Source organism: Myotis myotis, unplaced genomic scaffold (genome assembly GCF_014108235.1).
Source record: "Myotis myotis isolate mMyoMyo1 unplaced genomic scaffold, mMyoMyo1.p scaffold_m19_p_13, whole genome shotgun sequence".
NCBI lineage: Eukaryota > Metazoa > Chordata > Mammalia > Chiroptera > Vespertilionidae > Myotis > Myotis myotis.
Genome location: NW_023416317.1, coordinates 18,717,190 through 19,005,547, shown reverse-complemented (window position 1 = coordinate 19,005,547; position 288,358 = coordinate 18,717,190). Strand labels below are relative to the sequence as shown.

Genomic DNA, 288,358 nt, shown 5'->3' with positions numbered 1-288,358 from the left:
CCCTTCCTATGTCCAAGTTCCACTTAATCTTCAAAGCCAACCTCAGCCTCATCTTTCCCAAGCCTTGTAATTGAAACTTGAATGAATAAGGTCATTACTGGGTCTGTTCTGATCTTTTAACAACATGGTTCTCAAAGCAGAGTCTCAGGACCACCATTGTCATACCTTATCCAGGGCCCCAATCCCAGCCTGACTGGATGAAGATGTGGTCCACATATACAATGGAACACTACTCAGCCATAAGAAAAGATGAAATACTGCCATTTGCAACAACATGGATGGATCTTGAGAACATCATGCTAAGTGAAATGTCAGACAGGAAAAGTCAAGAACCATGATTTCATTCATATATGGGATATAAAACTGAAAGCAACAAATGAACAAACAAGAAAAACAAATAAAAACTCATTGTATGGTAGTTACCAGAGGGAATTGGGGGTTAGGGAGTAGTAAAGGGTAAAGGAGGTCAAATATACTGTGATGGAAGAGTTGACTGTGGGTTGTGGGTACACGATGCAATATACAGACGATGTATCATAGAATTGCACACTTTAAACCTCTATCATTTTGTTAACCTGTGTCACCCCAATAAATTTAATAAAAAAGAGGAACTCTTGAGGAAGGGAAGCACCAGGGAAAGGCCGTGATTGGTGATGTGAACAAGCCTTCCAGGTGACCCTGCTCCCAGGCAATGGGTCTCAACCCGAGATGCATATTATAACCACCGCGAACACGTTTTAAAAATACCTATGCCTGTGTCCCACCCCACAAAAAAAGAGAAATTTATTAAAAGGATTGTGTAGAGCTTAGGCGTAATTATTTTTACATAAATACGCATGTGCATTTGTACATACATATATACATAAATACATCTACCTTCTACCTCCAGGCCATTCTAAAGAGCAACCAGCGTTGAGAACTATTCTTAACATGTTTACAATCTAAATCACTGACTCATCTTTACTAGAATAGTCAACAGTTCAATAGCCTTCTAGTAGAATAATACTGTCTAGAGGCAAATTATTACATAAAATAAAGAAACAAAAATACTGGAAAGGACATCACATCATAACAAAAGAAAAGAAAAACTGTTTAAGATAGCAACAACTACCAGAAGAGGCAAACTGGAATCCGCCTTCACTTTGCATTATCATCTGCACTTTGCAAACTAGAATTCACCTGGTTCAAATGTGCCAAAAAAGTTTACACGCTCACAACTCACCAGGAAGCAGAAAAAAATGTACTATTCAGCTACGCTAAATGGCCACTTCAATCACTTAAAGAAAACATTATCACATCACTAATACATATCGGCCGTTTCCATGAATACGTCTGTCCCTCTTGGTATTCCAGACGTTTGTCCCAACTTCCTAAAGTACTGGTTTTATAAGCATCCTCTTTATTGGGATGGAAATTTTTGCTTTTGAAAAATATAACCTGACCTTCAAAATCTCTTGGGAGGTGGGGGTAATATACTTGCTGGGAAAATCATCATTTTTATAACTCATCGTGGTGGACATCCCGTAGAGAATACAAATCTGGCAGGCGTTCTGTGAACTTGACTAATGTCCTCTATTTCCTAGATAAGATCAAATCAAATAGTATTTATAAGTTCACCCAAGATTCAAAGGGAGGGGTGAGAAGGGAAAGCACCGGGAGTATTATCTTTCAAAGAAGTGATAACTCGCAACAATGAATTCGCTTAAGCTTACTGTAAACACATAATAGAGATTTCTCTGCCGAGTGTAGCTTACTGTAAACACATAATAGAGATTTCTCTGCCGAGTGATAACAAGTGATATATGCACATGATAACTTGAGGAACAATCAACCTTCAGACTAACACTCCTGTTTAGAAATGGACCAGGACAACTTATAAAGAGATTGGCACAGAGCTAGAAATGACCTCTTGGGAGCTACTAGAATTTGGCCAACTCTCCCAGGGGAGCCCCTTCACAGTACTTTGCCATCTAACAAGAAACCTTCACTGATAAGGGTGATCTCCTTGGCTTCCTCTGAAAGTGCCATTTCCTCCTCCTAGCCCTGATCTTTTCTGATCAGTTATCCTTCCTCAGGAACCTTTTCTCAACCAGCCTCGACCAGTGCTTCTCAAACTGCCTGTGGTGATTGGCCAGACTTTTGTGTCCTTTTTATTATTTTAATCTCCAACTCATCACCCACCAATACTTTTGAAACATCCAATTAAAATCAACTACTAGAAAAGTTATATTTTTAAAAAGGCATATAAAATGCATGTTCAATTTATAAAATTACATCAACAGGCATAAACCTGTTCTGTTCAATTGCTCCACTTCTTCATGCTTACTCTCAATATCTGTACTTATCTCTGTGGAGACTAATAAAACACAGTTCGTGGCCCAGGACGCTTTCATCAACTGCATTTTGAGTGGCTCTGTTCTAGATACATAGGTTTTATCTTCTCTACAATCTACAAAACACATTTTGACAACTTCCCACACAGTTACTGGCTCTCCTGAGTATGTCTTATACGCCCTACTATAAGAAAACCGCTTGAAAACAAAGACCATGCCACTGAAGTTTTGGCCAAAGACTCATTATCGAGTCCCCTCAACTTTAGTAATCCAAACAAAACAAAACATTTTCCTCCCCAACGAATTAACCAGACTCAAAAATATGTAGATCCCAGTGTAGGTAAAAGGGAATGATTTACTTTCTGATTCAATACACACTTTCTCTAATGCTACCCACAGCAAGTTCTGAAAACCCAAGTCCCACAAGATGCCACACCTAGGCATGGTACAAATAAAAGGCCAATTTTCCAAAAAGTCCTCATTCACAAAGTACTAGGTACTAGGAACATGCAAAGGTCATGAAACGATTCTCTGTATTAAAGGAGGTAATTATATTTGTATTAGCCAAGGGTCTCCAGAGAAACAGAACCAATGGGATGAATATGAATGTGGAGAACAACTTATTTTAAGGAATTTGCTCCTTGATTATGGAGGCTGACCAGAAAAAAATCTGCAAGGTGGGTGGCAGGCTCGAGACCCAGGCAGCAACCAATGTTGCATCCTGATGCAGAATTCCCTTTTGCTCAGGGGAGACTGTATTTTGCTCTACTCAGACTTTCCACTGATTGGACAAAGCCCACACAGCATATAGAGGGCAACCTGCTTTCCTCCAAGTCCACCAATTTAAATGTTAATCTCATCCAAAGACGCCCTTCAAAGAAACTTCCAGAATGTTGTTTGATCAATGTGGCCCAGATAAGTTGACACATAAAATTAACCAGCACAATTATCACAATCCCGTATCCTATCTGGAGCCATAAGGCATGTGCACAAAAGACAATAATACAAGGGAGGATGAGTTAAGGGCCAATGAACAGAACAAAGTCTTTATGGCTTCGTCCCATTGCTTTTAGGATAAAGCCAGATTCTTAATATGACCTTCAAGGTTTTGCATCATCTGGGGCCCAGTCCCTGTCAAGCCATGTCTAGCATCACTCTATCCCTTACTCTCTGAGCTCTAGCCACTGCCTCTCTTTTAATGCCTCTATTAGGCCGTGTCCTTTTCAGTTATGGTACTTAAATCCTGTGCCCTCTATTTGGAACACTTTCTTCCTTTTGTCATCTACCCCCTACTCCTCCTACACTCTCAGCTCAAACTGTACTTCCTCGAGAATCTTCTCTGACCTTGAGCCATCGCCCCTGGTCTAGGTCAGGACACATTAGTTTACTTTCTCACTAAACTGTGATATGCTTCTTTGTTGCACTAATACCAGTTTTTAGTTGCAGACGCATTGTGATAGTGGATGACTGCCTGTCTCCCTCCACTTGATTACAAGCTTGACGAGAACTAGGCCTCCGGGTCCTGTCCACCATTGGAGCCCTCGTGCCCAGCTCACCACTCTGTCCCCAGAGAAGCAGGCACCCAAGAAATATGTGTTCATTAAATAAATGAATGAATAAACATCAGAAAAAAATAAAGATGTCTCATAGGTTTGCATAGCTATTCAGGATGAAAGGAAAGGGAAGGGGAAAGCAAGAAAAGTTGCTAGAAAAAAAATGGAATGGGATCCCTCAAAAATTAAAAATATAACTTCCACATAATTCAGCAATCCAGTTTTGGGGTATTTATTCAAACAAAATGAAAACACACATACATACACATGTATACACACACACACACACACACACACACACACACACACTCACACAGGGAATGTTACTCAGTCTTGAAAAAGAAGGAAATCCTGCCATTCGCAACAGTACAGATGGACCTTGAGGGCAACATGCTAAGAAGTGATATAAGTCAGAGAAAGACAAATACTGTGTATCACTTACATGTAGAATCTAAATCAGCCAAACTCACAAAAATTGAGATTCAAATGGTGGTTACCTGGGGTTGGGAAGGTGTTGATCAGAAGGTACAAACGTGCAACTAGAAAATAAGTAAGTCCTGCACATCTAATGCACAGCACAGGGGGTACAGTCCACAATGCTGTAGTATATCCTTCAAAGTTGCTAAGAGACCAGATCTTAAATGCTGTTAACACAGAAATGACAATTATGTTACTTGATAGAGGTGGTAATCATATTGCAATATGTAAATGTATCAACCAATACAATGTTAGACCAATTATATCTCACTGCAAATAAGTAAAGTTTAAAACTGTAAGTAGGGTTACTTTCTTATCTATCAGTAATAGTCTCTCACCAAGGGAGGCACCTGTGAGTTCTAAGATAAACTAGCTGTTCCTACGCTGTGGTAGAACAAGCTTCCCAGCATGACTTCATCCCCCTCTCTTTTCCATTTCCCAAACAAGTATTAGGTCATAAAGTTCTTCAAAATCACTTGGCTTTGGTTTATTTATATTTTTAATTATCTTGTTCACATTTTGTTAGCATGTTTTTAAAAACTATGAACGCTTGTTAATCTCTTAGATTAAAGATGTAAATCTGAAAGGTAACTGTAACAACACATCTACCAGATTAAAAACATACTGCAGATGAACAATATTAATAGCATACTAGAAATATCAGCTATTGCACATGTATGTCAAAAGATGACAAGGATAATACAGCTCCGCGGTACTGTGCAGCAGTAACACACCCAGAAAGGCAGTAAATGAGGCCTCTTTAAATAAACTACTTTCCGAATAAGGACCCATTGTTGTAAATTATGATATCAAAAATGCAGTAAAAGAAACTGGATGTTCTAGAGGTGTGTAAATTAAAGCAAAAATGGGAACTTTAAGTATCGCTCATTATCCTGGCTTCACAGAGGAGATCCGGAAAGTCGGTCACAATAACCAAGCTAAGTTGCAGAAACACCGCAGAACCAGACTCCAAGAAGAAATTACTGCTGATGGAAAAAAACACCCATCAAAGGCACCCAGAAAGTTGTTTTGTTTTTTTCTTCAAGTCTAGATGGCAGGATTATAGGTAATTTTATCTTCTTTTGGATGTTTTTCCCCATTCTCATTTTTCTAAATTTGAAAAAAAAAGAAAAAGAAATGTGGAAAAACACAGAGAAGCAATTTAAGTACAAAAAAAAAAAACGAAAAACATTTTTAGGACGATACTTTTCCAGAAAATGCTTCTAATGCCCTTTCATTTCTTCATTTGCTTGCCTCACATATAGTTTCTGAGAATCTCTGGCTTTGGGGACATTGTCCTAAGTCCTGTGAATACAAAGATGCCACCAGTTTCCTGCTCCCTTCCATCGGGGGAAGGAGATCTGGACACTGAACATAGTGATGGGAACCAGCCCTGTGGTTTTGTCCTCCAACCACTGCTCACAAATTAAATCAGCCACACTCTCCATTAAACAGACACTGCAAGTGGAGAAGACACAAGGGTTTGAATCCAGGCGAGCAGGTGGCCAGACCACTGTGGTGCCGGCTGTTGCCCTGTTTCCCAAGTAACCTGAAGGCCCAGCTCCTGAGAGCATTGCTCACAGTTGCTGAGGAGGAAAGAGAGGCAGCAAGCCCTGAGCAGCTCTCCTCCTCTTCCCAACAAGCTGTGTGTTTGGTCACAGTCCTGGGCAAGCTGTTCCCTGCTCCCTGAGGGCAAACCGGGACACGCCACTTTGCACAGAAATACGGTCGTCCTGAGTGGGGCTTCCATTTTCAGATCCCTGGTCATCGCACTGACAGACTCCTGTGGTTGAACAGCCACTTCGAATCCGTGCTTTTCTACTGCTCTCCACTAGGTGAAGTGCTTCACAGACTTCAGGCTCCACCAGAACATCTCAGGAGCTTGTTAAAATGCAGCCCCAGGCTCCACCGCCATGTCTGATTTTGGTGCTGGGAGGAGGGCCCAGGTGTCTGCCTATTTAACAAGCTCCCTCGGTGATTCCAGAGTTTCCGTGCCGGAGACCACCCTGAAGGATACTGAGTGGGCAAAGATGCAGGAGCTGGACAAACCTGGGTCTTCATTCCAGCTCCACCTCGGGACATCTGTCCCCCTGAATAAGGGACCTCTGATTCCTACTTTATAACCTGGGGGTACAGTGCCTGTCTCATAGACCTGTTGGTACAGCCTAAAGGAGGTAACCCATGCCAAGCACTCGGCACACTGCCCAGCACACAGGAGTTACTCATTACGTACTGTGAGCCACATGTTCATACTTCCATGCTGTTGACGATGATTATTACCATGGTCTAAATTACATTGATCAGGAAAGAAAAGAGAAGACATATCTGTGCCTTCTTCTTCTAAAACCCTTCTGATGTGTCTGAATTGTAATCTAGATTGTCATTCTGTATTCAGTTTCTTAGAAAATGAAAGTGAATTTTAAAAGGTAGCATCCCCACCCCCCCATCATGTGGGTGGGGCCATAATGAAATGGCTGCTTAGGGGCTGCAGAGGAAAGCAGATAAGCACCAAGTCAGCTCACTGCCAGGGTGTGGTGAAGGCGGGAGCCATAGGGGTGGCATCACTGGATCCCACAGGTGTTCATGGAGCTATGGACAATGATAATGGCAGCGACCAGGCTGTATCAAAGTGCAAAGTACGAAGTAAATGTAAGCAATGACTCTCAAACTCTTTACATTTGAAAGAAACTCTGGGAGTGGAAGGTTTGGACATTTTGGATGATGTATCACATCATTCGATTACCTAGTCATTCCCAAGAACTAAGTTTAAGAATATAAAAGGAGTTTTATTTCATAAGGGATGGCTTTGAGAAGAAAATGATGGATGGATGGATGGATGGGATGTTTTTTGGATAATAATAATTTTAACTCATTTTCCTGCAATGTTATTAGACTGCAAAACTGTTCTGCTTTCTCCAGTAAAGAGAGGTGTACATCTACCACTGCACTCACCACTCCCTCTACACAGAAAGCTCAGTTCCTCTCTTCCTGCTCCTTCATCAGAAACCATCCTCCAAAGTATGTTTCATAGCACATAAGGGTTGCTAAATGGACGGTCACAATGTACATTCTGCTCCTTACTTACCAAGGCAAGTAGTGCCACAGACACCTGCTGCCAACACAGGTGACTGTCAATCTTTGAGTCTTTTTTTCAATTTCCAGAAGGGAAATCTTCCCTGTCTATGTCAGCTCATTACTTGGAGTCCCCTGTGTCTCTGATCCCATATAAATATCAGGAGCAATTTCCCAAATAATCAGGCCCAACAAATTCCCTTTAGGAGAAAACAATGAGCTATTCAAGCCCTTGCGTCCTCCTGTCATGGGTGGGCTACAGTGCTCTCACTGTATCTCTGAGACCTTTCTTTTCTCCATATCTGCACACAATGCCTTCTTGAGTGCCTGTTTGCCAACCCCATCCAAGTTCTGCCACCAGGACATCTCACCAGAACGCCCTGTCCAAAGGTAGAACTAAGGGACCGTATGGATTCATCCCATACGTGCATTGAGTGGCATCTCTGGAAGGGAAGGAAACTCACATGATGGAGTGATAGTTCTTAGCACAGATTAGCTGAATTCAGAGAGAATGAGCTCCACAGCCCGACTTGCCTTTTTCCCTTGGGGAGTTCTGCAAACCTTCTGATAACAGTACACTTGTGTGGGCCTGACCGGTTTGGCTCAGTGGATAGAGCGTCGGCCTGTGGGCTGAAGGGTCCCAGGTTCGATTCCGGTCAAGGGCATGTATGTTGGTTGTGGGCACATCCCCAGTAGGAGGTGTGCAGGAGGCAGCTGATCGATGTTTCTCTCTCATCGATGTTTCTAACTCTCTATCCCTCTCCCTTCCTCTCTGTAAAGAATCACTGAAATATATTTTTTTTTAAAAAATAGTACACTTGTGTCATTAAGTTGTTGGGAAGACTGCATGAGAAAATGTGTGTGTGTCTAGCACAATGCCTGCAAGATAATAAACACAGACTAAACGGTAACTATTATTAAACGTCATTAATAAAAACAGACTGTGACTATGTAAATTACATTTCTCCCCCAGTAGCAGAATACAAAGTAAATTGCTTTCTCTCCAGAGCCTTTACTTTATTGTCATTTTCACGGCACGCGGTGTCATATAAGTGACTGGACCGGGTCAGTTAAAAAGCAAGAGGTCATTAAAATACTAGTAGCTGCAATAGTTACTGTTCGCTGAAATCAAATTTCTATGTTCATGTTGAATTGCCTTTCTGTATTTTTCCTTTTAGTGGCATCCTAATTCCTGGAGGGAGCTGTGGGCGGAGGCTTTGGGCGAGCATCGTCACCGTTAGCAAGCACATCCCCACTCTCTGGGGTCTCCAAATCCCCTTCATTTCCACAGCCTGGGGCCCTTTTGTGGGCAGGCTGGTGCTTCTTTCTGAGCAGTCACCACAACTAATCTCGGACATAAAAATCGGTCCATTTCATTTGAGAGTCACTGGCCAATCTATTAGCATTGGCACGTTAACGCGTAGGCATGCAACAGTGCTCTCTAAGTATCTACCGAGGCACTAATCCTATGATCATACCCCTTTCTGCAAATAAAGGGCTCACAGCATCTTTACTTTATGACCAGTTTCTTTCACTTATTGATTTTTCCGTATAATATGCACAATACTGCATTTTGCATCATATAAAACTCATTTATGAGAGGCTTTCTAAATGTAAAGTGGCTTGGTTTTCATGTCTCGGTAAATGTTTATGCCTTGCGATTTTTCTAGGTGGGTGGGATTTTTCCTTTTCATTACTTGTTTCATTTTTAAGAGGCAGCCCATTCAACAAGGCTTAAATATCCAAATGTACCAAGAGGTATGCAGTGAAAAGTCTCCCCCCTCCCCCAGGAGATCAGTGCTGTTCATGTCTTTATCATTCCAGAGATTTCTATCCATATACTGGCCAATACGGACAGATGTTTATTTCTTCTCTTTTTACACAAACCGTAGCATACTATGCCTGCTGTTCTACACTTTGATTTTTTTTCCATTTAAATATATTTTTTAAATCTTTCCATCTGAATGCATGTTGAGCTCCCTTATGCTTTTTACATTTGGATATTCCTCCATAGTAGGAATCTGGCATCACTTAGTCAATGTACTGTGATGGGCTTTTAGGCTGTCTCATCTTTAGCTATTACAATGATGCGAATGATTGAACACAGATCATTTCATGTGTATTTGAGTATGATCTTGGGGTAGGTTTGTTGAGGTAGGCTTGTTGGGTCAAAGGGTATACACACACATTATAAATTTCCACACAGACCACAGCCCCCGAGAGGGCTGTACCCATTTATACCCTACCAGTGGTGGGCAAACCGCGGCTCACGAGCCACATGCGGCTCTCTTTGGCCCCTGGAGTGTGGCTCTTCCACAAAATACCACATGCGGGCGCGCATGTACGGTGCGATTGAAACTTCGTGGCCCATGCGCAGAAGTCGGTATTTTGTGGAAGAGCCACACTCAAGGGGCCAAAGAGCTGCATGTGGCTTGCGAGCTGCGGTTTGCCGACCACCACTAAACAATCGTGAGTCCGTGTGTGGTGGCCTTTCTCAGCACCTCACCCACAAAATATACGAACTTTCTGGACTTTTGACAAGTTGACAGGTGAAGAGTTATGTCTCACTGTGACTTCATTTACATTTGTCATATTACAAATGAGTTTCTGCATCTTTTCAAGCATTTAAGAGCCATTTTTATTTCCTTGTCTCTGACTTATATATTTGCAAACTTTGGCCTTTTCACTGTAAGTTTCTAAGCCTCCTTGATATTAGTAATATTAACTCCTTTTCTACCACATGAGTTTAAATGGCCTCTTTTTTACTTTGCTTATTGCCTTTTGGAAGGGAAAGGGACAAGCAGAAGTTTATTTTGATTTCATATGTTAATGTAGCTTATTTTATCATTATTTTTATGGCTTCTGGGTTTTGAGTACACATTAGAAAAGCCATCTCATCCTGAGGTTTAAAACATTCTCATATTTTTTCTAATAATTTTATAGTTTTATTTTTTTTCTACTTAAGACTTTGATCTATTGGAATTGTTTAATTTTTGTGTGTTTTGTTGTGGGATTCTTTTGCCTTTCAATTTCTTCATAAAATTCTTGTACATTTAGTGTGAATTCCTTGATATTTATTGTTTGTGTTACAATTAAAAGTAAACTTTAAAAAAATTTCTAACTGATTTATTTAAATATGTAAAAATTACTAATAATGCATATACTTTTAATCCTAATAACTTACTGAATTATTCTTTCTAGTAGTTGATTCTCTTGTATTTATCAAGTATATAGTCACATAATCAGGATATAAAATTTTATCTCATCCATATACATTTGTATATCTCTAATTTTGTTTCTGATCTAATTGTTACCTAGAGCTCTCCTATAATAAGAAATAGAGAATGGCCCTAACTGGTTTGGCTCAGTGGATGGAGCGTCGGCCTGTGGACTGAAAGGTCCCAGGTTCAATTCCGGTCAAGGGCATGTACCTTGGTTGCGGGCACATCCCCAGTAGGGGGTGTGCAGGAGGCAGCTGGTCGATGTTTCTCTCTCATCGATGTTTCTAGCTCTCTATCCCTCTCCCTTCTTCTCTGTAAAAAATCAATAAAATATATTTTTTTTAAAAAAAGAAGTAGAGAATGGCACATGGCCTGACCACACCTACCACCAGCTGCCCCCATAGCACCTACCACCACCTACCACCAACCTCTCCTGACCTCAGTGGGAAAGCTGCTAGGGTTTTTCCCGTGAATATCACATTGGATTATAAGATGAACTGTTCCTTAAGATGATAGTTTATCCACTTAAGAATCCATACAAGTTTATTAAATGTTTTCTGAAAAGAAGTTGAATTTTATCAAATGTGTCTTCCACATACATAAATTCATGACTTAACCTTTTAGATCATGACCAATCCAACTTTACATAAGGAAACCTTCAATAGTGACTATTTATTTATAAACTAGAGGCCCGGTGCACAAAATTCATGACTCGGGGGGGGGGGGGGGTCAGCCGGTCACTTAGGCTTTTATATATGGATTTTTTTTCTGTGGACATGTTTGGAAAATTATTTTTTTCTACCAAAATGTCCATTTAATTATCATCAATTGCCCCATGCATGCACAGAGAGACAAAAAAAAAAAAAAAAACTTCTGGGAAAATTGATATTTTGTATGATTTTTATGGAGGCTCATTCCCCATTAGTTTCAGAACCACACTGTGTCCAAATGGCTTTGCTGTCACCTACTTCACCCGTTTCCACACAGAACGTTCCCACAGGAACACTACTTTTTGCTTCTCACGTTGTGCTCTTCACCTTCAAGAACTAGTGGCAGATTCTGGGCTCTGCCAAGACTGGGCTCCTTCTCCCCCGCTTTTCTCTGGCTCTTCTCACGGGGTCTCTGCACACACTCGGTTTGTTTGTTGGTTGGTTTATTTGTTTATTTTAAGTCTTACAAATATTTTGGATCTCTTTCCAGTTTGATCCAAAAACTAAAGTTCAATCTCTGTTTTACATTTTTCTTGACGTTTTGGGATGTTTTCCAGAATGAAAAGAGTTAGGAAACCATTATCTTTTTTTAATCGAGTTTATTGGGGTGCCATTGGTTTGTAAAACCATGCAGGTGTGAAGTGCACAACTCAGTAAAACATCATCTGCACACAGCATCGTGCACCCATTGCCCCCAGCATTTTCATAGCAGGTGTCCACTTTTTTCATCCTTCCTAAGCACTTTTGTAATGTTCAAATCATTTGGAGTTACTTTTAAACTTGAAAATAATTAGAATTGTATTTTAGGAAAAGTGTACATATCTAGAAAAGAGGCTAAAACCATGAGAGAGAACTCCATTTTGAAACAGAACAGGTCTAATAAAATGCCTCTGTATTTACACAGAATGGGGGCCATAGATTTAAGCTGAACCTCAAAAGTGTAAGATAAGGGAGAGGGACCATTCCTACTTTGTAATTATAAGGAAATTATAGGCTGGTTGACAGAAGACAATCCTCTAGTCTTATAATAGTATTCTTTTTCAGACACTGCCCACACCCTTCTCCCCAAGCCCAAGGGGAAAAAAAAGTTGCCTCTGACACACTGATCATTCCCCTAGACCCGTGGTCAGCAAACCGTGGCTCTCGAGCCACATGCAGCTCTTTGGCCCCATGGCATGGGCCACGAAGTTTCAATCGCCCTGTACGTGCGCACCCGCATGTGGTATCTTGTGGAAGAGCCACACTCAAGGGGCCAGTTTGCTGACCACTGTCCTAGACACACCAAGGCAGACCTCTCTATTCACCACTCCTTCGGCAAAGCTCTCAAATACTGACCATCTGAAAGCCAACCTCTGGTCGTGGAATACTAACGGTGCTTGCAGAGGAAAAAAGGGGATTGCTCAGAAGAACTCAGGAAATGGGGAGGTGGTGATGCATTTGATAAGGTAGCAGCAAGATATAAAAGTTTCTTGACCCATAAAGAGATTGGAAGCAACTTGGTGGGAACAAACGCATTAATCAGGTTTTCACAAAGGCCTATCCATCTCTGTCCTCCCCATGTGTTTCCTGCATAGCACAAACTTGCTGATTAATGGACCAGACTTTCATAATGCCTCCCACTCCCTGTGGGGACGAGGGTGGCCGGGCACTTCCCGAGAAATCAAGAGGCACAGGCTGTGCTGAGGCTTGGCAGCCATGTTGATAACTTGTGAAAATGAGTGGCTAGATCTCCCACAGTTCACTAGTTTATCCTGTTTGAAAGGGACACTTAACCCCTTACTTAATATTTTTTATATCATCTGGGGTAAGAACCTGGCAGGCACAAATCAAATGTAGAAATTGACATGTTTTGTTGTTGCTGCTCCTGTTTTAACCCAATAAAGTAAAAATCCCAAGCCACAAAAGAGGGAAGTTGGAGGTAAACATACTACATCATGAAATGTTTTTCTATTTAAAAAAAAAATTAACTACAGAAATTCTTCTAAAGATCCTAATCTTCTAATATGTCCATTTTTTTCAAATAATCTAAACATTTTCAGAACATCTCTCTAACATGCATGTAAAATTCTAATAACAGTACCAGTTACCAATAGTTGGAGGAAACTACTAGTATTTATGTGTTGGGATCCAATCTGATTTGAAACCATTATAATCAATTCTGAATTCTATATTCATCTTTAGCAAAAACCTTTTCTTCTAGTTCCTCTCTTAAAGGCAATGACATGTTCCCAATTTTTGAGACTGAAAGCCACAGTCAACTTTGACAACTTTTCCCCAATCAGTTGTCAAATCCTGATTATTCTTCCTTCCCATCAACAGCCTAGTCCTGGTCGGATAAAGCTGTAATGTTTCATTAGCTTTCACTTTCGTAGGCCCTTCCTAACAGGTTTCAGGCTTCCAGCTGGTCGAGGTAGTGTCCGTTTCACTTTCCTGCTCAGACCTGTTCAGTGCTTTCTGTTTGCTATTGCCCAAACCCTAATGCCAACGCTTAACTTTCAAGTTTGTGATTTGCCCCTACTTCTGTTTTCAGCTTCTTTTACCACTTTGTCTTACTCTGCAACTGAATCCAGTTTCAAGTACAGTATGGCTCTTACTAGGCTTCCCCATCAGCGGGAGTTTTAAAAAACTATAGCAAGAATGGTTTTGCCATGAGGCTTGCAAATGCTTCTTACATATCTACCTGTGGATAGGATGATTATATAAAAAAGACCATGGGAAAGGAAGGGCACAAAAATTTGCATTTAAATGTTTCTTATGTTGCAAGTTCTAAGACAGGACAAATATATGTTTGTATATTTAGAAAATTACACACATGTATAAAAATTGAATACAACAAATTTAAAATACAAAAAGATATCCATTTTTTCAAATTTTTTTTCTAAAAAGTATTTCCATTTATTAATGATAAAAATGGCCCAAAGAGGTACCTACCCATCTCCTGCTAAATTCTGTCTAATTTTATGCCTCATCTTTTTAGCCTATCAGTGGGAGGTTCCTCTCCTCCTGTTCGCTTGAGGCAGCTGAGCTTATGTTCATGTTATCTACTAAACAACAGCACAGACACAACAGACCTTAAACTAACATGAGAAGAGTTAAGTGACTTGCCAAGTGGCAGCTGATGAGAGATAAGTTCTTTGATTGTCAACTGAGGACTCTCTTTCCCCATGTGATGCTACCTTCACATTTCATGAATCCAGTGACAATCAAACACAACACCTGCAGTGCTCTGTCCAGTTACAGAGAAATAACTGAAATGCCAATCTGAAATCTATGAGTCCCCTGACTGTGTTACAACCTTGGGCTGCCTTTCAAAGAGAAACATACCACAGTCCATAGAACTCCATCAAAAGATACATTCATCTCGATTGGGTATAACACTGCTTACATCAAGACAAAAATGTTGTTTGTTTTTGGCTGAAATTATCAAGACAATTCTGTTTACATGTCTACTTTTTTGCCTATGTGTAGACATCCCAGGAAAGAGTTAGGATGAATTTTCTGTAAATGGGTCACCAAAAGTTAATGCCTCAAAGTATGAGCCCTTATCACTAAATGTGGCTCTTCAATTTTGGAGGGAAGAGTGGGGTTTCAAAAAAATAAAGATTGAGTGAATGGAGTGTGGAGCTAATTCAATTACCAATGCAAAGCAGTGAACACTGTATTAAACATTTAAGGTCCAAGTCACACCAAGTAAGATCAAATACTTTCTGATAATATGAAGAACCTCCTTAATTATTAAGAATTCATCCTTAAGTCCTAGCTGATTTGGCTCAGTGGATAGAGCATTGGCCTGTGGACTGACCAGTTGCAGGTTTGATTCCCATCAAGGGCACATGCCTGGGTTGTGGGCTCGATCCCCCATGGGGGATGTGCAGGAGGCAACTGATCAATGATTCTCTCTCATCATTGATATTACTATCTTACTCCCTCTCCCTTCTTCTCTGAAATCAATAAAAATGTATATTTTTTTTAAAAAAGAATTCAGCCTTAAATGAGTAAGGAGGAATTCAGTAAGACTGAAAAATTGCATAATCACCCAACATATAGTCATTATAGTTTATATTTCTAGTAAGTAATTTTGGTGAGGGGTGGGGATAAAACATATAAATTTATGTGTCCGGATAACTTGACTCCCTGTATTAGATACAATGAAAAGAATAATTTGTCCTTTATCAATAACTGTAATGGGCTGTGACTTTAAATCCCCTGTGGGCAGTAACTCTTATTGTTTCTCTGCAGTGGGAAGACTGCCTCTGAAGACTTTATACATCATTCAAGCAGATGAAAGGTGCACTCTGTAAATGTGCTACCTGTGCCTTCTTTGGAAAGAATAGTTTTCAGTGAAAGAAAATCATACAAATATTTGTCCTGGGTTTTGGCCCTAAGAAGCACTGTGTAAGCAAATTATCAGCTAGTTACAGACTTCCCTCAATGCAAATAGAAATACAGGAAAAATCACCTGAAGAAGTGTCACTATGTGAGAGTCTATGTGTATTTATGTAACACGCCAAGTGATTTTAGAACCCAATGGGGTCACAGTGGCTTCATAATTTGCCATGACTTTGGAGAGGTGCCCAGTGGTGAGTGCTCTAGAAAAAGAAGGATGCTGGTGCCATCTCTGAGGGAGACGCTCCCAATCACATTAGGAAACCCTCAGACACCTTAATGGGCAATGGAGAAAATGTCATATCTCTACATACAAGTTGTTAGTTACGCCTTTAAAATAAATTTTATTTATCCTATGAATAAAATTGGCCTGAAGCATAATTCAGACAGACAGAAATCCAGAATCCCAGGGAAGCTATTTGATTCTTCCAGCTAGGACAGTGGTTCTCAACCTTCTGGCCCTTTAATACAGTTCCTCATGTTGTGACCCACCCATAAAATTATTTTCGTTGCTACTTCATAACTGTAATGTTGCTACTGTTATGAATCGTAATGTAAATATCTGATATGCAGGATAGTCTTAGGCAACCCCTGTGAAAAGGTCATTCGACCGCCAAAGGGGTCGCGACCCACAGGTTGAGAACCACTGAGCTAGGGCATTTGCATGGGAAAGGAAAGGATGTTCTGTAACAGTGATAAGTCATCTCACCATAGGAGCTGCCAAACTTCATGTCCAATGGCAGGCAACTCTGAAACAACAACAAGGCCTGGGGGGAAACAGGGATACCAAACTTTCTGTTTAGATTTTATTATGAAACACCTTTTCAAGTGAGAAATTCCCACATTTAATTCAAAAAATAACTATAATATATAGTTTAACTCCTTAAAATTGATAATGAACATGGTAACTCAAGAACTGAATATACTCAACCAAACACATGAATCCTAATTCTTCATCCATTCAATCCTTCAACCAAAATTTATTGAGTACCTTCTATGTATTTGGCACTTGGATAGCAATGAATAAGATAAAAATCCTTACCTTCCTGGAGCTTACATTCCATCATATTACCCATCCTAGATAAGCCAGAGTTACTGCATTTGGACTTGAATCAATAAATGTTTCTTACTTTCAGAACTTTGCACTGATATCTGATTGCTGAAGATTACAATATCCTCAATTCTGAGAATACACATTCAGAAATAGCAAGTGATCACTAATCCTTCTACCGAATTTAGCTCCTTCATATTTTACAAACTTAGCTAACAAAAACATTTCCTTCTCAGACCCATAAGTTTTCTATCTATGAAAGCTTGAACCAGACAGTAGTCAGTAAAAATAGAACAGATGTACCCAGCCAGTGTAGGTCAGTGGTTAAGCATCAACCTATGGACCAAGGGGATCACAGTTCCATTCCTGGTCAGGGCACATGCCCGAGTTGTGGGCTCAATCCCCAAAGGGAGGTGTGCAGGAGGCAGCCAATCAGTGACTCTCTCTCATCATTGATGTTTCTATCTCTCTCTTCCTCTCCATTCCTCTCTGAAATCAATAAAAATATATTTGAAAAAATATATAACAGAAGTAACAATAAAAATCAAGTCTGTCCAGAGATCTTTATCTTTTGGGCTAATAGATGATGCCCTTCTTAATCATCACAATAAAAAGTCTCAGCATTAGCTTATTAAAGCTTCCCAAAGGAAGGAAGAAAAAAAAACAGAAATAGATGGATCAATAAATAGAAAGACAGAAACAGGAAAAGAGACAGAGAGATAACAGACCCAGAAAGACAGAGGCAGAGCGAGCCAAGGTCATTCTATCTAAAGCTACGGGGAACTGGGTCTAGTTGCAGACCAATGGGCTCAAAAGGGGTTCTATCAGGACTCTTCAGCTGCAAATCACAAAGTAACCTACCCAAACGCGCTTCAGCCAAAATAGGAATTTATCTGTTCCAGTCGTTAAAAGTTCAGGAATATGGCTGGCTTCAGATACAACTGTTTTCAAATCCTAAATGATATAATCCAAACTCCGTTTCTCTCATCCGGTCAGTTCTGCCTTCCAGGCATCCCCAGAGAGGCTCCACCGCTGTGGTCTCCAGGCCACTTCAGCAGTTCCAGACCTCACACCCGCTCTTGTTGAAGAACAAGAAGAATCACTCGGTGAGGATTCCCAGGAAACAAATCCCACTGTATTTTTTAATCCTGGTTGGGTCAGGGTCCCCTGTGGTCAGAGAGCATGAGGTGCTGACTGGTTTAGATCTAGGCTGATGCACACCCCTGCCTGAGCCCCTCCCAAATCTCCTTGGGAAAATCAGAGAACAGTGATCAAAAGGAGAAATGGATGCCAAGAGGCTAAAAAAATTATTCATGTCCACCAGAGACAGTGTTTATCTGCATATAGACGAAGAAACTAAATTAGGATTCCTTTAAACTTAGATGCATCGAAAGATAAGACAACACCTAGTTACAATGATGACGGGGGGATAACTGGGTAGAAAAGAGAACAAATTAGAACTATGATATTAGGAATCAGATCTGTTGCTTGCATAAACTGTGTCTTGTGTGAATTATAAACAGGTGACTGCTCTGAGTGGAAAGTTACAAACAACAATAATTCTGCATGGGTGAATTGCAAACATACACTCCTTTCTGTGGGCAGGCACAGCCGGCCAGGACCCAGGCTGGTAAAGGGAGCGCTGGTCAGATTTCAACATGCCTTTGGCAAGACACCTGGTGCAGTGAACAAAATGGCCATCAGAATGGGTGGCCCTGCCAGGAGTCCTTCTCTAGGGGAAAATAAATTGTCACTGAATGGGACGGAAACTCGACTTCCCACACCTTGAGAAAAGTAAGTTGTTGAAGAACTAACAGCATTGTACTGATACCTGAGAAGGGGCATCTTGAAACCTGCTGGCCCATTTTATGAAGGTGCGCACCATATCTTGTCAAATCCAAGACACCACTGATCCTAAGATTGTCTTACGTGTCACTAAGAAAAAGCTGCCAATTAGTCTGTGGCATAGTACTGATTATAAGATGCATTAAAGTAGGAAAAGTATGGATCTTAGCACTGATTAAATATGGCTTTAAAAGAATGTAAAAAACCAATTATCAATTAAAAGAAAGCATCTCCTAAATAGACAGGCAATGGTTGTATCTCGTACAGGGTATGATTCTGGTCTTTCAGAAACTTGAAATAATTAATCAGGGCTATCTGATTTCATCAGGGGCCAATGCAAAGCTTAAGATGGAATGCAAATGTCTGCTTATTGGTTAAATGTGAATTCTTCTGAAATGAAGTTTTTTGTCATTCACCAGACCAATTCTCATCAGAACAACTTTTCTTTGGTCCTCAGATGTTTATCCATCACTGCTTGTAAACAGTCAGAGAAAATACTTTTTCTGATTACACGAATATTACAATTTAAATCCTAGGAAAACCAGATGATTAAAACTAAAGGCCAACGTCCAAGAGAAGGAATTAGAAATTGTCTGTAATAAGAATGACAACAGAAAACAGTATCCACTATAATAATAATAATGGCTGCTACTTATTCCATGCTTATTATATGCCTGATACTGTTCTGTAATGCTTCTACATGTATTACCTCATTTAATATGTTCAGGCTAAGGGTAAAAATGGAAGCCACGGGAAGGCTCACCAGGCTGTAGACAACAATGGCTTTCTTTCAGACCATGGAACTCTGCAAGCTCACTTTTTGTCTTGCGGGGGAGGGGTCATGTACATGATGTTCCCTTTGGCTAGAATGTTCTCCCTCAACTCTGCCTGCAAGCTTTTCCTTTGTTAACTCTCAGTCCTTCTCAGAGCACTTATTCCACACCTTCTACAGTAGGTCTCTACTTCATAGCATTTACCCCAACCCAAAATTATATGATTACTTGTACATTTATCTAAAACAACAAGTTGCACCAGCACTTAACCTACACTTACTGTGTGCAAACAATATTCCAAATGTTTGGAGTCTGATAGCTCATTTTAATCTCACAACAACCTGTGATATTATGATTTATAATATAATTATTATATATATATATATATTTGGCCTTCGTTCCCATTTCTGGAACTCTTAAAACCCTGAGAATTTCCTAAGTGATAAGAGCAACTAAAAAGTGTCTTGATCCTTTTGAACACAACAGAGGTTATGTTAATGAAGCGACTCTGTGAAAGCAGCTAAGGACAGGGACTGGTTGCCAGGTAACCAACTTTGTGATTTAGAAGGTTGGAATTTTCAGTCCCACCCCAATCTTGGTTGAGGGAGAGTAGCTGGAGATTGAGTTTAATCATCAATGGCCAATGATTTAAGCACATGCCTATCTATGAAAGCCTCAATAAACCCACCCAAGAACAATGCTTGGAGAGCTTCTAGGTTAATAAACACACAGAGATTAGCGGAAAGTGGCACACTCCTCCCCTGCCTATGCACTCAGCATCCCTTCTACCTGGTCATTCCTGAGTTGTATCTTTTTTTAAAATAAACCAGTGATCGCCCTGGCTGTGTGGCTCAGTTAGTTAGAGCATCATCCCAATATGCCAAGTTTGTGGGTTCAATCCCCCATCAGGGCACAAACAGGAAGCAACCAATACATAAATAAACAAGTGGAACAACAAACCTCTCTCTCTCTCTCTCTCTCTCTCTCTCTCTCTCTCTCTCTCTCTCTCTCTCCGCCCCCCTCACTAAAATCAATAAATAAAAATTTTAAATAAAATAGGCCAGGGATCTAGTAAATAAAATATTTAATTAATGAAACCCAAGGTGGCGGGGGTGGGGAGGTCCATTGGGAGCTCCAATCTAGAGCTGATCAGAAAAAACAGGTAACTACCTGACTTGTGGCTGGCATCTGAAGGAGGGAGGGAGAAGTCTTCAGGGGACTGAATCCTAACCTATGGGATCTGCCGATATCTCCAGGTGGAAATGATCAGAATTCAGTTGAATTGTAGGATGCCCAAATTGTGTCAAGAATTGCTTGGTGTGGGAAAATCCCCACACATCGGAATTGGAGTCAGAACCATTACAACCCTGTAAGTTATTTTTCATTTTATATATAAGAAAGCAGAGGCATGTGGAGGTTTTGAAATTTGATGAAGGCAGCTCAGCTAGCTAGTGGAGGTATTGGGATTTGAATCCAGGCATCCGACCTCCAAAAATATTAACAACTTGTTGAATGGCTACCCCACTAGATGAGGTTACATCTTTTTTCATTGCTCTATTCTAGGTCTTAACACAGTTCCTGGTACATGCATATAAAAGGGCTGCTGAAAACATTTGTTGAGTAAATCAGCATATACATGAATTAATAATAAAGGGAAATGAAGCAGGCACCAGAAAGTTCTGTGATTTTAAAGGAAAAATGTGAAATTGATGGATGTATCCATTATTTTTTTCCTATTAAATTAAATTAAAACTGTTCGTTATTCACTTTTAATAGTGGAACACTTTAACTCACAGAACACAAGTATTCTTTGCCTGCGTAGAAACACTGGACTAGATGAAATTAGAGGTCCCAAGCGACTGTGAATCTGGTACTCCTGGCTATGAATGACCAGCCCTGCCCAGCCCATGCAGATCCTTGGTGGACCTGCTGCACAGGAAGAAGGTTGCAATGTGGTCTTCAAACATTTATCCCCCAGAACAACCACAAAAGGCCCCATTTATCCCTTCCAGAACTCTCCATGGGCACTCTCAGATCCAATAATATGGCAGTGGGGTAAAAAGCAGTAAATGTATCAGTTCTTCAGACTGCTGAGGTCAAGCTCTGAACAGCACGGACATTTGGACCAAGCAGCCCATTTCCCCAGCCCCTACTCTCTGCAGCAGTATCAGTTCTAACCTGAACTTGGAGACTGAGATTGACATGCACCATCCTTCCATCTTAACCCATCCCAGGCTTCCTCAGAGACCATCAGCAAAGGCTATTCTCAGACCTAAGGCACAGGAAACTGTCTTCTTCAAAATATGAGGTAAACATAAAGCAGGAAAGAGACAATATGAACACAAATGGGTGTGGCTGGGTTCCAATAAAACTTTATGTATAAAAAGGGCCTGGTTGGTCAGTTTGCTGACCTCTACACATAGACCTTATTTCACTAACAATTGCTCTAATCCACAAACAAAACTGTTGGCCAGGATGTGGAGAAATGGGAACCCTAGTGCACTATTGGTGGGAATGCAGATTGTCGCAGCCACTGTGGAAAACCGTATGGAGGGTCCTCAAAAACTTAAAAATGCCTTATGACCCAGTGATTCAAGTTTGGGGTACATAACCCATGAAATCCAAAACACTAATTCGAAAGAATGTATGTACCCCTGTGCTCATTGCAGTGTTGTTTACAGTAGCCAAGATATGGAAGCAAACCAAGTGTCCATCAATAGACAAGTGGATAAAAAAGTGGTGGCACATATCCTATCTAATAAAAGAGAAACATGGTAATTAGCGTACGACTGCTACCCTTCCCATTGGCTAATCAGGGAGATATGCAAATTAACTGCCAGCCAAGATGGCGGCCGGCAGCCAGGCAGCTGATGCAAACAGGGAGGCTTGCTTGCTTCAGTGACGGAGGACTCCAACGTTCCCCGCCTGACTTGCCGGCCTCTCAGCTGCAACTCTAAGCAACTATGTTGCAAATATAGAAGCTAAAAAAAACCCAGAAACCTGCTTTACTCAGCAGGACTTCAGCCAGCCAGGCCGCAACATTGTATCAAATACAGATGGTAAACAAAGGCCAGAAACCTGTTTTCAGCAGCCGAGGCCTCAGAGCTAAAGCTGGCCCAGAATAAAAAAAAGAAAAAGAAAAAAAGGAGCGGTTGGGAGCTTCAGTCACGCGTCAGCCTGAAAACGGCCCTCAGCCCCTCAGCCAGACTGGCCAGGCACCCCAATGGGGACTCCCACCCTGATCCAGGACACCCTTCAGGGCAAACCAGCCAGCCCCCACCCGTGCACCAGGCCTCTATCCTATATAGTAAAAGGGTAATATACCTCCCAGCACCGGGATCAGCGGAGCCGCGAAGCCTTCCGGCACTGGGATCAGCGTGACAGGGGGCAGCGCCCAAACCCCCTGATCGGCCCTGCTGTGTGTGTGACAGGGTGCAGCGCCCCAATCCCCTGATCGGCCCTGCTCTGTGGGTGATAGAGGGCGGTGCCCCAACCCCTCCCCCACCACCCCTACAGGCCCTGCTCTGTGTGTGACGGGGTAGAGCCATAACCTCCCCATCAGCCCTGCCCTGATTGTGAGAGTGGCGGCGCCCCAACCCCCTGATCGGCCCTGCTCTGTGGGTGATAGAGGGCGGCGCCCCAACCCCCTGATCCGCCCTGCTCTGTGTGTGATGGGGGGCGGTCCCCCAACCCCCCTGATGGGCCCTGCTCTGTGAGTGACAGTGGGGAGCTCCTCAACCCCCTGATCAGCCCTGCTCTGTGTGTGACAGGGTACGGAGCCCCAACCCCCCTGATGGGCCCTGCTCTGTGCATGACAGGGGGCAGTTCCCCAACTCCCCTATGGGCCCTACTCTGTGCGTGACAGGGGGGAGCTCCTCAACCCCCTGATCGGCCCTGCTGTGTGTGTGACAGGGGGAGCTCCCCAACCCCCTGATCAACCCTGCTCTGTGTGTGACAGGGTACGGAGCCCCAACCCCCCTGATGGGCCCTGCTCTGTGCATGACAGGGGGCAGCGCCCCAACCCCCTGATTGGCCCTGCTCTGTGTGTGACAGGGGGTGATGCCACAACCTCCCCATCAACCCTGCCTTGAGTGTGACAGGGGGCGGTGCCCCAACCCCCCAATCGGCCGTACCCTGAGCATGACTAGGGGTGGCATAGCAACCTCCAGATCCGCCCTGCTCTGTGCATGACAGGGGGCAGCGCCCCAACTCCCCAATCGGCCCTGCTCTGAGCCCGACCAGGTGCTGCACCTAGGGATTGGGCCTGCCCTCTGCCACCCGGGAGCAGGCCTAAGCCAGCAGGTCGTTATCTCCCGAGGGGTCCCAGACTGTGAGAGGGCACAGGCCGGGCTGAGGGACCCCCTTCCCGCCCCCCCCCTCCCAGTGCACAAATTTTTGTGCACCGGGCCTCTAGTATATATATATAATGGAATATTACTAGGTCATAAAAAAGAATGAAAACTTATTTGCAACAGCATGGATAGAGCTAGAGGCTATTATGCTAGTGAAATTAATCAGTCAGAGAAAGACAAATACCATCTGATTTCACTTATATGTGCAATCTAGAGAACAAAATAAGCGAACAAACAAAAACAAAACAGACGCATAGATGCAGAGAACAGACTGGCAGTTGCTGGACGGGAGGGGCGTTGGGAGACTGGGTGAAAAAGGTGAAGGGATTAAGAAGTACAAATTCACAGTTACAATATAGTCATGGGGATGTAAAGTACAGCATAGGGAATAGAGTCCATAATCTATAATAATAAAAGCATAATATGCTAATTAGACCAGCAGCCTAATGACCTTGCAGACATCCTTCTGAACGACCTTCCGGACGAAGCTGGGGCTGAGAGGGCCAAACCCCTTGCACGAATTTCATGCATCGGACCTCTAGTATTGTAATAACTGTACACCGCCAGGTGGGTACTAAAAATATCAGGGAAACACTTTGTAAAATGTATGATTATCTAAACACTCTGCTGTACACCTGAAACTAACACAAGATAATATCAAGTGTAAACTGTCATTTAAAAAGAAAATGAAAATAAATAAACAAATAATTGCTTTGTTTAAATTTTCATCTCCTTTGGGTAAATTTCCATGTCATCCTCCTTAAATTTTCAAGCTGTTCCATTCTCTCTTCTTTGGAAAATCTCAGAAAATGCGTTGATAAAAGAGAATGAGAAGATGCAGATAGTGAAACAGCATCTGCATGTAATCATTCCTATGGCTTGCTCTTTGCCTGTCAAATAGGACAATGTATGTGTTGTTTTCTGAAAACACTGAGAATTTTCTCCATTACTGTAAATAAAATATTGAATGTTTATTGTTGAATTTCTTCCCTTGTTAAATACATTAATGAGCAAAGAAGTGAAGAGAATAACTATCAATTTTGTTAAATCAAACCCTGAATGTACAAAAGATAATTTAATATTCTAAGTCTTATGATTTACTATTCTATAGAAATTTCATTCCATGGATAATTCATGAAACTGAGGTCATTTTAATTATGCATAATTTTCATAAGATTTTTATCCTTTTTAAGAGCTTTAAGAGGCTGAGCAAAATAGTCAAAGGATATGATTTTGCTTATACACAGAAATGGTAACTTTATGGTCTCTTTTCAGTGACTGCAGAGATGGTGTTGGCTGCTTAGAGAGGTTTTAGATTGACATCGTGATGACCTGTCTTATTTTCAAATACCCTATTGGCATTTTAAAAGGATTACCATCCTGTCTTTTTTAAAGTATTCCTGTACCAAGCTTTTGAAACAGATCCAATACAAGACACCCTTTGAAGTCTCCACAGAATCTACCTACAGATCTTACAGTAAATGTCAACACCAGGAACACCAGGGTCCCTGGAACCCAGGGGTACACCATCTCCAAGAACCCCGGGGATATGGAGCAGGAGTAAAGGAAGCCAATTAACACCCAATGAACAGCATTCTAGCAGGCTCTGTGCCCAGAGCTTTTCAAGCGTAGCCTCAAATAGCATCATTAAGGCCAGTAAGAATAAAATGACAGTTTCCAGTCACCTGGGAAATGTCATATTGTCATATTTCTCAGCATCCGTTTTGCAACAAAGGTGACGACTAGATGATTAACTGGCTTGATAAATAATGGCTATTGACTTTCTAAAATATAAACAGGCTTTCCTCAATTTACATCTTATTTATAGGTCTATTACTTGGGTATTTGAATATCTTTGTCAATTAAAAATAAGACAATGCATGATAGTTGGATTCCCAGGGTGTCCCCAAAATACCACAAATACTATGTAAAGACACATGTAGCTGAAGATTTGCACTCACAGTGTTAGGAAGAGGTAATTGGGTGTTATAAAGAATCTGTTCTGTTCCCAACTCTGCATTAGGTTTTTCCATTTCTCTACCTTCCTGTCCCTAAAATAAGCACTAACTTTTGCAAAGATAGGGACTTATAATGGCTATAATGTGTTTCGTACTGGCTATGTATGTGCCAGGCATTGTGTGAACTGCTTCATGCGAACCCGTGAAGTGGACATCATTAACCCCATTTCCCGGATGAAAAATCAGAAACTCGGAGAGATGTTGTGATTTGGACACGATCACACAGCTAGACAGTGCTGAGATAGAACCCTCACCAGCTCTGTCTAACCCGGAGCCTGTGCTCTTGACGATGGTGTTATGCTTCTCTTAACAAAATGTTTTAAGAGCACAGTACAGAGTTTGTTAACTATAGTCTCATTGCTGTGCAGCAGGTCTCTGGAAATTATTCATCACTGAGGTCTTGATGGTATGAGTCTCAGTGGGCTGTGACCTGCCAGCTCGAAGAAGAATCTGTGCTGAAGTCCCAGCGCTTCAGACTAGACAAGCCAAACTCTTCATCCAGCAACCAACCACCACTGCCATCTGCCCTGCACCCCACCTCCACTCCCACCTGCTCTCCCACCCCCACCTGCTCTCCCATCCCACCATCAATGGACCCCACCCACCCTCCCACCCGACCTGCACCAGACCCCAAGCCTCCACAGAACACCTCCTGCATTAAGGAGTCACGTAGCTAAGGCTATGGTTTCCCCATTTTATGAGACGAATGAACTCGGGAAGGAATAAAACCTGGGGCCTCCATCTCACCGACGTCATTCAGACCAAGCTGGCTCAGGGGCCAGAGAAGTGCTTAATAAAATGAGAAGGAATCCATGACTCCTCAGATGCAGAATCGGGTTCCACTGGAAGAGAAACAAACAAACAAAAGCCAACTAAATTAATGTACAGCCGTGGTTAGTTGTTCTAGAATAGGATTAAATGACTGGTCCCCATCAGCTGGCAAACGCTTCAGAGAAGCAGTAGTTATGTTCTGAAAGATGCTTGAAATTTCAGCTACTGAGGCTTTATATTAAAGACAACCTTTCTGTTCACTTTTGATGTGCAGGTTTCTCCAGAAAATGTCTACTACAAATCACAGAAGAGAGAATTTCTATGATTTCCCCTAAAGAGCTGGGGCAGGTGTTAAGCTCTGAGCAAATATCATGCGGAAGCTGAAGAATTCCCATTACTTCTTGGATTTACTCAGCGTTTCCCTAAATTCTGGGGACCAGGCAAAGGAAGTTTAGGTTAGCAAAACATCAGGGAGAAGTGCTTCTCAAGGGGCCGGCCGCCACGCTCACTGCTAGCAGCTCTGTTTCAGAGAAGTGTGATTAGTCATGCATTGAACTAATCATGGCAATTAAGGAAAGCATGAACCCATCACCACTGCAAGTGGAAGACAGCGATGCATTGTCTTAAGCATCTGTATTAAACATCTTTGTGCCACTGTTAGGAAGCAAAGACTTGGTCTTGGCCCTTAGCCTGCTTGCTGTCTAATATATAAGACAAGCAGTGCTTGTGCCCATTAAATGTATGCGGGAGGGACGTATTAACAGACACAAGGACACATAATACTTGAAAGCAGATGGTGATAATTCAGGTGAATCTGAGGCTACTTCCAGGGCATCCCTATGAATTCGGATAAGATGTTTTTGAAGTAAGGGAGGGTGAGTTACAGGGAGAAAAGCAAAAAGGACTCTGAGAAGTAAAGAAAAAGAGAAGGAGTTGATGATAAACTTGGCAAGCAGAACGCAATAAATACGGTTTGTCCCAATACGCAGTTACCTGGTTCCCTTCTTATATATTTTTATGTTCCACGTTCCATTTGTCCCATCCCATATATTTTTGCTGAATCGTTTTGTTTAAAAAATACTCGTATTACCTACACCGTGGACAAGTCACAAATCATAATAACGGGAATTCAGCTGGATGAAGCACCGGATAAGCCTGTTTACTCTTTGGCCTCAAGACCCCCTGCCGGTAGCTTCTCACCGTCCTTGGAGCTTCTAGGTCTCCTCCTGGTTCAGAAAGCAGTAGATACTATTTCAAAAATGTCTTCATTTGCAGCTTTTAACTTATCCACTAAATGTACTCTGCAAAACCCTACAATCCAGCAATCTCACACCTAGATGTTTAGCCAAAGGAACTGAAACTAGTATACTGAAGAGATATCTGCACACCCATGTTTGTTGTGATATTTGTCACAATAAGAAACAACCTAAATATCCTTTGATGAAAGAAAGGATCCAGAAAATGAGATATATATAATACAATGAAATATTATTCCCCCATAAAAAAAGAAGGAAGCCCTGTCACTTATGACAATATGGATGGACCTTGAGGGCATTACACCAAGTGACAGGAGCCAGACAGAGAAAGACAAACACTTCATGCATCATTTACATGTGCAATGTAAAAGGGAAAAAAATCATTTCACAGGAACAGAGAATAGGATGGTGGTTGCTAGGAGCTGGGAAGAGGGGAAAATGGGGTGATTTTGGTCAAAGGGTATAAACTGTCATTTATAAGAAGAATAAGTTCTTAAGATCTAATATACAGCTTGGCGACCATAGATAATAACACGGTATTGTATACTTGAAAGTTGCTAAGAGAAAGATGTTAAATATTCTTCACACACACACACACACACACACACACACACACACACAGTGATGCATGTATTAATTATCTTGACCTTGGTAATCACTCCAAAATGCAAATCAAGTCATCACAGTGCATATACTTTAAATATATAGTTATATTTGTCAATTACTCCTCAATAAAGTTTTTAAAAATGAACCCATTTCCTTCAACATTACCATTCCCTTAGAAATAGTGTTAAAATACAAGTTGCCCAGTTACATTTGAACTTCAGATAAATGACTATTTTTTAATGTATGCATGTCCCAATTATTGCATGAAACAGTGAGTCTAGTTTTTACTTGTTTTGATATGTTTTATTTCATTTTACTTTGTTTTTGCTACATGTGGGAACTCTCCTTAGAAGACAAATCTTACTCTGTCCTCACAGTAAACTGCACTGAGGGCTGAGGGGCGTGGGCAGGGTTGGAACAGAAGGAGGCGGCGTTGGAGAACTGGCGCAAAGAACACAGGCAGGCAAAAGTAGCTTTCTAGTTGTTCGTATGGGAAATTATACAATAATTAACAAATAATAATACAAGAATAGACTCTGTGTTTCATGTACTCAAAAAGGTAAACCTACTTTTGCCTCACCCTGTATAAGTGTATCTGAATATGAGTTGAGGACAAAAACTTATGCACCTGTAGATATGAGGATTTGCTATCTTCACAACCTTCTTCTACCCTCAGACCACTGTGAATTTTCCATTTCTCTTTCTTCACTTTAATGATGGGGAGTCAGAGAGGTGTATAAGGCAGCGGTTCTCAACCTGTGGGTCACGACCCCTTTGGCGGTCGAACAACCCTTTCACAGGGGTCGCCTAAGACCATCCTGCATATCAGATATTTACATTATGATTCGTAACAGTAGCAACATTACAGTTATGAAGTAGCAACGAAAATAATTTTATGGTTGGGTCACAACATGAGGAACTGTATTTAAAGGGCCAGAAGGTTGAGAACCACTGGTATAAGGAGAGACAGACCTTGGAGAATTCAGGATGAGACTAGAAATCAGATCAGGAAGTGCTGAGATTTTCCTGGGAAGAGCAGAGAAAGATCAGAAGAGGGAGGGAAGAGGGGCAGGGGTAGGGAAAAAAGGAGTGCCAAGGACTTGGTTTAGAACTGTTTCTTTTACAATTTTGAGTGGGTGCGGTAGAGACTGACATTTTGGTGGGGCAGCTGTTTCCAAGTGAATGGCATTGAAAGTGGCAGCCATAGGGAGAAAAGAACTTTAAGATGTTCGGATGAATACAGAGGTGTATTTTTTCCCAGCAGTAGATTCTGTGATTGAGAGCAGACTGTTGGGCTTTTAACTACGTTTAGCCGAGTATGTGTCTTTGAAAGTGACAAAATGAAGATTAGGATGCGACTTACCCACTAGAGTTACACGCAGACACACACTACGGACTGGCAGAAAGCTGGACGTTGGGTGAAAACAGGTCCCTGTTCTCCCTGCCCTACAAACTGCATGTGTCTTCTCCAGTTTGCAGGTTTGTCACAGATTCAAGATCCCATTAAAAGATCCCATCGTTCTCCAGGAGAAAAAGAATTGTTTTTAAAAAATCATTTAGGACAAAATGCCCATGATAAAGAAAGGAGTGTATTACTTGAATGACACTGCTTCCCCTGAGTTCCTGTATCTCCGCTCCTCCACCCCCCTCACACACCCTCCCCCCACACACACACACCCTCCCCCCCCCCCCCCCGCCCCCCCTGCCCCCCGCCCCCCCCCCCCCCCCCCGCCCTTGTCCTCACACAGGCCAGATTTAGGACAAACTTTCACCTCATGTTGTTCCACTTGGGCTCCAAGTTCACTATCACCCTAATTACACTGGTTGATGGCAGTCATAGACAGATGTTTTAAAAATGTACCACTAATAATTGGCTCTTCTTATTCCCTCCTATTCTCAACTTCCCACCTTTATGTTATTCCGTGCATGATTTGCATATGCACTCTAGCAGCAGCATTCAGTTCTAACTCACCAATATGAATAAAATTTGCATGAAATGGCAAGGGCCTTTCTGAGAATCCCCCCTCTTTAAGTTGGACCTCTAGAGCAGTGGTCGGCAAACTCAGAGGCAAACATCAACAGTACAACGATTGAAATTTCTTTTGAGAGCCAAATTTTTTAAACTTAAACTATATAGGTAGGTACCTTGTTATTAACTTAATTGGGGTACTCCTAAGGCTTAGGAAGAGCCACACTCAAGGGGCCAAAGAGCCGCAGTTTGCTGATCACTATTAGAGCATGCAGTTATATGCTAAGTGAAATAAGCCAGACAAAGGCAAATGCCATATGATTTCATTTCTATGCAGAATCTGAAGAACAAAGTAAGTGAACAAACAGAGGGTTGCCAGACGGGAGCGGGGTTGGGAGGCTGGGTGTAAAGGGTGAGAGGATTAAGAAGCACAAACTGTGACACCTGTCAGACTGTTCCGTGCATCCATGCCTCTGTCTCTATTCTGTTACTAGTTTATTTTGTTCATTAGATTCCACATATAAGTGAGATCATATGGTATTTGCCAGCTGTTGGGGGATGGGGGGTATAAGGGACTGGATGAAAAAAGGTGATGGGATTAGTAAAAAAACATATGTACATGACAGACACAGACAACACTGTGGTGAAAGCCAGAGGGAAAGGGGTTGGGGGTGAAGGGGAGCAAAAGGGGGGAAATGGGAATGGAAAGCGACTTTGCTTGGGGTCATGGGCACGTGGTACAGTGTGCAGATGATGTGTTGAGTTGTACACTTGACACCTGTAGTGTCTTGGGAACCAATCTTACCCCAATAAATTTAATTTAAAGAAAGAAGTACAAACTTGCAGTTACAAAACAGTCAGGGAATATAGTCAATAACAGTGTAATAACTAAGTAAGATGCCAAGTGGATACATGAAATATAGGGATTACTTTGTAAATTATATAATTGCCGAACCACTATGTTTTACACCTGAAATTAATATATAAATAATGTTGAATGTCAACTACAATTGAAAAATAATTTTTTTATAAAATGGAGCTAAGAAAAGGAGAAGGGAGAATTGCTCGGGGACTACCATGGGTATCTGTGGGTGCCTTGGCATGAAGACACTTCTCTAGTTTACAGCTTCCTTGCACCAGAGAAAAGACGATAACTCAACAGCTGAAGAAAGAGATCAGGTGAGAGGAGAAACAAAGCAAGGCAGCATGCCTCCTCATTCTGATAACCAAGCTCAGTATAATTCAATGGGAGAAAAGTAGAAGTTCTTGTACAATTAAGGTCAACTTTCCTTTTAAAAATCAGAACAGATCACATACAGATTTCAAAAAATAAACTAATGTAATACCTTCATAGGTGCTGTCAATATTCACTGGCACACTAATCTATTTTTTAACACGTCACATCCTGTAGTTTAGTAAGAAAAAAAGTCAGCTTGCAAGCCTCAAGGAGCTGAGAAAATGCAAAAACACTTATGCAATTAACTAGTACAATGATTTTGATATAATTAAATCTATGTAAAAATTAACTGTGCCACAAGCAAGACTGCAGATATTTTAAGGCAGAAACAATTCATTCTTTTAAAAATATCCATAATTTTCGCTAATTTAACACCATTTCTAGTTCATATTGACCTCCTGCAGGTAAAGTCCAGTCCCTCTGCCAGACACATTTTGTACACTGTGTGCTCAGAAGTATAAGAAATAATAGGAACAGAGAAATGAAAAAGGCAGAAATGAGGCCAGGAGAGGGAAAAAAACACACAAAACCAGTCTACAAATGAGACGGAAAGAGCCAGGAAGGGGTCAGGAGATTAGTCACTGGGCAAAAAAGAGTGATCATTACAGTCCTGACAAAAATAGGAACAGGAGGTAAGGTGTTCAGATGTAAAGTTGAAAGTGAAGTATAAATAGCTGAACCGGTATTATTAAATCCTGATTATCCTCAAGAGAGCACAGTAGCCCTGCCCATAAACCCAGAGCCTGCGGTGAGCAGAGAAGCACAAGTGTATAGGAGAAACTTTAGCTACGGGGTGGGCTGTAAGGTCTTTCTGTGTTCGATTCCAGTGTCTTTACTGGGCTCTCTGTGTGTGAGTCAGCATAGTTTAGGAAACAGAATTGTGATATGTGTTCATCAGACCCCAGCCACACTTGGCATTTAACGCTGTTACATGAGCAAGGAGAGAGAAGCACCAGGAGCCATGACAGGAAGATGATCCAGATGGTGAGCCTGCAGAGTCGCCATCTATCTGACTGTGGGTATTCACGCCTGTCCCTGCACTTCTGTTGAGAAGCAGTGCCCCTTTGAGCCCCTCCTTGGAGAAATCACTCCTTTCCAAACAGAAGTTCCCCAAATGGCAAAGACCATCAGGTTTTATGCTCAGTTCCCAGCCTGGACTGGCTTCATGGTGCCCAAGAACTCTCTAGGCTCCCTTCTCCCTCAAAATGTACATGCTTAGCACCTTACTCCCACAACAACATGAGCAAATGTGAACACAGACAGGGACTTTTAATGGGGTCCAGGTGCTGTTACCTATCGGGGTTTCATATGCCTTCTAAGACCCATCCAGGTGTTCTGGCCACATCAGTTGCTGGAGCTGTGGAGAGGAGGTGATTGGGGCGCATTCATTGGCATTCCAAAACCCACCCCATGATTGAATGCCAACACAATCCAAGAGAAGGCTTGTGTCTAGGGATGTTTCTCAGAGGCTCTGGGAAGAAAACAAGCTCCTAAAGAAAGCAGCAGCAACTCCATGTGAAATTAACATTACCATAGAATCAATCCATTTCACCCCAGGGCCCTTCCAGGAAACCCAGCCTGCTTCAAGTGGCAGTGCCTCAGGCCACTTCCAGAAAGCATGTGCCATTAAAGAGAAAGAAAAGAAGAAAGGGAGGAAGGAAGGGAGGGAGGGAAGGAGAGAGGGAGGGAGGGAGGGAAGGAAGGAAGGAGGGAGGAAGGGAGGGAGGGAGAAAGGGAGGGAGGGAGGGAGGGACCTGCCCTTCAGGTAGGGGTAGGAGTGTGAAGTTTTCTCCTCTGTCTGAGAATCCCTCCTACATATATCTAGCCATCAGAACTTAAGTGGCGATTATTTCTGTCCTTTTTTCTCCTTCACTTCTTGTTTCCTCCATCCAGCCATCCAAGAAAGCTCTGATGGCGTGGGCAGCCTACTAACTCCTGGGGGCAGAGCTAAACAAGCTCAATAAGGCAGCTGCCCCTGTGGGATTTATATTCTAATGAGGGAGGGTGTCATTCCAGAGTTTAAGGATAGAAACAAGGCAGTAAGATAGAAAATAAAATGGAAGGAGCAGTGACCCCTCTCGGGAGGTATCTCAGGGAAAGGCTTCTCTAAGGAAGTGAAAGTTCAGCTAAGACACAAAGGAAATGGTCTTTGCCATTTGGGGACGTTCTGGTTGGAAGGAGTGATTTCGCCAAGGAGCAGCACAAAAGGGCACTGCTTCTGGAGACTGGATGATCACCATCTAATGCGGAAGGATTTCATATTTAAACAACAGCAAGGTTGAACCAGTGCATTGTAGCTGAAGAGCAACCTTATTTATAAGATGTCCACAGTGGTGACTTTGAGAGGTGATTTCACCATGAGCTATGAAGAGAGTGTTCACTGCCTCGTTAGATATTGCTTCTCTAACCAGCGAGCAGGGGGGGCTGTGCAAGGTGTGGGTAGAAAGGTAGGCATGTTCCACAGTACTTCCAGAGTTTATTTTCCAAAGGATAACCCCAACCATATCACATCTGTTTAAAAATCAGTCATGCTTTTTCACCGCCATATAATATTAAAACGTCATAACAAGGTAAGAAATTTCCTTCACATCCTAGTTTATGTGTACCTGTCAAACTGAAACAATGACAGAAATTTAGCACCAATACTACCCTTTCCACTCCTATACTCAAGGCAGACATCACTAATCAATGGTTCAATGCCCTCTTTCCCATTGAGTGCATATTAACCTTAGATTCCACCTACCATGATGTCCCAGAAAACTCCTGCCATTTAAAGTAGCTAAAATAGCATGAGAGCTAATACCTTCTTTCCTCTGCTCCAGGTCATGCTGAACCACGATGCCCTATGTGTGCCCTGATCTTTCTTTTGCACTGACTTTCTAATTACGTAGATTGTCTATCCTTGGCTGTCAGATAACTTTTATTCATCCTTCAATAACTCAGTTCACATGTCATCCCATCTATGAAACCTCACTGTGATTCTTTAATCCCAGACTCTTAATACTTGATGCCCCCATAACATTTTGTAACTATCATGGGAGACCATTTTCATGATGTACTGTGATTTTGGGTTGGCGTTCCTATCTCCTGGCTAAAATTTGGACTCTAGAGGCATGTGGACTTGAACTTTTATAGCCTGCAATCTGGATTTAAGCAGCACATTATAAGTTACAAATATGGCAGCCAATGGCTTCTCGCAGGTGGCCAGCCACCTCACTGGTGACATGTTGGAGACCATGTAACAATAACTGCCTTGTCATTACTCCTACTTGATAGCTCTTCTCTCTGATTCAGGCCTATGGTGTAGTGCTCACTAGTTGAGAATCTGGCTTATGTAAAACAAAAATACATTTACCTCCTTCTCTGCCCCTTTCCTGGAGCTTCTGTCTCTTCATCCCCATAACAGAGCAAAGACTGACTTCCCCCAAGCAAAAAAGGAATTCTGCCAGCAGATGGCCTTTGGATTGAACTACGGCTCTTCCCTGGCTTCCACCTGCCAGCCTCCCCTAACAGATGGTGGGGTCACCCAGCCTCCACTGCTGTGTGAGCCTCTTTCTATCTATACACATACACACACACACACACACACACACACACACACACACACACATCCGTTGGTGGTGTTTCTTTGGAGAACCCTGACTAATACATTTAGCAATGCTGGAGCCAGGTTTCAAACCCAATTTTTTTACTTTCATACTTCACCACTAGCCTTTACAGCTTCCCTATAAATGTTTTGTTGACACAAAAAAAGTCAGGTAACCTTCTGATAAAGCAATTTGCCTTTACAGATTAAGAGCCTTTTAAAAAGTCACATGTTATAGCAGTTTTTTATAAGTAAAAAGTCAAAATCAGACAAAGGTTTATGTACACAGCACTTTTCTTAGAGTAAAAAACTTGAATCAATATTAATGTCCAACAATGAAAGCATTCAATAAATTATGATGTGTACATAGATTAAATATTAGGCAGTTATTAAATTATGTTTCTGAATTACTCAGGAGATAATAAGTGTTAAAAAATGAATCTGTATTCATAGATATTCAGAGAAAAATCTGGTAATAATTGTGTAAAATATTTTTTCTGGGCAGTGATATTCATTCATTTTCTTCTTTATACTTTTATATATTTTCCAAGGACTTTTGTAAAAACCAATGTTTTGGGGTCATTTATTGTTGTTTGGGGGTCAAATCAAGAAAGGTGCCAATGAGAAGCACAGGCCTTCATGAGAGCAGTGTGTGGTACATGTTACAATACTGCCAGCAATTTGTGAGCGTTCCAATTCCCTTTAATGATTTAACTAGATAGTTTTTGAGTTATATTCTTAGTGGTTGATCTAATGCTTACAAAATGTATCATAACTTGCACACTAACTAAATTTTAGTGAGATAGAGAAACTTTATTTTTATATAGCTCTCTCCATCACTTCCCTTTGAGTGCTATTGTTGTTATACATATCACCTTGATATATGTTACAAGCCCAACAATACATTTTTATAAGTATTTATGTAATTTTATGTCTTATAAAGAAGCTGAGAGAAGGAAAAGTATGCAGTTATAGTTTGTTACATTAACCTTCCTATTTGCCATTTCTAGTTATCTTCATTTCTTCCTGTTTGTTCAATTACTATCCACTATCAATCCCTCACTCCAAAACAATTCCCACCCACTGTCTCTGAGCTGCTATTTTCAAATATATTACATTTCTATACATTATAAGCTGAACAATACAACTATATACATACTGTTTATGCAATTGCTTTTTAAACCAGTTCAAAGGGGAAAGAGATCATTATATACCATCTATATATATAAAAAGCCAGTGATCATAATGGCCATAATGACCTTAAAGATCGGTCACTATGACACCCACTGTGGCTAGCGAGCCGGCCCAATCAGGGGGTGGGGCCAGCCAGCCAACCTCTCCGCCCCTCCCCGCCTGCTAGCCTGCCCCTGATCGACTCTTGCACCCCTAATCAAGAGTGGGCTGGCCAAATGCCCCCTCTCTTCCCCCTGGCCAGCCCCACCCCCTATAAGCCCACCCACCACATAGGCCCACAGCCCCTCTCCACAACCCACCCAATGTGAGCAGGGCTGGGCGGCCAACCTCCTGCAGCCCCTCCCCCTCACCACCCCACACCTGATTGTACCTCCCACCCCAATAGGAGGCAGGGCTGGCCAGCCAACCTCCTGAAGCCCCTCTCCCCAGATGGCCACACCCTCTATGGGGCCCACCACCCTGATTGGCCTGCAACCCCTCCCCCCCCCCCCCCCCGCCAGCCCTGCGCCTGACCGCCCCACCCTCACCCTGATAGGGGGTGGGGCCAACCAGCCAATGTCCTGCAGCCCCTCCCCCACCCGGCCCCACCCCAGATTGGCCCCTCCACCCAGATCAGAGGCAGGGCGGGCTAGCCAACCACCCACAGCCCCTCTCTCAGGCTGCTGGCCCCCAACTGGCACCCCCCACCCCATTCGGGGATGGGGCTGGCTGGCCCACCACCCACAGTCCCTCCCCATGGCCAGCCCTGCCCACAATCTTTCCCCCATCCCCAATTGGGGGCAGGGCCCGCTGGCCAATCGCCTGCGGCCCCTCCCCCCAGCCAGCCCGGCCCTGATTGGGGCAGGCCGGCCGGCCAACCTCCTGCCATCTGCTCCTCCTGACAGGCCCAGCCCCAATCCGCCCCAAATTGGGGCTGCGCCAGCCGGACTCCACCCATGCATGAATTCGTGCACTGGGCCTCTAGTCTTTTATAATGGCCTTTACTAGTTTCTTTGCTTATTTGTGTTAATTTGAATCTGAATCTGGGATCAGCTGCATTCAGTCTGAAGAACTTCCTTTAGTATTTCTTAGTACAGATCCTCGAGCAGTAAATTCTCTCATTTTTTTTCCCCCTGGGAATGTTTTTATTTAATCTTCACTTTTGAAAATTGGTCTTACTGGATATAGGATTCCTGGCTGACAGTGCCTTCTTTTAGCATCTTGACAAAACCATCCCAGTGCCTTCCCATCTGTATTCCTTCAGATAGGCCACCTATTAATCTTATTGAAGTTATCTTGTCAGCAACGAGTCTTCTTCTCTACTTTCTAAATGTTTGCTGTTGACCTTGGCTTTCAACATATGCCTACCATGTGTTTGGCTATGGTTCTCTTTGCATTGATCCTATCAGAACGTCTCTGAGTTTCTTGGATGTTTATATGCATGTTTTTCATTAGAGCTGGAAAGTGTTCAGCCATTATTTCTTTGAGTCTTTTTTTTTTTGGCTCCTTGTTCTCTTTTTTGCACACATGCTGTTGTGCTTAATCATGTCCCACATTTCTCTGAGGCTCTGTTCATTTTTCTTCATTCTCTCTTTCTCCATTCTTCAGATTGTATAATCACTATCAATTATCTTCAAGTTGCTAATTCTTTCTTCTGCCAGCTCAAATCAACACCAGAGGCCCTCTAGTAATTTTTTTTTTTTTTCATTTCAGTAGTTGTATTTTGCAACTCGACAATTTCCATTTGGTTATTTTTTTGTAATTTTATCTTTGTTTGGATATTTGCTATTTGAAAAGTCATAACCATCATGCATTGCTTCAGTCTATAGACATATGTTCTTTTATTTCTTTCAATTTATTTATAATCTCTGCTTTAAATTCTTTGTCTGCTAAATCAAGGTTCCCTCCCAGACAAGTTTCCATTGTCTGCTTTCTTCTTCTGTGTATGAGTCACATTTCCCCATTTCTTTGCATATCATGCAAAACTGGACATTTTTAAGTAATATAGCAACTCTGTATATTGAACCACCATCATGACCACCACCAATACCCCTCCCCGGGCTTGTTATAGTTTTCTTGCTTGCTTTTTATTTGTCTCTGACCTACGTGGGCTATTCTATTGAAGTCTGTTTCACTCATCCCCAGTGTTTAGCCTCTGAAATCACCCCGTGGAGGGTAAAGTCTTGGGGATGCACATAGTCTTCCTGGGCAACTGAGCTATTCTGCGCCCAACTGGTATCACACCCAGCTGTCCGTCTCCATTCATTGATATCTGGTTCCTCTATTACTTCTGACAATTCTCTGGGGCATCAATGGCTCTAGTCTTATCCAATTAAGTCAGGGCCCATTTTCAGGAGCAGAGTTTTGCCAGTCCGTGAGGCCGCTCAGATCTCAGGAGGGCTCTTCTTAGTTGCTTCTTGCACTGATTCTCTCTGCTAAACTCCTGGCTGCCCTGCCATTTTGCTTGTTGCTATACATTTCATGGGCCTATCAGCCTAAGAAAACCACCACTAAATGGTCACCACCAAGACCTTCATTGTTTTAACAAAACCCGGGCATGAATTTGCCCACTCTTTGTTCCAAATAAAGTCAGTCCCCTTTGGGAGATCTGTGGAGCTCTCTGTTCCTATAACCTGACTATCCCTCCGGGCAGTACCTCTGTGTAAATGCAATGTCACAGGGGACATGACAATGTCCTGCTTCACCCAGAATAATACCCTGTTCTATGAGCAGGACTTTGGGCAAGGATGGTAGCCCCGGGTCTTCTCAGCTTGCACCTCCTACTATTAAAAAAACCCACCCTATAAGCAAGCTGCAGTGGGTATTTCAGTGCCCAGTATTCTTGGCCTGCCATGCCTGGGGAGAGCATCTACCCGGGAAGTGTGCACTCATGCGGGCAGGGAGACCAGTCCTCTCAGCAGCACCTGCCCAGAACAGAACCCCTGCAACAGGAAGCTGAGAGGCCCAAGAGATGCCAGTGGCAAGGCCCTCCTGGGGCTCATCCTCTCGGACGCACATGCCTGGAGTATAGTTTCTATCACGCTGAGCTGGGGAGAGGATGGAGGGAGAAAGTCATGCTCAGATGCTACAGATACAGATTCTCACTGCTCTTACCAAGGTTTAGTAGGTTTTTAAATAGTTCTCCATTTTCTGTATGCCCATAGGAATATTCCCTTCAGCCATTTAACTGCTGAAGATGACATATAATTATATAAAACATATTTAAATATTTATGTTTATAATTATATATTTAGCTTATATAATTATAATAATGGAAATATATTTATGATTAGATATGTGCTATATATTTATATATGTATGCCTATCATATATAATGTTTTCCGCAGCTACATGTTTGTTTTGCTGGGGAGAGGCTCCACCATGCTCCTCGCATCACGGTTCCAGGAGTCAATCAGACTGAGGTTTATAAGGACAGAAAAGGCATGGCCATCTTGAAGCCAAGAGCACCTGAAAGAATCATAGCGCCTAACTGCCAGCTGTCCAGATGAAGAGTGAATATACTTAATGGGAAAGTCACCCTCTTGACAGCTTTTTATATTGGTGGCACAGTCCACTGCTCTCTCTCATAAACTAGGTGCACAGGCCAAAAGAAAGCATGTCACTGAAATGCAGTCAGGAGTCAATCCAGACTTCTCTCCTACTTGGAAATGAATCCCCCCTCCACCCCAATACCTAACTATAGGATTAAGCCATTCTGATTACAACCACCTGCTAGAGGCTTCACAGAATAGAGCAAATAAAGAATTCCATTTAAACGTCATGGAATCAGACTGCTTTACTATAACCCCAGAGCCGAAAAGTCTAACAAATCCACTTTGAAGTTTCACAACTGAAAAATCACATACACCTTTCAACAGAAGCCCTTCAAGGCAATGATAAAAAGCCTACAGGGAAAAAAGTTTTAAAATCTTTTAGAAGAAAAAAAAATGGGGAAGCAAGTAACTTATATGTCAGGCAGAAAACTCTGGGTTAGGTCATTTGGAAGCTTGCAATTTATTTAAAATCAAAATCTCAAAATCAATTTTATAGTTTACGTCAAGTTAGAGAAGTTATCACAGCATAGGGCAAAACATTGGGAAAGCGTTCGTCTCCAAGCACTGTAATTTAGCTGCAGCATACCTCACTAATGGCAGAAGAACAGCAAGGAGTAGTCCAGACGACGAATTAGAGTAATAGAGGAATGGCAGGCCACCAACACGGGGAAACGCTTCCAGAGCTACTGCTGAGAAGGCAGTCCTGGGAGCAGGAGGCTGAGAAACAACCAGCACAGAATAAATGTCTGATTCAGAGGCTCTTCCCCGGGTGGCCTGGAAACACCACCATCCCTGGGGAATCAGTTCTGGAGAAAGATATTGTCGGCATCGCCCCAAGAAGGCAGAAACACAAGATCTCCTCCTCGTGTTCCTGCCTCGGGCATTATCTTTGAACCAAACATTTCTCTGCTTTATCACGAGCCATGACTGTGAGGACAGATGTTTGAGATGTGAGGACCGAGCCCAAGGAGGTGATTCTGCTCTTCCACTCAGCTGTTATCACCAAGAGTTTAGCAGTAGTCTTATTTGAGGGGATAAAAGCCAGAAAAAAGTTATGTAGGGGTAGTATTTAAAGGGCTTAATATCTACCCACCTCTTCATCTTCACCATGAGAACCCACCAGGCACCCAACCCTGCATCTATAGGGGACTACATGCAATGGAGGCAGAGCAATGCCTCCACTCTTCAATGTCTGGAACCTCTGAATATGTTCCTTTGAATGGTGAAGAAACATCACCAGTATAATTCAGTTAAGGATTTTGAGATGGGAACACTCTTTTAGATTTCTGGGTGGGTGCAATGTAATCACGGGGTCTTTATAAAAGGGAGGTAGAAGGGTCAGAAGGAAATTAGAAGATGCTACACTGATGACCTTGAAGATGAGGAAGGGGCCATCAGGCAAAGAAAGCAGGCAGCCCCAAGAAACTGACAAGGTAAGATACGGATTCACCCCAAGGACTTCCAGAAGGAACACAGCTGCACTGACACCTTAATTTTAGCCTCGGGAAACTCACTCCAGACTGCTGACCAGAACTGTAAGATAATACATTTGAGTTGTTTTAAACCTTTAAGTTTGTGGTAATTTGTTACAAGAGCAATAAAAAACAACAACAATGCAGGCCCCATTCTTCAGAAACATAATTACCTGATGTTCTCTCACTGCAGGGAGAGAGAAAATACCTGTCTTTAGTAACAAAGATAGACATTCTGCCCCACAGACTGAGCCAATAACAATATGTGTACAGAGAAATACACATGGCCATGCATTCCAAAAAAAAAAAAGTGGTTCTCTTATGAAGAAATAACAGGTTGAGGCCCTGGCCGGTTTGGCTCAGTGGATAGAGTGTCGGCCTGCAGACTGAAGGGTCCTGGGTTCGATTCTGGTCAAGGGCACATGCCCGGGTTTCAGACTCAATCCCCAGTAAGGGGTGTGCAGGAGGCAGCCAATCAATGATTCTCTCTCATTATTGATGTTTCTCTCTCTCTCCTTCTCCCTTGCTCTCTGAAGTCAATAAAAATATATTTAGGGGGAAAAAAGTAACGAGTTGAACATTCATGTTCTTCTAATAACACTGTGTTGTTGTCTATATGTTTGGCTTTTGCCTCTGAATAAATATGTTAACATTTCAATATCACCAGCTTTGTGCCTGGATCATACCTGGTCCTTTAGGTTTATTCCTTCATTTATTCCCCTTCATGCCCATCCTAGCCCTGTGGGTCAAATGTTCCTCTCTCCACATTACAGAGGAATAAACTGAGGGTCAGGGAGCTCAGTTTTGTTGAAAGCCAGGGTTCAAACACAGACTGATCCCCCCTGCCCCAGGGCCATCACTCTTCCTCTGAGCTACTTAGAGATTCCTAACTACAAGCCCCCTCCTACCTCTTTCCACCATGCCACCCGCCTCCCCTCATTCCTCCTACACATACACACCCTCCAGCTACCATGAAAATCTTCTTCACCCACATGGCTTCCTATACCTGCTGCCTCCTCCCCCTCATTTTTGCCTGGTATTCTCCTTCTTACCCTTCTGGCTTCAGCATACACGGGAGTTGCTTTAAGAAGCCTTTCCCAAGCTCCAAGTCCTGAAAATATTAGGTGCTCTGCTTACATAGCTTCATAGTATTCTGTCCTTCCCCCATTATTGTACATATCACATTTCATAAACTACTGCTTAATAACCTGTGTCTGGCCCCCTTCCCCTGTCCCCAACACGTAGCTTCTGTGAGGGTAAGGGTCACTTTGATCTTGTCTACAACTATATGCTCGGTGAATACGACACAGCCATAACAGAAGCTTAATATTGATTAGGCAATTAGGAGCAAGGATCTCTGCTTTTAGTTGTTACAAAAGTAAACATATTAACTTACATAACAAATGGGTCTTAGAGCTTTCAACTGTTCACTAGAAGAAAAATGCTCCCTTCATGTTTCACTGGGCTATTTTTTTCATGGTAATCCCAAAGACTGACTCCTGGACTTGCACCCCGGCTACATGACATCATTACTGAGAGCTGAGGATGAGACCTGACGTCTTATTTCCTGAAGCAAACAGTGATAAAGACACGCCTTCTAACTCCACTCGCTTTCACCGGAGTTTAGACCTTAAGGAAACGGTTTTTTCCACCCCATTTAGTGGTCAGTCTGTGATCTAGGGAATAAGGAGCAAGATTCATATAAAACATTCCGTGAAAGGAGAAGCAGGAAAACCCTCTCTCATGTTCCAGGACACAAAAATCCTGCTATGGTACCAGTATAAGCTACAGCATATGTGCTGCTCAGTGCGGTGAGGCCTTCAAGACATGGAGGTAGCTTTTGAGAGCTGGTCTTTCAAAGTGATCTGCCAGGGTGGTTGGCTTGTAGAGCAAGAACAGCATTCCACCGGAGATGGTAGTGATGACAGTACCAGCGATTATTTAAGAGACCACTTCCTGTGTGCCAGGTACTGGCCATTATACGCTGTATATCAATTACCCCTCACCATAGCCCTAAGGGGCAGACTCTATAGTTATCGCCCTCTCACAGATGGGAAAACTGAGCCCGGGGAAGACAGGGAAGCTAACTCAAGCCCAGATCATTTTTACTCCAAGCCCTGTGGTCTCCACCACTAGGATAGCTCTTCCTGTTGGCTATGGGTTCCTGATCGGCTCGAAAACTGAATTTGCTTAGTGCACCAGTTCTTGAGTGTAAGCGTGGGCTTCTTCTTAGAGGGGGTTTACTGTACAAAGGATCGTACTTTATACTGGTTTTAACTGTATACCTATTAGTAGGAGTGTTTTTAGTCTGTGACTTTAAAACATAAAATTAAGATGTTCAAGGAGTAATGGAAAGGAGTAATGAATCAGAGTTGAAATCAATTCAAACAAATTATAGGAACAATGAAGACTTGCCCAGCCGGTGGGGCTCAGTTGGTTGAGCATCGACCCATGCACCAAAAGGTTGCTGGTTTGATTCTCGGTCAGTGCACATGCCCGGGTTTTGGGTTCAATCCCCAGTAGGGGATGTGCAGGAGGCAGCCTATCGATGTTTCCCTCTCATCAGTGATTCTATCTCTCTCCCTCCCTCTCTAAGAATCAATAAACACAAAAAGAAAAACAATGAAGACTTGAGCAACTGTGCAGAGGCATCTCCCTAATCTAGAATAACGGGCTTTACTTACTATGCAAAGGCTACTGTACCAGACCTAGAGGCAGAGGATCTGGGTTTGAAGTCTGTCTCTCCCCTACATCTGGCACAAACCTGGGAAGACAGGAAAACATCTATCTCGGCGTGTTAATTTAATTTAAAAATGTTAACAGTATAAAATATAAAAGCTCAGGACTCAATAAAAGCGAATTAAATCTGACTTTCACAGTGAATCTAAGAAATGACATATTCCATAGGGAAATAATTCTGACACTTTTTCCCCCAGGAATATCTCTGTTGCCATCCGAGTATTTTTCTACACGTTGTTGGCAGGTACTTAACAGGTCATGAAAGAGCAATGTTTTGGGTTTAGAGCAAGAGGAACAAGATAGTTCCCAAAAGTCTAATATCAAATGGAGTTTGGTATTTTCAATTGTCTAGATTTAAATTTCAATTAACAATTGACATTTTCAAAGTCCTCTCCTGCACCACTGTTTCCACAAGTAGAAGAATAAGCATGTCCTCTGCTAGCCCCTCTCCACAGCCATCATACACATTCCTCACCAACACAACATTTGCTATCTCATTTTAATACACAGCTAGCCGCGTTAACTCAAGTGTTTTCTTGCTAGTCACTGAAATCCCTCACTGATAGAAAATCCTTTCCAATGAACAAGAATGTATTGGGCATCTAATGTGCACAAAATTCTGCTGCCGGCGCTGGGCAGTATAGCGGAACAGGACAATTCACAAGAAGCTCGTTGGAGTTAAGAAACTCCATGTAGTATAACCCAGCCCCACAGACCCAGTGAGCACTTGTGTATCAAGTTGCTTGTGGGCTATGGCACCTTTGGGTAAAGACCAGTCCCTGGGGCCAGAAGGGGACATGTTCATCCAGGCTGGTCAGAGAACATTCATCTACAAGAAAAGCGGGGAATGACTGTGTGTGCCCCACCCCACACCCATGCTACCAACCCCTAACACAGTAGTAATTGCCAGACAGCCCACAGAGAGAACAGATGTCAATCCTCGATGAAATCTGTGCGCATTCTGCGTGTGATTTATGCCTTTCAGAGGAACCAGATTAGCCAAGGGTGAAATGACGAGAGGCCAGTAAATAACTTTAAAACAGTGCCCCTGTGGCTAATATGGAGACGTTTCAAATGGTCGGCACATTTCAGGGAATCTGGCAAGACTGGTGGACTGGCTGCCACTGACAGTCCCCTGGGTAATTGGTGTGTGTGTTTTTTACGGCATACCTTGTGCTACTGCACTTCGCTTTATTACATTCAAAGACGTTTTTAACAGCATGAAGGCAAGACCCTCCACTCACAGAAAGACTACAGCCCCCTTTAGTGCAGTTGTCTGGAATCAATACCCGCAGTGTCTCTGTGGTGTGCCTGTGCTTTGTGTTAATATTTTGCTATGTCCCTAAGTCAAGGCTAAGAGAATCTGCAAGATCAGGCATGTGGGTAAAGAGCACCATGTAACAGTTCATGGGTATGCCACCAAAGAAATGTGGTTTTCTACATATCATATATTAGAATTCATGAAAACTATTAAGGTTCCATCAATAAAGTTCCCTGAGACACGCTGTAGTAATACCTACGCTACTTCCATATGTCTCTTCCCTGTAACAGGCAATGTGTGGCTTCCCATTTCTTTCTGGAGAATTATTTGACCCTTAAGGCACTAATTCATTCTGATATCCCAGGTTGGCATCAATATGATGTAATCTTACTCTTTTCCATAAAACCAATTCATTGAGTCAAAACTAAAGGTCATTGTGTTGTCTTTGTTAGACTTTTTTAGTGAAACAAACTCATGAGGTTTTTGACTACCATTGTGCCCCAAAATATGGTCATTTTAAGAATGCTAAGACATTACACGGTATAAAGTAGTCACTGAGGTCGATGGTGCTTACACACATACCTCTAAGATTTTGTAACTAGGCAGCCCACTGACCCAGATAAACAAGAGCCATTTGGATTCTGCTGCAAGAGTTTCTTTTCTGCTCTTTTGCTCCTGGGGTGAAAACACATGTGCATAAGCAAAACAATCACAACTTTCAGCAAAAACTACCTGAAATTGTAGACCTCACAGAGGAAGACAGAATATAGAGTATCGACAACAAGAGAGAAAGAGGAAAGCCTTGTAATGACAGCTGAGAATTTAATTCCCCAAGAAATTATCCAGTTAAGTCAAGATTACCGGTTCAATGTTATCATCACCAACCACCACTCCCTTGGGGGCCCCAGCGATTTGCCAAGATACAGGATGAGTGCTCTGCCTGCTCCCCACATAATTGCCTACTTTCATTCCTGACAGATACACAATAGTCTGATTTGGAAAATGGTTCTCAAAGAAGCAAGCATTCTCCACAAAGAGAATCCCTTGGGCAGAAAAGATGTGTCCATATTAAATGTTTATCAGTTTAAATAAATAGTTTATAAGGTTTATGTAAGGACTGCAAATGATGGGATAGGGCCAGTCTCACACCAAAAACCCTACACATCCATCCACGGAGATGTTGATTAGAAAGATACAGAGGCGTGTCACTGAAACACAGGTGTATAAACCAATGTATCTCAATGAGTAATTGTCGGGATAGTTTAGGACAGCAACAATCCAAGAAATCCATCACGGTGGGCCATCTAATAAGAAATAAGTGTCTTCTTCACTCTACAGTATCTCCTTTAAAAAACAGACTACCAGGTGACACAACTGATATCTTTACTCACAGCAATCAGAGGATGATGTATTGATAAGGAACATCAAGGACAGATAAACAAGGAAAATGTCATTGAGCATCTCAATAAGGGTGCTGCCCGGTCCTGCCACCCCAATTTTATCAACTCACCTGGCGACCTAGCAGTCACGTGATCTGTTAGTATGTGAATGTTTGTGCATTATCCACTGAAATGGGGCCCTGTCAGTAAAGACAGTTCCGATCACAGTCCCCACCTTCATCAGAACCCAAGCACATATTAAACCTCAGGTCCCCTTTGCCATCCCTGTAAGCTACCACAATGTTAATGAGCTCACTTAGAGACAGCTTGGTACAAATCCATATGAAAATCCAGAAAAACTCAATTAATGTTCACATGAAGTAAGTTAGAAAATAAAACATTGTCTGGAGAGACTGACAGAGCACAACTCGTTCAGAACCTTGAAGACCATGTGAAGGCTTTTGTCCTTCATCCTAAATTGGTGAGAAACTGTGAAAGGGTTTATAGCAGGGCAGTAACATGATCCACTGCTCGAACTTCAAAGATGATTCTAGTTGAGGGGGAAGAATGCACTAGAGAGAGTGGAGGGCCTCGTGCATGTGGGTCATCCCTCCTTTTTGAAGCTCATATCAAAAAATAATTAATGTACTTTTTCTGAGGGTCTTCCAACCTTGACTGAAGGATCTACGAGGGCAATGACTCATTCAGTACTTATTTTTGACCTCTGCAGTGACTCCCTAACTGAATCCAACTGGACTAATTAATTGATGAGTTGTTTACTTGTCAAAATCCTCCAAAAGGGGTAAGAGGGGGCCAAATTTTCTCATATTGGAACCAGACCCACTATAAAATACACACAGATTCCCAAAGTCTGGTCTCTATGAAACCATTTTCTATGTTGAGATAGCAAGTGGTTATTGAACCCATGTCTGGATTTTTCACTCTTTTGGGGAACCTGTATCTTGAAGATAATCCTCCCGATAGTCTTTTCCCTTCTTCTGCTGACATGAACCCTTCTTTCCACCGCCTCGTTCGCCCCATGCCTAGACTGATAAAGGTTCTCTCCATGACCAAACCCTAGGTAGGCTCTCATGAGCCCAACTAGAACCCACCCTTAGGCATGTCCCTTAAAAGCCCAATTTTAACAAGAATCCTTGATTAATTTAGCCAGAATTCCCCACCTTAGGTATGTGATTACCCTGGATATCTGATCGGGTTCCTCATCCCCCCAACACCTCCACAGGTGCTGTCTGACCACCCTGACCTGCCTTTAGCAAGAATCCTATTAGGTCAGTTTAGCCAGAATCCACTCTTCAACTGGCGTTTCCTCTTAGTACTTTTCCATGCACTGACCCCCACCCTGCTCCTTGGCTATAAATACCCACAATTCCTTGTATTTGAGGTTGAACCCAATTCCCTCTCCTATGGTAAAACCCCATTGCTGTGGTCCCTGTTCTTATCCCAACAGTGCCCCTAAATAAAGCCTGCCTTACCCTTCTTTAACAAGTGTCACGAGTAACTGTAATCTTTAACAGTACACAAGAGGAGTTACAGTATTTCCATTGAAACAAGTCAAACCTTTCTCTTTCCAGACTAAAAACAAATGATTTACAGTTTCTGATGGAAAAATGTAGGTCTGGAAGGAGGGCATTTGGATACGTTTTCATGTCAGGGCATGTAGAATAAACTCTAACCTACTGGAATCTTCAATTAAAACATGATGGGATCAGGATACACTCACCCAATATCCTATACTAGAGACCTGATGCATGAAATTCATGCACAGGTAGGGTCCCTAGGCCTGGCTGGCAATCAGGATCTATCGGGGCAGTTTCACCCAGTCCCAATTGGAGTTGGGCCAGCCGAGGCCTGCTGGCTGCCAGCCAGGGCCTGCCAGACGGGGCCTGCTGGCTGTGGGGACAGACTGGGGGAGGGAGGCTGGCTGGCTGTAGGAGGTTGGCTGTGCGAGAGCACTGACCACTAGGGGCAGCTCTTGTATTGAGTGTCTGCCCCCTGGTGGTCAGTGCATGTCATAGCGACTAGTCGACCAGTTGTTCCAGTTGTTCGGTTGTAATGGTCGATTAGGCTTTTATATAAAGAGACTATTTTCAGCACAACCATCCCTATTCAATGAGAATCATATGTAGTCAACAGCCAGTAAATAATTGTTGACAATGAGAAATCTGGGAGCTAAATAGTCTTTCAGCTTTCCCTTCTCATCTAAAGGCACATTTTACTTTCAGGGGCAGGGAGAACTGACACTTTTCAGAAATATTCCCAACAAGATTTAAAGAGCAAACAAAAGTGTTTCTGCTTTAGTATGGTAACTGAATGTTCAGTTAATGAAAACATCCTATTTAATGTAAAAATTTTTATCTCTGTTTTTCTCCATCAGTGAACAAAACTTACTTTCCTATCAGATACAAATTCTTTAGGAATAGACTTTTAAACATGCTGCAGTCATAAAAATAAGGCAGAAAGTGAAAGACTAGTGAGATTATAAGAAAAGAAAAATGTAGGGGAAAAACACACTTGGATCGAAGAGACATCATCATGAATTCAAACACCTATCAAACCAATGGGGTGTTAAAGACAGCAGCCCAAGGCCCTTATGTTTGAAAAGAATCATGAGGCTTGATGTCCAGCCCAGCATAACACTTTACTTCGGAATTTCCCTTAGCAGAAGGCTTTATAAAATACAAAAATTGCTGTAGCCAGTTTTTCTCAGTGGTTAGAGCATTGGCCCACGGACTCAAGGGTCGAGGATTCAATTCCAGGCAAGGGCAAGTACCTTAGTTGCAGGCTCGGTCCCAGGCCCCCGGTTGGGGTGCTTGTGGGAGGCAACCAATCAATGTGTCTCTCTCACATCAGTGTTTCTCTCTTTGTGTCTCTCCCCTTCCTTTCCACTCTCTCTAAAAATAATCAATGAAAAAAATATATCCTTGAATGAGGATTAACAGAAAAAAATACAAAAATCCTTCTATATTTTATTTTTCTCCATGGTATCCAAAAGGGTTCCAATGAAATGTTCAGAAACAGATGACTTTGGTGTCGTTGGTCTGTTAATGATAACTAAAGGCCTACCACAATGTCAGTCTTAATTACCTTTACCTTTTATTTCTAGAGGTAGTTTTCCAAAAAAAAAAAAAAAATGCACATAAAATGATAACCAATCCATTCTTGAAGTTTATTAATCAGGGTGAGAATTTCCTGCCATTCTTTGACTATGTCTTGCTTAAAAATAAAGTGTTATAAAAGATCTAGGGGTTACTAGAGGGAAAAAGGCCCATAAGAAGCATATAAAGAAGATCTTAGGGTTTTTTAACAGCTTCATTGATATGTAATTCACATACCTATTTAAAGTGTAAAATTTACCTGTTTGAAGTATAAAATTCAATGGCTTGTGGTATATTTGTGAAGTCATGCAATCTTCACCACAATCAACTTTAGGACATTTCATTCCCTAAACCCTCATTTCCCTCTTCGCCCAGCCCCTGGCTATCACTATTCTTTCTGTTTCTACAGATTTGCCTATTGTACGAATAGAAGCATATAACACGTCGTCCTTTGTGATTGGTGTCTTTCACTTAGCATCATGTTTACAGGGTTTATCCACATTATAGCCTGTCTCAGGACCTAATTCCTCTTTGTTGCTAAATAATATCTATTGCATAGACATAACAGATTCCATTTGTTTATTCATCACCATCAATGATACACATTTGAGTTGTTTCCACTTTGAGGCTATTAAGAATAATGCTTCTGGGAATAACCACGTACAAGCTACGTGCACACGTGTCTTCATTTCTCTTGTATCCATACCTCGGAGTGGGATTGCAGAGGCACATGATAACTCTATGTTAATAATTTTGAGGAAATGCCAGATTGTTTTCCAAAATGGCTGCACCATTTTACATTCCCACCAGCCGGGTATGAGGGCTCTGGTTTCCTTGTGAGAGGTTTGTAATCAAGAACACATGTCTCACATTTAAAAACTTCTTAAAATCAAGTTTTAGGTGGGTATTGAATAGCTTAGGAAATAGCCTGCTTGCCTAGAAATTTTTCTTAAAATTTTGGACAACATATTTCTCCACCAAATCCTGTCTTTGCCTTCCTCCTTTAAGACAAGATGTATTACATCGTGTAGAAAAGCATTCAGCTAAAAGACAAGCTGAAAAAGAGGTATCAACCAGGTTTCTGTTTTTGAGACAAGTATTTCTTCTGCTAAATGAGGTTCAAAACCACGCCAACTGGATTCTATGGAGCTGAGTACTTGTGCTTCCAGACTGTGCTTAGGCCAGCAATGACCATTTTGAGACTTCATGTTTAACAGCTGTATTACACCTGTCTTGTCATTTATTTCTATTTAATTAGATTTAAACATACACACAAACACCCTACAAGGTTCATTGTCACCTGTTCTCCCTCCATAGTCCTCTATCTCAAAGTGTCTGGACCGTGATGCATTTGTTTGGTTACAGTACTTTTTTGAGCAAATTACTTATATATTAGTTACATGAGAGAGATCGAAATGCTTTCTTATCTGAAAATATCTTCCACGGGACAGGCAAAGGATTCTTTGACTGCATGGAGGAGTCACGTTCTTTAGTAATTACAGGCATTCCCCTTTTTCCTCACATCCAGCGTAGCGAGACGTCAGATGCCAGTCTATCTTTTTTCTATGAAAGTAACATATTCTTTCTGTCTGGGAGAGTCTAAGATCTCTTCCTCATGCGCAAAGCCAGAGAATGTCACTAGGCATGTTCCCTCTCTTCTTAGCCCTGCCTAGACATCCAAGCGCATTTCTAATCCGATTCATCCGTCTTTAGCTCAAGGAAATGTTCTTCTAGCTCGTATGTAATACATCTCCCTTATCATTGCCCTCTCCTCCTTCTGAAGGGGATATTATTCACTTGTTGGATCTCCTGGATCTGACTTCCAAGTATCTTATCTTTCCTCTTATAATTTCCACTAGAGGCCCGGTGCACGGATTCATGCACCAGTGGAGTCCCTCAGCCTGGCCTGCGCCCTCTCGCAATCCAGGACCCTTTGGGGGATGTAGTAGTGCGCAATGTGGCAGGCAGCTGGGAAGGAGCCCAACGCGGGCCGGGCACCACTCCCACTCATCCCAGGCCTGCTGTGCCTGCCGCTGCTGCGCGGTAGAACACTGCTATATAGGCGAGAGAGGCTGGGGCCGCCACAGCTGCACTCACCAGCCGTGAGCCCAGCATCTGGCGCCCGCCCATCAGTCAGCTGAGTCAGGCTCCTGCTGTGGGAGCACACTGACCACTAGGGGGCAGCTCCTGCATCGAGCATCTACCCCCTGGGGGTAATGTGCATCATAACGACTGGTCAAACGGGCATCCGGTTGTTCAGTCACTTAGGCTTATATATGTATAGATGTGTTTGGAACTTCAATCTATGTTTTCAATATGTCTTTCACTGAGTCATCAAGGACCCTAATGTGAGTCTCCATAGTAACCATCCTCCCTCTTGATTAATATTTCTGTTTGAGAACCATGAACGTGAACAGGTGCAAGTGTCTGTAAGTGTGAGTTTGCTACAGTGCAATCCACATAAGTGCTCTATTATTTGCATGTTCACATTATCTGTCTCTCACAACAGTTCTCTTTTTCAAGAGGTAATTTTGCCTTGGTGTTTTGCCATTCTCCCTCTCTTGGGCTGCAATGTCCCGGGGAATATGTTTTATTTTCTCAGAACTAGTCCCGTCCATAGACAGGCAACGCGCCAGCCCACTGCCTGTCCCGGTCAAATGCAGCAGGAGCAAACCCTCCCCTCTCAGTTTTCTCAAGTATGGAATAGCCATCTTCCTGCTTCCGCAATGCTGCCTTCTTAGCCCGCTTAGATAACGACGATGCAACCCTTTCACACACAGGGAGTGACGGGGGCCCTCCCAAGAGCCCTTCTGAGGACATGGCCCTTATTTTGAGGGCTCTATTGGCGGGTCCCCAAGCCCGAAATCCATGTAACAACTATATCTCCTTTCAAAGCCAGAGCCCGAAGCCTATTCCTCAGCATTCATTCCCCGCCCACCTGCAAACCAGGGAGGTTCCTCACTCCGGTAGGCAAAAATACTATTATCAACGATGACAGCAATAGGGAGAGTTTCTGGAGCACTTGATATATAATATTTAGTAATAAACTGGTGGAATTTCCTATGGGTGCCTATTTATCCTTCATTAGTCAGCACAAATGCTCACAACAAATACCTCAACGTGGTTATAATGTCTTTACAAATAAGTTAAGGCAGAGCTGGGACAAAACTAGAATGTGGCGTGGAGACATTTTAAGGCTTCACTATTAAAGATTCAGATAAACTTCACACAGTGGAAAAGTACAATCAAGGTGCAGATTCAGACACATAAGCTTAGTGATTTTTGCTCTTGATGGCTTTATTCTACAGAGAAGGCAACTGAGGTCCAGAGAGGGTGAGTTGCCTGTCCAAGGTCACACAGCAAGTTAGTGAGAAAACTGGGACGAGCGACTGTAGTTATCACCACCATCCTCAGAGCCAGGTGGCGATGCAGGTGTGTGGTGAGGCTGCTGCTCTGCTGACAGCTCCGCACCCTACAATGGATACTTCCTGTGGGCCACGCCCTGTGCCCTGTGCCACACATATTCTCTCATAAAACCTCCTAGAAGCTTTGTTCGTTCAATTAGCTCCAAGTAAAGCAAGTGGGGGGGGGGGGGAGGATTTTGTCAAAAGTCACATGGCCAGTGAGTACTGAAACCCACCGACCTTTCTATCCCTGTGTTAAACAGTTCGAGAGCAAGCAAAAATAACTGCGCTATGTGCTTCCTCCGAGAAGAAAAGGTGATGAACCAATCAAAACGGTATGTTTGTGTGACTATCAGCTTGCCCGGCTACACTTTCAAGACCCTCACCCACTGTTATGTTACAGACTTTGCCCCAATCAGTCCTGCTCCCTGCCCTGGGCCTCCTGCTTCCATCTCTCCAGCCTGGCCCCTGCCCGCCACATAGCTCTTCCCACTGTGTATGTTGGGCAGTGAGGCAGGGCAGGGGAGGGACCTGGCCCCACCTCACAGACTGGCGCCTCAGTTTTAAGGACAGCTCCATTGCCACTTGGTCCAAAATGTTTGTGCCGCACTCCCAGTGTCCTGTCACAGCGTGCTCTGTCTGTCCATCCATCTCTGCTGTCCGTACGGGGCACTGTGTCTACTCAGCCTGGGAGAGGGGTCATGAGCTCCAGCCCCTAAGTAGCCCAGGTAGACGTGCCTGGCTCGGGCCCCCTCCCCACTTCTCCCAACAGGCAGGTGGCATTTTGCCTCCCCTCCCCCGTTATTGGGTCTGAGGACCTGAGATCAGGCCTGGGGAGCTCCTGAGTGGGAGAGAGATCTCAGCGGGGGCGAGGTCTCTGGGTTGGGGGTGGGGGGTAGAGAAGCATCATGGCCTAGGTGGCCTTTGGTTGTCAGATGCCCTCAGGAGGCAGTGACCAGCCTGTGAGGCACCGGGGAGGAAGGGAAGCGATGGGGCGGTAAGCCCAGAGGCCTGGGTCCTGGAGGGGTGGCAGGGAGAAGGGGAGCTTCCAGGGTGGGTTGGGGTGGTTGGAGCTTCCAGACTCGGCCCCAGATCTGTGTGAAACCAGCTTTAGAAATCGCCCAGCCCCCGCGCTAAAGTGCTTCAAGTGTCTTCCTCTGACCCCTCCCTTCCAAGGCGCTATGAGGAGTCCTGTGAGGTCATGTTCTCTTACTGCAGGAGGTCTGACAAACCTGGCTTTGCTGGGACAACAGGCTATTCACGTATCACCATGAGCACGTGGCAGAACTGGAGCTCAAGCCCCGATACGCTGAAATACGAAGTCCATGACACTAGTCATTACATACTATCTCCCTCTTCACCAAACTGCTACTTCTTCGTCACTCGACACAAATGTCACCTATTTTAGAAACCTTCCCTAATTACCGAGTCATATCCAAGGGCTCCTGCCTCTCATTCCTGACATAGCCTCTGTTCACCATTCCCATGTACCCACCCCACAGCCAATAGACTGCAGGTGTCATCAGAACAGGAATCATGCCTTCACTTATTCATTCATTCATTTCCTCAATAAATATCTTTAAAGTACCTGCTATGTGCCAGGGTCTGTGCTAGGTATTCATAGATGTTATTTTTATCATGTTAGCACATAGAAGTCATTCAATATATATTTACTTAAAAATGAACAGAGAGTTGAGGATGAATGGATAGGAAGACGAATAGAGCTATAAAATAATCTACTTTGTGGGAACAGGCTGAAGACATCCCATGCTGGGCTGGGTTGCCTTTTGCACCCAACAATTCTTGCAGCCCCTTGGAAATAGAAGGAAAGGAGGAACACGTTATTTTTTTTCCTAGCATAGAGTGGCAGCTAATGGATCTGCACAGGAGCCTAATACCAGAAAATAAGACTCTGTCCCGTTTCTTCCTACGGAGAAGTGTTCCAGGCCAACAATTCGTGAGAAGGGATTTCTGCCGGTAGCCTGCTCACATTACTAACCGTGCTCCACAGTGGCCGCCCGAGTTCAGTGCTCAGTTTCTGTGACTGTGACTTGGGAAGCCAGTTACAGCCTTTCAACCTCAACCCACGTCTCCTGCCTCTCACCCACCCGGGACCCCTCCGAACAAACGGGAACATGAGGTTGCCCGATTTCGGGAGAGTCCTGAAGTTGTTTGTCTCTCTGCTTTCTCCACATGATGATCAAGGTGACTATTACAGAGAAAGATCTGGTGTTCGAGACAGAACGCTGGCATGGAGCACTCTCAAATTACTAAAGAGGGCACTGCACGAATTCTTACAGTCCTATTATTCTTCCCTTTTTGCTTCCTTCTTTCATGGGCATGAATGAAGATGCTATGCAGAAGACTTCTCAAGATGACAAATGCCAAAGAATGTTTGCTCTCCCCCAATATCTTGGGACACAGCGGTCGGTCAGTGGTGCCAAGAAGATGAGAGAACAGGATGGGCAATGTCCATCACCTTTACCCCCAACGAATCTTCATACTCACACCTTACATAGCCATGAAGAACTACCTCGGCACATCTCCACCTCCCTCCCGAGGCCCAAGGCCAGAGGAGCCATCACCTGCCTCTTCACGTTCTATGGGGTTGGAAGATGGTTATGTCTATGAGGCTAAGAAAAGAACAGTCAGACTGGACGTGAGCAACTGAAAGAGAGGCAGGAAAGCGAAGAGGAATAAATCTCAGGAAAACAAAGCAAAACACACAACAAAAGCAACAGAAAACAGCAGGAAACCAGCCGTGAATGTCAGCAGGGGTTTAAAGCCATCTGCTGACTCTGCTTCCTCAGCAGAAAGGTCACAGCTCACTCCCCTAAGAGAAAAGAAAAACAGCCCAGTGGCAAATTCCTAACTTCCTTCGGAAATGCAGAGGACTGAGGTCACAGGGCAACCAACTAAACCAAAATGTAAGGCACGGTGAACAGAGGCGGGACACCAGCGCTTGCTTCCCGAGGGAGGACACCGTGGACATCAGTGAGAAGTATTTACCTAAAGTCTAACGTGTTCAACAAGCTAGTGCTGGGCAGCAGGTGTCAGAGGAGCTCACACCCACCTGCAGGAAAAAGATTGGCAAGAGCCCGAGAAAGTATCCCTTGGGGAGCAGGCCTGGGGGAGGGAGCAGCAGCCCCGAGAGAAAGGCAGGAAGCCTCCAGGCCCTGCCAGAACATTCTCCTTCAGGCAGCAGGAGCCTCATGGCCTGGGAAGGGCAGCAAAGACTGTTCCTGGGGCCACGTCAGGGCTTCCGGGAACTTTAGGCACTTTGCCGTCGTGGGTCTGTCTCTCCATAAAAATATCTATTAAACATTATATTTGACAACTCAGTTGCTTTAAAAATATATAATCCAGGCAGATATGTTATTCAATATTCATTATTATATTCATTTTCTAATGAGTTAAAGTTAAAGCTAAAGCATCTACAGGGAGCCCTCAAATGATGGGCTGTAGACGGACACTGTGGTACTGGGACTAATGGAACATGTCAGTCTGCCTGTCTCCTTTATGACCCTGGAAAAGTCACTGCTGGGAACGGGGGGGAGGGGGGGGCAGGCAGAAAAAGCCCCCCCAACTCCTCAGAAAGGGACAGAGCTATGGCTGGGGCACAGCAGGAGCTGGAAGAGGTCACAGTGGAGACCCAGGGACATGACGTCAACAAGACTAAGCCTTCAGGAGAACCACAGAACTCCCCAGTTCAGAACATGGCCAGCCTCGCCCTCCAGCTGGCACCAGTGGCGCACGGGCAGGGGCAGGGAGAAGCGCTCTCTGAGGGGAAGCAAAGGCCGGGGTGGAGGACAGGCCACTGGTTGCCAGGCCCTGGGGTGGGAGCCAGGTGGGGAGGTGCTGGCTCCAAGAGCAGCAGGAGGGGTGTTTCTTTTTTCTCTCTTTTTTTAAAATATATTTTATTGATTTTTTACAGAGAGGAAGGGAGAGGGATAGAGAGTTAGAAACATCGATGAGAGAGAAACATCGATCAGCTGCCTCCCGCACACTCTCTACTGGGGATGTGCCCGCAACCAAGGTACATGCCCTTGGCAGGAATCGAACCCGGGACCCCTGAGTCCGCAGGCCGATGCTCTATCCACTGAGCCAAACCGGATAGGGCAGGAGGGGTGTTTCTTGATTGTGGTGGTAGATACAGGCCCTCTGCATGTAGCAAAACTCAAAAAGCCACACACCAAAAAGAGTGAACTTTCCACTAGGCAAATAAATTACTAAGTACATTTCCAATAGTAATAGCTAGAACCACCTTCATCCTCTCTCTCTCTCTCAGCATCCTGAACTCTGCAGGCCCGCAGCACTTTCCACGCATCTGCGCCGTGCACACAGCCTTTCTATCAGGAAGGGAGAATGTTCAAGGAAAAGTAAGACAAAGGTCCCCAAATGAAAATGTTAGATACATATGAATAACTGAAGCCCTGTTCACAGCCGAGGCAAGAGTGAGTTTTGAGGGGAATACAAAACTTTTAAATACTTTGAATGCATTCTCATTATATCGATGGTCCAAATCTCCCTATATTCCTTTCATTTACTGCTTGGATAAAGAGCTAAAACAAAATTATTAATGGGCCTTTGCCATAACTAATTAACCTCATCATGGGAAAAAGTGGGAAAGCTGGTTTAAAAAAAAAAACAAAACACATGCACTTCCTCTAACAGTAATTGTTATTTATCTCTTCTGTTTCTCTATTAAAAGCTACGCATAACACTTACAACCATCATTGGAAGAAAGAATATTTAATCCATCATAATTCCAGATGATTTATATAGAGATTATAAAGGGGGTAGTCCCTCTCTTTCGCGATTCATAAAGTAGTAAGCTTGCAATAAATCACTCAGCAAAGATTTCCATTCAAGTGCCACCTCCTCATGTGTTAGTTTGAAGGAGCAGGTCCGTGATGCCATGATTATAAATCAAATCCCCATTCATGTGATTGGACCCATGTGTTACTCGTTAACAGATGTCAGATTTGAGCGAATATTCCGTTCTCTGCTCAGGCTGTTCAGGAACAGGACCCTCTATTTATTTATAACTGACTCAAGTGTCCCCAGTCTCCCCAGCAGGAGCGTGGAGAAGGAGTTAACTTACCAACAATAACCCACATTGCATGGGCCGCTGCCCGCACGTGCTCATACGGGATCTCTGGCCACCTGGAATGACTCACCCAGGGACCTAGAGCCCATCGTAGGAGTTCACCAAGTCCAGGGTGTCACCGACTGTCGCTAGAAGGCATCCTCTGAGCCTTTTCCCTGGTCCGGCCCTGTCCTCTGCCCATGAAGAGCCCAGAGAGCATCGCATCACTGCCACTGCTGGTGGGACCCACCACGAGCCCCCACCCCGTGCCAACAGCGCGGACCTCGCCCAGGCTCCCTGAGCCACCAGTGCTCCTGCACCAGATGGTGTTCTCCAGCCAGGACTCCCACCCCACTCCGATTCGTACCATGTCACCCAGCAGCTATTCGTCCTCCAAGTCTGAGTCCCTCGTGATAACAACAGCTCCTTTCATTCCCCCTAAAATCCCTCTGCTGGGCGAAGCTGGGACAGACAAATGCCACACTTTCAGCCCAAAGCCCCGCCTCCAACCCAGTCCCTCACCAAACCTCCTCCTGGCTTTTTTTTTTTTTAATCATTTATTTGTTCACACAAGTCCTCTCTTTTTTCCATGTTTTTTTTTTATCGTGGCAAAATATACATACCATAAATTTTACCATCTTAACCATTTTTAATGTACAGTCCATGATATTTAATAATCCATAGTATTGTACAACCATCATCTTCAGAGCTCTTTGCATCTTGCAAAACTGAAACTCTGTACCCATTAAATACTTACTCCCCATCCCCCCGGAACCCCAGCCCCTGGCAACCACCATTCCACTTTCTCTCCCTTTGAAGATTCTAAGTATCTCATATAAGTGGACTCATACAGCATTTGTCTTTTTGTTACTGGCTTATTACATTTAGCATAATGTCCTCAAGGATCCTTCTTCCCCAGTATTTCCAACCAAAACCAAAACCTAATACAAAACCTCTCAAGGGGCTGTCCGACGACTCGCCAACTAGGTCTGAACATCGGTCTGGGCCCCAGGCAGGAGACACAAATCGTATAAAACCTTGTATATAAAGTCCTTAGGTTTCAAAGCCAACTTCTCACTACTACCTCTCCCAGTGACCCTACCTCCCACCACTCTCTATCTTACAGTTTTATTCGGAATGTTAATGAGCATAAGCTTCTTAAATGAACCAATGACAGGATAGTACATTTTCTTTCTAGTATTCTTTGTAAGTACAAACAACCTGACTTGCTGATTTTCAATCTAGTGATGAAATTTCTGAGACTTTTGTCCTGCTATTTTTTATAGCATGACTAGGGGCCCAGTGCACGAATTCATGCACCTTGAAAGGAACTGTGGGCGGCGAGGCTGCAGTGGGCACAGGGGTGGATCTCAGCCATTCTCCGCACCCCTCCTGCTATGGCCCCCAGTCCCCTGTCTGCTGGCAGCCCCGCTCCCGCCACCGCCGCTCCCACGCACTGATGGTGCCAGTGATTGGAACTGGTGCCGGGCACTGGCAGCGGGTGAGAGCTGCAGTTCTGGTGCCAGCTGCAGGGGCGAGTGGGGCCATCGCTGGCAGTGGGTACAAGAGGTAGCTGCCAGTCCCAATCACCCCTCAGGAGCAGGAGAGGTGGAGAGGCCCTGAGGGGCAATCGGGGCCAGCAGCCGCCACTCATACCTGCTGATGGCGCCAAGCAATTGGGGCCAGTGCTGGGTGCCGGCAGCAGGTGCCATCGGCGGCTCTGGAGCTGGCAGTGGGCGTGAGTGCCCAGTGGGACCATGGCACGTGGGAGCAAAGAATTTTCAGTAACTAGCAGAGGCTTGCCCTGATGACAGCGACCAGTGCCCCACCTTGGTCTGGTGCCCCCAATCACCTGTTCCACCATCCTGCCATGGCGATGCCCGCCATGTTCCACGCTCTGTCACCTGCTGCCAACACCTGCCATGTTTTACGAGTGCACCCCCCACACACACACAGTGGTCAGCGCACATCATAGCAACCGGTTGTTCGGTTGTTCTGCCATTCGGTCTGTTTGCATATTAGGGTTTTATATATATAGATCATATGAATCATTTGCTATAAACCTCACCACAGTCTTATAAAATAAGGCAGAATAAGAACTATTTCAAACACACCTGATGAAACAGGCTTAAAGAGGTTAAATAATTCAGCTGAGGCCACACAGCAAATCTGTTTCTGAGTCTAAACTAGGCATCTCCTATCCATAGAGCACTTCCCTCCATCAGCTATAATTCATGATATCTCTCTTGATAGGAGACAGGGGTTATGACCCAAAGGGTATTAAAATATCCTACAGCTGCTCCAAGCCTGCTCTCTTAGTTCTTTTTCCTGGCCATTTTTTAATGGGATATTTAGATTTCCCATGCTAAGAAAAAGGAGTGAGATGACTTTCATTGAAGAAGCTTAACTCTCAGCAATTCTAGCTGCAGCAGCAATTGGAAGGCAATCTTTATGTAGCTTCTTGGGCAAAAGAAGTATAAGAAATTGCACTATTTCCTTTTAAATATAAAATACTTATTATCAAGTACCAAGACTCATAAAAATCACTTACAGTATTCAATAAAAAGTAATTTCTCAAGCCATAAGTTGTATGTTGCCATGCAGTTTTTATAATTAACTTTTAAGAAATTATCTTATGTCAATTTGTACCGGCAATTCTGGTACAAATCAAAAATTCTCATTGCATGTAGAACAAATTATGTACACTCTATACATACTGTCTGACACCTCTTGGCAATGAGATATTATCAGAAGTAAAATAGTAAATATAATAATAGTAAGAGCCATGATTTATATATCAATTTTGAAATGTTAATATGGTAATTACTTTAGTGTCCACTAGGTGGCAGAAGAGGCAACTTAGCAGTAGTCATGGGGGAAAATGGTTAAAATTCTAGCAACACAGGTGCTAAAAGGGTGGTTTGGAATACGGTTTCATCATTTTACAGATACAGTGGTTACATTCCACTTTTCCTTTTCCTCTGTGACAGCAGCAAGATGAACGCCATAGTGTGCTTACCAGTAAAACAAGACAAATTGTGTCTACCAAGTTGTGTGTTTATAAGACAGAATATGTAAAAGCACTTAGCACAATGCCTAGTTCACAGTAGCATTAGTTTTACTTAAAGAGTTGCTGGCAGAGCTAAAAAGAGAAAGTGGATCTACTGTCTGAAATGTCAAAAGTATGATGATGTTTAAATTATTTTTAATATCTTTTTATTGATTTCAGAGAGGAAAGGAGAGGAAGAGAGATGGAAACATCAATAATGAGAGAGAATCACTGATCAGCTGCCTCTCACACGCCCCCTACTGAGGATCAAGCCCACAACCCGGGTATTTGCCCTGACCAGTTATTGATCCATGACTTCCAGATTCATAGATCGACGCTCAACCACTGAGGCACATCAGCCAGGCTGATGTTTAAATTATTAATGAGCTGGGATGAATCTCACATTTTGTCATTTACTATAGGTATGTGTTTCACATGAGCTGTATGCTCTCACTTAAGTTACTCCTTTTCTTTCCTTCCTCATCTTCTTGAGAAGGACTAGTACTTCTTTAGAGAACTATTTTTGCAATTTTAACTTTCAAAGTTCTTTGCCAACACCTATGGATGTCCAGCTTGAATCTGCTGTCACTTTCTGGAATTTGACAAGCACTAAAGGAGATATGATAAAGCGGCCTTAGAATTGAAACTAATAGCACTCACCCCTAACACCTTCTTGCTCTGAAGCAGGCATTTCACCAAGGAAGGACTCTCTCTGTATTAAAACATTTGGTCCTTACAACAAACCTTTAAAGTATGTACTTTTATTCCTCTCATTCTACAGATGAAGAAACTGAGGCATTATAGGATCTACATAGAAATTTAATACAGTCGATTACATTACAGGATGTTCCCAATTACTCAAAATTATTCTTGCTTTTAATAAAATACATGAAAACTGATCATCTTCCCAAAGATCAGACTCTCTTTCCTTCTCTCAGTTAGGGAGCTGATACCATTTGAAATCACTTTGTAGGCCAACATCGACAATAATATGAACCAAACAACCAATATTAGTGTAGTCTTGTCTGAAGCATTTTCAGACTCAACTTACTTCTTTTCTTAATGGAATTGTTTACAATATTTATAAATTATGTTGTAATTTTATATTATAGCATTATATTAATATTACATATAACTTATTTAAAATTATAAACAATTATTATATTTACTAAAGACCATCATTCTTCACCAGCTGATGTGTTGTTATCCTGTTATTTTATGGCATAATAATGGCAATAGATCACCTCATATATCTCCTGATTTCCCAGGCCAATGACCTTAATCAGTGCTGGGACTTCCCCCAAATTTCTCTATAGAGCGCTAATCAGATCTTCATACAGCCCTTAGGTCAAACTAGCAATGCTCTTCTTAGCTCCCCAGCCACCATGCAATGGTCTCTCCATTTCTTCCCTTCTCAAACAGATTTAAACTCCTTGAGGGTAGGGATAAGATATTTTACTATTTATGTTTTCCCTGGGCCTCCTAATACCCAATGCTCCCTGATTCTGATAAGACAATAAAGGACCAAAACAGGAAATATCAGAAATCTACATCATCTAGATCTTGGCTTGGCTCTGTAGCCAAGAATTGTCAACTATCTATCAATCCCTCGCTTGCTAAATATGTTGTCCAAGGAAACCTGGAGCAAGTTGATGTAAGTCATAAGCACGACAAGACTTCCTTCAACACTGAAATATAAATACTGTGTTCAGTTCAACCAAACACTGAATGAGCTTTTACTGTGTGTCATGAAGTAGGCCACATGCTGGTAACTCAACGGTGAGACACAGTCCCTGCCTTTCGCATCATATGCACAAATTTTAAAAATAAATAAGTAAAATGTTATATGTGAGCAGAAGGACTGAGTTTTATGATCCCTTTACCCCTTGGTCCTTTTTTATCTTTGCTCCTGGTGACAAAGGGGTATAATAAGACATCCATGTTATGCTATGAAGGGGAATAATCATTGAGTACTCATGGATCAAATGGGGCCCCTCATATTTATTCAAGGACAATGCTATGAAAAGAATAACGCAGGCTTCAACACAGGGGAAGGGGCAAGGTAAAGTGATGGGCCCTAGAGAAAGAGCAATGGAGTCCAAAGGAGAGGGACTTTCAAGGACCCAAGGAAAAAGGGCCTGACAGTAACTGAAAGATAACTTAGGAAAGACTAAAGAAACATGCATATGCTGGATTTCAGGCACGTTGGCATTCAACTGCAAATAAGAGTAGCTTCTTAGCAGAGCGAGCCTGACAATACAGCTTGCCATTGTGAAATTGTATGGCAAAGACAACCACAGTAATGCTAAAGAGACATACAAAACACAGAAGCAATACTGAAGAGGGAGTGAGTAATGTGGCTCTAACACCAGATGATGAGGGTTTCTCCACCTCAGGATGTGATGGGACGAAATGTATTGCACATGACTTCATATTGTCCCTAAACTTATAGCTGTCACAGCCAGTAAAACTTAACTAGCAAAAGTCAGCCTCAATCCTCACCGCCAGTGTCCTGAGCTGAATTGTATCCCCCCTGATTCATACATTGAGGTCCTAACCCCCATTTCATCAGGACATATGTGGAGACAGGGTCTTTCAAGAGATAATTCAGGTTAAATGAGGTCATTGGGATGGCCCTTGATGTGATGTGAATAGTGTCCTTGTAAGGAGAAGAGATTAAGACACAGACGTGCATAGAGGAAAGACTGTGTGAAGACACAGGGAGAAGCCAGCCATCAACAAGCCAACGAGAGAGTCCCTCAAAAGAAACTAACCCTTGCCGAAACCGGTTTGGCTCAGTGGATAGAGCGTCGGCCTGCGGACTGAAAGGTCCCAGGTTCGATTCCGGTCAAGGGCATGTACCTGGGTTGCGGGCACATCCCCAGTAGGAGATGTGCGGGAGGCAGCTGATCGATGTTTCTCTCTCATCGATGTTTCTAGCTCTCTATCTCTCTCCCTTCCTCTCTGTAAAAAATCAATAAAATATATATATAAAAAAAAAGAAACTAACCCTACTGACACCTTGATCTTGGACTCTAGCCTTCAAGATTGTGAGGAAGTAAATTTCTGCTGCTTAAGCCATCCAATCAGTGGTACTTTGTTATGGTGATGCTAGAAGCCTAATACACCCAGTGCCCACAGTGATCAGCAACTGCCACCATCATTCTAAACACCTAAGGACCACCTTTTGTGCAAAAGTTGCCTTGTCAAGCTCTCTTCCACAGCCTGTCAAGCTCTCTCACACAGCCTTGTCAAGCTCTCTTACACAGCCAAAGCAGATAAAAACTGCAAGTCTTAGCTGCTTCAGACCATAAAATTTCATTTTCCTTCTTGTTACTGTCATAAAAGTTCATGCATGGCTAAGCTAATTCACCTTGCAACATGTACCTTCTCAGGCATGTCATGGGAGATCTACTGGTTTTTCTCAAAAAAATAAACACTTAAGTAGGTTTTTAGTAAGTTTTCCTCACAAGATTTAAATCCACAGGGTTAAACATGAAAAGACAGAAGCATTAAAAAAAAAAAAATCACCTGCCTTAGATTATGGGATGTAGCTAATCAGCTTTAGTGAAAAAATGCTTACTTTTTTATGATGAAAGGAAATAATTGATAAAGTCAGCCTCACTGTTGAGCAGAGGACAGGCCGAAATATCACAAGTGGCCACGTGTAGCAAGTGGTCTTATGAGACAGAAACCACTGGCATATTAAAATCTCAAGCACTGCCTTAATAGTCAGCATCCGTAGCACACTCCCCCGTGTTCTTGAAAGGGAGGGCAGTATCTTATACTCCCTATTCTAATACACAATTTCTGGAATGATGACAAGCCCAAAAGAAAAAATCAATGAACATGACCCTCTGAGCAATATCAACTGCTGTGGCAGATCTTTCTAGCAAATGGGAATCTGAGAATGTCTCACCCATGATAATTACAGGTCTTAAGGAAGAGCGAATATTTTTGCTAAAGCACTGGGAAATGCATACATATGCAAGTGAAATACTCCTCCCATGAAATAGTAAAAACCATATACTCAGAAAACCTGTACAAGATGACCTAACCACCCTGCTGTTTAGTAAAAGCACAGATTTAGACTTCATTGCATATCACCAACATCATTGTAAAACCAATAAAACCAGGAATGTCATAATGCTGCCTAAAAATAAAAAAGTTGGAACCTTCTAATCTTTTTGGAACAAATTCAATCTGCACGGCCACCAACCTGGTACTGTCACACTGGCTACACTTCACCCCAAGCCACGAAATCCATGTGGAGGACTTCTCCGACCGTTTGCAAGGAGAGGGAATTTATCTGTCTGACTCTCTCCCGTCTCGCATTGCTTACAGGGACAGGTAATTTCCTGCCCTTGCAGGCTGCTTCACCCAGCCCCTCAGGACCACTGAAGAAGGCCTGATGTTTCATTCATGTCCAAAAACCGAGGAAAACAAGCTCAGGTGGGATGACAACCAAGGAGAGAACAAAGAAAGAAATGCAGAGGAGTCTAAGTATACAAAGTTTGTCTCAACCCAAAGACTAAGGAGAGAAGCACTGCAAACGAATATCAAGCATATGATGCATATATTTTTTATTTATATGTATAATGTGGTATTTGCACAGACCAAAAGAACAAGATACCATATCCAGAAATAGACTTAATTATATATGGGAGTTTAATATATAGTAAAGGTAGCATTTCAAATAAAAAAGAAAAATATTAATTTTCAAATAGTATGCTAGAAAAACTTAATAGCAATCTGAAATAAAGTTGGGTCCCTTTTTCATACCTTACAATGAGATAAAGACATAATGGGAAAAATAAATAAGCAAAAAAGAAATCATAAGTAGAAACCACAGGGGGATTACTTTGATAACACCAGAATGGAAAATGCATTCCTAAGTATGACAGCCCAGACACATACAAGAAAGGATTTGAGTTCAACTACACAAAAATTTTAAATGTTTACATAGCAAAACAAAATTCTTCCAACTCACATCACAGAAGACTAATTTATACAAATAATTTTTACAAGTCACAAGGTAAAACCCAGAATAGAACTGAAATATGGGTAAACAAAATAAACATCTGCTTCAGAGAAAAACACAGCTGTTACACACATGAAATGGTTCTTAAACTATTCTTGCAGAGAAATAAAACTATAATGAGCTAGCAAAACTGTCAGGTGGAATGTTAATATAGATAACTTGGTAAACATCTTGTTGGCAAGGCTGTGAAAAAGTGTATTTTTTATGTGGTTCTTGGGAAAGCAATATGGTAAACTCTTAATGACTAGAAATTTATTGACATCTTTATCTATCAAACTTTAAAAGCATATACCCATTCACCAAGGAATCTTATGTTTTGCAATGTACTATATACATCTTTAGATAGATAGATAAATAGATAGATAAATAGAAAGAAAAAAGGCTATATATAAAAAGCTTAGAAACTTGACCCAACTGAAAAGAAGTAAGAAATGGTGGAACTTGAAAATGACTTCAGGTTTTCTCACTGCACAGAATATAGTCAAACACTGCTGCAGTTAATATTTTATCCTTTGTTCTCCCTGCATGATCTACAATAATAATCTGCTTCATGTTGATATTTACTGCTGTGTTGCTGACAATTACCTGAAAGTGAAGTTGGGGTGCTTCACTGGGCTGGAAAAAGTTTAGCTACATCAGAAAGCAGGTCTAATTAAGCAAGTTTATTCTATCCTATCTAATAAAAGAGAAACATGGTAATTAGCGTACGACTGCTACCATTCCCATTGGCTAATCAGGGCGATATGCAAATTAACTGCCAGCCAAGATGGCGGCCGGCAGCCAGGCAGCTGGAAGCGAACATGATGCTTGCTTGCTTCAGTGACAGAGGACTCCAACGTTCCCCACCTGCCTTGCCGGCCTCTGAGCTTGCAGTTTGAAACATTGTAACAAATATAGAAGCTAAACAAAACCCCAAAAACCTGCTTTCAGCTGGCTGGGATCTCAGAGCTGGAGTTATACATTGTATCGATTATAGAACCCAAACAAACCAGATACCTCCTTTCAGCAGCAGAGGCCTCAGAGCCGGAGCCAGAGCTAAAGCTGACCCAGAATAAAAAGAAAAAAGAAAAAAAGGAGCGGTTGGGAGCTTCAGTCACCCGCCAGCCTGAAAACAGCCCTCAGCCCCTCACCCAGACTGGCCAGGCACCCCAGTGGGGACCCCTACCCTGAAGGGTGTGTGACCAGCTGCAAACAGCCATCATCCCCTCACCCAGGCTGGCCAGGCACCCCAGTGGGGTCCCCCCCCCCCCCGATCCAGGACACCCTTCAGGGCAAACCAGCCAGCCCCACCCATGCACCAGGCCTCTATCCTATATAGTAGAAGGGTAACATGCCTCCCAGCACCGGGATCAGTGGAGCCGCGAGGCCTCCCAGCACCGGGATCAGCGGAGCTGAGAGGCCTCCCGGCACCAGGATCAGCGTGACAGGGGGCAGTGCCCAAACCCCCTGATTGCCCTGCAGCTCTGTGTGTGACAGGGGGCGGGGCCACAACCTCCCTATCCGCCCTGCTCTGTTCCTGACAGGGGAAGGCGCCCCAACCTCCTGATCAGCCCTGCTCTGTGCCTGATACGGGGGAGCTCCCCAACCCCCTGATCGCCCTGCAGGTCTGTGTGTGACAGGGTGTGGCACCCAACCCCCCACCCCCCACACGGGCCCTGCTCTGTGTGTGATGGGGTAGAGCCATAACCTCCTCATCGGCCCTGCCCTGAGTGTGACAGTGGCGGCGCCCCAACCCCCTCATCGGCCCTGCTCTGTGGGTGATAGAGGGCGGCGCCCCAACGCCCTGATCTGCCCTGCTCTGTGTGTGACAGGGTGCGGTGCCCCAACTCCCCTATCAGCCCTACTCTGTGAGTGACAGGGGGGAGCTCCCCAACCCCCTGATCAACCCTGCTCTGTGCGTGACAGGGGGAGCTCCCCAACCCCCTGATCAACCCTGCTGTGTGTGTGACAGGGTACGGAGCCCCAACCCCCCTGATGGACCCTGCTCTGTGCGTGACAGGGGGCAGCGCCCCAACCCCCTGATTGGCCCTGCTCTGTGCATGACGGAGGTGGCGCCACAACCTCCCTATCAAGCCTGCCTTGAGTGTGACAGGGGGAGGTGCCCCAACCCCCCAATCGGCCCTACTCTGAGCATGACTGAGGGTGGCATCACAACTTCCCAATCCGCCCTGCTCTGTGCATGACAAGGGGCGGTGCCCCAACTCCCCAATTGGCCCTGCTCTGAGCCCGACCAGGGGCTGCACCTAGGGATTGGGCCTGCCCTCTGCCACCCAGGAGCAGGCCTAAGCCAGCAGGGTGTTATCTCCCGAGGGGTCCCAGACTGCAAGAGGGCACAGGCCGGGCTGAGAGACCCCCTCTTCCCCCCCGAGTGCACAAATTTCTGTGCACCAGGCCTCTAGTATATATATAAAAGGCTAAGTTGACTCGTGCAAGCACCATACATATAAAGCTCTCACTGGCGCCAATAGCACGCATGTGGTTCGATCTGTCATTGTCAACTGTGAATTTGGTTGACACTTCTATTATAGAGAAAGGGAAAATAGTGATATTAAAATATTTCTTCTAATTAATTTGTTTTCAATGTGCACGAATCCATGTACCAGGACACTAGTACATAGTGTACATAAAATCCTATGTACAAGATAATCATTGCAGCAGTATTTGTAACAGCAAAACCATGCAAATAGACTAACTGTTCTTCAATGGGAGATCAGTTAAATAAATTACATTACATACATACAATGAAATAATTATCAGTTGCTCAAAGGCATTATCCCTTGCTATTGAAATGGAAAATTCTCTGAGATATGTAATTACATTTTAAGGACTAGGACAGGACTATGTTTAGAGTATATAGAGTTATATAAAAAATACTTAATCCTGAATGTGCACAGAATACATTCTGTTCTAAATACAAATATACAAAAAGTATTAAACTGTTATTTTTAGGGGAGAAAAATAAGTTCAGAGTCATAGTGCTGTGTATGTGTATTACCTATTCAGAAAAACAAACAAGATCTTAAGTCCCTTTGTCCTCTAATTTATACAAACTTCTTGTGGACTCTTCCTACTTTTTCACCAGGACATTACTAGTTAAATCTGAATCCCAACAGAGATCCAATTTACATATATTCATGGGGGAGAGAATTGGAGAACAAAAGCACCAAAATTTTAACTGTATTTATTTCTGTAAGGTGGGATTATGAATAATTCTGATTTTTTCTCCCGTATTTTCCTAACTTTCTATACTAAATATATATAACATCATTTTATAAACAATAAAAAAAAACTTTTACGTTAAAAGATTTTTATATGCTACAGTGAAAATACTAAGATAGAGAAAGATACACTATGCTAGTACTAGTCAAAAGAAAGCTGGCATATCTATATTAATTTCAGACAGAATAGAATTCAGACCAAGGAAACTTCTCAGGGATAAAGAAGGAAATGACATAATGATAAAGTGGTCAATACCCCAAGAAGATATAACAATCTTTAACATGTATGCTCCTAACAATAGAGCATTAAAATATGTGAGGCCAGAACTGATAGAACTTCAAGGTGAAATAAACAAGTCCACTATTATAGTTGGGGATGTCAAACACCTCTCTTTAAGTAATTCATAGTTCAAGCAGACAGAAAATCAGTTATAATAAAAAAGACCTGGACAACGCTATCATTCAACTTGATCTGACATTTACAGAATACTACATCCAACAACACAGAATACACGTTCTTCTCAGGCTCACATTGAATATTCACAGGAGAGACTGGACTGTAATACACACCCCTTAACAAATTTAAAATAAGCAAAGTAGAGTCTCAATCAGTAATCAAACTAGAAATCAGAACAGAAAGGTAGATGGAAAATCCCCCAATATACATGCTTATACATAGTATATGGGTCAAAGAAGTCTCAAGAGAAATTTTAAAATATTTTGAACTCAGTGAAAATGGAAATATAACTTATCAAATCTGTAGAATGTAGTGAAAGTGGTGCTCATAGGGAAGTGTATGCTATTAAATTCATATATTATAAAATAATAAAGAATAAAAATCAATTATCTCTTCCAATTGGAAAACTAGAGAAAGAACAATTTAAGCAAGCAGAAGAAATAATAACAATTAAAACAAAAATAATAAAATTGAAGACAGTAAAACAATAGAAAATAATTAGTGACCAAAGTAACTGATTCTTTGAAAGAATCAATAAAATTAATTAAGGAACCTCTGCTCAAGTTAAGGAGGAAAAGGAGAAGAGAGGTGAAGGGAGGGGAGGAGAGGAGACAAATTACAAATAACAAAAACAATAGGAGAGTTATCACTGCTGGTTCCATTGACACTAAAATGATAATAAAGGGAAACTATAAACAACTCGGCAGTTACAAATTTGATACTTTAGATGAAATAGACCAATTACTTGAAAGAACTACCAAAATTCACAAGGAGTACTAGAAAATCTGATAAAGCCTAAATTTGTGAAACAAACTGAATTGACCATTAATACCATTACCAAAATGAAAGCACCAGGCACAGAAGCCTTCACCAGTGAATTCCACCGAATACTTAAGGGAGAAATGAGGATAATTCTCCACAATCTCTCCCAGAAAACAGAGGTAGGAGGAAGACTTCCTAACTCATTCTAAAAGAGCACTACTATAATATCAAAAAAAGATGAAGACATTATAAGAAAAAAAACCTACAGATCAATATCTCTCATAAACATTGATATAAAAACCTTTAGCAAAATATCAGCAAATTGAATGCAACAATGTATAAAAAGAATTACACACCATGCCAACTGATGGGATTTACTCCAGGTATGAAAGGCAAGGTCAACATTAAAAAAAAAAAATCAATGTAACCTACTACATGAAAATACTAAAGAAGAAATGTTATGTGCTCACATCAATTGATACAGAAATAGCATTTGACAAAATTCAACACCCATTCATTATAAAAACTCTCAGAAAAGTACAAACAGGGGGAAACCTCCTCAACTTGATACAGAATATCCACACAATATCACATGATCTCACTCATGTATGGGATGAGTGAGAATTTGTGGAATATAATGAACAACATAAACTGATGAACAAAAACAGACCCAGAAACAGAGAAGCATCGATCAGACTGACAAACCTCAGAGGGAAGGTAGAGGAGGGTGGGGGTAAGGGGGAGAGATCAACCAAAGGACTTGTATGCATGCATATAGGCCTAACCAATGGACACAGACAACAGGGGGGTGAGGGCATGAGTGTGGGGGGATGAGGGCTAATGTGGGGATAAGGACACATATGTAATAACTTAATCAATAAAGAAATTTAAAAGAAAAAGAATATCCACACAGAACATGGAGAGCTAACATTATACTTAATAGTGAGAAACTAAACTACTTTTTCTTAAGGAACAAGGCAACGATGCCCTTCTAACAACTGCTACTCCGAATAAGGTTGGAATCCCTAGATAATACAATAAGACAAGAAACGTAAATAAAAGATATAAAATATAAAGAAAGGAAGAAATACAAACACCTTTTTCACAGATAACATTATTAACCATATAGAAAACCCCAAAGAATTAATTTTTAAAACTCCTGAATTTTTTTAAAAGCTAAACAAAGTGAATTCCACCAAATATTTATGCAATATTTATAGCAGTTTCATTCACACTCACCCAAAACTAAAATGTCCTTCAATAGGTGAATAAACAAACTGTGGTACATCCATACAATGGAATACGATTCAGTGGAGAAATCTGGCAAGCACTTCCTCGCCCTGAGGATCAAGGTCAGCATCAACAGTGGTAAGTTATGTTGGTTTTGTGCACCCTGGATATAATGAAAAGGCTCTTTACCTCAGTAACAGGAGTAAAGAAAATTCCTACAAGCGTTTTACAGAATACTGTAAGAACACAAACTCAATAATAAGCAAGACTTCAAAGAGGATATCATAGAAAATAATGAAAAGAAACGCAGACTGGGCTGAAACCAGTTTGGCTCAGTGGACAGAGCGTCGGCCTGCGAACTGAAAGGTCCCAGGTTTGATTCCGGACAAGGGCAGCGTACCTTGGATGAGGGCACATCCCCAGTAGGGGGTGTGAAGGAGGCAGCTGATGGATGTTCCTCTCTCTTCGATGTTTCTAACTCTTTATCCCTCTCCCTTCCTCTCTGTAAAAAATCAATAAAATATATTTTTTTAAAAAAAGAAAGAAATGCAGACTGAATGGAACAAATTGAGGACAACAAGCATTATCGATACTGGTCTAACAAATCAATTAGAAACAAAAAGGATCACAGAAGAAATAACTGAGAAGTATATTTTTAATTAATAGGAAAGGCTTAGTAACAAACACAACAAATGCAAATATATTTTTTAAAGGCCAAAATATTAGAGAGTTAGATACAAGCTAATCCCTAAGGAAGACCAACAAAGAATCTAGCTTAAAAGTTATTGTTGTTGCCCTGGCCGGGATTGCTCAGTTGGCTGAGCATCATCCCATGCATCCAAAGGTTGCGGGTTTAATTCCTGATCAGGGCACATGCGTGGGTCACCTGGGTCGTGGGCTCGATTTCCAGTAGGGGCCTGCAGGAGGCAGCCAATCAATGTTTGTCTCTCATCAACGTTTCTCTTTCCCTCTCCCTTTCTCTCTCTCTAAAATCAATTAAAAATACTTTTTAAAAATCTCCCAGGAATTAAATCCAAGTGCTACTGTCTAGTTGTCTGTGTGTGTGTGTGTGTGTGTCTGTGTGTGTGCGCGCGCGCACACGTGTGTTACAAATTAAGGATTTTCTCTACCCTGTCCTATTGCTTTGAGTTAAAGCATTTGCTTCCAGAATAGGCATATGACATTGGACATATTTTCTAAGAAAATAAACTGATACCATATCAATATAAATTCATTTATTAGTTGCTGAGATGTATTACTCTAGAATAGGGACTAGCTAACTTGAAAAGGGACAGGCAGTAAATATTTTCCTCTTTGCAGTCAGGACTACTCAACTCTGCTGTTGGAATGATACGTACATGAGCAGGCCAGGGAGCTGTGTTACAGTAAAATTTCACACACCGGGGCAGGCGGCAGGCAGGACTGAGACCATGGGTGGTGGTTTGTTTGTCCTTGTTCCAGAATCACAATTTGGTGCACATCATGCCAGAAAAAAATAAATTTTGAAAATTTTCTAAAAAGAACTCTAACCTTTTGTCTACATTTTGCGACATATGTTTATTGTTACACTATGTGCACACTGTTGATAACTCAGAAAAAAAAATATTTTAAAAGGAGAATTTATATATATATTTCCACTATCCAAAAATAGAGGATATTTGATACTAACATACTTCCCTTTTTTCATATGCATAGTTTTTCAGAGAATACTCTATTAACAATTTTACATCCCGATTTTTACACTTAGCATATCATAAATAATTCTTATACAATTAAAACTATTGTAAACATGATGATTTTTAACACGTGTTAAATTCTATCATGCTGTTATTTCAAGATTTAAACATTCCTTATAGTTGGATATTTGAATATTAATTCCACTTTATCCCTATAATATAATGCTTAAATGATCATCTTATACTTAAATCCTTTTTTGCGTTCCATTTTTTTTAGAATAACCTTACAAAAATATTACAGAGTATGAACATTTTCGAGGCTTGCAATATATTTTTCTAAATTCCCATAAAAAATTCTAAAGGTACATATGCTACTTTTACTAATAGGAACCCCCATCCCCTTAAAAAATAGAAATGTAGGTGACAAATTAATCTTTAAAATACTGTATCCAATACAAACTATGTATCACTTGGTTAAAAGAAAGTAGGTTTAACTGCTGTTCTTTGGCAAGACACGGACATTTATTTGCTTCAGATTTGGGGCTACAGAGGTAAGCACCACAGCAAACTCCGAGCAGCGTAATTAATCATCCTGGACATTCCATTGTCAGTGAACATAAATCAAAGGCGAGCACTTTTCGTCCGAGTGATGTAAAGCCAGCATAAACAAGGAGAGAGAAATCTGAGGCTTGTTAGTGGCTGAAAGGTATTGTTTCCTTCGCCTACAAATAAGTAGTAGAATGTTACACCCGAATACCTCCTAGCCCGTGATTTATTTTCTCTACTGGGTATTACTCAGAGAGAGGAAACTGGAGCAGAAGCTTTCTCCCAGAATCCTGGCATAAAAATGCCAAACAATAAAATCTCCTAAACATCAATATAAATTGCCCAGAATACATCCAGCTTAAAATGATCATGGCCGATTCAATGGCGGAGAAGCATTGTCTATCTCACTACCCACACGTGTAGGCGACCATATTTTCCCATTTTTTAAGCCATTAAAAAGACTGGAAACACCACAGAAACTGGATCTCGTAGACCCAGATTAGAATCCCATCTTTGCTAGTTATTGCTGTGTGATTTGGGGCAATTTACCTATTCAAACGTGTTTCCTTGACTGAAAAATGGAGAAAATAGTTACCTATCTCAGAGGTTGTATGTTGGGGGCCAGATGGAAGCTGGCAAGGTCCTTGCACCTGAAGGGGCTAGCAAGGCTGGAACCCTTACCCACACAGTTTTTCCAGACTTGTTTGGATGGTGATTATCAGTAGAATGAGAGCAACATTTGTAGAATGAGAGCAGCCTTTCATAGCTTACCAAGAAGTCTGTAACTATTTACTGAGATATGCTGTACTGAGAACTTGTCCTTCTGCTGTGTCTCTCCCTTAGAGATTAAGAGGAACAAAGAATACATTCCTCTTGACAGACCTCCTATTCAGTGTGTTATGTATAAATAGGATTGTGTGGCTAATAAAGTTGCTTCAGTTCATCAAGAGAACTGGGGTCCTCCCGACCCCACTTTCCTGTCTTTCTTTCTTTTCTCAATTCCCACCTCCCTGCCTCAGCCCGGCTCAACCCTGTCAGGCTGGCCCTGACAGTTGTAATTAAGAACAAGTAAGATAATATACACCAAAGTGACTCACATGGGTCTGAGAAAATAACTCTCAATCAAGGTTGGTTGAATCAGAAGCTCTTGCCTATGCATCTATTTTATTACATCTATCTCACTAAGTTAGTATCTCTCTTAATGACAGCAAAGGTAAACTTTACCTTTCTATATCACTATGCCTTATTCTAACTTATAAGAGTCCTAAGGATGATGCTTCTGTAACTCTCTTTAATTCCATTGAACACAGAACTAGATAAATAACTTCAGAGCCTCATAAGCAAATTCATGCTCCAGGACAGCCGTGATCAAAGTGAATTTTTATATGAACTGCCAGTCCTCACATTTCTCAACCTGTGTTTGTATAAAATCCAGACATTTAAATGTACACATTTTATATACACTATTACTGTTGCTTTCACTTTTATTAAAGAAGAGAAATGATTAAAGTCCCCATAAAGTGCATATTAAGAACTCCCTAGAGTGAGTAGACATAATATTGTATGAGATACTTATTGAATTCCTCAGAGTTGCGCATGATGTACATACATTATGGAATTCTTAAAAATGCATGCTGTTGACTCAACTGCAGTGCTTGAGTGGAAAAAATTTCCATTTGAACCTTGTTAAAATAGACACTACAATATCTTCCTGACAGATAAGCAAAATGGTAGGGAATCTGTTAAAGTCCGTTATGCAAATTCACTGCTGGTTTTATGAGCCAAAAATAGGGCAGCTGGCCTCAGAATACTGGAGCAGGAAAGAGTTCCCACTTCTTCGCCAACATGTTTGTTGTTGTAAAAGAAGATTCTCTGTGTGAGTTCACCATGATCCCCAACTAATTGTGGGGGTTTCTTGGGAACAAGTTCTTCCAGAAGTAGAACCTCAGCCAGTGATTTGAGTGTTAAAATGCTCTCAGAAGAAACCAGTAAGGGGATGGCAAAGGAGCGGCAGCCAAGAAGGGTATGACGTCAGGGAAAAGTGTAGACTCGGCTTGATCCTGCTGGGGGCTCTGGAGTGTTAATTTATGCCTTAGAGCCTGATTCTCTGGTGTCAGCGTAGCTGCGCTTTTGTGTTAACACAACAGAAAGTCATTCAGCCGTGGGTAGGGTGGGGAAGGGGGGAGGTAGATGCCTAAGGGGCAATGGGCTTCAGTATCCAAGAAGCATCCTCTGAAGAAGGTCACGGGTGGTTGCTTTTAGCAGCTAAATGTGCAGAGGCTGGGAGAGGAATGTGAGAGGATGCAGGTGGGCACCCACAGGGTCCCCTACAGTGGGCATAGTTTGTATTCATATTAGTGTGGAACAATGTATAAAAGTGGCTGTACTCCATTCATCTAATCCTTTTTGGTTTGTTTTCTTGTTGATTTTTAGAGAGAGGAAGGGAAAGGGAGAGGGAGAGGGAGAGAGAGAGAGAGAGAGAGAGAGAGAAACATCAATGTGAAAGGGAAACATCGATCAGCTGACTCCAGCACACGCCCTACAGGGGATTGAGCCCACAATCTGGGCATGTGCCCTGACTGGGGATCAGACCAGCAACCTTTCCATGTGTAGGACTACCCCCAACCAGCTGAGCCACACCAGTCAGGGCCATTCATCTAATTCTTAAATGTGAAAGTAATTTTAGAAAAGTGTTTAGATTTCCAAAAAATATGATTTCCCCATATTTTCTTCTTTATGTGAAGAAATATAAATATTTGCTTAATGTAATGGCGTAGCCTGATTCCTGTGATTCATGTAAAGAAATATTTTCTTCTTTATGTGAAGTTATTTCTCCTCCTGTTCTACTGCCACTTTCACCAAGTCATTCAACATATTTATTACCTCTTATAATCAGGGACCCCTGTAATAATGAGTTTAGTTGATAAAATGCAAAGGGATGAACTTGCTTTTCACTGATCAGACACCGTTCCATGGTCACACCGTGAGTCCCAGTGGATCCAAATTCCACAAATGGAGGGGAACATCACCCAAGAGAATGTGCAAAACCATTTTCTCCTAAGTACCCAACTCAAAATGCATTTCCTACAGATAATTCAATGGCTTCAAGTTGCATCTCAATCTTCAGACAAGTTGTTTCAGAAGTTGTTTCATTCAGGAGAAAATAACTCATCAGCAGGAATTTTAAAATGGAAGAATGAACCATTCCGAAGACTCTCGTTAATATTTACGTGAAGGCTCTTTCTCAGCCCTCACCAACACCTTACAAATCCCAAATAGCTACATGCCTCCTCTCTGCCAGCGGCAGCATTCCTCTACTAATGACCACCTGGGGCTCAGCTTATCATTTATTTAGTGGTCCTTGGTTGAACTGGAAAAGGAACTCATCTAGTTACTCAAAATCCACTCTCACTTAGCAAGTGAAATAGCACCCCCATCTTCCATGTCTGAACTTTACAACTGAGCACTAGCATATCCTGTTTTCATATATAAGCTTGTCATGTCCCTGAAGAGCACAGACACTCTTGGTGAGTGGACCAAAACTGACTGAGAACATCTATCCTTTCACCAACATTTTTAGGATCTTCTTGAATTTCTACCTTTAATCATGTTTTTAATTTTCCGTATTATAAGCTCTCTTCATACATTTTCATTAGCATGCTTTTTGCCTGTCTTCCCAACGTTTATCTTGCCTTGTGCAATATTTCTAATATTTTGACAAACCCAGAACTATTTTCCACCCCAAGAATAAGCTCATGCTTTCTCTAGAGTTGGGCACAGGGAGTGCTACTTTGGATGGTCTTCAAATATCCCCATTCCTTTAAAACAAAACTTTAACTTCCCAAGGTCCTGTAAAAAGAGAACATGGAGTAAGTTGGAGTAGAATTAGAATACTTCCTTTAGAGCAGGGGTGGGGAACCTTTTTTCTGCCAAGAGCCAGTTGCATATTTATAATATCATTTGCAGGCCACACAAAATTATCAACTTAAAAATTAGCCTGCTATATTTGGTCAAACATTTCATTAACTCACCCATCATGCCTTGGCAGGGCCTGACCAAATGGTTTCGTGGGCCTTCTGTGGCCCTTGGGCCGGATATTCCCTACCCATGCTTCAGAGGCTTAAGCCAATAACTTTAGCAATGAGAGTAATGAGAAGAGCAGAAAATCACAGGAATCAGGCTAAGCCATTTCATTAAGCAACACTTCGTAGACGTGTTTACAACATATTCCTAATATATGTATGTTTCAGTAAAATGCAGACTTTTAAAGAAATGAAGCAAAACATTTCATAAAAAGTTAGGGAGCTGTTATCTAAAGTGTGCAATTTTTCTAAATTACTATAATTGAAGTTATTGTTAGGTTGTGAGTGGGATGACTTCAAGAGTTCCCTAATTGGTCCCCAAGCATGCCAAGATTTCACCAGATAATGAAATGCTCCCATTAATCCATGCTCCTTTCAAGTCCCCAGAGAAAACTGCTGGTTTCCAGGTTAGTGAAGATGCCAAACCTTTCACTGGTCTGTGTTTCTGAAGGGTGAGTTGATGCAGGAAAGAGAAATGTTTACATGCAATGACGGGCTTTTCTGGTGGGTGGGTAGGTGGGTGGGTAGGTGGTGGGTGAGTGGGTGGAGGAGGCTCCCAATAAGTCATGACTCACAAAGACATTCAAGAAATTTTCCAGGGGAACAGACACATCGACAGTTTTATAATTATGCTGTTTACAAAGATATATACCAAGTAACTCTGTTTCTTTACTAATATAATTTCTCTGTATCGGGTTGCAGAGAAGCCAAGCATGGCGGAGAGAAGCATGGTGGCACATCATGTCCCAATCTGGGTTAATGACCTTGCTGCACAGTGACTGTGCTTGCCTCTGTGAACATGCCTGGACATACGTGACCAGAGATATCGACATATCACTAGCCCCCAACCCATGCCCCACATGCCAGGAACAAGACCCCATCACTAATGAGGTGGGGCTATCGAAGTAGTTAAACTCAGAGAAATGGAATAAGTGGGAAAGATGTGATTAAGAGGAAGCCCACTCATTGTCTTAAAGTCCCCATTTATCCTTCACTTAATTTTTCTGTGTGAGGGGTGTCCCATGCCTTGGCACACTGGTATTTCAGACCAGATCATTCTCTGCTGTGGTGGCTGCCCCTGCATTGGAGGATGGTAACTAGCATGCTGAGCTTTCTACCCACTAGATCAGTGATGGCAAACCTTTTGAGCTCGGCGTGTCAGCATTTTGAAAAACCCTAACTTAACTCTGGTGCCGTGTCACATATAGAAATTTTTTGATATTTGCAACCATAGTAAAACAAAGACTTATATTTTTGATATTTATTTCATATATTTAAATGCCATTTAACAAAGAAAAATCAACCAAAAAAATGAGTTCGTGTGTCACCTCTGATACGCGTGTCATAGGTTCGCCATCACTGCACTAGATGCTGGGAACACTCTCCCCCCAGTTGTGACAGCCAGAATGTTTCCAGACATTGCCTAATTATCCCTGGTAAAGAACCACTGCCCTAATGTTAACATCTCATATAACCAAGGTAATTTGTAAAAACTAAAAATTAACACTGGTACATCACTATTAACTAAACTATAGACTATTCAGATTTCCCCCGTTTTTCTATTCACACGCTTTTTCTATCTGAAGATCCAAGATATCATATTGCATTTAACAAGAGGAGCACTAAAATTATAAATCAATTTTAATTGATATGAGGTTATTCAGTCTATTTCTTCTGGGGTCACTTTTGACATATATATATCAAAGACTTTGTCCATTTCATCTAAGTTGTCAAATTTATTGACAAACTCTGTTGTTTGTAATATTTCTTTATAATCCTTTTGTTGTCTGTAGAATGCGTGGTGATACCCATGTTCATTCTGATACTGGTAACTCATACTTTCTTGTTTGATCATTCTGACTAGGTTGGTTGGTTTGCTGTTTGTTTTCTTAATCTTTTCAAAAAATAAGCATTTCGTTTCACTTATTTTCTCTACTGATCTATTTCCTATTTTAGTGATTTTTTCTCATATTTTTACTATTTTCTTCCTTCTACTTTGGGTTTAACTTGGTCTTTTTCTAGCTTCTTAAGATGGAAACAAATTATTATTTGAGATTTCTTCAATATAATTTAAAGCTATAAACACACCTGTAAGTACTGATATGGATGCATTCCATAAATTTATGTATTTTGTTTTCATTTTTTATTACTTAAAGTAATTTTTATTTCATTTTGTGAGTTTTCATTAACCCATAGGTTACTAAGAAGTGTGTTTAAACTCCAAATGTTTGGGGACTCTCCAGACATCTTTTATAGTAATTTTTAATTTAATTATTTTTGGTAAGAGAAAATACTCTGCATAATTTTAATTTGTAAATGTATTGAGTTGTTTTATGGCCCAGGATATGGTTACCTTGGTGACTATTCTACATGTACTTTAAATGGATGTGTATTCTGCTATTGTTAGTTGGAATAGTCCATAAACATCTATTTGGTCAAGTTTATTTATAATGATTAAATTTTCAATATCTTTACTGATTTTTGTTCTTATGTCCTAGTTATCGAATGCCATGTTTGACAGTTTTTGTTTTTGTATTACTTTCAATACCTTAAAAATATTGTTTCCTTGTAAACTAATACAAAATAACATTGAATGTAAATAGTAATTGAAAAATGAAATTTACAAAATATATATTGTTCTCTGGTCCTTTGGTTTACATAAATTTTCAGAGAAGTCTATAGTCACTCTTAATTTTTTCCTCTATCTTTCCTTCTGGCTGCTTTATGATTTTCTATCATTGATTGTCAGAAGTTTGATTGTGATGAATGTCAGTGTGGATTTTTGTGGGTGTGCTAATGTTGTTCAGGTTTTGTTGAACTTGGATATGTGCTTTACAGTGTTTAACACTGTATTATTGAAACAACTAAAAATTTTGTTGAAAATCAAATAAGGTGAAAAATTCTACTCTGATTTCTTCATATATTTTGTGTTTTTCTCTTTTGTGACTTAATGTTTGTTAGCTTGGTATTGTTCCACTATGCTATTGGCAGTCTTTTTCTCTCTGTGCTTCACTTCGATAGCTCCCATTTCTGTGTTTTCAAAGCCACCCATCCTTTCTCCTGCAGTATCTAATCCTGTTAATCCAGCAAAAAATTCATTTCAGATGTTGACATTTTTTAATATTCAAAGTTCCATTTGTTTTTTTACATTTCCTCTTCCTTCAATATGTCATATTTTCCTTTAAAAATGCTTGTTAGTCCTATAGATTACATTAATAAAACCTTTTTTAAAGTCATTATATGCTGTTTCTATCATCTCTTGTTCCTGGAACTGTTGGCATTAAGTAATTTTTCTCCTACATATTATTCATATTTTTCTCCTAAGAATGTTTTTATTTTCCATGGATCCCAGATATTATGGATTTTGTTATGTTGAATACAGGATTTTACTGAATTTCCTGAAAGGGAGCTTGATTTTGTTCTGTCAAGTAATTCAACAGTTTACGTTAGCTCTACTTGATCCTCTCAAGGTTTGATTACAAGTTTTTAAGGAAGCATCTATTGAAGTCTCGTCTCTAGGGATAATTTAGCACCACTATGAAAGTGTCACTATCCTGCAGTCTCTACTAAAGTCTATGTTAGTTCAGTGATATCGCTCTACTCTGTCTGGTTCTGTATGAATTTTGGCTGATAGCTTGCCACTAATTAGTCCTTCCCTGCCAGTTGTTTTTCGTCAGTCCCATGGAATTTCACCCTGCATGTATCCATACTGGTGTTCAAAGGTTTGAAAGGACTCTTATGCGTATCTCCAGAGTGTATGCACTTCTCTCTCTCGCTCGCTCTCTGGCTCTCTCCAACTATCTTCTAACCAGTGTTCTTCACCTCAAATTCTAGCTGCCTCAGTATCCCTGAACTCTGATCTCTCTTTGCAACTCACTGAGATCACCAGTCTTCGTATGGCCCTTCCTCCCTGTACCACGGTAGAAAAGAGGCTCCTAGGGAAGAAGTGAGAGCACACATCATATTCCTTGGTTTACTTTCTCTCGTGAATCACAGTCATTTTGCCTGGTGTCCAATGTTCAAAAACCCTTGTTTTCAGTAGTTTAGCCAGTTTTCTAGACATTTACAGCAAGAAGGCCAGTCCTGTCACAGATACTCATTTATGGACACAAAAGGAAGTCTCCATGCAGGCTTCTGAAGGGGCTGTCTGCCTCTCCTAGTTTTATTGATGACCTGGCAAGGGTGCTAGATGCCATACCAGGCACTTTCTTGTGATAAATCAGTTGACGGCAACTGACGTGTGAGGCTGTTATTCTTTTCAGTCATCAAGGGTCCAGAGGTCATAAGGGTAATAGCTGATAGGTTTTCCTGCCTCTGAGTTCAGTACTTTTTATAATTCAAAAAGCAGCATGTTATTGACAGGGATTTCTGGGTGAGTCCTATGGAACTCAGTGTCCTCCTTTAATTCCCCATTCCCCAAGGTATTACTTGGTCTTTAGCCTCTGCATTGAGAAGCTCTAAATATTAATGAGCCAATTTAATAAGAACGGTTAACTGAGGTCAGGTGGGCTGTCTGATTTTTCTCAAGCCACTAAAAATATTAAATAACAAGGGGAAGTAAGGAAACAAGATTAGCACTTATGTCTCAGAATATCTAGAATAGCATTTCTTCCATTACAACCTACGGGAGAACACTAGTTATTTAACTGATTGTACTTTTTTTTTTTTTTTAGAAAACAATCTTTAAAATAATAAATCCTTAAATATAAATTAACATCTTCAATCTGTTCTTCCAGCTCACTCTCTCAAACCTGACCTCCACAATATGAAAGGAGATTTAAATACACCGACATTCTTTCAACCATGTCCTTTACAAACAGATTCAAGGGTCTGCTTTGCTTGAAATGACTGACACAAGTTGACTTGTAACAAGTAATTGGTTGTGTAGTTTTATACAGGTCAAAATCTGCAATGGTCCGTTTCCTAATTGCTGTTTTGGGTGTGCTCACTGGTTTAAAATCAATTTAGTTGCTTGGGTAGTTCTCAGGCACTGCCTATATACCACAAAATAGTAAAGTGCAATGATTATTCCTAGCCTGTGGATCAAGCTTACCCAAGCCTTTCTTTCTCATCTAAAAGATAATGTCAAGGTCATACAGCCATGTGGGCCTCAGTTTACTAAACTATAAAATGGCACCTCGAAATAACTGACTTAAGTGCCTTTAAGATTTCTTCCCAATTCCAGCATTTTAGAATTCTATTTTTAAGTTTAACTGGCATTGTATCACGTAGGAATACATATTAATTGGTATGTTTGTGCTCATCCCGTACAATGACAAACCAAGTTCAAAATGGTATCAAGCCATACAAATAAAAATTAGACAGTGATTTCTGTATAATTAAAATATTCAGTAGCTTCTAGTTACTTGAAAAATCAGTGAAAGCCTTCTAGAATGTTAGTGATAGATAGGACACAAAGATAATTTTTCCCAGTGGTTTTCAAAATATAGTGAGAATCCCCTGGATGTCTTGTGAAAACACAGATTGCTGGGCCCCACACCAGAGTATTTGAGTCAGTAGGTTTGGGGTGAGTCCTGAGAATCTAAATTTCTAACAGACCCCCAGGTGATGCTGATGCTGCAGTTCCTAAGATCAGACTTGAAGAACTGATTTAGCCCAACCCAGAGGTCGGCAAACTCATTAGTCAACAGAGCCAAATATCAACAGTACGACTGAAATTTCTTTTGAGAGCCAAATTTTTTAAACTTAAACTATATAGGTAGGTACACTGTTATTAACTTAATTAGGGTACTCCTAAGGCTTAGGAGGAGCCACACTCTAGGGGCCAAAGAGCCGCATGTGGCTCGCGAGCCGCAGTTTGCCGACCATGGGCCCAACCCATTGCTTTCTTCTCCTCAAATGTTCGATAGAGTCACGGAAAGAGCTATAGAGAAGTAATATCATCTGTCCAACATCATCCAATAAGCCTGTCCCAGAGCCAGTTGTACTGGTCGTCAAACCCTTGTACTGTTTCTACACGATCTCCCGTGTCCTAATTTTTCTGGAACACTTAGGAACATGTCCTAAAGCAATGGTTCTCAACCTTCCTAATGCCGCGACCCTTTAATACAGTTCCTCATGTTGTGGTGACCCCCAACCATAAAATTATTTTCGTGGCTACTTCATAACTGTAATTTTGCTACTGTTATGAATCGTAATGTAAATATCTGATATGCAGGATGTATTTTCATTGGTACAAATTGAACATAATTAAAGCATAGTGATTAATCACAAAAACAATATGTAATTATATATGTGTTTTCCGATGGTCTCAGGCGACCCCTGTGAAAGGGTCGTTCGACCCCCAAAGGGGTCGAGAACCCACAGGTTGGGAACCGCTGTCCTAAAGGATTATGTTAATGTGTTTCTCTGGATCTCAATGTGATATGGACACAGTAGAGTGCACAAGCCATAACAGAAGGATCATAACATAAGAAGTTGAAAATCGAGATAAGTTACATGTTAACTGCCCTTTAATCTCATCAGTATAATTTTGTATCAGTACTTTTAACTTTAACCTAATATTTTTGTTTTTTTGTAACTCCCCTGACTTTTCAAAAGTGCTAATACAGGCATACCTCCTTTAATTGCACTTCGCTTTATTGCACTTCACAGATGTTGCACTTTTTTTTAATCTTCCTGATTTATACTTTTTTATTTTTTTAAATTCTTTATTGTTTAAAGTATTACATATGTCTCCTTTTTCCCTCACCGACCTCTCCCTGGCCACTCCCACCCCCTAGCACATGCCCTCACCCCGCTACTGTCTGTGTCCATTGGTTATGCTCATATGCACGCATACAAGTCCTTTGGTTGATCTCTTACCCCCTAACCCCTCCACCTTCCCTCATAGGTTGGAGTCTTTTCAATGCTTCTATGACTCTGGTTCTATTTTTGTTCATCAGTTTATGTTGTTCATTATATTCCACAAATGAGTGAAATCATGTGATATTTATCTTTCTCTGACTGGCTTATTTCGCTTAGCATAATGCTCTCCAGTTCCATTGCAAATGGTAAGAAATCCTTCTTTTTTACAGCAATCGCTTCTTTTTTGCAAATGGAAGGCAAGTCCCTCTACCAGGAAAAGGGCTATGACTTTTCTTTCAAAGATCTAGAGCTGAACCTGTGATAACTCTAAGATACACATGTATTCATTCAATTGCTAGAAATATAAGTTAACATAATCAAAGCCACTTTACATAATACTGTAACATTTAAAATTAAATATAAAGGAAATTTTTCACAAATGGCAAGACTATCAAGAATACTACCTATCCTGTAAGCAAAGGAGATAAGAGACCTTAGTACCACATAATATGAATGTGTCTTAAAATAGACAACCCAAGAATTCTAATTCTAAAACCTGAACTGTTGTATGAATATGAAAAGGTCTGTATTCTTTTAACCATGTGGCTTTTGGTGCCTATTACAAATAAAGAAGCTCAATGGAGCTGTTGTTTATTCCATTCTATCTTACCATCTTATCCCTCTAGCTGAACCTCTTAGGTGAAACAACCTTGGAGAAGAGGAGGCAGAGGAAGGGACGGAGAAGAAATGTAGAGGAAGGAAGACAAAGCTACACCTCAGACCATCAGACCCTGATAAAACTGACAGAACTCAGTGAGTCTGGGCAAGTCCTAAAAAGTGAAAAAACTCTGAGGTCAGTCCAAATGACAGGCTATTCATTGGGCGTTTCGTGGTCACTTGTGATCTAGCAAAGCAATCAATCACAAGTCATGGGAAAGGTGGAGCTTTGTAACGGCATGTCAGAGGCACTGGACCAGATTAATAGGGTTCTAGGAAGTGGACTAATTAAATCAACATCAACACCTTCTGAACAACTCTGAAGTTTAGTCTGGTTTTTTCCTTTTTCAACGTTTTTTTTAGAGGGGAATGGACAGTGAATGTTGATTGAGACCCTTAAGAGGACAGCGACCATTAGCCAAAAGTACATAATATCTTATCTTCCTTTTCCTATTGGACCTTTTTTTTTTTATGGCTGAACTGCTTCTCCAGAACCGTGAATCTCAAGGCCAGTTTCCCCTTAGAATCACCTGGGGAATTTTAGAAAACAAGAGATGCTCGAGTCCCAAGACAAATGAAATAAAAATTTCTGTAAATTCCTCAGTCGTTTCTGACGTGCAGCCTGGTGTGAGAAAGCCTTTTCTAGGACCATCTCCATTAAGGGTTCACAGGGCCCAATTCTATTCCTCCTTCCTATGTGACATCAAGATATATTTTCTATAGAAAAACTCAATAGTAATTTCCACTCATAAGGAATAATTGTTGAGGGGTTAAGAACATGGACTCTGCTGCCAGCCAGCCTGGGTTTAAGCCCCCTCACCTACCATTTACTCATTAGCTGACTGATCTCAGACAAGTCCCTCAATCTCTATATACTTCGTTTTCCTGCTCTAGAGGCGGATAATGCTTTTACTTAGGACATAGGGTTGTTGTGAGATTAAATCACCTTCAACAGTGCCTGTTATATAGTAAGTACTGTCATTATTTCCCAGCCTACCCAGGAGACAAGAGAGTATAATGGCTGAAAAATACAGACTTTAAAACAGACTCATTTTCAGATCCTGGTTCTGCCAGTGTACCAACTGTGTGATCCTGCAAAAGTTATTTAATCTCCCTGGTTATCCATAAAATAGAGGTAGTAATAGTGCCTATCTTAAATGGTTGTCAGGAAGATTAAATGAAGCGATTTTGTCACAGGCTTAGCATAGAGTCTGGCTCAACAATACATTCTTGTCATAACTATTACAGCTAACTTAAGAGCGAGGAATGGATTCATTATACACTTCAGTAAGACCTAGAGTTGACTTTTCCATCTCAGGTGAGAGGGAACATTGTGTTTATAGAGGTCACCAGTCTTTTCTCTGGGCGAGTGAAGAAGAGAAAGGAGGACAATCTACAAACAAATTGGTGAGCTCGAAGCGGCAGACCTCAGTTATCCCTGGGAGAAAATGGATTATCGTCATTAACGTCTGCTGTCTCCAGCCCAGATGCAAAGGCCGGAGGCATCTTAATTATAAGCAGCTTCACAAATTAATCTCCATAATTCTAATACTTCAGAAATTAACCTCTTGTCCTGAGAAGGTCAAGTTAAATGTCAGTCCCAGATGGAGCCTGAAGAGGAGGTCTGATTCAACACCAACAACACAGTTGGCTACACAGCTGTGCATTCTTCCTCTGAACTGCCATCGATTTTTCCAAAAGCATAAGCTCTAAAGACATTTTAAATGTTAAGATCTGAGGAGGAATTCTTGTTTTCTTGATTCGAGTCAGAGTGCACCTGCAGACTCAATAAGAGTTGAATGTGTATTTGGCCCAAAATCTCATTTTGGATAAAGACATGATGAGACACAAGAGGATAGGTATGTGTTGGCTTTGCAGGTCTGCAGAGCGAACGAAGTGAGTGTGACCCCCGCTGATTATATGGTACAGTTTCCTCACTGGCTTTGGAGTCTAAAAATAAACACCACTTTCCTAATTTTTGTAATTGAGGACATGTATGTGTTTAGCCTCTGGTTAGCAGCAAGAAAACATGGATCCATAAAACATAATGTAGCCCACATGGGTGGGAATGTTCCTGTGCTCACAAGTCAGTCAGCACACCCCATTTGTGCCACCAACGTAGCTGGTCCCATCGTATGCTAGAGAACAATGGGTATCATTGTTTTCATAACAAATGTTTTATTATTTGAGATGAACTCTTGAAAATACATAAGCTTTATGTACAATTATTAAGCTGTCAGGAATAAAATGTAGTATAATGAGCAAAAGGCGGTAGATGAATCCTGCCAGAAATAAAATTACTACTAGAGTTAAAGTTTAAAAAAAAAAACTGTCATGTGAAAGAAAGCAACAGTCAACCAAAGGTGGGTTTGGGGCACTACGGTATAAGCAACTTATCAAATGGCTGAGCTTTTAAAACAACCTACAAGTACCTCTTTTATTATCCTCCAAATTTCAGTACTTAGAATTTCCTCCAAATTTCAGTACTTAGAATTTCCTCCAAATTTCAGTACTTAGAATTTTGCTCTATTAACTAGCAAAACAAATAGAAGAGAATTGTTTCTCTCGAGATATTCAACCAAAAAAATGATAGCAGAGAGTTTAGATTTTTTTTTTTCTGGGCAATTCATTTATCTGTCTAAGGTTCTTGATTTCTCACTTTTTAAAACAGGGATGAGAGTCCCTTCACTTCCAGAGTTCACTCTCTTCCCCACAAAACAGTTTGAGTTTGGTATCACATCTCTAGGGTATCTGGAGGAAAATTCAAGTGAAGGAGAAGATTATTATTAACCTTGTTATGATTTTTCACTTGAGACTCAGGCTACCAACATGTTTAGAGTGCTGAAATCATAAAAGGCAATGTACTCTGTGGTTGAATGCCATCAGAGGAAGTTACCCCGTGCACTTCAAAACTACCTCACTGTGCTAGCTCATGTCTAAGTACCAATCAATTTGCATGAAGAATTTTTAGATAAATATTATATTCCAGCATGTTCAACAGCAACAAAAGGTAAAATTAGCATACTGGTGAAGCTTAACTATCATGGAGGCAGGCTCTTTGGTCAAAACCTAAGGCATTTAGCTAATATGGGCTGACCATATAGCTTTCCAACACCAAATTGGCATGTCTCATGGACAGCTCTCAGCTCTGCTCCCAGGAGTTGCTTGTGCGTGTCCTCCTAAAAGAAAATCCAGGCTGGTGGCTTCAGTGAGAAGTGGAGGGTCTGAGGATCAGACTTAAGTAGAATTCTACCCTAAAATTTTCTCTTACAAGTACAAATTTTCTTGAACCCAAAAATAATAGCTATTCTTGTTATTGTTAACATTTGCTGCCAACTTACACTGTGCTATGAACTGTACTATTTTTCTCACATTATCTAATGAATTCATCATGAAGATCCATTATTTATTCTACTTCTAGAAAGAGAAATTATTATGACTCTCTTATAAATAAAGAAGGTGGGGCTCAAATAGGCCAAGTCCTTGCCCAAGTTCACTTGATTATTTTATTTATTTATTTATTTTTTTTAAATATATTTTATTGATTTTTTACAGAGAGGAAGGGAGAGGGATAGAGAGTTAGAAACATCGATGAGAGAGAAACATCGACCAGCTGCCTCCTGCACACTCCCCACTGGGGATGTGTCCGCAACCAAGGTACATGCCCTTGACCGGAATCGAACCCGGGACCCCTCTGAGCCAAACCGGTCCGGCAGCAAGTTCACTTGATTATTAAGGGACAGAGCCAGTACTTGAACCTTCATCCTCTTACTCCCAGGTATTCTATCTGTGAGGCTTCCTTCTAATGTATACTAGTTCCTGTTACCCACCTGTTACTTCCTGTTACCCACCTTCCACCCTTTACCATGACGAACTTGTTTGGGACATAAAGCTGAACCAGGACACGATCATCTCTAGTTCTAGAAGTTATTTCTTCATTCATTCATTTACCCAGAAAATTTGTGTAGATAGAGCACTACAAACTGCTATTGCTATGATTAAAAAGACAAAGAAAAAATGAATATAACCTTTGCTACATGAATTTATCTATAGTTACCATACATCCAAGGTTTTTTGAGAGGACAGTCCTAGTTTTAAATATTAGGCCACTGATTTCTACTTGGAGTGCAGAAAAATGTAGTTACCCTCAAAGATGAATGGAAGCCAGACATATATTAAGCAAAGTTTACAGTATATTATGACAATATACTAGGCCCTCAAGCTTCCAGTCTCTGAAAAAAATTTAAAAGCTTGAGTGAAAGATAAACCACCTCTAGGAATGACCAAAAGCCCCTTTTAAATTACCATAAACATAATAACCCAATACCAAACAAAACGAAAACCAAGGACAAATGAGACTGACACTAAAGTAAACCTCAAAATCTAACATGACAATTGTTACAGGAAAAGGAACCAGTGTTTATTGAGGATCTTCTATGTGCCAATACATTACATAAATCCTCACTTAATAATGGGACCTGGAGAATATTTTGCTAAGCGAAATGAGCCAGAGAAAGACAAGTATCACATGATCTCACTCCTATGTGGAATCTAATGAACAAAATAAACTGATTAACAAAGTAGATTCAGAGACACAGAAGCATGGAACAGACTGTGGAATCTCAGAGGGAAGATGAGGGTGGGGGGTTGGGGGAGTGGGTGGGAGAGAAGAGATCAACCAAAGAATTTGCATGCATATATGCATAACCCATGGACACAGATAATAGGGTGGTGAAGGCCTGGGGGAGCGGGGGAAGGCAGGCTAGAAGGGGTCAATGGGGGAAAACAGGGGACATATGTAATATTTTCAATAATAACGATTTTATAAAAAATAATCATAATTGTTCTTTTTTGTATATATGAAAAAAACTGATGCTCAAAGAAACTATTTAAATTTCCCAATCTGGCTAGTAAATGGCAGAGCCAATATTTGGACAAGGTTTTGATGCTAAAAGTTGTCATCTTTCCACTGAGTTGATTTTAAGCCTAATCCAGTTTCAATGTCCAGGCAGCATGTAGGTTACAAAGCAAGGTCTTTGCAACAAAGCATCAAGCCTGCCCTGGCAGATCCCAGTCTCAGAGTGCGAAAGAGGCAGAAGACAGACTAGCAGGGGTCCTCAAACTACGGCCCGCGGGACACATGCAAATACAAATATTGTATTTGTTCCCGGTTTGTTTTTTTACTTCAAAATAAGATATGTGCAGTGTGCATAGGAATTTGTTCATAGTTTTGTTTTTTTTTTAAACTATAGTCCGGCCCTCCCAACGGTCTGAGGGACAGTAAACTGGCCCCCTGTTTAAAAAGTTTGAGGACCCCTGGACTACAGCCTTGAAGAAGGAGAGGTTCCTTTCTATTGGTTTGAGCTGATGTCCACAAAGTATTTTACAGTTTGTGAGATCATTATCTAACTTGATGCAACAGTCTTGTGAGAGAAATGGATTAGTCCATTAACATGGTGTTGTTAGTCTCCCCAGATTTCAACTCCTCAGAAAGAACAGAAAAATTCAGAGACAGCAAGATCCCTCCCTCAAAACTGATTAGTTCAAAGAAATGTAGAGTTTGCCAATAATTCTACCTTTTTCTCTGATTTTCAAAGCTCCCTTTGAAGTACTGAAACAGTTATATTTGATGATTTGGGCATAACGAGAGTGAAATTAGTATACTGGTGAAGCTTAACTATCATGGAGGCGGGCTCTTTGGTCATCCCATATTAGCTAAATGTCTTAGCTTTTGACCAGAGAGCCTGGGTGTGGGTAAAAGAGAGTGAATTTCATCCTCCACCATAGACAGAATGCAGCCACTCAGGTAACCACTGACTTCCATTTCATCCTATTCGAAATAGCAAGAGTTACATTACAGCAAGAGAGAGTACAAATGTTCCTGGCTTTGGTGCCATTTTATTTCTGTCCACTAGCCTTTAAAAAATGTAAATTCAAGAATATAGAAGATTCCAACTGTTAGAGAAGGGAGATACGACCTTCTTTTCCTTCCTCGACACGTTGTGCTACGCATATTTTATGATGGTTACATTTCAGCGATTAATTCATAACATGACAGAGGCAGCATGCAAACAGACTTACAGCTTATTTTTAATAAGTGCTAATACATTTATGTCCTTCCTGCCAGACTCCCCTTCTATAAACATTTGGCTTCCCAGATTATATCCATGAAAATTAATGATCTGTCACTAGGCTTGCCTCTGTCTTAATGAAGTAGTTACTCAGAGTGATTGAAGTCAGGTGTGAGAAACCCGTTTCTCCCATGGATGATAAAGCGCTTTCCTCATTCTTTGCACAAATTTAATTAGGTGAAAAAAAAATTAATTACTGCCGCACAATGATTTCACATTTTCAACAAGTGAAGGGGGTCTTGTCGATATTGGAAAGCTTTTCTGCACAGAAAAAGGCAAAATAGAAGACATATCAAAAATTCAAATGCATTTGTACATTCCTTGCTTTGTGAAAAGCAAAACGCAAGATTCATAAAAGTGAGCATCTTTATTGAGCAACTCGTAATTCACAGGGCTAAGTGCTATGGGAAAGTTAAGAGTGGGGGGTTGGTAAAGAGAACTGAATGTGGAAGAGGACGGCGACATTTAGCGGGATCTCCTCCAAGGGCATGGCTATCCAATTGAAATCTGTGTGCCACCAAAAGCCAACCAGGAAGAGGTCTGGAGGGAGAACGGTGCAAGGACAGGAACACCCAGCACTAAGACCCAGGGGTAGGAACACATCTGTCACGTGAGGCCGTGTCTTAACTGTAATATTTGGGGCTGTATAATTCTGTGTCATTGGGTGTCATTCTATGCATTGTGGACGTTTAGCAGCATCCCTGACCTCCACCCACTAGATGCCAATAGTTATTCCACTGCCATGGTGACAGCCCACAGGTCTCCGGGCACTGCCAAATGTCCCCTGGGGGGAGGGGACATCTCCCAAGGCTTGGGAATCACGGCGCTAGAGGAAAAGACCTAGGCCACGTGGCTGGAAATCTACAGCGAAGGAACAGGAGTAAGCCAGAGCTAAGTCATCCATGCAGCCCCACTCCAGGCCTCAGGACCTCAGACATCCTTGCTCCCAGGCACACCGGAGGGCCTCATGGGAAGTCCACACTGACGAAAATTGTAGTCTGACAAAACCAGGGACTTCCTCTATCTTGGGGAACCAGGAGACGCCCCAGGTGCTTGCCCCACTGCCTGTGTCCATCCTCAGCATGCTCACAGCCCTTGGTACTCCCTCGGTCACCCCAAGCCATGTCACTGGGCTCCCCCCAGCCTGTCTTCAGCAGCTCTGCCTTCCTGTTTGTAAGTTGATTGACGCCCTGGTTACTCTGCAGAAGAAAAAAATCTCAGAACCCAAGAGAAGTGAATGCACCAAGACTTTAGCCATAATGGTTTCATGAGGGTGGAGATTAAAGAAGGTACCTTCTTGAGGAAGAAATAAATGCGCATATAAGGAACCTGGAATTTAATGCATGTTTTTTGGCCTATTTTCTCATCCATTTTGCTTCTTTACCTATGAAACAGGATCACTTTTATTCAATACCTGTTTAGTCACCAGATAAGTCTGGGGAAGATGGTTGCAACAGCATGCCCCTAAATAAGCCATTAAAAGTCATAGGCGGCCCTAGCCAATTTTGCTCAGTGGATAGAGCGTCAGCCTACAGACTGAAGGGTACTGGGTTCGATTTCGGTCAAGGGCACATCCCGCATTGCGGGCTTGATCCCAAATAGGGGGTGTACAGGAGGCAACCGAACAATGGTTCTCTCTCATCATTGATATTTCTATCTCCCTCTCCCTTCCTTTCTGAAATCAATAAAAATACTTTTTTTTTTTACAAAGTCATAGACGAACGGGTGGAAGGGGCAGAGAAGCACAGGTGGCAAAGCAGCAGGTTATCCCAAGGAAGTGGGCTTTGCTCCCGGACACATTGCCGACAGGTAATTACAGGACACGTGACTGGGAGCAAGAAGTCTCATCTTTTCTCTGAGCCCCCGACCCAGACGATGCTCCAGAGCTTGTGGTCTCAAAAGAGGCCGTTCCCATCCTCCTGGTGAGAGGGCGGGGCCTAACAAATACCCCTCCATCTCAATGAAGCTTGTCACGAGTGCCGCTTCACGTGCTTTCTTTCTAGTATGTCATAGCTCCTAAAAGCCAAAACGTTGTAAGAGAATTGATGAAGAAGGGCAAGTACCATTGCAATGACTGTACTGGATAGGAGAAAGCTGGCGGTCTTTTCTATGTTTAACAACGCTTTCTTGCATTGCTGTGTGCCGTGACGTTATAAGAATCTGGCTCACGCTGATGCATTCGGTCTCATAATACCACCATGAAGCAAATGCTATTATTTCCCCACTTAAAAAAAAAAAAATGAGAAGCACAGGCACAGAAAGATCAAGTGACTTCAACAAGGTTGCACAGCCACTCAGTCAAGGAGGCAGGATTCGAACCCAAGCAGGGTTTATGAGGCAGCCACTCCCCTCTCTGCTTCTCACGGACAATTCAGAAGGAAGCAACATGAGGGTTGATTGTTTGCTTTCATTTGTTTGGATAGAATCAAGAAACACATTTCTCCTAAGGATAAAAGGGCTTTCCGCAAAGAAAGTGGGATTTTAGGATAAGCACAGATGAAATGCCCCAGCTATTTGTGTTCAGAGGTATCTCATGAGATCGCTTCCATGTCTATGGATTCAGTTTCTGAAAACTTAAGAAATAATAATAATAGTTACTCATCATCAACTGCCAATTTATTATCAGAAGTAGGGGGCTGGGGGGAAAATGGCTGATCTCACGGGAGACTAGCCATCACTGGTTCCCTGCCCAGCAGCTCCATGACTCAGCTCATGGGATCTGACACCGAGCAGATGGGCCTTTGAGTTCCAGAAATCTCTCTGAGCTCTGTTTCCCTGCCCACTTCCTCTCCAGGTCGTTAGACTTGTCTGTATCTTTTCATTTGCTGCAGTTCTTTGAAACACAACAGAGGCAAGCACCTGGATCATCTAATTTTAGGTTCAGGAGGCATCAACAAAACACACGGTTCCATCCCTGACACAAACATATTTCCTAATAAAATGCAACATTATGGGCTTCTTGTGAGCAAGGCTGATGACACTGCAGACACTAAAAGAAAGAAGAGAATTTGAGCACACAGGATTGAAAGAGCCAGACATGCATTGCTTTTGTCAGGTGTCATCATAAAAGGATAATCATGACTCCCCAAACCACCCATCTATTTTAATACTCCTAGATGCTAACAGTGTGAATTTTTTGTTTGTTTGTTTTTCCCCCGGTACCTAGCTGGACCAATCATAATGCATTTGCTAGAGATATATAAACAAATGGTTCTTTAATAATTCATTCATGCTTGGAACAGAAAAAGAAATGGCTAGAGTTTATAGGAGGATAAAGCTATAAGGGAGGATAACGGGCAGGCAGACAGTTGCAGAGCGTTGTGGTCCCTGCACAAACGGAGATGAATCAGGCTGGACTCGACAGCCCATGACGGGTCCAAGGCAATCCGATCAACAAATACCCATCGAATCCCTACTTCATCCTAGGAACCGTGCTGCATGTTGCAGGAAGTCACGGAATGCTCCCAATGATCAGGTGAAATAAACATCGCCAGCCTTTTTACTTTTAACCGAGTAGGACCCAGGTCTCAGAGAAACCAAGTATCGTGCCCAGGCCACCTGCCTCATAAAAGGCCCATTTGGAGTGCACCTGCCGATCTGCCTGCGTTCCAAGTCGGAGCTCAATAAATGGCGGCTTTGGGATGCTAATCCTGACGATGTGCTTCCATCTCAGTACTCCAGTCCAGCACACAGCCCTCAATAAAGACTGCTGGCTCAGGGAGCCAAGTAAGTCAATTAGGCCACAGACAAATTCATACTAGGCCCATGACAGAAGGGAGGTTGACCTGTGGGACCCTCTTCCCTCCCTTCACCTGGGTAACCACTGCTCATCTTACAGTCTCGGAGACACCCCGCTTCCTCAAGGTCCCGCCCTCCCTGACAAGGTCAGATTCACTAGTTAGACTCTCTTGTAGCCCAGGAGCCCCTCCTACGTAGAACTTACTGCAGTCGAGGTTTATGTCTGATGGTGAGACTACGTGATTGACATGTCTGCCCCATAAGACTGCATGCTCCCTCCAGGCGGCAGGGGCCCCATTGCATGAGGGACACCACTGAGTCGCGATTGCCCGGACAGGGGAAGCAAGCACCGGGGAGTACTTATGAAATAGGTGAACAAAGGTTCAGCTGACAGAACAGCGGCCAACAAGCAGGACACTAACTCCCAGAGGCCACGTCCAACCCTCCGATGCTCCTTTTCCAACAGCCCTGGCTGCGCAGGCTGTGGCACCAGCGGGCTCCCCGTGTCGGCGACACGAAAGGCTCAGTCGGTGCTGCACGCCAGCTCCCTCTCATCTCCTTCCACTCTGAGCCTAATTTCCTAGATGAGCAAATGTTACCCTGCCGTAAAAGGCACGCCGACCGTCCAAGGCTGCCTAACGAATGTAATGACAGCATCCCGCATGCTAATCACCTGCCCTCCACAGGGCGCCTCTTCTAGGAGCCCCCGGGACGACGGAGAGCACCTGCCGCGGAGATCGGCTGCGTGTGCTCTCACCAGGAGACGCGGGCAGGTGCACTTCAGCTCAGCCTCTTCCCAGCGGGAGGCAAATGGATCTGACCGAGGTGCTGGGAGGAAAAGCGTTTCCGGAGCCAAGCTGCTCACAACAGCCCTGAATGGGAGAGACGGTTTTCCTGCAAGTCTATTGCCCAGCAAAGCTGGTGAAGCGCCCAGCAACCGCTTTCGAGTTTCAACAAGAGTGTCTGTTTTCCCCCAAGAGCACATCAAACCTCTGCGGGCAGTTCAGCCTGTTTCTTCTCACGGGATGCTCTTCCAGAATCCCGGGCCCCCTCTGCATCCAAGAAGCAAGGACCGTGTGGAAAGAGGTAGAAACGGGCTGCAGGGAAAGCGTCCTGCTAAGACACCACCTGCCACACGACTTGATCTTGTCATGAGCTTCGTGTCTCCTTTCCGTCCTCAGCTCCTAGGACCCAGCTGCACCTTTCGCCCACTGTAACCCGGCCACTGGGATACCAGCTGGCTGATCACTCACCGTCTCTCACACCGGCATTTCCAGGTCCTGGATGAACTTTGCCTGCAGAGGGCCACCTCTGGCTCTGAGTCCTGGGTTCGAATCCTGGCTGGGTCACTTATTCAGGCATCTGCAAACTTTTCCTGTAAAGAGCCAGACAGTAAATATTTTCAGATTCGCAGGCCATCAGGGCTCTGTCCCACTCCTGGACACGGCAGGTGTCGCACAGAAGCAACCAAAGACTATACCTAAGTGAGTAAGGGAGGGCTTTGAGAGGACACGGTCACTGGTGCTATGGGCAGCCCAAGACGTCTCTGTTCCCTCAACCCACTCCAGGACCTCCGAGAGCCTCGGCTAACAAACACCATGGCAGAGGCTCCGGAGTTTCAGTGAATTCTGGGACACCGTCCCTCCGTGTCCTTCTGGCTGCCCTGATTTATCCCTGAAGATGGAGCACAAACTTCCCTTTCTCGCCCACACTCTCCTCTAGGCCATGCAGCCTCCTTCCCTGAACATAAAATAATAAGACTCTAAAAATAGGTGTCAGAACTAGAGGCCCCTTGCATTGGGGACACTATTTTCAGTTCAACAAGCCTCTACACATCTCAATATAAGCAATATGTCCCCAGACTACGGGCCACCTTTGAGGCTCTCACAGGGGATCAGCTTCCAAACTCAGGGAATTCCCAGCACTGTTCCTATCCTGCAGGTACAAAGCAATCGCTATACACCAGCGGTTCTCAACCTGTGGGTCGCGACCCCTTTGGGGGTCAAACGACCCTTTCACAGGGGTCACCTAAGACCATCGGAAAACACATATATAATTACACATTGTGTTACTGATTAATCACTACGCTTTAATTATGTTCAATTTGTAACAATGAAAAAACATCCTGCATATCAGATATTTACATTATGATTCATATCAGTAGCAAGCTGCCAGCAGAGCTCCCTTCTGGACCCCAACCAGGATTGAACCTGAAACCTGGCTATGTGCCCTCATCAAGAATCAAACCGACCACCTCTTTGGTGTATGGAACAACACTCCAACCCACTGAGCCACCCGGCCAGGCCTGACTGCTGCTTCTTTACTGACTATAACTCTAGCTTCACTCCACTCCTCTCTTAGAAGATTATATCATTAAGAAACAGAATTACCTCAAACAAAGACAGCCTTCGAGTCTCCTAACAGCCCAACCCTGTCAGTCCTTCCTGACGCCCTTACAGAGACGCCCACATTCTCCACGGTTATCACCCTTGTTGCAGTGACCACTGCGCTCAACTTGTTGAAACACAAGAGTGTTCCCGGTGGTCTCTGGCTCTAGAGCACTGGCCGCTGCTTAGCTCTAAAAGCGCAGGGCTCCTCGGCCAGAGCCACCTGGTTCAGGTCCCAGCTCTGCCACTTGCTCCCAGGCCAAGTCAAACCATTTCTCTGGGTCTCAGTATGTTCATGTGGAAAACAGGGATAATGCGATCGTGAGTGCCTCTCTCAGCTTTTCTATGGGTTATAAGGTAAAGCATGTGAAGTCCATGGAACACCGTATTCAAAACACACTTCTGATCAAGTCCCGCCTACTGACACTGACAGCCAAAGTTGCCGGGGTTCTTGTCCCAGCATCAAGAAGGGTTCAGGAAACCTGGAGAAGGCTGTGCATAGATTAAATAGGAGTCCAGAGATGAAGCATAATTTTGAAAGGCATTGGGGGTCAGAGGAGCCTAGCTGAAAGAGCTAAGATCTAAGTTTTAAGGTCTAAGGTCTAAGGCAGCGGTTCTCAACCTGTGGGTCGTGACCATCGGAAAACACATATAGTATATCATATATTTACATTACGATTCATAACAGTAGCAAAATTACAGTTATGAAGTAGCAACGAAAATAATTTTATGGTTGGGGGTCACCACAACATGAGGAACTGTATTAAAGGGTCGCGGCATCAGGAAGGTTGAGAACCACTGGTCTAAGGTCTCAGGTCTCCTCGTCCCAGGACCCCATGCTTTTTATTAACACAATTTGTCCTGAGGCGAGGCAGAGATATACACTGCAAAGGGTATACATAAGCATTGTCAGAATGGAAGAATTAGCCTACGGCTGTTCAGGTGTTTGGCCAGTAGGAGGCAATAACATGTAGATTAAGATGCCCTTTAAGATAAACAATCCAATCAAAAAATGGGCAAAGGACCTAAATAGACACCTTTCAAAAGAGGACATTCAGAAAGCCAACAGACATATAAAAACATGCTCAAAGTCACTAATCATCCGAGAGATGCAAATCAAAACAACAATGAGGTACCATCTCACACCTGTCAGACTGGCTATCATCAACAAATCACAAACGACAAGTGCTGGAGAGGATGTGGAGAAGAAGGAACACTTGTGCACTGCTGGTGGGAATGCAAACTGGTGCAGCCACTATGGAAGACAGTATGGAGTTTCCTCAAAAAACTAAAAATGGAACTCCCATTTGACCCTGTGATCCCACTTCTAGGAATATATCCCAAGAAACCAGAAACAACAATCAGAAAGGATATATGCACCCCTATGTTCATAGCAGCACAATTCACCATAGCTAGAATCTGGAAACAGCCTAAGTGCCCATCAGTAGATGAATGGATTAGAAAACTGTGGTACATCTACACGATGGAATACTATGCTGCTCTAAAAAGGAAGGAACTCTTACCATTTGCAACGTCATGGATGGAACTGGAGAGCATTATGCTAAGTGAAATAAGCCAGTCAATGAAGGAAAAATACCACATGATCTCACTCATTCATGGATAATAGAGACCATTATAAACTTATGAACAATAATAGATACAGAGGCAGAGCAGCCTCAAACAGATTGTCAAACTGTAGCGGGAAGGCCGGGGAGGGGTGGGGGGCAGGAGGGTGGTGTGTAAGAGATCAACCAAAGGACTTGTATGCATGCATATAAGCATAACCAATGGACATAAGACACTGGGGGGTAGGGGAGGCCAGGGGATTGTCAAGGGCGGGGGGAAAAAAGGGACACATATGTAATACCCTTTGCAAGACTGTAAGCAATAAAATTTAAAAAAAAAAAAAAAAAAGATGCCCTTTAACTGTCTGGCAGCCAAGCAATAATTCCTTTTCAGGTTTGGGGAAATGCCTTCAGCCATTCCCAGATGCAGCCTGGCTATCATGCTGGAATTGGTCTCTGGCAAAAGTCATCCATGCCTCTAAAAGGCCTTTGTTGCTTGGCTGCCACCTACTTCCTCAGCCTCTCAGTACTTCAGTTTTGGGATATGGAGATAATAATGTCAGTATCGCCAAAACCGGTTTGGCTCAGTGGATAGAGCGTTGGCCCACAGGCTGAAAGGTCCCAGGTTCGATTCCGGTCAAGGGCATGTACCTGGGTTTCGGGCATATCCCCAATAGGAGATGTGCAGGAGGCAGCTGATCGATGTTTCTCTCTCATCGATGTTTCTAACTCTCTCTATCTCTCTCCCTTCCTCTCTGTAAAAAATCAATAAAATATATTTAAAAAAATAATAATGTCAGTATCAAAAATATCACAAAACTTAGGCAAATTTCGAAAACATATTGGCTGTTGTCTGTAGAATACATCTCACTGCCAGCACGTAGTAGGCACACAACAAATTTGTTTTCCCGTACGCCTCTGGGCAAATTATTAACTCTTTCAGGGCCTCTGTTTTCTCAACTAGAAAGCAGCGGGATTAGATAAGACCAGTGCAAATCAAACTGTGTTCTGTTGGGGTCCAATGTAGGTGTTTTGGGGGTTCTGCAAATTTTTATTTTGTAGGTGCTATGACTGACATAAGACTGCTGTTGTCATCTGTGAGCCCTGGAATTCATACGGGAAACAAAACCTCAGCAAATAGAAATCAGTACTTAATTGAACATGAAGTCCTAAGTTCAATTTTTTTGAGTTTGAAATATATCTCATCAAATGGACCTCATGTATTAATGTTAATACATGTAAAATATTAATTTAATATGTTTTATAATTTAATATGTTTTATATATTGATATTCCAAGTATTTTTTGTAGAAAAATAAAGGCTCTGAAGCTATAAAAGTCATAGCTATAGCCCTGGCTAGTGTGGCACAGTTGGTTGGGCATCTGTGCCATACAAGAAAAGGTCATTGGTTCAATTCCCGGTCATGGTGCATGCCCAGGTTGCAGAGTCAATCCTCAGTAGGTGGCTTGTGGGAGGTAGCCGGTCGATGTTCCTTCCTCTCCTTTCCTCTCTCTAAAATCAATACAAACATACTTTTTAATAAGTCATAGCTCTAAACCTTTATACGATTATAAAAATCACCTCTGCCTGTCTTCTGATTTGGGGCCCAGGAGTGTTTATAATAGGCCTCAGAAGATCCCAAACACTTATGATTAAAGGAAAGACACTCAATAGCCTGTTTCTTTTCAATAGGAACATTGTTCATTACCTGGGCAGACAATTGCTGACTTTTAAACATCTGAATTGTTCGCCTGAAGAAGCAGAAAAAAATGCTTCCGCTTTGGAGCAAATGGCACCATCCTGTATTACCCACAGCAGCCAAGACACTCAAACACCAGAGCCAGAAACACAACGGGACTGCCGCCGGCCTCCTGAGCCCGGGCAGTGACCGGGCTTGCACTGCTGAGGGTATTCCTTCTAGATGCACTAGGAACAAGCCCTTGAGGCGACTGCACTCTCTCCTGCCTAAATAACGAGATCCAGTTATTCGGAATCATTGCGTTCTAGCAATCAGAACTGCCCTGAGGGAAATCAACAAGGTCATGGTTACACCAGCTGAGACACTGCAACATCCTAAACACAGACGGTTTCAGAGGTGGTTGTGACAACAGATTAGATTGGAAGAAACTTTGATAATCGCTTCCCAAGCATGGCTTAATGAGCAAACATCGAAGGGCTTCAAAGTCTCAGCAGTGATCTCAGCCAATCCTGTCAGGGGGTACGGAAACAGGTCATGGTTTCAACTGGCAATGTGGTAGAAATACTAGACGCAGCCTTAGTCCCCCAGCCCTTTCTATTACACTCTACGTATTCAATGTACCTATTCTGAGATCTAATTGAATTGTAGCGCCTGGTCTAGTAAAGAGACTATCCCATTGCTAGGAGCCTGGTGAACAAGTCATCTAAATGACCCTTCCACTGAAAAAAAAAACAAATGCTGGTAAATACTTTATAATCTTCCTAAACGCAAAGATGATTAAACAAGAAAATAAGGAATACTGAGGCCAAAAGCTAGGTGAAGAGGTAGAACACTGAAGTCAGCTTTTGCCTTTGGGACAACTATTAACTCTGCGGAGTTGACCCCTGGTTTTCATGTTTGCCAGGTTCAAAAGACAAGTTCAGGGGCACCCAAGGTCTTGTGTTGGACCTGCTCCATAAAGCTAGAAGCCCAAAGAATGTACTTTCAGAAAATGGGTGTATTGGAAAAATTGTGTGCTCTGCCAGGGGACTAAAGGAAGGTGATCTTGCTGGAATCTCGACTCTGAGAAAAAGGAAAAACCCACCCCAGAATCTGTAACCCACAAGACAGCCTTCCTGCGAGCTCACCGCCGGAACTCACACTACACAGGAGGCCCACCAAACCTCATGCCAAGAAGTTAGCTTAAATTGGTCCCATTCTGGTAGCACACCCAAGCACTTGGCAGATGCAAAGAAAATCGTTCTTGAGGTAATCCACCCTCATCCCAGGCTTCAAAGAATCCCCATTGGCAATATTTTAAGAAACGGGTTCTTAAAACAGAGATTCATTTAAAATATACAAAAATAAGCAGATACAGACTCACAATTTCAGATACTGAAATATCAGACACTGAAATAAAATATTCATACCATTTAAAGAAAGAAAACAAATTGCAAATATACAGAAGAAATTATTTTTTAATCAGCAGGTTTTTCAAAACACTAAACTGGTAATAAAAATATAATACTTGATATTAAAAACTCAAAGAATGATCTCAGAGGGGAGGACTGGGGGAGGGGAAGAGATTAACCAAAGAACTTAATATGCATATATGTGTTAGGTTGGAGAGAGCCCAGGATCGGATACATGCAGACCTGTGATGAGATAATGGACTTCCCCTGGAATTTCTCACAGATCAACGTGCCACACAGATACCGGCTTCTTCTCCCTGAATCCACATACCCCCACACAGATACTGACTTCTTTCTGAATATCCTGCCCATCCCCTGCGGCAGAGAATTCCTCAGCTCAGCTCATGTCCCCGCACCTCACCCAACAGCAGTATAAAAAAAGCGCCCCCCTCCCTGTTCGCGTGAATCCACATGCCCTGTCTTTGGGGTACATGGGTCTCCCGGGGATGCAGAAATAAACCTTTTCCTTTTCTTTTCTTTTCTGATTCACTCGACTCTTTATTTCTTATGCCGCCTCCTGAGCCACCTAACCTAACAATATGCATAACCCATGGACATGGGTAATAGTGTGGTGAAGGCCTGGGGTGGGGCAGGGGCTGGGTGGAGGGGGGTAAAGTGGAGTGGGGGGTGGGGGGTAGGGGTCATTGGGACTACTATAAAAAACAAAACCCTCCAAGAATGCTCTGTTTCAGGCAAGGAGCAAGCAAGCCCACTGCACCTCTCTCCCACTGAGGGGAGCTGTAAAACCTGGAGAGAATGCATGAAGCAGCTCCTAGCAGCTCAGACAAGAAAAGGTAGCATGAGACTTGGGGGGAGGGCCAGAATGTGAAGTTCAACCGAACCCGTGGGGAGTTCAGCATTTTTTCCCACCGGCGTCTTCCAGCCTGGAATCCGAATTGAGTGTGAGTGCTGGCGGAAAACACTCCAGAGAGGAAAAGGGTCTCCTGACACTCGAGAAATAAGAGAAATCACCCAGCCAGTTTCTCCTCTTTTTTCTGTCTTCTGCGCCACAGCACGCAGTCTCACAGCCCCGAAGGCAGCTGCCGCAGCAGCACCAAGAGGCACCCAGGAGCCTCCAGCTTGATCAGACAATTGGACTTCCCAGCGGGTGGCGTGGGCACCCGTAGCTCTTTTTCCTCTCTTTCCTCACCCTGCTTGGTCCCAGATAAGGATTATAATGGCCCAAAACTGGAAGCAACCCAAATGTCCTGTGATGGGTAAACGGAGAAACCAATGGTGGCACATGTAAGAATATTACACAGCAATAAACAAGAGCAAATGACTGACAGCCTCACAACTTGGCTGGCTCTCAAATGCTTCAGCCTGAGTGAAAGAAGCCACTCTCTAAAAGCTTACAAGCTACATCTGATTCCATTACGCAGCATTCTGGAGGGGTAAGTCTGGTGGACAGATCGGTGACTGCCAGGGCCTCGAGGTAAATGACTTACGAAGAGGCTTGCCTAGAGAAGAACCTTCTACTTATCAAAGCTACTGAATGTTCTCCACTGCTCCCTGAGGTCCTGAGAGCCCTGTCGTTGGAGCCAGGTAAAGCCCACCCAGGTAACCATAAATCGGGGATTTTTTAGAAGGAATTCATGCTATAGCGTTTGGACAGGTGCCCACCAAACAGTCCATTCTGCCTCAGAGATTCTAAATAAAGTCTGGTTTGTATTAAAGTACTCCAGGCCACATCTAAAATTAAACAAACACAATCCCTGCACTTTGGGGGTTGAAAAACCCTCAACAAATAAATACTTTTTTTAAAAAATATTTTTCGTGCAATGGACACATTTTTATGGGAATGCCAACTTTATAGTAACTGCTGGGCTAAGCTCAGTTATGGAGACAGGAAAATTTAAGACATGTTCATCATCCACTAGAAGTGTATCATACTGCTAGGAAAAGGGGTCATGAATAACTGAAAAGGTGAGTAACATACAAGAGTTAAATAAAAATAATGCACAGAAATTATATGAGAGACCATGAGTAAGTGCACATGCAATTGCCAAATCTGATGTACAGGTAGTAAGGGATATGGGGAGCAGAGGGGAGATTACTGGACATCTCCCATACGCCCACCCAGAACCCCTCTCTTCCCTCTCTTAACTTGCTGTGTCCCCCAAGACAGATCCATACGGATACATCAACAGACTCTCGTTTCCAGATTCTGATGGGATTCCGTCCATGGGAGGCCCCGCAGGAGGTCAGGGGCTGGAGGAGTGAGGTGAGCATGGCTATTCCCTGGTCCCAGCCCCGACCAGCCACTGAAGGCTCCTATCTACCTCTCTCGAGCCCCCTACATTCAACTTTCTACTTCTCCTCCCCTTGTTGCCTTTGTCTCATTCAAATCTAGACCTATTCCTGTCTTCCCTCCAGCTAACAGGCACGATCGCCCTCATTTTCTAGTTTCCTCAAGCTGAGAAAAATCAACAGAAATCATAATTTACATGTATTACTTCAACTCACCACTTGGCAAAGAAAACAACAACAAACAAACGAAACAACACCTAAGCAAGACCCAGGACACTACGAACTCGGCACCTGCATCTCTAGGTTGTCAGGTAACAGAGCTCACGGCAGGAACAGCTGGAGGGGCGCTGCCAGGCAGGGAGCTGCGGACGTCCGGTCTCCCACTGAGGAAGCCTCCGAACTGAAGGGGAAAGACAGAAGCCAAGCCCTCCTGATTCTCTTCTGTTTTCTTCCCCCAAAAGCACAAGGGACAAGACACAGCCCGGTAAGTCCCGAGGGTCCCTGGGCCAGTCATCCTCCCAGGGGAAAGAGAGCCTTTGGAGGAGGGGCCCATGGGAACCGCAGGGGGTGTTGTCTGTTCAGCTCCTCCAGTGATGGAGTGATATGCGCCACCGATGGGGACGTCCACCCACCATCAGAACCTCTGCTCTTGCGCTGCGGCTCTCCAATCAGCATGCTTCAGAGTTACCAGCAAAACTGCTGAAACACAGATTCCGGGCCCTTAACCCCAGAGTTTCTGATGCAGGGTCTGGGGTGGGGTCTGAGAATTTGCATTTCTAACAAGTTCCAGCAATGCTGCTGCTGCTGCTGCTGGCCGGGGCCCACACTGAGAACCACTGGCACCCACCCGGTGACCACCCGGGGCCTCACTGGGGTGCTCTCGGGAACTGAAAAGGACAGACGACTGACTCGCTCCCCAGATATTCTGAGGTAACTGGCAGGGGGCAGCCTAAGCATGGGGTTTTTCAAACCTCCCTCAGGTGATGCCTGCGTGTTGCCAGCGTGAGACCCACTGGTGCTGACCTTACCCTCAAGCCGCCCAGGTCCTGCCCAGTGAACCTGCCCTCTGCCACCTCGGGCAGAAGGTGCCTCCAGGAAACCACAGGCGAGAGCTCAGGTTTCTGCCTGGACGCGGATACCTCGCAGCTGGGGCATTACCTCGGGCTCCAGAGTGTTCCCTTCTCCTAGTTGGTAAGAGCAGCTCGTCCTTCCTCCTAAGGTTTCATCTGAAGAAAGGCCACAGGACGTATCTGAAAAGCATTCATCTACGAGGAAGGGCTCTAAACTGAAAACCAGCAGCCTCGCCTCCAGCTATGTAATCATGTAACCTCTGAGCCCCAGCTTCGCGTGCTCATCTCTACGAATAACAGCTGACACTTGCACAGTCGTTTGCGGTTACAGTTCTTCATAATATACACCAGCTGGCAATTTGCTTCACGTGAGCATCACAACAACTCTGTGAGATCAGTGCTATCAGTGCTTCACGTGACCATCACAACTCTGTGAGATCAGTGCTATCAGTGCTTCACGTGACCATCACAACTCTGTGAGATCAGTGTTATCAGAGAAGCTATTCTGGCGCTGAGAGAACCACCTAAAATTCAGTTTGGGTAACACACCTACATTTACCCAGCAAAGGTGCTCAACCCAGATCTTCTGAGTACAAATCCTGATTCCTTTTACATCACGATGCTGCCATTAATGTCTTCTCTGCCAGGACTGGCATGGATCCCTGTCTTATTTCCTCTTCTCCACAAAAGGGGAATGATTTTCTACAGGCTCGGCCCCTCCATGAGGATCTGGGACTCATCTCCTCCAGGGATAGGCATGAAGGGGTGACTTAAAGGCACTGGTTCACAAAGCATTTCCACACCTGGCAACTTATTAGAAATGCCAACTCTCAGGCCCCACTCCAGACCTACTGAGTCATAAGCTCTGGGGGTGGCCATGGATCTGTGCTTTAACAAGGGCAGGTGATGACGTACAATGAAGCCTGAGAGCTACTGGTGAGCGACCTCTAACGCAATGTCAGGAGCTTTGCGCCCTAGTAAACCTGGTGACACAGTCATGGTGCTGAAGCAGGCGCCTACGGGATCGCAAGAACCAGCTGTTCAATGTTCAGGATTTTGGCAAGCTGGCATACTTACACCATGGAAATTGGCAAACACTATAATCAGAGCTCCCCACCTCCCCTGCTTGCCCACCAGAGAGCTCATTTACCAGAACACAATTACAATAACAAAGATCACGGGTCTCAGTTCTCATAAGGGGGCTGCAACCTTATTCCTAAGGTCAAGAGTCTACCTTGAAGAGAATGGGCCTTGTCTTGATTATGTCAGGTGCCCCACCTGTTCCAGAGAATGCCCAGCCGAGTATGCTTAAAATATTTAATAGCTTGCCATGGTTTTGAGGATAGAGCACCAAATCCCTCCATGGTTGGACTTTAACTTCCATGCCAGTCTCATCTCTAATCATGCCCCCTGTCTACACTAGGCTCCAGCCACACTGCAAACCACCCCCCATTTCCCTACTTCACTGTGCCATCTCTACTGCTGGTCCCTGCATATGCCATTCCCTCAGCCTGGAAAACCCTCCCCAACCCATTCATTCTCTCGGTCTGCAATCACATACAATCTCCTGCAGAAGTCACTGTCAGACCTCCTCCCTCCCAACCCGCCCCTGGCCACTCCCTACCCCCCGCCCCAGCCTGGGCTGGGTTATCACACCCACATCCTCTGTTCTCCCAGGGCACCAAGCAATGCCCTCATCAAAGTACTCACCACCTGTCTAAACAGTACTGCCTGGCTGCTTGTCTCTCTCTGTAACTAGAGTATAAGCTCCTTAGAAGCACAATCATGTTTCAGTCACTATCATATTACCAGTTCAGTGCCTGGTGAGTGGTAGGTGGGCAATAAATGTTTATCTGAGTTCATGAATGTCTTTCCTCGTTCTAATCTTTTATCCGCCTACATCTCCAGATACCACACTTCCTAGACTCCCCAAAGCCATGCTCCACCAACTTCCATTCACCATCTTGGACTTTCTGGATAGGAGTCGCCACCCTGGACAATCACCAGCTCGTCCCCACAGTCCCCATCCATGTTCAGCCTGCCTAGTGATTTTTCTTTCCAAATTTACAGCTGGATACGTATCTCTACTGTCACACAAAGCCATCCTCTCCAACGTCAGTCTAACGTGGTCCCACAGAAATTTATCCATGCCGGTCCACCGAATCAGGGTGTCTTTAAGATCTAAAACTTCAAGACACCTGCCTACCAGATTACCTACCCATTATCTTTGCCTGTTCCCAACAGAACTATGTGCTTTTATTCATCAGAGACACACAGTTGAATGAACACAGTAGCCCTATTCTTAATAGCCCCAAACTGGAAACAATTCAAATGACCAACACAGTAGAATGCAAAATAAACTGTGGCATATTCATGCAATAGAATATAGTACAGAGCAACGAGACTGAAGTACAGCTATCTGCAACCAAATGAATGAATCACGTAAGAAGATGGAAAGAAGCCAGACATAAAGGACTGCATACTAAAGGGTTTCATTTATGTGACATTTCAAAAACACATGAAACTAATGTATGGAGTTAGACCCGGGACAGCAGGATGTTAATGCCTGAGGGGGGCAATGGGGGCTTCTAGGATGCTGGTAATATGCTGTCTCTTGATCTAGGGGCTGGGTACACTGTAAGTCTAAAGATTCATTATTTGATGGATAATTGACTGATAATTTGTACATTTTGCAGGTACATTATTCTTCAATAAAAAGTTCTCATTTAAAAAGTTAAAATGTCTAAGGCACTGTGCTGGGTGCAGTGTGGGGAGACAAAAAGCATCAGGCAGGTCTTCTCTGGCTTTTAGACTGTTAGGGAAGAGTTAGGCTACGCACATCTGAAAACATAACCAGCAGCAGACTGTGAGTGGCAAATGGCCAAAGCTCATCGGGGGGTATATGTCCTGATCATGCACCTGTCTCCCTACCTCCACACACAGTGACGTCAGATCAGTAGCTTGCAATCAGCCATGATGAGGATATTTACATCACAGAAATGCTACAAATCAGGGCTTTCCCCACAGCGAGCTTACTGATACACACCAGCACACGACTAGCTACAGAAACCTAAAGTATTACTGGAATTAGCATGAGCATCAACATTTCTGCATATCTTAGCCCCATCACAGCCCAGGGACAAAAAAATGCAAGCTTTAAAAAAAAAAAAAAGTTCTAGAACCAATGTTTCCACAAGATAAGAAATACAAAAGTGCCAACAAACTCTCAGCTCTGGGATGCATCACTCTACTGCCCTCTAGTGGTGCATAAACTCTTGCATGCTCTTCCAGAAATTGGGTTCAACCCAACAAATTCCAGGCACCACACACATAGTCCTTGGTTTAGTTTACAATGCCTATTGCCGAATTCCATGGATTCTATACATTCTGTAAATTACAGAGAGATAGAATCGATGGGCCATATTAATATACAAAGCATCAAAGTTTATCCTACCAGAATATTCAAGGATTGGAAACAAAACATCATCCAGAGAATAAAGTGCATATACCATGATGTCAGCGCAAGCCTGACTCAGCAACCCAGTCTAACCCAGCATGCTATTTACAATTTACAAGAAAGCGTGAATTTTAGCTATCCCACAACCTGGTAAATAATGCATCTTGTTCCGTGAGAATCATAAAGTGAATAATACATCAGACTCAGGAGATCTGAAATCTAGAACAAAGAATGGAACTGGAGAGAATTTTGAGTGACCTGAATCGTGTGCTCGAAGTTATGCAATATTACTAACATTCACACGGCGTAAGTGCATGGTGCATTTTAAAAAGCAGAAGAAAATGAAAAATGGTGTGGAGAGAACAGCTTTGATTTCTTAAAAGTAAAACAGGAACTATCTCTGTTTGAGAATTATGCATGAAAGAATGCAAAGGAGCGAATTGTTGGGAAGTGTCTAATCCAGGGGTGGGCAAACTTTTTGGCTCGAGGGCCACAATGGGTTCTTAAACTGGACCGGAGGGCCGGAACAAAAGCATGGATGGAGTGTTTGTGTGAACTAATATAAATTCAAAGTAAACATCATTACATAAAAGGGTACGGTCTTTTTTTTCAATAGTTTTATTCATTTCAAACGGGCCGGATCCGGCCCGCGGGCCGTAGTTTGGCCACGGCTGGTTTAATCCCTTAGACATAGGATATTAAAGTAGCTGAAAACATTCATTTGTTGATCCTTATGGTGCCCGCAGGAGTTAGGGAGAGCAATCTACAGCCAGCATACCGGGGAAGGGCAGAGGGCAGTTCAAGTGGCCTCCAGCACATGCAACCAGCCGATTCTTCAAATGTGCCCAGACACTCCCGCCCCAGGGCCCAGCTCAAACCACAACCTGATGTTCCTTTCACTATTGCTGGTGCCCTGAATTTTAGACGATATTGCATCTTTATTTTTAACTAACAAGAAACCAAACCAGGAAGAGCAAAAAGAACAATGTTGCTATGGTTTCTGAGCCAGCTATGGGCAGTTGGACATTCCCAGCCTGCATCTGTAGATGCCTGGGTGAGTATGATGTATTTATTAGAGGAGATATCCTTCCAGGCTGCCCAGAAGCCCTCCTTTGACTGTTTCTGCTTACAGATCCCGCCTCTGGACACAAAAGGGGCACATGACTCAGGTCTGGCCAATCACAGCACACCATTACTCTAGATAAAATGAATGCGCAAGGAGTGAGCTTCTTACTAAAGCAGAGCCAGTTCAGACTGGTGAACACACCGCCTAAGGAGGTTTACTGTATCTGAAGCCCACAGAGCGGGGAAAGAGGCAGGAAATAGAGCCCCCACGCAGCGTCTGAGCTCCAGGTCTACTATGCCAGGGGCAAAACACACACACACACACACACACACACACACACACACACACGACTTCTCAGCTGCATAGCCCCAAATTCACTTTTTAATGTATGCTTGAATTTTTTTTCTGTCAGTTACAACTGAACAATCTAACACACTAGGGATGGGGTTCATACTGCAGGTGTCAAAAGATCAACCTCGTCTGGATACTGGCTTTCAGCAGTGAGTCTGGAGAAAAGAAAGGGATTGACAAATGGTAACGTCTGATGAGACATGAAGGGTCACAAGTAAACACACAGCCTACTCGGAAAGCATCCATCACTCTCGAAAGGGAGGGAAGTGGGTTTGTGTTAGGTTTACAACTCCCCCTTTATAGATCCGAATACTGAGTCTCTAGGTATAAACATCATTCAACTACTGATTCTCCTACATAGAGAGGAATACTACTACTAACCAGTATGTACAAAGCTGTTTTATTCATAGTAACTCAGTTGATCCTTAAAACTACCCCCGGTGAAGATTACCTCAACTTAACAGATCAGAAAATGGAGGCACAGAGAGTTTAAGAATTTGCCCAAAGTCCCACAGCTAGTAAGTGATAGAGCTGGGATGTGCGTCAGATGTTTCCAGTTCTGGAATCCAAGCCTTTAATAACCAGGCTAACTGCTTCTCATTAACCACAGGAAATGGAAGCATTGGGATTAAAAGTCAGATGTACTGGATTCGACTTTCTGCCCCTCGTTTTGCCCTGAAAAAATAGTGCCTGTGCGGTCCATGGGGAGAAAGAGGCTTTGTCACATGTTCCTCTCCGTGGTCTATGCATATGTGGACACCTCTTCAACCCACATTGGCCTTATTGCTTTTACACATTGATCTTGTTCCAGCCAGGACTGAGTGTTGCCCCAAGAACATCAATTTAAGGTAACTGTGTAGATGCAACTTCCTTACTTCAACCAATACCACCTCTCAGAGAACTCCACAGTCAGGTAAGGCCATGGCCTGACCACCAGTCCTGTCTAGCCAGCCTGCCAACTGAGTCATCAACAGAAGGTCACAGATCTAAGCCCAAATATGGTCTTCTCCCAAAAGTCCTCATGTCTGTCACATGGAACAATAAAATCTCCTATTCTGGTTCTTGATCTTAGACTCCATTCATTCATTCATTCATTCCCTTGTCCCTCCCTTTCCTTCCCTGCCACTTCCAATCACCAATCCCTGCTTCTTATATGTGTCCCAGGCAATTCCATTCCAGTTTCCTCCACACCAACCCCAGCCCCTGTCTCATCCTGGACAGTTATAAGAGTACAATACAGTTTCATTTATTTATTCATGGTTTCACCTAATTTTCATAGTTCTACTATATGCCAGGCTCTATGCAAGGTGAGCACAAAAGGAGATAGTCCCCCTGACTTCATGTAGCTTCCTTAAATACCAGTTGGAAATTGTGTCTTATATCAAACCACCCAAAGCTGCCCATTACCTACAGAAATGAGCACCTAACCTCGTATCCTTCAGTCAAGGCCTTCTGAAACTCGGCCCCAACCTAACTTACCAGCCATATTTCCCACTATTCCCTCCATGTGTTTTTGTCCCATACAACTCACAGTCATCAAACTCACCAGTGGTTAGCACTGACCCCAGCTCCTGGAGAGTCCCTACTGCCACCACCTGTTGGCCAGCATGCACTAAGCATAAGGATTGTGTTTTATAATACTTTATGATGTCCAGAACCATGTCCTGCACAATGACATATCCATCAATTCCCTCCACAGGAGTTTTGGATCAGGCCTGACAAAGCCATTATTATTCAGACAAATGCTGCCCTCAAAAATTTTATGCTTGCAAAGTCCTGTAGAGAAGGGAGGCTCTTTATAATCCGCACAAAACAGTATATCCACCCTCCTAGAATCCTGTGGAGTAGCTTGTATTTGTGGAGTAGGAGGGAGGGAGAAAGTCACATGAACAGCAAGTCTGGCAACTTCAAAGAAACCCCCAGATTCTGAGATCTGGAAGCTGCTGAGTCTGCCTCCTATCTGGTGTTCTAACTCATCCACTCAACTAAATGGAATGTAGACACGGAATAGGCAGAGCCCAGGACTGGTGCCCACATCACATCTCAGAGTCAGACACAAGCCAGCAGAGGAAAGCCGTCTATAAAAACTCTGGTTCTTTCTGGTCCTGGATTTGTCAGTCATCAAGGAAACAACATGGAAGATTGTGCTTACCTCCTCGATGTCGAGGCCATGTGGTCCCTGGTCTTCCCAAAATGACTTTCAACACAGCCTGTCCAGAAAACACATGAATGCCAACTTCCCCTTCCCAAAAGGTAGCCATCAAGGAGACAGAGTATTTTTCTTAAACTTGACAAGCTTCTAAAAGTTGAATAACATAGGTCTGCAGAAGGCCTTGGAACCCATTGTTAGCCTCTGTTTGCAAAGTAGTAAATATTAAGTCATTCAAATCAAAACATACTACCCTGACCTGGTAATTACATGGCCAGTAAAGTTGCCTGCCAATTTTTAAGGTATTCCTCAAATACAAATTCAGATCAGAATTAACAATAGCCCTAACCTTGCTTGCCAACCAAGACTTATAAGAAATGGCATATCAAAGTCACCAAATTGGAAGAAAAAGGAGAGGTGGGGGCCTCATGTTTTCAAACTTTCAAATCCTTGAGGTGATCAGCCCAGCAAGATAGAACTGAGCTTTGGCTAACTTCAATATTAAACTGAGGGGATGTTTCCTGCAGTAATCATTGATAATTTGCCTCCCTCACCCCAAGCTGCAAAGATTTGCTAGGAAAAAATAAGAAGGCTCAATGTGTGTGAAGAAAGCATATTGGTTTTTAAAATACTGTAAAGTATGTGTCTGCTATTGGAATCTTCGCTATTTATGGAATCACACTCTAGTGTGACACCATGGGTTTCTGAAAAAAGAATAGGAAATAAAGGAGAAGGCGCCAATATGAGTAGAGTGTTGTGAGTTTGCTTGGATTTCTCAATCTCTATTTTAGAGTCATGGAAATAATGCTTCCCATTTTATTCTGGACTTGCCTACTCTGCATTTCTAGGTCTCCTAATGGCATCATGCGTGACTGCTAAAATGAGTGGAGGAATGGACTTTCAGGTGAATGATGTTGCCAGGGAAACTGCCCGCCTATCATCCCAGTGTTATCTGTCTCTGATATAACAGACAATTCTGCATGTATGCCTTTTCTCCCATTACACAACAGAGCTGGAAACCTGTCCCCAAAAGTTTTATAGTAGCAAAGTCCTAGAGAAAAGATGGGATCTTTACAATCCATACAGAACATTGCCTCTACCTGTCAGGCATTCTTCCAGAAACCTACAGAGAAGCTGACATCTGTGTAATGGGAGGGAGGGAGAAAGAAAACACAGACAGCATGAGCTGCTGGTAACCCACAGACCCCGACAGACTGTGAGCTGGACGCTGCAGAGCCTGCATCCCACCTGGGGCTTTACCTCATCTACTCACACAAATAGAATTAAAAGCAGTCCTTCTAAAGGGATAGAAAAGTGACCGGGAGTTCTCTTGTCCTTTCTCCCCACTTAATCTCAGCGGAATCTTTATATGGAATAACCTTTCCCTTTGGGCTCTTCCTCCAGAAGTTTTCAAATAGATGGGAACACCCTCCCTTTGCCCTTTCCAGAAAAAAAAAATAATAATAATGCAAAATGGAGCTGATGTATGAGAACCCAGACATTTTTAAGTTCTGAGGGAAAGGACCCTTCTGAGACTGAATAGGTACCTGCAGGTCTCTATGACCTCCTACCATTTTTCAATTTCTGGAGTCTTATCTCATTTCATTGTACTCATACCACCTCTTCTAGCTCCCATTTATATAAAATCCACCACCTCTAAGTTTGCAAATTCTAGGATTTGGTCTGGAGATGAGACAAGTGATGGGAAGGAGAGAAAAAAATATTTGCAATAGCCACTTTTTCACACTGCTCAGAACTCTGCCCTGGAACTAATGCTATCCCCTAAGATAATCACCAAGAATACAAGAGAAGAACATCCAAGGTAAGGCCCCAGACCCTTACGCCATGATGTGTGGCAACAGCCTACTCACCTGCCTGCACCCTCTTCTGGCACAGGGAGCATGCCCTAATACAACAGTGTCCTCATTTAAGCAGGCCTGGCTCACCTTGGCGACAAGATTCGATCCTTAGGAATCTGTACCTGCCTAATATTAGTATCCTGACCAGTATAGATTAGCCTAAGAGGGTGTGTGTGTGTGTGTGTGTAGACTACTCAGAACATAAAATTATCTGATGTGTAGCCCACAGCACTGCCTCAAGGGAAATATTCTCAATTCTTTAATATGCCACAAACTTCTTTGAGAAGTTTTTGGGTTTTTTTTTTAATATATCTTTTTTATTGATTTCAGAGAGGAAGGGAGAGGGGGAGAGAGAGAGAAACATCAGTGATGAGGGAGAATCATTGATTGGCTGCCTCCTGCATGCCCCCCACTGGGAATTGAGCCCATAACCCAGGCATGTGCCCTGACCAGGAATCAAATTGTGACCTCCTGGTTCATAGGTCGATGCTCAACCACTGAACCACACCAGCCAGGCTCTTTGAGATGTTTTGAAAGCTACGGACTCTTCTGAGAAGCCACAAACACAAAACAGTTTTATATCATTTCCAGGTGTTTGTGGAACCGAACCCAGGGATCCTGGACACCAGGTTAAAGACCTGTGTTCTAGCCCAGAAGCAAGTGCACTGAGGAGCTAAGAGTCATGACTGAGAGCAGAACCAGTCCCTGCCTCTGCTTAAAGGCAGAGGAAGAAAGGGGGAGGGGAGGGGACAGGGGTCCTCTCAGCCAGAGGTAAGTTACACCTTGGGCCACAGTTGGCCATCTTTGAGATGGGCCAGATTGTCAAAACTTGGGTGATGCTACTGCCACCTAGTGGGAGAGACCAGGGATGCAACTAAAATCCTACGTTACCCAGGAGAGGCCCCAACAATAAGGAATTGTCTGCCACAAAATGCCAACAGCGCTCAGGCTGACAAGCCCCGTCATAAAGGGATGAAAGAGAAAGAAAAACAGGTGCTTAGCAGTGTGTTCTGAGAAGTCACGCTGGACTCTCCCTGGAGTGTGGTGAGGCCACCGAAGGGAACACCTACTGCAGGCCTGGGTGGGCTCTTACAAACCCGTCTCTGGTGACTGCTGTCCTTGGAGGCTCTCCAGCTTGGCATGTGCCACTGACTTCCATACACTGAACTCTAACCGTTCGCTCATCCTGCCAAAGTCCTACCTAATCCAGCTTTAACCAAATTGCCAAGGGAGTGATGGCCACTAAGGACAAAAAGTTTCCACTTGCTGCAATTCACAAGAAAGGTCACTCCTTTCCAGCAACTATTATGTTCAAACGAAAGTACATTTAGCAATCCTACATTGTCCTGGCTCTGGGAGACCTTGTATCAGTCATTGTACTTCTCATGCCTCAGTTTCCATTTCCATCGCTTGAGTCATAATCTCTACCACACTAGGAGAAGCTGCCTAGAAAAGAGGTTGAGAGCCTGGGTTCCAGAGCCAAAATGATGGCTCAAAGGCCACATCTGGCACTCGCTAGCTATGTGCCCTCTATCGCTTTGTTCAGCTTCTCTGGGCCTCAGTCTCTCCATCTGTGAAATGGGAATAATGTCACCTACTTCATGGAGTTCTGAGAATTAAAGAAATATTACATGTAAAGTGCTTACATTATGCTGGGACCGTTGGCTGTCACCATCATCATCATCATCTGTATGTAGGGAGAATGTGAGATTTAGAAGAACTTGCATAAAACAGAATAAGATTTTTTATTAGCTATTTGCCATCCAAATGGCAAGGTACCCACTTTTAAGTACATGTGTTTTTAAATTTGAATCAAACATATGTTTGCTAATTATCCTCTCCTGTGTTTGCAGAGAGCTAGCTCATATGTCAATATTATTTTAGAAGTACTGCTCCCGCTGTTCACTCTAAATTGGGGGGAGACGGAAATTAAAAGTTTCCATTAAAATGCCAAAGTGGCAAAACAACACAACGGTATTTGTTCAGAAAGGTTTGGAGAAATAAAAGGGACTCCCAAGCTTGTCTTAACTGATTCCGTAGTGTATTCTTCAGACTGTTTTCATCGCTCCTGGCAGCGACAGCAGAACATCCAAACGCCTTCACCAAACGTGCCGCCATCTGGCCCAGCCGACCTGCAGCACTACCACCTCGCCCACTAGCCTCCATCTGAGCCAGTTTCCTGCCAAACCCTGAACACTTCGTTTACCCTCTCTCTGCTACCGCTGTTGACCCACAGGCCCAACGCACCCATATCACCACCTTCTTAAGTTTGCTCTGCCTCCCTGGCAAGTGCCCCCGATGCCCTGAAGAAGACTCAGAGCCCTGCACCTCCTCCTTCAGCACCTCGAACAGCATCTTCTCCTTTGAATTCCCTTCATCTTTGATTCACACCTCGAAGGTGCTTCTAAACCAGTGACCCTAATGACGCTGCACAGGACAGTGGAGACAGACATCTCCCTGTGAGCTGGGAAGTGACAGAACGGGGAAGCATCCGAAATTGATTCTGAGTTTGTAATCCAGGGCTGTGAGTGAACAATTCCCTCTGGTTTAATCAATGGTCGAATTACACTGCTCATTTCAGAAACCAAGTACACAAGCCCCATCCCCTCAAAATCAGACACAGTCCAAGTCAAATTTTGCTGGCAGCTTCAGAGTTGTGGAACCAGAGCGTCGGCGAGCTTAGGAAAATCATCGTCTTTTCAGTGATCGGCATGGTCATGATTGGCAGGCCTTGGATCTTCGTGACTCAAAGTAAAAAGATTAGCACCTGGGCTGTATCCCCTTGCCGCTTCCACTGTCGGCTGGATCTTGTCAAGCCTGCATCATTACCCACGCGGTCTTTCATCCCCTCTGCTGCTTAGCTTAAATATGAGTTGTTCTGCAAGATCACTGGTAATTCACATAAAATATAGTCTTGTTACTTTTCTTTTCTTTAAGAGAAGCATGATAATTGCAAACTGCAACAAACGAAGCTGAAAATAACTCCCCAGGCAGTTGTGCATTAGGAATTAGATTAAAATGAGCCCAATTTATTTTTAAATGACCTGGTAATTTGTAGGAAAGACTCGAGCTGCTTAAATTTTCATCAGTGGAAAACTGGGAAGCTCAGGAAAACCAGTCGTTGGTCACTGGGGTGAGAGAATGGACCCTCGTCCCAGAAGCCAGAAGGGCAGTGCTGACGGACGGACTGGTTAAGGATGTGTGTTCAGACAGCAACAGGAGAGGAGAGAGAAAACAACAATTTAACACGAGTTAAATCTTTTTTAAAAATCTAAAATAAAACAAGCTCAATGTCAGCTCACAATTGTAAGTGCCAAAATCTGTGCTTGGAACTAATTTTCCAAGTAAAACTAATTAGGATTTGAAATGGAAGCCCTAGAGATTTGGGGCTTTGAGGCTCCTTGGCTGCTGGCACTTGTGGCGTGAAGGATTCCGTTCTCAGCTCACGACTGAGGGGGGGGTGACATCAAACCTCTCCCACACTCACTGCCGCCTGGGAACGTGGTTAGGGCATGGAGCCAGAGCCACGCGTCTCTGCACGGCCCTCTCATCCCCCTCCTCACCGCAGTGGCTGCTTCAAGATGTTTGGGGCCAACTCCCATGCGGCACCCATAAAAACACACTAGTGTTTCTGCTCTTCCTCTTCCTCTCAACGATTAACCTACAGGCCACGGTGATGATGTTGCTTATGCATTTAAGGCAAATGACAGAATGTGATGTGCTCTGACACAAAATATTCTAAAAATTATTAATCATCCGAGTTAGTTTGCCCCCTCCTTGGGTGGACACCATCACAATTCTTCTAACCTACAAAATGCATAATGTGTAAGATGTACTCTGGTATAAATGTAAAAATCTTTCAAACGAGCCCTCTACTAGCACTGCTCTGTAATTCAAGATCTATTAAGTCTCTTCTTGATATACAGTGGGGCCTTGACTTACGAGTTTAATTCGTTCCGTGACAGAGCTCGTAACCCAAATTACTCATATGTCAAATCAAAAAGTGAACGAGTGAGACACGTGATGCTGGGCTGATGTTGTGGCGTTCACTATGACGTTCGCTGTGCCAGCTAGCGGTGGGGTATCTGAAGCTGGCTCATAACCCGAATTTTAGCTCGCAACTCAAAGCAAAAAATCGGCTGAGAGACGGCTCGTATCTCGAAAAACTCTTTAGTCGGGACACTCGTAAGTCAAGGCCCCACTGTATATGACATCCTCCCCCCTCTTTTTCTTTAACACATTGTGAACCAGTAGTTTTATTGCTAGCTTTACCCAATGGCCAGATAAGTTTCTATTGAACGAGTACAAAAAAAGGTTTTACATAAATGGTAAAGGCACACTTTAAAATTAAATACCTGCTGCATTTTGAAGTTATTTATTACATGTTCTTACAAGCTAATATCTTTTTAAAGTATGATACTTTGTAAAAACACTGTGTCATATGAAGCGAGAATCCGCATGATCCGCCCACAATGTTAATATCAACCATTTCTCCCTGGATTAAATTACTACGTAGAGAGAGAGATGGATGGATGCAAATATTCAAATATACACATGTAGACGTAGACATACATATTTCATACATCCAAAATCAAAAGAAACAGTTGGATTGGTCATTTATACATCACACAAGTCTTTGAATCAACCACTTGAGGAAGAAAGATATGAATATACATAATTATTTTTAAAAGAAAGAAAAACAAAGCTTCCATAGTGGTTTATCTTATCCTGAAACTATACAGTACCCAAAACTTCTATTTACTGGTGCCAACAATATGCCAGGCTCCAGCGAGGCATAGAGAAGTTTGAAAGATGAGCACCACACTGTGCCAGCTGTCTTCTGTTCGCTTCTGCTCTCTCCTCCCGAAACACTTGCTGTCCTTAGCCCGGCTCCCCATCTGAGAGAGGCCGACATATTTGCATTGCGTCACTAAACTCTGGTCAGTGCTGCCTGGCCTGGGAGGTTGCTCTAGGGCAGTGGTCGGCAAACTCATTAGTCAACAGAGCCAAATATCAACAGTACAACGATTGAAATTTCTTTTGAGAGCCAAATTGTTTAAACTTAAACTATATCGGTAGGTACATTGTTATTTACTTAATTAGGGTACTCCTAAGGCTTAGGAAGAGCCACACTCAAGGGGCCAAAGAGCTGCACGTGGCTCGCGAGCCGCAGTTTGCCGACTACGGCTCTAGTGTCACTGGCCCGCTTGAGGCTGCTGCTAGCACAGCTCTCTCCTCTCTGGTTCTGGAAATCTCTCTATTCCCTCATTTCTCCATTGCAGCGCCTGTGACAGCTTCACTGTGGGGCCCCAGGTTCCCTCAGTATCTCTTGTGGTTTCCTTACGCTCTCCCCAAACCTCTGCAATTAGGTTTCTCTGTAAATAAACTCCCACCAAACTATCCTCATCTAAGCCTGCCATCTGCTTCTTCCTACAACCTGACGGCCACAGGTGACATTCCTCCCTTCCCAACCTTCCCAATCTGGTCAAAGAAAAGTTTCCATACAACTCTAGCAGCTGCCACGAAGTAAGTGCAAAGACGCGTATGGTCAAGAGGAGGGAGGGGTCACTTTAAGATCTAAAAGGTTAAGATCTAAGAGGTTTTGTGAAGCCCATGGCATTCGAGATGGATGTTTGAGGACCAACAGGAAGATGGTGGAGACAGGGCAATCACACAAGGTGAAGGAAGGATTGAGACAGGCCAGTGAGCAGGGACAAGTGGAATAGGGAAACTGAGGCAGGCAGCTGAACAAACTGGCAGAGCAATTTTCAGCAGATACAGAAGGCCACGTCCCAGAAACAACATCTAGGCCTCAGTTGTATTTCAGCTCCAGGCCCAGAAAAGCAGCAAAACCAGGTGAGCGACACCAGGACCAACTGCGATGACTGATGTGATGACCCCCTGCCCTGACGCTGGCCAATCAGTGAAGACCATGACCCTGGAGGAGCACAACTAGAAAACTGATGAATATTCTGCTAAAACCCTCCCCTGAGACCTCCCCTAAGATTCCCGCCTGCAAGAAAGAGATAAAAGCCCGGCCAGTGTTGCTCAGTGGTTGGGTGTCGACCTATGAACCAGGAGGTCACGGTTTGATTCCCGGTGAGGGCACATGCCCGGGTTTTGGGATCGATCCCCGGTAGGGGCCGTGCAGGAGGCAGCCGGTTCAATTATTCTCTTTCATCATTGATGTTTCTCTCTCTCTCTCTCCCTCTCCCTTCCTCTCTGATATCAATAAAAATATACAGTATTAGAAAAAAAGAAAAATGCAAACTAGGTGGATGGGCCAAGTTTTCCCAAACCTTACGCAAGTACTATGAGTGGACCCCAACGTGAATTTACACAAGATGGGCAAGTGATCATGAATTTCTATGTCTATCATGATACAAAGCGTTTTTGAAAATATGTTTGTCTTCTAAAAAATTGGAATATTTGTCGAAGAAGATGTAAGTATTATAGCAATGAGGAGGAGAGGTGGTAAAGAGACTGAGGTTTGGAAGCAGGAGTGAACGGCACAGTGACACACACACTTACAAAATTATCTTTCAAAAAAATAAAACTCCATTTGGAATAAGGAAAAGGGGTCTGACCACCAGGTTTGGTGATGCTAATGCCTCAGATTCAGCAAAGGAGAAAGCCAAGCTTACATGCAGGCTGGAACTCTGAAACGCAGGTACCCAGGAGCTCCAGATATAATCTATTCCTAAAGCCCCCACAGATTAAATGCAAAACACTGCCAAGTTCTAGTATCACGACAACTTCCGAAGATCTTTCACACTGTTCCCCTCAAATGCCGTACAACCTTGGAAAAGTTCATAACCTCTCTAGACACATCAATGCCTTCATCTGCAAACAATGGGCTAACACCACAATGGGATTATTGCATGGGTTAAATGATATTTTCTTGGAAATATCTGATACATGATATGTGAAGAATAAATGTCTCTTCCCTCTTTTATAACACAGGGATTTCAATCAGAGGAGAATGTAGTATTAACTAGACACCCACACACCATGTGGGAAGTTGCTCATTCTAGCTACATCTGAGAAGTACCAGATGCTCCACTGTAGGAATTAGGGCTCCTGGTCCCAAATAGTAGGAAAGAGCCCAAGTTAACTAAACAAAACAAAGGAGTTTATGATAAGCCTGATGAGGGGCTCAAGAAGGAGCTGAGCCCATGGCCAGGAAAGCGTTCAAACACTCTCTCAAAATCTGATCTCTGCATACATGCTTTCTTTTTTCTCTTTCTTTCTCAAAAGTCAAACTTCTTTTTCTCCAGTCTTGGTATATACTTTATTGGTTCAAACACTCAGAGAAACTGAATCTCTCCCCTTGTTTCAAATCCAAATTCCCAGGGAAGGATTCTGATTAGCTCAGCTTGAGTGTTGGGCCCAATGGGTTGAATTAATTGCATGCAATAGGAAGAGATTATGTGCCAATGGCTGCAAGACAACCCACGCTGTGGGGTAAAGTGTCTGTTAAGAGGGTGCTGGTTTCTACTATAATTTATGCAGACTCAAAATCACCCAACATAGGTATCCTATTGCTCAAGAATTCTTCTTGCCTTTGCCATAGTAAGGTTCCTATAAAAAACTATATATTTTTAATTTTAAAAAAATATATTGTTATTGATTTCAGAGAGGGAGAGAGAGAGAGATAGAAACATCAATGATGAGGATCATTGATTGGCTGCCTCCTGCATGTCCCCTGCAACCTGGGCACATGCCCTGAACAGGAATCAAACCTGCGGCCCTTGAGTCCACAGGCCAATACTCTATCCACACAGCCAAACTGGTTAGGGCCTATAAATAACTATTTTAAAAATCAGAGCTAGTATTTAACAATGTAATAGTAAGTCATAATCCTATATAATGTAATAAAGAGGTAATATGCAAATTAACCCTCACATCCTCACAAGATGGCTGCCTATGACTAGGCCGGCAGGGGGTTAGTGAGGGATGACCAAGCAACTGAACAAGCAGGCTGTGTTGGGTGACCAGGCTGGCGGGGGGGTTAGTGAGGGACAACCAAACAACTGAACAGCAAGCTGCATGGGGTGACCAGGCTGGTGGGGGGCCATGAGGGGTGACCAGGCCAGCAGGGTGGCAGTTGGGGGCAACCAAGCCAGCAGGGGGGTCAGTTGGGGGTGACCAGGCCAGCAGGGGGGTGCAATTAGGGGCGAGCAGGCAGGCAGGCAGGTGAGCGATTAGGAGCCAGCAGTCTAGGATTGTGAGAAGGATGTCTGACTACCGATTTAGGCCTGATCCCTAAAGCGGCAGTTGGACATCCTCCAAGGGGTCCCAGATTGGAGAGGGTGCAGGCTGGGCTAAGGAGAATCCCGCCCCCCATGCACAAATTTTGTACACTGGGCCACTAGTAGTATTATATCTTTTGAATCAGTAATTTCTGCCAAGAACATCTAGTATAAGGAAATAATTCATTGGGAGGAAAACAAATAGGCAGATGCTTCTCTAATATTTCCTTACTGATAACAAACAAGGCTTAGTAAATCTCAACCCATAGAGAATCATTAATTAAATTATGGAATGTTGCTTTTAATGTAATACTATACAGTCATTAAAAATGACCATAATCAAGACAAAGAGAATGCTTTTGGTAAAAAGCATAATTTCATGTCTTGCTTTTGTTTTCAGTTAACAATGACCAAGCATATAAGCCACTTCACATACTTTTGAAAATAAAATGCTTTGTGATTTTTAAAAATAAAATTTTAAATATGAATTCATAAAATATATAAATGTAAAATATTTATAATATAAAAGAGACATTGTTAGGAGAATGGAATTAAAGGATGTTTCCATTTGTTATAAAATTTGATTAATATCAGTAAAAGTGATAACAACCCCTTTGAACCAGGTACTATACTGTGTGTTCTACATAAATTAGTTAATATAATCCTTAGCAATTCTCTAAGATTAGTATTAAAATTGCCATTTACAGTCGAGAACTGAAGGTTTGGACAACTCAAGCAAATTGCCAGAATGATGCAACTTCAAAACCATAGAGCCATGATTAGACTCTAAGTCTAGATGATTTCATAGCTGGTCATTACTTTCCAAAACTGTGCTTTAATACTATGTGTGTGTGCATGTGTGTGTGCATGAGCACATGTGTGTATGTGTTTAACAACGTGAGTGAAAAAGTTCAGAGTCAAATGCAAGGTAGATCTAATTTCCATTGACAGCCAGCTGAAAACGGGAAGAATGAAGCAAAGCACAGCTTGCCAGCATGTCCTGGGGGAGGGTCAAAGTGTCAGGCACCCAAAACAGCCTAGTTAGCAACATTTATTAGCTCCCAAACACTCAATATATTAATGTATTAGTTTACAAATAAACCTCCACCAAAACCATTAAGCTGACAGTAGAATTCTTAGTATAATTTATATTTGCTGAGATAGTAATGCATCTTTTTCTATCATGATTTTCCCCCAGGCAAAATGAAGCAAGTACAACACATTTTAAAGGCATCCTACAGATCAAATCACTCAGAGACAAGATATAATTAGTCTTACGATAATATGCATTTAATTAAATTAGGGAGGAACAATTAAATGACAAAAAAGATAAAAACAGCAAAAATTAACATGCTGTTGACATTAACATGTCAAAAGAATAATGTGATTATAGATGCAAATATTTAAATTGATAGAATTCTCACAAAGAATAAAAATGTGCTGCTGCAAGCGTTCTGGCTATGGAAGAGTCAGAAAATCTTTTTTAAGTTGCCGAAATGGGAAAACGATGTGTTCCCCATAGTTTCTGTGAAGCATTTTACAAGACAAATCAAGAAGAAAATATCTATAATCTGAACCAAGGAAGATATTCTTGGTTTATATTTTTCCCATAAAAGCTCCATCTTTTTTGCATTTTTGAGATCTGATGCTCTTGAATAACAGATTTGATATTCTCAGCTACAGTTTTAGCACAATAAAATCCCAGTTTCTCACACTAGATGAGTAAATGTCTACAGAGGACAATTTTGCCAATCATCACCAAAGCAAATTTATGCTGCCAACTGCTGAGGAGTGCTAATGAGTTAAGTTTATAGAGCCCTAATAGCACAGAGACCAAACATCAATCATGAAGTGACATAAAATTCAAGCAGAAGTGGAATGAACCAAAGAGATAGAAAAATTTTAGCACCTTTTGCTTATAAATCAAAGTTCTGAATTATCCTCTTCAAGGGAAGCATCTTGACCAGGCCAACACTGACATAAAGGGTTTTATTTGGCTTTTTTTGTTGTTCCAACTAAGTGCTCTAAAATAACTCTGACATTTTCTTGCTTATTTTTGGATGGCCCATTGAGAGGAACTCAGCAACACACACACACACACACATACACACAACAAACATAGGAGATTTCAGAAGGATAAATAGGGACTTAAGAGAAAAGTCAGAGATGCTTTTATAGAGCAAGGGTCTTAATAATACTATTAACAAAATAACAATAGTGGTGGTGGTGGTAGTAGCAGCAGCAATATTCCTTAGAGACTTTCCCTAAGCATCTTTTTCCCAATGAAGTATAGAGTTGGGCGGTGGGAATTAGATATGATCTAAAGGAAATAGGATTAAAACAAGAGACATAATCAAACCACCCCCCATCCAAAAAAAAAAAAAAGTGATCCTGGTTAAAAATTAAAAGGTGGAAAAATATACCAGAAGAATGCAAACAAAGAGAAAGCAAAGCTTCCAGGTGTAATACCAAAAAGGGGAAATATAACACATAAACACACAAAGACGGACTATATAGCAGCAACATTCCTAAGGTAGATATTGTATAATATGAAACATAATAAATAAAACACATACCAGAAATAGCAGAATTTAATTAACCTCTATAGTCAATGAATGACATCAACTAGTCAAAAAATATAAGAGAATAGAACACTTTAATCAAAAACTAATAAAGTAGATGTATTTGATAAATATTTAGTGCTAATTCCTAAAAATAGAAAATTGCCTTTATTTTCAAATACTAATATAATAAACATTAAAACTATCTATATCACAGAAGACATCTTGTTAAATTCTGAATAATAGAATAAAACAAGCAGTATTTTTAACTCACTATATAGTAAAATTAAAAATTAGTAACAGAAAATAATACGTTTAATTCACTTAAAAATTAAATAAATTGCTCTTAAACAACTTTGTCAAAGAGGAGATGCAAACTGAGGTTACTCCATTTCTCCAAGAAAAGAAAAGAATACAGCTAAAGGAGTACACAGAGGAAAATGCAAAGCCGGGCGTATATTTATCGTTAAGAAATAGAGAATGCAAAACTATACATCAAACAAATGGCTAAGAAAATTAATACATAAAGTAGGAAATAACAAACATTAAAAGCCAGATTAATTATATAAACAGAAAACAACAAAATCAATAAATGCATTCCAAAGCATCCCAAAAGGTTGTTCTTGAAAAATAAAGCAAACCAACAGACTCATAGATAGAGGGCAGGCAGCTGAGCGGGGGATAAGGTTGGAGAAGAGTCTATGCAGATTGTACTTTAATTATACTAACTTAATACCTAGTTTTAAAAATTATATTTTTTAAATGTAGGTAGCGGCATTATAAATTATACAACCACGATAATGATCAAGATAAACTAGGTATGTCACAGTATCTAACCCTGTATTTCAGTGGCTTCTCCTAACAAGTTTATTCCTCCCCCCACATTCCATGACCATTATGAGTCAGTTACCTGGGGTCTCTCTTCTACATGGTTCTTCCTCCAGCATCTAGTTTGATAGAGCGACATCGCCAGTCCCCAGGCAGAGGAAGATCTCTCACTGGCCATTAAATGTTTCATCGCAGAAATGATACATCTCACTTCGGCTCACAACCCATTGGCTAGAACTCGTCATGTGGCCCCACACAAAGCAAGAGAGGGCTTCAAAGAGAGTGTAGGACCATCCATCGGTGAGCTGCAGTAATGACTACCCATGACCATTTGGAGAACAACTTTACAATGTGTTTGAAAAATAAATGCCACTTCACAGGTCCATAGATTTTGACCTGGTAATTCTATTTCTGGGAACCTAGTCTAAGGAAATATCTCTGTTAATAAATAAATGGGTAGAAATTTTCACCCATGGACATAACACTAACCAAGATTTAGAGAACCATTCCTTGTCCCTTCCTGAGGTAGCTATATGTCCCCAATTACCATCACTCCTCCCCAACCCCCAACCCCCACCCCCCAAAAAGTCACAAATGATCTGTGAACAAAAAAAGACAGAAAGCCCACATGCAAATACAGTGGTTTGCTTTTAATGGCTGGAGCACTGATCAGCTCTTTTATAAACTCCAATAGTGAGATTCAAGTTGAAAATTCTCTGAAGTGAAGTAATCTAAGATGTTTATATTAAAGGTTTCGTCTCCAGCCCTGGGCTAGGTGCTATGCCGTAATTTTAACACAGGTTCATTTCCATTTCAGTAGCAACAAATGTCTTCATTTAGCCAGGTCTTCACTAGCAATGAAAAGTAGATAATTACAGCACATGAAAAGATATTTAAGATAAAAAGGAGCCTAATCTCACTATAATTATAGGAGGATATATATATTTCTTTTAACAGAAAGGTCATTTAGCTCATCTGAGGCAAAGTTGTACTTACTATGATTTCTAAAACCAATACGTATAATGGTTGTAAGTACTGAGACCCTGGAGTCAGACAGGCCCAAGTCTGAATCCTAGTTTTGCTTTTTGCTAGTGTGAGCTTAGACAAAATACCTAATATCTCCAGATTTCTGTCTCCTTGCCTAGAAAAAAAAATACAAGTGTGATCTGTACACATCTCATAATGGTATAAAGATTCAATGAGAAAGTGCATGCCTAGCATTTATTGATGAGACACATAATTATTGCTGAATAAATGTTGTTACACCTTCTATTTGTGTGTCTTTATTCTTTACTAAGTACTTCCAGGCACATCATCTCCGTCTCAGTATTTAATCCTGAGAACATTTACATAAGATAGAATGATAAATACATTTAAAGGAAAATATGGCAAATTCAAGGAGCGCTGACAAAGGTGCCACAGACAGATCCCACAGCGGTGGGAACTACTACATTCAGTTGTGGGGAAGTTGGCAAATATTCATGGAGGAGGTAGGATTTCCATGGTAAAGGCTGTTAGTGAGCAGAAAGATGACTTTGAGTGGGAAGGTGATTATTACAAAGGACCCACAAAAGTGCGCTCACAGGCATGTTCAGGCGTAGTGAGAAATCAAACTAAAAAGACTGGGGGAGCAGGTGTCGGCAGTTGCTTGCGAAAGCGTTGAATGCCAGGACAGAAAGCCAGGTTTGACTTGGTAGATCTGCAAGGGAAAGTCCTTAAGCAAACTGAAGCTAAGTTTGCCTGTTCATTCCAAAGCAAGAAGAATAAAACGCGGAAAGGTGAGGGGGGGAAATGAGTGCGTGATGTGAATGTACATGAAAGAAAGTGTGTTTGGTAAAAGGAGGGAACAAAAAGCCCAGACTAGAGAAAGAGAATTCTTCCTGGAGAATAGACTGATACATGATGATGAGAGCTACCCCTCAATGCGCAGGGCCATATATCAGACTCTGCGCTGGGCGCTGTGCACCCACTTCTAATGATCCATGTCATCTCCTCTATTTAAGAAGCAATGAAAAGATGAATGAATGGAGCTAAAGACATTGCCTCAAACTATTCATCCAGGAGAGCAAAACAATATGTAAAACCGAACGATATTTCAAATATTTCATTATATCCCAAACTGACTGAAAAGGTTTTCCTTTAAAAGTTGATTAAATGAATTCTAAAGGATTTTTTTTTTCATTTTGCCATGAAAATTTTATGATGATACTGAGGCTCAGAGAAGTTAAATGATTAACCCGAAATCTCACAGCAGGGCCAAGGTGGAGTCAGAACTGAAATCCAACTCAGACGGGGCTGGTTCCATTGCCCCTCACTTATCATCGGAGTGAAGAGTGAATTGAATATACAAAGGTTCCTTGGATCTGTTACAACAGCACAGAAATCCACATCCCTTGCTTGTTTGGACCTAACTCCATGGCCTTATGTCTGCTCCAATCCATCAGGGGAGCAATGCATCTCTATACAGTACACTAAATCTGTTGATTCATATTTATTCATTTACTTATTCCACAGGTATTTACTGACTGCTTCCAGTGTGCCAGGCCCTATGCTAGACACTAATGTGAAAAAGATAAAATAGCCCGGTCCATGTGGCTCAGGGATTGAGTGTCAACCTATGAACCAAGAGGTCACTGGTTCAATTCCTATCAAGGCACATGCCCGGGTTGTGGGCTTGATCCCCAGTAGGGGGCATGCAAGAGGTAGTGAATCAATGATGTTTCTCTCTCATCGATGTTTCTATCTCTCTATCCTTCTCCCTTTCTCTCTAAAATTAATAAAAACGTATTTTTAAAATAATAGGACTCAAAAGAATGCAAAAATGATGATGATTGTTGTGGCTAGATTATAGGTGTGTGGGCATCTATAATAATAAAAGGGTAATACGCTAATTAGACCGGATGTCCTTCCGGACGTCATTCCAGACAAAGCCGGGGCTGGAGGGAAGCCCGGGTCTCAGGTGCCTGCAGGCGGCCAGAGGGAAGCCAGCCCGGGTCCCGGGAGCCAGTGCCAGCAGCCGGGGGAAGGAAGGCCTACTCTTGCACAAATTTCATGCATCGGGCCTCTGGTTTATTATACTATCCTATCAGTTTTATGTACATATAAAGACTTCCGTAATATAAAGTATTAAATAAAAATATTCTACTGGGAATATTCTTGCCAAAGTTATCAATGAGGTCCTTGTTGCTAACATAATGAATACAACTCTGTCCCCATTTTCTTTGGCAGCTGTTTCCTTGAACAAAATACATGACTGAGGACTAGTCAGAGGTAGGAGGCAGCAGCAGAGCATTGATTACGGCTCCCACACCCTCTCCTGTTTTCCTTCTGCCTCTCTAGCTGCCGTTTCTCAGTCACCTTCCCACGTCTCTTCTTTTTTTTTCCCTCCTTTAAAGGCCAGCATTATGCATGTCTTCATTCATACCCTTGTTTTTTACCTCAATTTACTCATTCTTTCTTAATGTTCTCATCACTTCTCCAAACTTCCTTTATTATCCATATGCTGAAATCTTCCTGATCAATATTACCAGACCAAATCTATCCCAGAATATCAGATAGAGTTCCAATTGCCTATGGGGTATATAGTTTTGAATATTCCATTGGTACCTTCAAGGCAAAATATCAGAATTACTCTTGAAGACCTGAACATACATTCATACCTCCCCTGTCCCACCTACCTTTGCCTTGGTAATTTGTACTCATCTGCTAAAAAGTCTATTCAAATGTCAAGCACACAAACACATTTCCTGACCAGGTTTTATTTATACTGTGTCCTCTCTCAAAGCACAGAAGCTTCCTGTGCTTCTTTAATAGCATTTCCCGAAGTCCTAATTACTTGTATGAGTCTTGAGCATCTGTCCCCACCAGCTGGTGTGCTCCATGCGGGCAAGCACCATCCCCATTATGCTCAGCAGTGGATTCCAGCATCCAGCTGAGTGCCCCGCATAGAGTTTGGTTTCGTAAATATTTGTGAAATAAATGAATAACTTGACAAAGATGGAGATTTTCAAAATAGTCACAATATCATCAACCTGAAAAGCCTGAGTTATGGAATAATGCCTGTTAGAGGACAGGTGCGGGGGGGGGGGGGGGGGGCGTGGAAGAAACATGAAATGGCCTAAAACTTTCTGCAAATGAAAGAAAAACCTTGACAATCCATACTTGGAAGACAAATCCATTCTTGTGCTTTATCTTTCTGGAGGCTGGAGGCATTTGCATAAAAATGAATTCACAATGAGAAAGCAGCTCTGCCATCAGTCATTAAATCAGAAGCTGAGTCCTAATAAAGAAGTTTCAAAAATTATCATAAACCAAACAGGGGGCTGATGTTTTTTCACAAAAGGATTTGGTCCCAGACAATCCCAGAAAAATCCAGGCCAGTTTTAACCACCACAAAAGAAGTACTGCACGCTTGCCTCACGGGTTGGCAGCCTGCGGAGTACTCAGGGATCAAACTTCAGTGACTTGAGAAGGGGGTTTAATCAGAGCAGCGGTTCTCAGCCTCAGCCTGCTGCAGGGGTCCCAGCAGACTTTGAACCCATCCACAGAGCTTCTGATTCAGGGGAACCTGGAAGACAATTTTTATTTCTAACAAGTTCCTAGATAACGTGGATGCTGCATGCTGGTTTGGAGATCAGACTTCGAGGAGCAATAACTAAGACATTGGACTATACAGCAGGAACCCTTTGATGCAGGGAGAGGTGGAGGGCTGAATGTAGCCTTCCCATCTTCTCTCATTCTACCATTTACTCCCCCATATCTAATATATTCCACCTCTTGGCAATCTACTCACACCCTGAAGTAAAGAAAGCAGGTAAAATAAGTAGATGAGTGGATAAAAAAGCTGTGGTCTCCTGGCTGGTTTGGCTCAGTGGATAAGTGTCGGCCTGCGGACTGAAGGGTCCTGGGTTTGATTCCTGTCAAGGGCACATGCTCAGGTTGCGGGATCGGTCCCCCAGTAGGGGGCATGCAGGAGGCAGCTGGTCAAAAGATTCTTTCTCATTACTGATGTTTCTATCTCTCCCTCTTCTTTCCTCTCTGAAATCAATAAAAATATATTTTTTTAAAAAGCTGTGTTACAGCCCTGGCCGGTTTGGCTCAGTAGACAGAGCGTCAGCCTATGGACTCAAGGGTCCCAGGTTCGAGTCTGGTCAAGGGCATGTACCTTGGTTGCAGGCACATCCCCAGTAGGGAGTGTGCAGGAGGCAGCTGATCGATGTTTCTCTCTCATCGATGTTTCTAATTCTCTATCCCTCTCCCTTCCTCTCTGTAAAAAAAATCAATAAAGTATGTTTAAAAAAAAAAAAAAGCTGTGTTACATATACACAATGGACTACTACTAGGCCATAAAAAAGAAGGAAATCTTACTTTTTGCAGCAGCATAGATGGACCTGCTCAGTATTATGCTAAGTGAAATTAGCCAGTCAGAAGAAGACAAGTACCATATGATTTTACTTATGTGTGGAATCTAATGAACAAAATAAACTAACAAAATAGAAACAGACTCAGAGAACAGACTTACAGCTGTCAGAGGGGAGGGGGTTGGGGGACTTGGTGAAAAAGGTGAAGGGATTAAGCAAAACAAAACAAAAAAGTTCATAGAAACAGACAATAGTATAGTGATTACCAGAGAGAAAGGGAGGTGATGGTCGGGGAGGGGAGTAGAAGACGGTAAAGGAAGGATAACTGGTGATAGAAGGAGACTTGACTTGGGGTGGAAAACACACAATACAATATACAGATGATGTACTATAGAAGTGTACATTTGGAAACTATATAATTTTATTAACTAATGTCACACAATAAATTCAATTTAAAAAATGTTCTGAGCAATTGCCACATACATGGAATTATCATACACTCTTCCAAGGTCATTGCTTTGAAGAATAGATTTGGTCTATTTGTTTTAAAAAAACCAATAGCAAGCTGATCACATTATATTATAACTAGAGGCTCGGTGCACAGATTTGTGCACTGGTGGGATCCCTCAGCCTGGCCTGTGCCCTCTCACAATCCGGGACCCCACCAGTGCACAATCGGGGCCAGTGAGGGACTGTGGGAGGGCTCCAGAGCATGTCCAGCCCATCTTGTTCAATCCCGATTGGGGCCAATTGGTGCCGGGGAGGTACTGTGGGAGGTTGGTCAGCTGGGGAGTGACCGCAGGAGGGCTCCAGGGTGTATCCAGCCCTTCTCGCCCAGTCCCAATCAGCCAGATCCCAGCAGCAAGCTAACCTACTGGTTGGAGTGTCTTCCCCATGGTGGTCAGTGCGCATCATAGCTACCAGTCAAACAGTCGAATGGTCAAACAGTCACTTAGGCTTTTATATATATAGATCATATTTCATATGATCATTTGTTCATATGTTCACTTCTGTAATTAAAAGCCAAACTTTGGATAAAAGAGAAGAGGAAAGCAAATAAACCAGGTGTAACCTCCTTAAAAGCTGCTTCCATAATCACACCCTCTCATCTGGACAAGAACCTTCCAAGTCCACAGGGGGCCAGCAAGAAACTATCCAAAAGGAACCTGATTTTTAGCATACCTTTTTTAAAATAACAAAAGTAGTTCCACATATTGAGTATTTTCCACACCCTGGAGGTATAGAGAATCCATCCCCATTCTTCACAGATTCTGCATATGCAAATTAGTCTGCTCCTAACCTTTATTTGTAACTCCAAAATCCATACTCATGGAACTTTTGCAGCCATTCCCAGGCATGTGCAGAGCAGAGAAACTCGTGAGGTGCCTGAAGTCAAACAAGGTGAGGCTCTGCCTTCTTTCAGCTCTCATGTGTACAGTGTCCTTTTCACAGTTTATTGACCACCACGTCTCTTGCATTTTTTTTTTTTTTTGGTGATTTCACAGCTTAAAATGGCCCAAGCATAGTGCTGACATGCTCTCTAGTGTCCCCACGTGAAGAAAGGCTGTGATGTGCTTGTGGAAAACATGCATGTGTTAGATGAGCTTTGTTCAGGCGTGAGTGATAGTGCTGTTGACCATGATTTCAATGTTAATGAGTCAATAATATATATTAAATAAGGTGGCTTTAAGTAGAAACAGACATAAACAAGGGTATGCATACTTTGGTTAACAAAAATGTCATGATCTAAGACTCACGGGAACTTAACCCTGCATTTCCCTTGTGAGCCTTCTGTTCAGTATTTGCCAATTCAGTATTTGCAGTGATTATATAAACCATAACTACAGTGAATAATGAGGACCCACTATATTTATCACACACTGGAGGTATATTGTTTCACTTCTAGTTTACAAATAAGAAGGTTGTGGCTTAAAGAGACACATGGGAAGGAAGTTGCAGTGTCTGGATTCTAGCCAACTCCAAAGCCATGTTCAACCAGGCTATCCCACCACACACTATCACAGAGCGGTTGCACATCATAACAGATGGATTCTGGGTTCAAATCCAGGCTCAGCCCTAACTTGACCATGAGCAATTACCTCCCGACACCTGAGTTTCCTTGTCCATAAAATGGAGATATTCATAATGCATGAAGGAGTTCATATATGTAATGTACTTAGAACAGAGCCTAAGTTAATTTCGAAATGAACGGTCTATAGAATCAAGATCAGACCTTACAGTTGGACCTGAAAAAAAAAAAATCAACCAAGTAGGTAAGGAAATACCATCCCAGCTACCACATCAGGCCCTGAGGTCCAGGAGATTTACGTTCCCGGGTATTGTGTCCCCACACAGATGGCGACCTCAGTGGCAAAGTTGTAGTTCTTTGCACATGACAGTGCCTCATCTCTCATACAGAGCTTGGCAGGAAGCACTCCATGCACGGATTAACGAGCTCATTCTCGCCATAATAACCAGGCATGAGATCATTCTATTTCTCAATGCTCTTAAATCAATGGCTTTGTAATGTCACTAAGAAAATATAAGTTCCTAGGCCCTTTCTAGGTGCAGAAGAAGGTTTATTGCCATCTTCCAGAAAACAAACCATGTTGTAAGGTACTGACTGCCATGTCATTTGGTTCTAAATAATACTGAGAGGTATTTACTTGAAAGCAGAGGTCTGAATTTTTTTCTCTTCTGCTCTCTGGAATATATTCTATATTACTATATTATTCTATATTAATATATTACTATAGTAATAATGCCCTCAGTATTGTAGGGTTATTTAACAGATCTAATAAAATGGCACAGTTAAAGAGCTTAGCACAGTGCCTAGCCAGTACTGGCCCAAGATACAGTGGCATCCTGTACAGGCTAGTTAATTGGTGTTTCTTCAAATAATTTCTTTAAATATTGTGTGACGTTTATTTAGAAGAGATGCTAAATGCTGCATTGGAGAAGGATGGGAAAGAGGACCCTGCTGGCCGATCCTTCCTCAGCATCAGGCTCACTCTAGAGCTGGGCTAATCAACATCAGCCCTGTTGACATTTGGGGAAGGATTGTGGGGGAGAGAAGGGGCTGTCTTGTCCATAATAGAATGTACAGTGATGTCCCTGGCCTCTACCCACTGGAGACCAGTAGCATCCCCCACCAGTTGGAACAATCAAAAATGCTCCCAGACATGCCAACCGTCCCCTGGGGTGGAGGTAAATTAGCTCCTCCAGTTGAGAATCACTGCTCCTGAGAGCCAGGAAGGTTTTTACCATCTGATAAGCACTGATAAGACCATGCTGGTGTCCACTGACAGCTGAACCCTTTGTTCTGCATCCAAACCGTATCATCTGCCCACTAGTTCTACTTTCAGTCCTATGAAGATGAACAGGCCACTCTGGCACCACCTCCCATCATGGGGAAGTGATGCATACGGCAGGACATACGTATGTAAATGATCCAAGTGATGCAGCATATATGACACTCACTGTGGGGAAGGGGGAGTCTGGTAAAGGCATCTCTTCTCACATCTCACTTAGAGGGATGTTTCCATGTCTCACATGGAAGGGCACATGGGCACATCCTTGCCGGTCAGTAAAGTTGCTGTGTCTAGCATAGAAAAAGTGTGATGCATAACACCTCTCATTTTTATTACTAATATAAAAATGTAGCCCATATATAATATTTTTTAGCCTGATGCTTTCAATTCTCAAGTTTGTTTGTTTAAGCCAAATCCATCCACATAAAGAGAAGCCAAGAAAATATCATTTTCAATCTCTTTTCCACGAAAGAGCTCTGGGCGACAGCCTTGCAGTCTCGCTTTGCCTCTCGGTGAGTCCTGACCTTTCCCTCCTGCTCTGTGCCATTGCCAATACATGCTGCATCGCACTTCAGACATATCCTGGGTGCTGATTTTCCCCACAGTCACAGACGGGGCCCAAGGATGTTGGAAGTACCACCCGCTGCCTCTGCAAGTGCTTTGGAGCATCATTTCAGATGTAGCTCGGGGCTGCGGAACCTAAAAGCATAAATACCTCCACCATAAATAACAGCAAGCAGGGGCCCTATGGCTTAACAGTTGCAGTGTGGTTACATATCACATCATTAGTCCTTGCATTAAATGCCCTGATTAACGAGGGAGTGGAGCTGCCTCCCCCTTGGAATTTTCACCAAGAGTGTCAGCAACACACCCAGGAGTTGGAGCAAAATCGTAAGTCAGAAAAAAACACACAAACATTTCCCCCTAAAAGAGTTTGATCCTCTGCCATGCAAAATCTATAAACAATATAGCTTTCAGTTTCAGCAAAAATCCTAACAAAAATGCTCCTTTTCCTCTGGAGGGAAGAAGTGAGCCCTCCCAGAAGGGAGGTAACAACTGCGCATATTCCTTCCCTGAATGAAGTTTCTTTTGTTACATTTATTAGAGTCTTAAGTAAAATTGTGTTTGCTGGAGAAAAAGACATACACTCAGGCACCTCAGTGCAAACGGGCATCTACTTCTGCCTTTGATGCTTGCCTCCGCCTACAGCACTTAAAGACTCTTCAAGGATGAGATGCCACCGACATCAAAGGCAGACAGCTATCCCACAAATTGATGTTAAACTTGAAAAAAAAAATTGTTTGATAGTCTTTACGTGTCTAGTACTAATATTAGTCACAATGATAGTAATACTTGTTCTTTGGGCGCTTCTCAAACCCTGTTCTTACATAGCCCAACAACCTCCCTCAACTGCCTTTAACAGTCCCCTTTACCTGCCAAATCAGGTCTCCGCCTGCACAGTCTGACTCTGGCTGCCTTTCCCACCTCATCTCCTGCTGCCCCCACATCAATATCCTGCATGGATTTCTTGCCGCTCTCAAATTATATTCCATCATCTCTTGACTGCCTGGCCTTGTCTGTTGCTGGTCTGTCCCTTCCCCTGAAATTTCTTCCTCCATATCTCAGCCCATAAAAATCCTACCCAGTCTTCTCCTCAATGAAGCATTTCAGCTCCTCTCAAAAAGGCTGTTTTTTCCCTTCCTTTGAACCCCCATCATTGTCTGCTGGTTCTTTTCTTAACTCATTTATCTACTTTATATTACAGAGAGTAGTTAGATACCAGCACATCCAACTTTTTCCTACATACAGTGTCTACCATACAGGAGGCCGTTGCTGAACTGAACAGAACGCAGCCAGAAAGTCAACAGAATGAGTTAGCGCTGATATAGGACATTAATATACAGTGTTCCCACCTACATTATCCCAAGTGTTCCACAATCGCAGGTGACGGGTGCCACCCCATGATCAGCCCCGTTTTGTAGATGAACAGACCAAGGCTGACTCGCTGGGGTGACTTTAGAATTTGCCGAAGGTGGTATGTCTCCAAAACAGACCTGCTTACGTTCTACTCCAAACTATTTCCTTGTCTGTGCTCCTTGGCTGCCCACGCACCTAAATCAACCTGCTTCTTGTAGAGGCTGGCCCCGTATCGTCAGACACAACAGCTTCCACTCACACGAGTCCCAGGAGGAAGGCTTCTGAGAGCTCTGTGACTGCTGGAGCCACGCGTCCCCAAAGCCCACACACAGAGAGTGGCTATGAAGTCCGCCTGGCCTGTCGCATCCTTCACACCACATCCCCTCTTCTCTTTCAAGTCCTCTCTCACCTTCAAGGGAAACCGGACGGAGTCTGTCCGGAGACTCACCCCTGGAAGCAGGGCTGGGTCAGAGCTCTGAGCAAGCAGGTCGGCTCTGAGGGCGCAGAGTTGACCCTGCTCCTCACAGTGTGCCCAGTCATTCGGATGTAGAAACCTGCCAAGCTGCAGTTGCTCTTTTGCAGCCCGACAGCAGTCATTCTTTCAATAACCATCTATTTAGCCCCTGCTGCAGGACAGGACTCTGAAGATTAGGGAAGAAAGCAGACCCACACCCCGACTCATGGGTTGATGTTATCTTTCCAGAAAGCCCTTCCTTACCCATCGCCATGTGTCAGCTCAGGCTGCTATAACAAAACACCATTGACTGGGACGCTTAAGAAACAGGTAACTATGGCTTATGCTTATGGAAGCTAATGTTTTGATTCTTGAGGCACAGTCTGACCAGGTGCTGGCCGATTTGGTTGCTTGTGTGAGGGCTCTCTTCATGGTTTGCTTGCTCTCTCCTCACATGGCAGAGAGAGATCGTCTCTCTCATCTCTCCTCCTATAAAGTCACCAATCCCATCATGGCTCCCCACCCTCATGACTCATCTAAACTTAATCACCTCCTCAAGACCCACCTCTAAATACCATTGCACTGCATTTCAGGGCTTCAACCTATGAATTTTAGGAGAACACAGACGTTCAGCCTATAGTACCGTGCCCCCTAGGAAGGTGCTCAAAACTCCAGAAAACTACCACTTACTAACAGGCATACTCTACTAATTTACTTCTTTATTCAACAAATATTTACTGAAGATCTATTTTGTGCCACTGTGCTATTTCACCTAACTACACTTTAAAAAAAAAAAAAAATACACCAGCCTATTTAATGTGTCGTGTTTTCAAATTTGAAGCTTCTTTCCTAAAATGGGCTAGTTTTACCCTTTTTCTCTATGTTACGTTGCTGTTTAAAACCAAAAGCATAATCTCAATATATCATATCCACAGTCAGTGAAAGAAGCAAATGAAGTAGAAATGCACTCATGCATTCATTCAGTCAACAGCATCATTAGTCTCAGCTCTGCAGGACTCACTGGAAACGTAAGAGGAATAAAACCTTCTCCCATGTGGGTCACGTGCAGATGAAGGAGATCAATGAGAACTTAATGGAGGAAGACTAACTTGTTCCCCATATGTACCAGTATACCTGTTCCCATGCAGACTCCTGAGCCCTCTCGCATAGCAATTCCAACCCAGCGGGTCTGAGACAGGACTCCAGAATCTGCACAGTCTACATGCTCCCAGGCTGATTCTAACGCAGGTGGCTAAGGACTGGCAGTGAAGCCAGGCTCAGAAGAGTGGGCCTCATCAGAACGAGCACTCTGCGTGAGGAACTAGCATACTGAAAAATACATATCTCCGCCCTGCCAGTATGGTTCAGTTGATTGAGCTTCATCCTGTGAACCGAAAGGTCACTGGTTCAATTTCAGTCAGGACACATGCCCAGGCTGTGGGTTTGATTCCCAGTTGGTGCGAGTACAGGAAGCAACTGATCCATTTTTCTCTCTCACGTCAATGTTTCTCTCTCTCCCTCTCTCTTCCTCTCTCTCTAAAATCAATAGAAATATTTTTTAAAAAAGAAAAATTGCTTATCTCCTTCATGTCCCTTGATTACTATCCTAATGATAGACCATCTTGCCCATCACTATGCCTCAACTTTACTGCAAAGAGAAGTCTTGGGGTGAACAGTTTAATTTCACCTCAGTCCCAGTCGCTAAAGCTTAAGTGGGAAAAGAGGTAGTAACAGAAGGTTGGTTGATACACAGCTTGTCGTGTGCTAATGCTCTCATGCTGCACGCCATTTCACATAGGTTACTCAACGGCACTTAGCTATCAGAACCCGGATACTCTCAGATAGCGCTCAATTTAAAGAAGTACCCAGGGGACAGGTCTATACAAGGTCGATAACTCACAATGGACTCAGAAGTCTCTTGCTGGAATTAGCTATCTGTACAGGGGACAGGAGTTGTTTACTAGAGAGCCAATCACTTGCCTGAGGCCTGTGTCGCCAAGCCTCTTTCCACTGGCATTGCAAACGTAACAGCAATTAATTCACCTTTAAATCATCTGGATTCATAGCTAGGTAATTTATCTAGTACAAATCTTGCCTGATATGAATTTGTCACTACAAACCACAGTTCCAGCTAATCATTTGAAATTTTCTACATTGGGTACCCATGGAGCAGGAAAAGAAATATATTCTGAAATTCAGAGAACAAACTTACTATTACCATTTGTCTGATATCCTTTCTCCCTTCCAACTGATCATCAGGTAATGGGTAATTTAATCTTCTTTTAAACAGACATGCTCCTATAGTAATTTTATTATTAGAAATAATTAGGACCATTATAGCCTCTTTTAAACAGCTCTAGATAACATTTCCAAATATTCTATTCAAATATACTTCTAGGAGAACATCTATGTAAACAATCCATAAATAATACTAAGAAAACAGGGACTTTGGGATTTTGAGAATATAATAACATAGCAAATAATTTATCTTTAATTCTGATTAATTAACCACCACATATTAGGTACCAGTCCGTTAAGTGAAAGAAGGAAACAAGACTCCATCCATGCTTTTGTTCCGGCCCTCCGGTCCAGTTTAAGAACCCATTGTGGAAGGAAACCAAGATGGCGGTATATGTAAACACCGGAGTTTGCTGCCTCGAACAACCACTTCAAAAATACAACTAAAAGACGGAATGGACATCGCCCAGAACCACAGGAAGGCTGGCTGAGGGGAAATTCTTCAACTAGAAGGAAAGAGAACAGCATACCGAGACTCAGAGGAGGCGCAGTGTGGAAAATACAAAGGTGCGGAGGTGCGCGCGGAGCAGGCTGGTGGCTGAGGGCGCGGTTGTCGTTTTCAATTGGGAGGGAGTCTCAGATTCTGAGCTCCAGTTCTGGGCGAGTCTCTAGGGACCCAGACTCAAACGGGAGAAGCAGGACTGTCTGGCATCGGTCGGAACGCGAGGGCAGCTTTCTCTCCGAGGTTTGCAGCATTTGCTGGGACTCTGAGAGGCAGAGCCCCTGGGGACGAGACTGAGAGCAGCCATAACTGCTCCCTCCGCCCGCCCTGTTGATCCTGTGCAACCCGCCCCGCCCAAGCCCTGCACAGAGCCATTTGCCAGATAGCCTCAGGCAAAGGCTAGATTAGCACCTCCCCAGAGGACAGAAGTTTTCCCACTGCAGACACAGCTGATTCTCACAGCCAGTTGGCCTGGAGGTCAAATCCTCCTAGTATTAACTACAACAATCAAGGCTTAACTACAACAAGACTGCGCACAAAGACCACTAGGGGGTGCACCAAGAAAGCATAAAAAATGCGGAGACAAAGAAACAGGACAAAATTGTCAATGGAGGATATTGAGTTCAGAACCACACTTTTAAGGTCTCTCAAGAACTGTCTAGAAGCCGCCGATAAACTTACTGAGATCTACAAGAAATCTAATGAGACCCTCGATGTTGTGATAAAGAACCAACTAGAAATTAAGCATACACAGACTGAAATAAAGAATATTATACAGACTCCCAAGAGCAGACCAGAGGAGCGCAAGAATCAAGGCAAAGATTTGAAATGCGAAGAAGCAAAAAACACCCAACCAGAAAAGCAAAATGAAAAAAGAATCCGAAAATACGAAGATAGTGTAAGGAGCCTCTGGGACAGCTTCAAGCGTACCAACATCAGAATTATAAGGGTGCCAGAAGATGAGAGAGACCAAGATATTGAAAACCTATTTGAAGAAATAATGACAGAAAACTTCCCCTTCCTGGTGAAAGAAATAGACTTACAAGTCCAGGAAGCGCAGAGAACCCCAAACAAAAGGAATCCAAAGAGGACCACACCAAGACACATCATAATTAAAATGCCAAGAGCAAAAGACAAAGAGAGAATCTTAAAAGCAGCAAGAGAAAGAAACTCAGTTACCTACAAGGGAATACCCATACGACTGTCAGCTGATTTCTCAACAGAAACTTTGCAGGTCAGAAGGGAGTGGCAAGAAATATTCAAAGTGATGAATGCCAAGAACCTACAACCAAGATTACTTTATCCAGCAAAGCTATCATTCAGAATTGAAGGTCAGATAAAGAGCTTCACAGATAAGGAAAAGCTAAAGGAGTTCATCACCACCAAACCAGGATTATATGAAATGCTGAAAGGTATCCTTTAAGAAGAGGAAGAGGAAGAAAAAGGTAAAGATACAAATTATGAACAACAAATATGCATCTATCAACAAGTGAATCTAAGAATCAAGTGAATAAATAATCTGATGAACAGAATGAACTGGTGATTATAATAGAATCAGGGACATAGAAAGGGAATGGACTGACTATTCCTGGGGGGGAAAGGGGTGTGGGAGATGCGGGAAGAGACTGGATAAAAATCGTGCACCTATGGATGAGGACAGTGGGGGGGTAAGGGCAGAGGGTGGGGTGGGAACTGGGTGGAGGGGAGCTATGGGGGAAAAAAAAAGAGGAACAAATGTAATTATCTGAACAATAAAGATTTAATAAAATAAAATTTTAAAAAAAAGAAGGAAACAAAATGGGCAATTAGGATGCTCTCAATTCAAAAAAGAAAAAAATCCCAGCCTACTTCTTTATACACATGAATCAGTTTGGTTTGTCATGCACCAAAATCTTAAGTTAACAGACACTGAACTGAAGTTAACAAGTGTTTGCATAAAGGAGACTTACACTGATTGGTTAAAAAAATAGTCATAAAATCAGACGTGTCCAGGCTGCCCAGCCAAGGGCCCAATCTGGCTGCTGACTTCTCTTGTCTTCAATGTGCACCCCTGACCGTGGAAATATGCTCTCTAGCCCACCTGCCCACCACTCTACTTCCTGGCACACAGAAATGCACCCATTTCTGCTATTTCTCTGGCCCCTGAAGGCATTCGAGAGGTTCTGACTCTGCCTTAGAAAACTAACTGGGCAAAGTCCTGTCCTGTGGCCACTCATCGTACTTTTTGCAGCTTAAGATCGCAAAAAGAGGGAAGACGGACAAACATCGAGCTAAAAAGGAGGAGCAAGAGGCTAATTGTGGATTTTCAAATATTGGCAGAGATGATAAATTAACTGCTTCCTTAACCACTCTCCAGTTCTCTTCCCCTTCACCTCAAATTCTGAGTGGCTGATTTGTGGGATTCTCCCTTACGGTTAGCGACAATGCCCTCCTACACAGTAATAACTGACCCCTACATTCCGAGATTAAAAGGACCTAACCTTGTCCTGCCTGATGGAGTGAGAAAGACTGAGTTTGGGTCTGGAGCTCCTTCTCCAGTGCCTTCTGTGGTCATGTTATGAACACAAACTCCTTTTAGTGAAATAACCCTAATTCACAAGGCCTTCGTTCATTCATTTCAAAAATATTTAAGGTACACCTAACAAAACTCAGACATCATTTAGGGAGTGAGGATAGAGCAGGAAACAAGTAAAAAGATGCCAGTGTAAAGAGGTGCACTTAAAGAAACATTTCAGGATAATTTCAGAAAGCAGGTCTGTGCCTTGAGGGTAATAAAATGGAACGAGAGAGAAGAGAACAGGACCACTATCAATAGGGACAGCCTCTTACAGCGGTTCTCAACCTGTGGGTCGTGAACAATGTAAATACATCCTGCGTATCAGATATTTACATTACGATTCATAACAGTAGCAACATTACAGTTATGAAGTAGCAACGAAAATAATTTTATGGTTGGGGGTCACCACAACATGAGGAACTGTATTAGGAAGGGTCGCGGCATCAGGAAGGTTGAGAACCGCTGCAATGACAGTTAAGCTGAAATATGAGTAATGAGGAGAAATCACCCATTCAAACATGTGGAGGAAGAACATATACAGAGGTCCTGCAGCAGAACCTAGCTCCTACTTTTGGGAAGAAGGAGGAGGCCAGTGTGACGGAGCTATGAGCAAGTGGAAGGGGAAGGGCCATGGCAGCCAAGAAAAAGGCAGAGGCAGGCCCTACAGGGTCAGCAGGCCATGGCGAGGGGTCTGGGTTCTATTTCAAGACAAACGGAAGCCAGTGGAAGACGCTGAGCAGAGATGGTGGTGAGTGGTGTGAGGAAAAATAAAGCAGGTAAAGGACAGAGAGTGATGGAGTGCCACTTCATACAGGGTGATCAGGAGAGCGCTCTCTGATGACAGAAGAGTGTCACCAAGCAAGGGTTCGGCCCCAGTCCTGTGTTGAAGTCAGGAGTGGAGAAATGGCTCTATGTCTACACCTGGCTTTGGGCTAACTTATTTTTTATAGAGAGGTTCATGTTACCACGGCTTGTTAACAGTCAGAATATAATTTCCATTTGGCAGCACTCTAACGAAGAAAACACTGGCAGGAGGAACAAGCAGCATGTAGTCCACCAGACGCCCCACAAAGAGCATCAGCAGTGAAAGGCCCTGACCCTGGGCCGCAGCTGCAGCGAGCAGCAGGCCGTGCGTGTCCCCCGGCACTTGGGGAGAGCAAGGCGTTCACAACAGTGAGTAACGAACGCCCCATTGATCTACTGAGCCAGTGGTCGGCAAACTCATTAGTCAACAGAGCCAAATATCAACAGTACAATGATTGAAATTTCTTTTGAGAGCCAAATTTTTTAAACTTCAACTATATAGGTAGGTACACTGTTATTAACTTAATTAGGGTACTCCTAAGCTGGCCTTTGCTAAAAACGTCCTCAATCTGAGGGGTCGACCTCAGCGAACGTACCCCCACTTCTTCTAACTCCACGTCTTCAAAATAAACTCGCCCAGGCCGAAAACCGACCTCTGCACGTGGGCCACGACGTTTCAATCGCACTATATGTGCGCACCCACACGTGGTATTTTGTGGAAGAGCCACACTCAAGGGGCCAAAGAGCCGCATGTGGCTTGCGAGCTGGGGTTTGCCGACCACTGTACTGAGCCATGTCAGAGGTGGCCGTGCCTGTTTCAAATCAGCCAACAATCAATGAAGAGGCCACTGGACTCCACGGAAACATCTCAATTTAGAAGCCTTTTCACACAGAGGTCTTTGGTGCCCCTGGCATTAGGAGGCTGGGAAAGGAGCTGATCTCCATTTTTTTCTGCTGCTGTATGCTAAGGCTCAGAGAGTCTTCTGAGATACCTGTGACACTGGCATTCAATCAATCCAGCAGGCATTTATGGATCTCCCACCAGAGCAGAATATACCCCACATCACAAATAAGCTCACAGTCAAGTAGAGAAGTGGACAAACAAATCATTGCAGTCAAGCGGGGTGAGTGAAATAATGGACTCTGTTTAAGGTATAGGAAGGAAAGAAAGGAGGGGACGTCAGTAAATGCCTCCTGGCAGTGGCCAATGAATTGGGTTTTGGAAAATGGTGAGTGGGCAAAAAGAAAATCGTGCCAGGTAGAGAAATAAAGTAGGAGCAGGCTGATGTTGACAGAAGCAGCTTAAACGGTAGGGAGGAATCAGATCTCGAAGAGTCTGGTTTCACCACGTATGTTCATACATTTAAAGAGGGTACTAAGTGGTTGTCCATTTTAAAATATTTACTTTTAAAAAGTCCATTAGTTCATTTTGTTCCTCACAGTCATTCGCACATTCATCTTTAACTTTAACAACTTGATATTCATGGCCTCAGATCTGTCCTTATCCTATCCCCTCTAGAATTATACCTTAATGCAGGAAATTGAATTTACGGCTGATGAAGGGCAACAGATTAATAGCACTATAAATTAATCTAGCCATCCATATACCAAGAGTACAAAACCTAAAAAAAATTAGTTCAATCTAATACCATCTCTTATTATGCCTTAAAACTCGAGCCAAAAGAAATTAGATGAAAATTCATATCTCAAGACCAAAGAGTAGGGGCCATGTGACAGCCGCTCCCACAGGGAATACCGGGCACTGTTCAGTTCCCAGAACACTCTCAGGAAGACACTTTTAGGCAGGAATTTCTTACTTTAAAAAACAGATATATGTTCCACTTATATTGGATCAAATAGCAATGTTTTGTTGTTTCATTGATATATAAGGGGAGCCATATTGAAATGTGACTATCTTAGTCTACTGTCAACAAATAATAAAATAATAATGGTAATAACTAAACAAATACATAAGGGACATGCAAGTTGTTAAAAAATTTCTTTTTCTTTTTGGGGGAAAAAAAAGGTAGGGGGTTAAAAATTGTAGTAATCCCTCATTTGCAACAGCTTGATCAGGGTCATTGAATGCATAGGCTGTACCCCACCATCCTCCATCCCATTCAGATGACAGACACTGCTAACCCATAGGCATTTGTTCCTCCACAGTCCTCAGCCAGGTGCCCAGGCCTCCACTGTGGAGCTGGCAAGCGGGAGTATGCCACACTAAGAGTTATATCTCTTTCTGACAAAACCAGATTCTCCCCAATCAAATCCGTCTACAGTCCTCTTCACCAGAGCTGTCTTCCTAAGAGTCAAAAACTAACCATATCACTTAGCCATTAAAAGCTTCCATTGGCACCTTCATGCAAATTCCTTAGTGTAGTCTCAAAGGCCTTTCACAGTTTGGATTCATGTCTCCTCTGTTTGTGGCCTCATCCCATCTGCCTTCTCTTTTGCATACTCTAATGCCGCCACCGAAATCATTCCCCTGACACTCAAAGCCTTTACGTGGTAAGAAGGGCCACTCACCCTGCAAAGTGCAAGCCAAGTGTCACCTCCAGGGAAGCCCTTCCAATAGTGGACAGCTGCCAGCATCCATTCCTGCTGACTTAGGACACATCCCTTCCCCACTCTCAGCACATAGCGTTCAAGGGAGGCTTTAGGAAAGGTCATGTGACCTAAACCTAGCCAATGAAAATGCTGGACACAGGGGCTGGTTCAAAGATGGACAGGTGATACCAGCTGGGCCAGAACAGCTTCTCCCTAGAACTCCTCTACACCTCTAAGCAAGAGGCCTGGACAAAATAATCTGAAGAATTCATCCTGCAGCTATAGGATGGAGGAAAGTAGCAGACCATATTCCCCCATCATATGGAAAGAGCTTGCAAAAAAATAGAGCCTTTACCAAGGAAGAAATAGTCAAAACAAGGAAAACAAGAGGCATATTTCTAATGACACTACCATTTGGATTTTGGAAGGGGCAGGATTTTGTTTTGTTTTTTTGTTTAAGTTTATATTGAGATTTCATTTGAAGAGAAAAGGATCTAACTGATATATTCCCCTAGTGCCTCCAGGAAGAATTAATCACTGTCATATCCTTTGTGGTCCCACAGCTTTCTCTCTAAAATCCCTGAAATATAATTATCACATCTTATCATAACTTGTGTACATGGCTATGCCCACCACTGTGAGCAGTGCTGCATCTTCTTCATCTCTGGGACACCAATTTCTGACCCAAGTCAGTACAGATGTCTGCTGAGTGAATAAGGCCAAGAATAAACCCCCATCTGCATGTCTAGTTTCCTCATCCCCTTAGAGGGAAATGTCTCAGAACTGTTACATTCAAGGGCCAATGGGCCCACATTTTCCTACCCTCTTCAATATGCTCTCATAATTTCCAATGAAGCCAAAGGTAGTGATAGTTCCCTACTAGCTTTTTAGTCTTTCAAATCATGAACTGCATGTTTCAGCAGAGTTAGACACCACATCAGAATCTCCATGGGGCTAATGGGTTAAGAAACATATTATTAAAATACTAATTTAATATGTAGGAGCTGCAATGAAATTTGTTGTTTTTAAATATAAATTGTGGAAAATAAAGCTCAATCCAATTTTTTTGACTGGTAGGGCCAAGGATATATTTAAAATCTAGAAAGATAAATACCAACATTTTTAAAGAGTCATGTCAAAATCATTGGGTGTCAGGTGATTTATTTTTTACTTTATTCCTTTCTGTATTTTCTTTTTTAAAATATGTCTTTATTGATCTTAGAGAGAGGAAGGGAGGGAGAGAAAGAAGGAGCTAAATGATATATTCCCCTAGTGCCTCCTGCATGCCCACTACTGGGGATTGAACCTGAAACCTGGGGATGTGCCCTGACCAGGAATCGAATCATAACCTCCTGGTTTGTAAGTCAACATTCAACCACTGAGTCACATAGTCCAGGCATCTTTTTATTTATTTTACAAGGAGTATGAATTTATGTTACAGTAAGAAAAGAAAATTTTAAAAATAATAAAATGTCTCCTTTGGCCCAATGTAGGGAGGATGGAGGAGCCCATCTTTAAATGAAACAGAGACGTGGCCGCCACCTGACCCTCACGCACCAGCCCCTCCTCTTCAGACCAACATTTGGGGCAGAATCACAAATAATTGCTGCTATTCCCCAGTCCACGTGGCTCTGCAGAGTGAGGAACACATGCCCCTCCAGTGACCTAACCAGCAGCACCACTAACAATACCTGTCACCTTAGAATAGTCACACCATGCAGCTCAGAAGAAGTAAACGCACATCACGATATAGCTATATGACAATCAACACAATTATCTTTGCAATTGAAATAGGCAGTCTCTCAGGGCCCGTGTCTTGAGGTCTCAGCTAAAAATAAATACCAAAAAATCAATCTCTTTTTCCCTCAGTAACATTCCATTGGTACCACCAGGTATTACCAGCTTCTTGAAGTAAGGAACTGGCTATAAAGGGACAACCCCTGAAGACTGTGCTTTAAAAACAAGCCTGGCCCCACACATTGCTTACTACAAGGAAAGACTGTAGGTAGGATGGGAACAGTAATCATAATGACCAACGAAACCCTCGTTGCCCCAGGAGCGATCCGTAACTGCCCAGATCCACCCCAGCTTCCCCAAACCTCCATCGGAGCTTCCATAGCTGCCCATTCTCAGACCCATGTTAAATGAACTTTTCCAAAATCTCTTTCCCCCTAAGTGCAGCTGACATTTATTGACCACCACCTTGTGCCAGGCAGTGGGGGCTCATAAATAATCAACCACCAGTTCTAGTTGAGGAGGAGCCCTGGTTCATAGCATCTGCCAGCTTCCATGGTAAATTCCTTGCAGTTAGGAGGTAGGATATAGGAATCTCCTTTTTTCTCTTACAGGATTTATGTAACTTAGAGTTTTTATGTACAAAGGCTGCCTTTTTGGTGGTGTATGGGCTTATCATGATAGATTTGGACATGCTAAAGCTGAGAGCATTCCGTAGCAATGGAAATTTTCACAATCTAATTTTGGGTATTCTCGCTGTAGATGCCACGGACCCAGAAAACAGACGTGGCTAGTCACTACTAGTTGATATAAATCCTTGTGGGATATGAACTGGAAAATGATGTTAGTTCAGCATTGCAGACAATATTCCCATGATGTGAGGGGACATGGTAAGGTCAAATCTCTGAGTTGGATAACTGTTTTATATTATTATGGGGCCCCATAGCTACAAATGGAATAAGGAGAGTATGAAATTTGTATTTAGAGCAAACATTTTTGGTATCATTCTAGCACATTCTACACCCTGTGGTAAAGCACATCCTTGGGTAACCTTTGGAAGATCATTTTTACCATTTTCTCTCAGATATATCCTATGTAATAATGTACTATTGTACTATGAGATATAATCTAAAATGCTTGAGAACAGTGGTTGTCAAAGTGTGTCCCCCACCACCACCAGCAGGAGCAGCCAAGTCCCCTGGGAACTTGTCAGCTGTCTGACCCTAGATCTACTGAATCAGAAACTCCGGATGGAGTGCAGGGACCTGTATTCCACAGCCTTCCAGGGGATTCAAGGTATGTTAAAGTAGAGAAGCCCCGCTATAGAATTGCCTGAGCATGTTTTAGAGATAAACAGAACTGTTAAATCCAGGGGAATAAATACATCCTGTCAACACTCAGTCTCGTCATTTTTACTTTAATCTGAACCTTTCCTCCACCTGCTGTAAAAGAAAATGGGTACCTTTTATTTTATTTTGCAACTTAACAGCCTAAGCAATAAGCCCAACCACCTGAATTATCTTTCTTATCAAAACAGAGCAGACGCTGCTCGGGTGTGATATACAGTGGCAACCACAAGTTTCAAAGAAAATCAATATGCAAATCAATACATTTGATTCCAAGTCTCGTCTGTCAAGTCTTTCATACAAACTGGCTTAATTAGGACCGCAGCGAAATGCAAGAATCAGCCTAACTCACTATCCCATGCCAAAGCTTTATCGATGATATACAATTTTCCAGGAGAAGACACAAGGGATCAATAATAAAGCTGTCTTGTACTAGAAAGCTTGAGCTTCATTCAGAGGCAATGTGATAATTCAGCCTACCATGTGTCCACAAGTAGGAGCTTACCATTAAATGAAAGTTTTACTTCTGTTTATACAGAACCCTTGTCATTACAAGTTTGATTACTTTTAAATGCCAATAAGTCTTAAGATGACCTGATCCAGAGGATTCTTAACAGCGGCTGCACCTGACAATTATCTCATTAAAGGCTCAGGATCAGGCCACACACCCAAGACCAGTGGTTCTTAAATTTTGGCATGCAATCAGAATCAACCAGAAGGCTTGTGAAGACACACAAAAGCACACTCTGATAACCACTGCCCCAGACAGATTAAGAAAGAATCTTTGGGACTGGGAACCCAGCAACAGTATTTTCTAAACTGCGGAAGGTAATTTCAGCGTGCAGCCAAAGCGAAAATCAACCTGCCCACATGCCCACGCAGAACTCCCCAGCATGGAATGTGTGAGAAGAAAGGAAGGGAAAGAAGAAGAAAGCCCTAGGAAATTTATTTGTGAGCATGAGATGGGGGAGATTCTCCCAAGAAAGTCCAAAGTTCATTAACCAAAATAAGAATTCATGTTTCAAAATGTCTCCAATCACCCGATAATTGGAGAACTGGTGAAGGATGGATGCCACTGTGGGTGGGGTGCACAAAATATTATAATCCTGTGGGGTGGACAGTCATAAAAGAAGATCGATCGCCTCAGCAGGTCTCACCTAACAGAGGTCACCAGAAAGGCACTGAACCAGGAGAGCGGGGCAGAGTAGAAATCGTGTCTAAGTGTAACAAGTATCTGTCTTAGGAAAGGGAGGGCAAACTGTTGTAGCCAGAAAATCACAAGGCTTTACCTGAAGATTTTAAGAAAGGAGAGAGGAGACAAAAATCAGATCTGCTAGGTTGCTTGAGGACAGAACTGTTAGATGAATGTGCTTATGCAAAATTGAGTAAGAAAGTGACGCTAAGACAGTGGTTCCCAAACTTATTTGGCCTACCGCCCCCTTTCCAGAAAAAATATTACTCAGCGCCCCCTGGAAATTAATTTTTTTTAAATTTTAATAGCAATTAAACAGGAAGATATATGTATTAATGTTTCTACCTTTTTCGTAAAATATAGTAAAGAAAGGTGTAAATTAGAAACACTGAAGTTTGAAATTATGAAACTATTTATTGAACTCAGAATAGAAAGGTAATACAAAAAAAGTTAAAACAAATGCACCTGTGGCCATCACCGCCCCCCTGGATCGCTGCAGCGCCCATTTTGGGAATCACTGCCCTAAGACGTAGTTCATGTGGCCCAAGAGTCTGGGAGCAATTCTCAGAGATATAGTGATAAATCAGCATAAAATAATCAATCACAACAACAACATCTAAAACTTACTGAGCCTTTTTTATGGGCCAGGCACAGTTCTAAACACTTTACACAATCCTCATAATTCTATCTGTCATGTTAAACATGTACTCTGAATATCTGAAGCAGTTAGGATTTTCAGAAATCTCTTTTTTCTCCTCTAACCACACAATGACAAACACTAAAGATGGCATGAAGGTGCTACTGCCCCTTTATTATTCCTTAGCCCTCTTGGAAGAAAACAACAAAAACAGAAAGAAAACATGCAAAGATCTCAAGTCATCATGACTCTCCATATTGAATCTTTTGTTCAAGTAAATTCTGTGGCATACAAATTATTACAATAAATGTAATAAAGAATAAAAACACCGCACTAATTTGGGGACCACTATGTAATAAAGGACTGCAAATCCTAAAGGGATTATGCAGAACAAAGTAATGAACTAATAAATGAATGTACTTAGCTACAAAATAAAGGGGCCCAAATGAAGAGTACACCTTGCCCAGGAATCTGAAAGGGGCCTCAGAGATAATTGGTGGCAGTTTTCACCACAGCCACCCCCCACTCCGCCGATGCTTTTTGTAATAACAGCTTATTGCAATCGCATAATGATGTACATTGTACATTTACGCATTTGTTTATTACCAGATTCCCTGCTAGATATAAGTTCAATGAGAGCAAGGACTTTGTTTTATTTCTACTACACTCCCCCCTTTTATAGAATATGGCCCATAGCAGGGAGCGGTAGCAGCGACCACATACTCCACAGGTGGATTACATTGTCCTGAAGCTGAGCGCCAGTGTGTGTGGGGGGGGGGGGGGGGGGGGGGCGCACGCACACCCCCACACACATGCAATTAGCTTCAAAGATAATCCTCTCTATTTTTTACTCAGTAATCATAATTCTAGTCATCTATCTGATAAAAACTATAAGATACTATTAAATATTCATTTACAAAGAGGTACCCTGCATTATTCATACAAGTAAAATATTTAAGACAAGCTAAATATCCAAAAGAACATAGTAGTAAATTATACTTCAACACAATGGAACATTTAACAGTGAGGGGAAGGCTCACAATGTAATGTAAAACAGTAGGAAGAGGAAATAAACTTTACATTCGCTACCCAGTCCGATACATAGCACATAGATGGGTGCACAGAAAACAGGCTTAAAGGAAATGTCCCTGGTAGTTTTCTCCGGCGGTGGGAATGTGATGCGTTATTTTTGTCTTTGTGCAGAGTGACATTTTTCGAGCTTTCTACAATTAACAATAATTCATTTAATTAAAGTTTTATCTTAGCTCACTGCTGCAAATAAATGATCACATCTAAGGCAAAAGGTTAATCCATAAAACTTTCCCTTTCCTTCTCAGGGACAAAAATATTTCTGTTTTGTTTTGTTTTTTGTTGTTTTTTTATATATATATATTTTTTTATTGATTTCTTACAGAGAGGAAGGGAGAGGGATAGAGAGTCAGAAACACTGATGAGAGAGAAACATCGGTCAGCTGCCTCCTGCACACTCCCTATTGGGTATGTGCCTGCAACCAAGGTACATGCCCTTGACCAGAATCAAACCTGGGACCCTTGAGTCCCCAGGCCGACGCTCTATCCATTGAGCCAAACCAGTTAGAGCAATATTTCTGTTCTGAATATGAACTCTGAGCTTACAGAAATCAGCACTTGACCCAATTCAAACGCACTTCCACTTCAAGCACACCGATGGATGATAGGTCAGGCAGCAGTGCTCAAACTTGTGCTATTCTACAGCAGATTTTTTTTTCCCAAATAAATCCTTAACTGGCCTAGCAATACATAAAAGGGAAACAACTCATCACTGTAAGTTGGGGTGGCACCTAGTGTGTCGAGGCCACCGACCTTCTCTGTCCATGCAAATGCATGCTTGGGGTCTGAGCTCTTGGAAAACAACTCAGCAGCCATCATACTGGAAGCTCTGCAAATAAAAACCTTTTCCACGTCATTTCTCAAAGCTCCGACGAAAGCCCTCTCCAGCCCACAGGCGATAAACAGTCGCACTCCGGCTCTCCCTGAGTAACGGGATCTGCTCTTGTGCGTAACAGCTGCACAATATCCTGCTGGGTTTGCGATCATAGCCTCCTCAGATCTGTCCACTCTAGCAGTAAAGTTTCATGGCACCAAAGGACACAAAGACACTAAGTCTTAGACCCTAAAGGATTCCTTAGCATTTGTTTAATATTTAACTTAATACCTTGGCTGCCGTGACCACAGCACACTTGAAGGAATGCAGTCCTGGCTAGTTGGATTTTTCATTAGACAGACGGCTGTTTTTTTGTTTATCCCAATACATATTTATTTATTTATTTATTTATTTATTTATTTTTAATTTATTGCTTAAAGTATTACAAAGGGTATTACATATGTGTCCATTTTATCCCCCCGCCCTAGACAGTCCCCTAGCCTCCCCTATCCCCCAGTGTCTTATGTCCATTAAGGTCACTGTTGTAAAACCCAACTCCAGGGCTTGCTCCCCACACCCCAGGGCCATTATCCAAACGGTGTTTCCTTGTTTTCACTGTTCCCAGGAGATGCCTGGGGACAAATGCAGGGGGCTGGAGGGACAGGGGAGCGGGGATAGAAACAGATCTGCTTCCTCTCTTGCATCTCAGTGAGAGAATTCCATTCCGATCTGTCTTACTTACTAGCATTTCAGACCTATAAACCTTGGATTTGAAAATGACTACCTTAGGAGGTGTCCATCTGTATGCATTCCTGCCCACCAGGACGTGCCCTTGCAGGGAAGCACAGGAAATCCTATGACCCATTAGTTACCCCTGCTGACAATCAGGTGTATTAATAGTCACACTTATCTCCTTTGTCTCCCTTAAATATATATATAAAAAGACCTTGAGGGGATTGCACTAAGTGAAATAAGTCAGACACAGAAATACAAGTACTGAATGAAACCACTTATGTGTGGAATCTAAAAACATCAAACTCAGAGACATGAGTGGTTGCCAGTGGCTGAGGAGTGAGGGAAATGAGGAGATGCTGGCCAAAGGGGTACAAACTTTCAGCTATAAGATAAACAAGTGCTAGGGATCCAAGGGACAGCCTGGAGACAATAATTAACAATACTCGATTACAGCGGTCGCTTACCGGTGGTCTGCGGACCACTGGTGGTCCGTGAGGTCCGAAAGGTTAGCGATCGCTGCTCTATTACATATCTGAAAGTGCAATGAGAGTGGAGCTTTAATGTTCTCATCGTCACCACGAAATGGTAATTATGTGAGGTGAAGGATGTGCTAATTCACTTTATTGTGGTAACCATTCTGCAATGTATACCCATATCAAGTCATCACACCTTAAATGTACACGACGTTATATGTCCACTGTATTTCATAAAGCTGTAAAAAATAGATGTTTATCTGCAAATTTTATAAAACTATATGAACTTGTAGTATTGATTTTCATTTGGTAATATATCTTGGATAGATTTTCATGCCATTATATGTAAGTCTAGATCATTCGCAATCCTCAGAATTTCATTGTATGGGTCTATCATGAATCTGTCTGCTCTTAAAATAATTTTCTGAACCACTGAGCAGGCAGGCAAAGTATTTCGCTGGGTCAGCAAGAGAAGGCCCTTTCCAATACCTGAAGTCATGATTCACAGTTAGTGTAGAGCACTGGATCTGGCTCCACATACAGCTGCCTCTGACAGCTGAGGAATGACCAGTTTAACACAAAGCCTTCTGCAGTCGTCATTATGAACAGCTATTTCTGATCCACAGTCAGAGTTACAGCAATTTAACACCCCCAGTTAAATGGTGAAATCTTTTTCCTGAGGCATAGCTTGTCTGGACGACTCCTGCACTTAATAACACTGACTTAGCTATTGGGTGGAAATACACTGAATGCACTTCAATAGTGTGATTCCCTCAGCACTGGGCTCCTTGACATCCCTCAAATCTCTCCCCTCTCAAGTCTTTAAATATCGGTGCCTCTACCTGGAGAAGCATCTTGATACAACACAGGTTGTAGGAGAACAGTCCCTGAAGAGACCTGCTTCAGCACTGAGGCCGCTTTTTGAGTCATGGTTTTTGAAATTCCCTCCTAATGACAATGAGTCCAGCCTCCATGAGAAAGCCCTTGATCTCAACCTACGTGAGTACAATGTTCCTGGGACAATTTGTCTGGGCATCGAATGCAAGCGGCTTTGAAGAAATTGGTTAAACAAATGATGACTTTGGGTTATTTTAGGTGAAAAGGCATCATACATAAGGGCTAGAAGGGTGATGTCTCTCCCCTACTCCCAGCCACCACAGATCACTGCCAATTCCTTCCTCCATTCAGCAAACAAATCATGTCGTTTTCTTGCTTAAAACATTCCAATGGCACCCCAGCTGCACGTAAAATAACAGAAGATACAAGAACTATAAGGCAATAATGAGTTTTTGGTTCAAGAAACAGGAGCAAGGCTTGTGGGTTGGTGTAGAGAAAAGGAAAGGGTCAGAGATGAGAATGAGCATTAGGTGGGAGACAGAACACAGGCTTCTAGAACTAGTGAGGACATGGGTGCTATTTCAGGTGAGTTGGAAAACCACTGGGGGTTTAATCAGGGGAGGGACATACTCTGACACATTTTTTAAGTGTGACTTTAGCTTCTCCATAGAGAATGGCTTGTAAGAATGTGCCTTTTTTTCCTCACATGTGGCTCAGTTTGAGAGGACTATAGAGCTGAGAGACCATATCACGTTGTATGTTTTGAAGCCAGTTTATAAAACCAATGAATCAAAATGTTGCGCTGTTTCAAAGAGATTAAAGAAAAGTACACTGTGAACTTCTTAGCGTCCCAGGTGGTGTGTACGCAGTGTCCCAGATAAATCACTATCTACTGAGTGACCTGGGGCAAATCACACGCCCTTTCAGCCTCTGGTTATTTATTCCATCTGAAATAATCATGTGACTAGAGGTAATCACGTGACTAGAGGTAATCATGTGATTAGAGGTAATCACGTTTACTTAGCCCATTGGGACATCAAATGGAATACAGTATATGAAATTTCTTTGTAAATTGTAAAGTTGTTATAGGTATATAAATAACTTTATTACTCTCTGAAGATGGCAATGAGTATCAGGCAATGAGAGAACCCTGCCTGGCTCTATCGTCAAATTCTTAAAATGTATTATAGGGCATTACATAGTGATAATGATACTGCCCTTCTCTCTTTAGGTTTTTATTTCCCAGAAAGTAAAGGTCTTACCATCTCTTTGATATCACTGTAGGATCAAATATTTAGTAGGAACCCAAATATTTAGAAGGAACTCAAAAAATCTATCCAAGATATATTACCCCATGGCAGTATTTGAATTTTCTCAACCAGCTAGTCTTCTGAAAACCAGAAATTGAAAACTTTATATATTGAACTCTCAGAGTTCCCTTTGGGCTCTTTAACCAAAATGTCAAACCAAGAGTTTTTGTTTCTAAAGGCAAACTTTGTGAAAGTTTGATCATGAATATCTCTTTGAAATTGAATGGTTTTCCACTGACCTGATGTATGATTTAAAATTGTGGAACATAGAGATTTGAATAAGTCACTGTTTTTCAAAGCAGCCCCCCTGTATGCCTATCCACTTACTCCAACATAAATTCTTTTGCTCAGTGTAACTTTGGAGTTGTACTTTATGAAATCAGAGCCATTATTTTAAATCTATGCATTAGGCTCTTTTCTTCAAGCCAAACCATCCCTCATATTCAACAACTTGGTCAGAAGTGACTTGTGACTATTTCCAATAATCTAATTCACCTGCAATAACTGACAATTTGCTACCCAAGCCAGTGTTCAAAAAATATGCTGCAGACTCTAGATATATTACCTAAGAAAAACTGCAAAATATATACTGCTCAACATCAGCATCTTTAGAGAAAGTGATTACCTGCTGACAACATTGAAGAGAATTTCACTATTAGGTATACTTTATTAAATACTAGAGGCCCGATGCATAAAAATTCATGCAAGAGTAGGCCTTCCTTCCCCCAGCTGCAAGCACCGGCTTCCCTCCAGCACCCGGGACCTGGCTGGCTCCCCTCCAGCCCTGGCTTCGTCAGGAAGGATGTCCGGAATGACGTCCAGAAGACGTTGGTCTAATTAGCACATTACCCTTTTATTATTATAGATTGACCAGAGCAACCATTCTAAAATCAGGTTTTTACAAATAACTGATAGGAAAATGCTTCCAATAGTACATGAAAAGAAAAACAGGATAAAAACTGGATCTTTGCCCTAACTGGTTTGGCTCAATGGATAGAGCATCAGCCTGTGGACTCAAGGATCCCAGGTTCGATTCCAATCAAGGGCATGTACCTTGGTTGCAGGCACATCCCCAGTGGGGGGTGTGCAGGAGGCAGCTGATCGATGTTTCTCTCTCATCGATGTTTCTGACTATCCCTCTCCCTTCCTCTCTGTAAAAAAAATCAATAAAATATATTTTTTCAAAAACAAAACAAACAAAAAAACTGGATCTTTGTTCTTTCAGATAATCATTATTTATTGAACCTCTATATGCCAGACATTGTTCTACATGGTGAAGATTCAATGAACAAGTTTATAGTAATTTACCAGTTTTGCTTAAAAACAAAGAGAGATTGATGAGTAACTGACATTTGGCAAAATATTCCAGGCTCTGTGTTAAGCACCTAAGTAATTCATCATTTGGTCTGTTACAAGACTACAAAGAAAGTGCTATTATACCAATGTTACCGAGAAGAAATTGAAGCACAGATCAATTAAGTAACCAGACCAATGTAATAGAGGCAGAGGAGCGGAGCCTGACCTGAAATCTAGGTCTTTTCCCTCTTACTTGACTCTATGCTTCACATGATACACTGTTCCCCTCAATCAACTCTAATCTCCTATATCCACTCCTCACACATCCAAAATAATCCAGCAGCCTTTTACACATGAGCAAAAGGGGACCTCTGAACACAGAAGATCCTAACCTGTCTCCTAAAATTTACATTAGTGTTGAATCCTCTAGCCCAGTGGTTCCCAACATGGCTTTGGCCATGCCCACCTAAGCATCTCTAAAATCCTGATACCTCCCTCCCAGCCCCCGCATGGCATATCATTCCTATTATTCAAAAAGTGAGCTCCTGTTCATGTGCAGGAAGCCTAAAAGGCCATTAAGTTGGTCGAAACAAGCTTCCAAAGAACATGGCATCCATGAAAGAGAAAAATAAAAGAACGAAAGGACAGCTGAAGTAATGAGGAAGAAATCACCAAGAAATTGTTTTAAAAAATAATATGAAGTGATATAAAAAAAATAGCAAATAACATTTCAAAACATAATAGAGAACTGAAATGCATAAATATGTCACAATATATATTTATATACTGTAGATGAAGCCCCTAGAACCATAAGAAATGCAAAAAAATTCACTGTTAGTAACTCATTCTCGAGTTGCCCCCCTTAAAAATCACATTGCCCCCCCCCCCTGTGGAGCGCATGCCCCATGTTAGGAACCACTGCTCTAGATCTTTCTTCAGTAAATAAAATTAACAGATCACCTCAGTAAACTCAGTGACAGAACATAGAAGAAATGCTATTTCCCTTCATGGATAGCCCAATGCTGGTTGTCTGATGGCCTTCCACATGGTCATCTATGCATTAAGACTGCCTCATGTTTTAGTTTTATTTTTTGTTAATCCTCTCCCCAGGATATTTTTCCCATTGATTTTTAGAGAGAAGATAAGGAATGGGGAGAGACAGTGAGAGAGAAACATCAATGTGAGAGAGACACATAGACTGCTTGCCTCCCACACATGTCCCACAACCCAGGTATGCGCCCTTGACCAGAATCAAACCTGCAACCCTTCAGTCTATGGGCTGATGTATTAACCACTGAACCAATCCAGCTAAGACAAGGCTGCCTCATTTTTTCTGGCAGCCTGATCCTCCTCTAGTCCTTCAAGAGTTCCTCATTGAGATGACAAATGAGGAAAGACCATAAAGAAGGTGAGCCTGCTTCTTAATCTCTTCAGTAAGTGACATACCACTTCCACTCACATGCCATTGGCCAGAACTAGTCTTATAGCCCTGCCTGATGCAAAGGGCACTGGGAAATGCAGTCCTGGCTAGGAAACCACTTACCAGCTGAAGAGGAGCATGAATCTTTGGAGATCAGATGATATGTTGGCCACACAACTTAACCAGATGGTACAGAAAATTACAGTAGCAAGATCTATAAACAATCCAACATGTGAGAGAGAAGAACAAAAATCAGAATAAACAATGAAAAAATTAGGATCTGTCAAATTAAATAAGTCAGAGCAATGGGCAAAAATTAACATGTTGGCACTTAGAAAGGTAACCTCAAAAGAAGATGAGAAAGATTCTAAAATAAAATTGTTTGAAAGGACTGAAGAGCTAAGATCATAACTGTTTCAATCAATAACATGACAAAGGAAACAAATTGCATTTAAGATGACCTGTTCCCAGAAACTTCATGTCATTTTACAAGTTGAGATGTGGCACACATTTAACTGCTGTTTTGTCAGAATCACCAATTCTCTTGATTGTGTTATGAAAACAAAGAAATCTTTTTTAAAAGCCCTCAAAGAAAAATTAATATTCATACACAGCTGTCCATCTGAAACCACACAAGGCTGAAGTCGATAATTAGCATGGCCAGAAAAGTTCCCCCAAGTAGTCTTATTTTGAGATTATTTTCATATAAGCCTTTCCCTCTTGAGTAAATCTGTTGGGATAGAATGTGAGATGCAAATAGTGGGGTAACTTGGCAAATCAAGTCCTCATGTGTAAAGAGTATGTCATTCTGGAGACACCAACCATCTGGACTGGGATTTTATCCAGTTAAATGAGGAGAATTTGAGCTATCGTTAAATCCTCATACTACTTTCAGCAGGAATGGGTAAGGTTTTATGACTCACAAATCTCAGACTTTTAAGGATGAAGACTAGTTTTGCCATCACCTGGTTCACCCCAGTTCCTATTTTTCAGAGGAGAAAATGGAGGCGTAGAGAGGGTACATGACTTGGCCAAAATCACAAAGATAGTTACTGATGAAACCAGGTCTAGAACTTAGGTTGGTTGACCATGGACTGTCCCTTAACTGTCCACACCTAGTCAGGTTACCTTTAGACTTGTCCAGCTAAGAGCTCCAGGCATAGTAAGTTCAACTATCCCTAAGACCTTGGAGATCCAGCTTGAATATGGATCATTAGTACAACAATGAGACACATTGACCCCAATAATCGACAGGCCTATGAGAATAATGACAGAATGCCAGGCCCAGGGGGTGGAAGAGAAGACTATGGGGCAGCTTCTGCTAAAGAAAGGAAAGGACTTTAGGAAACATGCAGGCCTACTGATAGACAAGTGCCAGTTAACTTTGGATGTGTACTGATTATAGTGTCTGCCTGGCTCCTGACTTAGTTACTGCATTCAATGGACTCATTATGTTCAAAAGCTTGATATTCTTCCAGTTACTACTGGTTAAGAAAAGGACTGCACTCATCCCTCCACTCCACAGAGCTTTTCAGAGTGCCTATCAGGAGCCGATGATCATCCGTAAAAAAGCAAATGAACAACACACAGACTTTGCTTTTGAAAGGCTCACAGTGGACTACAGTGCGGCCTTGACTTACGAGTTTAATTCGTTCCGAGACCAAGCTCACTAACCGAGCTCACTAAGGAGCTCGTTAACTCAAATTACTCTCTCAACTCATTGCAAAAAATAGGCCGAGACACAGCTGGTATCTCAAAAAACTCGTTAGTCGGGACACTCATAAGTCAAGGCCCCACTGTATACAAAATGTCATCATAGCCTGTGATTTTCCTATGTACCCACAAGTAGAAGTATGGGACATGACCAGGTTCCTCAAGAGAAAGGCAATATTCAACATCCAGGACCACCTGGGCAACCCAATCATCTAACAAGTATTTAAGGTTCCAAGATAGAAACTGCAAAGTGTGGTACAAGGCCATCTACTCAAAGGATGGTCTGCAACCCAGCAGCATAAGCACCATCCTGGAGTTTGTTAGAAGTGCAGAATCTGCAAGCTTACTCCAGATCCAGTGAATTGCAATCCACATTTTAACAAAGTCCTCAGGTGATGTGTTTATACTATAGTTTAAGGTGGTGAATGCTATACTGGAGGACTATACTGGAGATTTATGGTTGCAACTGACAGTATCTAAAAGGGACTGATCTGTGAGCCAGAATTTTTTTTAAGTTGGGATTATTGAACAACAATTTTTATTCAGCAAAAGTCATCCTTTTTAAATGTTTGGGTTGATGATTTTGGCAAATATATTATCATCATATAACCACCAGCACAATCAAAATATAAAAGTGGTCACCCCCAAATGCTATCTATATACTCCCCCTCACCCCAGTCCCTGACAATCACTGATCTGCTTTCTGTCCCTATAGTTTTGCCTCTTTCTGAATACCACATACATGGGATTATCTGACATATAAACTTTTGTGTCTAGCTTCTGTTACTTGGCATAATGCTTTTGAGATTCACCATTTTGTTGTATCAGTGGTTTGTTTCTTCCTATTGCTGAAATAGTCTTCAATTGTGTGAATGTAACACAGTTTGTTTAGCCATTCAACAGATGAGCATTTGGAATGTTCTGGTTTGAAGCTATTATGAATAAAGCTGCTATGAACATTCACGTACAGGTCTTTGCGTGGGCCTTGTTTTCCTTGACTTTAGGTACATACCTAGGAATGGAATTTTGGGGTCATTGGTAAGTATGTGTTTAACTTCCTAAGAAATTGGCAAAGCCTTTTCCAAAGTGACTGTAAGAGGTTTGCAGTTGATGACCTAGGCTTTTTTAATGACAAGTAGTTCAGCAGATGAACAAAGATAATGAAATGTGGAAAAACATGAATGGTTCAAGGAATGAGAAATATTTCAGTAGGGATAAGAGGTTAGGGCGGCCTTAAAGGAGTGGCTGGAGATGATGATGGGAAAGCACACTACGTGGGGATCTCTGCACTGACTTCCACTCCTCATTTTTATGAGTTTGCTTGGAAGTTTAGAGTGATCAGGTTTGTGGATTCAAAGGTCATCAGGTTATTGTCAGCTTGCAATTTCTGTTCCATCACCTAAGTTAATTGGGAAAACACCAATTCTCCAAGAGTGGGGGAAGGGGTCTACCTACATGCCGACTCTAATCCTGTTGCTCAGCTAGAATTATGGAACATGGGAATGAAAAGTATTTATAATGGGACCTTAAAGGGCCCCAGCTTCAAAGATCCAGCCAGAAGGATGCAAGAACCCATCACGACTCATCTTTTTATTACAAAGAAAATAGAAAGTTCAGAATTGCTCCTTGTTCTTACATATCTACCTTGCCCCTGTGAATGTGCTTTTAAAATCAAAGAAAATTTTAAAAATCCTTTTTCTTCCTCTAAAAGCATTTCTCAGGCCTCCTTGGTGTGTGTGTGTGTGTGTGTGTGTGTGTGTGTGTGTGTTTACAGACATGTGCGTGCGCATGCTCAATCTCTGGAAAATCAAAAGGCCCCATAGAGGCAAGTGCAGTGTCAGTCCTCAAGGTGCTTGGCAGGCTGGGTTCATGTTGATATTTACTAGTTTCTCTTCTCGTTCCTGGCTTTCACTGAGCTTTCTTTACAAAGTGTTGAGTCAGGCAGGAGGACTAGGCTGCTTCCTGGGATTTGGTAGGACATGACCTTTTCCCCTTCTCCTCCTTTGTAAACATGAGCACCACATGCTGAGTCACTGCCATTTCCTCCAGAGTTTTCACTCTGTACTTTTCCTCATAGGCAGGAATGCCAGATATTCTGAGAGCCTTGATATTTGTCCTGCAGCTGCTTCTACAGCTCTTCCTCTGTGGATGGGACTGAGTAAGATAATGAGTTTGGGGGGCTTCTTATTTGAGACCAGTTGTCTTACTAGGTGAGAAATGGCAGCCCCATTCTTACTCATCGTAACACCTCCTGTGTCCTTTACCCTTGAGAGGAGTCCTCAGGTCCAAGAATCAGCTGCTTCCTTCAATGATCATGAGACAGCAAGCCCAATTGTGTTCTGGCTAAGCCCTATGATTTTACCACGTGCTCTTTCATGGAAGTACAGCTATTGACCAAGTTACTCAAGAGAAAGTTAAGATTCAACATCCAGAACTACATGGGAAATCCAATTGTACACACACACACACACACACACACACACACACACACACACACAGGATTTAAGGTTCCAAGATAGAAAACGGCATGGTGTGGTACAAAATCAACTACGCAAAGGGGAGTCTGCAGCCCAGCATCATCTCAGAGCTTGTTAGAAGTACAGAATCTTTATCCCTGCTCCAGATCTAGTAAATCATGAGATACAAGATTCCCACGTGATGTTTATGTACATTCAAGTTGGATACAGAGCCCCAGACCTAGAGTCTAAAAGCCCACTCTGGCATTTACCAATCTCACATCACAATCACAGACCACAGCTTTACCTCTGTGTGACTCATTCTGCTTACCTGTCAAATGTGGGTGCTTATCCCTGTCTTGTTATAGAAATTAAAAGAGATGTCAAAAAGAAAGTGGATCCTACAGGGTAAAGGGAAGGAAGTGATAACACAGGATGATGCTTCTGGGTCTCCGAGGCTTTCGGGGGTGTTTAATGGTGTTACCCAGGAAGTGTCCTGACTCTGCAATGTGGGACCCACTTTCGGTTCAACCTCCAAACAAGAAGTGACCCCTTCTCCAAAAGAGACTCTAACATGAAAAGGAAGATAAATGAGAAGTGGAAGAACAAGGCTATGAGAATAAAGGAGGGGAGGATACAGAAGATGGGGAGAGGAGTGAATGAGAAAGAAGAGGGATGAAGGAATCAATAGATCCTGGCCCTCTAGTTCCCAGGATTGTACTCCCTCCCTCCCTCCAGCAGTGCCTTTTGGCTCCATAAATAAAATGCTTTTACCTAGGTATTTAGAGGATTTAGTAACTCTAGCTCTCTCTTGACAGCATCTCCCTCTTGCAAGTGATTGTCCTACCCATACAGATTTGCATCAGGGATATTGTTCAAGGATGACTTCAGTCTTGTCCATTCAGGAAATGTCTGTGAGAACAACTGTCAATGTTTGATCTAACACTAGTTTTAGGCCACCTGGGAGAAAATTCTAGAAATATAATGGGAGGAACTCCAAGGTCATGGGTAGGAAATTCCAGAAATATATTAGGAGAAATACCAATCAGTTTCTCTATTGCAGATAGTTGTGTGACCTCTCTTAATTTTAGCCTCTTAGTCTATGAGATGAGCAGACTGGGCCACAAGTTGTCTTCAGATCTTTTCTGGCTTCAGGATTTTGTGATTTTAATTGTGATGCACACCTGGCAATTTCCTTCGACTGTGTAGAGACTAGCATGATATACCCAGATAGAAAGGACATCTGCAAAGTAGATGGAAACAAGCACGGATGGGAGGTCAGGGGAAGAGGTTGGAGGGAGGTAGAGGAGGATGGAGCTGACCAGTGTTCACGAGGGCCCCGTGTTATCTAAACGGATGGGCATGAATATTACCAGTTAGGAGCCGTGCCTACTGCATCCCACATGATGAGTGAGGGTTGGTGCCCCAGCTGTGCAGGCAGCTGTCTGCCAGGAGGCTATTCAGCCAGCTAACTGGGAAATCTTTTCTAGAACTGATGAGCCACACTCAAGCCAGAGCCCTGAAGCGCCATGTCAATCATGTCAGCCCTCACATATTTCTTTTCCTTGATTTAGACAAACAAAAGCAAAAGGGTCTGAACTTCACTGAGTCCTTTCCCCTACAATTTGCACACCAACCACAATATGTGCTGATAATACTATTTCCTTTGTGAGATATGCACTTCCTAGTTGACGCAGGCAGTGTCTGAAATGAGAAATTATAGTAAAACCATCAACCCAATCTCAGGAAACAACCTTATTCTTTCAGTAAGAGAGGAACACCAGCAAACTGGAAACCTAGGTCTGTGGAATCTCCACACTAGAAGGCCCCCTGTGGATGCTCTATTTCAATCCCCATCATTTTACAAATGAGAACTGGCAGATTGAGGTCAAGCCATCTAGTGGAGGAAAGACCAATATTCGAATCCAGGATGCATGATCACTACTTTAGTTCTGTTTCCAGCATTCAATACAAACAGAATTGTCTCTGAAGCCCAACTCTGCCACTCACAGAAACTATGACTTTGGTAAGTCACCTAACCTATTTGAGTCTCAGATCTCCTCATTGGCAAATGGGGATCATTACAGCTATATTAAAGCAGTGTGAGAGTTAGTACAGGGAACCACTTTGGGTAATTCCTATTACATAAAAGGCCTTCAGCAAATGGGGCAGGAAGTTTTATTATTACTGTCCTTTCCTGCCACAGAAGATATTAATATCTTAGCATATTCCCTGCCAGTATCTTTTCCCTGATACAACTTTACTCACGTAATCACAATTTACAGGTACTGTTTTATTCCTGGTGCTATACAATCTTTATAGTCCTTCATGACAGAATATATTTGGATCAAAACTATTTTTATAGGTATATCAGAGCACAAGGAAAGAATAGGATGTATATGGAATTTGATAACTTCATGTTAAAGGCAAGAATGATGCAGACAAATGCAACATGGCTCAGAAAAGGAACACAGTGTCTGAGAATCAGATTTGCAGGGAAAGATCTGAAGGTAATACAATATGTACAGTTTGGTTCGCTTATAAGTCAAGGGGGAACTCAGGCAGCCTCTAAGCTTGAGAGAAGTAAAACTCAGACAGCAAGGAAACACTTACTGTATTTTGCACTGTATCTATTTGCTTACCAAAATCTTAAAAGTTCCTATAACACATTTCCCCTATTCACCCCCATCTTGTTCCATTAATATTAGGCTTAATTATTTGGCATAAGAAAGAAAGAAGAGGAAGAGGAGTCATCTTCTCAGTCATGAATGAAGAGATCACACTTACTCTTTCCAGTGATTCCTTCCTTCCCTGCCAAACTACTAAAAACTGTAAGACAGAGTTATCATTTAGCTACAGAGTTTTACAATCTAATAAATACAAAATTACTGTCTCCTCCTCTTCTTTCTGACTCTCCTTATTCCCTGTGATGTGTACTGTGGGACAGGTGGTGGCCTCATTCTCAGCAGAAGGTGGGCACCTGAATGTGCCTGCCTCATGGAATGCGTTTTTCACATAACATATCAAATATACACAATATTCTTCCATTTGAACTTTACATGCCATTGGTGTATATAGTGCTTCACAGTGCTAGTCGATAACAACTTTTTAAAAGCAAGATTCAAGAATGTCATGCAGACTTTATAACTCAAGCAAAAAATAAAACAGCACATTTCTCCACATAAGCCACATCAAATACCACCATTTGTAAGCAAAATAATAAAGGAAAGAAATAGTTCAAAAGAGCACCTGTAAAAAAAATACACAGACACAAATGTATCTGAAAGAGGTCCTACTCAAATCTGTTTTTCTATTTATAAAGTAATTAAAGAAAATGGAAAATGAATTATAACTCAGTATCCTAAGGCCATAAATAACATTAATCTTTCTATAACCTCAGAATCATTTCTCCAAACAAAATCTTACTTAGAAACTCAACACGCATTGCCCTAACCGGTTTGGGTCAGTGGATAGAGCGTCAGCCTGCGGACTCAAGGGTCCCAGGTTCGATTCCGGTCAAGGGCATGTACCTTAGTTGCGGGCACATCCCTAGCAGGGAGTGTGCAGGAGGCAGCTGATCAATGTTTCTCTCTCATGGATGTTTCTAACTCTCTATCCCTCTCCCTTCCTCTCTGTAAAAAATCAATAAAATATATTTTTTTAAAAAGAAACTCAACACACAAAGCAAGTCAGGTGGAAGTCAGAGTGCAAATTTTAAAGTTCAACCACAGTGCCCTTGAGTTAATTCCACAGAACCCCAAAAGTGAGAAGCACAATTTGAAACTACTATGTCACAGAAGCTAGAGAAGGGATGAGTTTGGGGTAGAAGCAGTGGCAGAGGAAGAAATAAAATATGAAAAGAGCACTTAAGATGAAAATAAAATTTAAATGGAAGAGAAAACAGTAAAGATGAGAGAGATAACTTAGAGTTAAAAAAAATGATTTTTTTTAATGTCAATGCTCTCAACTCCTTGCATGTAGCAAGTATATTTTTTTTCCATTGACTTTTAGAGAGAGTAAAAGGGAGGAAGGGAGGAGGTGGGGGAGAGAGAGAAGAGAAGAAAAACATCGATGTGCAAGAGACATATCAATTGTTAGCCTCCTGCACACACTCCGACAGGGGCCAGGGTCTGAACCTGCAACCCAGATACATGTTCTTGGCCAGGAATCAAACTAGTAACCTTTGGTGTGCAGACCTCTGAGCAACACTAGCCAGGGCCATAGCAGGTCCTTTTAAATTGCTCTGACTGTAAGGACAGAAAATGCTTTTTGACAGCATGAAAGATGGTCTCAGATGATGCCAAAGGTTATGATGGAGTTGGACCAGTCAACTTATAGCAAAAGCAATGGTAGAATTTAGCTACATCTCACATATATCTCAGTTCTCAACCAAAAAAAAAAAAAACAAAAAAAAAAAACCTGAAATAAATGAAATGCCCCTTCCAAACTCAAAGTTCAAGGTAAGACTTTGTAAACAATGAGTCTAACACACCCCAAGATACACTCAGGAACAAATGTTGACATGACTAGCTCTGTTAGATGAACTCAGAGCAACCAGTGACAACACACATGCAGGGCCCTCCACAATCACCTCCCACAGGTTGGGAGTTTTTGAAGTTCCCCACCTATCAGCTCAGTCCCATCACCCATACGCCTCTGAGCCAGCCACATCCAACTTCCCTGACCATTCCAGAGCTACAAATCTCCATGAGCAAGTCTTTTGTCTAAAAGACTCTCTTTTACCCCTTCCATATCAAATACAGCTTCTCCACCCCCAGAGTTGACAGCACACTTTGTCCCATTTGTTCTCTACTGTAGGGTTTATCACAACATTGGATAATTGTTTGAGTTTTTTCTCTGTCATTAAATAGGAAATTCCACAGTGTGGGACTGTACTTTATTCTTGGTACCAGCACAGTGTCTGCATGAGTAATAAAAGCCAGCCTGGATTGAGCGTTCATTATGCGCCAGGCACTGAGCTTTAAATACTTTACACCCATTATCTCATTTAATCCTTACAACATCCATTTTCTCATTTTACCTGTTGCCATTCTGCAGATGTACAAACTGAGTCACAGGACTGTTCAACACTCCGACCAGTTCCATGAATTCAGCAAGAGGCGATGCCAGGACTCAAACCCAAGCAGTCTAATGCCAGAGTCTGAGCACTTAAAACCACCAAGCTGAATGAATAATGAGCAAGAAAGCACATAAATGTAAGACACGGCAAGATTGGGTGATTTAAAATATCCTTTCATCCCAAATTTTCTAAGTCTAGCAAAATGTCAAAATTCCCCTTTTGCTGTTTTGTTGTTGTTGTTGTTGTTGTTGTTGTTAGCTCTTCTGCTCTTTCTCTTCCTGTCTAAATACCCCTTTTATCACTGTCTTACACAAATTTGATGCCTTAAGAAATTCCAAAATAGACATAATGCCTCTTCCCAACTCAAGAGCTTGGATGTGGAACTCTGTGACTCTGCATCTATTTAGCCAATGGATGGATGGATGGATGGATGGATGATGGATGATGAAGGATGATGGATGGATGGATGGATGGATGGGTGGATGGATGGATGGATGGATGGATGGATGATGGATGATGGATAACCAGAGCTCCACCTCTAATAGGCCCCATATCTCCCACTCCTCAATCTAAGAGGCCAAAGATTGGATGGCAGTAGCAAATGACACACACACAAAAAATAAAGGCTGCTTTTATTCCCAGATCCAAATAACAATAACCTCTCTAAACATCATTTTCATTCTGGCTCTGATCTCAATGGCCATTTTGAATTCAAAACACAAAACAGTATATTCCTGGGTGAGTCGGTGAGCTCATGACCTGATGTGAGTCACTCTGCCTTAAGTGGATGCTAGCTCTGATACCTTTCTTTCGGAAAGAGTTCTGAAATTATGATGAAAGGCAAGGCTTGCTTGCAAGGATACCTATCCAGCAGCTCTCTGAAGCCTGCCCAAAATTTGCAATCAACATAAACATAAGCCTCCTCTTTTCTGATTCCAAAAAGAAAACATTGAGATTGTGAAGTATCAAAAGCAAATAGCATTGGCCATCCTATGCCCTTTGGGCATGGCATGCTTGCATGCAGCCAGCATCAATTCTGAAGTACTAGTACCCTTACCCATAGCTTCCAAGGCTCTGTTCTTTCTTGGCTCTGAAAAGAGAAGCAGCAGCAGCACACAAAAAAAGTACTGATCTATTATTTGCTGGGCTCTGAGGATATTGCAGTAAATGAGGCAAACATGGTCACCTGATCAATCAGCTATGCAAGGTCAGCAGTGTGACGGTGGTGATCTAGTGAAGACATTCAGGTGACATGAGGATGACATGAAATTATGTAACCAGAGATCCCACATAAAGATCAGGGAAGTCCCCACTGTGAAATGTTCTTTAAGTTAAGACCAAATGATAAATATTCACTGGACAGAGAACATACTCCAGGGAAAGGTCAGAGCACGGGCAAAAGTGCTGAAGCTGGAATGAACATGGGATACTTAGGACTCTACGTTCAGTGAGGCTGTAGCACAGAGAGGGTGGGAGAGAGGCAGGAAACTGGGAGTCAGGGAGAGTTATTCTAGCTCCTCTAATGTGTAAATCTCTGTGCTATATCTTGTTATGGAGTTCAAGGAATATGAAACAATATTTCAATTTTACCTTCTTGACCAACCTACAATGGATCATCTACTGACTCAGTGTATTGTGGGCCCACCCATGTTCATTCCAAAAGGCTTTGATATCGTAGGATGAAAAGACTCAATCCTCTATGAATCAGATCTCTCTGTGCAGCCACAATTTTTAGAAGTAGTATGATCTCATTAGACAAATACCCTTGAGGCATGTCACCTTAGCATCTGATATTATTTCTGACTCCTTACTGTCTCTTTTTACCCTCACAGTTAGGCTCTGGGTGATAAACATGATATCTTATATAGAGAGTGCTATATATATAGCTTAAGACAGCATCTTCACATATTTCCTTCATTTGAACCAGACAAGCAACTCAAGGAGGCATTATTATAGGTGGAGAAACAAATTAACAAGTCATGTTAGTAAGTGGGAAAAACAGATTAGAACCATGGCCTTTCTCAGTTCCATATTCTTTCTTTTTTATAAAGGTATCTCTCAAAATGTGCTCCACAGATGCCAGAGTCTTGCCTCTGAGCTACTACCTCAAAATCTCTCAAGCTATCTACATAACTCTCCAGGGACCCTTAAAGTTTTAGGACACCACTATTCACAAAAATCCACCAGTATAATCTATTTCAAACAATTGTCAGAATATATTTAAATAAAAACTATTGTCCAAAACCCATACTAGAATATTCATAACAGCATTATACATAATATCCAAAATCTGGAAACTACCCAAATGTCCACCAAGAATTAATTAACAGCCTGGTTAGCGTAGCTCAATGGTTGAGCATCAATCTATGACCCAGGAGGTCATGGTTCATTCCTGGTCAGGGCACCTGCCCAGATTGTAGGCTCGATCCCCACTAGGGGGCGTGCAGGAGGCCGCCCATCGATGATTCTCTCTCATCATTGAGCAACCAGTGACAACACATATACTTATTTTATTTCTATCTCTCTCTACCTCTCTCTTCCTCTCTGAAGTCAGTAAAAATAATTTTTAAAAGAATCAACAGTGCTCTATTCACACAGTGAAATACCATACAGCAGTGAAAACAAAAGATCCACAAGAACATGCACTATTGATCAATCTCACAAAAAGAGCACTGCATAAAATAAATTATAGCTCTCTCTCTTATTTGTGGTTTCACTTCCCACAGTTTCAGTTACCCGTGGCCAACTACAGCATATTATCCTATGTGAGCTTTTCTGCATGTGTATTTTACTTCAATGAAAATAACTTTAAACTATAATAAATACCCTTCCCAAGTTAAAACAAAAACTAGAAATCAGTTTAAACAAAAACTACGCTTGTCTCCTCAAAGGCTGACCCCATGTGTAGTTGGGCATCGCTGCTCTAGAATACGCAGGACATCCATCACTCCCTAGTCCTCACGGGGCTGCCTCTGTTCTTCGCCGACAAGTCTTGTCTGGTCCTAGCAATAGATTCATTATACCTTATTGTATTTATTGGTTTTTCTGGTTAAAAAAGCAGTACCTGCTCATTTTTTTAAAATCAAAAATACAGCCAAGCATAAAAGCAGAAACTCTATACTACCAGTTCTTGCACCCCAAAATAACCACTACATATCATATTTGTTTATTATCATTCTCTTTTGTCATATATGTGTGTATGTGTGCATACACATATGTATGTATTTGACACAATTAGAATGGTCTTACTGATCACTTCATATCCTGATGTTTTCACTCAATAATATACTGTGAGAATTCTGAATCATCACAAACACTTAAAATCATGATTTGGAGGGTTCATGATTTATCACCGGAGACTGGGAGTCTATGGAATTCCTATCCTGTGTAAACCCATGCACTCTGTATTGTTATGACGTTAAACACATATAAAACTGGATCAATAGCTTTTAAGAAGATTGTATGTGATCTTCATAAACTATCCTTTAATCCAGTGGTTCTCAACCTTCCTAATGCTGCGACCCTTTAATACAGTTCCTCATGTTGTGGTGACCCCCAACCATAAAATTATTTTTGTTGCTACTTCATAACTGTAATTTTGCTACTGTTATGAATCGTAATGTAAATATCTAATATGCAGGATGTATTTAGGCGACCCCTGTGAAAGGGTCGTTCGACCCCCAAAGGGATCTCGACCCACAGGTTGAGAACCGCTGCCTTAATCTCTCAGAGCATATTCCCTAATCTAGAAAATGGGGTGAGAATACCATCTAATCAGGGTAGTTGAGAGAGTTCATTGAGACAATACATGTGAAATGCTTAGCATTTTGTAAGTAAACAGTAAATATTAGTTCCCTTAGAGAAGAAAGGCCTATGGAAAAATGACCAATACCAGGAGATAGACACAGAATTGGACATTTCCCAGAGCAGGAGAGATTCGGAGAAGAGTTCACTGTAGGCTAGAACCTTGCTCTCCTAAAGGTGGTCTATGGACCAGTACTATCAGCATCACCTGGGACCGTGTTTGAAATGCAGAACTTCGAGCCCTGCCCCAGACCTGAGGCAGAATATACATGTTTACAATATTCCTAGGTGATATGTGTGCCCATTAAAACTTGAGGAGCACTGACTAGACAAGATCTTGGTGATGAATCAAAATCAGATTCTCTGGGAGAAGAGGGGAACAAGGAGCATTCCATGGTTGGGGAGAGAAGGGAAAGGGAGTTTCATAAGCCAAAATACTGAAACATTGTGAAACTTTACTTTTAAAAAAGAGTTGTTTGGGGGCACAGTGAGAGATGAAACTGGACTTATAAACCTGGGTCACATTATCCATGGTCCTTGATTCCAGGCAAAAAGGTTTTGCCCTTATTCTTCCTCTGGTCTAATGTCTTTATATACAGTCCTCTACAAGCTCCAATTTTCAACATAGCTACAATCCTATAGAAATTAGATTTTTAAAGTGTAGGCAGCTGGCCATCTAGAACAGAAACCCTGGGAAGCTGGCTATAAATATAGATTCCTGGTCCTACTCCCCAGTGCATCTAAGAGTGGGGACCTGGAATTAAAAGGCTGAGGGCCACCATCCTTATCCAATACCTATCAGAAGGATATACTTTATGTAGTAGCCACAGTACAATGAAAATTTCTTTAGAACTCCATCCCTTAACTGTGAAACAAGCATTAGAAATTCAATCCATATGAATTCCTTCGGAAGACAGGCCATCATCAATGTTCTCTCTATCTCTAATACCAAGAGCAAGAACTGGTGCTCCACAAGCCTTTGTTGAGTGAATGAGTAAATGCATGGAAGAACAAATGACTAAGTGGATGACCTCAGAGATAATTCCGAAGCAGACAGTGATGCACACAAGATACAGCTGCATTTTCATACTAAAAGTAATGAGTGATGAAATTAACTACATACATTTTCAGAAAAACTAAAACTCACAATTGTCTGCAACTAACTTCTCTTGAAAAAAACAACTGACTTCAGTTTTATCAGTATTCATAGGCTCTTCCCACTATGAATGAGAAAATACTGTTTTGGTTGTAGTCAATGGTAGATTCTGTGGGAGCTTGGGGGATCCTGGGAATTTCCCTGTCAAGCATTGCAGGCATCTGAATAAAGGTTTGAACACTATGTTTGGAGTTGGGGCTAGGTGCAGGACTACCAGGTTTTATTAACATGCCACAGTACTTATTGTTCAAGGAAAAAGCAAAGAATTACTGATGTTATCTGGAATTTTCTCAAATAATCTCCAAAAATAACAAGTATGGAGCAGGTGAAAAGTCAAGGAATTCGGAATGTGATAGCAAAATGGACAAAATGTATAAAGGAGTATTTCTTCGCATTAGCAATGCTGAATGCATAGAACAAGAGTGAATTCAAGGCACTGCACCGACACAGCTCACTTCAAGTGTCGACAACGGTCAACAAGCAGTGTCGGCACCTCATCTCGGCCAGGGCAACACGGCGGCCACAGCAGGGACACTCCTGCAGTCTAGGACAGTCAGGATGCTCACCGTGCAAATACAGAAAATCCAACTCAAACTGCTTATCAGAACTGTGAAATAACTGACATTTCTGAAAACTCAATTGACCGTCCCTCCTTCTCCATTTGGCTTAACTCTCAGGCTCCATGTAGTGCCAAGATGACTGCTGGCATCTCCAGACCCCCAGAGATTCCAAGGTTCAAATCCAATGTTAAAGAAAAAAAAGAGCTTTTCCTCCCAGTAACTCCTGAACCCACATCACTTAAAACAATTACTGACGCTAGAGAAGGGTGAGATGACACTGAGTGGCCGTGCCTGGGCTGTGTGTGGACAGCTAGACCAATCCCTGAGGCTGTGGGGATTTAGCGCTCTGATAGGTCAGGCTCTTAGGTCCCCCCTCTGGCATCAGGAGTGGTGTCCCATCTAAAAACCAAGGATCAAAAGCTGGATAGGAGTGTCCCTCAAAGGAAACTTTGGCTCAGGACAAGTCCAGACTCATCTGTCCGGCTTACAAGGTGTTTGAGGACTTGGCCTCCGTTTCTCTCATCATCCTAGTCATTGCCACTCTACAGTCTGCAATACTAAACTTCCTTTTCTTTGAAGGCACCTCGATCTCTCCTACCTCTAACCCTGTGCGCACGCTGTTCCTCTGCCTGTCACACATCTGACATCTACTATGCCATCTCCTCCAAACCCTTTGCTGGGATAACCCTTGCCCATCATTTGCCCTCAAAGAAGCCTGAGCCTAAGCCCACCTCTGCTGGCTTAATTCCCTCAGTAGCCAATACTTCTCCTTCAGTAGCTCTGATCCCATTTTATAGAAAAGATTTTTAGTGCAGGGAGGTTAAACAAAGCTTCAGAGAAAAGTATTAGGTGCTCGGTAAATATTTGTAGATGGACAGAGGATGGAAGTTTTTTAAAGGTACCATTGTAACATACATCCAAGTATTTTAGCCCTACTCACATATAGACATATATGTATATGTAAAGCATTTCTATATGAAGTATATATTTCATATATGAGATATATAATGAAGGTCTACTCTGTGCCTGTCAGGATTTGAGGCACTGGAGATACCTGAAGGAAAAAAAGTATGAAAACAAAATGAATACAGACAATAAACATTATACACAAACTAGAGGCCCAGTGAACGAATTCATGCACGGGTGGGGTCCATCAGCCTTGCCAGCGATTGAGGCCAGCCAGGGGGAGTGGCCGTGGGTGGTTGGCCAGCGGCCCTCCCTATCAGGGCCATGGGGGGGCCCCGACCAGGAGGAGGGGCCAGGAGAAGTTGGCTGTGGGAGCACACTGACCACCAGGGGGAAGCTCCTGTGTTGAGCATCTGCCCCCAGGTGGTCAGTGCACGTCATAGCTACTGGTCGACCTGTTGTTCAGTCACAAAGGTCGATTAGGCTTTTTTATATAGAGAGATAGGGCATCTAACAAGTTAGAATGTAATACGTTCTTTGGAGAAAATCCAGCCAGGTAAGAGAGTTGAGAAATGCAGGGTTGGAGGAATGTCATTTGTAACAGGGTGGGCAGAGTGGGTGTCATTAAGAAAGTAACATTAGAGCAAAGATGGGAGGAAAGGGAGGGGTGAACCATGTCAGTATCTAAGGAAGGAGAGTTCCAGGCAAAGTAACAGCCAGAGAGGGGCCCTGAAGTGACACCAGCTGGCTTAATCCATGCTTGCTGAAGTGACCCAATTCCCAATCATCTAACTCCCAGGAAGAACGAAAACTACTCACACTTAATTGCCAAAAGACAGTGTCACTTATTTCTAATTATTTACTATTGAAATACCACAGATATGCTAGACCTTTTTATTACAGTAGACAGACTTTATAGATCCAGAGGGTTTTTCAAGCCCAAAACTTGAAAAAAATAGAAGAATAAACAGAAACATTTTCAGCCAGTGTGTATTGACTTTAAAATGTTCATTAACATTCACTTTATTAATTTGAGACTTAATGGGCAGGCCTTAATTATTGGGAAAGGAAAATGCCCATTAAAATGTGGAGAAACCATGTACTGGCTATGATGAGTTTCTTTTTGTTACCGCTCTAATAACTGCAAACTTCAATGGGTACCAACAATTATATTACTATTAATGCCTATTTTATTCATGAGAAGCTGAGAAATGTCTAAGCAGCTAGCCTTGAATATTTTTTTATCCCTGATAATAATAAGCTTTCTTATTTGCATTCTTCCCATCTGGTTTGCTTCAATAGAATAAAGCAGACAAGAGTATAACAAATTTCATTACCTGAACCATGCTTCTAAGACCGATAGACACTGCACTAATGAGGACACATTCAGGCTCACTCACCCAAACTTGCTTAAGAGTTGGTTACAGAATAAGACTTTTCCTTTATTCTAGGTTCCAATGATTGTGAGCAAAAACATCTCTTACAAAGATTGAAAGGTGTCAACAACAACATTAATAGCAGCTCATGTTTATTGATACTTACTACGTGCCAGGCACTATATATTACTTCATCTAATCGCCACAACATTCCTGATGATGCATGTACTGTTGTTATTCCCACTAGACATGTGCCGAAGGCCCAGAAATTTCTGTCTAGGTGGTCGGAGCTGTGTGATCACACTCTCTTGACCATTATGGATTGGACTTAGGTAAATATCTGATCAAAGCAGGACTGATCAGGTTATCTATACTGGGAGAGATGACTTAATCGGTGCCTGAAGTTGGCTGGACCCACCTGGCACCTAAAGACAGAAGCAGAGAAAGGCTCTCTGCTGTGAGAACAGAATAGAGCAGAAATGGGAGAAAATGCAGAGAGAGGAGAGAGATGCTACCTTGGCTGGTGATGCTTTTCCAGTACCTGTTTCCAGTCGCCCCTGAGGTCTCACTACCACCTCTGGGCTCAGGGTCTGCATGTTTAATAACAGACTCCCTGTAATGGCTTAAGCTATCTGGGATGAATTTCTATTGCTACCACACAAGTGCATTCATTAGTGCTGACTTGAATTCATCTGAGAATTTAATGGGAATACCTTAATCAGGAAACTTAATGTGCCCCACCAATCACCACCGTGGGAAGCAAGCAAGGCCAAGACTGATCAGATGCAACAATTAAAAAAAAATGAGCATATTACCAGGAGTAGGTCTTCATATTATCTTTTAACTCCAAGTCATTACTCAGCATTAACTTTGCACTTATTTTAAATTTATCTTTATTGTTGAAAGTATTACAAGTGTCCCCTTTTTTCTCTCATTGGCCCCTTCTAGTCCACCCCTGCCCCCTCCCCCAGGCCTTCACCACTCTATTGTCTGTGTCCATGGGTTATGCATGTATGCATACAAGTTCTTTGGTTGATCTCTTCCCACCTACCCACCCTCCCCTGCCTTCCCTCTGCAATTCATCAGTCTGTTCCATGCTTCTATGTCTCTGGATCTATTTTGTTTATCACTTTATTTTGTTCATTAGGTTCCACTTGTGAGTGAGAGCATGTGATACATGTCTTTCCCTGACTGGTTTATTTCGCTGAGCATAATACTCTCCAGGTCCCTCCATGCTGCACTTTTTAAAATTGGCATCAGCACAGCACTGTTAATCATAAGCCTCTGAAATCTGATATTGAACACACTGTGTTTAAAAATCTTTTCCAAACCTAACTCCAAAAAAGCTTTTATTAACTTTCATAAATTTATACTAAGTATATTTTATTTCATAAATTTATACTATTTGTACTATTTTTAGTAGTAGCCATGAACAACCACTCTCTATTAGTTTTACTTTCAGTGCATGCTGTAGTTTTCCTCTGTAGCACCTATCACAACTAAAAACAATTGTGTACAATTCATTTATTTCTCATCTGTCTCTCCAGATAGACTGTTAATTCCACGTTGGCAGACTACTAGTAAGATGTCTAAAGAAACAGCTGGCATAGAGTAGGCTCTCAGAAGATTTTTAATCAACTACTTAATCCTCTTTCCTCCTGATCCCCATTTACAGAAGCTCAGAGAAGTTAAGACACTTGCCATTGCTCACATACCTGGTACATGGAAAAGCGAAGTTTAAACACAGCTCTTCACAACTCTAAAATGCACACTAATAGCTTTCACCATTCCCCCAGAAATGTCCATGTGTCTTCTTTAATTACATGAAATCCCACTTTGCAATGGCTGTAATATTTCAGTAGCCTTTTAAGGATATTGAACTTAACATTTTGGGCAATAAAAGTAGCATTTTAAAATATTCACGTGTTCTCACCTCCAAAGTAAAATTCCATTATGTTATTGCCTAAAGATATAGAGCAAGAAATAGCTGTGGTACAAACCACCTTTATTGCACAAGTTATCTTGAAACATCTTTTTTACATATTCTTTTAATGCAGAGATAGTTAAGTAAGTATTAAAACTCATTTCTAAATGTGCCTCAAAGCAAGGCTAACAGGTAGAAATGAATGGGGGTATTTTCCTTCAAATCTGTCTCTGTTGGACTCTCTGTCTTCCCTCTCAACGTCTCTTATTTCAGGTTGGGTTTAGAGCCTGATATGGTAGATAAAGGAAACTTGGAAATTTACAAGGACTAGGATGAAGTCAATGATAGAAATAAAAGAAATGGAGAGCAAAAATTTAAAAATAAGGAAAGCATCCTAAAAGATCTTACCCAATATGCCAGTGTTCAAAAACTGACAACATACAGACTAGACAGAAACATGAGTTGGGCTATAATATATGCTTTTAAAATAAAATATATACCTAATATGGCACACAGATGATTTGACATAAAATTTTGAATTTCTTACTTCCTTTGAAAAATTCTGAGTCATCTTCCAATGGGACTCGTGACCTCCCATTTGCCCTATTCCCTACCACCACGCCACCGTTTTTTCAGACTTCACTCATTTATAGAACTAGCTGGACTATGTAGACCCTGATTTTGGCCCCCTCCAGTCTGAATTAACAATTCTCTTCCCATATTCTCAAAACTTCAGCCCCACTGCCTTCCATGAAATTATTGAGCTTCTTCAATCTGTATCAGTCAATGTTTTGTAAGAAAATGGAAGACGCCGAGGCCGGTTTGGCTCAGTGGATGGAGCGTCGGCCTGCGGACTGAAGGGTCCCGGGTTCGATTCCAGTCAAGGGCATGTGCCTGGGTTGTGGGCATATCCCTAGTAGGAGATGTGCAGGAGGCAGCTGATCGATGTTTCTCTCTCATCGATGTTTCTAACTCTCTGTCTCTCTCCCTTCCTCTCTGTAAAAAATCAATAAAATATATAAAAAAAAAAAAAATGGAAGACAGCCTAAATATTTTTAAAGTATTTAGTACAGGAAATTAGAAACACACTTTTATAGGGCTAGAAAGCAAATATCACTGCTAACAGTATTTAAGAAATCAGAAAGTAGAAGGATCACAAGAAACCACAGCTCCTGATATCAGCGACCTTCAATACAGAATGGGAAACACTTGGAATCTAGCACATCCATCTCTCATCTGTAGTCCGTCCACACTGACGCCCTGTGCACAGTAACTGTCAGAGAACAACGGCTTCTCCTTCTCTTCTGTATTTCCAGTCTTACCAGAACCACTCATTGTTAAAACTCTAAATGGGAATCCTGCTGGCATGGAAGTCTGAAAAAAGAAGTTTCCAGCTTCCCGTCTTTGCTCTTCAAGAGAACAAAGCTGAGTATCAGAAAAATAATTCTGAGCACTCTCTCACCAAACCTTTGCAAATACTCTTTCTTTTGCCTAGAATGCACTCTCTCTACCCATTCCCAAATCAGGTTAACTTTGGAAAAGAAAACTTCAGTAATGGCTGAAGAAGGACCTCCAAAACATTCATTCTTCAATAAAAGCAGTAAAACACTGAATAAAATTATCAAAATCAACATTTTCACAACTCTAGAAATTAACAAAGGCACATTTATCCCCCCTCATAAGGTACTAAATATCAGTTTTAAGAAGTGTGAAGTTTGAGGTGTCTTAATTTGCCCTGTCCCCATACACTTACTTCTCTACAGCTCACGGTAGCACTGAAAACCACAGCCTGGCAATCATGGTAGCCATGAAAACCAATAGCCTAGCAGCCACTAAGGAAAGACAAAACAGGTTTCAAGTTTCCTTAAAAGCCCCATTTCTAGAAAACTGTCATTATTTGACCTACCTTGCAGCTCTTTGTAGACACTCACAGGGCTTGTCTTTATTTAATTCACTTTATTTAATCCAGCTCTTAACAGGGTTTTCTAACTCCTCTCTTAAAAGAAGCCAGATCAAACCATGTCCCCTTCCCAAAAAGCTCAATAGTTCCTCTGACACTTGGAAGGAAATTCAAATTTCTTACTTTAGCCTACAAGACCCAAAATGCTCACAATATGAACATAAAGAGGAAGGTGCACTGGTTCATCCCCTTTGGTATCGTTTCTACGCCAAAGGCGCCCCATTCAAACGGTGAGAGATGTACACCTAAAGCCTCATTATGAAGGTATTAGGGGAATCGCTTAGATGAGGTGGACAGACCACAGGCATGAGAATCACATAGACTAGGATTTAATTCCCAGCTTCAACACTCACTCACTGGATTTTCCCCATGGGCTCTCAGAGAGTGCGAGATGAGATTAAATGAGATGGTTTCCACAAACACACTGGCACACAGGTGTAAAAACTGTGACCATGTCCCTTCCCAGGCCAAACTGAACACCCTTAAATTTTTAACCTGTCCACCCACAGGTCCTGGGTATTAGAGGTCTATGTGCGCCAGAAACAAACAAAGAAGATGCACAAAAATACATGAAAACTTTTAATGTCTCGCATGTAAATTTCAAGCCTTTTCTTTTCTTGTTTCTTTAACTGAACTGAACTATTTTCTTCCCCTGGACTTTACTTACATCCTTTATGGACATCAAATGTAAGCTCCTCTTTGCAAACTAGCAGAGATGCAGTCACACACTAATATTTTCACTTCTGGAATTGTTTTTTAATAAAAGACCGCTTGGTGGCTGCCGTAATGAAGCTAACAGAGATTTTACTATTGTTTTGGATCCAAGCAAATGCTTTGATGATACTTATGTTACCTTATGATGCATGGAAACAAAATTATTTTGCAACATTCCATCTTCAAATGCATATTAGTCCAGAAATAGAGTCTGAAAGGAAACAAAGTTTGTGAACTTGCTTCTGGTTCAGGTTATTTTAAGACAAGATTCCAGAAAGACCAGTCAACTGTTTGGGGCTTCTCCCGTACAGTCCCATGGCGCCCGCGAGTCATAAGAGGCAGACCGTGAAACAGGATTTGAGTGCAAGTAATTTATTTGGGAAAGAATTCTAGAAAACACAGTGACAAAATGGAAAATGAGCTAGGGAAACAAAAATAGTCAATAAAGGGCAACTTACTATTACAGGTAAGTAGAGCTCAATAACACAGAAAAACTTACTATCACGGAGAGCCAGGGTACCTCCATGTCACCCCCTCGGGGGCCCACGCTATTTACAAACTAACGCCAGTAACTCTCTGGGTGGTGACTATTCTCAGGGGCATTAATTATCTGACACTGTGGGCAAAGTGTCCACAATGAAAAGTTCCCAAGGACTGTAGGAGGGACGTGAGCAGCGTCTGCCACCGGCAATCAGAGTCACCAGTCCTGATTGTGTACACATGACCCTACTCCAATTTAATGTTGAGGCCAAGGTTCAGAAAGGATATAGGGCAATGTTAGGATTAAGAATATTGATTCACTCATCAAATATTAACTGATGACCTACTGTAAGACAGAGGACATAGTCAGGAACAAAACGTTTATAGTCCTTGCTTCTCTTTCCCACCCCATGCCCTTCTGTTTACGCTATTCTCTCCCCCAACCCCCTGCAAACCAGGCTCCTTGACAGGCCCATGAATCCTCATGGCTTCTGACTGATGACTTTCTCCCCTGAAAGATCCCTTTCCTTCAAGGCCCAACTCAGCACTCAGTAACCTGCGTCCCTGTGAAATTGTGTACAGATCTCTACTATAGCATGTCAAGGTGCATCGCAATCAGTTCTTTCCTGTCTCCTGTCCTTACAGGCTCCAGGCTCCATGGGAACACAGAGACTATAAGCCCCCAGCAACAATAGAGTAGAATATATTTAAAAACGTGAAAATATGTTCATAAATTATCATAAGTATACATATACACAGAAGAAGTCCAGACAGATAATATACAGCCACATTTTAATAGCGAGCTTTATCTTTGGTTTAACACGGTTTCTAATTTTACTGCCATGAACGAATGTTACCTATATAATTTAAAAGTGAAACATATTTTAGAACAATGTAAGGCTCACTGGTGAAAACTCAGGGGGGGGGGGATCCTCACAGTGTCCTGACCCCCCATTTCCTGGACTTCTCCTCCTTCTCATAAGCAGTCCCAACAGAGTTACTGGTTATCTGCAGAGTGTTGAACAAGGAATGGAAGTCAAAATAATTCAAGCTCTGATGACCCACTTCTCTGTCTCCTAAAATACTAGACTATCCAATTAGATGGATTAGAAAGTGATCATCTTCAAACTCCTAATTTTACAGATTGGAAATATCAAACATCAAGGAAGAGGAACATGTTAGCCCAGAAGTCATCATTTCAATGAGCATGCCAACTGGGGTAGACTGGGAGATGTGGTTGATTAGTAATGTCCGCCCTGGCAACGGTTGGAAGAGGTGGCCCACCTATCAGGATAACCCAGCATTTATGATAGAAGCCAGAGATGGAAAGAAGGAGATATGGCACCAAAGACGCCTTTTCTAATTTTATAAGGAACCTGCTACTTTGAAAGATGAAATGATTTTTCTCAAAGAATGGCAAGTGATGGAAGATGGATTCAAATTCAAGTCTAACCCCAAAGTGCATGCTCTTGCCCATGCTATGCTGTAGGGTCCTGCCTGGTGCCTGCCCCTTTCCACTAGCACCCAATGCCACCCCCTCACTCAGCTCCGACAGCTCCTCTCCTAAAACAGCCTGGAGACCCTGCTTCTGATGCCAACAGTTCGGGCGGTTGCCTGGACACAAAGACACCGTGTCTTAAGTCAGCCTTCCCTTTCAGGTCCAAAACTTGCCATTTCCTGGCCCTGTACCACTGAACCGTCTTTACATGTCATTTGTCTCCGGCCCTTCCTTTCAACCTGCTTGATTTATTCAAATGTGGGAAAATGACTCATGAGTTACACCAAGACAAACCCAGCTGTGTGCCAGAGATAATTATTCCAGGGTAATTACAATGAGCTATAGGCTGACAAACTAAACACCAAAACATGATGCTGCACTTTCTCTCTTATCTGCCTGGTCCGCTCCCTGTCTGTCAAAGCACAGTGTTTGCTGGGGTGGGGACTCCCCAGCCCTAATACATTCATCATCACTGCTCAGCAGCCTCATTAAAGGATCATCTCTGCATGGGAGACTTTCTTCAGCTCAAAGAAAAATTCTGCTCTAAAATCAGAAGGCCCCAAGGTGACCACATATGCCACTTGCTCTTGGTGGGCTCCCCAAAAGGCTGTCCCCCACATCCAGAACCATGTGGAATGTCACGGGACAATAGGAGCAGTGAGGCAAGAGCAAGGAAGGAGCAGAGACGGAGGGGAGGGAGGAGCTGGGCCTGGATACAGACGCCTCTCCTGCCCATCCCTGGTATTTGCTCTGTGCCTCCTGTAAACTCTATCTCAAGTTCCTCTCAACTTAGCTCAGGTTCCCTCCAGCAGAGACTCCGATGAAGACTCTGTGCAGAAAGTTCCCTCAGCAGAAACCTACGGGGCTGTGAGGCCGGTGGGATAGAGCAGGATATAACGGGAGGTAAACATGAGCTTTCAGGAAAGATCTCGGCCTGATCCCTCCAGGAGCTCAGAACCCTTATATACATTGCATCACAGGGTTGGAGCCACACAGAGGCAAGGCAACTGGGCTGTAATACACCTTCATCAGTCTGTCATTGCTGAGGGCACCCCACGTGGGAGTGATGGGGTGGGGTGGGTGTATCTTCTGGTTGAGGCTCCCATCAGCCAAGGATAACTGCAGGGAGGAAGTGCAGGTATGAGCCATTAAGAGCCAGCAGCCACAGCAGCTGGGGGAGGGGCAGAGGAGATCTGGGTGGGGTGCTAACAGAACCTGCTCAACTCTCCCATCCTTACGGTGTTTTCACAGAGAATAGTCATCCTGCAAGTGATCTCAAATTGGGGATCCTGAACCTGCAGGCCCCAAAATATCCATGTTTCATTTCAAGGATTATATGATCCCATTGAAATTGTCTGCAGAATGTGCATTTATGAAGTTGACAGGGAGCAATGAACACAGGTCTCACCTGACTCTGTTGAGTATACAACCCTCTTTGGTTCAAGAGTTCACCTCTGTGCCCTAACCGGTTTAGCTCAGTGGATAGAGCATCGGCCTGCAGACTCAAGGGTCCCGGGTTTGATTCTGGTCAAGGGCATGTACCTTGGTTGCAGGCACATACCCAGTAGGGAGTGTGCAGGATGCAGCTGATCAATGTTTCTCTCTCATTGATGTTTCTAACTCTCTATCCCTCTCCCTTCCTCTCTGTAAAAAATCAATAAAATATATTTTTTTAAAAAGAGTTCACCTCTGACTTTCCCCAGGGCCAAGGGCAGCTCCATTCAGCCACTTCGGGGAGGCCATCCCCAGTACTCCCAGTAAAACAGAACTGCTCCCTTTGTAGCCGCACACCTCAGGGGCACAGCTGGGGCCTGGGAAGGAGACACGATGCTGCCTTACATCTTCCAAAGGGGGTAACTTAGTTAATAACTTGAGGCCGGTGATGACAATGGTTAAAGCTAAAGTGTGTGGAGTACTTACTATGCCAGTCATTGTTCTAAATGTGTGTGGGTGTTACCTCATTTGGTTTTCAAAACTATCCTTTGAAGTAGGATAGTTCCGTTTCTCAAATAATAAAACTGCAACACTGAGAAATTAAGTAACTTGCCCAACTTCCGGATTTGGACCCAGGCAATCTGACTCCAGTGCTGCAGCGTTTTGTGAATTATGTGGCTGCAGTGTCAGGATGCGGACCATGAAGCGGGGAAGAGAATGTACACAAGAGCCAGTGGCTTTTCAATGCTCTCGTCTCCCTATTACCAAGGACCTGGGCCGTGTCCCCCCCGGGATTCCCTATGTGAGTAACTTACATGGTTAAACAGGGTAAAGTGAGTGTCAAAGCGCCTCGCTTAGTTCCTAGACTTAGTATAGACAAGAAATGACCACTGCATTTCTATTTTTAAAATGTTATGTTTATGCCCCTTTCCCCCAGACACTGGGTGACCCCCAGTGTCTCAGACAAGTGCTATGTACAAATGTTACTGAATTGAACTAAGTGTCAGAAAGCAGAAGATTAAAAAGGGAAAATGAAAGAGTAGGGGAGTAGTAAGGTGAGAAAGAAGAAAAACAGGAGAGAGAGTAATGAAGATGCCAAACTTCTGCTGCTGGAGGGACACCCAGCACACGCGGGCAGCAGGACGGCACTGAGAGGCGGGCAACGTGATTAGAAAGAGCCCAGCGTAGCTTCATCTCTCATTGGACTTCTCCATGCAACTCTGCTGACAGGGGAACGCTCGCCTGAATCGGAAAGGCGAGGAATGAGTACGTGCATGCATCTCGCCCCGTTCCAGCCAGTCCTCCAGCCCCCAGCTTCTCCACAGCGGATTTCTCAGCTCCCTCATCATCCCTTAACACCAGCACCACCTACCGCTCTGGATGCAGACGGGTGCAGGAGGCCTGGGCCTGGGCCTGGGCCTGAGGGAGATTTTAACATCACCAGCAAGCATGCTAGCGGGGCCATTCATCAGTCCTGAGACAAGCCTGGCTGAGGCGAAACTGCCACTCAGCATTTCAAATTGCAGGCTCGCTCCTCTCCCCTATTCAGTGCCAAGCTCTTCCTCCTCCCGAAAGCATTTTCTCACAAGAGCGAAGGGGTAATTCAAAGAGAAGGAAAGTCTCCCAGGAAATTAGACCGGCATGGAGTTTCTTACACTTTTACTAAGATGATTTGTGGCTAAAAGGGGAAATGCTCAATAGAGCTAATTACTCAGGGAAGTGACCCAGTAGGCCGGTGTGGCCCTCCGCTGAAGACCACAAACACTGCCACCGGTGAAAGATCGCATTTAGCTTAAAGCCCTAAAATCGTATCAATCATTACAAAACGAGGTATGTGGATGCACGGGACTTGCTGAGCGGGAAAGCAAGTCCCTCTTCAGTTACCAGGTTTATTCTCTTCACAGGCAAGCTGCCCACTTATACCCCCAAAGCATGTGTCCACGTTCATCTGTCAGGACCTCCACGCCAGCTGTGGAAATAGCCATCGTGCCTGCTATTTCCCCATTTCTCTCAGCCCAGTCCCACTTTCTCCATTCTGCTGTGTGATGTCGGCCTGGGAGCCCACAAACCGTTTCGCAGATACCCCCACCGCCACCCCCGTTAACCAGCCCCCAGCTGGGTTCTGCAGGGGTGGCTCTCTCCTGTGACCAGCCCCCGCTGGCCTTCTTTCAACAGCATCAGGTAACTCCTACATCTCTCATGATCTGGGCACCAACCCCACAATGTTCAAACTCGGGGGCCCAAGTGGGCTGGGTACCAGACACATGGCGAGCCCTGGGGCTGAGCACCCAGCCCCGCAGAACCCCGCTCCCTGCATGACCTAGCTCTCAGTACCATCACTTTTCCCTCAGGCAGTGGTTCTCAACCTTCCTAATGCCACGACCCTTTAATAGTTCCTCATGTTGTGGTGACCCCCAATTTCATTGTTACAAATTGAACATAATTAAAGCATGGTAATTAATCACAAAAACAATATGTAATTATGTATGTGTTTTCCAATGGTCTTAGGCGACCCCTGTGAAAGGGTCGTCCGACCCCCAAAGGGGTCGCGACCCACAGGTTGAGAACCGCGGCCTTAGGGTGATGGCTGCTTCCTGCAGTTACTTCAGGGTCCCCTTGCCTCTCTTTCAGCCTTCTAATGCCACCACGTAACCAGTCCCCAGTCCCCGGGTGCATCTCCTCAGTCCGAGATCCCTGGGGAGGAGTGGTTTCCTGCCTGGGGCAGTAAATGCTGTGCGCTGTTTGCCGAGGGGACAGAAGGGGAAATGGTCTCTCAGACCAAGAACTGGCTCAGGAGTCCTGCCCACCCGAGATGGTATCCACAGCAGTTACTCAACTACAGGCACCGGCACCAGGGCGCCAGACAGACGTGGGCTTACATCCTGGCTCTGCCCCTTACTATTGGTAGAGGCTTACACAAGGTAAGTGAACGGTCTGGCCTCCGTTTTCTCACCTGTACTGTGGGAAACCATGATCCCAGCCCACCGACCTGTGGCGGGATCAGTAGTGCATGGTTCACACAAAGCACTTTGTGTGGGGTCTTGCACATAATTAGCCTTCAGTAAAGATTATCCATTACTGTTCTTATTTTTCACCATCCTCATCAATTTCCTAATGAGGAAGATTTGGGAAAGAAAACATCAAGTTCTGGGCTGATTCAGAAAAATTACCTCCCCAAACATTCTATGAATCCCTGAGCTCAGAGCAAAGAGATGGAATTCCAACCAAGAGGAGTCACAGCCAGGAGATGTATAATGGGCAGGCAAGCGTGACCAATAATAATAGCTACCTTTAGTTGCTGCCCAATCTATGCTAAATGCTTTCCATGCACTGACTCATTTAATGTGGACAACCACCATATAAGGCGAATATTAGTGTTTCCATTATACAGACAAGAAAACTATGTTTCGAGAAGTTAAAAAAAAAAAATGCCACAAATCACACAAGTAGGCAGTGAGGCCAAGCCCAGGCTCTGGTCTGGCCAAGTGGTCCCAGACCCATGTTCTTCACCACTGAGCTGCCGAGTACAAGGATCCAGAAGATCACAAGCTAATAAGAGAGATCAGGGAATGAAGCAAGAAGGAATGTATGGCCCTAACCGGTTTGGATAGAGCATCGGCCTGCAGACTAAAGGGTCCCAGGTTCGATTCCGGTCAAGGGCATGTACCTTGGTTGCGGGCACATCCCCAGTAGGGGGTGTGCAGGAGGCAGCTGATCAGTGTTTCTCTTTCATCGATGTCTCTAACTCTCTATCCCTCTCCCTTCCTCTTTGTAAAAAATCAATATATTAAAAAAAAAAAAAGAAGGAATGTATGGAAGCACCATTCAGGAAGCAAGAGGTAGCAAACATAGGACATGCTCAGGACACTGTGTGTGTTTGTTTCTTTATCGATTTGCTTGTTTGTTGTACATCTCAGGACAGAAGTGGTGGCATGAAGGTGGCATGTGAGCCCAGGCAGCAGTAATGTCTCAGGAAATAACAAATGGCTTAGATATTATAAACTCAAAAGGCCTCACCCCCTCGGATCCTCTCAGGCTCTTGAACCTCAAAGAATTCTAATAAAAGGAAGCCGCTAGGAAAGTTGGCTCCATGAGGCTCTCTACGCACTAGGCACTGGATAGCCCATTCCACACACATGACCTCCCCCCCCCCACCCCCCCCCCCCCCCCCCCCCGTTCACCAACCCCAGCACTAAAAGCAGGTGCTAGGTCCTATGCACTGAGAAAACTGCAGCCTGGTGCCATCTGTATGAGAAAGCATGTTCTGATGTGCCCACACCAATTGCTGGGCTAAGTGCATGCATATTAGAGATTTTCTATTAGTCTACACTAAAGAAAATAATTGATCGTTACTAATAAAATAAGGAAGCATTTCCGTATCATAATTGGCTCAGCCAAGGCTCAATTTAATGGGGCCCATCATCAGCTTTGTAATGAGAATGAAAAGTCTGAGAAGCTTCCCGAACAATAGAGCAGCTGGGAAAAAGGTCCACAGAACTTGGGTTGTGCCAGAAATCCTGGCACAGCCAAATAGGGTGCACAAGGCGGGCTAAGAACAACTTGGTTCTTTGCTGTCATTTGCTGGGAGGGACGGTTTGCAAAATGCTCACTACAAAATGACTGTGAAAGAGGCCTCCCATCCATGGTCCCTTATACATACCCACCAGCTTAGTGGAAAGGACTTAAAGAATCCAGAGGAGGGCAGGGCAACAGAGAGAGGCCCCCAGCCTCTGAAAGCAAGAGCAAAACATGGCCCCCCCACCAGGAACACTGAAAGGGACTTTTATGTTACAGCAGTTAACATAACTAACCCTAACTAATGTCAGGTGTCCCAGAGAAATGCCCAGCCCTTGATCCTTCTCGGGAACCTTTCTGAAAGTCATGAAAGGAACATAAGAGAAACAGCAGGGAGCCTCCTTCTGGAGGTTCCCTGGTGAGCACGTTGGGTCGTAAGTGGTGGCCACAGCTTAGCCACGGAACAAGCGAGCGCTGTGGACTGACAGAGAGCTGGACACTTTCAGTTAAATAACTTGCCCCTTTGAAAGCGTGCCAAGGAGACACGTGTCTCGCCTGACATGCCAGTCACCTTCTTTTATAATAAAAGGATGTCTGTGCTTTGGCTGCTGTCCTCCTGAGAATCAGAAGAAACGCTGACACGATTTGGTAGCATTTCAAGGTCAGCAATATCTCAACAGTGGGTTATACAAACATTAAAAAAGGAAAAAGGAAAGAATACTCTCGTTGACCAGCAGCAAGAACCTGGGGACAAGAAATATTGCTCACATGACATTTATCAGTCCAGCGAGCACCAGAACGGAATTTCCCAATGCACACTACCCGTACTGGGGGGGGGGGGGGGGGCACCCAAGGTGGAAGGTACATATTTAGCAAGTACACATTTATTTATGTCTGCAGCTACCTTATTGTCAGCATAACAGAGTGATGCTAGGTGTTATGACGAATAAGCTTGAAAGTGTCAGGAGCCTGAACATAACTGAAGTTCAGGTAACAGTCTGCACAGGGCTCTCCTGGTCAGTGGTCTGGTTTCATACGCCTGGTGAATCAGGAAATGAAGCCACCTCCATCTGTGGCCCTGCCATCAAATACTTCATCAAATTTCACCACTTTTATTCCATGAAGCAGTTAATATCAAGTCACCTTAGAGATGAAGGTGACATGAAACTCACTTATCCCAATCCACTCTCAGTTCCTTGGTGAGATCTCGTCACACAGCTATGATTAGAAAAGCAGTTGGAAAATGTGGTTCCCGGGGGCCCTGTGATCCCGAGGAGTCAGAGGCCACATTTGGGTTCATTACGTGGGTTTCCACCATGACTTAACAAAATGTCTGAGGTTGCAAAGGGCAGCAGCAACAAATCACATATTACTCAATTCCAAAAAAAAATCACATAAATAATTGTATAGGTGGCTCATGACTTGGTCATAATCTTGAGGGTAACTAAAATTTGAAAAACTTTAGACCAAAAACTCTTAAAATATTGGGCCCAATCCTTTTGCCAAAGCAACAGAATTCACACACGTGAAAATATTCAGATACCCTAACACATTTGTTAAAGCTCATGAACTTGACCCAAGGATAATGCAGGAGATGCTTTATAGCATAGATAGAAACTGCAGCTAAGGAATTCAACATTCTCTAATAAAACTATAGGCTCAAGATTATCATAGGGAATGGTCCCACTAATGAGAACACATCTAGAAAATTAAGTCAAACTTGAATGCAATATTTTAAAAGCATTCAAGTGATGTTATAAGTGCAGAGATTCAGACACACAGAATTATACTCTTCTAATAAGTCACCACTTTTAATTTTACTTTTCTGAAGTCCTTAAACATATTTATATTGAAGTTATATAAATATAATCTTAATATAGTTAGAATTCTATTTTCAGCTATTCATTTGAAATCAGTCTCACATGTTTTCCTATGATGCTACATTTTTTCACATTATAAATTTTAAAAATTTTATAATAATCCATCAACGTATTATTTGATATACATTAATACCACTTCTTTTCTTTTTTTTACTATATTTTTATTTATTTCAGAGAGGAAGGGAGAGGGAGAGAGAGATAGAAACATCAGTGATGAGAGAGAATCATTGATCAGCTGCCTCCTGCATGCCCCACACAGGGGATCAAGCCCACAACCCAGGCATATGCTCTAACTGGGAATCAAACAGTGACCTCCTGATTCATAGGTTGATGCTCAACCCCTGAGCCACATCAGCCAGGCTTAATACCACTTCTTTATATTGAATATTTTACATAATCAATTCCATTTCTTCATATTTACAATGCTTCAATTAATTGATTACATTTTTGTTATATGTCTATGGAAATTGAGACCTAGTTTTTTCTAATCTGCTGATTTGAGAACATTATCCATAATGCAGACTCTTATCCTATGACATGACTATTTGCCCTTTCCTAAGAGTTCTGGTTCACACAGAAGGTAAACTGTTAGGTCTGTTGTGTTGGCATTCAATTGTATCATCGTAGTTAAAGCATTCCTCTTCAGAGACGCAATGACCAATTTTGAAATGGAATTTACAGTGATATCATTCATAAACTTTTGACATTATCTTTCATTAGAAATCATATTAATTGGTCACCAAAGGTATAACTTCTTTTAAAATTCAGAAAAGAGTCTTGAAACAAATCTTATCAGTGAAGGCATCAAGGATAAAAAGAAATCTGAGAAGATAACTGTATTACTAATCTATTGCTACATAAATTACCCCATAACACAACAGCTCACAGCAAACATTTATTCTGTTGCAATTTCTAAGGATCCAAAATCCAGGGTGGATTAGCTGAGACTGTAGCTCAGCGGCTGATGAGACTGCAATTCAGAAGCTGGCAGAGTTGTAGGATCAGCTTCCAGAGGGCCAGCTTCACTCAGAGCTGTTGGCTGGAGACCTCCCCTGCTTGAGGGTCCTGATGACATGGTAGTGGGCTTCCCAGTGACTTACCCAACAGAGAGCAAGGAGATGGCACTTTTATGACCTACACTCCAAAGTGGCACTTTCTCATTACGCTTTCTTTCCTGTTCGTTAGAAGCAAGCCACTGTGTCCAACCCATACTGGAGGAAAGGATAATTACACCCCACTCCTTCAGAGGAGGAATGTCAGAGAATTTGAAGACATATTTTAAAGCCACCACAAAACTGCTGACCTATCACAGAATGGGAAAAGTGTGGACTTTATAGTCACACACATCATCTTTCAAATTCTGGCTCTGCCAATTATTATCTGCTTAGCACTGAGCAAAGCACTCATTCCGGTGCTCTCGGCCTTTTTCTCATCGCTATGCCAGAAATGTATTGTCTGCCTACTGCACCTTGTTATTGAGACTCACATAACATAATATAAAATTAGGTGTTTCACTAGCCTTATCTGATAGAATAAATAAAATTGAGAATTACTAATGGCCACAAAGCAAACAATTACCATTACTCAGGACTCTTTAGGTGACAAATGACCTCATTTGAATCAACAGAGTTTAAATTTAAAAAATCAATGTATAGGTTCATATAAGCAGAGGTATTTCAAGAATGGCTGGATCCAAGAATAGACTTATCCCTCTCCTATCTCCGGGTTGTTGTTTTTTTCCTGTTTCCTTTTTTGTATGGTTCCAGTGCGATAACTGTCCTTCTCTGTGTGGCCAGGAAGGAGAGAACAGGCAGCTCCCTCCTGTATCATATTCGAAGCTTGTTATCCTAAATGAAGGGAAGCGCCCTTTCTCTCCTGGCACCCACATGTCACATCTCCAGAAAGATTCTAATTAACCCTCCTTCATCACTGTGTTCAAAACCCTCCAATACCTTCTCTTCACAGTCCAATCAAAGCCCTCGTTATTGACACTAAGCTCCTGTATGATTTGGACCCTGGCTACCTCTCAGTCCTCATTCCCTATCAGTCTGCCCTCACTCATGCTATTCTCAGCACACTGTGATCGCTCTCCTGGCTACAGCCTCAGGGCCTTTGCACCTGCAGTTCCCCTTGCATAAACATGCTTTTATTTAAGACTAGAGTTCCAGCGTACAATTGAAATCACGCAAGGAGGCGCCCCACGGGGGGGGGGGGGGGAGGCCAGGACCCGCGCCTGACTCGCAGCATCCCCCGGGCCCCCCTGCCTGTATCTGCTCCGGAGCCACCTGAGCCACTGTGCTGGCTCGGGCAGGCCCTCCTGTCTGTCTCCATCTCCGTCTCCATCTCCGCTCTGGGCCTCACCTATGTGTGCAACCTCCTCCTGTCCTGTCATGACCCATTACGGCATCCCAGCCTAATTTGCATATTACCTATCTCTATATATATACATAGATAGATGATAGATATAGATATAGATATAGATATAGATATAGATATAGATATAGATATTAATACGGCTTATCCCCTCACTTCATTCATACCATGGTCTATCACTCTAAGTCTTCTTACTTGCTTTTTACATTTTTAAGAAAAACCATTACCTGACATTTTATTGTATTTCTGCTTACTGGTTTACTTCATGTCTTCTTGAACTAGAAATCTGTAAGCACAGAGACCTATTTTGATTACTGTTGTATCCACAAAAAACGTCAGTACCTAACACAGAGTAAGGCACTCAAAAAATATTGTTGAATAGATGAACGAAAATGTCAATCTATAAACCAATCCCTGTGACTGGAGAATGGAGTATTCTGGCCAAAATGAATGGCATGTCCTTCCCAGGGGAATCAAGATTGACAGCACAACCAGAGCACATGGCATTGGCAGCGGGCTTCCAACAGAAAAGCAGGATGCAGTTTATCAGAAGGAAGGAATGTAGGGCAGGCAGAAACCACAGCTATCCTCCACATCACATTTATGCCAGTCCCACCCAAAACCCTGCCAATCAATGTGGAAAGGGAGGTCAGAGGTAGATGGAATAGACTTTAAAGCTGTTGTATATATACTATCCAAGGCTCACAGCCAAAAGCCACTGTGGAAGGCATGCCCGTTTCCTAGACAAAAACACATAACCAAGAAATACGCAAATACACATTTATCACAATGCTCATAAAAACTGCAACCTGCATTCTGAATCCACGCTTATCAGTGAGTGACACAGCATTGGAAAAGTGAAAGGCATTTTGTGCAAAAGCAGGGAGAGAGAGAGAGAGAGAGAGAGAGAGAGAGAGAGAGAGAGAGAGAGAGAGAGAGAGAGAGGCGTTAAATCAAACCACATTACTATGAAAAGGCAAAGTGGAGATGGAAGGGATAATTTCTCAAAAAGTAACTTTCTGACTGAGAGAATGGATTGATAGTATCATCCGTTCCATAGATGAAAGTTCCCAACAATGAATTTCCTTGTCATAACGATCTAATATTGGTTACCAGCTATGACTCTCATTCGTCATGTTCCACATCCACACCATAGTATAAACAGTATCAGGGATTTCTTCAGTCGTATTTCATGGCACTTCTTGGAAGGGGTAGTAGATTTTGTACTTGAGTGCAAACCAAAGTGCTCCAAGTCTATCTAGGTTCATAAAAACTAAATGACCTGGTTTGGAGCATATGGATGCCCAGCGGGGCTGTAAAATATAAGGCTGGCTAACTGGAAGCCTCCCTTGTCTGAAGAAATTTACTTATCCTTACCGCCACATTGAAATTAGGCTGCTCCAGCCCCAGCTGGTTTGGTTCAGTGGATAGAGCACCGGCCTGCGAACTGAAGGGTCCCAGGTTCGATTCCAGTCAAGGGCACATGCCTAGGTTGCGGGCTCGATCCCCAGTGGGGGGCGTGCAGGAGGCAGTCGGTCAGTGATTCTCTCTCATCATTGATGTTTCTATCTCTCTCTCCCTCTTCCTTCCTCTCTGAAATCAATAAAAATAAAAAATAAAATAAAAATAAATTAGGCTGCTCCTCTTAAAATCGGATTGCTTCCACTCAGCATCTATGCTGTTCCTCCACTGCCCAAGACAACTCAACTCTGATCTCCCTCCTTCTTTGATCCCTATAAACTGTCCCTACCTTTTACTGAGTGCCTAACAGCTCTTGCTAAACTTCACACAGTGTCTCAAACTGTCACAACAGCCCCTCAAGATGCACTATCATCACCATTTTAGAGACAACCATGGCTCAGCGCCATCGAGTTGTTTGCCCCACACCCCACGACTGGTATTCAGCAGAATTAATCATTTAACTCTCATTTGTCTCTGATTCAAAAGCCCATAATCTTTCAATTCTGTTACGTGGTCTACCCTGCCAATTACAAAGTTCTGCCATTACTTCCTTCGTGTATTTCTTGGATCAACCATTCCAATTGAACCATTCTGATTCCAACTGTCATTACTTTGTGTCTAAATCGCTACAACCACATCCTGATTCATCCCCATAATCCCAATCTCTTCTGACTACAAAAGCTCCTGAAAGGTTACTATCCTCATCTCCAGAACCTTAAATATTTCCCAAAGTCTCACCAGATCAAGTGTGGACATTTCTGCTAGAATCTGCTACTCTGACAGGAACTTCTGTTCCTCTTATGCCTCTAGGCATGCAAAGCTCCATGATCTGGCCCTGCCTACTTGAGTCATAGTGCACTCACTGTTTGCTGTCTCTACCATCCTGGTATACTCTCCCATACCCTTGTGACAGACAGAGATAGAGAGAGGGATAGAGATTGAGAAAGACATAGAGACAGACAGACAAACACAGAGACAGATAGATACACAGACACACACTGACAGATACAGAGACATGTAGAGATAGATAAAAAATGTGACTTACAGATAGACAGATAAAAAAAGAGACAGGGAGAGGGGACAAAACAGAAACAAAGGAGACAGAGACACAGAAATGCAGAGACACCACATACATATAGAGAAAGATATATATAACTATAGGTCCATTCACCCTATACCTGAGTGTTGTGTGTATGCAGGTACTACTGACATTTTAAAAGCTATCTTTTATTGAGCTCTCATGTTTTCAATGTAATCTTTACAACCATCTTAGGAAATATATAATGTTCTTATCTCCTCTTTATAAATGAAATACTGGAGGCTCTTACAGGTTGACTTGGCCAGCTTGTAAAAGAACGAATAATATTTCAACCCAGGTGTGTACAACTCTCCAATCCAAGACTGTGTACACCATCAGTTCTCACTGGTGGTTTTTCTCCCCAGGAATATGTGGTAATGTTGGGTTCACATGGGAGACGAGGGAAGGATGCTACTGCCATCCAGTGAGCAGAGGCCAAGGATGCTGCTAAACATCCTGCGATACATAGTACAGCATCCCCCACTCCCCCCCCCCCCCATCAAAGAACTGGACTGCTTGGCCCAAAATGTCAATAATGCAGGAGTCAAGAAACCTTGGTCTAAACACACAACCTAATTCTAAGACTCAGTGTTCCCTCATCTGTTATAACCCACACCAGTCCGTCTCTCCTAGGCATCTAACTCACCTGTAGTCTGTATTTATTCATTAATTCATAAAACATTTACTGAGAGCCTCCGAATTAGGAGGCACTGGGGGAAATGATTAAGACATGGCTCCTCAGAGTCTGCTATATAAGCAGACAAGAGACATGTGAGCATATAGCTTCAAGTCAATGTACCAAGAGCCATGAGAAAGATGTGTGCAAAGGACTATGGGAGCCCAAAGAAGGAGCATTTAAGTCAGACAATACAAGGTCATAATCCCTAATTCTTAATCCTAAAGCCAGAAAAGTTTTAAAAATTGAAATGACTTCTACATAGCAAAGAAAGCAATCAACAAAATGCAAAGGCAACCTACAAACTGGGGGAAAATATTCGGAATCATATATCTGATATGAGTTTATATCCAAAATATGTAAGGAACTCATACAACTCAATAGCAAAATACAACCTGATTTTTAAAATGGGCAAAGGACATGAACAGATATTTTTTTCAAAGACAACACACAATTAGCCAACAGGTATATAAAAAGGTGCTGAACAAATTAATCATCAGGGAAATACACAATGAGATATCACTTCACACTGGTTTAATGGCTATTATAAAAAAGACAAGAGGTAAGTATTAGTAAGGGTATTAAGAAAACAGAACCCTACCCTGGCCACTGTGGCTCAGTTGGTTGAAGTGTTGTTCCATACATCAAAAGGTGGTGAGTTCGATTCCTGGTCAGGGCACATACCCAGGTTGTGGCCTCAATCCCCTGTCAGGGCATGTGGGGGAGGCAACCAATGAATGTTTCTCTCTTACATAGGTGTTTCTCTATCTTTTCCTCTTTATCCCTTCCTCTCTCAATTTTAAAAAATTACGTTTAAAAAAAAGAGAACAGAACTTCTTGTGCATTATTGATGGGAATGTAAATTGGTAGAGCCAATATTAAAAAAAACAGTATGCATGTATCTCAAGAAATTAAAAACAGAACTATCATATAATCCAGCAATTCCATTTCTAGATGTTCACAGGAAATAAAATTGGTATTTCAAAGAGATATGTGTACTCCCATGTTCATTGCATCATTGTTCACAACAATCAACAAATGGAAATAACTTAACTGTCAGTTGACAGATAAATGGATAGAAAATGTGATATATATTGGATTTCTGTATCTGTATCATATTTATATATCTACATGAATCATATTTATACATATTATATATCATATATACTATATTTTATATGTATAACATAGTGTTCCATATTTATATCTTGTACTTTTATATATGTGATAGAAAATTATCTAGCCATCAAAAAAGAAGAAATTCCTGCCAATTGTGACAAGATAGATAAATCTGGTGAACATTATGCTAAATGAAATAAGCCAGACACAGAAAGACAAAATGAGTATGAAGTTTTAAAAAGTTTACCTCATAGAACCAGGAAGTACAAAAGTGGTTGTCAAGGGCTAGGGATTGGGGGAAATGGATAAATGTTGATCAAAGGGTACGAACTTTCCATTATGAGTAAGCTTGGGGGATGTAATGTATGGCCTGATGACTATAGTTAACAGTACTGTCTTGTATACTTGAAATTTATGCTAAGAGTAGATTTAAGAGTCTCACCACACACAAAAAGAAATATAGCAAGTATGTGAGGTGACGGATGTGTTAACTTGATTGTGGTAATTTCACAATGTATACATGTATCAAATCATCACATTGTACACTCTAAATATAATACAATTTTATTTGTCAATTATATCTCAATACAACTAGAAAAAAAATGAAATAAAAAGTTTAAAAACTGAAAGATTTTTTTTCCCCCCTTAAATTTAGCTCCAGAATCACTATGGCAAAAACCCAACTTGACCGAAGTGGGGTGTCAGTTGTAAATTGGTGGCCCTGCCAGTCATGAGCACCTCTGCCATTCTTTGCTAGTCTCTAAACTTGTTTTAATTACACTATGAAAATATCAGAAAGAACTAAATATACAGTAATAGGTAATAACAGTGAGAAGAGCAAGAAACATGACCAATAGTAAGAAAATAGAGTCATTGCAAAAGTTCTATCTGTAAGGTATCTACTGATGAATATGGTGAGGAATCTATATGACAAAGAAAAAGATGGACAAGTTGGGGAGCTTTACAGTGATAATAATGACCAAGCACTAATGATAAAAAGGAAAATGTTGCAAAGTATTTTTTAAAAAATGAAGATCTTTATAGTGTGTGGAATGGATTTTTTTTTCACCAAAGAGTGGACATCTGCCATTAACTGGTTTGGGGGCTCTGAAGCCTGATAGTTAAGAACTGAACATTAACATTACATATGAGTACTCAGAATATCAGTATAAAATAGCTGAAATCAAAGGTGAAACAGGTTCTGCTGATTGTGAGAGTTATATATGCAAATTTGCAAAGATAGCATCTAATGAAAACCTTAATCCGGGACCCATTAGCAATGCTTGTAGGACAGCTCTGGATTGGCACTGTGTTCTTAGCAAAACACTAAAACATAAACATTTGGGGAGAGCACGAAGAGGTCTTGAGAGTGCCAACAAACACGGTGGCTACTTGCATATGCCGGCATCCCAGACAGCTGTAAAAAACACATGGCAATAACTGGGAAAAGCCAACATCCAAAATGCTACACATGGCTGCAATCCCAAAACACGATGTTAAGTGAAAGAGGCCAGTCACAAAATGCCAATATATTCTAGGAATCCATTGATATAAAATGTCCTGGCACAGGCAAATCTATAGAGACAGAGAGTGGAATAGTGGTTGCCAGGGGCTGGGGAAGAGGAAATGGGACGGACTGCTAATGGGTACATGGTTTTATTGGGGGATAATGAAATGTTCTGATATTAGGTTCAGTGATAGTTGCCCAACTCTGTGAATGCACTGAAAACTACTGAACAACTTAAACCGACTTTGTGTGTTACATGGATTATATCTCAATGATGCTGTTAAAATATATAGTTATCAGAGAAATTTTTCTGACAGATTTAACAATACTTTGTACCAGAGGCATATATTGAACTGGAAGATAATTGTACATCTGCGTGTATCTCTCCCAAACTTCTGGTGAAAAAATAAAGTGTTGGTGTTTATTTCCCCGCAATGTGGTATCTATAACAAAGTCCCACTTGCAAGGAATTTTATGGTCCATGAAAAATAGTCACAAATACTTTTTTGAAAATTCTATGCTTGCTATATTGAACAAGGACCTCATGGATTCAATATTTCCTTAAAGAGTTCCGTCTTCAGTCCGTTGTTAATGTTACTAGTAGAACAATGTTGATTAATCACCAGTAACAAATGCTTAGCACAGACTTTGAAAATGAAGGTTTAAAAATGAGCTTGCATGTCAAGATTTGAAGGACTCCATGCACACAATGTAGATAGCAAACCACCCTGCTTACCAGAAAAATTATAAAGTGAAAAGAAGCTGTCCTTGAAAATATGCTGAGCTTTAACCATGGCGCACCAGTTATGCTTTCCCTGGGTGATGGGGAAATGAAGGTGTTGAATACAGGTAAATATAAGGACATCAGTAACCATGAAGAGGATGCCACTGTGAACACAGGTGAAAAATATCCAGAGAGGACTATGATAAACAAAGTATTATGATTTAACAGTTGGACTTGAACGATGTATGTTTATCAGTGAGCAAGAGATTATGGCAGTTCATTCAATTAACAAGCTACCACCTGGATAAGCCCTTATGATGAAACCAATGATATTGGGGAAAGACTTCTTTAAGGTCATCAATTACAGTGATGGTTTATCACTTGAGAATTCTGCTTGTGGTCCATCATTAAATGTCCAATGAAGGCAAGACTAATGTATCTTCCTCAAACAACCAGATTAAAGAAATATTTACTAAATGTATAAGTACAAGCCTTTGGCTTAGTTCAAACAGATACACATTTAAAGTTTAACTGAAAGATTTTCTTAAAAATATAGTCCAGCCGCACAGCTGGCATGGCTCAGTGACTGAGCGTTGGCCTATGAATCAGGAGGTCACAGTTTGATTCCAGATCAGGGCACATACCTAAGTTGTGGGCTCAATCCCCAGTAGGGGGCGTGCAGAAGGCAGCCAATCAATGATTCTCATCATTGATGTTTCTATCTCTCCCTCTCCATTTCTCCCTGAAATCAATAAAAAATATTTTAAATATATATATGTGTGTGTATATATATATATATGTTCCATATTTATTCATGGTCTATTCCTTCCCTCCCTAATTGGTAAGCTATACAGTATAATTCCATTCCACTAATGGTTCCTTTCCCTTCTCTAACATAACTATGTTGCATGGCAGAACTGCAGAAAAAGGAAATATTATAGGTTGTCCCCCAAAAAATGTATACATACACTTTGAATAACTGTAAAGGCAGTGGTTATTAAAATACATTTAATTTAAAAAATTGAGCTATCAGCTGTTAAAGTGTGTATAAATTTTGGGGGGACACCCTGTATTTAACATATATTCAAGTTCATTTTTAAGTCAATGAAGGTTGATTATTGTTATCAAAATACATTTAATATTCACCGTATCCTAATAGCCAGCAGTAAAAATGGTGAGAATTAACTTTATATACTCTTAGATCTCCCTTAATTGACTATATTCCTACTGCTACTCTTCCAGGATTTAATGTGAAACTTGAGAAAGTTACCTGAATTTGATATATCTAAATCTCCCCCTGTGTAATGGCTATAATAATACCTAATGTACCTTGTGCCGAGGTTATAAGGATTAAATGACACAGTGACTATAAAAGTTTGCTAATAAAGATAAAACTGCATGTATAATAAAACCTGAGTTCTACTTATCCCAAGATATATTCCTCAGAACACTAGACTCACAAGATAATTTCAGGGGGAAAATGGTTTCTGAAAACATGCTTGGAAAATGCCATTTATTCTGCATTTCTCTTGGAGCTGCCAAATGCATATAAAAGTACTGAAAGCTTTTGGGAGGGTCTAAAGTTTTTAAACACACACACACACACACACACACACACACACACACACACACACACCTGGTAATTGGGGCTTGGCGCTAGGCTCAGACAAGACTTCAGTTTGATTTTTAGTTTCCCCCATTTATTGGCTATCAATTTTCACCAGGTTATTTAACCTCTCTGAGGCTCCATTTTCTCACCTGCAAAATGAAAATGAAGTAATTCCTTCCTCATAAAACTTGACCAAATTCAGTGAAGTGATGTGTGTAATGTACTCAGCAGAGTGCCTGGCAAGTACTACAATAGATGGAAGCAATTATGACTTTTAGTTCTGTTAGTTTTAAATCTTGCCGAACGCAGCTTTTTTCATACTCTTTGACCACGGAACCTCTTTCCTCCTCATTATGTATGTACAGGGTTCCTCCTAGGACACCTTTGGGAAAGCGCTCCTAGGTAACTTTCTTCACTTTATAAATTCTCATTGTCATTCGTCTAAAACCAACCATGCAAGTGGCCCAGAGAGGGCTCCTTTGCCTGCAGAGTTGAGAGGATTCTTCCTGGAAGTGGAAAACATTTCCAATGACTCAGGACAGTATGATTCCGTGTAGTCTAAGAACAAGACTACAAGGGTCAAAGGCAGGAAAGATCTCAGGAAGAAGTGTCAGCTGAAGGTGTCCTGGGCGTGTGAGACTTGAGGTAGGACCTGGGAACCTCAGAAGGTTTGTGCAAAAGGGAAAAACTCAAATTTCAGAACTGCGAACGAAGACTTCCAACGCACATGTTTGCCCTCCAACTCAAGGAAACTTAAAATGTTTCCCACATGTAAGCTACTTAATTTGAATTTGACTGATTTTCCCTAATGCCTGTTACTCTTCCCCTAAATCAGCAGGAATGCTATTCCACCTCCTCTCTGCGTGGGTTCCCAAGTTAAAAGCCCCTGGGGACACACCACCCTCATCTATTTCTTCCTGAAAGAGGCTTCTCTCCTAAGCCTGTCTGCTTTTCCACCCTCAAACTGGGTGTGGAGGGAGGGGGCTCACAGTTAATTAGATGAGAACACGGTTAACCCTTTGTTTCAAAATTCTAGGACAAGAAAGGCCAAAATATTTCAACATGAATGTCAATCTATGATCAATTACTAGCAGCTGCTCAAAGCACTGTGTTGAGAAGGATAGTGAGGCCCTATCTGAGCTCAGCGAGGAAGGCACGGTGGTCAACTTAGATGCCTGGGGAGAAGGCAGGAGAAAGGAGGGGCGGAAAGAGTGTCATATCACCGTCACCCACTACAGGAACAGGTGCCCATCTTCCTTTCCCCTGATCTCTGTCAGGGATCCCCCAAACCAAGGCCCCTGCTGATAAGGCACAGAGTCTCCAGTGCAGTCGGGGAAGGGGAGAGAGGTGCCTTCCTCCTCCCCCAGGACACCTGTGGGAATCCTTCTTCTTGGGGCTTGGTCTTACTCTCCCGGAAGATGCTAAAGGAGGGGGTGGGAAGGAAGGGGCCAAGAACAGCCCATTCCCCTGGCCTTTTCCTGTGACTGCACAGACAAGACGGACACCCCCAGCTTGAACATATGCACCAACTTCTTGTGAACAGGGACAATGTTGACTTCATCCCTGAGACCTGACCGCATACCTTGCTCACTGAGGCACTTAGTGGAGCAACGATCAAGCACTTAAACTCGCCAAAAGGCCCTGCCAACAACTAGGACTGAGCTTTTGGGATATGTGGTACTCTTTCCCATATTTATCTTAATAGCAGATCCTCTGAGAGACCTTCCCATGATCACCCCAGGAAAAATCCATCCAGCTTTCCTCTGGACCACCTTTCTATCCCATTGCTCCTCTTTGCAAATTTGGGTGGGCTGATACGTTTCCATCTCCTGTCCTCAGGAACGGTCCTCTCAAGGCAGGGGCAGTTTTATTCCTCTCTCATTCATCCTGAGCTTAACCTGGAGTCTGGCATATAATGGATGTGTATAAAGGGATTGAATAAAACAAACAAAGACCCACTAATTCTATTCAAAACTGGGAACTGCACTCAATTCTTCAGAAGAAGAACCTTTCTTTTTTTTTAATTTATGAGAATCTACAACTTCACTCTGATTGAGAGGTAGGAAAGGGAATAAAAGAAATGTGAGAAAATAAGAAGGTAAACTGAAGGAGGACTCAGAGCTAGAGAAAAGCAGCGGCGTAATTCTTGTCCCTGATCATACTGCTGAGGCATGATGCAGTTCTCACGATGCTGAGAATTATGGAAGATCAAATAACAAAGGCCCAAACTGCGAACTGATACAGATACCAGAGAAGGTACAGTCGAGCTTAGAAACTGTTAAATTAACCTGTGAAGATGCTGGTTTTTTAGTCTAAAGTCATAAATCCTTAGAGATTCTGTCTTCATAATTGGTTTTGAAACTTAGGGGATACAAAAGGCTTTGATGAAAACTATGCATGCCATTCATAAAAGACCATGCAGATGCCTTGGGATAGGGTGGGGGGAAACAACCAATTGGAATAGGAAGTTACTTTAAAATGAAATTCACTTACAGAAACTTGTCTCCAATATAGGAAACATCCATGTCTGCCAAAAGATGAAAATTCAGACATCCTGTAAACAATCATCTCACGCTCATTGTTTTTGGGTTTCCGTGAAATCTCTTTTGAATAAGTTGGTTTTCTGCTCGGTATAGTTATGACACACAATCAATTCAATAACATAGCGCTGAATTTTAAAATAAAGTCAATGTACTTGGATATTCGAAGTGTCAACCTGATATTTTTTCTCATCCTGAACACCTGCCTTTCAGATGAGATTGAATTTTCCCATGCCAAGTATGGATTTAAAAGTCAAAGTAATTGAAACCATTACCAAAAAAAAGACCTCAGGAACCCTTATGACATTTTCTGTAAATGCATTCTGAAATATGAAGCCCAAGCCAGTGTAACCTTGAATGTGAATGCCTCTGTGAACTTGTACAGATCTCTGCAGAATGATACGACTATTGACCAGATCAGTCTCCAATCTCCTTTACAAAGGGAACAGGCTCAAGAGGACACAGCCAGCTGCAACTAAAGGAAAGAGGCCTCAAGAGAAACCACACCTGCCAGTACCTTCATCTTGGATTTCTAGCCTCCAGAACGGTGAGAAAATTAATTTCTGTTGTCTAAGCCACACAGCCTGTGGTATTCTGTTTCGGCTTCCCTAACTGACTAACACACGAGAGAATCTGAGAGATGACGTAATTTCACTAATGTTACCATTGTGGTCTCTGGGGTTCTAGAAGGTTGGTTGCTAGACGATAGGCGTCAAAAGGAAAGAGAGGTAGATAAATTTTTTAGTAGATTTCAGTGTGTAGTAAACTAAACTCTTATAGGTCTCACTAAGGAAATACAAAAACATGAAACTCTTCTGGACAACAATAAAATAGCTCTTGGTTTTCCAATTTTCTTATTCTCCCCAAATTTAAGGCAAACACAATCATGGCCTATTTTCCGTTCCAAGTGGCAGTGTTGGCTTTGGTAACAGCAGCCACTGCACAGCATCTGGACCAGTGATAGGAGTAACTTAATAGTCCATAAAGGCTCCTCCACGTCGCCCCTGAGATCAGCAACCAAGAAGAGCATTCTTCTGCACCTGAATCCACCAGCTATCAACACCAAGGCAAACTATTTGGGGTCAGGTAAGGTACTTTGTTCCTTGAAGGTCCCCAGTACAAAAAATGGAAACCCTTAAAATTCTTTATAATGAACAACTATATATGCCTTCATAGAAATCATTTTAACAAAAAACTTAGCGTCCATTGCCAAGACTTCTGAAAAATGACTTACTAATCAAAACTCTAGCTTTAGGCATTGAACAAAATGGAAAATCCCCATACCACCTTCCTCCTGAATCCCAAATGAATCTCCCATGATTGAGAGGAAGTTGAATGATGTGAACAAATCCAGAAACAAACCCAGAGGCAAAACAACAAGCCTTTTTACATGAGCACAATTCACGTTTGCCAACAAGTTGATGCTTGATGAATAGGAAACAATGATCCACAACTCAACCAAAATCATACTATAAAATGGCCTTTTGATGTGACCATAATCTGACCCTTGGAAAGACAAAGACAAAGAAAGGTTATTTCTCAGGAAGTGTTTTCAAGCTTCCCAGGGGTAGGAAGCCAGCATTTTCACAGTCTACCCCATACATTGGCCTTGATATAACCCTGCTACAAAGCAACACAAAGAACCACACACCTCAATGATAGACTCTGAAGATCTTAGGAAAGGGTTGTGCTCAAGGGAAGCAATAATAGAGAAGCCAGTCTTGCACAGTACATTCATTAAGTCCAATATTCTGTATGATTGCCTTGTGGTAATTAGGGGAAAGCACAATTGAGGGGACCTGTCCCCAAATTATAATAGGCTTAATATTCTTGCAAATGCAAACCACAGTGGCTAGTATACCACCACCTATTAAAACAAATCACAAACAGAGCATTCTGATAAGGCCCTCCCAGCCACATGCTTAGAAAGGATTAGTCTCCGGGAGTTGGTAAAACAATCTGTTCAAATGCCTACGTTTACAGGAATTGCAAGATCACTATCCTAATTGCTAAAGAATTATATGCCAGCTCCCCCTAAAAGCAGTGAGATTCTCCATTTTCATTTGAAATAAGGAAATAAACAGTTTAACATTATCCCAGATCCTGTATCACACAACAATATAATTGGCACCCTTGCTTTAGCAATATTGTGCTGAGGGAAGGAAGACATCCACTTAAAAGTGGAGAACTAAGCAGAACAGTCATTTCAGGAGAAACCTGAGAAGGGACCAGACTTATTACATGATTATGATAATGCTGCCTTCCCTCACTGCAAACTTGCCAAATGGACTCTTCAAATCAGAACTGAGGCCCCAACTACAAACAGAGACTAGGCAGCCGTGGGCAAACTACGGCCCGTTTGAAATGAATAAAACTAAAAAAAAAAAAGACCGTACCCTTTTATGTAATGATGTTTACTTTGAATTTATATTAGTTCACACAAACACTCCATCCATGCTTTTGTTCCGGCCCTCCGGTCCAGTTTAAGAACCCACTGTGGCCCTCGAGTCAAAAAGTTTGCCCACCCCTGGACTAGGGCATGCATCATGTAGACATTGTCCTGAATTAAGACCAGCTTATTTTCTCCCAATATAATTTAAGCTAACCTAACATACTGAAAAGAATGTAAGATATTGGGCTCATAAGTGCCACTAATATAATGATAAAGAAACCAAACATGTTATACTGGTCTTATCTGACTCGCTCCTCTTTTGGCTCGCTATCCAATTAGAAACCACAGTGTTTTACATTATTGGTAGGCGGTAGAGTGGATTAAGAACAGGGGCTCATGAGTTACAATGTGCAAGTTCAAAGCTGTCCAAGGGGACTTTGTGCAATAATAGAACTATTCTGTATCTGTGTTGTCCAATCTGGCAGGCACTAGTCATATGTGACTATTGGGTGTTTGAAATGTAGTATGAATGTTTAAGGATCTAATTTTTTAATATTTAATTTTAATTAACTTAAATGTATATAGCCTCATGTAGCTAGTGGCTACCATATTGAATAGCAGGGTCCTATACCCTTTATTCACTAGCTATGTGTCTTCGGACATGTAATTTAATTTTTTATGCCTGTTTCCTCACCCCTAAAATGGAGATAGAAATAAAACCTCATCAAACTGTTGAGGGGATGGAATATGGTAAACCATCCGAGTACCTCAGCACAGTTCTGGGAACATAGGTTATTCTTCTGCAATGTCCTCAACCACCCCGTCTCTACGTTCCCTATATAGTCATCTCTGTCAGACTACTATTGTGCTCACAGTATCGAAGACCCTCTTCACTCACCTCACTCCCTTTAGTGAGTTCTATCTCCAGCCATCCCAGTAAAATATAACCAAGGAATGATTCTAAAATGCAATTCTTAGTATATTACTCTTCTAACATTAAAATCTCTTACAAATCCCCTCAACAGAATATACAGGCTGGCTTTTAAGACCCTTTATAATCTGACCCTCGGATGATGTTTCATGCTACCTCCCACTGTTCCCAGATACAGCAGACTGTGTCAACCAGATGAAGCAACTTGTCCTTCCTCAGACCAACCATGCAATTTCTACTCCACACCAGGAAGACAAAATATACCCATTGAAAATGCTCACTTCCTTTACCCTACTTCATCATATTCATCTTTTCATACCTCGTTCAAGAATCCATCCCCTCTGAGCTACTTAAGAGGATGAGACGTTGGTGCTTTCTTGATTGCCCTCCAAAAACAAAAGCTCTTTAAAGACAAGGAGTTATGTTTTTATGTCTCCACATTAGTGCCTAGCAAGGTACATGCATAAATTAGGGGCTCATTTCATATGTGTAAAACATGAAAACAGATGCTATTCAACTTGAACACTAGGGTCTTTGGAAAACTCTGCCAGTTAAACCACTAAAGATATTAGAACTTCCTATCTTAAATAGCTGAATAAACACGATAGGAAGATCTGGGCAAACATTTATTGATTTCTTAAGCCAATGTATATCTTAAAAACAAAGCCCTTAATAATTCCCTGCTGTCCTTCAGAATCCTGCTAGAGAAACCTCCCACACATGATTTAAACTTGGCCTCCAGCCTGACCGGCATGTAGTTGAGCATCGACCTATGAACCAGGAGGTCACAATTTCATTCCCGGTCAGGGCACATGGCCTGGGTTGGAGACTCATCCCCAGTGAGGGGCGTGCAGGAGGCAGCCAATCAATGATTCCCTCTCATCATTGATGTTTCTCTCTCCTTCTCTCTTCCTTTCTCTCTAATAAATAAATAATTTTTAAACTTGGCTTTCAACCTCTTTCAACTTGTGATTTGTTTACAGGCTCAAGTACATCCACATCTGCCCCTAAACTCCACCTTTCCTTCCCCTCTTGACTTTCTTATACCAAACTTCTCTATTTTTGACTCCCCGTCGCACTTACATTCCCCCACACACACACTTTGGAGAACTTTTTCAGCCACCTTACTTCCCATCCTTCGAAGCCTCTATAAAACCCCATCCCCAACTATTTCCTCCCTGTCCAATGAGATGACCCTCCCACACTTCCCTTAGCCATCAGATAGTTGAGAAAAAGGAAAGATGGAGGTCATCAGAAAGAAAATGTCTTGAAATTTCCCTTGGGTCTGAGTTTTAGTAGTGGTTTCTGGCACAAAAAGAGAGATCTTTGATCTCAGAGAGAATGGTATAGAAAATAACGCACCAGATAGCTTTTTGTAATTTGGACTCCCTTTTGAGACATTCTCTAAGGCCATGGTTCTCAAACTCTGGAGAGTGGTAGAACCATGGAGAATACCTGGTGAGATGCTGGTTCCTGGGGAATCTACGTCATGTGTCTGGGGCACCCAGAATCCTGCATTCTACTGAACATCCACAAGGTCAAGACCACACTGACAAGCACTGTGAATGCCTCCTCTCCCTGTCTAAGCCAGCCTTCTGTTTCCTCTCTGTACACCAAGAGGACAGGAATAACTAACTGCAGCAAAAAGACCTACATCTGGAAATAACAGATTCTCCCAAAGAGAGACTTAAGTGGAGAAGCTGGGGCAGAGCAAGGCAATCAGGCACACAAGGCCAAGACTGAAAGGCTCAGGGTAAAAAGAGGTCAAAACAATGGCAAATCCCAATCCTGAGAGAAGAACTGGGGAATTCAGATCAAGCAAAAGAAAAAAAATAAAAGAACTGCTACTCTACCATCTGAACATGTATGGAACACCACGTTTAATTGCAAATTGCCAGTTCTTTGAGGAGAATCTAACGACATTTTAACACAAAGTATCTAAGCTGCGTCAGATCAAGTAATATCATCCAAAACTCATCTAATCAGGTCATTTCCTGAAATCAAACAAAGAGAAGAAAGAAAAAAAGGGTAATTTTCTAGCCTAGGCTGGGTCCTGCCATAGAAGTAACAGGACAAAACATCTGCAGGAAATTAGAGGCATTAGCAGGTGAGAAAGGACCCTAACTAAAACAGAGTAGCCTCACATGCTTGGGCAGGCCCTGGACAGTCCGTTTTTACTTGTTGTCTCAGTATAATTATTAATATCACATCTTTCCTTCCCAAGAGACCAGGTTTAGCAGTAAATTACATAATCACCCTAAGAATAGCTAACAGGCATATCTTGGGCACTGAGCTAAGTGCTCTAGGTAAGCCCTAAACACCACAGGGGACCAGCATCAGTTCTATTGTTACACCCATCGTTGAGCTGAGGAACTTTGGAGGTTGTTGGAAGTTAAATTACTTGCCTGCAGCCAAACAGTCAGTAAATGACAAGACTTGAACTCATGTCTGCAAAGGCAGTTCTCTTAACTTGGGGTTGGTGAACTGCAGCCCACAGATCAAACCCAGACTACTACCTACTTTGGTAAATAGAGTTTTATTGGAAAACAGCCACTACAAAGGCAGACCAGTGCAGTTACACCGAGAATTTCCAGATCACAAAGCTGAAAATATTTACTATCTAGCCCTTTATAGAAAATATGTGCTGATCTGGATTTTTCCTCGCACCCCAGGGAAAGCACCCAAAGCACAAATTCACAAGCCTGGCTCCTCCGGCAGGAATGGCCCAAGGTCAAGGAAAACTTGGCACAATAGTAGAATAAGGTTTCCAATTTAAACATTTCAGGGTTATCTGGATGGAGGGGTTGTTTTGTCTTGGTGTTTAGGGTGTTTTAATCTTAAGGTTCGTAGTCCATTGAGCTATCAATGGTTACAATAAGCACAGCATTCTTATGTAATTAAAAAACAAAAACAAAAGCAGTCGCAAAGTAAAAAAGTATTCCCAAAAGCCCACAATAATGAGGGTACATCAGAGGGATGTAGAAACCAATGGGGAAAGTTCCCAATGACCCAAACTCAAACAATTTGAGCAACAAAATGAAGTAATGTATTATAACCTAAAGTATAAAACAAGTGTCTATGAGTCCATAGTGATTAAATAAATGATTGATTTAGTAAATAAGTGGGGGAGAAGCATCCCGTGCAGAATGCCAAGTAATGTATGGAGACACTCCACCCTAAAGGAGGAAGCACATAACTCCTCATTCCTTAAATGTGTGCAGACTTCCTCCTACAGAGTGAACATGAGAGGGGTGGGGGAGGGTAACTTGTCAGTGGTGTAACCTGACAAACACAACTTCAACCGGGTGATCAGGATTAATATCACCAGTGATAAGTCACATGGGTAGCTGACACCCTTGATGTGATATGTTGAGAATGGTGCTTTACCTCTGTGATCTTCCTCCCCAAGACCTACAACTTCATTCCAACTATGAGAAAAACATCAGCCAAATTTGAGGGGCATCCTACCAAATACCTGAACTGTACCCCTCAAAGTCATCAAGAACAAAGAAGGTCTAAGGAATCACCCCAGTACAGCCAAAAAGAATCTAAGGCAGTGGTTCTCAACCTTCCTGATGCCGCGACCCTTTAATACAGTTCCTCATGTTGTGGTGACCCCCAACCATAAAATTATTTTCGTTGCTACTTCATAACTGTAATTTTGCTACTGTTATGAATCATAATGTAAATATCTGATATGCAGGATGTATTTAGGCAACTCCTGTGAAAGAGTCGTTCGACCCCCAAAGGGGTCACGACCCACAGGTTGAGAACCACTGATAGGGAGTAACACAGTATACTGTATGGGATCCTGGGACAGAAGAAAAGACATTAGGTAAAAACTTTAAAAATATCAATAAATTATGGACTTCAGTTAACAATATTTGTCAGTATTTTTCCATTAATGTGACAAAGAGCCATCTATAATAATAAAAGCATAATATGCTAATTAGACCAAACAGCTGATTGACCTTCCAGACATCCTTGCAGACGACCTTCTGGACAAAGCCAGGGCTATGAGGGCTGAGTCCCTTGCACGAATTTCGTGCATTGGGCCTCTAGTACTACTATAAGAGATTAAAACAGGGGGAGCTGGTGTGGGGTACATGGGAACTCTCTGAACTTACTGCATGGTTTTTTTATCTAAAACTAAGTTTATTTTTTTTATAATTAAGAGGACAAAAATAGCACCTACTTTTCTACATCTAAACTTACAGGACGATCTAATTTGGAAAAGATTTCCTTTTCCCGTGAGGTTTATATACTGTAATTCTAATTTTGTCTGGAAGGTGCAAACCACAGATTCTAAAAATATTGCAACAGAAATAATTCAGTTTGTGACTAATGCCAAAACGGAATAAATTAAACATGACAGAGATTACCAAGTTACTCTGAGCAAAATTCTGTATATGAAACATAACACTTGAGATAAAGGAAAACACTACTTAATGAAATCCTAGAAGATACTAACTCGGACATCAACAATAAATAACCTGGTCTGCTTCGCTTGGCTTCTGGATTAATACAAACAGCACTAGTGTTACCCACTGTTCTCTGAAAATGGATCCTCCTTCTCAGAGAGGAAAATTCTGCAGGAAACAATACACCCAGCTTCAAACCTACATACTATCCTGTTGTCCAATGCTCAAATGTCTACAGAATTACTACAGATTGCTGGCAAGGGCATATGACATGCTATACTAAGAAAGTGTGTGACCCAGCTCCTAACCATGTTTCTATTGGATGAATAGGTCAAATTCTCACACCATGCTTTTCTCATCTTTTATCATTTAATTCAATTGTAATAAAATATTTGTCTATGTAATTATTCATTGAATTCCCATCTCCCATATTAAACTGAAAGCCTTGTGAGAACCATGTTTATTTCATTCGCTGCTATATTCCTAGGATTCTATGCGCCCACGTCCTGGCAAATAGTAGGTGCTCCATAAATATTTGTTCAATAAATGAAAGAACTCATCAATCATAGGTTAGCCGAGTTTAGCTCAAGTCCACAGACAACCCCAGGTAATTTCAAATCCATGCACTTCCCTCCACAGTTCATTTAATGTTTCTGCTATGAGGAACATCAAAATATTGCCTTTGGCTCACTGGCTTTATTTGTGCTAAGTCAGTGTTATAAGTTCAAACAACTCGGTAATGAAAGACAGAAGTGATTAGCATTATCCTCGTATTCAAAGTGTCAGAAAAAAAATATATAGAAAGCAGAGTTGTACATGAGCTTCTAATTGCATGATCGATTTCTACACACAACCGTACTTTTTCAGAGGCTAATTTCTCCTGGTCCTGGGCTAATTTTTTAGACTATGGTAATGCAAGTCTATGTTAATTCATATAGCTGTTTAAACCATGATCTTATGTTTAAAATATCTACCTCCTAAGTAAGAGTGTCCTGCCAAGAAATGTTTGTAATTTATAAAAAAAAAAAAAAAAAAAAAAAACTTTGCCCTAACCGGTTTGGCTTAGTGGATACAGCGTCGGCCTGCGGACTGAAGGGTCCCAGGTTCAATTCCGGTCAAGGGCATGTACGTTGGTTGTGGGCACATCCCAGGTCGGGGGCATGCAGGAGGCAGCTGATCGATGTTTCTCTCTCATCGATGTTTCTAACTCTCTATCCCACTCCCTTCCTCTCTGTAAAAAAAATCAATAAAATATATTTTTTAAAAAAACTTTGATTCAGGGAGCAACTAAGATGGCGGCATAGGTAAACACCGGGAAATTATTGCCTCACACAACAATTGAAAATTACCCCAAAGGACAGAGCAAACATCATCCAGAACAACAGGAAGGCTGGCTGAGTGTAAATTCCACAACTAGAAGGAAAGAAAAGCACGCTGAGAGCCAGAGGCGCTGCGGAGGTGAAGTGCAGAGGTACGGCGGCACGCGCGCGCGAGGAAAGGGGGTGGCGCCTGAGGACGCGGCTGTCTTTTTGAATCACAAACTCCCGACGGCTCTGAACTCCGGTTCCGGGAAGTCTCTGGGGACCCAGGTCTCACACGGGGAGAAGCTGGTCTGTCCGGCAGCGAGCGAACTTGAGGGCGGCTTTCCCTCAGAGGTGCTTGCAGCCGTTACCAGAACACTGAGACGCGCGACTCCGGGCGGAGAATCGGCCATGGCCGCTTTCTCCGCCCTCTGACTCCCTGAGACCCCGCCCCACCCAGGCTGCCGCAGAGGCTTTTGCATGTGAATGTACCTAACTGCAGCCGAACCAGGCAGACCTGGAACTTCCAAGAGAAGGCCCAAGGCCCCGCAGCGGCTTGCATTGCTTCACAGCTGAGCCTCTTCGTGGCTCCTGCTGTGTGGCCTTAGGCAGAGGCTGAATTAGCACCTCCTTAGATCCAGGAGCCACTGTACCCAGTGGTCAGAGGGGGTCCATCCAGACTGCAACTCCTCAGATCCATAAGGGACGCACTCAGGGAGCAGACTCAGTGAGCACCAAAGCCCCACTGAAGCAAGTCTTGCCCCAGAAGGGTGTCTTCAGCACAGAAGTTCTCCCACTTTAGACACAGCTGATTCTCACAGCCAATTGGCCTGGAGGTCAATTCCTCCCAGTGAGTCTACAACAACCAAGGCACCAAGAGTGCACCAAGAGTGTCCACCCCAGGTAACTGGGGAGGCTGAGCTACTGGGCCCTACAGGACACCTGGCGCACAGGGCCACTCTATCAACACAGGGAAGCTGCCAAAATGCGGAGACAAAGAAACAGGTCACAAATGGCAGAAATGGAGGAAAGCAAACGATTGGATATAGAGTTTAAGGCCACGGTTATAAGGTTTTTCAAGAATTTTATGGAAACCGCCGATAAATTTAATGAATCCCTCAATAAGTATAGGGAGACCATGGAGGACATGAAAAAGGACCAACTAGAAATTAAGCATACACTGACTGAAATAAAGAATAATTTACAGAGATCCAGCAGCAGAAAAGAGGATCCCAAGAATCAAGTCAAAGATTTGAAATACAAAGAAACAAAAAATACCCAACCGAAAAAGAAAAAAGAAAAGAGATTCCAAAAATATGAAGATAGTGTAAGGAACCTCTGGGACAACTTCAAGCGTACCAACATCAGAATTATAGGGGTACCAGAAGGAGAGAGAGGGCAAGATATTGAAAACCTTTTTGAAGAAATAATGACAGAAAACTTCCCCTACCTGGTGAAAGAAATGGACTTACAAGTCCAGGAAGCGCAGAGAACCCCAAACAAAAGGAATCCAAGGAGGACCACACCAAGACACATCATAATTAAAATGCCAAGAGCAAAAGATAAAGAGAGAATCTTAAAAGCAGCAAGAGAAAGACAGTCAGTTACCTACAAGGGAGTACCCATACGACTGTCAGCTGATTTCTCAACAGAAACCATGCAGGCCAGAAGAGACTGGCAAGAAATATTCAAAGTGATGAATAGCAAGAACCTGCAACCAAGATTACTTTATCCAGCAAAGCTATCATTCAGAATAGAAGGTCAGATAAAGAGCTTCACGGATAAGAAAAAGCTAAAGGAGTTCATCACCACCAAACCAGCATTATATGAAATGCTGAAAGGTATTCTTTAAGAAGAGGAAGAAGAAAAAGGAACTCTTACCATTTGCCACAGCATGGATGGAACTTGAGAGCGGATAAATACCACAGGATCTCACTCATTTGTGGAATATAATGAACAACATAAGCTGATGAACAAGGACTGATCCAGAGACGGAGAGGCATTGATTGGACTGTCGGGACTTGGAGGGAAGGTAGGGGAGGGTGGGGGTAAGGGGGAAAGATCAACCAAAGGACTTATATGCAAGCATATAGGCCTAACCAATGGACATGGACAACGGGGGGGTGAGGGCATGAGCGGGGGTGGGGGGGGTGGGGGGTAGAGGGTAACGTGGGGACAAGGACACATATGTAATATCTTAATCAATAAAAAATATATTAAAAAAAAAAAAAAAAACTTTGATTCAGTATGTTATCGTGAAGGAGTAAACAACCAACGCTTGAAAAACCTAATTTCCGTCTTGACTGAGCCCTTAGACCATTTACCAGCTAGCGTTTACTGCCTACCGTTAGCACACATTATTCTAGGCACACAGCGCAGTCGTAGTCAAATCATTTTAGCAAACTAAACCTCACCTCCAAATTTAGATGAAGAGAGTAAGTCAAATGGAGAGTAAGCAGATGCAACCACCATCCAACCTACTCAAAATTCCATAAAATAACATAGACGTTACTGAAAAACAAAAAAATCTGCAGCATTATTAATTGTTTGGGGGTACTATTTGCCAGGTAAAAATTTCTGCATTTAAGCTTTCAGAGGGCCAGAAATTCCAGGTCTCCCTAAAAATAGGAAGCATATAGGTTCAAAGCTGACAAGACCCAAACCCAGAGAAAGCGGATGACAACGTGATGTGTGACAAAAACGCATTTGTGATTCAGAAGAAGTCAAAATCCAGAGTTAATTTAATACAAGGAGTGTTCACAGAAGATGACTGAGTGAGAAAGGAATCAGAGTGGTAAATAGATGCTCTCATATTTTACTCGGAATACTTAGCTATTTCTTAACTTGGTTACAAGGAGCATATACTTAGGAGTTATATTGCACGTGGATAACACTGGAAATAACATACTAACAGAAATGAAGGATGACTCATCCCAGCTCTTTCTTCTTCTAAAGGTAGAATCACAAGAAAAGTAGAAGCAAATTCCCCAGCACTACTCAACCCATCACCTAGAAGAGGGGCGGCAGATGAAGTGACAGCGTTCAGGAAGGTAAGAAACGCCCACATTTCCTAATCAGAGGGAGCCTATCAGTTCCCCAACACACGGCTCTGTTGTTGCTTCTTCACAATTAAAGATCTTCTTTACCATCTGGGCAGAATAACATGCAGGCTTGCTTCTCTCGCTCTGAGTTTAATTAACGTCAGTAGAGGTCATGGGAATTTTCCAAGGAGAAAGCTAGTACAGGGCAAAGCAGGAAAACGTTCTTGGGCCTCCTCCCCGTTCTGAGCCCTGCTTTCCAAAGGCTGGCTACGCTGGGCTCAGGCGAGCCTCATTTCAATTAATCTCTTTCTTTGATTGCAGGTCAGCCCGCTCTGTGGCCCACAGATAGCACCACAAGGACGCACCGGAGAAAGAGCTAGTGTGTGGTTATGAAAATAAAAACCACAGAGGAGGCAGGTGGGAACGGTATGAATTTACCCGCTGAATATCAAAGGTCACTTTTCCCAATCTAAGCCCGCCAGGGCATTATAGGACTCCATCCACTACTGAACCGTTTCAAATTCACAGCCCAAAATAGGCTGGAACGCGGCTGAGCAGAAACTGCCTCCTGAATTTCTTTAGTTTTCTGCTAAAGGGTATGGAAATCAAGAGTTAAGGCTGGGACAATTGGTACTTTGTCCCTTTTACCTTCACGTCATGGCGGTAGCTATATTTCAACAAGATGGCAAGTCTCCTGGGAAATCAAACTAAAGGGCAGAATTGTGAATAAAAAAAACATGTCTCTGTGCTATACAGAGAGACCAGGGAGATAGACAGGGAATGAGGTGGAGGTGTTAGTGTCTGAGGGACAGGACAGCAGAAATTGAAAATGCAGGGAAGGCAAAGAAAGGGGCCTAAAAAGGGCAGAAAAAAATAGACAAGTTTATTGACTTGTCACCAGCTTGCTGGGGGCAGGGAGGGGAAGGAAGGGGGGTTCAAGCTCCAAATAAGCCCTCCTGATGCTGCTCACTCACATCAGCATAGGAACCACAAAGATGGGGTCTTTGAGACACTCCCTTTCCAGTAAGACTTAGGAATTGATCTTACCCTGCATTGAACTGACCAAACAGATACCCTAGAGAAGTATCTGCTATGTACTCACTTTCTCCAAATAAATCCAAAATTCACTTCTGTACACATCACCTGCCAAAAGGCTTGGTTCACCAGGCATATGCATAGTCCGTGCTCTGGATAGGCCCATCCTTCCCCAGTAAAGGCAAGGACAAGGGCAAAATACTAAGGAACAGTCTTCTCAGATCGCCCTGAGCCCAGTTAAACCTCAAGGCACCAGAAGAAAGCACTTTCACCTCTTCTCACTCTATTTCTTTAACAGCAACAATGCCAATAAGTAGACCAGGAAGACGAAGACACAGACACTTAGGTGCTCTATTACCTGCGCTGACTCAAATGGAGTCAGCAGGTGGAGGAAGAAGCTGGCAGTATCCAAGGGTTTAAAAGAGCAGTCTCAATACAACCCTTCTGTTTATAACTCAGTTTTCTCCAAGAGCTAATTCTTGGTGTATCACTTACTCCAAACCTTTTCCCACAAGGTAGATAGAGCTCATGGAACCACACTTGGCCCCACTTTCTTATTATAATGTCTTTATCCTAAGGTGGGGTTCCAGCTGGCAGGGCAGCCAACAGAGTACCCCTGTTTCCAGGGCAGCCTTGACAAAAAGCTATAGCTCTGCTTGCTCACATTCCTACTATATCCTCGCCTGCTCTCCTGGTTAGTTCCTTGCCTTCATTCTAGGTCTTTCTCTCCTCCCCTTGTTCCTGCTTCTCTACTCTGAGTGGCTGACCAATATAGTGGCCCTTGAATTTACTAATTTTATTTCTGCTCATTTTTATTTCTACCATCTCACTTCTATTTCTTCCCTCCTACACAAAAGATCCCCCATCTAGGCAATATTTCCTATTGTATCATAAAAGTTATAAGCATTAAAATTAGTATATTAAAATAACTACAATTTATTGAACATTGCCTTTGTGGCTGGCACCATGCTAAAAGGTTTATATGCCTTCCTTATACGACTTAGTCTTCATAATAGTCACATGTGGAGAGTCCCATTACTGTTTCCATTTGACAGAAGAGGAAACTGAAGCTTAGAAAGATCACTTTCCCAACATCTGACTCCAAGACCAGAGCTCTTAACCGATACTGCACTGTCCCTAGAAACCCTAAGTCCAGCATTTTGTTTATCTTTTTCCAGATCCCATGTCATCAAATGTATATGTTATGGACTACATGTTTGTGTTCCCAAAACTCATGTTGAAACCCTAAACCCAGTGGGATAGTATTTAGAGGTGGGGGTGTGAGGGAGATAATTAAATCATAAGAGTGGGGCCCTCGTGATGGGATTGGTGCCCTTCTGAGAAGAGACAAGAGAGAGCTTGCTTCCTCACTCTCTACTCTCAGCCATGTGAGGGTACAACAAAAAGATGGCCATCCGAAGACCAGGCCTTGAACTCCCAAGCCTTCAGAGTTACAAGAATAAATGTATGTTGTTTAAGCCATCCAGTCTTTGGTGTTTTTGTTATAGACGCATGCACTGACAAGACGGTATACATAAAAGTGATTTAAGTTTAATACCCTTGAAAGACTTTATATAAATGTACACAAATCTGAAAATGATTTTTAAACATATATCCTGACTTATGGCTTTAAATGTAGTCACCACAAGTTAAGTTGAGCAGAAAGATTGTGGAATATAGAAGAAATTCAAGAATTATTTGTTTGTTTACGCATAGCTTCAACCTGGGGTAGCTCATATTTCACGATTTCTTGAAATTCATAGTATTTTTTTCTTACCAACAGGATTGGCCTTATTTATGGCCTTGTACCACCTACTAATAGTCACAGAATGGGTACTCAAAGCTTCCAGCACACAAATACCAATATCCTCCCCATTTTAACACCTAATATTCTACCATTTGGGGTCAATTCTTTTGGACTAAGCTGTGTCATCTTGCTAGATCCTCTTTTAAAATACAAATTTATTCACTGGGGAAAATAACTCTAAGCCACTGATAGTTTACTGTGAATAAATATTCCAAATGCTTCCTGACAAAAGGAACTAGGACAAAAAGAACAAGCACATTAATTCCGGGAGGAGAGTGAGAGCCCTGAAATGGAGGAGGTGGACCAAAGAGGACAGCAGACCAGTCAAGACAAACTTGTCCCCATATGTTGACCTGGGTCTGTTCTGCTTTCTAATGAGAGAGAGTTCAGCAGGGCTGCATAGGAGGGGGTTTCATTTACTAAAGGAAAGTTGGTCATAATCCTAGCCAGTGAGGCGTATCTATACTAATAAAAGGGTAATATGCTAATTAGACCAGATAGACCGGATGTCTTCCAGACATCCTTCCAGACAAAGCCACAGCAGCTGCAAGGGCCAAGGGCGGGTGGCACGGGAGAGGCCGCGGCATGGGCCAGTCCAGTGTCACAGCCCCTTCTGCAGAGGCAGCGGGAGAGGGGGCTGTGCAGTCCCGGTCCCAGTGCTGCCCCTTCCACAGAGGCAGCCACAGAGGCAGTGGCACAGGCCTGGTCCCGGCATCACGTCTCCACAGAAGCTGGACAGGGTGTGACCTGCTGTGCCTCAACCTCCCACAGCCCCTCCCCCAGCCAGCCTGGTCCCAGATCGCTGGGTGGGGGGGGGGGGGGGTCAGCACTAAGAAGTGAGGGCCAAGCGCCTGCAGCCTCGGTGGCTGGCAGTGGCAGCAGCAGGGGGGTTATGGAAGTGGCACCTTCCCTTGATTGGCCCAATTGGGCCTAAGCTGTCAATAGGACATCCCCTGAGGGCTCCAGGACTGAGGCCGAGCTGAGGGACCCCACCCCCACCCCAGTGCACGAATTTTCATGCACTGGGCCTCTAGTTGGTAATAAATCCAAAACTAAATTTGAAAGATTATATTACAGAAAAAGCTATGCCTGATCAATTCCAACTGACCAAGTGAGAGCCACAACTTTAATAAACTTGATTTAAAGGCAAAATTGTCCAAATATCACTTTTTGTTGAATCAAAGGGGTGAGCTGCTTTTATCTTAATTGAAATTATACATCCGTTTTCAGTCATAAAACATCAGTAACAATCTGAATTGCCAAAATCTTTAATCATAGAATTATCTGCCTTTCAGGCTTGTCAAGTGGATAGTTATATTAAAGGTACCACCTCTTTTATCCTTCAGAGTTGACTGCTGCTCATTTAACCTGAGTCTTTTACCAAATATATGGAGTATTTTATATGTTTAAAAGGAGGGAGAAAACTTTGAGAAGTCTTTTATTCTCCTTAGCACTTTAAAATCAGTTCATTTGTTAAAGGTGTCTCAAGAGCCATGCTTCACTAACTAATTTCTGAGTGTGATGTTCCAAAATATTAGAGACTCAAAGGGCTCAGAAAATCAACTGTGTTTTTTCTGTTCTAGAACTAACATCCATCAACACCAAAGTTATCACTATTGTTTGAACTAAAGTCATTGAAACTGAACATGAATATTAAACATCAAATTATGTGGGTCGGGACAGTTCAATCTTTAACAACAATAATCTAAATTCCATCCTAAGTAGGAATAATACTTCTGGACAAGTCATTGCACCTTAATAAGAACCATAACCCTGCCTTTTTAGAGAAGTCTTGATTATCTGCCACACCCACTTCTGACAGCTTTGGGAGAGGAAGCTATTTCAACTGATATACGAAATAATACTTGATATCTTCTGGTAAGCCTCCCACACCCTGAGCTCTCTGAACATCACCCATCCCTTAATAACAAGCCATTCTTTGTTGCCCAGTTACATGAGGAGAAACACAAATTTAACATTAAACAAATACAGCCTGCTCCTAATTTAGCAAATTTAGGGATCTCAAGACAAGCAAGCTGAGTCTTTTGCAAAGAGACAAAAAATAAGCAGAAACATTAACAATTTGGGCCTGTCTTTAACTTGCTTACTCCTCCTGGGTGCCTAAATGCCCTTTGCCTGGCTATTTCTTTTTCATCTCTCAGGAAACAACTAAGCCGTCGCTCCCTCCAGGTACCTTCTTTGAAATGTGTGTCAAACCCCATCCCCACAGCAAGCTGGGCTCCTTGCAGTACCCTTTCCTAGGTTTACCCATTCGCACTGTTTCCCTGTCTATCTCCCCACTGGACACCAGGTTAGGTGAGGCAGGGGACATCTCTAACCTGATCCCCATGCATCGTCAATACCTCTCATTGTCTTAGTGCAGTCCATGGAGGCTGTATAGCAGAATGCTATAGACTGGGTGGCTTATGAATGACAGAAATTTATTTCTCACAGTGCTGGAGGGTGCACAGACCAAGATCAAGGCACCATAAGATTCAGTGTCTGGTGAGAGCCATCTCACTGGGTCTTCACATGGCTGAAGGGGCAATGGAGTTCCCTGGAGTCTCTCTTATAAGTGCATTAATCCATTTATGAGGGCTCCAAAGGCCTCCTAATTACCTCCCAAAGGCCTTACTTCCTAAAACCACCACATTGGAGATAAGGATTTCAACATATGAATTTAAAGGAGGCATAAATATTCAGTCCATTGCCATACTCCAGATTTGTTTGCAGAATAAAATGGAATAGCATGGAAAGAGTGAAATGGAATGGCATGGCAAGGAATGCCAAATTAAACAGTAAACAAATACAGTCTGCTCCTAATTTAGCAAATTTAGGGATCTCAAGTATCACTTTGGAATAGAATGGGATGGCCACAGTCCTCCAGGTCTCCCCGCTTAGCAATTTTACTCCCCAGAACTGAAAACTTGAACTTATGAAGACTGCCTTAGGCAAACAAGTAGTTGCATCAGAATCAGACAACAAGTAAGATGTCTGATTACATTAGATTTGAAGTAATGATGTGATCAACCATGCAACACGGGGGAAAAAACAAGTTCAAGAACAGTATTGTTCCTGCCAGAGATGGTTGACTGTGACGGGAATAACAAGCAATACACTAGTTTCTTTGGTTTACTCAGGTAACTGTCATGTCTTTCCTTTACATCGAAAGCATGTCTCATAGACGCTCTTACTATCTATGTTCTTCCCCGGAATACACAACTTAGTACTCTCAAGCAATTTTACCTTTCCCAAAGTACATCAGCCTGTCATACAAACTAGATGGAGAATCACCCATGCATTCTACAAGTATTTACTAGTTTATATGATGTTAGAGGTCCAAGAGCGACAATGTAACTACTCAGAGCACAGACTCTTGAGTTGGACAGAAATAGGTTTGAATGCTGGTTCCAGCACTAACTCGTTCAGTGTCCCCACATCAATTATTAGAACTCTCTGAACCTATTCTCTCATTCATAAAATAGAACTAAAAACACCTCATGGGCCCTAGCCAATTTGGCTCAGTGGATAGAACATCGGCCTGCAGAACAAAGGGTCCCAGGTTCAATTCCTGTCAAGGGCATGTACCTTGGTTGCAAGCTCCTTCCCTGCCCTGGCCCTGGTCAGGGCTCATGCAGGAGACGGTCAATCAATGTGTTTCTCTCACATCAATGTTTCTCTCTGTCTTTCCCTCTCTCTTCCACGCTTCCTAAAAATCAATGGAAAAATATCCCTGGGTGAGGATTAATAAAACAAAACAAAAAACACCTCATGGACAGGAAGGGCCCCGTTGTACTGCTGGGCACATTGTGGAATCCTGCCCAGAGAGGCATGGGGAAGAACAAGTGAGATGCCAAGGGCCTGACCCAAAGTCAGCACCTCCAGTGCTGGCTGATAGCATTCTGCCAAGATGAGTCAGATAAGGATCCTGTCCTCCAGGAGCTTGCAGTTGAGAATGGAAAGTGATAATATGTGTAGATAGAAAGGAAAGCACATCAGACAGTCATCAGTGCAGATCAAGGGTAACTGAACCTGGGAAGAAGGTGACTGTTTCCGGGTAGGAAGACTGCGTGATGGCTTACCATTTGCCATGTGAATCGTTTCTGAGACAAGCCAGATTAAAAGAAGGTAAGTGCCCGTTTTGGGCTACCAAACTCAAAAGTTAAAAACCTGAGACCAGCCCGGCTGGTTTGGCTCAGTGGCTGAGCATCAACCTATGAGCAAGAGGTTACTGGCTCTATTTCCAGTCAGGGCACATACCCCAGGGGGGCTGGAGTGGGGGCATGCAGGAGGCAACGGATTGATGTTTCTCTCTCATTGATATTTTTATCTCTCTCTCCTCCTTCCTCTTTCTCTAAAAAAAAGAAAAATCAATGAAAACATTTTTTTTTAATCTGAGACCACATTCAGCACAAAGTTCTTCATGATGCAGGCGCATGACGTAATGCATATGGCACAGTCTGACGTTCATGAAACAGCTACATATGCAGCAAAAGTGGTCTGACTACAGTTTGGTTAAAACATAATTCATTCTTGCCCTGACCACCCAGTAGCTCGGTTGGTGAAAGCGTCATCCCAATGTGCCATGGTTGCAGGTTTAATCCCCTGTCGGGGCACATTCAAGAATCAGCCAACGAATGCATAAGTGAGTGGAACAACAGATCAGTGTTTCTCTCTCTCTTTAATTGAATTATTTATTTTTTTATTTTATAAATCTTTTTTGTTGAAAGTATTACATATGTCCCCTTTTTCCCTCCCATTTACCCCTTCCAGCCCGCCCCTGTCTCCCCCCCACCATCCTACGCCACAGGCTTTCAGCACCCTATTGTCTGTACCTATGGATTATGTACATACGCATACAAGGTTCTTTGGTTGATTACCTCTCACCCACCCACCCTCCTACCTTCCCTCTGAGATTCCGCACTCTGTTCCATACTTCCATGTCTCTGGATCCACTCTGTCCATCAATTTATTTTGTTACTTAAAAATAATTTTTAAAAGGATTTTTTAAAAGGTAATTCATTCTTATTAAGGACTATGGTATGCCTGACTTTGTGAATAAAACTTTCTGGCTATCAGAATTAGTACTCTCATGAGGTAACTTTTCCCCAGTGGAGGATGGAGAGGGACAAAGTACATCGGGATGGTCAGAAATGTACTGGTAGTCTAGAAATGTAGCTGCCTAATCCAGCTTTGCACCAACATCCTCAACTCTCCTCGAAGGACGAGTTCTGATCAATGACAGCAGGGCACACCGTGAACTCAAAGACAGAGCGTGGCTTTCAGCTCCAGCCCACGGAATTAGGCTCCGAGGGCTTTTTTCACATGTGGGTTTAAGACTTATTTCAGCAGAGGATGGAAGGATATTGCTCTATTTTCATGCTCCTCAGCATGTAACCTCTTATGCATTACTAAAATATAAGTAACACTTCTAATTGCATGACAAAAATGTTCCATACAGAAAATGCTCTTTTTTTTTTTTTTAAATATATTTTATTGATTTTCTACAGAGAGGAAGGGAGAGAGACAGAGAGTCAGAAACATCGATGAGAGAGAAACATCGATCAGCCGCCTCCTGCACATCTCCCACTGGAGACATGCCCGCAACCCAGGTACATGCCCCTGACCGGAATCGAACCCGGGACCTTTCAGTCCGCAGGCCGACGCTCCATCCACTGAGCCAAACCGGTCTCAGCCAGAAAATGCTCTTAATAATATGCTTACAGTTGGCCATTTCATTACTTAATAATTACCAGATCATTAGAGCAAGTAATATATTCTTGTGGGATTAACTTACAGCAGCAATTTCAGAGGAAAGAATAAGAAAGCTCTCTTAAAGTCACCATAGGCAATGTGTAAAATTAGCTACTGAAGGAAATGAATATAAATGTACTTTTTAAAGTAAATAGCAGTACAATGACATTTATAGCTAATTGCAGATCATGAAATCAAAAGGGAAATGGCTGGAAGGAGCCAGTGCAAGCCTCTCATTTTATAGGTAAGGATTTGAAGTCAGCAAAGTCGAGTGGGCACAGAGACTATCAGAGCTACTGAAAGTAGAGTTAGCTCCACAATGGGTTTCTCATCCCTGGTGGCAAAGCTCTGCCTTGATCAGAGAATCCTCTACATGCAACATCGATTTAATTTTTTTTAATGTTGAAGAAATGCAGAGAGCTAGTTAGATTTTCTAATTAAGCTAGATTTGGACCCAAGACTACTCTTTCCAACTCACAATAGTACAGTGGCTGAGAGTCCAGACTGAATATGCCCGGCCTCTCTCACCCTGGTTCCAGACAGTGCCTCGGCCTAGAACACATTGCCACCACGCCAGCTGGCTCATTCCTCCTCATCCTGCAGAAGGCAGTTCACACACCCCTTCCTCAGCCAGGCTTTTTCCGACACTCTCAACAAGGCAAGCGTCCTCAACTCCCTGCCTCCCATGGTGAAATCGGCACATATTTGAAATTATTCATTTAGTATTAGTTCTTCCCCACTAGACAGGGGTTCTCCAACTTGGCCAGGCAATCAGAACCTCTGGGAAGGCCTCTTAAAATACAGATTGCTGGCCCCTCCCCTGGAGCTGCTGCTCCTAGCATGGCATGGAGCCTGGGAATCTGCATTTCTTTCTTTCTTTCTTTTTTTTTTTTTTAAATATATTTTATTGATTTTTTACAGAGAGGAAAGGAGAGAGATAGAGAGTTAGAAACATCGATGAGAGAGAAACATCGATCAGCTGCCTCCTGCACATCTCCTACTGGGGATGTGCCCGCAACCCAGGTACATGCCCTTGACCGGAATCGAACCTGGGACCTTTCAGTCCGCAGGCCGACGCTCTATCCACTGAGCCAAACCGGTTTTGGCAGAATCTGCATTTCTAACAAGTTCTCATATGATGTTGATGGGAAAACACTTTAAAAACCACTAAGCCTGGAATAAAAAAAGACCCCGAATAGCTGCAGCGATCCTGAGAAAGAATAAAGTAGGTGGGATCTCAATACCAGATATCAAGATGTATTACAAAGCCACTGTTCTCAAAACTGCCTGGTACTGGCACAAGAACAGACATATAGATCAATGGAATAGAATAGAGAGCCCAGAAATCGACCCGAACCAATATGCTCAATTAATATTTGACAAAGGAGGCAAGAACATACAATGGAGCCAAGATAGTCTCTTCAATAAATGGTGTTGGGAAAATTGGACAGATACATGCAAGAAAATGAAACTGGACCACCAACTTACACCATACACAAAAATAAACTCAAAATGGATAAAGGACTTAAATGTACGACAGGAAACCATAAAAATTCTAGAAGAATCCAAAGGCAACAAAATCTCAGACATATGCCGAAGCAATTTCTTCACTGATACAGCTCCTAGGGCACTTGAAACTAGAGAAAATAAACAAATTGGATTACATCAAAATAAAAAGCTTCTGCACAGCAAAAGAAACCATCAACAAAACAACAAGAAAGCCCACTGCATGGGAAAACATATTTGCCAATGTCATATCTGATAAGGGCCTAATCTCCAAAATTTATAGGGAACTGATACAACTTAACAAAAGGAAGATAAACAATCCAATCAAAAAATGGGCAAAGGACCTAAATAGACACCTTTCAAAAGAGGACATTCAGAAAGCCAAGAGACATATGAAAACATGCTCAGAGTCACTAATCATCTGAGAGATGCAAATCAAAACAACAATGAGGTACCATCTCACACCTGTCAGAATGGCTATCCTCAACAAATCAACAAACGACAAGTGCTGGAGAGGATGTGGAGAAAAAGGAACACTCGTGCACTGCTGGTGGGAATGCAGACTGGTGCAGCCACTATGGAAGACAGTATGAAGCTTCCTCAAAAAACTGAAAATGGAACTCCCATTTGACCCTGTGATCCCACTTCTAGGAATATATCCCAAGAAACCAGAAACACCAGTCAGAAAGGATATATGCACCCCTATGTTCATAGCAGCACAATTCACCATAGCTAAGATCTGGAAACAGCCTAAGTGCCCATCAGTAGATGAATGGATTAGAAAACTGTAGTACATCTACACGATGGAATACTATGCTGCTGTAAAAAAGAAGGAACTCTTACCATATGCAACGGCATGGATGGAACTGGAAAGCATTATGCTAAGTGAAATAAGCCAGTCAATGAAGGAAAAATACCACATGATCTCACTCATTTATGGATAATAAAGACCATTATAAACTTATGAACAAAAATAGATACAGAGGCAGAGCTGCCTCAAACAAACTGTCAAACTGCAGCGGGAAGGCCGGGAAGGATAGGGGGGCAGAAGGCGGGGGGGGGGGGGGGGGGTAAGAGATCAACTGAAGGACTTATATGCATGCATATAAGCATAACCAATGGACATAAGACACTTGGGGGTAGGGGAGGCCAGGGAATTGTCAAGGGTGGGGGGGAAAGGAGACATATGTAATACCCTTTGTAATACTTTAAGCAATAAAACTAAAAAAAAATAATAAAAAAATAAAAATAAAAACCACTAAGCTAGACCAGAAGACCCCTGAAGTCAGGGCCAGGTCTGTCTGCTTCGTTGTTCTATCCCTAGTGCCTGGTACAGTACCTGCAACATAGTAGGTTCATACTGGATAAATAAACAATTTTCCTCTCTGGGGCAAAAAGTATGGCTCCAAAAGTCTAGAGTATAACATCAGGGGACTCTCCATGAAGGGTGTACAGGAACTCTGTAGTATCATAGCAATTTTTCTGTAAGTCAAATGATTCCAAAATTAAAAGCTATAGACATATATATATACTAGAGGCCCGAGTACACAAAAATTTGTGCATTCAGGGGGTGAGGGAATCCCTCAGCCTGGCCTGAACCCTCTCACAGCCCGGGAGCCCTCAGGGGATGTCCAACTGATGGCTTAGGCCCACTCCCCTTGGGCAGTCTGGCCTCCCTCTGTGGGAGGCAACTGGGTGGGTTGATCAGGGGATGGACAGCTGGCCCTACTCCCCCCCCCAATAGCCCCTCTACTGCTGCTGGTCGTTGCCATCCCCCAATCACTGTCCCCTCCCTCTGCTCGCTGACACACACCTTGGCTAGCCTGGCACCGCCTGCTCCTCAGTCCCCCCACTGATCTGTCTTTCCACCTTTTGGTCAATTTGCATATTATGCTTTTATTATATAGGATGCACACATACACATATACACACATATGTCTGTCAAAGAGCAACATCAACAACAACAACCCTAGGGTGAACCAGGCATGCCCTTAACATATAAGCTGGCTGTTTCTTTTTAAGTCGGTTTCCAACAGACCTTGACTAGAAATTGATAGCTTTTCCTGGGCTTCTCCTCTGCCTGGAGAAAGCAGCCCACAGTCAAGTGCTGGATAACTGAGCATTCAGGGTTGGCTGGTTTCTGGTGAACAGCAGCGTCAGTCCTTTACCTGAGATTGGGGCAGACCTCCCCATGTTCAAGTCCCCTGGACCAAATGAAGAACAGATGTGCACACGGATGATCTTCCCACTATCCAATGGGAACATCCTCATCACCAGCAAATTACCTCCCAGGTAATTTGTAAGCATGCAGGGCCTGTCCTATGCCAGAGCTGAGACAGCAACAACCTGTTGGATGATTCACAGGCTCTAGGAAGGCCCCTTGGCCCCAAAATATCCCCACCCCAACCTGTCACCGGGCTGAGATTTTCACCAAGAGCAAAACGACCCTCTACTTTCAAACCTTGCCTCTCCACCAGACCTCTATGAAAATGCCACTGCGGTAGCACTTTTAAACACTAGCCGTCAGTTTGGCCCAGATGGACTTAATTTATCAGACTACTTTCTAGTAGAACAGCCAGCCTGAGGAGCCATGAGGAAGCTAATTGGAAAAGAGAACTACAAGAAGCAGAGTTGGGTATGGAACCTCCGGGCAGGGCACACACATGGGAACTAGGTTCCTGGGGGAGAGGCCTGCAGAAGGTCCTGGAAGGGAGAAAGTAGCCACTGGGACCTGCTACGTATTTTCAGTGAACCTCCTATTCAGAAAAGATGTGAAGCTTGCTCTTAGCCCCTTTAGGCTGCATAACAAAATGCCAGAGACTGGGTGGCTTATAAACAACAGAACTTGATTTCTCAGTTCTGGAGTCTGGACGTCTGAGATCAGGGTGCCAGCACGGTCAGGTTCTCTATCTGCGGAGGACCTGCTTCCCAGTTCAGAGATGACCTCATGTTGTCCTTCCATAGCAGGAGGGACCAGAGAGCTCTCTGGGGTCTCGTGTGTGTGTGTGTGTGTGTGTGTGTGTGTGTGTGTGTGTGTGTGTGTGTGTTTAGAAAGAGTGAGGGGAGGGAGGAGCAGGGGCGAGGGAGTGGGGGAGAGAGAGAAAGAGAAATATCAATGTAAGAAAGAGACATCAATTGGTTGCCTCCCACACATGCCCAACCGGGGCTGGGATGGAGCCTGCAACTGAGGTATGTGCCCTTGACGGGGAATGGAACCCAAGACCCTTCAGTCCTCCCACCGACACTCTAACCACTGAGCAAGCCAGCCAGGGCTCTGGGGTCTCTTTTGTAAGAGCATTGATCCCATGAGGGTGGAGCCCTCATGACCTAATCACTTCCCAAAGGCCCACCTCCAAACACTATCACCATGGAGTTAAGTTTCAACATGAATTTTGAGGGGACACTTAGATCAAAGCATTTGCATTCAACTCAGGCAGAAGCCAAAGTCGAGAGATATTAATAAATGTAAGTGCAGCATGCCAGGGGCTGCGCGAGGTGCTTTGTTAACATGTCCATGCCTTTAACATGAGGTGCTACGTTATCTCATTAGACCCTCTTTAACCCCTGGTGAGTAGCCGCTACTGTCCCCTTTTCATAGCTGAGCAACTGAGGCTTAATGCAGCGATTCGTCAAAGCTCCCACAGTAGTTATGAGGCGGAAATTGGGTGTAAACCCAGAGCTATCACCATACACCACGCTTTTTTTTCTTTGCTCAGTAGTGATAATGAGAAGAGCATGATATGCCCAAACTAGCATGGAGACCGAATTGCCTCCTTCTGGCTGCAGGTCCTTTAGAACATCAGTAACTGTTGCCCCGCCTCAGTCCCGGGCCGAAACACTGGCGCTCCTGCTCCAGAGTACGCATGACTTCAGTGTTAGCAGCTATGAACAGCGGTGCTGTTCTTTTCATGTCTAAAATTACTTCCTTTCAAAATCCTGCCATGTGCAACAGTATGGTTGGAACTTGAGGGCATTATGCTAAGTAAAATAAGTCAAACAGAGAAAGACAAATTCTCTGTAGAATCTGAAAAAGCCAAACTCATAAAAACAGAGGAGAGTGATGGTTACCAGGGACTAGGAGGAGAGGGAAATGGGGAGATACGGGTAAAAGAATACAAACTTCAGTTATAAGATGGATAAGTTCTGGGGATCTAATATACAGCATGGTGATTATAGTTAATAATACTGCATTATATTCTTGAAAACTGCTAAAAGAGTAGATTTTAAGTGTTCTCCCCCCACACACAAAAAAGAAATGGTAATTATGTGACATGATACAGTTGTAATATATAAACATATCAAGTCAACACATTGTACACCTTAAACTGACGCAATGTTACATGTCAACTATATCAATAAAGATGGGAAAAAGACTTCCTTTCAACTTCATTTATTCATTTATTTTATTCAAAAATGTTCTACTTTCTGTTCTAAAAATAAGAGAGTGATAAACAAGGAAGAAAAAGCCGGTGACCTCAGGTGAAATGGTGGAGGAAACACCATTAATAAACAAGTACAGTAAGTAAAAAAAAAAAAAAAAAAGATTATTACAGGGCGATGCATGAAAATGAATGTAGACAATGAAGTGTAGGCGAAAGTCAAAGAGATCAGTTAGGATGTGTTCCAATAGCCATGTGAGATTTGGTGTTGACACTGGTTAGAGAAACAAGGGTGGAGATGGCGAAATGGAAAAACTTTCAATGCATTCAGGAGATTAAACCCGAATGATTTGGATTTCATGTGGTAAATGAGATAAAGGGGAGAATTCAGTCTGGGCCTAGAATCTAGCATGATGGTTTGAGAAACTAGGTAGGGAAGACACTGTGAAGATTAGGAAAGGAAAAAATTAGAACTTTGTTTTGCACATGTAAGTTTGAGATGTCTATGAAATACTAAAGTAGAGATGCCAGGTAGACTATTACATACAAAAATCTAGAGCTAAGAGAAAGGACTGGGTCATAATATGCACATGTGACTCATCAGAATTCGTTTTTAAAGCCAGAGGACTAGATGAGAACCTCTAGAGACTGTGTGTAGAGAGAGATGTAAACAGGGCTCAGGACCAAACCCCGAGGAGGGAGAGCCAGCAAAGGAGAAAAGGAGGAATGGCCCTAAGAATGTGGCACCGCAGAGCCCAGATAGGAATGGTTCAGGAAGGAGGGAGATCAAAGAGACCAAGAGGAAGGCAGAAAAGGGTCACACGGCCCTTTTGCCATGTGTCTCATTGGCTTGCTGAACATGGCGGCCCAGTTGGAAGTGGTTGGAGGGGGAATGGCAGGTAAGGAACAGGAAACAGCAAGTGTGGATGATTCCCAAAATGTCTGCAGTTAGGGGAGGAAGAGGAATGGGTGGCAGCTGGAGGAAGACATGACATCGAAGGAGGGCTGTTTCTTTTTTAAAACGAGCGAGAACTCGTTCATATGTTAGAGTCAACAAGCCAGGAAAAGAGAGAAAATGATGCAGGAGAGAGAAGTGCTAGAACAAAGACCATAAAGCCCCTAAAGCATTCAGAGAGAGTTGGGCCTTTGATAGCAGTGAGGACACTCATTCAAGGGGAGCACAGGCCCTAGCCGGTTTGGCTCAGTGGACAGAGCATCAGCGGTGGACCAAAGGGCCCCGGGTTCGATTCTGGTCAAAGGCACATACCTGGGTTGCAGGCTCCTCCCCAGTCTGGGCCCTGGTCCAGGCTCGTAGCAACCAATCGATGTGTTTCTCTCACATTGATGTTTCTCTGTCTTTCCCTCTCTTTTACACTCTCCCTAAAAATCAATGGAAAAATATCCTCAGGTGAGGATTAACACACAAAGAAAGCGGGAGGCGGGAGAGGTAGCACAGTAAGAATAAGACAATGTAAGTGGGTAGTGATGCAGGGAGATTTGGGAACTGGGTAATGATGGGACAATAAGGGCCTCCAATGGTTTTTATAAAGTAGCCCTAGTTTTGGCGTTCTGAGATGTGATAATCATATAAACCAGGATCGCAAAACACAAAAACAGAATTATTTTTCCCATCTATAAAAGACCTTGCAGTTTAAATAGTCCAAAGCCCTCTTTTCACAGAAGAGGTCCAAAGGAGTTGTTGACTTGTTCAGGACACAAAGCTTCTTCTTGGTAACAATGAGGCGGCTAGGGACCAGTTTATCAGGGTCATAATCTTTCCGCAAAATAAGCAACTGGTCCATGCTCTGCCTTGTACTTTCATAAACTGAAAAGTTCTCTCAGTACATTTCAAGCAGATAACATACCAACTTATTCCTTTTTTTTTCCCACTTTCCTGCAGTAGATCAAGTCACAGGGAATTAACTTTTGTACATAAATGCACCAAAACACACAGCTATGATGGGTGTAGGTGGAAAACACAAAAGTAGCCAACCTTCAGAAAGTCTCAATTAAGACTCCCGGGCTACCATTGCAACAAAGGGTAATTTGGTGTTTGTAGAGCTATTCAAATTAAAATATTGCCACCGCAGATTTTTTTCCATCACATAGCCTCTCCATAGACTACTTAATAACAATATTGAGGATGTTTGGCTTGAGGAATAAAATGGATTGAAAACATAAGCCAATGTGAAAGGAGGCAGTTTGACACCAAGAAAATGGTCTCTTCTTTTTCAATTTGGGAACATTTTCCCACCAGTAATCAAGCAAACCAGCAAATTGAGTAGCAGAAGCTAAAGTGAAGGGTTTGACTTCTTCGTACCCAGTTTCTGGCATGGCACCCAGCATACAGGAGAGTTCAAAAATATTTTTCATGATACTGAGTGAAAAAAAAAAAAGCCAATCTCAAGAAGTTACACACAGTATGGCTCCATTTATATAACATTCTCAAAATGACAAAATCATAGGGATGGAGAAAATATTAGTAACAGCCAGGACTGAGGGGTGAGGGGTGGGATGCAATATAAAAGTGGAGAAAGCAAGTCCAAGATGGCAGCTTAAGAGAATGCAGAGCTCACTTCCTCCCATGAACACACTGAATGCACACCTATAGTTAGAACAATTTCTCCTGAGAGATAACCAGACAACTGAATAGCTTCTACACAACAAAGAAGTGAGAGACCACATGAGAAGATGAGGGAACCCATCAGAATCAAAGGAGCTGGTGAATGCCATCATTTACATTCCCCCTACACTTGGATAGCATGAGCAGGAGCTCTAGCCCAGTGTTCCTGCCAATCGGCAAGGCTGCAATAGTGTGTCCCCAGTCATGTGCCCTGGAGCTAGCTCTAGTAGGAACAAGAGGGTGCTATAGGAGGTGTACACAGGGTCCCCCAACAAGAGCTAGATCCAGCAGACCCAACAGGGTGCTCAGGCTCACCCATACCAGGCCAAAGCTGCATACACCCACTAGGCTGCCTTGCTGGAGGAAAAGCAAAACCACTAGAGAGCCACAGCATGCATGCTGGGCAGTCCCACCTGAAGTGAAAGGGAATCAGAGTGCCACAGTGATTGCACCCATGGGATAGTCTGGCTCAGACCAGGCTTTCCCAGCAGTCAATCAAAATAATAGGACAAGCCATGCACATAGTGGGAAGCCATGCAGGGTGTAGGAAGGAGAGGGCAGAGTGATGCTGTGGCAGGTATCTTCACAGGACTCCCTGCCTAGACCAGCAACAGACAATCAAAGCCACAGAGTGAGCCACAAACACATACCAAACTGTTGTACTGGAATCAAGAGTAGAATCAACAGAGCTCTGTAGGACAAGCCTACAGGGCTGCCCCACCTGGCCCCACAGGACAGGGAAGCCCTGACCGAACCAGCTCCTTCTGTACAGGTCACACCCTGGGCACTGTACATGCCCACCCTCACTTCAATGAACCTGACAAAACCACTAGTATACAGTCTACACAGAGGTCATTTTTATCCAAGAACACTTTTTCAAGATTGGGGAAAATAGCTACATCATCTAATTTACAAGAACACACACAGAAAAGTCCAACAAAATAGGGAAATAGAAAAATATGCCCCAAATTAAGGAATAAGAAAAAATGGAGGAAAACTCTAATGAAACAGAGATAAGTAATTTTTTCCTGATAAAAATTCAAAGAAACAGTCATATGGATGCTCAACAAACTTGACAACAGAATAGAGAAACCCAGGGAACACTTCCAAAAGAGTTAGGAAATATAATAAAGAAGCAATCTGAGATAAAGTCTACAATAACTGAAATGAAGACTACGTCAGAAGGAATCGTCAGATTTGTTAAAAAAGAAGAATGGATTAACAACTTGGAAGACAGAATAGTGGAAATGACCTAAGCCGAAGAGCAAAATTTAAAAAGAATTTTTAAAAATTAGCATATCATATGGGACCTCGGGGACAACAACCAGTGCTCTAATTCTCATTATAGAGATTCCAGAAGAAGAAGAGAGAGGAAAATGGGCAGAAAGTATATTTGAAGCAATAAGGGCTGAATACTTTCCTAATCTGGGGAAGAAAATAGACATCCAAATCCAAGAAGAAAAGAAAGTTCCACACAAGATGAACCCAAAGAGGCCCACACAAAGACATAATCTATATATATAAAAGCCTAAATGACCATTCGACTGGTAGCTATGATGCACACTGACCACCGGGGGGCAGATGCTCAACACACAGGCATGGAAACATGGGAAAGACTGATAAATCTTAGAGGAAAGGGGATAGGAGGAAGGGCAGAAAGAGATTAACCAAAGATGTTATATGCATACTAGAGGCCCGGTGCATGGATTCGTGCACCAGTGAGGTCCCTTGGCCTGGCCTGTGGGGATCGGGCTGAAACTGACTCTCTGACATTCCTCAAGCAGGTCCTGCATTGTGAGAGGGCACAGGCCAGGCTGAGAGACCTCTAGTGTAATTATAAATAGCAAAAGTTAAGGAGGAATGGACAATCTTAAAGGCAGCAAGAGGGAAATAATAAGTTATATAAGGGGAAACCCATAGATTTATCAGCTGATTTCTCAGCAGCAACCCTACAGGCCATACTGGAGTGGCAGGAAACATTTAAAGTGACAAAAGAAAGAAACCTACAATCTAGAATACTAACCCAGCAAGGTTATCATTAAGAACTGAAGAAACTGCTTCTCAGACAAATAAAAACAAAAGGAGTTCCCCACCACTAAACCAGCTTTACAAGAAACACTAAAGTAAATGTTAAATGTAAAAGCTCAGTACTTTCAGAATTTGAACTTAAACACCTATCAGCTTAAAATAACTGCTATAAATATAGGAGGATATATATATATATAGGGTGTTCAAAAAATGTATGCACACACACTGAATAATTATAAAGGCAGTGTTTATTAAAATACATTTCATTTTCAAAATTGAGCTATCAGCTCTTAAAGTATGTATACATTTTTTGGACACTCAGTATAAACCTCATGATAACCATAAACCAAAAACCTACAAAAAATAAAAATAAAAAGGAACCCAAACAAAATACACACAAAAAACAAACAAACAAAAAACCCACCAACAAATCAAAAGGAAAGAGATCAAGAAAACAAAACAGAATACCAAAAACAGTGAGTACATATCTATCAATAATTACTTTAATTGTAAGTAGGTTAAATGCTTCAATCAAAATTCATGGAGGGGCAGAATGGCTAATTTTTTTTAAAAAAAGATCAACATGATGCCTATAAGAAGCTCACTTTAGATTGAAAGACACACAGTGACTGAAAGTGAAAGGGATAGAAAAGGATATTCCATGCAAATAAAAATGAAAGGAAAGCTGGAAGCAATACTCATATCAGAAAAAATATACTGGAAAACAAAGAAAATAAAAAGAGACAAAGACATTACATAATAATAAAGGTATAAATCCAACAAGACCATATAACAATTGTAAATATCTACACATCCAACATAGGAGTACCCAAGTATATAAAGCAAATATTGATGGGGGGAAAGCCAGAATTAACAGTAATAAATAATAGCTAAGGACTTTAATCCATTTCCCTCATCCAGACAAAATATCAATCAGAAAATAAGCACCTTCAATGCCACATTAGACCAGACTGATTTAACAGACATTCATAGAACTTTTCATCCCAGAACTACAGATTACACATTTTTCTCAAGTGCACATGGGACATTTTCCAGGATGTACCACATATTAGACCACAAAACAAGTCTCAATAAATTCAAGAAGACTGAAATCATATCTAGAATATGATTTTTCTGACCACAATAGCATGAAACTAGAAATCAATTTATAAAAAGAAAACATGGATATGTAGAGATTAAATATGCTACTGAACAGCCAATGGGTCAAAGAAAAAATCTTAAACTACCTTGAAACAAATAAAAATGAAAATACAACTTTATAAAATTTATGGGATGCAGGAAAAACAATTCTAAGAGGAAATATCATAGCTAAATAGGCCTGCCTCGAGAAGCAGAAAAAATACCAAATAAACAATCTAACTTAAGAATCTAAAAAAAAAAAAAAAAAAAAAAAAAACCCTACAAAAAGAAAAACAAGCAAAACCCAAAGTAGAAGGAAGAACATAATATCAGCACAGAAAGAAATGCAATATGGACAAAAATAAAAAGCAGAAAAGATCAATGAAACTAAAGCTGGGTCTTTGAAAGGATAAATAAAATCAACAAAACTCTAGCAAGACTCATTTTTTTAAAAAAAGAGACAGCCCAAATAAATAAAATCATAAGTGAAAGAAAAGCAATTACAACCAACACAGAAATACAAAGAATTATGAAAGCACACCATGAGTAATTATATGGCAATAAATTAGATAATATTGAAGAAATGGATAAATTTTGAGAAACATACCACCTTCAAGACCTGTAAATGAGAATCTATCCTTACCTCTTCCCACTTCTTGTGGTGGTCATCAATCCCTTGGCTTTCCTTGGCTTGTATCACTTTAATGTCTGCCTCTGTCACCTGCACATGACCTTCTTTCTTTCTCCCTTTCTCTTCCTCTCTCTCTCTCTCTCTCTCTCTCTCTCTCTCTCTCTCTTTCTCTCTCCTCCCCCCTCCTTTTCATATGAGGACACCAGTGAGACTGGTTAAGGGCCCACCTTACTCCAATATGACCTTTTCATAATTTGCATCTGAATTACATCTGTAGAGAGCCTATTTCTAAATAAGATCTCTCACACAGGTATCATGAGTTAGGACTTCAAATATACCTTTCAGGTGGAGGGAGGGGCACAATTCAACCCACAAGAGCCTCCCAGATGGTTTCCAAAGCCATCTCATACCCATCTGCCCTTTTTCCACCCAGCATAGAAACCCCCGTGCTCCCTCCTCCTCCCTTCAATACAAGCTTTTTGCATCCTTTGTTTATTAAAATGTGGAGAGTTCGTGGAAGTTTTCAGTACAGATGGGCATTTCACTTCAAGATCAACTTCAGCTTTCTAGCACAAACCCCACAAGCACAGGGGCCATTGTGCCCTATTTTCATGCCAAGCTGCTTAAATGATCATTTATAGCAGGACATAAAAATTATCACTGTTTTGAAAGAGACACTAAGCTTGTGTTTCAGGTAATGATACCTCTGGGCCAAGTCGTTATTTTTCTGGAGCTTTAATTATCAGGATGGGCACACTGTTTGTTAAATCCTTTGTATGCTATAGACCAGCGGTTCTCAACCAGGGGGTCGCGACCCCTTTGGCAATCGAACGACCCTTTCACAGGGGTCACCTACGACCATCCTGCATATCAGATATTTACATTACGATTCATAACAGTAGCAACATTACAGTTATGAAGTAACAACGAAAATAATTTTATGGTTAGGTCACAACATGAGGAACTGTATTTAAAGGGCCAGAAAGTTGAGAACCACTGCCATAGACAGTGTCTGAATAAGATGAATACCATCTCCTGTCACAGCTATGCTCAGGTTAACCAGTTCTTCTCACTTTCCCTCCACCCTGACCAGCAGATGAAAGCAAGAGCAGGATCTGGGACAATATGTGCACATACAGGACAATATTCCTGGTGCTTGGGGCCAGAATGCAGGCCTCAGAATTAGAGAACCCAGGTTCCAACCCTGCGGTCACCACTTCCAGCTGTGATCTTACAGCACGCTGCCCCTACCTTCCTGAGCTTCTGGTTCCTCATCTGCTCCATGGGAATGACAACAACAGCCATCTCCTGGGGTCTTTCTATAGATGATGTGCCCTGAGGACAGGTGTTAATGTTTTTCTTCTCAAGTTCAAAGGCATTTAAAGGGAGACATTTATAGGGTGGCCTTAGAGAGCTGGCTCATGTCTCATTTCCAAGACCTATAGACAAGTCATCCCCACTTGTACCCTGCAGTTCAGAAACAAGACCAAACTCCTCACCTCAAAGTGGTGGGGAAAGCAGACATTATTTTTAAACCCTTCACGCACTTATTAGAGTTCGTAGTGAAGTGTTTCTGAGAGGGAAACCTTTTGGTATAATGGTTACAAGCCCAGACCCCGGCACTAGATTGTTTAGGTTCAAATCTCAACCCTATATCTTATTTAACCTCCTGATGATTCAGCTTTCTCATCTGTAAAATGGGAATTATACAAATGCCAACTCCATCTTGTAAATGGAGTTATCGTGATAACTAAATGAGGTAAAGTATTGGTCATTGTCTGGCCCATAGTAACTGCTGTAAAAGAGTTGTTAAATAAATGAACAAATACATGGTAAGCACTCAACAAATACCAGCTGTTAATGTCTGTATATTACTATCTCAGTGGTCAGCAAACTATGACCCACAGGACAAATCTTGCCCTCTACCTGTTTGTATAAAGTTTTACTGCAACATATCCATGTCAATTCATTTACGTACCCTCTAAGGCTACTTTCCTGCTATGACAGCAAAGTTGAATGGATGAGACAGATACCCTATGGCCCACAAAGCCTAAAATATATACCATCTAGCCCTTAAGAAAATGTTTGCAAACCTCTGGTCTATGTCATTGACCAGACTCTGAGCTATTTCAGGATAAGAATTGGGCTTTGTTCTTATTCACAATTTTATTTCCACCATCAAGCACAGACCCAAGCAGTGCATGGTCTATAAATATTAGCTGAAATAATGAATAACTGAAACCCTACTTTACACATCAGGACGTGAGCAACAATAGCTAACATTATTACACACTTGCCATATGTTGCATACCATGCCAAGGGCTTCGTTCTGTTAAGCCATTTAATCCTCACATCAAGTCTCAGACCCAGGTACTATTGCCATCCCAATTTTAGACAGGAGGAAACTGAAGTGGAGAAGTTAGAAAACTGTTCTGAGTGACATGACTGACATATGACCCCTGGTTTTCTTACTCAAAATCCTATGTTAAGCCCAGCCTGTGTGACTCAGTGGTTGAGCGTCGACCCATGAACCAAAAGGTCACTGGTTCAATTCCCAGCCAGGGCACATGCCCAGATTACAGGCTTGATCCCCATTAGGGGATGTGCAGGAGGCAGTTGATAGATGTTTCTTTCTCATGGATGTTTCTATCTCTTTATCCCTCTCCTTTCCCCTCTAAAATCAATAAAAACATTTACTGATTATGTTAATACATCACTCATCAAGGAAGAGTTTAACAATTTGAAAAAACAACAGTTCATAAATTTCCTCTGGCTGTATCCTTCAAACTATATTTCACATTCTTTTTATCCCTGTGTTCCTTGATTAAAGACACCAGGATCAATAATCCTATAAAAATCTGCCCTATCTAACTCAGGCCTGTAGGTTTGAATTGGGCCTACACACCAGCAAACTTACCAGTTGCAAAAAATACAAGCTCACCATCATTTGTCTTTTCCAACTACAAGATACAAATTGACAAAAGACTGGTTTGACTTTTTCTGCAGTGGTTCGGATACCAATTATTTGACTAACCAGATGCATTAGTTGGTCAATTCTAGACTATCATAATAGTTACTGAGTTGGGGCCTATCTAGGCTATCATAATAGTTACTGAGTTGGGGCCTATCTAGGCTATCATAATAGTTACTGAGTTGGGGCAAACTAAGAGAGTGAATGTCTGACATTTAGAAGTCAAAGTAAGCATTTATTTTGATAAGTAATTTAAGGACTTTTTACTTTTGGCTCATATGTTTAACACAGATCTTGTCTGTAGGTGGTTTTGCCACCTGCACTGGGCCTAGATTATGCTTCTCCCAGGGCTTGCTCATCCCAACCTGCTCCTCAGATCTCACCTCTTGCTCAAAAAACTACATTCCCTTCCTTTCCTAGCACTGCCATTTGGCTCAGCCTCCTCACAAAAACAGACCAAATTCTAGAGTTACTTTTATAAGAAAGTTACCAAGGAGTTCCACCTAATTAGCCTTAAACTGTGATTTGGTTAACTTGTTATTGCAGCATAACCTAGCATTAGCCTGACTAAATCCATTATCATTTCACTTTCCACTCTACCAAGAATTAGAGAATCTCTCTGACCTCAATTATCACCTTGAGGCAAACTGGAATATGCTGTGTCATGTTGAGTAATTGTCCTCTGAGATATTAGCATGGTGAGTGCAAAGAGTCACTTTATGTCCCAGTAACAAGTTACTTAGAGAGAAGTTCACCCCTTAAATTAGGTTGAGTTTCCCCAGAAGCAGGCCTGAGGCAGGGATACAAATGAATTCATTCATTTGGGAAACAATGACAATGGAGTGGAAAAATGAGATGGGGATAGGAAGGAAGTCAATTAAAGGTGCATTCTGGAGCAAGTTACTGCTGTAGGCAGCTGCAGGTCAAGTTCACTGACGAGCTCTGAGAGATAGAGAGCACGCCTCGGACTATCCCAACCAAGATGCAGGGGAGCTAGAGCACTTACTCACCAACTCTTCATCTGCCATTAACTGCCTGGAGGGGAGGGGAGGGGAGTGGAGGGGAGAGAAGACATTCAACAACAACAAAACCCCTCAGGCAGAGAGCCACAGGTGTGCACGGGTAGTCACAGGTATTCTGTGTGTATAAGTTAGTGCCAAGAGTATATGTGTGAGGCATAGACCATGTCAGCAACACCCTCTCTATCCAATTTATGCCACTGCCAAACTCAAACCTGTGCCAACAACTTCATAAAGTCTCCTTCACCAGCGGTGGTTTTTTTTCAGGCAGGATGTATTGCATCCCTCTCTTTAAAATGACCTCAACAACTTGAATTCCATATCACAAATACAGAAAGTAGCTGGAAAGGTAATAAATCCCCATCTGGCATCTACACATCCATTTAGTACTGCCCACCTCATTTCTCAGCCGGCAGCATGCGTGGTAGGTTGAAAACCCCAGTGTCCTGGCTATTCATGAAATGCCTCAGAACTAATCCTGGGAGTCCAGATTTCTTGGCATAACGTGGCCTTCAGCAGAGCTGAGGCACCCTGAGGAGGCGCCAGGTCTTGGGAGCAGCGTGTGCATAATTAACAGCGCTGCATTTTGTTTTGAACAACAAGCCTCCGTTTCCGTAATGAACTGCTGAATCCGGGACATTCTCCCCAGGGAGACGCGATTAAGTCTGTCACCCTTATTATTACTGTGGGGGCGACTCCTTCCCATTAAAATGACCTAATTGCTGCTGTGCACCCACAGGCCACTGCAATTACTCGCTGAGTCTTTGTGGGCTGAAAAGGCAAAGTGGAGATAGCTTTACCTGTCTTTCCTGCTTCTGAGTAAATTTCGGAAGGTTCTGGAGACATATGGGAGTTGAGTCATAGGTCTCTTTTCAGCTTAGCAATGATATGTAGGATTGGGAGACAGAGGGGGTGCCGGTTATATGGAAATATCAGCACCAGCTTTAGTTTTAATGAGACCAACCTTTGAACTCCAGTAACTCCTCAAGCTCAGCAAACCAGCCACGGATGGCACAGAAGTATCATTTTTTGGTTTTGGTTTTGTTTTGTGTTTTACAATGTGGATATTCACGGTGACACTGGAATGGCTTGTGTATTTTTCGCTAGATAATTACAACAAAAATTTGAGTACTTGCAAGTGTAAGGGCAGGCATGTGTGATTCAGCACCAGTGCTAAGAATTACCATCCATTCGCGAGGCTGGGCCAGCCCATACTGGAGAGCCATATGGATGACATTACCATACAGGCACTAATATACAGTTTAATTCTAGATAAAACGACCTCATTTTTTAAAAAAACATGAGGGGATATCGTTAAACGATCTAATTATGTGGAAATGGGTCAGTTCGTTTCACTGTGTCGCCTACAGAAAGGAAGATTCCGTGGGGAACGAGGACATGATGGATCAGCCCTTACCAGGCAGAGAAGGCAGCCAAGAGTCCGGACCACGTGGGCTACGCTTCCGTGACAGCTTTGGATTATTAAGAAAACAATTGCCAAGACATAAACTAATATTCAGAAGCTGTTGCCAGGTAATATGTTGTCTCTCCAATGGTTAGAGCAGCCCATGAAGAGCTCCCCTGACAGGCCTCTGTTCCCCAGCGCTGATTTACGGAGCTTCACTCCCAGGCAGCAGCAGTTAAGCTTAATTTATAGTGAGCAGGGCTAACCAAGGAAGTGGAGTCAGCAACTGCAAGCAGCAGAGTAGACGATGGACTCGCCTGTTCGTGTAAATAAATCTTCCTCTATTTTATGCATTTCTGGGCATCACAAAGACAACCAGCTTCCCAGCTACTTATGAGTACTCTGCCCCTCTATCAAAATGACATTAACCATCCAAATCCTGTGACGGAATGCCGCCTGTCCTTGGTGAAAGGGGGATCTGAGATGTCACCTAGCCCCATTTTTCGGCAAACTGCGGCTCAGCAAACCGCGGCTCGCGAGCCACATGCGGCTCTTTGGCCCCTTGAGTGTGGCTCTTCCACAAAATACCAATTTCTGTGCATGGGCCATGAAGTTTCAATCGCACTGTACGTGGAAGAGCCACACTCAAGGGGCCAAAGAGCCGCATGTGGCTCGAGAGCTGCAGTTTGCTGAGCCGTAGTTTGCCGACCACAGACCTAGCCCAATGCTTTGGGTTTACAAGTGGGAAAAGTGAAGCTCAACATGATCAAGTCGCCCACCCAAGATCACCCAGCTAGTTTGCAGCAGAGCAGTCCTAGAGCTCGGGGGGCCCTGCCTTTAGCGCAGGGCTCTTGCCTCCGCTTCCCATGGCACAGAACTCTGAATTTCGTGAGACCAAGCACGCCAGACCGGGTAACCTGTAACTTATATTGAGGCAGATCTCAAGCCACATCTTTTGGGTAACTTAGGTACCTCGGGAAGCTGTGTTCGTAATATCAGATCACCAGGCACCATTGTGCATAATGAATAAGTAACTTGCTAAGCAAAGTCACTGAGAAATAAACATCCATTGATCTTTTTCTCATCACAGTGATAACACACCAGGCTCCCAGGGAGAGAGTCTGGCAGTCCTCCAGGGAAAGAGAAGTCATTTTGAATTTCACCCGTTTGAGAACAGAGACAGGGCCCAAATGATCTGCAGACGTCTCTCCCGGTTCTAAGGTTGTATAAATTGAATTTATATATTTCAAGGTTGAATCCTGGTAGCATTCCTGTGCTATAACCTTATAAAAATTTTACCTTCTATCTGTCTAGCTCTTCACTGGTTACAAAGTGGGTTCACTTATATAAAGTCATTATCTTCTAATAACCCTTCGAGGTTAGAAAGGCAAGAATAATATTATTTGAACAATCCAGGAGGGAGAAAAGCATAAAGGTTAAGAATGACAAGTCAGAGAGACCTGGACCCCCGCCTCACCTCTGCTCCTCACTACCAGTGATCTGATTAACTTCCCTGAGCCGCGGGTTCTTCGTTAAAGTGTGCCTCGCTATAGCCAGATGTGATCAGAATCCTTCGTTAATGAAGCACTCTAGGTTCCCTGGGTACCATTCCAGCGTGCTTTCTATCCCCGACCCTACCACTACATTGTCTTCCTCCACCTGCCCCCCGCCCCCTGTATTCACCACGGCTTTTATGTTCTGTATTCTGATGCTTTGACATCTGACCCTGGAGAGCTGCCCCTCCCAAGGCTAGCCAATTCCTAGAGATAATAAACAACTCATTAAAGCGTGTACAAACCATCCAACCCAGAGCCCATTCCCCCAACCACCTCCTTCACAGGACTCTCACACTCCAGACCACCAGCCTCCTGTCCTAATCAGCCCAGGGCCAGGAACCAGAAAACTAGGGACAGCTCCTCGGCCTCAGAGCTCACTGAAATTATTGCAACTAGCCAACCCTAACCCTGCTCACCCTGCATCTCAGAAACCACAATAAAGGCTCTCACTGCAGTTCCTTCCTTTTCCTCCGCCCCTGAGGGACTCTGCTGCTTCCTCCTGTGCCCCTCTCCACCCGGGGGCATGGCATACCGCCTCCCCCTGGGAACCGTAACACCCTTCTTTCAATGGCAATCGTCTCTTGGTCTGTTGGCCTCACTATACCTCCAATTTTCTAACAATACACTATATTCTAGGGCCCCCTCACCATCCTTTGTCCACTCCAGCACCAGCATAGGAGAGATCCCATAACAGATATTCAATGTGTTGTCCCTTAATCTTATGTGTCAACTTGGCTGGACCAAAGTGCCCAGGTATCTAGTTAAATATTATTCTGGATGTGTTTGTAAAAGTGTTTTAGGGTGAGACTGACATGAAAATCAGTGAACTCTGAGTGAAAGCAGATTGCCCTCCATAATGTGGGTGGGCCTCATCCAATCAGTTGAAGGCCTTAGGTCAGTGGTCGGCAAACTGCGGCTCTTTGGCCCCTTGAGTGTGGCCACGAAGTTTCAATCACACTGTACGTGCGCGCCCGCACGTGGTATTTTGTGGAAGAGCCGCACTGAAGGGGCCGCAGTTTGCCGACCACTGCCTTAGGTGAACGGAACAAGACTGACCTGCCCAGAGGAAGAAGAAATTTTGCCAGAAGACCAAACTGCAACTCTACCCAGAACTTCCTGCCACCCTACAGATGGTGGACTTGAAGCCTCCAAATCAGGTGAGCCACTTCAAAATAAATAAATAAACACACACACACACATACACACACACCTACCTGTTTATTGTCTCTCTGGAAAATGCTAATACAGTGACGGTGAAATTTTAAATTTATAAAAATCACATCTACTGTGAACAAGAATGCTCACAGCATCACTCTTCACAATAGGCAGAAACAACTCGAACAGCCATTCACGGTGGTTTGTATTAAATAAATTAGAGTACCAGTATAGTCACTGACATACTGTACGGTGAAGAAAATAAACGAACTACAGCTACACTCAACGTGGACAAGTCTTACGAGCATATTTCTGAGTGAGGCTAAACTCATCAGTGGTACCAGAAGTCAGGGCAGGGTCACCGTAGGAGGAGGAACGGGGTGGTGGGGACCCAGGGCACTCGTGGAGTGCTCCTGGCAATGTTCTGTTTCTCGACCTGGGGGGTTGGTGACACGGGTGAACCAATTAGTGACAAGTTGACTGGGCTGTACATGGATGGTCTGTGCCTTCCCCTGTATATATGTGACCTTCACAAAGGTTACAAAGATAGGAAAATAAGTACAAATTATTTTTATAGTAATTCATTATTCTAATTGCAACCCACCGCCAAGATTGTCGTGGGTACTCAGATCCTGGAAACTCAGCAGTGCAGCAGAGAAATGTTAAGTCTGAAATGACCTTCTATTACTGAATGTGTTGTATGTTTTCAAACTGAATTTTGGAAAACATGCTATAGCATCAGACTCACATCTCCAGAAACACTGATGAAGTTCAGGCTTTTGAGCCCGAAAATCGCCCCGGCAGGTACGTCAAGGGCTCTTTCATTTCCACGGGCGCAGAGTCCCACAGAGAGCCTGGCGAAATAACCCTCTCAGCAAAGAGGTTTTTCAGAAGATGGAATTTCCCACTGTAATTATCTCAAGTGTCTCTGGGTGAGTTGAATAAATTAGACATGCACTCTGGACTGCACACCTCAAGAACTGCAAGTCATTCCCTGAACTTGAAAAAAATAAAAAAATTAAAAATGTCAAAGAAAAGCTAGAAAACTGTGGCGTTGCCGGACAATGACAGCAAACACTTAGATGTGGAGCTTGAGGGCAGGGGAGGCGTGTGTGCTGTGTTTTTTGGTAACTGTGTGGAGCAGTGGCGTGGCTCAGGGGCCTTTGGGAACGTGGCACCGGCTGTCACTGGCGAAGGCGGAAGCACCAGCTGAGGATCGGCCGGTCTCCACCGCTCTTTCTTCAGGCCGTGCCGCCGTCTGTACAGCATGGGGTCTGCTTAGCACATACAGCAGCCAACGCTGGCCAATGTCCTGGGGATACAGTGCTTAACCTGCCCTCGCACCCAACCCCCTCCAGCTGCCTCCCTGCTTCTCCTGCACACGCCCTGTGCTAGAGCCGGTCCGCACTCTGGGAGTCACAGGAGCGCGCGAGGGTCCTGAACTCACACCTCGGGATGCCCCGCGCCGTACTCGGAGAACCAGAAGGATGTGACAAACTCCTGCTCACCCCTCAAGACCCGGCTTTTCTTCCAAAGACTGTCCCGACTCCTCACCCCACCCAGGCCATGCGGGGCGCCCCCCGTGCAGGCCCTCCTCCTGGTGGCACTGACTGGATCCGCGTGACCCGTCAGCCTCCCTGTTGCACACTGAGCACCTTGAAAGCAGAGACTGTGGCTTTCGGTTCCAGATTCCCAGCATCTCTTTCCCTCCCATCCTCTCCCTCCACCACCAGTCTCTCACCCTCCCCGCACCCTGCACCCCCGTCCTTCACCCTCACCCAGTACCCCCCCTCCCTCTCTCTCTCCCTCTCTCCATCCCCCTTCCCTTCGGTGTCCTCCATGTCACTGATTTGAAAGAATACATGCACCCCTATATTCACTGCAGTGTTATTTACACTGCCAAGGCCTGGAAGCAACCCCAAGTGCCCATCTGCAGACGAGTGGATAAAAAAGCTGTGGAACATTTACACTCGGAATACTACTCGGCCATAAAAAAAAAGAAGAAGAAGGAAATCTTACCTTTGCAACAGCATTGATGACCTGGAGAGTATTATGTAAAGTAAAATAAGACAGAGAAAGATAAATACCATATGACTTCACTTATATGTAGAATCTAATGACCAAAATAAACTAACAAACAAAATAGAAACAGACTCATAGATACAGAAAACAGACTGACAGCTGTCAGGGGAGGGGAGTTGGAAGGCTGGTGAAAAAGGTAAAGGATTTAAAAAAAAAAAAAAAAAGCACCTCCTAGACAACAGGATGGTGATTAAAAGAAGAGCTCCTCCTCTCATATCACATCCCTACACGTCACCCAGGCAGAGTAACTGGAATTCAGTGGTTCCCATTTTTCAGTCAAGCACTAGTCCCAGACACAATGCTTTACTGCAGCCGGCCATGGCGTGCTCAGCTGCTGGGACCCTCCCACCCTACCGGCAGCCCCCTCCTCTGATTCTTCCCTGGACCGGTTTCCACCAGAAATCCCAAGTGCCTGGCCTAGGAGGTCCCTGAATGAATGAACCAGCCCTGGATTCCACCTGCCAACCCTGGCCAATCCAAGAGATAAAGCCCAAAACAATTAAAGAAGCTCCCTTCTGAACTCGTCTTGACTACACATCTGACCCAGGATCCGATCAAAGGGGACAAGATCATTAGGAACCAAATCCGAACAAATGGGGATGCTGACAGCAGATGTAAAAAGCAACACGGAGCCCTTCTTCTGAGTATTACATCACTTCTCACATAGCGCCTTTGGAAACGGCCTCTGATGACAGAACAGGCATCCGACGCACCACATGAAACCGAATAAAACATCAGCACTGGGCAAGCGTGGTCCATCATGCATTTTTTAAAACCACAGTGTGCAGAGAACAGAGAATTGGCTGCAATCAGGCTTTTTTTTTTCTTTAAGCTGGATGAAGCCTTCATCTTTCAACTCACCTCTGAGCTTTCAGATCCAAAAGCCAGGCAGGAGCACAGCTAAACCTGCAATGTGTGCTCCGACTCCAGTCCTTTCTGATGTGCCTGCTCGACTTGCCAGTTCTGATCTTGGATGCGTCAGAGTCAGTGCCGCCCCCTGCCTCAGTTTCCACATTTGCACCGCTGGGACAATATGCACCGCGGGTCTCAGGAGTCATGGGACACATTCAAGAACTATCCTATCAAGCACTGTATGCTCCTCAGCTCAAACACAGTCAGAGGATTCATGAACCTGCGCAAGTCATCTAAGGTTAAGTCTCATTCTTCTTGTCTGTAAAATGGGAATGAGTGATCCTGCCTCCCATGGTGACTGAGGAGTAAATGAAAACAAGTCCGTGAACTGCCTCACCCAAGGCAGTGCCTGGATTTTACCAGATGTTTCAAAAATATTAGCTCTCTGTGTTTGGAAATCAAAATAGAGAGACCCAGAACTTCCCATTCCATTGCTGCATTTCCACACAGATGCACACACTTAATGCCTTTAAGAGGCAGCCTCCACAGGTTGGAAAGCTGGGCGTTCAGTATAGACCCTGCACCTGCGGTTCCGCCTCCCATACCGTCCGCGTGGTTTCTAAAACCAGACCTCAGATGCTGCGAGTCCCATTAGTCAAAGAAGTCGTGGGAGACGTTGACAGGAGGGTTACAGAGGAGCAAAGAAGCAACAGAAAACAGCAACAAGACAGACAACTGAATAAAATTATGTAAAGAAAAAAAGCATTCAAGAAAAATAGGAGGAGGGAGGAGGGATGTGGGGAGATAATTCTCATTGTTATTGCTTCCATGAGTCAGCATTTTCTACCAACATGGCAGGTAACTGAGCTCCTCACCCCAGTTTGGTCGCACACTGGCCTGTCTTTACAGCACAGGTCAAACCATGAACGAATGGCAACAGATGATATCACAACAGATGATATCACAACAGGCCTTGGAAAGCTTGTCAGCACACACAGAAACCCATGGTGCTTGTTCCCAACAGAATGGTAGGGAGATTCCGTGACACTAGGTACACACTTACACTGAGGGTTGGAGAAAGAGATAAAGGGACCAGGGCGTGTTCCTGTCTTGATTTCGGTCCCCGAGAATCAGAGCCTGAGCTTTGGTTTGGTGGCAGGTATTTTATTGGGAAGATGACCCAAGAAAACCTGGTGAGGAGGTGGGGAGAGGGAGACAGGAAGGAAACGCTAATGTCAGGGTGCACCACTGAAGCCGCTGGAGGCCGTGGGTGCTCGATTTCCCCCCTCCACCGAGAAACGTAGAGCACCTTCCAGAAATGCCCCTGAGAGATGAGAGTGTACAGTGTCTACCCACAGGCCCTCCTCCCACTGGTGCGGGCTGTCCCTGAGGGAGTTACTCTCCGAAGTTCCTGGGCTGGAGAAAGCCCCGAGCAGAAAGCCAACTCCGGTAAAACACTGCCAGTGGCAAGCAGGTCTGAGGGTTCCTGAACTGCGGTCGGGCCGCAGCAAACACCAGAGGGGGGCCCGGAGTGCAAACACAGGAGAGCTGGGCGTTTGCTACAGCTCCAAAGGCAAACTGCAAATTAAATAACTTCAACCTTGACACCTTGTTTCCCTCCTCCTGTTACACGTTCCCCATCACCCTGGGTCCGCCAGTGTCAAACCCTGGCATGATGCTGCAAATAACACTGTAGTTAGCTGTGCCCTCCCACCCCCGCCCTATCTCCCAAGGCATCTGCCCAGTAAAGGAGTCATGTTGGACTCGGTCCTCAGGCCCCTCAGACCAGAACTCCGAGTGGGATGAACAGGAAGGACCGCAAATCCAGGCCACTCTCCCTCCAAACTCTTCCCCCTCCCAAGGACTCCTTCCCAGCGTGCAAGCTCACCTCGCCGAAAGATGGACTCGCGGACTTGGCACTTCAGGTGGGGCAGATTTACAGGCCTGGCTCAGGGCACAGTGACCCTGTGCCACTGCAGGTGGGACAGGCTTCCGTCGTGACTGAGCAGTCAGAGCAACGGCAGACACGTATGCCTGAGCCCCACCTCGGCGCCTGCCACGCAGCAGGGAGGTTGCTGGCTGCTGAAGACAGCCCGCCTTCACCTGGTGCAAAGAGCTGATCTTTTAAGCCAGTGGTTCTCAACCTTGGCTGCTCATTAGAATGACCTGGGAATCTTTTTAAAATCCTGATTTCTGGGCCTCATCCTCCGGAAATTCTGTTTCTTTGTTATGGGGTCTGGCCACAACATTAGTAACAAAGAAACAGAATTTCCGGAGGATGAGGCCCAGAAATCAGGATTTTAAAAAGATTCCCAGGTCATTCTAATGTGCAGCCAGGGCTGAGAACCACTGCCCCAGGAGTATCTGATACCCGCCAAAGTTGAAGAACCTGGGCCAGGGTGTCTCAAATTTAATGTGCATATGACTCACCTGGGGGCTTTTTCAGCTAAGGCTGGTTCAGCAGGCCTGCCGCAGGGCTCAGTCTGCATTTCTCACGGGCTCCCAGGTGATGCTGGTACAGCTGGGCCACAGGCCGACGCTGAGGGGCCAGGTCTACGACACAGAACGTAGGGCCTCGCGATGGCTGAGCCCGGTCTCCTCAGGAGGTGCTTTTCTACGTGCTCCTCTTCCTTGGTCTCTTGATGCCCCCGGTGCATGTGGCCACCAGTGACTTTCTGAGCGCAGGGACAGAAAAAGAAAGTCTTGCTAGGTCGCCGCCTTCTTTGGAAATTTAGTAACATTTTATTTAACCCAATGTATTCAAAATATCATCATTTCGACATGTAATCAATACAAAAGTTATTAATGAGGTTTGTTTACATCCATTTTATTTCCTGGTATTAAGACTTAGAAATCCAGCTCTGACCGGTTTGGCTCAGTGGATAGAGTGTCGGCCTGCGGACTCAAGGGTCCCGGGTTCGATTCCAGTCAAGGGCATGTACCTTGGTTGTGGGCACATCTCCAGTGGGGAGTGTGCAGGAGGCAGCTGATCGATGTTTCTCTCTCATCGATGTTTCTAACTCCCTATCCCTCTCCCTTCCTCTTTGTAAAAAATCAAGAAAATATATTTTTAAAAAAAGACTTAGAAATCCAGTGTGACTTTAACGGCCTGTCACATTGCAAATAGCCACGTGTGGCTGGGGGCCACTCTACTGGATGACCGCCGCCTGCTTCTACTCTGGCTTATATCGCAACCTGGAAGTCCTTTTTTTTAAATATATTTTATTGATTTTTTTATTTTTATTTTTTTTTACAGAGAGGAAGGGAGAGGGATAGAGAGTTAGAAACATCAATGAGAGAAAAACATTGATCAGCTGCCTCCTGCACACTCCCTACTGGGTATGTACCTGCTGCAACCAAGGTACATGCCCGTGACCAGAATCGAACCTGGGACCCTTGAGTCCTCAGGCCGACGCTCTATCCACTGAGCCAAACCGGTTAGGGCTCAACCTGGAAGTCCTTATCCTACAGCTGATGAGCTTCTTTTCAAGCATGCGCCTACTTCCTAAGCTAAACCTGGCATTAGAAGGCAGCACCCTCATCCAAAGAGAGGAAAAGTGCCAAGCACCACTGAAGGTTTTTTTTTCCTCTAGCTCTCCAGTAGCCACCTGGGAAATTGGGGGCGATCAATTGTCCCAATTTGCTTGATCCTGGTCGTTTTATTACTAAAAGGCCCACATCCCAGGAAATGCCTCAGTCCCAGGCAAACCAGGAGCGTTGGTTTCCCTTGAATGTCTGCTCCTGCACAGATCTCTCCCTGATCTAATGAGGACCTTTTCCATGGGTTGGGGAGCTCCTGGGTTCAGCCCAGGGAAGAACTAAACATCTGCTAAGCATCTGCACACAGGACTCACAGCACAGTCAGGCTCCAGGGCCCCTCCAGACCTCTGAGGCCCCAATATTATTAGTACAGCCTCTCTCACTCTCATCTGCTCTGGTTCTGATATTGACTCTGAACCCAAGTGTATCTCACTGGGTTTCATGGGAATTACAAGAATGTGAACGCACTTTGAAATCTGTAAGGAGTTAAGTAAATGTGTCTGCTGTTAGTATTTATTGAGCAAGTATTACCAGGTGTACCGGTTAATGATGCGGATTTTTTTCAATAGCTGGAGTTACACATATGTTGATATACATGCGATTTGATATGTATGTTATTTTGTTGTATTGACAATAAGCTTCAAAACTTCATATGTCAAATTTTCTGAAGGTGTTAACATCATAGATATTTTTATGCTTAAAAATGTCGAATTTCGTGCCCAAAAAAGAGCATTTGTGGGAAGTTTTAATTCATTACTTTATTTTGAAGAAAAACTTATTGTATACTTCGGGAAGCTTATGGTGAACATGCTCCATCTCAAGATACTTGTAAACGCTGGTTTAAACACTTTCAAAGTGGTGATTTCGATGTGAAAGACAAAAAACATCCAGATCAATTTGAACCACACTTTAATCATAAAACAACCAGAATGAGCCAGAAGACACGGCAAAGTAATTTTGCTTCATGATAACGCACCATCACACACTTCAAAAACAGTTAAAGACACGTTAAAAGATCTTGCCTGGGAAGTATGAACCCACCCGCTGTATTCACCAGACCTTGATCCTTCAGATTCCCACTTGTTCTGATTGATGGCACACACACTTTCTGAGCAGCGCTTCAAAACGTACGAAGAAGTGGAAAATTGGGTCTCTGAATGGTTTGCCTCAAAACAAGACAAGTTCTATTGGGACGGTATCCACAAATTACCTGAAAGATGGGGGAAATGTGTAGCTAGCGATGGACATTACTTTGAATGAAACACTTTTGATGTTTCTCTTGAAATTACCGTGTTTTCTTTGATTACAAAATCCACATTAACCAGTATACCTGGTATATGCCAACCCCTGGGCTAAGTAAGAGCTTTACATGCATCATAGGATTTAATCTTTACACCAACCCTGTGAGGCAGGGACTGTTACTGTCCCCATTTCACAGATGAGGAAACTAAAGTTCAGAGAGGTTCAGTCACTTGCCAATGGTCACACGGCGTATTAAGTCTCAGAGGTGTGATTTGAACCGAGAGCTCTGACTCCAAAGTCCACAAAAACAACAAAACAGAAGAGAAAGACCTGAGAGAGGGAAGACACCTAAGTGGCAAGGCGAATCTCCACAGTTCGAGAAAAATGCTCTAAACGTGACACCCTTGGCAAAAAAAAAAAAAGGCAACAAACGTTTTCAGAAGCATTTGGGACTAGAGTATATACATACTACCATTGCTGTTTTGAAACAGGTTTGGAGAAAGAATTTAAGAAACCTGTGAGACCTATTCATCCCTCTACCCCCAGCTCTTAGAAGGCGCGCTTGCTGGCCCTAGACAGTTTTGCTCAGTGGATAGAACATCGGCCTGCGGACTGAAGGGTCCCAGGTTTGATTCCTGCCAAGGACATATGCCCAGGCTGCGGGCTTGATCCCCAGTAGGGGGCGTGCAGGAGGCAGCCCATCAATGATTCTCTCTAATCATTGATGTTTCTATCTCTCTCTCCCTCTCCCTTCCTCTCTGAAATCAATAAAGATCTATTAAAAGAAGAAGGCGGTACACTTGCTGGTCCCTCTGCCTGGAACACTCTGGCCTCTGATTTTCAGGTAGATGGAGATCTCTTATCATCCAGGTCTCGGCTCAAATGCAATGTCCTCCTCAGAGGCTCCTTACTACCTTATCTAAACTTCCACTTCTCGCCTCACTGTACCCGACTGCCCTGCTTCAAGCTGGTTGTAATGCTCATCCAGGATCTGCCGTTACCTACTTACGTAGGTATCAGGTGTGTATGCTAATTTATCCCTTCCCCATAAACTCTTGGAGCAGGGACCTTGTCAGCCTTATTCATCCCCATGTCCTGGGGGGCATAGCACCGTGCCCAGCACAGGGCAGGCCCTCACACTTTTGTTGGTTGTTGAACAAACACAGTACCTGAAAAACTGTGGAATATAGCGTCAATGGAGGGGGGAAATTTCTATGTGATTTTTTCTTAAGTGACCTGCGATCAATACACAAAATCAGGCCTGGTGACAGAGTGAAGGAAAGCGACCAAGCCACAAGAGCTGCATTGAAACCGTCCCTTGCTAGGCTGAGTTCTCACTCTGCTTACAGACTGGAGTCTTTAGGTTTCAATGACCAAAAGCGTCAGTAACTCAGTTCCTTGGCTCTGCAGAAGTCAAAACCCAAGTCGGCCAAAGTCCAAACCAAAGTTAGAAACACTGTCCCTGATCCGGGTGTGTTTTGAATCATTTCCACAGACACTGGAAGAATTCCCAGCAGGGGCTTTCTAACTTCCAGCAATGATCTTAAGGTCTAGTTAGCATTTTAAATGTTACCTGTATAAATTAAAAACTGTTTACAGCTCACAACGTCATTTTTCGTGATGCATGACTTTGCCGCAGCTAGCCAAAGCTCACTTTTTGGAAAATCCCATTCTAAATGTTACCTGCTGGTTCAGGCCTGGCAAAATCGCCCTCTCGGTTCAAATATCCAGCTTCTCCTTTTCTTCTTCTTCGTGTTGGTAATCTCAGCTTCCTTCCTTGGAACAGGTCAAGTGTTGTGGGGTGTCCAACTTGGCAGGGAGGCTATGTGAAAACAGTTCTTTTGATTATGTAAGTTACTCAACACACTCTACTGCTGGTTTAAAGAAAGCAAATGGTCCTAACCAGTTTGGCTCAGTGGATAGAGCATCGGCCTGCGGACGGAAGGGTCCCAAGTTCCATTCCGGTCAAGGGCATGTACCTTGGTTGCAGGCACATCCCCAGTAGGGGGTGTGCAGGAGGAAGCTGATTGATGTTTCTCTCTCATCAATGTTTCTAACTCTCTATTCCTCTCCCTTCCTCTCTGTAAAAAATCAATAAAATATTTTTTTAAAAAAAAAAAAGGAAACAAATGGAAAAAAAAAGAAAACAATTGAAGATTTCTGAGTATAATTCTGTATCTGTCAAGCCCCACTCGTCACCATCTATCTTGGGGTACATAACACTACTTTCCCAGGGACTGAAGGAAGTCATGATATTTGGAGGTCAACTCTACTCCTGGTCATTTTTTACCAAAACCAATAATTTAAAAATAGCTCCCTTTGATGCATACTTTCTCTATATCACTAGCATTCGGCTCACTGACTTCATTTTGTTCCAGAATACAGAGGCATTTTATGCTTCTCTGATCAAAGGCAGCTGGGCTGTGAAGTTACTTGAATAGAGATTCCAAGCTTTGCTCCACTTCTTAAAGCTCTAGGACCTTAAGTCCCTCAGCCTGTCTGCCTCAGCCTTCTCGGGCCCAACCCAGCACAGGGAACAACGCAGTGTCACTGCCCTCAGTCTAGCTGAACACTCAGACTGACTGTGAGACAGCTGGAGGGTCAGTGACAAACCTCCACCTGGCACGGTGCCACGGTGACCTTCCTAAATTTCCTTCTTTTAACTCTAACGCATAGGTCAGCACGCGTTTTCTGTAAAGGGCCGTCTAGTGAAGGTTTTCATTTTGCTGGCCATATGTTCTCTGTCTCAGCCCCAGTAGCATGAACATAGCCACAGACAATACGGAAACACGTGGGCAAGGCTGTGTTCCAGTAGGACTGCTCTGGTCTCCAGCCCCGTCTCCGACCAACCTGCCCCTCCTCCCCCCACCCCCCTCCCCTCCACCCCCCACCCCCCTGCCCCACCTGCCTCAGCCATACAGGTCCTTCTGTCCATTTCTGAAACATTCCAAGCTTGTTCCCTTGGGGCCTTTCCCTTAGCTCTTTCCTTTTGTGGGCAGTTCTGTTCCCACATCAGCACATGCCTGGTTCCCTCTTGCCATCCATCTCTCAGGTTATTATCATAAACTCAGGGGGGTTTTGTGGTTTTGTTTTATTTTGTTTTGTGTGGGGGTTTTTTGTTTGTTTTTGCCTTGTCTCTAACATACTGCCTTTTTTTTTTTCAGTAAAGTTTTGTTTTGTTGGGGGTTTTTTCTCTGTCCATCACTATTTATCCCCCTTCTCCACCTCCCAAACCCCCTCCCCACCCCCCCCACCCCCGGCAACCACCACTGTTGTCCATGTCCATGACTTTTTTTCTTTCTTTTTTTCTTTTTGGTTCAATCCCTCCCCCTCTCCCCCCCCCCCCCCAAACCCCAACCCAGGCCTCCCATAGCTGGCAGTTTGCTCTCTATCTATGAGTCTCTCTATTTTGCTTGTTAGTTCATTTTGTTCATTAGATTCCACATATGAGTGAAATCATATGGTGCTTGTCTTTCTCTGACTGGCTTATTTCACTTAGCATGATGCTCTGAGAGAGGATTTTCTGACCTCCAATCGGTCAGCCACTGTTTCACATATACCCCTGCTGTATTTTCTCACGGTACTCAGCACCCTCTGACAGGTGGTACCAACAGCTCAGTTCCCACAGTCATGGGTGTGGATACAGACCACTGATATCTTCTCAATCTCATGTGTAAAGTACAGTAAACTCTTATCTATTTCTTTGGTTTTTCATTATTGTTATTAATTGTGGCAAAATTCACATAACAAAATTTATCATCTTAACCACTTTTAGTATACACTTCTCTGAGGTGAAATATATTCACATTGTTGCATTCACTTCACCACCATCCATTCACATCACCACCATCCATTTCCAGAACTCTTCATCTTGCAAAACTAAACCTCTGTACCCATTAAACAACTCCCCATTCCTCTCTCCCCCTCCCAGGTCCTGCCAATATCTTATCAATTTTTTACATTAAAGCTTACCAGGCAAGCCTGGCTGGTATTGCTCAGTGGTTGAGTGTCGATCAATGAACCAGGAGGTCACGGTTCAATTCCCAATCAGGGCACATGCCTGGGTTGTAGATTTGATCCCCAGTGGGGGGTGTGCAGGAGGCTCCCGATCAATGATTCTCTCTCATCATTGATGTTTCTATCTCTCTCTCCCTTTCCCTTCCTCTCTGAAATCAACAAATATATAAATGTATATTTTTAACTTACCAGGAAAATTAGTTTAAGGAAATCTCAATGTATTCTGAATAATTTCACAACTGAATTTCTACCTATGAACCTGTGTAGAGATTCTGGAACCACTATTGTGACCTGATATTTTCTCAGCTACTTTTCCGTTGTTCTTTTCTCTCCCTCTACAGTGTAAGTTCCATGAGACCAGGAGCCTCCACTTTTTCCTCGTGGGACGGCAAATACATAGCACAGAGCAGGAGCTCAGCAAATGCCGTTCGAATGAGTGAACAAAGGCTGGAACGACTGCCTTTGTGGGTGGGTTCCACCCTGAGCTGGGCTTGGCAAAGGCGTTGGATACATACGTGAAGAAGAGAAGGGTTTCTTTTCCGGCTGGAACCATGGAGGGTGCAGAAGAGAAGAAGAAGAAGAAGTTCCTGCGGTGCCAGAAACCCTCAAGAAGAAGCGCAGGAACTCGCGGAGCTGAAGATCAAGCGCCTGAGGAAGAAGTTTGCCCAAAAGATGCTTCGAAAGGCGAGGAGGAAGCTCATCTACGAAAAAGCCAAGCACTACCACAAGGAGCACAGGCAGATGTACCGGACGGAGATCCGAATGGCCAGGATGGCGAGAAAAGCGGGCCACTTCTACGTCCCCGCCGAGCCCAAGTGGGCATTTGTCACCAGGATCAGAGGTATCAATGGTGTGAGCCCAAAGGTCCGGAAGGTGCTGCAGCTTCTTCGCCTTCGCCAGATCTTCAACGGCACCTTCGTTAAGCTCAACGAGGCTTCCATTAACATGCTGAGGACTGTGGAGCCATACATTGCTTGGGGGTACCCAAACCTGAAGTCAGTGAATGAATTGATCTACAAGCGTGGTTATGGCAAAATCAACAAAAAACGAATTGCCCTGACAGATAACTCACTGATTGCTCGATCTCTTGGTAAATATGGCATCATCTGCATGGAAGATCTGATTCATGAGATCTACACTGTTGGAAAGCGCTTCAAAGAAGTGAACAACTTCCTGTGGCCCTTTAAGTTATCTTCTCCACGTGGTGGGATGAAGAAGAAGACCACCCATTTTGTAGAAGGTGGAGATGCTGGGAACAGGGAAGACCAGATCAATAGGCTTATTAGAAGGATGAATTAAGGTATCTACCATGCTTATTTTTGTAAATCTGGTCAGTTAATAAACTGAGTCTTCAAAATTGAAGCAAAAAAAAAAAAAAAAAAAAGAGAAGGGATTTCAGTTCGGGATAACAGCAGGAAACATAAGCTCCTGGAGGCCTGGGTAGTATCTAAACTGCATCAGCAGGGCCAAGTACCAGCAGGTAAAGGAGGAAAGAAAGGAGAGAGGAGAAGGAGGCGGCAGGCAGGTAGGAGTGCAGGTAGAAGGGAGAGTGAGAATCTGCTGGAATTTCTGCAGAGACTCTGCATTTGAGAGTCTCGGAAAGAAGGGGCTAAAGAATTAGGGAGTAAATTGTTAAAGGTCTAGGATGCGTGGTCCTATGAGCCTCTGGTTCTTGACCAGAAATGCATAATGTCAGCTGGTGCAGCCTTTTGAATATCGGGGGGTATCACATCCCTCACAAAAACTTTATTTTCAAAACTTCACCAAGAACTGGAGGCAGGAGAACCAAGATGGCAGCATAGGTTAACGCCGGAGTTTGCTGCTTTGAACAACTACTTCAAAAGTGAAACTAAAAAACGGAACGGACATCACCCAGAACCACAGGAACGCTGGCTGAGTGGAAGTCCTACAACTAGGAGGAAAGAGAAACGCATACGGACACTCAGAGGAGGCACAGTGCTGAAGTCAAATTCTGAGGTGCGGAGTGCGAGGAGCGGGCTGGCGGCGGAGGGCGCGGTTGGCGTTTTCAATCGGGAGGGAGTCGCAGAATCTGAGCTCCAGATACGGGCGAGTCTCTAGCGACCCTGACTCAAACGGGAGAAGCGGGACTGTCTGGCTTCGGTCAGAGCGAGTGCAGCTTTCTCTCTGAGCTTTGCAGCGGGTGCTGGGACTCAGAGAGGCAGAGCCCCTGGGGACAGGACTGAGAGCCGCCATAACTGCTCTCTCCGGCCCACCCTGTTGATCCTGTGCGACCCGCCCCGCCCAAGCCCTGCACACAGGCATCTGCCAGATAGCCTCAGGCAAAGGCTAGATTAGCACCTCCCTAGAGGACAGAAGTTCTCTCACTGCTGACACAGCTGATTCTCATACCCACTTGACCTGGAGGTCAAACCCTCCCTGGAATTAGCTACAACAATCAAGGTTTAACTATAAGACTGCGCACAAAGACCAGTAGGGGGTGCACCAAGGAAGCATAACAAAATGCGGAGACAAAGAAACAGGACAAAATTGTCAATGGAAGATATAGAGTTCAGAACCACACTTTTAAGGTCTCTCAAGAACTGTTTAGAAGCCGCCGATAAACTTAATGAGATCTACAAGAAAACTAATGAGACCCTCGATCTTATATTGGGGAACCAACTAGAAATTAAGCATACACGGACTGAAATAACGAATATTATACAGACTCCCGACAGCAGACCAGAGGAGCGCAAGAATCAAGTCAATGATTTGAAATGCGAGGAAGCAAAAAACACCCAACCGGAAAAGCAAAATGAAAAAAGAATCCAAAAATGCGAGGATAGTGTAAGGAGCCTCTGGGACAGCTTCAAGCGTACCAACATCAGAATTATAGGGGTGACAGAAGATGAGAGAGAGCAAGATATTGAAAACCTATTTGAAGAAATAATGACAGAAAACTTCCCCCACCTGGTGAAAGAAATAGACTTACAGGTCCAAGAAGCGCAGAGAACCCCAAACAAAAGGAATCCAAAGAGGACCACACCAAGACACATCATAATTAAAATGCCAAGAGCAAAAGATAAAGAGAGAATCTTAAAAACAGCAAGAGAAAGAAACTCAGTTACCTACAAGGGAATACCCATACGACTGTCAGCTGATTTCTCAACAGAAACTTTGCAGGCCAGAAGGGAGTGGCAAGAAATATTCAAAGTGATGAATACCAAAAACCTACAACCAAGATTACTTTATCCAGCAAAGCTATCATTCAGAATTGAAGGTCAGATAAAGAGCTTCACAGATAAGGAAAAGCTAAAGGAGTTCATCACCACCAAACCAGGATTATATGAAATGCTGAAAGGTATCCTTTAAGAAGAGGAAGAGGAAGAAAAAGGTAAAGATACAAATTATGAACAACAAATATGCATCTATCAACAAGTGAATCTAAGAATCAAGTGAATAAATAATCTGATGAACAGAATGAACTGGTGATTATAATAGAATCAGGGACATAGAAAGGGAATGGACTGACTATTCCTGGGGGGGAAAGGGGTGTGGGAGATGCGGGAAGAGACTGGACAAAAATCGTGCACCTATGGATGAGGACAGTGGGTGGGGAGTGAGGGCGGAGGGTGGGGCGGGAACTGGGAGGAGGGGAGTTATGGGGGGGAAAAAAAGAGGAACAAATGTAATAATCTGAACAATAAAGATTTAATTAAAAAAAAATAAAAAATAAAAAGAACTGGAGGCAAATGTTGACATTTCCATGGCAGAAGCCTCATCATAATGAATCTTCTCAGAGAGTGGAGGGAGACAAAAGGTCCATCTGCCAGAATATGTAGAGCGATTGATCTTTCCTACCCAAGAAGAAAGAGAGTAGGAGCTACCCCGTGGAGCAAGCATCCCTTAATACCCTTCAGATCTCAGTCTCGCCTCCAGGCCCTCTGTTCCTGTGACCTGGGGCACTGACCACACAGGGGAGAGGCGGATCAGCAGTGTGTCCTTGGAGGGCTGCCTATTTCTCTGCCCCAGAGCATCCTTCACAAAGGATGTGACTCACCAAGCAGCCCTGGTCGTGACTGCATGCATCAGAACCTGACTCATCACAGCCATCAGGAGATTGTTCGGACGTGGTTGAAATCTTACAGCAAACTTACACAAACACAAGTGGGTGAGGCGTGGGATTTAGTGACGTAAGGTGGACTTACTCACTGATTTACAGAGTGTCCTCTCATAATGGGTCCTGTGTGTCATACCTACCAGGCGTCATTGTTTCTGCCAGGGTTGATGAGCCTTCACTGAAAATTGTGTAGCTGGTCCTGTTAGGCAGTTGGGTTGGATGACTATACATCTGAGTTCCAAGACCTTGAGGAATGCACAGTCCAGTGAGGGGACGTTAGCTCCATTCAGCCAGGACTTCTTAGAAGGATTGGTTTTGGAAGAGAATTTAAAAACCAACTATAGGCATACATCGGAGGTGCTATGGGTCCAGTTCCAGACCACCACAATGAATTGAGTATCGCAACAAAGCCAGTCCTTCTCCTTTGCTGAGACTGAGATGGGGATTCTTGTATAAGTGGTTACTTTTTAAGGAAAAGCCTGTAAAGAAGTAAGGGACACAGAAGAGGAAGCACAAAGATGTGGTTTCAGCTGCAGTCTAGCTCCAGTCTGATTCCATAGGAAATTCTGGAGTTTGAATGGCATCACAGTGCTGTCCTACCTTAAGGCAGCAGGACAAGACTTTTATATCATACTAGAGGCCCGGTACACAAAATTCATGCACGGGGGGCGGGGTGGGGGGAAGAGAGGGGAGCAACGATCCCTGTGGGATCGGGCCTAAACCGGCAGTCAGACATGCCTCTCACAATCCGGGACTGTTGGCCCCTAACCACTTGCCTGTCTGCCTGCCTAATCGCCCTTAAACACTTCTGCCTGCCTGCCTGATTGCCCCTAACTGCTCCTCTGCCAGCCTGATTGCCCCTAACTGCTCCCCTGCTGGACTGATCACCCCTAACTGCCTCTGCCTCAGCCCCGCACCCAGGACCCAAGATTCCCTCCTCCAGCTGGCCTCAGGCACCCAGGACCAGGGATTCCTTCCCGCTGGCCAGCCACAGGCACCCAGGACCCAGGCCGGCTTCACCCAGGCCAGCCACAGCCACAGGGGACCGTGGGTGGGCGGCTTTGCCCAGGCCAGCCGCAGGCGCCTGGGACCATGGGCAGGCGGCTTTTCTCCCCCTCCCATGCCACCAGCCCTCGGCCCTCACAGCCACTGTGGCTTTGTCCAGATGGACGTCTGGAAGACGGCCGGTCTAATTAGCATATTACCCTTTTATAAGTGTAGATCATTGGTTGTAGGACCATACCCTCCTAGTCATTTCCCATTGAGGTTGCTCCTATTGACCAAGATAAATTCTTTACAGAAAGACACAGTGATAAGCCATTAGCAGCCAACACTCATACCAGGTTAAGGGATAGGTGGTGCATCAGCAGGATAAATGGGATCCAGGCAAGGTGCTGGCAATGTCTATTTCAGACAGGTAACCAAACTAAACTCCTTAATCAAAATAACTTCACCTTTCTCTAGTCATCCAATCACAGTATTGTGTCAGCGTGATTAGAGGCCTGGGAAACCTTACAACCCCGATTCCTGGGTAAAGATTTCACATCGGTCACAAACTCAAAGGTTTTGAGTAAAACTCTATGAAGGCTCAGAGGAGGGATTGAAATTCACATTTGTCTTCATGACTAAAGATCTTCTAGGACAAGAACTGTTTCAGTCATTGTGGGTCCCTAGAGATTAAGACAATACTTGTGGAGATGACAAAAATGAAAGTTGTGAAACCCCATCCACCTGGCTCCATACATTACCTACCAATAGCACTTTGCCTCATCACCATCCAATTCCATCAGAAAAAATACTCTGGCGAAGGCCCTGGAGCCTTATTTAGAATCCCCAGGGGGAAGGGGTAAAAAATGTGCTATTAAAAATAATAACTGCCTGTGGGGACTTTTGACAAGTCCAATGAATACAACAGCCAAGATATTATGCTCTAAACATGGGGGACATGTTTCCTGAGAGTGGGAGGTTTTGCTGGAACAGCCCAGAAAAGTTTACAGGTGTTTTGGCAAAGCTTCCCAGGGTTGATGCCAGAAAGACCTGCCTCCACCCAGCTGCGTTCTCCCTGTATTCAAAGCCCTCGGTAGGAACTTCACTCTAATCGCCTGTAGTTAGTCATTATGTCTCAGCTGCAAGATTTGGGAATGCCAAGAAGCCAGCTCACCCAGAGGCCTTTTGTGTTTTAAATGTCTGGGCCAAAAAAGAAACTGCCTCAGGAAAGTTGGCACTTAGTTGGGCCAAAGGACTCTGGTTTGGAGGCATTTCCAGGCCATGCAACTTTGAAGTCCCTGGGGTCCACAGAAGAAACTCAGAGAGGCCGTCGTCACAGAAATGAGATTTTACAAGCCTCTGCACTTATTCGTGAGCGTGGCGCAGTCTACAAAGTAGATTGGCAAATCAGTTAGGGGACTGCAATTCAATTCTATGAACATTAATTGAGCTCTGTTTCAATGAGGGTGCTTTCAGCTGCAAATAACAGCCAAGAGAGCCAATTAAAATTGGCTTTAAATAATAGGCATTAATTACCTCACATAACAAGAAGTTGGAGAGAGGCAGGTCTAGAAGTTGGTTAACTAGAAGTTAAACAGCCCCAGAAATATCAGTCGGCTTTTTTGAGATTCCCATGGAAATACGGTCATGACTTCAAGATGACTACCAGAGTGGCAAACATAGTATGCACACACCACAACATCCAAAGGTAGGAAGGAAGGTGAGATTTCTCCATGAGCAACCCTTTCTTTCCCTTTGTCTAGATGGGAAATTTTTTCCACAATTCTTCTCAGCAGACTTTCTCTTACATCTCTTTGGGGAGAATCAGATCACATGGCCATTCCTCAATCAATAAACCAGGAAAGAGTAATATGCGGGCCCTAAATGCTTTAGGCCAATCCTGATTCATTTCCTAGGTCTGGGTCCCCCTTTCTGGAGCACCTCGCCTCCTAAACAGTGAGGGCTTTGTTGGTAAGGAACAAAGGTGACTTTGTTATTGGCTATTAACTACGCAGGAAACAAGGGTCTGCCCCTCAGCATCCGCCTCTGTGCTCTGCACGGGGCATACAAAGATGGGTGAATCACAGCCCCTCTTCGCAAGGAGCCCACAGTGAGACAAGCACCTGCTCAACAACTGCTATTATTTATTGCCCTACTTGTTACCAAAGTAGATTTGAAGTGGTAAAGAACTGTGCAGGTTTTGGTGGGGTTTTTTTTTAGAAATTTCTACAATAGAATCACCCATCCCACAGGCTCTTCTTACAATGTGGCTTTAACACTCCTGTTGTCAAGAAGTGGAGTCTACATTTGAATCAGGGTGGGCTTGTGACTCTAGCTGAAGTGACACCACAGGACTCCTAAGGCTAAGCCCTAAAAGTTGACACAACTGCCAACTGTTATCTTTGATGTTCCCTCTTAGAACCCAGCCACCATGCGTTGAGGAAGTCCAAACTTCCCTGTGGAGAAGCCAGCTGTAAAAGTGAGCCATCTAGAGCCTCTGGCCCCCGTAGACCCACTGTAGCCGATGCCATGAGGAGGAGAGATGGACTCCTCACAAAAAAACTGTTAGAACTAATAAATGCAGTACAGCTTCAGGATACAAATCAATATACAAAAATCTATTGTATTTCTGTACACTAATGATGAACTATCAGAAAAATAAATTAGCCCTTGCCGGTTTGGCTCAGTGGATAAAGCATCGGCCTGCAGACCAAAGGGTCCCAGGTTTGATTCCAATCAAAGGCATGTACCTTGGTTGCAGGCTCCTCCCCGGCCCAAGCCCTGGTCAGAGCTCATGCAGGAAGCAACCATTTGATGTGTTTCTCTCACATCGATGTTTCTCTCTGTCTTTCCCTCTCTCTTCCACTCTCCCTAGAAATCAATAGAAAAAATATCCTCGGGTGAGGAAGGAAGGAAGGAAGGAAAGAAGGAAGGAAGGGAGAAAGAATTTAGAAGAAATTTATACTTAGAATTGCCTCAAAAAGAACAAAATACTCAGGAATAAATTTAACCAAGGAGGTAAAAGATTTATACAATGAAAACTATAAGGCATTGATGAATGAAATTAAAGATACAGATAAATGGAAAAATATTTTACATTCATGGTTTAGAATAATTAATATTGTTGAAATGCCTATATGACTTAAAGCAAACTACAGATTCAATGCTATCTATCCCTATCAAAATTCCAATGACGTTTTTCACAGAAATAAAAAAAAAAAATCCTAAACTTTTCAAGGAACCATTAAAGACCCCAAATATCCAAGGCAACCTTGAGCAAAAGAATAAAACTGGAGGCATCACACTTCCTGATTTTAAACTATATTACAAAGCTATAGTGTTTAAAATAGTATGGCACTGGTATAAAAACAAACACAATAGATCAGTGGAACAGAATAGAGGACCCCAAAATAAACTCACACATATATGGTCAAAAAGTCTTCAACAAGTGACCAAGAACACACAATGGGAAAAGGATAATCTCTTCACCAAATGGTGTTGGGGAAAATTGGATATCCATATACAAAAGCATGAAATTGAAACTTTATTTTACGCTATTAATAAAAAATAATTCAAAATGAATTGAAGACTTAAATGTAAGACCTGAAACCATAAAACTCCTAGAAGAAAACATAGGGAAAGAGCTCCTTGACATTAGTCTTGGCAATGACGTTTTTTGGATATGACACCAAGAGCCCAGGCAACAAAAGCAAAGACGAACAAGTGGGACTACGTCAAACTAAAAAGATTCTGTAAGCAAAGGAAACAATCAACGGAATGAAAAGTCAACCTATGGGAAGGGAGAAAATATTTGTAAATCATGTATCTGATAAGGGGTTCATATCAAAAAATATATAAGGAATTCATACAACTCAATAAAAAAAACACACCAATAACCCAAAAATGGGTAAATGACCTAAATAGACATTTTTTTCCAAAGAAGACATGCAAATGGCCAATGGTATATGGAAAGGTGCTCCATATCACTCGTCCATCAGGAAAATGCAAATCTAAATCACAATGAGATATCAGCTCACACCTGTGATGGTGTCTATTATCAAAAAGACAAAACCTAACTGTTGGTGAGAGTGCGGGGGAAAAGAATCCCTTGTACCTGTTGGTGGGACTGTAAACTGATTGGTACAGCCATTGCAGAAAACAGTATGGAGGTTCCTCAAAAACTTAGAAGTAGAACTACCATAAGATCCAGCAATCCCACTTCTGGAGATATATACAAGAAATGTCTGCACTCCCCTGGTCCTTGCATTCACAATACCCCAGACATGGAAACAAGCTACCTGTCTGTAAATGGGTAAATGGTAAAGAAAGTGTGATATATATACAATTAAATATTATCCCACAATAAGAAGGAAGGATTCCGGCTGTTTGTGACAACGTGAGTGAACTTGAGGGCAATGTGCTAAGTGAAATAAGCCAGACACAGGAAGACAAATACTGCATCATCCCACTCATATGTGGAATTTTAAAAAGTTGAACTCACAGAAACAGAGAATACACTGGTAGTTTCCAGGGTCTAGGGGGTTAGGGGAAATGGGAGAGGTGGGTCAAAGGGTACAAACTTTCAGCTCTAAGATGAATAGGTTCTGGGAATCTAACATATGGCATGGCAACTAACAATAGTATTATTACTGCCCTCCCAGAAGGCAGATGGCTGTGTACATGAGTTCCCATAGGGGGATAATCAGACTTTCTTGAACTTCTTCTTGAACGTATTTTAAAGGTTAGTGTTGTTTTTACTTTGAAACATACATAGCAATTAAAGTGGAGATAGGCATCATCTTTTCAGGGCTTAAGACTTTAAAGGGTTCCACAGAAGAGCGAGATGGGGAGAGAGACCTCCTTCAGTAAGAGATGTCCAAATTACTTTACCGTCTTAAATACTGCTGGAAATAACTGGTTACTTAATTGACATTTAAAAATCTTAGTAAACACAGATTGCTATTCTAGTGGTTCAAATAGAAGCTTGCTACACTCCTCATCAGTCAGGCAAACACAGGAAAATGCAGGATTACGCTAAGGAGCTCTTTCTAGGGCCTGCTCAGGTCCTTACGGCTCTAGACACATGGGTGAGCTTATTCCTTGGGAAATCTTGGTGCAGGTTAGGTAATTGGAAAGATTATGAAAGCAGAATAGATGAGGGGACTAAATAAAGACAAAAACTTTTCCCCAAAATTGCTTTACATTTTATAGCATTAGACTCAAGAAGAGGAACATTCATTTTATCTTCATTTCCTATGGGGCAATCCAGTTCAAGCAATTATCATTAAAGTTTAACTGGAAATTCAATACATGATGCAAATGTCCCCATTGATGCACTATCACATCAAGCCGGTACTGAAATGTAGCCGTAGTTAAAAGGAGATGATACCCTAGATCTCTTTCATAGACATTTCAAAGGCAGTGAGAGGCGCTCCCCAGCCCAAGCTCAGTGGAAGAAATCTCGCAGACAGCTATAGTCTTGTTACCACGATGGTTTCCTCTCCGTGCAAAGGTGCTGCAGGAAAGAGATGCTCAATCCCTTCTTTCCTAAGAAATCGAGGTGCAATTACTGTTTATTTCTACAGAGCAGCATGACTTTTTGTGTCACTTGTCAGAAACAAATGCACAGGCAGCCAGACCATCTCACTGCAGGATAGTCTCACTACCGCGTGCCAGGCACTGTTCAAAGGGCTTTACATTATTACTTTATTTCATATCAAATCACTAATCATCAGGGAAAGGCATACCAAAACCACAAGGAGACATCATCTCACACCTGTCAGGATGGCCCTTATCAAACAAAGTGGTAAAAACCTGCCAGGCAGAAGGAAATCATATGCAAACGGCCTGTGGTAGGACAAATCCGTTTGAACATGAAGGACTGTGGGGCTGGAATGCAGAGACAAGGAGAAGCATTGCAACACATGGGTTCTGGAGAGCCAGGTTAAGGAGTTTCATCTGCCTAACCATTTATGAGCTGTATTCAGTCTTGGTTTCCAGTGGCTTGTCATTTACACTTAACACATTCCACTGCATTACAAAATGCTTCTTCCCATTGGACTAGCATCCCCTCTGCTCCCATCTCTAGGCTCCGCCCCCTGGAGCCCTACAGAGAAACCCTACTGCTCAGTTTATTCTCTCTCCAGAGCAGATCACATCCCCTCTAATCTTCTCCAGACTTTCTTTCCTGCTTGCTGGCTCGATGAAGAGGACCCTGAGCCCCAGGTTTGGTGGGGCCCTGAATCCTCCACGGAGAAAAGCCACTCACCAATCCAGGACCTGCATCAAACTGCTATGTGAGAGCAAAATAAGCTCGCACTGTGCTTAGACCAGTGGTTCTCAACCTTCCTAATGCCGCGGCCCTTTAATACAGCTCCTCATGTTGTGGTGACCCCCAATTTCATTGTTACAAATTGAACATAATTAAAGCATAGTGATTCATCACAAAAACAATATGTAATTATATATGTGTTTTCCGATGGTCTTAGGCGACCCCTGTGAAAGGGTCGTTCGACACCCAAAGGGGTCGCGACCCACAGGTTGAGAACCACTGGCTTAGACAATTAATTGCAGGGGGTTTCTTGTCTCCACTGTCCATTCTTCCCCAACTCTAAACAGCACTACCCGCTTTTTTTTTTTTTTTAATTTTTTTTATATGTATTTTATTGAGTTTTTACAGAGAGGAAGGGAGAGAGGTAGAGAGTTAGAAACATCGATGAGAGAGAAACATCGATCAGCTGCCTCCTGCACATCTCCTACTGGGAATGTGCCCGCAACCCAGGTACATGCCCTTGACCGGAATCGAACCCGGGACCTTTCAGTCCGCAGGCCGACGCTCTATCCACTGAGCCAAACCGGTTTCGGCAGCACTGCCCGCTTTTTAATTCAGAGGCAGAATGCCGGGCTAGGTTCAGTCCTGGGCCTGTTTGCCCCAGATCAACTCCTCCCCCGACCCTGCTCCATTCTGCATGTTTTCCAGGCTCCCACTCCACTTGCTTCTTGAGTCTTTGGCCCGTGGGATTCATTGGCAAGAGACTGAAAAGCAGAAGAGAGAGCAGCGAGGGTATTTCTCCTAGGCATCTCCAGCAGTGCCTGCATCTCCTGCATGCCTCTAATTCACTCCAGACAGGCCCTCACATGACCCCAGCCCCTGTACTCCATCTGCACCCACTCCTCCCTTGGTCCCTCAAGCCTAGGGGTGCTGGCCTCCTTCTACTCTCATCTCTGGTTGCCTCACTGTCTTCTGCCTGGCATCTCAGTCCTTCTATCATATATGTATCCAGCTGTCTCCAGGAAAGACCTTCTGTATTAAATATTCTAGTGATTCCTGTGTCCTAGCTAAATCAATATCTAAGAAAGGGAATCATTGATCTTCATACCACAATTAATGAGACATCCTATTTAATAAAAGCATAATATGCAAATCAACCGAACAGCCAAACAGTGGAACGACCATCCGGACGACTATCCGGACAACCATCGGGGACCATGCTATGACACCCTCTGCACCCACTGGCACCAGGCCAGCCACGGAGGGTGTGATGCGATTGGTTGGGGGCCTGGCCATTGCCCATGATCGCCCCAAAGAGGGAGGCCCAGGTCCCGGGTGTCAGAGAGAATCTGGTGCCAGCAGCCAGGGGAAGGAAGGCCTACTCTTGCATGAATTTCATGCATCGGGCCTCTAGTTTACTGATATTAAACTTTCATAACTTTATACTTCATCTCTGATTCAATAAACAGAATATGCATCTCAAATATTGAACACTTAGTTGTAGGGGGAGAAAGAGTGTTTTATTTTAGCCAGACACTAGTGTGCATCATTTTAAAATTCCTTTGCCTCCCCTGATCCAAATGTAATCTTGAGACACTAGAAGAATCTCCTAACTTGTCTCACTGTTCCTACTCTTGGCTCCTCTATAATCCTTTTTCAATAAGCAGCCAGATGAGGCTTTTGAAAGTGCAAATCTGGCCTGGCCGGTGTGACTCAGTGGTTGAGCGTCGACCTAGGAATCAGGAGGTCACAGTGTAATTCCCTGTCAGAGCACATGCCGGGGTTGCCGGCTCAATCCCCAGTAGGCGGCATGCAGGGACAGCAATCAATGATTCTCTCTCATCACTGATGTTTCTATCTCTCTCTCACACTCCCTTCCCCTCTAAAATCAATAAAAATATATTTAAATAAAAATGGTTTTAAATAAATAAATAATGCAAATCTGATCGTGTCACTCCCCTGTGCAGGCCTGCTAATGGCTTCCCATAGCACTGGGACTAAAAATCCAAGCTGCTCACCATGTGGGCACAGTCCGGCCTCATTTGTGCTTGCTGATCTCTCTGCCAATCTCCTACCTCTGCCCCTCCCTGGCCCATTCTGCTTCTGTCACACTGCGCATTCCTGTTCCCACTTCATCTTACTCATTGGTTCCCTCTGCCCCGCCCCACTTCCACCAGAACTTGTCACAGCTTCCTTTCCTTGTCATTCAAATCCAACCTCAATCACCTCCCTACCCTTTGGTTATTCATTTTCTATCTTTTCAGTGTGTTGGGGTTATTTTCTTAGCTCTACTCATTAACAAAAATTAGCTGGTTCATTTATTTGTTTATACGAGAGCATAACCACAACTATCTTACTCTCCTACTAGATCCACAGCACTTAGAAAACTCAAGACACCTAGATATTCACTGGATACACAGTCAAATCTCCATTTCCCAGATATGGGAACTGACGCCCATAATGATAACTGACATGTGTAGGGCCTCCCAGCCCAAGATCTGATGCCATACCTTCTTGGCCCTCTGCCACGCTGGTCCAAACACCTTCTATCCTAGGCCTTCCAGTGCTATTTGGCCAACAACTTACATAGAGAGAACAAGAGATAACCCCATCTTAGGACTCTTCCGCAGCATATTTATTTAATAATATAGCTGCCTCTTAGCATTTCACACCTCAATGAACTTTGGCCCCGTGAAAACCAAGTCAACAACTAATTTCACATCGAGTTTCTTTATAAACATACTCATTGTTACAATGTGATTTTTCCTGGTTATAGATATTCATATAAATGAATACATGTTTGTATCTACACATACATGTTTAAGTAATACCTCCTTCTCCCACTCTCTTTCACTTGCCCTTGGTAACTGCCTCTTGAACGTTTACCTGGCTGAAAGATCTACCTCGGTGGATCTTTGTTCTCTTCAAAGATATTTCCCTTGAGGCCCTGGAGTTTCTTATAATTTGACATTAAACATAAACAAAAAAGAATCACTCAGCCAGCTCAGGGATCCTCTCAAACTCCGTTGAGCTCCACACTCACACCAAGAATCTAAAAGGTCTGAAAGAGCTCCCAGACTATTCTTTAGGGAGAGGGAAACTAAAAGAGGTATGCCACCCACATGCTGGTGGCCGGGCGAACAGAGAGCAGTGCCGTCGCCCCTCATCTGCCAAAGGTGGGGGAAAGGGCCGGATGTGAACTTGGAGACCAAGTGCTGCTTGTGGAACTGAACTCTGAAGATGTTCCTGGGGGCAGGCAGGAGAAAATGTGTAAGGTCATCATAACTGCCTAGACTAAAAATTAGGACACTCCAGCATAGAAAACATATTTTTCTTTTTCTGTTTTTTGTTTGTTTTGGGGTGTGTGTGTGCGTTGATTCTACATATATGAAGAAGCTAGTAAAATTTAGAATTAACCTCAAAACATTGAATTTTTCAGGATCTTGGGATGGATTTGTTTTAGTTATCAAACTGGAAAGAACAATTTTAAAACAGGGATAGCTAAAAAAAAAAAAATGCTATGTGTATACTGTTGTGTCTATCTTTAACTCAGTTCCTAAAAAAGACAAAAAAGTTTCCATTTTTGCACACACAAAATGGATTAACTTGCCTATAAATTCCATTGGAAAATATTTAGGCCAATATTCAGGATTTTTTCTATCCTATATATCTAATTTTAGCCTCCTTTATAAATTTAGCCAGCATAGGCTAGGCTTTTGCTGCAATAAAAAACCCCAAATCACAGCCTCTTAAATTGCAAAGGTGTATTTCTTGCTTAAGCTACACATCTATCTGATATCTACAGGGGCCACTGCTCCACAAAGTTGCTCAGAGACTCAGGCCAACAAAGGCTCCATGATCTTGTAATGGTACATCCAGAACACAAGTCTTCCCTCTAGGTCACCTTGCAGGGGAAGAGAGGCCGGAGAATTGTGCTAGGTTTGTGCAATGCCTGAGTCCAGAGTGATGCATTGCCTTGTCTCCGTTTCTTTGGCCCACATTAGTTGTGTGACCTCACCGACTTGCATGGAGTGCAGGGGGACGTAAAGAAGCAAACGCAGTCCTGGGTGAGCATTACCGGCTCTGTCACACAAACCCTCCAGCCCTCAAGAACTGACCACTTACTTACTGGTAAGAGGCCCTTAGCTTCCGTTCCCAGTTCCTCCACTTAATGACTTGCATGACTTGTAACAGTTTATTGCATCGCTCTAGGCCACAGTTTCTTCATGTATAACATGGAAATAACCATAATCATAATACACGTGTCATCAGGTTCTTGTTATAATTGAGCAGATTCCCGTATTCAGGACAGTGTCTAATATATAGTAAGTCCTCCATACATGGTACGTCTTTATGATGTAGAGGAGGAGGAGATCCAATTCCACAATTTTTAAGGTGCCTTTAGGAATTCATTGTCCAGGTTTTCGTCATCTCTGTGTCCCCAGTGCTAGTCTAGTGTCTGGCCTAGATGGTCAGAAATTTTAAATAAATGTTAACCTAGCCGCTATCTCAGTACTTGATTATTCTCCCCCGTAAGGCGTAGCTAATACTGTTGCTGTTTCCTCAACCAGAATGCCCTGCTCGTGTCCACCTGCCTTGTCAGAACTGTCATCCTCAAGCCCACCTCACCACAAAGCTTCGTCAGGTCATGCCAGGCCGACAGGAGTCACATCTCTGTCCTCAGAATGTCTGGTCTCACTGTCAGTAACACGCTGGTTATTTGGCTCTTCGGCACCTTGATCTTTCAACAAGCCTGTCCATCTCTTATAATGGGGACTCCATATTTGGTACTGCAAGCAACAGTTCCCTTCTCAATGGTAAAATACTATTACTTTGAGTATTTATAAGCCAGTTACTGTTCCACATATTGTCTCAAACGTTAGCATGCCTCAGGGTCGCCTGGAGGGCTTGTTAGAAGCAGATCACTGTGCTCCACCCCCAGAGTCTCTGATTTAATGCATCTTTCCACAAAGCCTGAATATTTGCATTTCTAACAGTTTACCAGGTGATGGGAGGCCACTGCCCTGGGGCCACACTTTGAGAAGCACTGTTACACAAGATGTCTTACATTTACTAGTATCCTTACGTTAATCCTCATGATCCTTTGAGGTAGCTCATGCTTCCTCCCCGCGTGTAGTCAGTGACACTGAGGCTCGCAGAGCTGAAATAACTTGCCCAAGGTTACCCTACTGGTAAGTAGTAGGTGCAAGGTGTGACTCAGCCTCAGCTAAATCCTTGCTCTTCACCACTAGAATGTCTGTGAATATTGATTATATCGTGATATACAACATTCATTACTTATTGATATTAAATGTTGATCAAACTCTAAAACCCTGAGTCCGGGGACATTAGTGTATTTGATTTGTCACTCTTAAGGAAGTTTGCTCCAGCTCCAGAAAAGAATGAATCTTTCCTAATCGCTGAAGCCCTAAATCGGAAGCTTAACAAGACCCATGGGTACAAGAACGATGATGATTCAAGAGCCACAGCCACCACCTGGAGGCTGACATTCATAGACTACTTTCCTCTTTAAGGCCGTGGCTGAGTCTTTCCTGGGGACCTCCGCCTTTCCTCAGTGCTTGCCTTGATGGGCCAGGTGACATTCTGACTATTTCCTAAGGCATTCAGTGAAAAAGAAAAACAAGATAAAATGACAAAGAGTATGGCGCTTCCAGGAGCAGCACTGGGCACGCTGAGCTCCCAGAAAGTCCTAGGAAACCAGGCTTCCAAAGCCTTTTCCTGTGACCACACTGCCCTCTAGGGGCCATTACTTTCCAGACAGAATAGTCTATTTGCCTCTGCCAAGATCAATGCTTCTCAGGTCCAAAGATGGGGTGATTCAAGAATCATGTTAGCACGGCCTGTGAGACGCAGGGAGACCTGCACGTTGAGACAATGACCTATGTGATACCACCCTTTCCATTCTCTTTCCACAAAAAGTCTAGAATCTTGGAGTGTGTCTACCCCTGTCTAGTCTGGTTGTCAGGCCGCACCTGGAATTGCTTGCTCAAGCGCACATCAGACAAAAGCAAATATAAATGCATGGGACATGTGAAAAAATTATCATGGTGGTAAAAAAAAGACTCAAAACCATGGAATGCTGTTAAAGGGATGATGTTTAGACGGGAAAAGACTGAGGACACTCAAAGCCTCTTCAAGTATGTCAAAGGTTGGCAGCATTTCCAAAATAGTGGCCTACAAGAGGCGAAGGGGTGATCCCCGAAGAAGGGTTCTGAGGGTAAAACAAAGCCCCACAGATTTCCTTAGTGTAGGACTTCTCAGAACCTTTAACGTATTCTAGGCCTGGAGAATCTCCACAGGGGCCATGGTCTCCTAGGTTTGCCAAACCTATCTCTTCCCCAGGAATACCTTTCATCTCTTCCCAGGACACCACGTCCCTGAAATACACACTGTGATTTACGGACATTTACAGGTTACGACGGTTCCTATGTCCAAGTCTGGACAAACTTGAGAATAATTGTATGGCAGGGCTTTGTGCCACACAGTTCCAGGGGCAATAAACATGAAATAAATTGCTGTAGCACTTTACCGTCTACAAGACAGTCCCTTATACCTCCTCTCATTTAATCCTCACAGCAATCCTATGGGATATGCCTACCAGCAACCCTGGCATTTAAAATGAACATATCTGAGCCTCCGGTTAAAGTCATCTCACCCCAAGTTTGCTGGGTATTTTTCTGAACCACAGAAAGGACGAAGCTGGCAAATTCTTCATCCCTGCAAATATTTGAGCACTGTCTGAAATCTACTTAATAGCCATACCTGCTGGCTTTTATTAAGTTCCTAGCTTCTTGTACTCAACTGATCTCATGTAATTCTCACAAAAAAATCCTACAAGGTGGAAACTATCATTATACCCATTTGCCAGATGAGGAAATTGAGGCTTAGACGGAATGACAGGGACATACTCTAGGTCATAGAGTCAGATTCACTTTAATCCTGAGCCACATGTCTGACCACGTGGCCCATTTTGGGGAAGCTCTAAATAAAAGGGAGAGGGAGTTGTGCTGCTCTGAGTCTGTATCTTATGACAGGTTTTCACTATCTGTGTCCCAGACCCTTCCCTTTCTTTTGCCTTTCCCGCCCCCAGTGGGGGGGTTGAAGGGTGAGGGAAGGGAATGGCACACTCCTGTCTAGTGCAGTTCCAGCAAATTACTGCCAGAAACAAGCAGTGCTGATGTCTCTAATCCCCTGGCCCAAGGTGGCTGGCAAAGAGCGTGGTCGCCCATATCACTCTTCTTTGTGTAATTTGTTGTGAGCAAGTTAAAGTTACTTTGGGAGACTGGATACAGAAGGAAACACCTGCTTCATCTAGGAAAACAGCGACAGCACAAAACCCTTCATATTCACAGGGTTTGTTAGAAGAGACATTCCGTCAGCCCCATCTAATTATAATCCGAGGTGTTAATTGGTTTTATAGTTATGTTGTTACCTGTGCTTCTCACTTCTTCATCGGCTCTAGGAAAAGTAAAATAAGGAAATAAAGAAACTTCCAAACACTGTAACAGCAAAAGTTCGGGGGCTAGGCAGGAGGAGGTGATTACAGATTACAGCCAATTAGAATATGTGTTTCTAATGGAATAAATTCTCATGACTTGTTAAAGGTAACCCTGAATCAGTAGTCATCCTAGATCATGTGAACGAGTAGGTCTTTATCCATCTTCTTTCTTTTTATAGGAATATCACATGTGTTATTACAAACAATAGTTAGAGCCACAAACCCAGAAACACCACCTAATTATGAATTTTGTGTTTAATCCTATCTTAGTTTGCTACGGCTGCCATAAGAAAATACCGCAGACTAGGTGGCTTACACAACAGAAGCTGTATTTCCTTGCATTCTAGAGACCAGAAGCCCGAGACCAAGATAGCAGCAAGTCTGGTTTCTTTGGAGGTTTCTCTCTCCTTGGCTTGTGGATGGCCATTTTCTCATCTTTGTCTTCACATGGTCTTCCCTCTATGTATGTTTGTGTCTTAATCTCCTCTTCTTATAAGGACACCAATCATATTGGATGAGGGCTCACCCATATGACCTCATTTGACCTTAATCACCCCTTTAAAGGCCCTAACTCCAAATGCAGTCACATTCTAAGGTACTGGGTTTTAGGACTTCAACATATGAAATTAGGGGGAGGGGTATAATCCAGCTCATAATATGGACTTGAGGGAGGGGCACAATTCAGCTCATAGCAATCCCCAATATTTTCTCAGCATCAAGTATGTCTATGAGACTGGAGACGCAACACACAGCAGAAAAAGCAAAAATCCTGCCCTCTTAGAGCCTAAAGTTCGGTGAAAGCCCAAAAATAATACCTAATCTAGTACTTGGCAGCTGGTTATCATACCAGTAGTCATAAAAAAGGTTGTAGTTGCAGGCAAAGCTACAGTTAAAGTCATACTCATAGTCTTTTCTTACTAGTATCTTTATCGGAAGCCTGAAGCTCCAGTGATGAGAGAGTTTTCAGCTTTTCTTTTACCATAAATGCTTAACAAAAGGACTGAAGATGAGCTGGTTGCCCAACCAAGATGGTGTCTCTGAAAGCTCACTCTGACTACAAGGATGTCTCCCCTTTCGTTTCTTCTCTTAAGCAGAAGCACATGACACCTGACCCAGGATTCCTGTTCTAACACTACTTTTGTATGGGTGGGCTAGTGAGACCCTAGAAGCCAGGAAGACTCTGAAATAGCAATACATTGGGAATCATTGCTCCTGTGTTCAAATCTTACCTCTGTGACTAATCTCTGGACATTGTGCAAGTCACTTCACCTCAGATCTCAATTTCCTGATCTATAAATGAGAGGGTTAGAATATGCCAATCTTTTCCAACTGAGTTCTGAGACAAATGTGCAGGTTGTCTACAGGCAGAACCTGCACGACTGCACACAACAGCCCTGCCCTGCAGGACCCACAGGGGTTCCTTGGAAATAACTTAGGGCCAGTGGAGGAGGGGGAAATCAGCTACCTCCGCTTCAGTCATAAGTTCTGCTTCATCTGCCTCGTATCCTGCATTTCTGCATAAAATTTTGTGAGGTTTCAATAGCTAAGAAGCTTCGAAAACCACTAATAACTCAAAGATCGATTCCATTGTTAATACCCCGGTTTGATGACTCTGCGCCCTGAAACCAGAGCTCCACTGTCAACAGCCACTCTGGGTGTAGGGTCAGGGCCTGTGCTTCCCCACATGGACTTCACTCTCAGTGCTGGGTGGCCTGGCTGAGCTTAGGAAGCAAGGAGGGATGTCATATCGCCCAGGGATTGGAAGGGTGAGGGAAGGGAATGTCACACTCCTGTCTAGGAAAATTACATTCCCCTCTTTTACTTAGGCTTTTCAGGCAGTTATAGAATCTCCCCTCATTAAAACTTCTAAATTTATTCCTCTTCTTCACCGCGTGGAGTTTCCTGACACTTGTGCTGTGGCAGCCTGTCGGAATTGAGGAGTCCCACATTGCTGTTTATTTTTAGCTCCCTGGCTTACGTTTTCATTTCAGACTCAGCTGGGCGTTTTCTCTCCTTCGTGGTCTTAAGTTGGCAAGAAGATTGGGTCTTTGGGCACCAGGTTTGAAGGCCGCCGGTCTCTTTGAGTGAGACCTCTGTGGTTGGTACGTGGCAGCCCCTCTTGTGCGACTCAGTAAACATTTACTAGGCACCTACTACATACTATGTGCAAGACCCTGTTTGCGAGCTCTAGAGGTTTCATGAATGAATCTGATATGGATCCTGCCTTTAAGACTTAAAAGCAAAGGTGGCGGAGGGGGTGAGGGGGAAGAGCAGGGAAGCAATGCGGGGATTCAATGGGCCTCGCTCCAACCAGGCTGGAAGCCGCCACACTATAGCCCACAGGAACACGGTTGGTGACAGAAAGTCTTGCTGGAGGATAATCAGCGACGTTAAACAGAAAACCACGGACCACTGCTCCAGGAGGCATGCGCTCTGGCCCACCACACTCACATCACCAGGAAGCACGATGCAGAAATAACCTTGAGGTGTTCTCAGCAGACATGCAAAATAAGAATCCCCCACCTTTGTAAGACTCCCTAAAACATGGAGGGGGATCAGCCTGTCAGTTTTTGACAGAATTACAGCTTAATTGTGCAGAAGAGAGCTTAACAGCAAGCCTGGAACTGCTGTCCTTAGAAAGGCCTGCTACAAAGACCCGAATAGCCTCAGCAATCTTCAGAAAGAACAAAGGTCTTCTGATATCAAACTATACTACAAGGAGGCCATAATAATCAAAACAGCACGGTACTGGCGTAAAAACAGGCATAAAGATCAATGGAATAAAATAGTTCAGAAATAAACCCACACCTTCATGGTAAATTTTTAACAAAGGAGGCAAGAATATACAATGGAGTTAAGACGATCTATTCAATAAAAGTTGTTTTTTGAATAGCTGGCTGGCGTGGCTCAGAGGTTGAGCTTCAACCTATGAACCAAGAGGTCACAGTTCGATTCCTGGTCAGGGCACATGCCTGGGTTTCGGGCTCGATCCCCCATGTGGGGCATGCAGGAGGCAGCCGATCAATGATTCTCTCTCATCATTGATATTTCTCTCTCTCTCTCTCCCTCTCTGAAATCATATTATAATTTATATGGAATTTTACTCTAATCTCAATCCCAGTATCTTCCCCAACTCCCTTATTCAAGGAGTGATTAAATCTGAACACAACACTGAGGTGATGTATTAGCTCAGGACCTTTGGTTTTACTTTAAACTCATTTTAAATATAAAATGTTTCTATTAGTGATGAATTCCCCTTTTAAAAATTGAATATTTTCATTAATAAAGTTTCAATTGAACTTGGATTCTGGATTACACAGACCTAGACGTGAATATAGATAGACCGTACTAACTCTATGCCCTCAGCAGTGAAATTAAATTCACCTCTCTCAGCATTCATTTCATTATCTATAAAATAGAAAGTAATATTGACCCTAAAGTGTTATGAGAACTAAATTAAGGTGATATGCAATAAGTGTTTCGTACATGAATGAGCACATGGTAAGCACAGGAAAGCTGGTAGCTGCAATTATTACCGTTCTACACTGTGTCTAATGTATCTGAATTTTGAGTAAAAGGGAATAGCTTTGAATAAAAACATCTGAGTTCTATCCCTGGCCATGTAACTCAGTGGCTGGAGCGTCACCAAGGGTTGGTTGTGTGTTTGATTTCAGGAGGCAACCAATCAATGTTTCTCTCTCTCTCTCTCTTTTCCTTCTCTCTCTAAAATCAATTAATATGTCCTCAGGTGAGGATTAAAAATAAATCTGAGTTCTAGTCCTGCCCAACTCAAGCACCAACTGTAAAGTTTACAACCTTCTAGTAAAGCTAGGAGGACAACCCATCTCCATTTCCTAGGGACAGCCCAGCTGGATACCTGTTATCTAGAAGTGCTTAATAGCACTAGTTCAATATAGTTAACCTATTAATTATGCATTTAGGTATGGTTTTGTGCTTCAATTTCCTATAATACTGGGAAAATACTTGTCTAATATATCTCACTGACTTATGAGGAAGAGCCTAAAATGTTATTTTTATCCTATCATAAGAACTACCAAGGAAAATTCCTATTTTATAACTGAAGATTTGTACTATAACAAATAGTACACATAGTAAGGAATATAAGACCCCTATTTTCCAGTTCATTTCTTACAAATTTTTCCTCCTTCTAGCCACAGTCTTCACACATTTGTGATGAACACAGATAAGCAAAACTCTGTAGTTCTTGTCTTGAAAACCAACTATGAAGAATGACAACTTCCACATCCTCTTAGCTCATAGCACACTCACCATCACCTCTTGTCTGTGCCCAAGGTGGATACTACTGATCACTCACAGAGATTTCACTGCACAGCCCAAAGCTGAATGCAGACTCCACTGGACACTTTAAGCAACCACTATCAATGAACGAGAGCTGATACAAAAAATAAACAGTTCTCTTCCTTATTTAGCTCAACACCTTCACTTCATAGTCAAAGATGCTGGGACACTAAGTGTGAATCTGAGAGCTGTACCCAGGCTGGGTCTTTCCCTTACACCATACTGACAGGTGATTAACCTTAAAATACAGGATCTTGCAGATCCAAACAAAGCAGACGAAAGTACACTGTGAGACAAATAGTTTACTAAGAGTTTGTTAAGTATATCCCCCCAAAATATATCATAAAACAAATGTCTCCTTTCCTTATTTATTCATCAGCATCAAAGCCAAGAGCTTTCCTGTGGCCTACGAGGCTCTATGCAATCCTCTCTGATGCCATGTCTCCATCCTCCCTACTACAGCCACACTGGCTCCTTAGGAGCGTCCTCACCCATATGCAGCACACTTCCACCTCAGGCCTTTGCACTGACGGTTCCCTCTGCACAGAATGCTCTTCCCCAGATATCTGCATGGCTCACTCCCTTACCTTCTTCAAGTCATTCTTCAATGGCTGCCTGTCACTAAGGTCCCTCCAACCACCTTATGTAAAATGGCAACCCAGTCTCACTCCACTGTCACCCCCAATCTCTGCCCTGTGTTTTCCCCTAGCCCTGACTGCCTTCTGACATTCTGAATCATTGAATTGTTTACTGTGGTCATTATTTGCAGTATGTTTCCTCCAAGTAGGCTATAAACTCCAGAAAGGGACATTGAGCATGTGCTTTCACTACCGTATTCTCAGCTTCTAGACCAGTGCTGGGCATCCTGCTGGCACTCGGTACATGTTGAATTTTTTTAGTTACAAGGAAGCAAGATGCACCCACACAGATAGGGAAGATATGTATGTTTCGGATGGTTTACTTACACAAACCATCAAACAATTTTCTAATGTATTTGTCTGAGGAATGCCAGGAATTCAGTACTAGCTGTGAGTCAGGTTCCCCCATCAGCAGAAAAGAAATCTGAATACATTTGCCTAAGAAACTACGCCTCAGGGGATTAGGATTGAGGTGCAAAATACTTTATTCCTGTCTTTGTGGTTTTACAAAGGCAAGGGTCAAACTATCCAATAGGCAAAGGCCATAAAAACCCTATAATTTGTGAATTTAAGATAGAGAAGAAACTGACTGTCTGGCTGTTTTGTTTGAGAGTATTTGTTTCTAGAATACGGTTTTGATACCCTTGTAATTAGTGATTAATAATAGAAAAGGAGCAAAGGGAAGGCCAGACATTATAAGCATGGCCATTGGGGCAGCTTCACCATGAAGCTGCAATTTCACACTCCCCAGGGAACCACCAGCCCATTCCCTGCAGATTACCGCGGGAAGGGACTGGACAAAGGGGAGGTAGATACATGAACAGTGAGTCCAGGTGCCATAGGGAAGATGCTTGTCAGTCAAATCTGGGGACAGAGCTCATTGGCCAAAGTGGGTGGAGTCAATGCAAGCCCACAAAAAATTTGGGAATACCTAATCCCCTAGACAAAGGAATTCTCTTTCTTGGTTCTTGGATCATGGCTCTCGGCTAGTGGCTCTCTTGGCACTCTGGTTCCTTTGGCTTTGCTCCTGCCCATGTTTCCTCCATAATCATGTGGCCCTGTGGACCCCACATGCAATGGACTGCAGCAGGGAACACAAACTAAGCAGCCTGAAGCTGGACTGGACTCTGCTTCTACATGGAAAAGAAAACTCTGGACAATGGCTCTCATCTAGTCCTATTGAAGCCACAGCTACACTTCTTTGGCGGAATGAAGGGAAATAGGACCTTGGAAACTCTGGGGTATAATTCCATGGAAATAATGCTTTCTACAATATCTCATCCCCCTCCCCCCCAATGAGTCTCAGAAAAATCCTTTTCTTTGGGATACTGCAAGAATTCCACTCCCACAAGTAATAGGTGGGGATGAAGAATTCTCCACACCCATAATAGTTGGGCCCACATAAGGTTTTTTTTAAAGGTGCATTACAGACACTTCAGAAAATAAGATGTCATCCTTAACTGTCTGATCCCTCTAAATGCCAAAAAGGCTAAATTGCCTATATCCACACAACCTAGCACTTGACTTTAATCTTTTTTGTTTATATCTCAACTTATTTTTTAAGATCCCATCCCATATATTCCTAAAGCTGGGAATATATGCAGAAGCTATCTTGGTAAAGTCAAAAACCAGTCACTAACTGAAATAGGTGAAGAGATTAAGAAAAAAAAATCAGCCCAGCCAGCATAGCTCAGTGGTTGAGTGTCGACCTATAAACCAGATAGATCTTCATTCACTTCCTAACTAAATTGTAAAAAGCTTAAGAATAGGAACTGCATATGTTCTTTGCTTTGTGCCCTCCCACTTAGTCCTAGGCATACAATTGACGCTATCAAGTCAACAGCACTGATCTTTGAAGGTTAACTTCCTCCTGCTCATCGACCAAAAAGTCACAGAAAGAACTTCTTTCTCAGCAAACATGAATAAAGGGGCTGTGCTAAGAAGGACACAAAAAGAAAAGGGTAAGATCCCAACCCATATATTCCTAAAGCTGGGAATATATGCAGAAGTAAATGAACATCTGTACCACAACAATAGAGAAACCTTTTAGAGCAGTGGTTCTCAACATTCCTAATGCCGTGACCCTTTAATACAGTTCCTCATGTTGTGGTGACCCCCAATTTCATTGTCACAAATTGAACATAATTAAAGCATAGTGATTAATCACAAAAACAATATGTAATTATATATGTGTTTTCCAATGGTCTTAGGTGACCCCTGTGAAAGGGTCGTTCGACCCCCAAAGGGGTCGCGACCCACAGGTTGAGAACCGCTGTTTTAGAGGAATTTTGAATAGAGAGTAGCCTGGGACTCAGGGAAGGTTTCAGGGGGTAAGAGGAAGAAATGGTGGGTGACACAAATAAGAGTAAACTGGATAACATCCAATGATGCTCATTTCTAATCCAACATCTCTGTTTGGTCATTTCCAACTGGATTGTAGAGGAAAATGAAGAGATCTAATTTCACCACTAAAAAACAACCTCCCTGCATTGGCTGACCTATCCTCCTCAGAAAAATGGGAATTTTCTGGGCTATCAGAGCACTTCCAGGATCTCTCAGCAGCCATAACAGAAAGGAATTGATGGGTTCAAATGAAAAAGAAAATAAGAAGATAGCCAAGCCCACTTCTTTTTTCCCTAAGACTATTGTGCCAGATTATCTATTGATTTGTAAATTAACAAATAATTGTTAAGTACCTACTATGTGTCTGCAGGAGATCATGGTAAACGAGACCAACAAGATCCTTGACTTCATAGAACTTTCATTCACCCCCAACATGACCAAGAATTTGCCAGAAATTTGTCTCTACAGCCTATAAAGACACTTGTGTTATTAAGAGTTTGGCATATGTAGCCTGGAAAATTCCATCCAGCTCAGTGGATATATTTTAAATTCACCTCACAGTTCCCCCACAGGTCCCCAAATGCTATAAACGGTAACAGACAGTTCCACACTCCCATGACAGAAGGATACTCTGCCTCCTGCCTACTACAAAGCTATCTTGGTAAAGTCAAAAACCAGTCACTAACTAAAATAGGTGAAGAGATTAAGAAAAAAAAATCAGCCCGGCCAGCATAGGGCAGTGGTTGAGTGTCGACCTATAAACCAGGAGGTCAGGGCTCGATTCCTGGTCAGGGCACATGCCTGGGTGGCCAGCTTGATCCCCAGTGGGAGGGGTGTGCTGGAGGCAAATGATCATTGATTCTCTCTTATCCTTGATGTTTCTATCTCTCCCTCTTCCTTCCTCTCTGAATCAATAAAAATATATTTACCAAGAAATAATCATAGGTACAGACAACAGCATGGTGATTACCAGAGGAAAGGAGGTGGGGGAAGGTAGAAGAGGGTAAAGGGAAGATAAATGGTGATAGAAAGAGACTTGACTTTGGGTGGTGAACACAATACAACGTACAGGTGATGTGTTATAGAATTGTACCCTTGAAACTTGTATAATTTTATTAACCAATGTCACCCCAATAAATTCAATTTTAAAAAATTTAATCACTTCTTATCTTCACCTTCTCAACTTAAATGTTTCAAATAAAATAAGGACTGTTTTAGGTGACCATGGAACAGAACACCTACTAGACATGGCCCTAGAACAGTGGTTCTCAACCTTCCTGATGCCGCGACCCTTTAATACAGTTCCTCATGTTGTGGTGACCCCCAACCATAAAATTATTTTCGTTGCTACTTCATAACTGTAATTTTGCTACTGTTATGAATCGTCATGTAAATATCTGATATGCAGGCTGTATATTCATTGTTACAAATTGAACATAATTAAAGCATAGTGATTCATCACAAAAACAATATGTAATGATATATGTTTTCTCCGATGGTCTTAGGCGACCCCTGTGAAAGGGTCGTTCAACTCCCAAAGGGGTCGCAACCCACAGGTTGAGAACCGCTTCCCTAGAAAGAAATAGCCAGAAGGAATTCAGAAATCATCCAGCCCACGCCTTCCTTTTGCAGACGCGATCCCAGAGAGGCTGTGCAAAGTACCTGGCTTGAGCTAAGGAACCTGGTAGAAATAGCTCAGACTGGACCCCAGGCCTCCTGATTCCTATGCCCACACACTTCCACTCCTCCCTCAGCCACCCTGAGGCTCCAATCCAACCTAAATACCTTTTTAAAAGTTGTACAACAACTTGGAGCTCCATTTGATATTCTGAAGTCCCAAACAGAATAATTACTTCTGGCTTTGGTTGGTGGTTTGCCATCCCCTCTGCCACAAAGATAATTGCATTTTATCAAGCAAGCCTTCCATTGCACCCCAAAAAAGTACAGCTCAGCCACCTGCAGCCAACCAGTGTGCCTGTAAGAAGTCCCTCGGCAAAGCACAGGACACAAGCAATGCCTTCAGAATGCCCCAGAGTCAGAATTCAAATGGCACAGCGAGTCCCAACAGCAGCATCGATTAAATGTCCACACATTTTATCACCTTGTAATTGCTTCTAGGGTGATAAAGCGCCACTGGCTTCTGAATAAAAATTTTAATTTCGAGGTAGTGCTATAATTTCTTGTGCCTCTTGTGGTATAAAAGCCAGTGTAATCTCTCGTCAAGCAAACGAGCTCCTGTTGCCATGGTCTGCAGTGCCCTCAGTGCCATGCTGATGCGCTCTACCCTTAGCCGTTTATCATGAGAAGGTGGGGAGAATGGGGGTTTACAAATAGAACTTGAAACAGGGGGTGAGGCAGCACCGACAGATCTGTCTGGAACTTTCAGCCTTGCCTCCTTCATCCATCTGGAAAATCAGGGCACTAGAGTTATTCATGCCCGAGGGAGAGAGGAAAAGCTTTCACTCAGAGATCATGACACGGGCGGCTGGATGCATGATGCTGCCATGTATGTAACGGAGGATGCACAGGGGAACTTATCCAGGGCTTGAAGGGGTGGAGGGCTCTGCTAATAAAATCACTGTTTCAGGGGAGAAGGCCACAGAGAGGTGGTGGATAGAGGTAGGCGAGTGCCATGAATGTTAAAGCTCTGTCCCAGACCTGCTCCCCCTCACAGGAACTGCTAGGCAAGCCAGAAGTTCCCTGACGTGCACCACACACACACAATTACTTCTTAGACCCCTATAAATAGTCAGAACTGTGCTAAGCAATGTGATACTGGAGGAGGAGGAGGTGACAGACAAGACCCATGCCCCCATTAAGCTGACTTTCAGGTGAGGGAGACATCCCATGAACAAGTAGGTAAGTAAAGAAATAAAACGAGAACTCCAGATTGTGATAGGGCTACGAGGGAAAGGATTAAGATGATACGATGTAAAGGGTGAAGAGAAACCATCAACAATCAGGGATGAAAAAAAAACAAAAAACAATCAGGGATGACTACTTGGAGGAGGTGACATCTGAGCTGAGATCTGAAGAACGAAGTCAAGCCATGTGAGAGGAGCCATAAGCACCATTCCTGTAAGTGTTAAGGCGAGGCGGGGGGGGCGGGGGGGGGGGGGGCAGTGTGCTTATTAAGTACCTAGGACTATACTCAGTTTCAACTACTACACACTCTCCACAAACTTTCCACCAGAAATCCTTTGAGTTCACATTTCTCTCTTCTCACACTGAGACGCACTATTATAGGTATGGGTAAATGTCAATTACATCACAGCACAGTTCCTACACACTTCAGGCCTAGTCATACTTTTAATCCTCACACTAAGTCATGAGGTAGGTAGCAGCCAGTGTACCCACTTTACAGAAGAGGAAACTGAGGCACCCAGTGTCTGAGTGACGTGCCCATGGTGCATTCGATGCGTCTGCTGCTGCAGTCTGAGCTCTGAATCCTGCACCACGCTCCCTCTCAAGGGAAGGTCTCAGCACAACACAGAAGGCACAAGACTAGGATTTAGGACTGGAGAAAACCAAGATGGCGGCATAGGTTAATGCCGGAGATTGCTGCCTCGAACAACCACTTCAAAAAACAACTAAAAGACGGAACGGAGGAGGAAAAATGGCGGCGGTATAAACGGACGTGTCCTGTGCCTTGTCCTGGAGCAGATAAGGGTGAGCAGCTGAAACGGGTAACATGCAGCCCGAATAGGCAGAGGATTTTCAGCTGAGAGACTGTCTGCAGCTAGGAAAGACCAAGAACCCCCAGGAAAAAAAGGACGGTTGGAGACTGCGGCTGAAGCCTCTCGTGGTGCGCCAGCTAAGCAGTGGAGACTGCGCCATCTTGGGTGGTTGTTGCCGGCATCCAGAGACCAGCTACTAACCTGGAAACAAGGGATCTCAAGCAGCGTCACTGCCTGAACTCAGACGAGCACTGCTTCTTCTCACGGAAAGGTTGGACATCCCCTAAAGGTGCGGTTTGAAGTTCGGGTTGGAGGGAGGACCGAGCTCGCGTGCGCGGGGCGGAATCTGCGCCCCACAGAGTCTGCAGCCGTTGGGACCAGCGTGACCCGCGAGTGGGGAAGGGGCCCCACAGGGCTGCTGGCAGAAGGGAACGCGAAAAATGAGCCCATAGCTGGACTGGATGTAAGGGAGCAGCCTTGGACTTTGCCAATCTGCTGGCTGCTTGGTGCCAGGGGCGAGTGAGCGCGCGGAGAGTGCGCGCGGAGACTGTGCGCAGACCTGGAAGGTGGAGGCTTGCGAATTCGCACAACTATCAGGCTCTTGTTACAGTTCCCCTTAGATCCGTGCATTTGATTATTAAACCCAGTGCATGGGATTCCCCAGTTGGGGTCATTCACAGAGCCTGTAGGGGAAAGTTCTTTTTGGGGAGCCTGGGAAACAGCGGGCAGTGGCAAGGAACCAGCTCTGGGCAGTGGTCTTTCCTGAATCAGTTCCCAATACCATAGAGGAAAAAAAAAAAAGAAAAGAAAAAAAACCCTACTGATAGAGAGGACTTATAGCCTCGGAGGTCAATCCAGACACACTGCCACCCAGAGGCAGAGCCACGAACTGTCTCTTCTGCGATCACAAATAAAGGCAGTCTGGTAAACAAATACAAGCTGCCTTAAAATCAGGTCTGTGGTTTACTGCACGGAGGGACAGTGTATCGCAGGGAAGTTCAACACTCCCCTGAATGCCTGGCAGGACTGAGGCGTGCCAAAAAGAAGAGTGGAAGATCTGAAGCACCTTCACTTCCGAATATTTATATATATATATTTTTTTTTTTAATTCTTTTTTCACCATTTCATTAAGAACCTATTTTATTTTATTTTTTTTTATTTTTTATTTTTTTCATCACTTGATTTTACCTTTTTAATTACTACATTTTTTTAACCAGTATTATTGCTATCCTTTTACCATTTTTTCAAGTGTCATTTTATTTTTTATTATTTTTTTTTTATTTTTCTTTATTTTATTTTGGGATTAGTGTTATACACACTATTTTCATCGTTCCTTTAGCATCATTTCTCTCTAGCTCACATTTACCCTTAAGCCAAAACTCTCTTCCTCACTTTTCCCCTTTTGTTGTCCTGTTTCTCTTACCCTATTCCTGCTTTGGATTTTACCTATTCCTTCTTTCTAACCACTGTCTAAATTTCACCCTACTTATATATCTAATTTCCAATCCCTCGCTCTCCCCATACAAATAGCCTCTTCCCCACCTCTATTTCATTCTCTTACTTTTTTTTTTTTTTTTGTATTTTTGTTTTTTTTCTTCTCTCCCTTTTCCCAATCTCATTTCGGCACTCCTTTTTGTTTTTTATTTTTCTCTTTAATCTTTTTCTCTTTTTTCTTCTATATCCCCTAATTCTCTTCGCTCGGGGGGTCACCTTTATTTGGGGTTATTAATATCGTGAATGCATTTAGTTTGTTGCCTTGTACGTTGTGCCTTGTTG

The 288,358-nt window shown here is 42.8% G+C and overlaps 1 long non-coding RNA gene and 1 pseudogene across 1 annotated transcript; one reads left to right on the top strand and one right to left on the bottom strand.

Annotated features, from left to right (window-relative positions):
* Positions 1 to 96,778: 96,778 nt before the first annotated feature.
* On the bottom strand, positions 96,779 to 254,635 carry LOC118668017. The gene is made up of 3 exons (XR_004971481.1): positions 254,416 to 254,635; positions 250,381 to 250,625; positions 96,779 to 97,232 (listed from the first exon to the last, which is right to left on the bottom strand). It is a non-coding gene; the product is annotated as an uncharacterized LOC118668017 (long non-coding RNA).
* A 2,650-nt stretch (positions 254,636 to 257,285) lies between these two features.
* LOC118668016 lies at positions 257,286 to 258,114 on the top strand (annotated as a pseudogene).
* Positions 258,115 to 288,358: the final 30,244 nt, after the last annotated feature.